The following is a 288,358-nucleotide window of genomic DNA, read 5'->3' as shown; positions in this document are numbered from 1 at the left end:
CCCTTCACATACTCTTAACCAACCTTAATATTAAATGGGCTGATTGCAATGTTCTCCAACTGTGCCACCTGCTTCCTTCACTGCCACCTGGAATCCCACCGACTGCAAGCAGTTTTAGAGCAAAGGCCCAGTTTTCATGCCCACCTCCTAAACACATATCCACAAGGGAAGTGCTTGTTAACATTAATAGAGGTGTCCCCTTCATAGGAGAAACAGCTTCAAGATGGGAAATTCAAGTTGTACTGTTATGTATGTTCTCCCAAATGCACTGTCTCATTGCAATAATTAAGTCTCTAGGCCATAAGGAAGCTGGGCTCACTGGCCCTCCACAAGCCCATGTGCAGAGTTCTGCCTTGTTATGGTTATACTAAATGTACATTTACAACGGAGAAACATGAAGCAGAACAGATGCTGTGAAGGAAGAACATGATGCTATCACGCAAGTCCTGCTCAACTTAACAGATGACCGACTCTAATATTTAAAGCTCACATAGAACAAGGGTGCAATCCTCTCATTCCAAGTCCCCAAATAGGAAGTTGTCAGAGCATAATAGTGACATTATTATTAGACTTTTATATGGTGCTTTCATAATGACTAGGGCATTTCCATATATTGATTCTTAACTGAATGCTTTCCTATTAAGAAGAAGATACAACAAGATCTTCAGAGGAAGAACCGGGATTTAAATCTCAGCTCTGCTACATGTTAGCTGTGTTCTGTTACTTATCCTGGCTTCATTTATTTATCTGTTAATTGGGGATAATACTAATTTAGCAGTCACTGTGAAGAAAAATTCCCTACAATAGGAACAGCGTAGTTCTGACATATAATAGCTGTTCAGTAAGTAAACAATAGTCCTCTTATCTTGTTAATTAAAACAAACAACACAAGCCTCAGAGAATGGAAACTCATGATAACCTTATAGTTAGGTCTCTCTTCTAGAAAGATAACAAACTATTTTGATTTTGTTATAATAGGTGACAAAGCCAGGCTTACAGCTATTTTAGTGTTTATTTATAAACATAATACAAATGAACATAAAAACAGGTGCCTACCTTCCAAACTTTCTTGTTCATCTGAAGTATAAGCATCCATCTGACTTTGTTCCCGTAAGAAACGAATAACTGCATAAACTAGGTGCTTGATAGACGACATTTTTTTAAGTTGCAATACTTTTCTTTGATAAGAAAAAGGAAAACACTGAACTAAGATATTTTAAAGAATCAGTCAGAAAGGTTATAAATGACAAAGGTTATACATTACACTGAAAGTAAAAAGCAAAAACTAAAATCTGTATTACCTTCACTCCTTTCTATTTTTAAAGAGTCAGGTGAGCATAAAGTGTACTTACGGTCATGCATTATGTATTTTCATTTATATCTTGCAAAAGCATAAACCTCGCAAAAGTAAAGTTTTTTCTCCTCAAAGCATGTATAACATAAGCTTTGACTCTCACTGAATATCTCACTGTATCTTAACAGTATGCACGGCACAGATAGAGATAAGGATTGGGGTCGAGCTCCAGGGGTAGGAATCCCCCAAAGGCCTCAGGACTAAGTTGAGGGAGATTTCATACTGCTGACTCAGAAGCTGATCCATGCTAAGCATTTTCCTCTATTTCACGAGATTTTAAAAATGTATACCTAATCTACACTCTGCCTTACTCCTGTAGGCTGGGACAGTTATTTGATGAAGTATATGAACGAGAGGTTTTCAATCACCGAGTGTCATTCTTAATAAAAATGGCATTCGTATTTAATCACCAGACATGTCAGGAAACCATTGCCCAAGTCGATGGATACTGTAAGCCGACCAGTGCTCTCTGCAGTAGCTGTGCTCCCGTGGACAAGCTGGAGGCTCTGGGTCCTGTCCATTCACATGGAATACTATCGCATCCAAACAGCGGCGCAGGGCCAGCCGGCATTCGTGGCTTATTTCCACTAAATCGCATCGCCCATCTGCTCCCAGGTCCCTAATGCAAAGCCAGGGTGTGGTACCCGCCGCTAGGATGTTTATTAGGTGCGTGCTTGTTTTAAAAGCGAGCCCCGCCTCTAGGCCATGGGGTTGCAAGTACTAAAAAAAAGGCCCCAGGGCAGAAGATGAGAAAAGGATGGGGCAAACAGGGGTGCAGAGGGGGAATGGAAACGTCCAGCCTCTTCCAGGCTTCTCCTCCTTCTCCCCAGAGCACAGGGACCTCCCTCCTCCCTCCCTTCGGTACCCGGGCCGGCCTCCGCCCTGGCCGATGTCGCCGGGTGCGCGGTGCAGGCCCCGTCTGGGCGGCGGGAGATGCGCCCTTCCCAGACCGAAGCCCCTTACCCGAGAGAGGATGCGAGACCGCGGCGGCGGGCCCGCCGTGTCCGTCTGCGGGTCCGTCCGCCCCGAGTCCTCAGGGCTTGAGCCCGGCTCCCCGATCGCAGCTCTGCCAGCGGTAGCCCCAACTTCCCCGCCGCCGCCGAGCCCACCAGGAGGTGCGCTTGGCTCGGCGCTGCCGGGTCTCACCAGACCCGCCCCTGGGGCGGCGCAGGACGCGCGGGGCGGGGCGAGGGCGGGGCTGGAGGGGGCGCCGGCGTGGGGCCGCCGCACGTGGGAGGGCTCGGGCCGGACCTGCCGCCGCCTCCGCCGCCGTTTTCTCCTCGGCTAGGCCGCCTCCCGGCCCCCTCGGCGCCCCGCCTCTCCCACCCCCAAACCGGAGGACGACGCGCCCGCCGCCGCCGCCGCCGCCGCTCGGCGCTCCCATGATCGCCCAGTGCCTTTCGGCTGTGCGAGGCCTCCCCAGGTACCTCCGGGGCGCGTGGTAACCTTGACCGTGGGCGGGGCGGGGTCTCGCGCCCTGGCCCTGAGCGCGCCCGGCCCAGCGTTTGGCGACCACACCCCTACGACGCGCCTGGGACCCTCCCTCCCCGCGACCCGCTCGGTCTACCCCGGGGACACCTGGCGCCAGGAGGTGAGGGCCACCTTTCCTTCCTCCGCCCCCTCGGGAGGCCATCCATTCCCCTTTGTTCGGAGCTGCCTCCGCTGCAGTCCGCAGGCTGGCCCCAGCCTCGGCCCCCAATGAGTGCGGTAAGCTGGTCCGGAGGAGAAAAGCATTGGACTTTCGCCCCCACCCAGAGCTGCAGACCGGGCTCTAAAAGTGCCGCAGCTGTAGACTAGGAAGAGCAATTTTCATTTGCCCCCCACACACACTTAGCATGCACATCATGCAGCGTCCACACAAGATGAAACAGCTGTGGTTTTGCTGATTTCCGTCCATGCTAATTAATATCCTTTTTATTTACCTCCCCCCCTCCCCCTAAAACATTCGGCCTCTTGCCGGGGCAAATTGACTTGGCTCCAAATGGAGGAAATGATTGCTTGGACACGGTTTGGGGCAGCCTCAAGCTGCTGTTTTGGATTGCTTCCTAGCTCCCCAGCCCCACCCCTCTGCAACAGACCAGTAGCAAAATGGTAAGAGAATGAAATTCTTTGCACGGATGCGCTGGATGGAGTGGTTTTCAGAAACAGTGTCCTACCCCCTCCATTCCCACGCCTGTCCTTGAACTGTAAGTCTGAATGAAGGTCCAAGAGAAAAAAAGGAAATTTGTGTTTCTTACTTGATACTTCTAAAACGCCTTGGAACATATCAGTATTGAAGGTTTTTAACCGTTTGCTATTGTACATTGCCACTCATCTCTGTGTTGCTTAGTCCTTCGGGTTAGGGTGCATCTGGGGACAATAATAATTTAAAAGATGATTTTGACCATATTTCAGGCTGTCCTTTTAGTCTGCAGGCTGCAAGTGGTAAAGCTGGCAAATAAAGCTATACCCACTGATGAAGATCTTCACATAATGCAGTGTGAGAAGAGAAAATAAATTTCATGTAAGACCGTGGTTTTCAAACTTTTTAGTCTCAAAACTCCTTTACCTCTCAAAAATTACTCAGGACCTAAGAGCTTTTTATGTGAGTTGTGTCTTTCCATTTTTACCATATTAGAAATGAAAACTGGGAGATTTTTCAAGTATTTATTAGTTTACTTAAAAAACTAATAAACTCATACATGGATAAATAACATTATTAATAAAATTAACTATTTTCCAAAACTCCTCCAAAAAATCAGTGAGAAGAGTGGCATTGTGGGGTTATTATTTCTTGTGGGCTTTTTCCCCAGCTTTTAAAAATTGTTGTAAAATAGGCATAACATAAAATTTACCGTTTTAGCCCTGGCCAGTGTGGTTCAGTGGTTGGAGCATCAGTCTGGGGCACATACCTGGGTTGCAGGTTCCAACCCTGTGCAGGAGGCATCCAATTGATGTGTGTCTCTCACGTAGATGTTTCTTTCTCTCTCTCTTTCACTATCTTTCTACCCTCCCTTCCACTCACTAAAAATCAATGGAAAAAATATCTTTGGGTGAGGATTAACAACAAATTTTTTTACCATTTTAATCATTTTTTAATGCACAATTTAGTGGCATTAAGTACATTCACATTGTTTTGTAACCATTACCATTATGTTTTTCCTGAGCTGTTTCAGCATCCCAAACTGAAACTAGATCCATTAAACAGTAACTTCTCATTATCCCCGCTCCCATTTCCCGGTAACCACTATGTTTTTTGTCTATGAATTTGACTATTTTAGGTACCTCTTATAATATTTGTTTATTTGTGACTGACTTAATTCACTAGCATAATGTTTTTAAGGTTCATCCCTACTTTAGCATGCATCGGAATTTCCTTCCTTTTTAACACTGAGTAATATTCCACTTTATGGACAATCCACGTTTTGTTTGTCCGTTCATCTGTCCATGGACATTTGGGTTGTTACCCCCTTTTGGCCATTTTGAATAATGCTGCTATGATCATTGGTCTGTGCATATCTGTTTGAGTCTGTTTTCAATCCCTTGGGATCTGTACCTCGAAGTAGAATTACTGGATCATATGAAAATTCTATGTTTAATATTTTGAGGAGCCACAATGCTGTTTTCCATCGCATCTGTATCATTTTATATTCCCGTTGGCAATGCACAAGGATTCTGATTTCTCAGTATCTTCACCAACATTTGTGGGGGTTTTATGTGTACGTGTTTTGTTGGTTTGTTTTTTATAAGAACCATCCTAGGAGTGGTGTTCTTTTGCACTTTGGCAAAAAAATGTGTGACTGAATAGAGAATAGCTGGGTTCTTACATCTGCTTCTGCATTTAATCTGTTGCACTGTTTATTTTGGCTTAAGAAGATGAAGAAAATCCCACCTTTCACTCATGTGTAGTTGGAAAAAATAATATTTTAACAGCTCTTTTAGATAATCAAAGTTTGACAAGTGGTGGTTTTTTAAAGGTTAGTTGCAATGTGGAATATGAAACTATCAGTGTACTTCTATTACTCTGTTAACATTAAAATTCAAGGGTCTGTCTTATATTTTGAATGGATCTTATACTCATGCATGATTTTATAATATCAAACATGCTCGTTTGGAAAATAGTGGCTCATTGCGTTAAACATCTTCCTAATTTTGACACATTTCATTGTACAGTATCAATCATACTCCTTTTAATGTCATTATCCATCTCATCATAAGTCTTTTTTTAAAATATATTTTATTGATTTTTCACAGAGAGGAAGGGAGAGGGATAGAGAGCCAGAAACATCGATGAGAGAGATACATCGACCAGCTGCTTCCTGCACACTCCCTACTGGGGATGCGCCCGCAACCAATGCACATGCCCCTGACCGGAATCTAACCTGGGACCCTTCAGCCCGCAGACCGACGCTCTATCCACTGAGCCAAACCGGTTTCGGCTCATCCTAAGTCTTAAGTATAAGGAAGCTGGCAGGCTCACAGTGGCAGAAAATTTTCATTTGAAAGCTGAAATTTTATCATTGGTAACATACTGTCAGTTGTCCTTTAAGTGACAGGTTTTTTAAATAACAGATTTTCTGAATAACATATAGTTTGTCCATCAGTCCTTGTTTTCAAATATAGACAGTGTTTTAGTGAAAAAAGCAGCTATTTCGGCTCACGATTCAATCAATTGCACAAGTGCTTTTGTGGGGTCTTTTGTTTGTTTTTTGACATAAGCTACAGAAATTTGTTTTCTCACGGTTCTGGGCACTGAAAGTCTGAGATCACGATGTCAGCAGGGTCGGCTCCCTGAGTCCTCGCTCCTTGGCTTGCAGATGGCTGTCCTCTAGGTCCTCAGAGGCTCTTCCCTTGCTTTCGATTTCTAAATCCTCTGGACAGCCATTACGTTCAAGAATGCAGAAGTGCTTTGTTCATGCTTTGCCACACATGCATGTTCAGTGGATGAGCTTTAGTAAAATTAATACTTTTTAACTGTTTCATCAACGACATCTAAAGTGAAATTGACATCATTGTTTGCATACGGGAGTGTCAGTGAAGAATACAACTGTTAGGGTAGTTTGGTGCCACTGCCTTGATTTGTCCTAAGGTGCCAACCGTTTTCACCATCATTGCCAATGTCAACCAAGTGAAAAAGGTAAATGCTGTGTTAGTATTCTTATGAAATACTTTTAACCTCAAGGACCCTTCCCCATGCCTCCACCCCCAAGGATTGCAGACACAGTTAGAACCACTGATATGTGTTATTCAGATTCTTTGTTTATGCATGGAAGGAAGTAAATAAAATGAAAAGCCACACACAGTTATTACCTTGTTAGAAGTTGGCAGTCCACCATAAATATATCAACTATTTTGTTACTTAAGGACATATATTGCATTAATTTACATATACAGGACTTCATTTACATATTCAGGACTGGTGGTCATTAACCTAGGGCACTTGTGAGTGACTGAATCACAGAATGACCCTGCTTCCCAATCTGTGTCCTCCAGAAGGAATCAGTGCTCAACAACATGGAAAGCCCTCTTTGTTCTCTTGATACATTTTTCCTGTTTCCTGACACTTGGGAGTTCACTTTAGTGTTATAAAAGTAAGTAGGTGTTTTTGCTTAACTGACTTATGATTTCTCTTGGGTTTTCCTATTGGCAGGTATGCTATATCCCCTTCCCAAAGCTAGCTTAGCAGCCAGGATCATTGATGGGGATATTAAGCCAGTTTCTTGGGAATAAGTGAACTGGGAATCTGGAGATCAGAGGGGTTGTTATACAACTCACCTTGTGACCTTAAGTAAAGGTCACTCTTTGGGATCTCCCTCGAGTCCCTTATTTTATAAAATGAAAAGGACTAAACTAAATTATATGTAAGATTTCTTTCAACTCTTGTTGCCATAGCAATTAAACCAAGAGAATTTCACCTCCTACCTCAGCCAGATTGCACAGCATGTGAGCCAGGAAAAAAATCTAATGTATATTATAGAGTGAGAGATTGATGGAATGGTAAAAAAAAAAAAGAGAGAGAGAGAGAGAGAGAGAGAAAGAGAGACAGAAACAGAAAGATGATGCAATCGTTTTTAAGCTAAATTATAGCTATAATAGCCCTAGTTTCCTCTTTCAATTGAAAAAAGAAACTTTGGTTTCTAGAATTACAGTAATGTATATTCAGTTACAGAAAACTTAGAAAATATTGACAAACAAAAGAAAATACACACACCATCCACCTACCCAGAAGAACCCAGTTAACAGCTTCCAAGGTCTTTTCTACATGGAGACATTTTTTTTTTAACAAATATGAGATTATATCATACTTATTATAATTTTTATGTAATATAATAACTTTATGTAATACAAACAGCCACAATGCAGTCCATTTATGGGTGTATGATCATTTAATTAATCCCTAATATTGGACACATTAGGTATTTCCAACTTCATGCGATGAGTTATAGGCCTTAAATAAACATTCTGCTATTAAGTCTTTTCCACATCCTTACTGTCTTAGTGTAAGTTATGAGCAATGGAGTTTGTACATCAAAGGGCACCCATGTCTTTCAGGCCTTTGGCACTCGAGAGCCAGGCAGATTTGTCAGTAGTGGGTTGGCCAGTCGTGGGTCCACAGGGCCAGACATTGGGGCCACATAGATACTTTTAAGTATGTTCATTGAATGGATGGATGAAAAGATGTCACCAGTGATAATAACTGAAAATTCAGCATTTGCTGCAGATATTTAAAGAGGATAGGCCTAGCCCTAGCCTGGTTGGCTTTGGATAGAGCATAGGCCTGCGGACTGAAGGGTCATGGGTTCAATCCCTAGCCTAGGTTGGGGCACGTGCAGGAGGCAACTGATCGATGTGTCTCTCTCATATTGATGTTTATCTCTCTCTCTCTCTGTCTCCCCCTCCCTTCTAGTCTTTCTAAAAATCAACGGAAAAAATATCCTCAGGTGAGGATTAACCAAAAAATAAATAAGTATAGAGGATAGGCCTAGATTTGGCATTTTGATATTGACAGTGAGAGATATAATTTTCAGTAGAAAGTATTTCAAACCCTATATGAAATAGCTTGTTATTTCTTTATGCAGAAAACAAACAAACAAACAAACAAAAAGTTACCAGGAATACTTACATACATAGTAAATGCAGAAGTATCTCTATATATAAAAGGCTACGTGACTGACGGACCAACCGGCCGGCCGGTATATATGACGCACACTGGCAATTTAAAAATAAATGTTGACTTGCGCATGCGTGATACATGTAAAGCTCTAGCTGGTGCCAATCGCATGCGTGTTTTAATTTTATAATGCTACTAGAGGCCCAGTGCATGAAATTCGTGCACTCAGGAGGGGGTCCCCTAAGCCTGGCCTGTGCCCTCTTGCAGTTCGGGAGCCCTCAGGGGATATCCAACTGATATCCTTAAGGGAGCGGGCCTAAGCCAGCAATTGAACGTCCTTAGCGCTGCAGTGGAGGCAGGAGAGGCTCCCGCCACTGCCGCTGTGCTCACCAGCCATGAGCCCGGCTTCTGGCTGAGCAGTGCTCCCCCTGTGGGAGCACACTGACCACCAGGGGGCAACTCCTATGTTGAGTGTCTGCCCCCTGGTGGTCAATGAGCATCATAGTGACTGGTCGTTCCGCCATTGGGCTGAAACTGGCTCTCCAACATCCCCCAAGGGGGCCAGGCCAAGGGACCACGGGAGGGCTCCAGGGTGTGTCCGGCCCATCTCGCTCAGTTCCGATCAGCCGGACCCCAGCAGCAAGGTAACATACTGGTTGGAGCATCTGCCCCCTTGTGGTCAGTGCATGTCATAGCGACTGGTCGACCAGTCAACTCTCTGCCCCCTGGTGGTCAGCGCACATCATAGCGAGCAGTTGAGCGGTCTTAGCATATCATTAGCACATTACGCTTTGATTGGTTGAATGGCCGACCGGACGACTGGACACTTAGCATATTAGGCTTAGCATATTCGTGGACCGGCGGAGGGGTTCCCTCAGCCTGGCCTGCACCCTCTCCAATCTGGGATCCCTCTTGCAATCCAGAGCCACTGGCTCCTAAGCGCTCACCTGCCTGCCTGCCTGATGCTCCTAACTGCTCCCCTGCTGGCCTGATGGCCCTAACTGCTCTCCCCTCCTGGCCTGATCCCCCTAATTGCCTAACTGCTCTCCCCTGCCAGTCTGATCCCCTTAACTGCTCTCCCCTCCTTGTCTGATCCCCCTAACTGCCTATCTGCACTCCCCTCCTGGCCTAAACCCCCTAACTGCCTATGTGCTCTCCCTTTCTCTCTGCACCTTCAGACCCCGGCACAGGAGAGCTGAGAGCTCTCAGCCAAGGTCCCACCCCCGTCCTGATGCCCCCCTCCAGGCCAGGCTGTGCCTCGGGCCTGCACGCGCCTCCGGCGGGGGGGGGAGGGTTGCCCCCGGCAGCAGCCTCATGGCCTGATGGCGCAAGTCCCCGCCCTCATCCCTGCCCAGCAGCTCCTGACTGCTTGTGCCTCCATCGGGAGCAGCCTTTGCCTCCGAGGCCGCGTGCACCGGCTCCTGCCTGTTGACCAGTCATGACTGGGACACTGTTAGGACCATTAGCATATTACCTCTTTATATATATATAGATAGTATATACATAATTTTGACATGTAATTTTTTGCAGTAATCTTTCTTCTAATTAATTTTCTTTCAATATGCATGAATCCATGCACTGGGCCACTAGTACTTTATAGGGGCTATTTCTTATCTGACCTTTTTGAAACGGCCAAGCCAATACAGCCTAGTAAGGGTGATAAGGCACATACATAAATAATTAGAATACAAGGGAGCAGGTGATAAGTACCACAGAGAGTAACAGAGAAATTGATACGGGAGTTCAGAGAAAGGAGAGCTTACCAGGATTAAAGGGAGGGACAAGGTCATAATTGGTCCTTGAAGGGTGGTAGGGTTTGGACATGTGAAGGTCAGGGAGGGTGTTCTCGCCCCCCTCAGACTGTTTACCAGAATTTATAAATAGCCACACGGAGTAAGTTGACTGTCCAAAGCAAACGTGCTAAAAACTAATGAAATGACTTGAAGAAATAGAATGTGCTACACTGTAAATGTATATAACGTTATATGTGGATTATATCTCAGTAAAGCTAAAAAAATACAAGTCTCAGAATATGGAGATTTACACACACACACAAGAAGGAAGGAAGGAAGAGAGGGAGGGAGGGAGGGAGGGAGGAGGGAGGGAGGGGAAGGAAAGGAAGGAAGGAGATGTGCAAACCACATGGCATTGGAGGTAGACCTGGTTTCAAATGCTTGTGCAATCTCATTAAGCCTGTTTTTTCATCCCTAAAACAGATAACATTAGCTACCTCTTATAATGTTTGTAAGGATTGCAGGAACTAATAATGTATGTGAAAACATCTAGTACAGTGCTTGATACCAAGTAGGTAAATAGTAACTTATAATGTCTTACCTTCCATTCAAGGTAGGAAAAAAGTAGTCTTAGGGACTTGGATAATAAGAATTGTCTATAGGTGGATATTGAAAGTCACAAATGCTTTACCGGTGACTTGGGGGACGATATAAATGACCTGATAAAATATTCAGGTGACTCAATGTATTAAGTATGAAGTCCTGGATTAAAGCTGAGCAGATCACCACTGTGAGAGCAGGATGACATAAGAACAGCACTTAGGACCTTGACTTGTTTCCAGATTCAGTGTGAATGACCATATTGTGGCTGCCAAAGAACAAAACAGGAAAGAGTCGCTAATCAGATGGCACTTGAAGTCTTGGGTGTCAGTTGCCCAATCCAATGGATACTTTCCAGTCCTGACTTGACTGGGTCTCCATGGCCACACAGTCTTGGCCACACAGTCTTTCTTGACTTTCAGAGAAACAAATTCCGAGTTTTCCTTTACTCTGAACATTCCTCAAATTTCTTTCATGCTTCCTTTCCTGACATCTGACCCTCAAATTTTTCTCAAATTTCTATTCTCAACTTGTGCAAAGCTCTTGTCTGTCTCCTTTCCTTGAGCCTACATATGTGCTGAGTCTCTCCCACACAACCCCTTCTGTCTGAAACCTTCCCTCAATCCAGTCAGTGGGTAGACTTCTCTCCCTACTTTTCCAGACTCCCCCACTATTTGTATCTACATATCTCCTTAGATGTTCCAGTCTGTTCTATGTTACATGTTTGAAGACATCTGTCTCTGTCTCTCACTAGTCTTCAGGTTCATATAGCCAACTGTCAAATCACCACACTTCCACACTCTGGCATATCTCACAGGCACTCAGAAATCAACATCTAAACTTATCTACCAATATTTCCCCAAACCTGATCTTGTTTTTGCATTTTCTGTTGTCCAATGGAAAATTTGCTGTGTTTCACCATCTACCACATTCTGCCAATTTTACCTCCTGAGCATTTCTTGAATCCATTGTTTTCTCTCCTGCTCTTACTTTTAATTCCCATTGTTCATCTGGATTACTGGAGCCTCCTAACTGGTCTCCTTTGCCTCCTAAACTCAATCTTCCACACTTCCCACAGCTACCAGAGTGCCTAGCTAAAATACAAATCTCACCCGCTCACTTGGAGCTTCCCACTGCCCACAATACAAAGTTTAAGCTCTCTAGCATGGTAAACAAACCATGGAATCTTGCTTATCAACCTCTCCAGCCTCATCTCTCTCTAGTTCTAACGTCTAACTCCAAATTGGTTGTAATTCCGGGAGGACGCTGTGACATTGATTGAAAATGGTCTTTGATAGTCCTGTCCACTATTCCAGGCTTGCTCTTATGCTTCTCCACACACTCCACCCCATCCTTTCTTGGATAATTTCTGTTCATGCCTCATCTCCAAGAAGCTTGCTTTCTCTCAGAATCAGTCTAGATGACCTCCAGTTCTGAAATTCTATTATTCTATTCCATTGTCTTATACCAAATAATAGGACATTTTTAGGTTGAAAGAGGCAGCTTGGGTAAATAGTAAAGATTTCAGACTCTGGAATAAGATTGCCTGGTCCAGATCTGTACTTATTTAGCAGTGTGACTTTGGAATGATTGACTCAACCTTCCTCTACCTCGGTTTCTTCATCTATATAGAGAGAGGATTAAATGAGATAATGCATAGTAAACACTTAGCACAGCGCCTGGATATAATGCTTTCCTTTATTTTCAACGTGACTTCCAAATCTAAAGGATCTAAAAAAAATTGGTAGCTACTCATCTTTCATCATTGTTAGGAAAATTTTTAAAAACCTGCTTTTTTTTTTTTTTTATTGGTGAGGAAACTCTTCTATACTTTAATGGGGAACCCTTTCTCTGCCAAGGGCCATGTGGATGTTCATACCATCATCTATGGGCCATCCAAAATTATCAACTTAAAAATTAACCTGCTATATTGGGTCAAACATTTGATTAACTTACCCCTAATGCCTTGCAGGGCCAGACCAAATGACTTTTCGGGCCTTATACAACCCTCGGGCTATACGTTCCCCACCCCTGCTTTAAAGAGTAGCCTCTTAATATAGACACAAATAATTGAAATCATTATCATCTTGAGGTAAAAATTACAAAGAATGAATATGTACTACAGAAATACAAGATGTCATCATTATTTTCCTTTCTCACATAGTGTGTTGGATTACTTATTTCCCACATAAGTAGATGGCAGTGGCTCCTAAGGATTATTGTGGCAGAGCAACAGGAGAATCGGGACATGGCACAGATCAACACAGCCACAGGGGCCATGCCCTCTGATTATGTCTCCCTGTCTCTCAACAGGGACAGGAGAGAATAAAGGAAAGGAGCAGGCACTGATGCGGAGTTAGGTTAATGGCTGTGGACAGCTGGAGGAAAGTGGCAGAATTGCCAAAGTGATTGGTGTGGTATGGTATTTGACAGCCTTGACTCTGGAGCGAGACTGCCTGGGTTACTAGCCATTTCCAGCTGTGTGACCTTGGGTAGGTTCTTCAGTCTCTCTGCCTCAGTTTCATCCTCCCTAAAAATCTATTATAAAAACCCCATGGCCGTGATGCCATAACGACCACAAACGCCAAAAGGCACCTGCTGAACGTCATATGATTTCTTCATGGGAACAAGTAAGTGTTGCTCTGTTCAATTCTCATCTTCCAACGAAGGTCAATTTAAGTGCTCCTGAGAAGGAAAGGTGAGGGCAGGAAACTATTATCTCTGTCCACAACTGTCTTCAAGGTGGGCGCAGCTGCGTGCGCGGATAGGCGGGGACTTGACAGCTGAGTCCTGCAGCGCGCAGAGTCTGGTCTCAGGCGATTTCGCATGGTGGGCCTCTAGTGGGGATAATAATAGAGAGTCTATGTCACAGTGTTGTTGGAAGGATTAAATGAGCCAGTATATGCAGTGCACTTAGAACAGTGCCTGTTATAGAAATGGTTGCCATTGTTATTATTGATGGTGGTGATAGTGATGGTTGACAGTGGCCAAGCAGCAGCTAGAGGCTTACTCAGAACTATACCGCATGCCAGCTATCTGATAGCTATGCTCAGGGTCTTCAGCCTCCACTAGGATGCAGTATCACTTAAATCTTCGCTAATAATCCATTTGTAATGTAACATTCTCTATATCCTCAATAAAGTAAGGTGCTTAAGCATAGGCTTCTAGTTAGTTACTCATGACTTAACATCCCTGGGCTTCATCCTGAATTAAAGGATTTCAAAGAGCTGAGTTCTAAGGCCTCTTCCAGCTGTGAATTTGTGAGTCTTCGATTACTGGTCAATATATATTTATTCTTACCTGCGCTTTAGTTTCCCCTTGAGGTTTTCTTCATTTATTATCCCTTTCAATATGCTTGTCGGCATGAGTGTTGTTTTCATGTTGCGTTGATAGGTTTTTCAGCCCACGTGTCTAGCTAGAATAGCAACTAAAGCTAGGCACATAAAGTTATTATTTTTACTTTTTACTATGTGTATTTTCAATTCTGAGCAAAAGTTAAGAAATGCATATAATGAGCCTTCCCATTATCAACCTTCAAAATTGACAGTTCATGGCCAATCTTTTTACATGTATCTCTTCTTTCTCCTATTATTTTGAAACCTATGCCCAGCATTATATTACTTTAATCATAAATATTTCAGTATATAGCACTAAGAATTAAATATTTTCAAAAATGCATAATCACAATACCATTGTCATATATAAAAACAATAAATACTTATTTGTGATTGAAACAGTCTTCTTTTCCTCCTCCTCCTCTTCTTTTTCTTGTTCTTCCTCTTGTTCTTCTTTTTTAAAGCAAACTGGTAATTCACCAGGCCTAGGATGAGGAACTAGGCATTATCATCCACTCAGCAAAATATCCATGTGTAGGTGACCCCTCTGCCCCCCCAATAAAAACCCAAATATTGAATAATGTACTGAAGAGAGATCTCTCTCATGAGTAGTTTACTGAGGATTTCATTTCTGAAAAGTATACCCCAAACACCAATTAAATGTGCCAGAAGCAATTTATTCAGCCTCTTAGAGAAAAGTAAGTGGAATGTCTTTTTTGAGTTGTGGTTTTCCATGTATGTGGGTAGCCCCTTCCCTTTACTAATGAATTATTAAGGAAGTCTTGATTTCATTTGTGACACGGCACTTGATTTGTGATGCTCTGTGATTTCAGGTGGGTTTACTTAAGCCAGCTAAAGGATTTAAGAAGAAAAATCTTTTCATGTTTATTTATAATAATTTTATTTAAAACCTGTAATGATTAAACCGCTTGTCCTATATATATAAAATTAGGTGAAAATCAATTAGACTGTTAACTTCTGTTTCTTATTTTTCAGAACCTAAGTTTTTAAATTTTTATTTTGTTCTTTAGAATTTTGTAATATGAACTTTTCCAAAAAGTTCTATTTGCCAAGTAGAAATACTATAACTATTTCTAATGTCATCCAGTTCTTCATATGATCTTTAGCAGTTTCTTGTCTATCATTTCTTATTTTTGTTCCTAATTCTTAGAAAAGGTGACTTTGAAGAGTCCCTTTTCATTGATTTACAATGATGTTTGGAAACAACTTATTTCCATTACATCCCAAAATCTAACATAAAATTGCCTTTTTCTTTTTTAATTTTTTAATTTATTTTAATTTTAATTAAATTTTATTGGTGTGACATTGGTCAACATGAACATATAGGTTTCCTTTTTCTCTTTTTTAAATGGATCACTAACATTTTAAGAAAGAGTTGAAAGTAAATCATCATTCAACCCAAGGGAGACTTTGTATAATATAATTGGTTCTAGTACTTTTTAAAAAAAACGTTAAATTCTTTATTGTTTAAAGTATTATATATCCTTTTCCCCCCATTAACCTCTCCCCGGCCGCTCCCACCCCCCTAGCACATGTCCTCACCCCTCTACTGTCTGTGCCCATTGGTTATGCTTATATGCATGCATACAAGTCCTTTGGTTGATCTCTTACCCACCAACCTGGTTCTACTACTTTATAAAAATATAATTTTATTGATTTCAGAGAGGGAGAGAGAGAGATCGAAACATCAATGATGAGAGAATCTTTGATCGGCTGCCTCCTGCATGCCCCCCACTGGGGACTGAGCCCACAGCTGGGTCAATGCTTAACCAATGAGCCACACCGGCAGGGCTGGTTCTACTATTGAACCTTACTGATAGAGGAAGTTGTACACAACTGAGGTTGTATGTGACACTGTTTCCAAAATAAATAGTATATTTTTACTGTACGACTAAGTCCATTATAGTTGTAATGGTCATTTTAGTCATCAAATTTAGATGCTGCTTTTGTGAGGACAAAAGAGGGACTGCAGAATGAAAGAAAATGGATAATGCTTTCGGTTTTATCAGAACCTGGAGGCTCCTCAGAATAAAGGCCGCTGGAATGTCTCTGTTTATGGTAGTTATGCTCTGTACTCCAAATATTTGTAGCTGAGTTCATGGTGTACATTTTTGTGAGGGGCTGTTTATAGGAAGTGTACTATGTTACCTCGACAAGAGCACTTTGAAAGTTCATTGTTTTTATGAAGTTTTTTATTTTTTATTTTTCTAGAGCTGCCCAATCTAAAAAATTACTTTCCTATACCAGCAGGTGGAAGCAAGAGCAGTCGAATGGTAGTACTGCCTTCTCCAAGTGTCCTGGCATGTTCTGTGGATCAGTTACCCATGACTCAAAAGAATTTTTACGACATATCACTCACTTACCTCCTTTTCTTCAACAACTTTACTGTCTTAGCACCTTCTCTTGATTACTTTATCCCCTTATTGACTTGGTGTCTAGGACAGGGTAATTTGGATTTTTCATATTCTTTGATTCAGCAGTTACAACATACATGCTATGCACCAACACTCTCTTCCACATTTGCCAAGAAATACAAAGGTGACTAAGACATGGACTGTGTTCTCAAAGAGCTTACATTCCATTAGAATTAGGGGGAGAACATTTTCTTCACTTTTCCCCTGACTTGGGGGAGCAGATCACTCAGCCTTCCTAGTCCGTCTCCAACCAATCCATGGCTGGCTTTCAGTGTTCACCCAGATTTTAATCCATTCAACAAGTATTTACTGAGTGCCAGGCACAATATATGGGCTTAATTGAAAAATTTATGCTGTTTTCCTTACAGATTAAAAAAAAAAAAAAAGACCTAATAGTCTTCAGGAGACGTATCATTTATTTTTTTTATTGAATTTATTGGGGTGATACTGGTTAACAAAATTATACAGGTTTCAGGTGCACAATGCCACAACACATCATCTGTATATTGTATTGTGTGTTTACCACCCCAAGTCAATTCTCCTTCCATCTCCATTGATCCTCCCTATACTCCTCTATTTCTCCCCACCCTCCAAAGTATCATTTATTTTTAAAACTTTCAATACAGAGTGTATAGAGCAAGTAAGCAACTGACATACAGACCCTAAAACATTGAACTGAAGAAATTTAGAAGTAGTTAATGTGAGTAACATTTCCTGGAATACGCTTAGAAGACCTCCCACAAATGCTAATTGAAATAAAAGTATGATACTCGGTCGGGGGTGCGGAACGTCCAGCCCTTGGGCTGTATAAGGCCCGAGAAATCATTTGGTCTGGCCCTGCCACGGCATTAGGGGTGAGTTAATTGAATGTTTTATTAAATATAGCAGGCTGATTTTTAAGTTGATAATTTTGTATGGTCCAAGAATGATGTTATCAATATTCAAATGGCCGTTGGCAGAAAAAAGGTTCCTCACCCCTACTTCTAGATCAATTCTGTTAGCTGTCAGTAATAATAATAAATATTTTATACAAAGGATAGGAAAGAGGAAAACCAAGTTCTCAGGTTGTGTTTGTGTGTATAGACTGGGAAATGTAGAAGAACCTCCCCAAACCACAGTTACTTTCTCTGTCCTTTGGATTCTATCACTTTATTCATATAGAGTTTGCTCCCTAATAACCTCTATGACTCTTCTCTCTAATGGGCAGCTCCTGAGGGCAATAACTATGTCATATTCATCTCTGTAATCTCGATAAATATTGACTGAAGAATGACTGAATCAACTCATTTACCTCATGGGAAATCTCTTTATAATGGTAATGAGCCTTTTTAAAAAAAAAAAACAAAGAGCTAACATTTGACGCATATAAAGTTTTCTTAGAATGTCTCAGCTGAATCTTATCTATCAGAAATGTAGTTTATGCCCTGGATAGTGTGACTCAGTTGGTTGAATATCGTACCGTGCACTGAAAGGTCACCAGTTCAATTCCTTATCAGGGCACATCCCCAGGTTGTGGGTTCAATCCCTGGTCGGGTGCATACTGGAGACAGCCGATTGATATTTCTCACATGGATGTTTCTCTCTCCCGCTCCCTTCCTCTCTCTCTAAAATCACTTAAAAAAAAAAAAAATATTAAAGAAATTAGGTTATTTGTTGCCTGAGTACTTTAAGAAAGCCTTTGCAGCTTCCTCGGAGTGCACCTTTTCACATAGTTTCCTGCTTACCGAGAACAGTTAATTAAAGGGCTCTGGAAAGGAATGAGACCAGGGTGCAGAGGGTAGCCATCAGGTTGTCCCAGTTTGAGTTGTTTTACTCTTTGGAAATGGGTGACTAAAAGCTGCCCAGGCCTACATGGCCTGTTTTTCAGAAAGAGCTGGATGAAAGCTGACATGGGGCACTCCTTCACGGCCCTTGGCAGCAATCCTTTAGGGAGTGGTATAGATAGCAAACCAGACAAGCCAGGTCAATATGTAGTCTCTAACTGCTGTGTTTACCTCAGTTTCTCCCCATTACAAGCAGGTGGAAGACCAGGGAGGTGAATTTGTGAGAAATCTGATGTTTTTCTTTTTTAGAATGCAGTTGCAACGTAAGTATAGTATAGTAGTTAAGAATATGGGCTCTCTAGTCAGGCCTGAGTTTAAATCCCAATTCCACACCTCCTGTGTGATCTTAAGCAAGCTACTTTACTTCTCTGTGCCCAGTAAAATTGGGTTCATAATACCTGCCTCTTGTCTTATTAAATAAGAAACAAATTAAAAGAAAATGTATGTAAACTCTTGGTATAGTGCCTGGCACAGTAACAGGCTCACTAATATGTACAACAAGTTTCCAGCTTAGGATCCTAGATGAAGAGTGGCAAAAACTAAAACTGCGAATTCATGAGAAAGCTCAAGTTTGAACTTGCTGCATTTGAGACGTCTGTGGGTCTGGAGCTTCAGCTAGAAATCTAGCTGGAATCAGAGAAACCCGACTTTTTTTGAATGGGTCCAGGAAGAGAAGCCAGCAAAAGAGGCTGAGAAGAGATAGTCAGGAAAGGACTAGGAAGAGGACTAGAACATCAAAAGTAACAATTTTGACTAAGAACGTGTGCCTGTGTTTATTGGTAAAAGTTGATTTATTCTAAGGCATTTATCTCTAAAACATTCTGTTCATGAAACAGTTTGATCCTAAGCCAAACTGAAACACTAACTCAAATACCAGATGCTTACCTCTGTTAGAGGGCTGTAAGTATCCAACTGAAGGGCTCAACAACTGTTGATTTCCCAATGTAGCAGTCTATTCAGAAGAAAAATTATTGGCAACATTCAGTATGCTTGAGTATCCAGTATATGCCATTACATCCAGTCTGCATCATCCTCCCTAATTGCAGATTAGGGCTTTCTATAATCTTCCGTGGAAGCTAAGCACTCTCCGTTGGAACTACTTGCATATTGGACATGTAAATAATAGAAGGACAGGAGTAAGCAAATAACAAGTGGACTTTTGGGGTAAATTCGTCGTCGTTAATACATGTCCTACAGACTTTTAAGTTCAGGGTCTACAAATACCACTACAACACAGCCTGTGCTCAAGGGCTGTCGGAGACACAGCTGAATAAATAGGTGAATATTCTTCAGTATGGTAAGTGCTGTGGGCAGTGTACGTGTAGGGCAGTGATGGGCAACCTTTTGAGCTTGGTGCGTCAAACTTCGCCAAAACACTGAGCATAACTCGGGGAGTGTGTCACTTTGAGGGAAAAAAACATTATTTCGTGATATTTATAGTTTAAATAACGTAAATGTATAATTGTTATATATAATTGTATTTAATAAACCTCAGCGGCCGCGTGTCATCAGAAATGGCTACGCGTGTCAGTGCTGACACGCGTGTCATAGGCTCGCCATCACTGGTGTAGGGTAATGTAGGAGCACAGCAGAGGAAGAATCCCTAAACCAGCTGGAGGTAGTTAAAGAATGCTTCCTGGAGAAGGTAAAATCTGATCCACGATCTGAAAGATAAGAGATGAATATTGTTCCTCCAGGAAGGGAGATGAAAGGCAGAGGGGAAAACACTACAAAGGAAGTTTGAAATTTTCAGGGAGATGTGAAAGCAGTTCATTGTGCCTACGGCATAGAATTGAGGGCAAAAGGGTGGCATTGAAGAAGGCAGAGAAATAGGGGCAGGTCCGGCAGGGCCTTGAATGTAGCCTTGATCCTGAAGTCAGTGGAGTCAGAACTTGATCCTGAACCATGTCACTGAAGGGGACTGCCATGATCAGATTTACATTTTAGGAAGATGACTCTGTAGGCAATCTGGAGAATAGATTGTAAGACATCCAGGAAGTCTCCTGGGTGTTTTGATTTGGGCAACAGAATGCAAACTGGTGATCTTCACCGAGATATACTCCAGGCAGGAGACAGGCTTGGTTCTGGGGGTAAGGAGGATGGTCAGTTTCACTTTAGACATACTGGATTTGAGGTGGCCATTGACATCCAAGTCAGCTACCCAATAGTTTTTAGATATCTGGGTCTAAAACTCGGGAGAGTTGGGCTAGAGGCACAGATTTGGAGGTCTTTAGCTATGGCCTGCTATGCAGCCACACAAGTGGACCAGAACACCCTAGGAAGAGTGTACAAAATAAAGAGAAGAAAAGAGAGCACAGAACTGAATCCCGAGAAACACCAGGGAATCCTAAGGAAGGGAATAAAGAGGTTAGATGATGGAAATTGTGAAGATACAGCCAAAGACATAGAATGAAAAGCATAATCATTATCACAGATGTCAAGGGAGGAAAAAGTTCCCCAAAAAAAAGGGAGTGTAAAAAAAAAAAAAATAGCCCAGCCAGTGTTGCTCAGTGGTTGAGCATCAAGCTATGAATGAGGAGGTCACAGTTTGATTCCCGGTCTGGGCATATGCCCAGGTTGCGGGCTTGATCCCCAGTGCGGGGGCATGCAGGAGGTAGTCAATCAATGATTCTCTGTCATCATTGATGTTTCTATTTCTCCCTCTCCCTTCCTCTCTGAAATCAATTTAAAAAATAGACTTTTTTTTTTAAAGGAAGGACCAAAACACAGTCGAATATCACAAAAAGTTAACTTAGGAAAGTACAAAGGATTAGTTGGATTTAGTAAATGTCTGTTGGATTTAGTAAAAATATTAGGGTCCCTGCGGAGAGTAGTTTCCTATTTTTTTATGAGGCCAGGACCCAGATTGAAATAGGTTAAAGAGTACTAGTAGCTATGTTTGTAGGTGGGAATTTCTGTCTGATGGCTAGCAGGGTCAGCTAGTGACAGTGAGAAAAGAAATTTTGGGAAACTGATCACAGTTTGAGATCATTGTTGTGGGATTGGGAGAGCAGGAGGTGACCTGGATAGATTTTCCTGAAGTCTTGAGAGTACAGCTCAAATTAGAGACTATGATAAAACAGCATTAAACCCCATAGCCCTGGTTGGTGATCTGGATGTACAAATAGAGAGGGTGGCTGTTTAAAATAGTCCTGGGCAGCCCTAGCCAGTTTGGCTCAGTGGATAGAGCGTCGGTCTGGGGACTCAAGGGTCCCAGGTTCGATTCCGGTCAAGGCCTACCGGAATTTTTTTTTTTTTTTTTTTTTTGTGTGTGTGTGTGTCTATATTTTATTCTTTCACTCAACAGAAGAGAATGTTTGCGTTTCAGAGTCAGTGCGTGACGGCTCCTGTCCCTCTGTCCCTGCGCCCGGTGCAGGCTCTCCGAGGGCCGCCGCTGGGGTCCCCAGGAGGGGTCATTTGGCAAGGTCGCTCCAGGACGGGGAGGGCCCGACCACCAGTGGCCCACGCGGCCGGGACCCTCCCCTGCTCTCTTTGGTATCTCAGCAACAGGCCGCCGCCCTCCCAGGCCAGGGCCGTGCTGCGCCTCCCGCAGGCGCCGGGGCCGGGTGTCCAGCCGGCCGCTCCTCGGCCACGGCCTGCACCGGCGGCGGTGCGTGTCCCCTGTGGGCCTGCGCCGGGCCCGCTCACTTCTTGTAGTGATTGGGGGCGTCGGCGAAGGCGAACTTCAGGCGGTAGGCCTCGGCCAGCAGGATGTATATTAAGGGCATGTACCTTGGTTGCGGGCACATCCCCAGTAGGGGACGTGCAAGAGGCAGCTGATTGATGTTTCTCTCTCATCGATGTTTCTAACTCTCTAGCCCTCTCCCTTCCTCTCTGTAAAAAAAGAATCAATAAAATATATTTTAAAATAAATAAATAAAGTAAAATAAAATAGTCCTGGGCAGAGGTTTTCATGGTGGATATAGCAGAAGGACTAGAAGCCGGGCAGTTAGGTTTTTAGTGAAGGATGGTTGAATTGATAGGTGTGGCTCACTCCTAACATTTGTGTAGCCTGGACAACAGTATAATTGGGAGATTACCCTGGCCCCCTTCTGTACCATGAGGGGCCCCACATGTGCCTGGATTCCCCCACCTGTAAGTCCAAGCTCCAACCACACTCTCCCCTGCTAATGACTATCCCTCAACCCCAGTAGCATGTACACCAGTGATGCACTTCACCCTCAGGGGGACTGACCCAGGGAAGAGGCCCACACAGGCTCTGGGAGCCACTTGAATAAGGAATTCTGGAGTCCAGAGTTGTGTGGTGGGGGTAGGGGGTCTACGTGGGCTCTGCGTAGGCACCTCCTCTTAGCTCTCTTGAGAGGAATGTAGAGGCAGGAGGGCAAAAGTTGGAGTCATCACCCATTTCTAAGCAGAGCTACAGAAGAAGCCTGCTAGAGTGAGAAAATAGAGGAATCAGAGAACTGGAGGTCTAAAGGAGCAAGAAAAGTAAGAATCACAGGTGTAGAGAAGTGGGAGTTGAGAAGACAAAAGATCATGGTCAGAGATTGGAATACTATCAGAATTTATTGTCTCTGAGGAGCATCTCCAAGAGGTGATAAGAAGAATAAACGTGAAGGTTCTTAGAGTGAAGTAGGTAAAAAAAAAACTGAAGTTAAGGGAGTGAGTGATGTAGCTCATCCATCTCCCCTTATAAAGTCTCCCCAGCATAATTTTGGAGCTTAAGATGGAAAGGACTTTAAGACAAAGTGGAAAAGACAGTGCTCTGGGAAGAGGTTGAGGATGCGAGGAAGTTCAGTTACCAGGAGAGAGACTAGGAGTATGGGAGAGGTTCACCAGGGAGAGATGACTTAACATTTGGGACAGTGGCAGGAACGTGAAACCTGCAAGGATATTCACAGCAGAGAAAACTAGGTTCACAAATGCTTGATATGTTGAGGGTCTAAGACCAGAAATCTTTAGGTAAAATTTTGTAACTTGGTTAGCACCGCTAATAAGATTAACTCTCCATTGTAAAAATAAGGATTTGTGAAATTTAAACAATCTTGTAGAAAAGCCACTTTTATATTTTAATCATTTTGTTAGTACCTTTAGCCCTGTTCCTTGTAGAAAGAACTGAAAGTCTGTGGCTCTTGAAAGGCATGCCTCGTCATACATGTCTCTCAGTGTTAGGATTAAATGAGTGTTTTCACACTGCCTGGCCCATAGGAACTGCTCAACGGATTGTCCCTTCCTCACTTTCTGTTCTTTCTTCCCTCCAAAGAAGACACGGGGGGGGGGGGGGGGCTGCTGTAAGAGTGGGAAAGAGAAGACACCAGAGGCGGGTACAGGCATACATCTCACTCCTGTAATGAGATTGTCCACTGCAGCATGCCTGTGAGAGCTTTCTGCAGGGATGAAAACGTTATTTATCTGTGCTGTCCAGTGGCATAGCCACTTGCCACAGAGGCTGTTGAGCGTTTGAAATGTGGCTATTGCATCTGAGGAACTGAATTTTTAATTTTATTTACTCTTAATTAATTTAAATTTAACTACATGTGGCTACCGTGTTGAACAGCACAGATGCAGTGGATATAGAGCTGCTTGGCCAACAGCTTCAAGGTAGAAGTGGGCTAAGTGCCTAAAGAAACAGGTAAGCCCTGGGAGGTGCCTGGCTGGGCTTTGGCATTGGTGAAATATGAAATTAAGGAGCCCTCTATGCTATGATGAAAGGAGCCTGGACTTGAGCGATGGCCTGATACGTTGTAAGGAGAGGGGTGACTTAGTTAAATCAGTGAGTACAAAAAACAACTATGTGAACAGTAAGAATCAAGATTAGAAGGGGGTGTTTCGGGTGAAATGGAACAAGAGAAATAATTTAAATAAATATAGAGTAATCACAGTCTGGGGGCGTTGATGAAATGCAGCCCTCAACAGGAGCTTGTAGAGAAATATTAATTCCAAAGTAAATACTAGGAATATTTGCGAAGTGTTTTTGAAGAATTGGGGCAAATGTCAGGAAATGCCGTGCAAACCATATGGTACAACACAGTAACACTACAGGGAAAGGATGAGAACATGGATAAAATGTAAATTGTGGGGAAAGAGAAGTTATGACATTCACATAATGGAGTTTCACTCGAGTCCTGATTCTTATAAGACACATTTCCCTGCATGGATGTTTATTTGTGATGATGAAGGAAGATGGTGTTGCTGTAATTTTTAACCATACCAGTCCCATCCATCTCCTTTCAAATCTATACAATTATACACGTGTAATATGCTAATTAGACTGGACGTCCTTCCAGACTACCTTCCGGTCGAAGCCGGGGGTGCGAGGGAAGCCCGGGTCCCGGGTGTCTGCTGGCAGCTGGAGGGAAGCCCGGTCTTGGGTGCCTGCCGGTGGCTAGAGGGAAGCTGGGGTCCCGGGGGCCAGAGGGAAGCCAGTGCCAGCAGCCTGGGGAAGGAAGGCCTGCTCTTGCACGAATTTCGTACATCAGGCCTCCGGTATATAATGAGCATCTATTATGTGCTCAGCAGTGCAGTGAGCTAGGGTTGGAGTTGTGACAAAAGAAATGTGCCATGGTTATTATGCTTGAGAAAGTCCTCGTCTAGTGCAGAATACAAGACAAGCCAATCGAACAGGTGGGTGACAGTAATTGAAATGAATGGCACAGATGAAAGGTGATAGAAGCTCCGATCTGGATGAACTGGAATGGTCAAAGAAGCCTTGATAAGAGGGAGTAGAGGCCTTTAGACTAGGGTTCACAATGAAATGAATGCAGCAAGTCTCAGAGCATTTCTGAAAGTACATTCCATAAAAGGTTTTGCAAAAATTTTAAGACAGTGAACTCAAAATAGCTGTGGCATGCTCATTTGTCCAAATGAAATTCTGCAACCTGGTGATCTCTGTCAAAATCTGTGCCACTTGCTTTCTTTGCCTAAGTGCTTCATTCGTTTGGTGGACACAGGAGACTACAACTGCTCCTTCCTGTCCATCCCAGTATAGTATTCTGTACTATTTCTTATTAGAAATTTCAGAGTTGTGTGGTTGAAAGTACTTTAAAGACCGAAGAGACCATGAAGAAGGTGTGGTTGGGACAGAAATAATAAAGAGCCTGGAAGTTTGTAGGAAAAAAAACAACAACACCCTCGTGTTTAATTAGACAGTAGACATCTCAGATGTAATCTAGAGTTTAACTTTCAAATGCACATCATAACCCCCATAGAGAAAGACAGGATCACGCTCTGTTACGTGTTTTCAACTTTTATAGCTCTCAGTTGCAAAAAGTCAATTTTAAAAAACCCTCACCAGATTCTCAAGCGAACAAGCACAGTTGCTAGAATGACTCAGGTGCACTCACCGGTTTTCCCAACCGGGTACGGAGGCCCTGAAGAGCAAGAAGAGAGAAATGTGCCAACATTCTAAGCATTGAATGAGCTTGAAATCGTAACAGAGGGGGGGAGGAGGAGGGATGCTCAGCAAAATGACGATGGAAGAGGAAAAGCAGATACAATGCAGATAGAAAAACTCTCAGTAGATCAAAACGTTTTAATTAGAAGCATAAGGGGACCCTTCTGTCTTCATTCCTTTTCTTTGGTAACAAGAATTCTAAATCCTGAAGGAAATGAAGACAAAATTCCAGAAGGCGAGAAAAGAAGGTATAATATAAACAATTCAATGTGTTCTGTTGACCCATGAAATCATGATTTCTATTGTCTGTTTCTTTTTACCCCTTCCACATTCAGGGAGTATTACTTTAAGGAGGGTGTAGCTTTTTATTCATTGCAGTAGAGCTGTACAAGGGTGATCATGGGTATATTTGTACAGCCAAGGCAGAGGTGCTCACATCTTTATCATCTTAACTGAGTTAGAGTCACGTGATGCTGTGACCAAACACTCAACCTTTTTTTTTTTTTTTTTAATATATTTTATTGATTTTTTACAGAGAGGAAGAGAGAGGGATAGAGAGTTAGAAACATCGATGAGAGAGAAACATCAATCAGCTGCCTCTTGCACACCCCCTGCTGGGGATGTGCCCGCAACCAAGGTACATGTCCTTGACCGGAATCGAACCTGGGACCCTTGAGTCCGCAGGCCAACGCTCTACCCACTGAGCCAAACCGGTTTCGGCAAACACTCAACCTTTGGATAAATGTTAGGAAATAAATGAAAACGAGTGGAGGTCATCTTCTCAGTGAAATATTTGGAGTAGTTTTATTTTAAAGCTGTTTAACAGTAATGAAAATGTGTCCATAATAATTGGTTTGTACTAAGAAGAGTGGTGAAAAGAGCAGGGTGTTAAGATGCAGAAGTCCTATGTTTTACTCATTAGTCGTCCGCTTGCTATTCATTGCCTGAGTAGCCCCATGGCCAGGCTCTTCACCTGTGCGGAACTTCCTTGGGAGCCCAATCAATCATGGCCATGGCTGACCCCTTCGAGGCCTTAGTTCTGTGTATCTATGAGGAATTGTGGGAATAATTATTTTGGAAATTTTTAGCCAACACCACACACTGAACTTCACATCACTGGTATTTTAGGCCACCACCAAGCTTAGAAAACCCTCCCGTCACTGGTCATTTCTTGTATTCCGACCTTTATAATTCTTTTTCCCGTGCTCATTCCTTTATCAGTTTTCATTCCTTTATTAGTCAGTGCTCTGTGTGAGCCAAATAACAAAACCACATTCAAACCGGCCTAAACAGTAGACTCACATAACTGGAAAGTCTAGCTGTCGGTCAGGCTTCAGAATTAGTTGATCTAGGGGCTTAGTGATGTCAGTAAATATCTGGTTTCCTTCCTTTATTTTTCCATTCACAGTGTTTATTTCATCCTAAATCAGCTTCCATTCTTTCTCATAAGCTGGATGCTGGCTGCAGTCAAGGACATAAGCTTTCTCATTTATACTCAGTATGAATAAGATCCCTTTCTCTCCCAGGATCTCTGAGGTAGAGGCAGCCACCTTTAAAGATCATGGACTTTGTGGGAGATGCATGGGTATGGGAAGAAAAGGCGTATATAGTTAGGCAGGGGAGAGGTGAAAGGCTGGACAACCAATCCCGATGTAGCTATCTGCTCCTAGACGTCTCCCTTGTTACTTCGGGAGTTCTGGTCTGGTAGTAAACACACTCCTCCACTTTTTCATACTCTGGATGGTCTCTTCTCCTTTTAACCTTTACTGAAATCCCCTCAGCCCTGAGGAAAATACTTCCCCTACACCTGGCTTTTCTTCCACATCTCATAGCACAAAGTAAGGAGGAAAATCCACATCTTTTGTTCCCCAGATCCTACCTTGCCCCCAGTTACTCTCCCAGGCCAACACTTCCTCGCCTTGTATAAAACCACTGTTGAGGCTCGTAATCTGGTTTTACCATTCTATACCCTGCCCACAGTGTCCTCTCCCAACCACCTGGTCAGCCCCTTCTATTCTTTGAAGACTTCTGTCCCTGGTTCAGTCTTCCTTTCAACTCCCAGGCCCAGCTGTCAAGCTGTGGACTCCAGTGTTCATCGTAGACAATTTACCCAATACTAGGATGTCAGCTCTTTGCATTCTTCAGCTTGTTTATCTCAACCATCCATCCACTTCCAAGAAAATATGCTGGATTTTGTCAGTCTGTTTAGCCTTTCAATTCCTAAACCCAGACATCTCACATTTTTATTACAATCTAACTACTCCCATTTTACCCATTTTATTGATCTTACTGAGATTGTAGTCTTCTATCTAAAACAAATTGCTGACCATGCTTTATATGCCATTTGTTCCTATCTCCTTTGACCTTTCTCTAAATGTCATTTAAGAATAAATTGAAAAACTTAGTTTCAAGTGGAATCATGAAAAATGATAAATTGCTTAAAATATGTATTCATACCACACATAAATGTATATTTATTTCTAAATATTTTGATGTAAGATGAAGGCCTTTTTAACAAGTATGAATCACTTGATTGGAATTCCTCACTGTCCTTGCTTAACTACATCTAAAATGTACCATTTTTAAATTTCCAATTTTTTTTTAAAGTGGAACAAGAACACACCTAAAGACACATAATTAATCTGAATCAGAAGTCTTCTGAATCATCACAATTCTTTACTTAAACTTCTATTACAGCCAGGTTTTTTGTGGGTTTTTTTTGCTTTTTAGTCACTATTTATTAAAAAGTATTTCCAAAACAGTTTAGCTAAACAACAAATCATTCTGTTTACATACATTTAACCGGTTAAATATTTAAATTGCATAAAAACAAATAGTCATAAACAGGTTTTGGAATTTGACCTTTGGTGAATATATCACTCAACTGGTTAAAGGAGAAATGTGAAAATATACAAGAAAATAGTCTGCCAGGATTGGGTCCATCATCCAGTGTTTGACATCAGAGACTTCAGTTATATGGACAGACAGTATTTAGATCTCTCGAATCTTCCATTGCCTCAGCCCCTTCCAGCTGCGCACTGAGTTAGCTCCCTTTGTTTTCATAGCCAGAGAATTGCTTAGGTGTACCCTCTCCAGCTTTCACCTTCTTCACATCTCTTAACCCTAGTAATCTGACTTCCACCCATATCACCCCACTGACACTGCTCTTGCCAAAGTAATCAATGGCATTCCTGTTGCTAAGTTCAACAGACTCTTCTCCCTTTATACTGTCATTCGCTCCCTCCCTTTTTTAATGCTTACTTTTCACAACTTCCTAGGCCCAGCCTGGCTTGGCTTTCCTTCTACCTCAGTGATTAAACCAGAGTTAGAACTCAGTTCTTCTGTTCTCACTCAGCAAATTCCCTTGGGCCGGTCCAACCACCCCTCTAATTTCAATTACCATTTAATATTAATGAATTCCACTTGCATGTGCCACAGCCACTTGGCATGTCCAAAGTTGAATTTCTCACCCCCACCCCAAAGAGCCACCTCCTCCCCTTTCTCAGTTCCCTGTTTTAGTGATGGCACCACCATCCATTTCCAACACAGAAACCTGGACATCCTCCTTGACTCTCTGACCTCCCCACACATCCATTCAGTACCACCTCATATTGATTTTTTTAAATCACTCCAATTCCCTTTATTTTCTAGTTCAGCATGCCAAAATTGTATGCCCCAAATACAGTAATAGCTTTCCTCTAGAATGATTTCTCTTTTCCAAACTTTTTAACTCACTATAATTTAAGTGATTTCTCTAAAATGCATATTTTATTTCATCTCTCACCTGATTAAAAGACTTCAATGGCTCTCATTGCCTTCAAAATAAGATTGAACTTTTTTTTTTTTTCTCTGAGAGGGGAATGGAGAGGGAGATAGGCACAGAAACATCAATGATGAGAAAGAATCATTGGATCAGCTGCCTCCTGCATGCCCCGTACTGGAGCTCGATCCTGCAACTGATGCATGTGCTCTGACCAGGAATCGAATCATGACCCCCTGGTTCATGGGTTGATGTTCAACCACTGAGCCACACTGGCCTGGGCAAAGGTTGAACTTTTTAATGATTTCCAAGGCTTTGCATTCAGTACTTCCTACTTACCTTTGCAGACTTCTCTCTCCTGGTAGCCTTTGGCCTTTGGATAGCACATTGTCTAGATCTTGGCTTGCGCATTTCTCCTTCTAGACAACATTCCTAGAAAAGTTCCTTTTGTGGCCTTTCAGAGTTCCCTCTGCTGACCCTATCATAGCACTCATCTCAATCCTATATAATAAAAGCCTTATATGCTAAGTGTCTGGTCTTCCATTCAACCAATCAAAGCATAATTTGCTAATAATATGCTAAGGCCACTCAACTGCTCGCTATGATGTGCACTGACCACCAGGGGTCAGACGCTCCAACCAGTAGGTTAGCTTGCTACTGGGGTCCGGCCTATCAGAATTGAGCGAGATGGGCCAGACATGCCCTGGAGACCTCCTGAGGTCCCTCCCCAGCTGGCCAACCTCCCGCGTCCCTCCCCGGGACCCTTGGGGGATGTCAGAGAGCCGGTTTTGGCCCGATCCTGCAGGCTGGGCCGAGGGACTCCACTAGTGCACAAATTCGTGCACCAGGCCTCTAGTGTAGTATAATTGCCTGTTGATCAACTTGTCTTCTTCACTGTATTATAATAGCATGGTCCCAGTCAATTCGCCTTTTTATTCTCAGTATATATAACAGTGACCAGGCATACTACAGGCTCATAAATATTTGTGAGTGAATGGCCTTGAGCAAGTCACTTAGCTTCTCTGAGCCTCAATTGCATCATATATTAAAAGGGAATAATGTCTGACCTACATTATAAGGTTGTTTTAGGATGTTGTAAAATAATAGGAATGAAGTTTAACATAGCAGTTAAGAGTGTGGGGACTGGGTCTATACTACCTGCTTTTTTCTTTTCTTTTTAAATTTATTGCTGTGACATTGGTCAACATGAACATAGAGGTTTCAGGTGTGGGTTTCTGTTTAAGATACACCTAGCTTTTAATCCTAGCTCCCACCATAGTGACCTTGAGCAAGTTACTTCTCTGTGTTTTAGTTTCCTCTTTGGTAATACAAGAATCACCATAGTATCTGCCTCACGGGGTTTTTGTGAGAACTGAGTTAATAAATGAAAAGCACTTAGTACAGTGCCTAAACACAATAAATGTTAGCTATTCATTATAACATTTTTATTTATAAACTCTAAAATTATCTATACACACAAACACATGCATCTGTGGATAGATACACACATGGCACCAATTATTAATTTGAGTTGTTTAAGGGGTTAGAGAACTAGTATCATTATTCTTAATTTTTTCTTTTAGAATAATTTCATAGCTATACCAGAATTTATTTTCCAAGTTTTAAATTCAAATTTCCATTCTTGATATTTTGGTTAAGATTTTTTTAACTGGTGTTCAACCTAAATTTGAATGCTGAATCGCAAACATTTTTGAGTCTTCATACATAGTAGGTGGCCAGGAAAAACATTTAAATAAGAAAAATTACTGGTTTAATTTATAAAGGACAATTATTATGTCTTTGACATATAACTTTATTTTTCTATGATTTAATTACATAAACAATTTAATGTTTGGAAAATATAAATTTCATTAAATCTATATTCAAGAAAAAATATAAGAGCATTGAGGGTTTTATATATATATACTTACTTTTTATTGAATTTGTTAATGTTACAGAGCTCTTGCACTTCCAAAGCATGCCTGAGAATTCAGAGAAAGAAATGGTACAATGGACAGCCTATTCACCATCATACAGTATAAAACTTGATTCATGTGCATTTTGATAATTTCCCAATTTTTAAAAAGCTCTAATAAGAGTAGGTTTTAAATCCCCTTCGTATTTCTAGTACAGTGTGCCATTAAATAAGTTTCACATATCCATATCAGTTTATTCCTCAATAACATAACCTTACAACAACATTTTGCTGGGGGGGAAGTGCATACTTTCCAGAGAAAACTTGTGGCTCAAGGTCCAAGAGATTTAAGATTTCTGGTTCCCAAATGAAGCCTTCAGTTTAACCAGGAACCCAACCACTCCTTGGCTTGCTCAGCAACTCACCCAAACACATCAGAAGGCAGGCATCCTGCCTGCCACCTCAAATAACACCAGCACTATTGCCCAGAAAGAGTGGGCAGGTCCTGTCAGGAGATCCCATAAGCCCCCAGGCATCCGATTCCTGAATTGACACTTTTACAGGAGCGTTGTGCATATGTGTTCAGCGGAAAGAAATTGCTCAATTTTATTAAAAAGTTGTTTTTTATTTAAATTTAATTATATAATACCCACTTGTCTATTGACTTTAGATCAACAGAAATGCCTAATTTTTATTCTCTTTCTGATTCTCTTTAGAATTGGTGGTTGCAGGATTTTATTCAGAATGACTTTAGGGAGAGAAGTGATGTCTCCTCTTCAGGCAATGTCTGCCAGTACTGCCGCTGGCAGGAATGTGTTAAGATGGGATCTTTCACCAGAACAAATTAAAACAAGGACCGAGGAGCTCATTGTGCAGACCAAACAGGTGTACGATGCTATTGGAATGCTTGACCTTGAGGAAGTAACTTATGAGAACTGTTTGCAGGCACTGGCTGATGTAGAGGTGAAGTACATAGGTGAGTAGGATGCAAAAGCACATCAACATTTCATTTTGTGGGCATCATAAACCATTTTACGTTTTCTGTCTTAGCAATCCGTTTTCCAATTTTACAAGCTATTGATTTTTACATAATGATTAATTAATTGCTTGGAATTAAGTTACCTGAGATTAAAATTTTTTATTGTGTTAGCAAAGGTGCTGTAAAATGTACACTCATTACAGTTGCTTTTTGGAGAACATTGACAGTATCTATGAAAACTTTTAAGAAGTTCAAACCCTGGCCTAGTAATTCTACATCTATGCATTTAATTAAGGAAATAATCAGATACAGGAAAAAATAATCTATAAATTTATGTATTGTATAGACAGTTATTCTCATAAACAAAAGCTTGGAACAACTCCTAAGTGTCAACTAATAGAATGACTAAATACATTGTGATACATTCACCCTCACACTGTGGAGCCATTGAAATCATGTATAACCCTGTCTAGTGCGTGTCAGTTGAGCATTGTCCTGTGCACAGAAAGGTCCCCTGTTTGATGCCTAGTCAGGGCACATACCCAGGTTGCAGGTTCCAACCCCGGTCAGGGTGAGTACAGGAAGCAGCCAGTTGATGTTCCTCCCCCTCTCTTTCTCTCTCTAAAAATCAATAAAAATATTTTTAAACATAATAACAAAATAATGTTTAGAAGCAGTATTTAATGACCTAGAGAAAAGGACATAGAAGGAAAGCCAAAAGAACATTTTAATCATTTAACAACACAAATTTTAATAATGGTTAGTATCCTAGATGGTGGGCTGACCGTTGGCTTTTTTACTTTTCTCTTCATGCTTTTCTCTATTTTCCATTTTCCTTACACTTAAAATACATTATTTTTATTATATGAGTATTAGACTCTCTGAGTTATAAGAAATGAAGATTCACAGGAGTTACCTCTATGGGTTGGATATATTTTGTAGGATAATTATGACTAAGCAACCTTGGCCGTGTATCCAGGCTTCATAAGAACATGGATAACGTAAACATTAGTATGTCTTTTGGAATTTGGAAGGTTGTCCAGAACCCTCCACAGCCCTAGTGCCCTGGTTATTGCTCTACCCTCTCCAGCCCCTCAACACCAAGCGTTCCCCACTCTGTCCCACCACAATGGGGACTTGGCTACTCTCTCTGACCTCTGCTCTTCTGCCTCAACTACCAACTGCATCACTCTCATCAATGGCCACTACATCTTGCTACAAGTCCTGAGTTTAAACTCTGAATAAAAAGGATCTGATTGGTCTCATTAGTCCAAGTCAAAGGGGAAAGGGTTGGTCCCCATTCAGCAGAGCTTTCCCAGTAGGCAATTTCACATACATCTCCCAACCTGTATATGGCTTGTCCCAGTTTCAGAACGAACTTCTTTATTCACTTATGGCCAAGTTGGCGTGCCAGCCTGGTAACTTACGTACATACTTAACAAATGTAAAAATCTGGGGGGAAATACAAAAACAAAAAACTTTTTTATTATCTTTTCCCCCAATAATACATCTTTTAAATATACTTTAGGTTTGTGATGTATGTTCTTACTCTCATAAATTTATCTTTGTGGATTAATCATCCAAAGAATAGCCTTTTAAAGACTAACTTTCTCTTATCTGTATGTTCTCATTGTTCATTCTGCCTCCAGCAAGAGCTGTTAAAACCCCTCCTGGTTAGTGTCAGTTACTAGACATCAGCATTGTTTATAGTTTGGAAGCTAGAGTATGAGTCTGGCTCCAGGTCTTTGTGGGCAAAGTAAGGAAAGAAATGGTTTCCAGTATTATTATTTAAGAATATGTTTCCAACTTTAGGTTCCTATATTTTATGATGCTCATTTGAGTTCTTGAGAAATTTTGCCCTTCTTAATAATCTTTTTGAGCTTATTTTAAAAGTAAACAGAAATGATAACTATTAATTATATCACTTAAATACTATAGGTATTAAAATTTAAATCTGTTTCATTCTTTATTTAAGAGACATAAAATTACAGACTAGATCAAATCCTTAAAAATAATCATCTAATTTGATTTTTTAAAACACATTATTAATTTATTCAGATACTTGTGACAGTTTTTTACACCTTTATTTGTAACAATGTTTTAAGAGGACTGATAAGAGTGAGGTGGCTTCTTTAATTGTACAGTTTCTTGGTATGTAAAGGATAGCTCTACTGTTTACCATATATCACAGGTGTAAACTTTGCCCATTTACAATACCTTTAAAGTACTACATATAAAATAAAAATGTATTCATCGTCATAGCATAACCACAACCATGACTATAAACCATACTCATTTGTTTTATAGTATGGATTATTTCATTGACATCAGATTTTTGCCCTATTAAAGCCACACACAAAAAATATGTGCAAAACCCAGAACCAACTTTAGTATGTGAAAGTTAGAGTAGACTACATTAGCACCATCATTTAACAGGAATAGACCCAATATTCAGCTCTTTGCTGGATGTGTCTACTTGAGTTTCCCAGGAATCCTCTGAAATTGTATGGAACTCATTGTATGAATGTTTGTATTGGGGGGCGGTGGTATATAACTTTGATTAAATTATTTAAGAAATCTGTATCCAGGTTAAGAACTTCTATTCTAGCCCAGCTGGTGTGGCTCAGTGGTTGAGGAGCAACATATGAATCAGGAGGTCACAGTTCTATTCCCAGTCAGGGCACATGCCCAGGTTGTGGGCTCAATCCCTAATAGGGGGCACGCAGGAGGCAGCCGATTAATGATTCTCATTATTGATGATTCTATCTCTCTCTCCCTCTCCCCTCCTCTCTGTAATCAATAAAAATATGTGTTTTAAAAAGAAAAAAAATAACTTCTAAATAAAAGCCACCCCACTAACTTGGTGTGCTTGTGTTTTAAACATCCTCTGCCTCTGCCCTCCCCAAGCTCGTACTCTCTGCTTCTCCAGCCTCTACTTTTGCCCACCATCCTCTAAGGCCCAGCCTTCTCCACGAGGCGCTGCGCAGTGGCCAGCCCTCCGCATTGCTGCCTTTCAGTTACTATCCCATTCATTTAGCAGCTAACCTGCTCTGTCCTGCTTTGTTCTTTGTCTTTTTACTTACTGTTCCCCAACACCACTCCCCAGATCATAAAATGCCTTAGTATAAGAACTATGTCTTTATTCTTCTATATTCCTGCTTAGTAAATTACACCCAAAGAATACTTTAATAAGTGCTCATTGCACACCCTATTGTTCCTTATAATGCCCCTGGGACAGCCAGGCTCTGCATTAAACACTGTGTTTTTTTTTTTATAGCCTTAGGAACTTTTACAGGAAGTATAAAATGAAAACTTTTATCAGGATAATCATTCATCTAGACAGGAGGTATTTTTCTTAATACTCACTTGAGAAGTCCTTACAGTTTTCCCCTCTGTTAACAGTGGAACGAACCATGCTAGACTTTCCCCAGCACGTCTCCTCTGACAAAGAAGTACGAGCAGCAAGCACAGAAGCGGACAAAAGACTTTCTCGCTTTGATGTCGAGATGAGCATGAGAGAAGATATATTTTTGAGAATTGTTCATTTACAGGTAAATGATGTTATGAATCCCTTTAAAAGAAAAAAAAAATCTACACTAAAAAAGTAAAAACCTTTGACCAGCAACAAAAAGTACTTGAATGCTTCTAGATTTTGTTTCTAATTGTTATAATAATGGGCATAGCACAGTGTTATATAATGTTATGTTATACCACTTAGGTTTATGTTTAGTTGCTGATTACATTCACTTACGATTAAAGGCCAAATATAAAAGAGTGTACATCTAGCCCTAGTCAGTTTGGCTCAGTGGGTAGAGTGTCGGCCTGCTGACTGAAGGGTCCCAGGTTCAATTCCTATCAAGGGCACATGCCTGGGTTGCGGGCTTGATCCCCAGTAGGGGATGTGCAGGAGGCAGCTAATCAATGATTCTCTCTCATCTTTGATGTATCTGTCTCTCTCCCACTCCCTTCCTCTGAAATCAATAAAAATATATTTTTCAAAAAGTATGACACATTAAAAGAGTGTACATCTACAAATCTAAGGCTTCTTAGCCATCATGAACTTGATGGTTCAATGTAAAAACCTCTTTGAATTTTCAGAATACTACAAGATTTATATTAGATCAGATCAACTAGAAGCAAATGGGACTGAATTGTTTATCTGTAAATATCATATGCTTTTGGCCATCATATCGACAAATGTTGATGCTGCATGCCACAGTCATTCCTGTCTGTCATCCTCACATTTTCCAGGACTCAGGGAAATTACTAGTATGTATAATAAATGTTGGAGGTGAGTCTGCCATGAGTGTTTTGGTCTTTTCATAACCAGTGCTGATTTGCTTTCTAGTATTTTTATCCTCTCTTTGCTTTGAATTTTTATTTTCATGACACCTCAGCAATTTGGAAAACAGCCAATGTTTTATATAATTTTAGGCATTTTTGGTTTAATTTCACATGTTTCTTTTTGCAAAAATCTCAAAAATTTTGTTCCTTTTAGCAAGTTGACAGAGTTGAAATAAAACTGCAGTGTTATTCAAATAGTTTATTTGTAACTCACTACAGAGTATGTAGTCATGACTTTATTTAGACATATAAGAATATATGCTGTCTATTCCCTCATATTAGATGAGCATTTTTCAGCCTGTTATCTATAATCTCTGTGGTTCAGAATTGTTCATATTTGGCACTATAAAAATAACATCAATTAAAAGAACTTTATGATTATTCTTTATTAAGTTGTTCCCCTTTTTCTTTTTGACTCTAGTTATTGTTCTATATGATTCAAATCATGATCTTTATAGACTATTTTCATTTCATTCCCAATAATCAAATTTCCATTCTACCTATGTATTATATATGTATTTTTTTTAAAACTTTCCTCAGAATTTCTAATTTTTCTTAACTCTGTTTTCATCCTGACTTCTAAGTTCTCATTAGGGATTTTCAAAATCTCATTTCCCAGTCAGGCAAGGTGAGATACAGATTGTTTTATTAAGTAGCACCCTCAGAGTACAACTCTACTTACCTGCTACAACAAAATGTAAAAAATGACAGAATTATTGCAGCAAAAGCCTTGCGCCAACGATATAAAATGCAGGCTCTAAAGCAAAGATCCAATTGGGCCTTTTTAAGATCTAATTAGTTGGGGAAATACAAAGCTCAGGGATGGAAAGTCCAGGTCTTCCATGGAGAGAGAGTGCAGCCAATGGCAGGGTCCTAATGCTGAGAGGGCTCGAAGGCTCAAGAGACAAAGTCCCTCATTGCCTCTCAACCAAACTGAGTCTATTACTCCTCTATCTGGAGTCCATTTCCTCCCAGGGACCTCAAACTGACTAGCCTTCCAGATGTGCCATATATATTTTGCCACCTGTTTTGAGTACATATCGGTGTTTTTATACCTTGCTATGGCTCATCCTTCAGGGCCCTTCGTTCCTTTGAGTGAGTGCTGTTCATGTTGCTGCTGGCAGGTTGAAATGCACTGTCCAGTGTTCCCCCTGTGTGCTGTGCGGACGCGTTTCCCCCACACATTTGTTCATGTGCAGCTCGCTGTAGCCCCCTGATCTCTCTTGCAAAATGACAATAAGGCATTTTTAAAGTGCTAGAAGCCTTTATCCAGCTGTACGTTTTTGGTATGTTGGCCAAAGAGTCCCACTCACCACTGTGTGTTGTTTGCCCTTTATTTTTATGCCTGCCTCTCAAGCGGAACCAGGTTAGCAAATGATAGAAAATTAAATCCAGATGATTTGTGATAAGGAATGTGTTTTGTGAGAAAGACCACTGGGTCATAGAGAATACTGGGAATGCGATTATGCGAATGCTTCTATGATCACACTCTCAAATGGTACAGGCAATCTTGATTCTGATGCAAGGCAGGGCAATTCTGGTTAGCTTTTTGTTTGTTTAATTTTTCTGTTTTAGATAAGCAGAGGCTCATGAAAGCATAAAAGAAATTAGGTCTTCAAAAGGGCCTGCCTCATAATCACCTTTGTGCTACATAGCTCAACAGAGATGATGAATAAATTTGCTCTGGCCTCTAGTTTATAATTTACTGACACTGCTGTAACAGAATGGTTGTCACAATCTTTAATTTCAGAAAACCTGTGATCTAGGGAAGATAAAGCCTGAAGCCAGACGATACTTGGAAAAGTCAGTTAAAATGGGAAAAAGAAATGGGCTCCATCTTCCAGAACAAGTCCAAAATGTGAGTTTATGTTTCCTTTTCTTTGTGGGGGAAAAAAAGAAAGTAAATAAAACAAAATGCAACAACAACAACAAAAACAGGAAATAAGGAAACACATGTTTTTAATGTGGGGAAATAATGCATAATAGAAATCCATTTACAATGTATTGGATAGTCAATGGTTTTAAATCCCACAACTCCTATCCACCTCATGGTGACTGACAAACAGCTGGTAACTTAATTTTTCTTTAACCCTGTCCAAGTTTTATTTATTTCATGTGTGCTGAGCCTATTTTCTCTGCTCTGTCTTACATTCTTTATTTGTTTGTTTGTTTGTTTTTTTATATTTAATTGATTTTTTACAGAGAGGAAGAGAGAGGGATAGAGAGTTTGAAACATCGATGATAGAGAAACATCGATCAGCTGCCTCTTGCACAACCCCTACTGGGGATGTGCCCGCAACCAAGGTACATGCCCTTGACCGGAATCAAACCTGGGACCCTTCGGTCCACAGGCCGACGCTCTATCCACTGAGCCAAACCGGTTTCGGCGTCTGTCTTACATTCTTTAACACCTCGTTCCAGGCCTTAATAGTTGACGTGTGTTTTTATTCCTTTGGTCTGACAGAGATAGGGCACTGATAATAATATCCTTCTGATGGGGAATTTTAAAACCAGCACTTTGAAATGGAATACCTGCGATTACTATATGCCCCTTAAAGGTGGACAGATCAGCTGCTGAAAATGCTTCTCAAACTTTTTCTTTTGTCTAATGCCTATCAAATCTTCCAGTTTCAGAAATAAACTCGCCTGTAGAATTAATTCATTCTTTGGGGGGGAAAAAATGATTTATTTCCAGGTGATTCTTCTAGGCAGTAGAACTAGAAACTAGTTTGAAAGGAATGTAGACCATGTGATGTCAGCATGGTAGATAGACCTGAGATACAGGCACCTTTCTCGCACCTGAATGCCCTTTGGACACCTTGAATCCTCTTCATTCTAGTTACAGGAAAAATGGGACTGATCTCACTTATCTGACTTGCCCTGGTCAATCATCAGTCCTGTTTGGGGCATGAACACTGTGTTAGTTAAAATGTGTTTGGTTGCAGCTAACAAACCCTGTTGGAACAATTTAAATAATAGAAGAGATTTGCTTGCTCGTATAGCTGGAAGGTCCAGAGGTAGTTGGGCTTCATGGGTTAGTCTGATCCAGATGCTCAGTGGTGTCATTGGCCACCTGATTTTTTCTATTCCTCTACTCTGTCTTCACAGTTAGTGCTATCCAAAGGTAGCTCCTTTTATTTCTAAAACTAGAGGCCCGGTGCATGAAAATTCATGCACTCGGGGCAGGGGGGATCCCTCAGCCCGGCCTGCACCCTCTCGCAGTCCGGGAGCCCTCAGGGGGTGTCCAACTGAAGACGCAGTCTGGCCTCCCTCTGCGGAAGGTGACTGGGTGGGTCAATCAGGGGACAGGTGCAGGTGGCGAGCAGCTGGCCCCGCCCCCCATTGCGCCACTGCCACCTGTGGCCTCCCTCTGTGGGAGGCCACCAGGCAGGCAATCAGATCATGGCGTTGTCCCATCACCCCGCTGCTGGTCGCTGCCGCCCCCTGCCCGCCGCACCTTATCCGTCTCCTCCTTCTGTCCGTTGGCACGTGTCTTGGCTGGCCTGGCACCACCTGTTCTCCGGCCCTGTCCCCCACCGACCCGTCGTTCCACTGTTCGGTTGATTTGCATATTATGCTTTTATTATATAGGATTATATAGGATGACTACAAATCTAAAGACCCCACTATCTAGGAGGACGCAGAGACGCCTCCATCAAACCTCCCCTCATGTCTTAATGGCCCAGACTGGATCATCTGCCTGATCCTGAATCCCCCATTAGTTGAGCGAATGCCAGGCCTGGGTTACCTGAACCAGTCACTAGAGCAGTGCAGACGGGATTACATAACCAGTGCAGCGATTACACCCCTGGAACTTCAGATGAAATCAGATCCCACTCCAACTCCATGACTGCTGTGGCATATGGAGGAAGTGGAAGGAACCAGGGAGACAGCCAGAATGTCCAAAAATGACTGCATGTGTCAAATACAGTGTTGATCAGAATTGCCTGGAGGGTTTGTTAAAACTCTGAATGAAGGAACCCACCTCTGAGAGTTTGTGTTTCAATAGATTTGGTGTGGGTCTCAAAAATTTGCATTTCTAACAAATTCCCAGGTGATGTTGATGCTTTTGGTCAGGGCCACGCATGGAGAACCAGTGTGGTTTACATAAACTTCATTATCTAGCATTTTCAGAAAATTGAAATTGTTAATGTCCTGTATTTGTATCTTTGTTTCAGGAAATCAAAGCAATGAAGAAAAGAATGAGTGAGCTGTGCATTGACTTCAACAAAAACCTCAATGAGGATGATACCTTCCTTGTATTTTCCAAGGCTGAACTTGGTAAAATTTTGTTATTTTTCTAGATGAAATAATGTAATTTAGGCAGATAATGTCACCTCACAGTTTGGCAGGTCAAAGTTAAAAGAATTCTTTTAAAAAAATGATCCACTCTCTTCTATAGAACCCACCATCCCTTCTACAGAAAATACCACCAGATTATAGACTAATGAGAGTGTATGCTGTTTCTGGAGACACTCCTGAGAAGATTTCATAATCTTTCTTGGTTAACAGCCTTCAGTGCCTTGAAAAATTTTTTGCCCCACAATGTCCCCTACATTGTAACTTAAACTAGACTCTTCTTATTCTGTTCTGGATCTTGCTTGGTTTAACTTTCCTGTTCTCCATCAAACCAGCACTGAAGCCTGTTCATATTATAGGTTAGCATCTCCTGAGACACCTGTTCTCTAACCACCACCCTCATGAGATTTGAGAATTGTCATTATTTTACTTGAATTTTAATTAACCAATAATGAGTGGAAAACTTGATGTATGAGAGAATTTTTTGCAGGTGCTCTTCCTGATGATTTCATTGATAGTTTAGAAAAGACAGATGATGACAAGTACAAAATTACCTTAAAATATCCACACTATTTTCCTGTCATGAAGAAATGTTGTATCCCAGAAACCAGAAGGAAGATGGAAAGGGCTTTTAATACAAGGTGCAAAGAGGTACTTATAAATGTTTGTCTTTGTTTGTTTATTCGTTGTTATGGAGGACTTTAAGAAAAGGGTTTGCTTTGTTAACCAATGTTGAAGTCACCTCTGAGACTAATATTCCTATTTGTGTGAGCATTATGCTTTCTAATTCCACAGACCTAGAATTTTAGATTTTTCCTTGCCTATTGACAACCTCCCTTGTCTGGCCACAGGTTAAGCTATTCTAATAAAAATAGAATGGATTAAATAAACTAAAAGTTGTATTCTTCTCCCAAGTTGATAGTCCAGGGCTGGTGGGGCATCTCTCTCTCTCTCCCCTCAAAAAATGACTTACAAGGGCATTTCAGTTGTCATCTTCCCAATCTGTTGGGAAGAAGGAAAATAAAGTACAGTGAAAGTATCTTTAAGAAAAAGACCTAGAGCCCAGCCATTGTGACTCAGTGGTTGAGCATCGACCTATGAACCAGGAGGTCACGGTTCAATTCCCAGTCAGAGCACCTGCATGGTTTGCAGGCTTAATCCCCAGTGTGGGGCGTGCAGGAGGCAGCCAATCAATAATTCTCTCTCATCATTGATGTTTCTATCTCTCACTCCCTCTCCCTTCCTCTCTGAAATCAACAAAAATATATTAAAAAAAGAAAAGGACCTAAAAATTACATATATCAGTTATATGTACATTGCATTGATCCAAATTCCATTATATAGCTATATCTAGCTATAAGGGAGGCTGGGAAATATAGTCTTCAATTGGTAGCCATTTGCTTATCTGAGTAGATTCTATTACTAAAAGGAAGAATTAGAAATGGATTTTAAGAGTCTGCTAGCCAGTTGCACCACAGTCTAACCAAATAACATGAGCACATTTCCCCCCCATTCACCATGTGTCAGATCCCAACCAGTTACTGCCTTGAGCTCAAAGACTAGGCTCTCTCAGTGATAGACAGTCCTCCCAGTTGTAGCTTCTCATGATGTAGCAGCCAATGAAAAGGAAGACAACTTGTGTGGCCCACTCACCCAACACACACACCCAGTGGTAGAATAGGAACAGAATAACCACAATAAAAACTCCCACTTGGAAAAGGAGAGAATGGGATACATAGCAGGCCTTCCAATGTTCAGAAACAGTTTGGCAGGAATTATAAGGATTCTGAGTCTAGGAAGTTCCTGGGATAGCCCATTGGACTTATTTTGGGTCTCCTTTCAGGCAGGGATTCCTTTTTTTTTTTTTTTTTTTTTTTTTTAGTATATATGCCTTTATTTGGTGAAAACCTACGAGTTCTTCTCAATACCACAGGATCATAAAGACTTGCAGTTATCGGTGTTTTGTAACAATTAAGATAATGTTCAAATAATTAAGTTACTTCACTCTGTTTATAAATAGTGATTGATATATTTAGTTAGGTATTTGGTGTTGAACATAAATACTTCTTATATAAATCATTGTTTTAATACATTTCTCTACTAATAAGGCTAGTTATTAGATATATTTCTAACACTAAAGAATAAAGCTTTACCTTCAGATTTATTTTATTCATAGGACTCATATTAATGAAGAATGTTGTATTCAACAAAAATAAACTGGCATATTGCAAATGGCATTCTGTAGAAGTGAAAAAGGAGGCTGCAACAAAAGAAACTAGATAACTGCATTACACATTCTTTATACAAACAGCCTACTCTCAATAGAATTAAATGCAGACCAAATGCTTTAAAAGTTTTTATGCCTAGATGGCAATTATAATCTTCGCACATGAATGAGAAAAGGAACAATAATAACACAGAACACAGTATTTTTAATGATTATAGCACATTTAAAACCCTCCGCCTTCCACTGGATTCTGAGATCAGATCAGCAACTGAAATTTCACATCCAGCTGGACTTGTTTGGCTAAGTTCACTATTTCAGAGAGCTTTACAATCAGTTTAGCAGCTTCATCCAAGTCATCACAAGCAAGAATTTTAAGCCCACTGTCAGTTATCAGTGCCTTAGCATCATCTACTCGTGTATCTTGTAACTGTACCACAATAGGTATTTTAATTTCCAAATTCTTTACTGCCATGACTGTAGCCTGTGCAATAACATCACACCTCATGATTCCTCCAAAAATGTTGACCAGAATAGCCAGTACCTTTTTATCTGAAGTGATAAGCTTAAATGCTTCTGTTACTTGATGGACTGCGTCACCACCACCAACTTCAAGAATGTTGGCTGGAATCCCTCCATTGTGGCCATAGCCAAACCAGCGCCGCTTACTAGACAGCCCATATTCCCATCTAGGCCAATATCTGCCTTAGCTGCATCTTTGTCCCTTTCATCTTCCTGAGTCCAGTCCTGGAGATCAAAGATTTTCTTCTGGCGATAAGCTGAATTAGAATCAAGATTGGTCTTCGCATCCATACACAGCACAGCTCCATCTGAATCCTCTACCATAGGATTTATTTCTATCATGGTTGCATCATATTTCAGAAAAAGGTTGTAAAGCTTAACCACGTTTTCTGCTGCAGAATCCACAACATGAGGTGGAAATCCCATCTTCTGTGCAAGCCGGACAGCTTGTTCCTTTTTGATGCCTTCTACAATATCAGTAGGTTCTTTATGGCTTCAGGAGTCTCTGCAGCAACATCTTCAATGTTGACACCACCTTGAGAACTTCTATTAATACAGGACCTTGAAATGACCTTTCCATAGTTATTGCAAAGTAGTATTCTCTCTTGGGATATCTTCGCCCACAAACCAACACTTGATTGCAAATTCTGCCCTTTTCTCCTGTTTGCTTGGTAAACAACTTTTTCCCAATCATTCGTGAGGAAACAGCTTTTGCTTCTTCTGGACAGAAAACTATCTTCACTCCTCCTTTGAGACCATTTTCAAATGTTCCTTTTCCTCTACCACCAGCTAAAACCTATGCCTTTATCACAACATCTTTTGAACCTAATTTTTTGGCAATTGCATAAGCTTCATCTGGTGACTTAGCCACATGTCCTTTGGGAATGGCGACTCCAGCTTCTTGCAATAATTCCATACGTATTCATGCTGTACTTGGAGTCCATGGTTGTTAAACAATCCAGAACTTCCCAGAACCTGGACGGCGGCCCGCTGCACCATCCAGGGCGGGTGGCTCCTAAGGGTGGTGGCGGCCAACAGCAGCTGGAGAATATGGAGGCCTCCATTTCTGAGTCCAACCCTGACCCCTCGGTGCCTGCCGGGATTCCTTTAACAATTATATCCATGGCCCCTGGTTTTACCTGCAGGGAATTCTTTCTTGTTCATACCCTGCACGACACATTCTGGGCGGCTACTAGCATAGGTTCCTGACGATACCAGCTCGAAGCCCGAGAGTTGCTTTAGGAATCAGATAATCATCAGTGTTTGTAGGCCAAGTAATAAAATCCAATAAAAAACTTAGTAGGTTTTCTGTCTGTTTGCTTTTAATCAGATTCATGTTAAAAATAACTATAGCTGCCCAGGTTGGTTTTCTCAGTGGTAGAGCTTCGGACCGAAGGGTCTCAGGTTCAATTCCCAGTCAAAGGCGCGGTACCTCGGTTTCAGGTTCAATCCCTGGCCTGGTTGAGCAGGAAGCAACCCATCAATGTGTCTCTCATGTCTATGTTTCTCTCTCTCTCTCTCTCTCTCTCTCTCTCTCTCTCTCTCTCTCTCTCTCTCTCTCTCTCTCTCCCCTCCCTTCTTCTCCCTCCCTTCCACTCTGTCTGAAAATCAATGGAAAAAAAATATACTCGGGTGAAGATTTAAAATAATAATAATAAATAACTACATGACTTTTGGTCATAGTTCTTAAACCTACCAAACCTTTTCTAATATATGGGTTCCTGTATCATGTCCCTCCTGCTCTTCCTCAATTCAATGGTGCCCACTTCAGGGCTGAAGCGGCAGACTTGAGCAGGGAGACAGCCTTCCCAACCAAGGCTCCCCAGTTCAGTGACTCTGAGTGACAGTCTTTGCTCCTGACGCTAGGATGCAGGGAACTGGCTTTTCCAGCAACCCGAGGCCCTAGATTGTGGGCCACAGGCAGAACCTCAGCAAATCACTTTTCCTTCCGTCCTTGCAAACTGGCCAATTCTCACTTAAGCACATCTTTCTCATGTAATTTCTATAAAAGCAACAAATACCAGCAAACACACAACAACATTATTAGTTTTCCCAAACAGTTCCCCTCAGCTAAGACTCAGTAGGTAACTGGCCTACCTTCCAAATTACAGCAAGCAACAGTTTTAACAAATGGGACCTGTGGTGTAATGAGGATTACCAGCTTCCCAGCCTGCGGTGTCTGTGTCCTCACCTTCCACGCCTGTGCATTTTTTTCATTTTTGTTTTAGCAGCACTCTATTCCCAATATCAGTCCTCTGGATATTAGGGTCTAGTTTTAAGCAACTGTACAAGAGTCAAGCAAAAGCACAGAGACTCAAACAAACAAAAGTTATTTCTCTTCAGAAAGCATTAATGGTTACCCGGGGCTGGGAGACTGGGGAGTTATTTCTCAATGGTTACCAAGTTTCCCTGTGGGGTGTTGGGAAAGTTTTGGAAACAGATAGTGGTAATGGCTGCACAGCACTTTGAATGGAATTAGTGCCACTGAATTATACACTTAAAAATGGTTAAAATGGCATATTATATGTTACATATTTGACCACTTTTTCTTTAAAAAAAAAAAAAAAGGTTTATTTCTCTTACAACTAACAGTAGAGGTGAGTGGTCCCGAGCTGGAGGACAGCTCTGCCATCCTCAGTATGTGGCTTTCAGGGTCATTGTTGTTGTCTTCAGTTCACAGCTAGCAAGACAAGCTTCTACAAAGAGATGACCCAGAAACTTCAGTCATCACCTCATTCATATTCCACTGTCCCACAGCCAGCTTTAAGGAAGTCTGGGAAAGGTAGTCAGGTGACCATGTGTCTGGCAAAAATTCAGAGAATTCTAGTACTAGGAGGACGAGTGGGGGAATAGATATTGGGAAGAAATTGGCAGTCTTAATTTTAGAACTTGGAGAATTATGTCATGTGTTTCTCTTATTGATGTTTCCATTCTAATTTTAAAATAATGGGAATTTAACACAATTATGTAGTATTTGCTCTTGTACCAGGCACTTTCCTATGTACTTTACATATATTTTCATTAGACACTTCATTGCACCCTATGACTTAGCTGCTTTCATTATATGTATTTATATGTATTTTAACAGATAAGAAAACTGAGGCTTAGAAAGTAACTTAAGGGACTTGTCAACAGTCAGACAACTAGTAAGTGGTGGAGCGAAATTTGGAACCTAAATAGACTGACTGTGGTGTGTGATCTTCCTTAGAAACATGTCTATTAAAAAATTGCTGATTTAATCATTGGGAGTAGTAGTTCTTTGACTTCAATGTCTATTTACTTTTTCTTTTATTGTTTAAAAATGTTATGCTAAGTGAAATAAGCCAGACACAAAAGGACAAATATTGTATGATTCCACTTACATGGGGTTCCCAGAGTAGTCAAATTCATAGAGACAGAAAGTAGAATGATGGATGCCAGGGGCTGGGGGTATGGGGAATGGGGATTAGTATTTAATAGGTACAAAGTTTCAGTTGGGAAGGATGTAAAAGCCTGGAGATAAGACTATTATTATTTGTATTCTTAATACAAATATAATATAGAAAATGTTTGTAATAATTTGAGAAAAATTCCCTGAAATATTTTTAAGTGTAAAGTTCTGTGGCATTATATATATTCACGTTGTTGTGCAACCATCACCACCATACATCCTCAAGTTTTATCCATGTTTTAGCATGTGTCAAAAGCTCTTTTTAAGGCTGAATTACATTTTATTATATGTATAGACCACATTTTCTTTATCCATTTATCACTGCTGGACATTTGGGTTGCTTCCACCACGTGGCTGTTATTCACATAATGCCGTAGTGAACGTGGTGGGACAAATATCTGTTTGAGTCCTTGTTTCCACTTGTTTTGGATCTATGCCCACAAGTGGAATTGCTGGATCATATGGTAATTCTCTGTTTAAATTTTTTTTTTTTTTGAGGAATCCCAGTACTGTTTTCCACAGCAGCTGCACCCTTTGACATTCCCATCAGTAATGCACAAAGATTCCAAATTTTCCTCATCCTCGTCAACGCTTATTATTTTCTGTTGTTTTTTAAATAATAACCAGACTATCATTATCGTCTGGCTATTATAATGAAGTTAAAGTGGCAAATTTTGTGTGATATATATGCTACCACAATGAAAAAACAATTTAGGTACCAATATGTGGTACAGTCTTGTCAGTGAGACGAAATGTAGCTTTACTCTAGTCCTTAAGAATACATTTTCGCACATATAATACCTTAATAAAAAAATGAAAAGAAAAAAAAGAATACATTTCACTCTAAGTTTACAGTACCTAAAATTTTATTAAGACCTCATAACTAAAAAACAAAAGACAAAAAAAAACAAAACAAAACCAACCACATAACTATCTTTTGAGGTTGAAAAAAGTCAGTTAATTCAGAAATACAGTTGGATCAGAAATTTTTTAAAAAGTCTAACACTGAAATGAAATAATTTATTAGAAGTTGAGATGGTCTAAAAATATTTGACAGTTTGCAGAAACCGGTTTAGCTCAGTGGATAGAGCGTCAGTCTGCGGACTGAAAGGTCCCAGGTTCGATTCCGGTCAAGGGCATGTACATTGGTTGCGGGCACATCCCCAGTGGGGGATGTGCAGGAGGCAGCTGGTCGATGTTTCTCTCTCATCAATGTTTCTAGCTTTCTATCCTTCTCCCTTCCTCTTTGTAAAAAATCAGTAAAATATATTTAAAAAATAAATAAATAAAAATAAAAATATTTGACAGTTTTACCAACCTGAAAATAAATGTAATAACTATTTCAGTGCTTTGGATTCAATTAATTATTTTTTAGCCAATTAATTATTAATGTTTGTTTTTTGTTGTTATTGTTTATTACTAGGAAAACACCAAAATTCTACAGCAGCTACTCCCACTGCGGGCCAAAGTCGCCAAGCTACTCGGCTATAGCACGCATGCTGACTTTGTCCTTGAAATGAACACTGCGAAGAGCACAAGCCGTGTAACAGCCTTCCTAGGTTCGGTCTTTTTAATTTACTGATGAGTTCTGTATTTCCATTTCTGTGGCTGTTTTGCTGCATGATACCCACTTGACAGAGGGCCCTTAGACTCTAATGTGCTTTTGAGGACATCCTATTTTTTATTCATTCAAGAGAAACTTGTTGATCACCTACTATATATTAGATACTGTACTTGGTCCTAAGGGTCCTTCATTGTCTATATTACTATGATAGTCCTTGCTTCATTCTGTATTGTGTCTTGATTGGGATTTTTATGTCTAATGTCTAACAAAACGTCTAGGGTCCTAACAGCAAGTATTAGCTTATTGGCTTTGTTCACTGCTATTTGATGATTGTAGTTACAGTGTAGCTACTTATGAATTCATATGAAATAAGCTGACAAATGTGACATAAATGAAAATAGAACATTAAAAACCAAAAAAATAAACATTTTGTATTCGAGAAGCCACTTACTATATACAAAAGCAATATAAATATGCATCAAAACTATTATCTAATAACTATATTCACATTTATTTAAAACCACTCTCACTAATCTTGTTAAAACCATGGTTCTCATGTCCATGATACTGAGTCACTGGCACTCTATCACTCTTCCCCATCTCTGTCTCAACCAAGGTGTCACTGCTCCAAGAGTCACTCTGTTTCTCTCTCTCATCTTAGTGAAAGTGGTTGAATAACAACCAAGGAATAAACACCGATTTTTATTGTAATCCTTTCTAACAATAAAAAATCGGTGTTTATACCCCTTTCCTCATTGACCCTTTTCAGACCTTATTCACCTTTAACAACTAGTCAAAGTATGTAGTGTGTTACTTGGGTATTTTTTTATTAGCTTAACTGAGTTAGAGAATACTAATAATGTCTTAAAATCAGCCTTCAGCCCAAGATTTACTTCTCTGTGTCTTAAATGGCCATACCTGGCATTACTAATGTATATGCTGGCATCAGATATGACATGTAGCAGATGCACCATAAATGGTAGTTGTTTGTTAGTATATAATTGATTTTTTTATTCATGGGACATTTAGGAAATCACTCTTCTGCATTAGTCAGTATTCTAAATGGTAAACCAGAAAAAGGAATAAAATGAGGTTCTTTTCTCAGTGAATTTTCCCTGAATTTTTCTGAGTGGAAATAACAGAGATGTGAACAGGTAATTGCCATATATTCTGATGCATGTTATATAGAAAATGGCTCAAGGAGTTAACAATTTTGATGAAAATGTTTTCTTTAGTTGTAACTGCATACACTGAAAAATTTCCTTAAGAACTACCTGATTAACTTAATTTCTTTAAAGTCATTTCCCTCTCATTTGAAATTGGCATATGCCCATCTGGGTTGTCCTCTTGCTACCTGTACTTTCATATTCTCTGGCGGCCCACTCAGAATTATCTCTTGTATCGTCTAGGACAGTGGTCGGCAAACTGCGGCTCGCGAGCTACATGCTGCTCTTTGGCCCCTTGAGTTTTTAGCAAAGGCCAGCTTAGGAGTACCCTAATTAAGTTAATAACAATGTACCTAACTATATACCATATTTTTCGGCGTGTAAGACGACTGGGCGTATAAGATTTTCCTGGGTTAAAAAGTCGTCTTATATGCCGGAAAATACAGTATATACATATATACATATTATATATACGGTATATATACCAGAAAAGCAGAGTTACCATAGTTTAAGTTTAAAAAATTTGGCTCTCAAAAGAAATTTCAATCGTTGTACTGTTGATATTTGGCTCTGTTGACTAATGAGTTTGCCGACCACTGGTCTAGGAGTTTCCTTCTTTCTCTTCCCCTCATTCCTCGGGCTCTTACCTTCACCTCACAATTTCCATGTCCCCTACAGAGCCAAACACATATTGATCTTATATACATAACAGATTGTGAGGAATTCATATATAATAAGAGCATATTCATTGAGCCAAATACAGTAAAATAGTCCAAAATAGATCACAGTATTGATGGTATCCATCTAAAAAGTGGAATTACTATGTCCAAATAGTCCTTCTTCATAGGAATTGGGTAGTGAAACATACTAAACCAATGGCCATCAAAGGCATTGTGCAATTTTTAGTAATACTAGTCACAGGTCATATCTGATTTATTTTCCCTGCCTTTCTGAGGAGCCTAATCTTCTTGAAGAATAATCATATATATGAGTTTAGTTTCACTATTCCTTTCTCCCCTGAATTAGAACATTTTTGAGTCAGAGTTCCCTGAGGTAAACTTCAGTTTTGTTGATGCTGTGAGGAAGTCATGTCCTGGTTTGGGTGGTGCTAAAAGAAAAAGGGGTGAGGAGAGATAAAATAAATTACCTTAAAGAGAACAACAATGCAATCATAATAGAGTCTGCTTTTCTTTCCCTTCCTCTCACTCTCCCTCTATAGAAAGCACCATGCTGAAACACGGTATGTATGAACATGCTTGCTCCTAAGAGCAATACATTGACTTTTCCCCCTTCCCTCACAGATGATTTAAGCCAGAAATTAAAACCTTTGTGTGAGGCAGAACGAGAGTTTATTTTGAATTTGAAGAAAAAGGAATGTGAGGAGAGAGGTTTTGAATATGATGGGAAAATCAATGCCTGGGATCTGCATTACTACATGACTCAGACAGAAGAACTCAAGTACTCCATAGACCATGAGATCCTCAAGGAATACTTCCCAATTGAGGTGGTCACCGAAGGCTTGCTGAACATATACCAGGAGTTGTTGGGACTCTCATTCGAGCAAGTGACAGGTGCTCATGTGTGGAATAAAAATGTTACACTCTACACTGTGAAGGATAAAGCCACGGGAGAAGTATTGGGACAGTTCTACTTGGACCTCTATCCAAGGTACTGATGACCATATTGTTGGAAGAGACTTAGGGATTCAACTCGTATCCAGATTATCACTATTGTCTTCCATAGATCTCTTGTGTGGTTTTAGTAAAGGGATTAAAGATGTGGGCTCTGAAGCCAGAATTTCTGGCTCTATTCCTTGATAGACAGGTTCTTAATGTTTCTGTGCCTCAGTTTTGTAACCAATATTACAGGTCCTATAAAATGGGAATACTAATCCACGTTTGTTTGTTTTTAGTTGCTTGAAGTTTCCTTTCTCTCTCTCCTTGGGGACACCTGTCTTAGATTGTATGTTAGTTGATTGCCATTCAACCTCTGCTTTCTGAAGGACTCAAGAAAAGTTGTGATTTGCAGATTGTCCAGCATGTTATTGTTGTAAGGATATGAGCAATAAATGCCCTTTCCAGCAATAAATGTCCTTTATACATTATAACAGGTAGCTGGAAAAAGATAAATGTGTGTTTTTTAAAACTTTAATAGCGTCAGCAGGAAAAAGCCCGAGAGGAATGAGTCACCAAGAAAAGATAACACAGAAAAATGCATACAAATAAAATTAAAAATTTCACCCAAACTTGAAAGTCCTGTTAGCCTCCTAGCAATAAAAAAAAAAAAAAAAGGAGGAAACCTAGTCCTAGAATAAAGTCTAATGGCCATTAGCTTTTGGAGAGACCCTCACTGATACCTCATTGTCTAAGAATAGTCAACTTTATAGTATAATTCATGCTTTCCCCCAGGCTAACTAAAAGCATTCTATTTTAAAAAGACTTGTGAAGTTTATCAAGGGAGCTCATTTAATTGTGAACACTGATTCTTCCCTACTTGAATAAAAAGAACAATCTCACTGTATGGAATTTGGTTTTTATCAATTCTATTTTTTTAAAAATATATATTTTATTGATTTTTTTTACAGAGAGGAAGGGAGAGGGATAGAGAGCTAAAAACATTGATGAGAGAGAAACATCAACCAGCTGCCTCCTGCACACCCCCCATCGGGGATGTGCCCGCAACCAGTGTACATGCCCTTGACCTGAATCGAACCTGGGACCCTTCAGTCCACAGACCGATGCTCTATCCACTGAGCCAAACTGGTTTCGGCTATCAATTCTATTTTTAAAGGGAAACTACCTCATGAATCAAACTATACCTTGGATCTCAGATTTCTTCAACACTATTTAGTATTTAATGACTCCATTTTTTATTGCATTTATTGAGGTGACATTGGTTAATAAATTGTATCTCAATTTGAGGATGAAAAGCAGGAGCTCATTAAAATAAGTTGGACATGTAATGGGGTGGTGAACACACAATACAATATACAGATGATGTTTTATAGAATTGTTCACCTGAAGCCTATATAAATTTTATTAACCAATGTCACCCCAATAAATTCTACAAAATAAGCAAACAAATAAACTAAGTTGGGCATGCAGCCATACACTAGGTGTGGTACATATTCTTAGTTCTGATATTAAGATTTTTCAACAAAAGAAACCTTGGAGTAATAACTCATATGACGTGATAGTTGGGTTTTTGTATGTTTGGTTTTAGTCTTTTCATTTTAATACAATGTTGATCTACTTTCTAAGAGGTGAATTGAATGTTTTGAAGCATCTTCTACCAAATATGTATTAAATATGACTTAATGACTGAGAGAGGCCAGGGCAATGTTGTTAGAGAAGGGTGTTCATATCTCATAGATTGCGCTTCTGGTTCCCAGGGAAGGGAAGTACAACCACGCGGCCTGCTTTAGTCTCCAGCCTGGCTGCCTCCTCCCGGACGGGAGCCGCATGATGTCGGTGGCAGCCCTTGTGGTGAACTTCTCACAGCCCCTCACAGGTCGTCCCTCTCTCCTGAGGCACGATGAGGTGAGGACTTACTTCCATGAATTCGGTCATGTCATGCATCAGATTTGTGCCCAGGTGAGTGCCAAATGCTTTTTCAGATGTTTTTCTCACTGCAGTCGGGTTTCTCCCCTTAACATGTGTTTTCAGAAGCTGAGCATGTTCAAGAATTTCACAGGCCTCCTGCAAAAACACAGAATTTTTCTGATTGGGTTGTTTCACAGCATATTTTTACTTGAAGGTGGATTCACTGATGAAAGCGTTCACTGAATACCACCCTCTGGAAAAAGAAAGAAGACTGTCATTAAGGAAGGGTTACAGATACTCTGCTTGTGGCTTTCAACTATTTCAGGCTCTTTGCTCCTTTTTAAATAATAAATATTTTGTAATACCTTTCTTTACTAGCCTCAAATTAAAATTATAGATCATGTAGTATAACCATGGGGAGACTTTGCCAGAGAGGAGATGTGTGTGTGTGTGTGTGTGTGTGTGTGTGTGTGTGTGTGTGTGTGTTGTGTGTGTGTGTGCGCGCGCGCACGTATAATGGATTGCAACTGACTTTTCTTTATTTCTAAAAATGAAAATTACCCTTATTCTCAACTTGATAATGCAATCCAATAAACTAGGCCAATACTGTCCTAGAATAAACCATACGAACTTGCTGATAATTTCACTTATTGACATATGAAAACATCTAGTTCAGTTGTTCAATCTAACAGTTTAAAAAGCTGATGTTGGAGCATTTGAGATCTTGCTCCCCAGCATAAGTTTTCAGTTTGGCTCAAATAAACTCATAAAATAACATAAAAACCGCATGTTAACAGAAATGGTGGGACAGTTTTCCAATTTGAAATCTCCATATAGCTCTAAAGGAAAACTTAAAAAAAAAAACTTTATATATATATATATATATATATATATATATATATATATATATATATATACACACACACACACACACACACACACACACACACACTCACACTCACACTAGAGGCCCGGTGCACGAAATTCGTGCACTGGGGGAGGGGGTGTCCTTCAGCCCAACCTGCACCCTCTCCAATCTGGGATCCCTCGGGGGATGTCTGCCTGCCTATTTAGGCCCGATCGCTGTAGGATCGGGCCTAAACAGGCAGTCAGACATCCCTTTCACAATCCGGAACTGCTGGCTCCCAACTGCTTGCCTACCTGCCTAATTGCCTCTAACCGCTTCTGCCTGCAAACCTGATCACCCCCTAACCACTCCACTGCAAGCCTGATCGATGCCTAACTGTTCCCCTGCCAGCCCGATCATCCCCAACTGCCCTCCCCTGACAACCCGGTCACCCCCAAATGCCCTCCCCTGCATATTCCCTTTTTATTAGATAGGGTTTTTTCTTTAACATATTGGACAGCCCTAATTGGTTTGGCTCAGTGGATGGAGCATCAGCCTGCAGACTCAAGGGTCCCAGGTTCAATTCTGGTCAAGGGCATGTACCTTGGTTAGGGGCACATACCCAGTGGGGAGTGTGCAGGAGGCGGCTGATCAATGTCTCTCTCTCATAGATGTTTCTAGCTCTCTAGCCCTTTCCCTTCCTCTCTGTAAAAAATCAATAAAATATATGTAACAAAAAAAGAAACATTTAAGACTTCTCCATATCTGCCTGGCTGGTGTGACTCAGTGGTTGAGACCACAGGCTGCCGCCACTGGGAGGGGGATCGTGCCATGGGGGTGTGCGCCCCTCGCAGGCTTAGACTCAGCCCAGGCTACGGCCATTGGGGTGCACACCCCTCGCAGGCTTAGACTCAGCCCAGGCTATGGCCAGTGGGAGGGGGATCGCGCCATGGGGGTGCGCGTCCCTCGCACTCTGAGACCCCAGCCCAGGCTAAGGCCGTTGGGGTACACGCCCCTGGCAGGCTTAGACTCAGCCCAAGCTATGGCCGCTGGGAGGGGGATCGTCCCGTTGGGGTGCGCGCTCCTCGCAGGCTGAGACCCCAGCCCAGGCTGCCGCCGCTGGGCGGGAATCATGGTGTGGGGGCACAGGCGCCTCCGAGCTGGACAACCTGCGCTGCCAAGGCTGGGCGGAGGGGGACTCCGGCAGGGATGAGAGGACTGGGTGTCGCCATTTTGTCGCGGAGTGATGGTTAATTTGCATATTACTCTTTTATTAGATAGGATATATATGTTTCAGAGAGGAAGGGAGAGGGAGAGAGATAGAAACATAAATGATGAGAGAGAATTATTGATCTGCTGCCTCCTACACGACCCCCAGTGGGGATTGAGCCCACAACTTGGGCATATGCCCTGATGGAATTGAACCGTGATCTCCAGGTTCACAGGCAACACGAAACCACTGAGCCACACCAGCTGGTCTCTAAAGGAAAACTTTTAAAAATGATCTCTTTATTAGAATAGTTTTAGATCTATAGAAAAGTTGCCAAGGTAGTACAAAAATTGCCCCAGTGCCCTTTACCCTGATTCTCCTAATGTTAACATCCTACCTCACTATATGGTACATGTGTCTCAACCAAGAAGCCAACATTGATACAGTATGCTTAACTAAACTCCACACTTTATTTGGATTTTACTAGTTTTTCCCTAACAGCCTTTCTCCATACAGAGAATTTTTATAATTGATGTAATTGATTTCCTCATTAAAAGAAAGATTTTTTAAAATGGCTTTTAAATGGTAATGCCTTAGCATGGCTATGTACTAAGACACAATGAGTTATTCATGGATTTGGGCTATATGTGAATAACCCTGAATCCAACAGCAAAAACTGCAGATTGACATAAGTGGTTTGTCAGCTGGAGTCGAAAAATGGTATTGCCATTGTCTTAGTTCATGTTGCTATAACAATTCCGTAAATCAGGTAGCTTATAAATAACAGAAATTTCTCATACTTCTGGAGGCTGCAAGTCCCAAGATCAAGATGTCTGGTGAGGACCTGCCATCTGGTTTATGGATGGTGCCTTCTTACTGTGTCCTCACATGGTGGAAAGGGTGAGGGATCTCCATGGGCCTCCTTTATAAAGACACTAGTCCAGTGCATGACACTAGTCCACCTTCATGAGCTACTCACCTCCCAAAGCCCCACCTACTATCATCGCATTGAGAGTTAGGTTTCAACATATTGATTTGGGGAGGGAACAAACATTCAGTCCATAGCAGCAAAGGTGACATGATTTCCCAAAACCAGTGGTCGGCAAACTCATTAGTCAACAGAGCCAAATATCAACAGTACAACGATTGAAATTTCTTTTGAGAGCCAATTTTTTTAAACTTAAACTTCTTCTAACGACACTTCTTCAAAATAGACTCGCCCAGGCCGTGGTATTTTGTGGAAGAGCCACACTCAAGGGCCCAAGAGCTACCTGTGGCTCGCGAGCCGCAGTTTGCCGACCACGGCCCAAAACGGTGAACACCTCTTAGGAAAATTCCAAATGAAAAAGAAATCTTACTTGGATTTACAGAGTTGATCCCAGTAGTTAGTGCCTTGGAAATTAAAATTGTATAAAAAGGACTTTGCAAAAATATGTGCAAGGGAGTTAGTTTCTAGATTCTTCATTGTAGATTTTTCATTTATTTGAATTCCAGCAAGAAATATAAGACGTGCAGAGTAGGGGACAATTTTTGTGGTCCTAACATGTGCAATAATCCCCAAAGGAGCCCCTAATTATTGCAAGAACCAAAAATGTAGCTACTCATTTCTAAAATACTACATCCTGGTGCTTCCATATTTTATTTAAAAACAAACAAACAAACAGGGGAATATGGTATGAATCTGTTCAGATAAATAAGTCCTGACATACTAATATAACCATTTCTATCCTCTGTTTAATCTAAGGAAATTAAATCTTTCAGAATAACCTAAATTTTCTTTCTTAGATACTTTTGGAGTCTATTTTCACAGCAGTCAGATTCCTGAAATACTTATTTTCCATTGATGTCCATTCTATAGTTAATGATTTATTTAATTAGGATATATCTAAATTACTCATAAAAGTACTTTAGGAAAGTGAAAGACTTTTCTTAATTTCAGACTTATGGGACATTACTTAGGTTCTCTAAGTTCTAGTAATGTACTTACACAGTGGCCTGCTTTTACAACAGTGGATTTTAACTTTGGAGGCTTTCAGGAACCTATAAAAATCTGATTTAAGCTGTGGATACCTCCTCTGGAAAAATACACTTATACACTTCATTTTTTAAAAAATATATTTTATTGATTTTTTTACAGAGAGGAAGAGAGAGGGATAGAGAGTTAGAAACATTGATGAGAGAGAAACATCGATCAGCTGCCTCCTGCACACCCCCTCCTGGGGATGTGCCCGCAACCAAGGTACATGCCCTTGACCGGAATCGAACCTGGGACCTTTCAGTCTGCAGGCCGACGCTCTATCCACTGAGCCAAACCGGTTTTGGCTACACTTCATTTTTTACGTGGAATTCCAAAGGGCTCACAGAAACCTGGAAGCCCAGAGCATGATGGATTCCAAGTAAAGAACTCCTAAGTTTATAGCAGCTTCCTCCTTCTTTGGATGTAATTATCAGCTAATGATCTCACAAGGAAGTAATTTGGTATCCTAATCACATTTATTAAAATAATAGTGATCCTCAAATAGGATTTTCAACGCTGTTGATGCATGTCCTTGTTTTCAGACACAGAGCTCTTTTAACCTTTATATCATATGCTTACCACATATTCCTAGTAGAGTTCTCCACAACTCTATTTTCATGATCTATATTATTTTTGATCCTTTGATATGGCCACATTACTACCAGAAAATATATCTTTATACTAAGTGATCTTAGAGCTGTTTGACTTGTGACTAAAATATTTTATTTGTTTGTTTGTTTGTTTATTCCATCAGTTTGGTGTCTCGTGAAATAGTAGATATATTCAAGTCTTAGAGTTTGCCTTACCTCATTCATGAACACAAAATGTATCACACAGATGTTGGTACAATCTCTTGCTTGGTCATCTCCTCACAAGACTATCGTTGACAAATCTCTTATTTGTCTATTAATCCTTTCAAATGTTCTATAACATTTTAAGAACTTTTAAGTTAATCATATTTGAAATCAGTGATCACTACTTTTGTCTTAAAAGTATAGGCACAGATCCATGTATTTGCAGCTTTATAATAATTTCAAAACCTTTTGTACTGATCTGACTTGGATATTAGTGAAGGAGTTTAATAGCTTTAATGTTCAGTAAAAAAACACTTCTGACTTATCTAAGAAACATACTGGGAATTAAAAGATGTGCCATACATATTTAGCAGATTGGATTTGAGCTGCGGCAGCTCATTGTTTGAGTTCTCCACTGTGGCAGTTTGCAAGTTTGATGACCAGCCGAGCTCATTGGAGCTCGTCACGGGGATATTTAAATGTGTCGGCAGGAACATCCAGTTTCAAACATGCAGACGTACTAGTTCCATCTGTCTGCCATCTCATCATTCAGGAGATGAGTTTCACTCCTGTCTTCCTGTGTTTACACGGCCTGGGAGGTAATTTTGAAGATAGCAATCAAGAGGTGGTATCTCTAGTGTCTGTTCCTGTTTCACAGCTTTCTTGTGGCTTGGGCTCTCGGTAATCAATGGCCTTTTGAACTTACCAAGACAAGAGCAACCATGCTTCCTCCAGCCTCCCTTGCGATGCCCATGAGGGCTTGTGAGTTACAAGCATTAATCATCTTTGGAACGAGAGATACTTTAAAGCAACACCTCAGAATCACAAAGCCTTGTTAATTAAAAATAAAAGGGGTGGAAGGGCAGAAAAACCTCAAATTATGAGATTTTTAAATAAACTGTTAATTTGGTTGAAAGACTAATAGGCATCTTGTCTGCTTTATGTGTATTTAGTTAGACACAGTTGTAAATAGACGAATCCTGCATGAGTCCTGAAGGCACAGTAGTGTTACAAGATCGCTAGATTAAAAATCGCCCATGTTAAAAAAGAAATTGTCTATGTGTTTGCGGATCTGGCTCTGTGATTTTGGCAAGTTATTCGACCTCCTTGAGCTGTCTCATTTTTCTTATTCATAAAATGAGGACAACCACAGTACTCATACCTACTTCCCTGGGGTGCTGGTGAGAGATTAAATGACGTGTGAATAGGTACTTGGGGAAAGCATAGAGTGCCATACATATTTGGAGTATTCTTGTAACCGTGCTTCTATATAATTCAGAACTTTTGGGGTCGATAAGTAGCACAGAAGTCATCATTTAAGAAGGGGGAAAGGGAGTTGCCATGAAGAAAAGTACAGTCACTTAGAGTTAAAGAGAATTCACAAATGCTCACCCTCAGTAGATTTGGGGTGAGGATCTGTGAAAGGTGATTGGAGACCATCGGGTTTCTGTCTGGTTTTGTTTTGTTTTAATGATTATTGCCTACTTAGAAGTTTGATTCCTGAAGCTGGAGTAGAATGGGCAGTTAGAGTATTGGGAGTGGAGGAAGATTAGCTGAAGAGAAATGTGCGTGTGTTACTTTCAGCATTAGCACCAAGGGATAGATACTTGGAAGAAGCCTAGGACAAGCTTGGTCGGACCAGCCAAGACCATCCTGATCAGGCATCTTGGGCAGGCTAAGAAGTATAATAGCAGCCAGGATGTACTTAGCGCTTTCCATGTGCCAAGCACTATGTATACTCAGTGGTTTACACCCATTCGTTAATTTTGTCCTTACAGTATTCTCTGAAGTAGATTTACCAATCTGCTTCTATTATTATGCCATTACACAATTATTTTCCCCATTTCCAAGTGGAAAAAACTGAGACTTGAAGAGTTAAATGATTCACCCAGGATAGGACTGTCCAGGCTCTACACTCTATTGCCTATAACCAACCATTCTGTGTGATCTCAACCCATGTACTGGAGAAGCTATGTTATGTCTGAATTTGGTATCCCAACTGTGTATTCTGTTGGAAGAACTTTTTCTTCTACATTTCTTGAATGGCGCTTCCTCTAAATCAGTCTCATGTAAGCTTGTGTAGAATAAATGAGTTTATCTAATTCCACATATTCTTCTGTGCAAGTTGACATCTTAGGTTTCAGTCATGATAATACAGTGAACATCTATCAACAAACTTGTATTCTTTGCTCCCTACCCCCAACCTATAGTTTCCAACATCAGTGTTAGAAGTGATTTCTTTCAGGATCTCATTTTTGTTATTTTATTTAGTTGTGTGTTCGTTTGTTTATATATAATACATATTCACATATGTACATCGGATAAATGCTAAAGTCACAAACCAAATGTGATGATCTTTGCATTATTTATTTTGCTTAGAGACAAGCTATTACTTACTGTGTTTTTTCTGTGTTTCTTTTTAAATAATTAGAAAATGGTTTAAAAGAAAAATGTTTAGTTACCTTAGAGACAAAGTTATTTATTATCTCTTACGTCTGATATACTAGCTATGGCAGGATGAGGTTGAAAGGGGGGAAAAAAAGTATCTTGAATGTTTAGAGTTTAGTTGGAGGACATGTGATGCAACTTTTTAAAAATTAACAATATTATTAAATGATGCAAATAGTATTGAAAAAAGACAGATGGGGACATCTGCAGTACTTCCAACAATAAAGATAAAGTTTTTAAAAAAGCAAGAAAGAAGACAGAGTAGTGAGATGATGTTAGGTCGGAGGCTAAGAGGTCAGGTCAAGCATGATAATAAGAGAAAGTCTCTGAGAGCAGTTTAAGTTTGGGTCTTCATACAGAAACATTCCCACAGCTTCATTCATTTCACAAATATTTATTGACCATCAACAACTTTCTGGGCATGTGCTGGATTCTGGAGGTAGAGTGGTGTATAATGTATGCATGTTCCCCAACCTTCTTAGCATGTGAGTTTGAATACTATTTGTATTTGTTTATATCTAAAAAGAAGTGGTTTCAATATAAGAATTAGTGGTCAGGAAGGTATAGCCAGTTTGGGAGTAAGCCTGTGAATTTAAGATGAAGTTTTCAAGATTCCTGCAGATTATGTGTTGTTTCATATGGCTTTAAAATGATGTGGTAATACTGAGCTGTTGAACTATGGGCTGTTGTGAGGATTAATAAGAAAGTTAACAGGGTTGTTCAGGTTCTCTCTATTACTATTATTCCAGTGATTTCTAGGTATACGTGAAAGTATGGCCTTTAACTCTCTTATTTATGGCAAAGCCTAGGAAACCGTAGCACTTTCCTTTTTTTAATGCCTTGTTTTATAAACGTCTCCATCATCTCTGGGTTTAGAGGTAGATTAAACAGGTCAGGATATGGAATGACCACTAAGAATTCATAAGGGATCACCCAGACAGCCAAGGTCAGTTCTCTTGAGGCCTGTTCATTTTCCTAAACACAGTACACTTACTGATTTCAACAAATGCCTTTTCTTTGAGTTGGGGTTTACTATCATGAAAATAACACTTTAGTTGTAACCACTAAAAGCAACTGGTCTCTTAATTAGAAAAATCCTATAGGACTTTGGTCTTTATTATTAATTTTTTAAGTATATATTTTAAAAAATATTTTTATTGATTTCAGAGAGGAAGGGAGAGGGAGAGATAGAAACATCAATGATGAGAGAGAATCATTGATCAGCTGCCTCCTGCATGCCCCCTTCTGGGGATCGAGTCCACAACCCAGTCATGTGCCCTTGACCGGAATCGAACATGGGACTCTTCAGTCTGCAGGCCAACGCTCTATCCACTGAACCAAACCAGCTACGGCAGGACTTTGATCTTGAGATATAACAAAAGCTCACATAAGTTTTGGAGCTTTAGTTTATATAATTTTGCTCCAGCTCTCACTGTGTTGTATAAATTGAGACGTTACTCTTTTTTTTTTTTAATTGATTGATTTGATAGAGAGAGAGAAAGAGAGAAGCATCAATTTGCTGTTCCATGTATTGATACATTCATTGGTTGCTACTTGTATGTACCCTGACCTGAGATTAAACCTGCAACCTTGGTGTATCAGGATGATGCTCTAAGCAACTGAGCTACTCAGCCAGGGCAAGAAGTTACTATCTACAGCACCAAGTCATCTATATATATAAAAGCTTGATATGCAAAGTATCCCCTCGGGAGTTCGACCAACCAGGAGTTCAATTGCTCGCTATGACATGCGCTGACCACCAGGGGGTGGCATGGAATGAAAGGAGGCCCTGGCCAGCAGCCGGAGAAGGGAGGCCCCAGCCTGCAGCCACTAGGGACCCTACCTGTGCACAAATTTTGTGCACTAGGCCTCTAGTCTATTATAAAAACCTGTATATTTTAGGCATATGGAGTATATTTTAGGCATCTTATTGTATTTTTATAAGGATAACAAAGAAAAATCTCATAGTTTTAGGCAACCTTTTTTTTCTCAACCTTTTTTTTCTCGGACCAAATAGGAATCTAAGTTTACATTGTTTTTCTAAGTTTTTATCATCAAAATATTTCCTGCAGCAGTAATGCCTTAAACTTTTGGAAGTGTCATCTGCAAAAATCATTTGTTAATTTGGTGATTTTGTGTTTATTTTACAATACTCTGCTTTATCTGGGAAGTATGTTAGCGTCAGTAGTTACTATGGCTCATACGTTAATATATTCAACACCTTCAAGTTGTTCATGTTGAAAACTATGTAAAGTACTTTTTAGGGTGCTTTGGAACCCAGTTTACACAGTTTACAACTGGGAATGGTATTTGCTAGCTCCTCCACAATGAGTAATAACTCAGCAGCCTCGCTGTTTTGCACGTCTAGCCCCCATCAGGCTGCTGGATCCTAAGACTTGCCCGCCGTTTCTGTGTGTGCACAGACTGTGTGGATGCCTTTCTCTTTAAGATTTAGTTGTTTGCTAGAAATTGAGCTTTTGAATTTTGTCGGGTCTTTGTACTCCTCATTTGAAAAATATTTAAATGATATTGCCCAAAGGGCACACAGAGAAACAGCGTGACTGACTTTCGGGAAATTAGTAAGCAGCAGAGTTATTTTTAGCTTTTACTCTTTGCAAACATTTCCTTTTGTTCTTTAGAAGACATTGTTGATCTGTTCATTCATTTGCTGTGCTCTCTCCCCCACTGCAAGATAGCTTTAGAATAAGCCTTCTCTTCTCCACTCTGCATGACATAACTGTGTTAAATTCTTACTTTATTCAATTTTAACTCATGACTTATTCATTTGCTCATGTTTTTCTAGGCTCTGAAACACCATCACCACCACCAATACACACATGCATTTTGTTGTTATTTGGGGTTGATTTCCCCCCTCATCTGCAAATATTGACTGAAAAATATTCACACAAGCAGCATGTGCAAAATTTATATTTTTATCAAAAAATTGTCTAGTGGTAGCTGATAGTGTGAGTTTGCCTTTATTTGCTGTGAGTACTTATTTTAAAATTGTAATCTTTATAAAATTATGCAGTTCAGATTACAGATTACCAATCCAGAATAGATGGTAACAAAGGCTGGCATTTGCACGTCAGCCTCATGTCTGGTCTTTGAAAAATCTTCCAGCACATAGAGGAAGTCAGATTTCTACGGAAGTGCACTGAAACCACACTTACTCTTCACATAAAGGCAAATTTGATAGATTTTTCTACTTTAGATCCCTTTCAAGAACACTTAGTCATTTTGTAACATTATAGCTTAACCTTCTATTTTTTCCATTTTTTTTCCTATAAGATGGGGAGACATTAGAGCATTTGTGGTTAAAATTGCGGGTTCTGGAGTTAGACCACATGGTTTCAAATCCTAGTTCTACTGTTAATCGCGGTATGCCTCAATTTCCTTATCTCAGACATGGCGATTACGGCATTTACTTCATACAATTGTTTTGGAATCCAAATCAGATACTACATGAAAAGGACCTAGCATAATGCCTGACATGTAAAGTCTCAATAGATGTTGACGATTATAATTACTGTATATGTTTGTTTTATCTAAATGTAGGATCAGTGTTTTTTAGAAGATTATATATGAAAAAGAGGCAAAATACTCAGTTATCTGGAACCGTTTCTCTGCAAGAGTTTTTTATTGGGTTGTCCTCTAACACAGGTGGCCCATTCCAGCAACCCAGTGATTTGAGTCTCCTTTGGCCCTTTAGGATTTGCAGCTCTTCATATCTAGGATCAGCACAATTATAATGGGAAGTCAAGCAAAACATTTTTTGCATAAAGGGAGGAAGGCAGAATGTGAGTTGGCGTTGACATCTGTGCTTCTGCCCCGGGCCAAAAGCAGAATGGTTATTGCTGCTGATTCGGCATTCCATCTGCTCCCTTCGCCTGGTGGTGAAGTCCCTCTTCCTTTCCCTTCCCTTTAGAGCCACTGGGAGGACGAAGTCAGGGAGTGAAGACTGGGATCTAAAGCTTGTGAAGAGGGAAGCCAGATAGAGTTGCAGGGAAAGTCAGCAGAAGGATAACCACAGTGACCCCGCTGGGAAAATGCTGAAACTCCGCTGCCAGTGGCAATTTTACACAAGTTATTTGGATGGTGTGAAGGTTAAAAAACACCAGCCTGTTCTAGTCAAGTCCCGGCTCTCTGCTCAGGAGCTTTTCTGACATCGGATTCAACAATTTCTAAACTTGCCCTAAAAACAACAACAGAAACCTTTATTTTTAACTCTTAGCCAGAGCTTCAGAAGTACTTTATTTTTACGAGGTGTCATTGTAAGAAACATCCCAACCTGGAGAGAATTTTTATGAGTTTATTTGAGCCAAACTGAAGACTTGCCAGAAAGCAAGGTCTCAAAATGCTGCCTGCGAATGACAGTTCTGAAGTTCTTATGTTTGGAATTGAGGGAAATAAGGGAGATTACATGAGGGTGGGAAATCTCTATGATTACATTACAGGGTGGTTAAAAATTGTGTGCTCTCTTGTTGGTGGTTTTCAGAGAGGTCTGAAAAAGAGGCATTTCAAAGGTGCATTAACCTAGATACACAAAAACAATGGACATGGCTTGCTTAAGGCAAAGAGAACCTTTTACTAGGGAAGTTATAGGCCTGGGGCATGACTACCCACCTTGACCTGCCCAGTTAGGAATCACTCTGTGAGGTTACGTTCGGTCACTGATTTATTATAGCACCCCTTTTTCATTCACAGAAGGCTGCTTTAACTTCTGAATATATTCTTTGTTTCTCCTTTCTTTAGCCGCATTTACCTCACCCCTCTTGCCAACTAATACACAGCCTAACTCCCACTGAAGTAACATCTCATTTTATTTTTTAAATTTGTTTTAAAAGTTTTTTATTGCCCGGCCAGTGTGGCTCAGTGGTTGAGCGTCCACCTATGAACCAGGAGGTCATGGTTAGATTCCCGGTCAGGACACCTGCCTGGGTTTCGAGCTCAATTCCTGGGGAGGTGGGGGGGGGGGGGGGTGTGTGCAGGAGGCAGCTGATCAATGACTCTCTTTCATCATTGATGTTTCTGTCCCTCTCTCCCTCTCCCTTCCTTTCTGAAATCAATAAAAAGCAATAAAAATGCCTGGCCAGGGCAATGGCTGGCTTCTCATTTTAAGGTAACATCTTCTACCTAATCTGAGAGGTACAACTTAGACTTTCTATAAACATGGTTTTCTTAGACACACTCATTTAAAGTTTAGAACATAAAACATCACACATACATAAAGGGTATCTATCTGTCTGTAGTGTTGTAATTTAACTCTTTAATTGATTTTTATTAAAACCTGAGTAGTTAAGTAGTAGAGAAAAATCAGTTTAGAAATCAGTAGAAAAATCCTGATTTTTTTTTCCAGTTATGATTTCTGGATAATTGTTCCATGTTTGTTTATGATTCAAAAGAATAAAACATTATTTTAATATAGAGTATTAGGGGTTATTTTTTATGCTGCTTAGCTGCTGTGTTTTATTTTCATTTAATTTTAAGGGTTTTTTTAAGCCTTCATTTAAAGGGGCAGTTGACTCTGATTCTGACTTAAGTTTTAGAGAATTTTCTTTATATGTAATTCATCACCTATTTGTTTTTCATCCATTGTTGTTGGTTGTTGTTGTTGTTGTTGTTTTAAAGAAAGACCTCTATGTTTACTTTCTAGACTGATTTTGCACGGTTTAGTGGAACAAATGTGGAAACGGACTTTGTAGAAGTGCCATCACAAATGCTTGAAAATTGGGTATGGGACATTGATTCCCTCCGAAGACTGTCAAAGCATTATCAAGATGGGAGACCTATTATGGATGAGCTGCTTGAAAATCTTGTTGCTTCTAGACTGGTCAACACAGGTATGACTTGTAATTTTAGAAAAGGAAAATAAATTAGAATTGCTTAATAGGGAATTGCTGGCATCGTCTATAGAACTGTTTTCCCTTTAGTAATGGTAGTACCCCCAGAGCGCTAATGTGGGAAGACCACTTAATACGTTGCAATACTGAGCCCTGGGATTGTGTCCAAGAAGAAGATACATCTACTTTTCAATCTTAAATGAGATGTTTTGCTTCCATTTTGTACTGAGTACTACAGGAATCACTTTTGAAATCTATGATCTTGTGCTAGTGGAACACACAGTTCTCTTCTGCAAAACATGCCCAAACATTCTTGTGTCATTAGGTCTTCTGACCCTACGCCAGATTGTTTTGAGCAAAGTTGATCAGTCTCTCCACACCAACGCCTCGCTGGATGCTGCAAGTGAATATGCCAAATGCTGCACAGAAATTTTGGGTGTTGCGGCGACTCCAGGTACGTGAGTTCTGTCATAACTTGAGTTCATTCTTCCTGTGTGGCACAGGATAGGCTCCTCACACTGCCAGGGAAGAAGGGGTTTGTCAGGCAGAATACCTCATGTAGTTTGTTTCTGATTTCTGTAATCAGGCCAGGACTCTCGGACTTTCATATTCTGAGTTGTCCTGTCCAAATGTGCTTGAAGGAAAGGTGGCTCCAGCTTTTGCAGCATTTTAGCGTAATCAGGCGTGAGCAATTGGCCTCCACCCCAGAGCGCAGAAAGCCATTCACACTTGGCAGCTCCCACCCGGCTCCTCCCTCCCTGTGTGCACCAGGCCTTCCCCATGATTTCAGTAGGAAACTGGCAGTGGGGAGAGGGGGGCACTTTTAGAGAGAAGCACAACTTCTGCGTTGTTTCTGACTCTGAGATCAGCTTGACTTAGCATCTCTGACCTAATACCTAGATGATTCATGTGGGTTAGGTGGATAGCTGCACACACGTGTGTGTTTACATTTATATTATGTATATTTAAAGCCAACATGTAATTCTACTTATATGTAGTTGTTGGTAAGGAGTCTTTTTTCCACCAATAAGTTGTCATTTACATGAATCAGTCATAGTCACAGAGATGATAAAGTTCAGAATAGTCAGTAGTCTAAGCTCCTCGCTTCCTTTTGTGACCTGTTTATACTTGACCCTACATCAACTTTGTGCCTGAGGCCACATTGACAAAATCCTTTTGAATGTATCCCTAGAGGTAAATGGAATTGTTAAAAACCTTTTTAGCTTTTCAAGTAAAGAGTTCGCTTTCCATAATTATGAACCTAATAAGTGCCGTTCTGACACATTCTAAATATAAAGATGTGACAAAGAATAGGCTTAATATTAGAGTATTTGTAAAACACATGTGTGTCTAAGGGAGAAGAAAGGACTGAGGGATTCTGAAACACGGAGCTATCCGATGGGTGTGGACAAAGCCTCTGAAACTATTGTTAAGCATTCCAGAGCATAGGGCCGAAACCAGCTCCGAGGTTGAGCCATCCCTGGAGGGAAGTTTGTAAACATCTTGACCAAGGGCACAAGGAAACCCAGGTTGTATTGGAGGTGAAATCCTATCTCTCCTCCCACAGCGGGACTCCCTAGGGAAACCTTAGCCAGCTGATAACCTGGTAATTAATGTTTACCATCACATTGATTGAAATGTATCTTTCCTTCAAGGCACAAACATGCCAGCTACTTTTGGACATTTAGTAGGGGGATATGATGGCCAGTATTATGGATATCTTTGGAGTGAAGTATTTTCCATGGATATGTTTTACAGCTGTTTTAAAAAAGAAGGAATAATGAACCCAGAGGTATAGTATTTTTTTTTCTCCTTTTGTTAATTTTAGTTACTTTCTCCCCTTTCACTCATAGTGTAAAATATGTATTACACCTAGATTTTAGAGTAAGAGATTTGGTAACAGCTTTTAACTTAGTCTTGCGACTTCTTAAATCATCACACTTCAAGTTGCAGCACACAAGTGATTAACTCTAATTCTCTATGTTTAAAAAAAAAAGCCAACTGCATTTTCTTGCTTATTAACATTCCAATATATTGCATAATTAAAATTGAAAGCTTTGTTTGTGCATTTGCACATTTATAGCTGCTAGTTTTGACATGTGCCACACAGTGCTTTAGCTTTACGGGTGATTGGGAAAGAAAACCAAACTCCTTCCTGATATAAATGGTCTGTTTATGTTTTGATATTCTCTACGCCCTTTCCTTATACATTTTCTGTGGGAGACAGCCTTTTTCTGTGACTGGCATACCCCACCTACTGCATAGTTTGTAACCTGAATGCCTTTAAGTAATTTAAGCTGCTTCATTAACCTGAGCCGTTCCTTTCCGTGTACAACGAGTTGACTGCCAGGTGGCTGCCAGCCAAACCTTCCTGAGTTACAGTCCCCCAGTCTCCAGTCTTGCAGAAGAGTCAGCTGTCAGATTTTTTCTAGGGCTGATGCATTTTCCACTCTGTTTTTTTCATTCTGTTTGATCCAGAAATTAGAAGAACAAATTATCAAAATCAGACTCTCTGTGCCTATTTCAACTAGCTGATTTGTTCCTCAAACTTTATGTTTCTGGGTTGCATAGTGCCTTACATGTACACACTGAAATACGTTGCTGTAATTTAGATTACTATTCCTCCCGTCCCCCCGCCCCCCCCCCACCACAAAAAATAATGATAATAATAAAACCCACCTCCTGGGTACCTACATTCTATACACGAGCCTTTCCAATCACTCTGTCTTCCACCCTCCCCTACCCAAGCTGTGAGGTCCCTTTAAGTCTCCTTCATTCCTGGGCCAACTCATTTACAATGGCAGTGGTCAACCATGGACTGCTGTTCTCGTAAATATCCTGACTTCAGCATGACCTTCAGCCAGTGCCCAGCCCTGGATTCCTCCACCGTGTCATTTAGAGATGGTGCCCTTGGGGTTCAGAGTGTTCTGGGGAAGATCGTATGACTCCATTAACATGCCCATCTACAAAGTCATGCTGTCCAACTGAACTGGACACCAGTGTCGCTCTGCAGTCCTGATCCACTCCCTTGTTGAGTTCTCCTGTCTCCGAAGTGATTCCTCTAATACTAAGCCTTCCTGGTTTGCCATCTTGGAAAAAAATCTGGGGTTATTGCTGTTAGCTCTGATAAACTCAGGTGTTCTTTCTTGCACAGTCTAATTTCTTAATGTAAGAAACAGTCTTTGCAAACCTATTTCCGGGCTTTTGCCTCCACCCACTGTGTTGGAAAGTTATCCTCTCTCCAAAGTTACCAAGGATGACCCAATCGGCAGCCTTTAAAGGCCCTTGTCTACCTTTTTGATTTCTGTAACTTCTTGCTTCTTGTTATTCCTCTCTTTGTTCACAGCCCTGAGGTTAGCAATCAAATTCCTTCCTTCCCAGAACCTCCTGAGTTCCTGTAGGTCTTTCCCCCTTCACAAATATATTCATCCTATTTCTTCCACCTAAAAGGTATGCCTTACTTGCCTATGCTTCTCAAAAACCATTCTTAAAGGCCCTACTCAAATGGCCACTCACTTATGAAATCTTCTAGATCGTCCAAACCAAAGTGGTCTTTCCATCCTCTGAACAGAAGAGTAGACTTGGGCATGAGGGAATAATTTCAATAAGCTTCTTCTTGTGTCTGTAATGTTTAATGTAACTATTATACAAAGTGAAAAAATTTGGATTATAAAATATTTTATACCAAAGGATGCAAATTTTTATTTTAAAATTTATATTTAGGGGGTAAGTACTAGAAAATGTTGTCAATTAGTATCTCTAGGTGATAAATTTATGAGTGATTATTAAATACTTTTCTATACTTTTATGGAGCTTTTTCTTTTTTAAAAACTATATTTTTATTGACTTCAGAGAGGAAAGAAGAGGGAAAGAGAGATCGAAACATCAGTGATGAGAGAGAATCATTGATTGGGCTGTCTCCTGCATGCCCCACACTGGGAATTGAGCCCGAATGGGCCCTGACCAGGAATCAAACCGTGACCTCCTGGTTCATAGGTCCATACTCAACCACTGAGCCACACCAGCTGGGCTGAAGCTTTCTCTTATTTTTCCATAGAACATGGATTATTGTAGAAATCAGAGGACAATGTTTAAAGAGACATAGGTGTAAATATATAAAGGCACAATTATGACCTCTTACTGGCTCTTTGTTGGTGAGGTTTCCTGGCATAAGTGCTACTGTACCTCTTTCCATTGAGTGTCCTCATTCATCTCCTCTGTGCTTCCTCTCACAGGAGCCCATCCCAGTCCCCTCCACTGTTACCCAGTCTCCTCCACCTGTCAAGGCAACAGCCAGAGTACAAAGTACTGATCCCAGTGGATCCCAGGGAACTTGCAAGTCCAGCAGAAGCAATCCTGCCCTTATGTTTCCAAACTTCCTCCAATTCTCAAGCTTCACAGCTTGGCAGGCAGCCAGACTGCTCTTAATTTAAATAAAAGGGCTGGATTGAACTTGGAGAAAGCAAGATTCCCAGCAACTTGATTCCTTGGACTTGTTTCCTTGTGATGTTAAAAACAAATTTTAGTTTTACTAAAATTTTGGATCCTACAGTGCTATTATTCCTCGTCTTATGCCGTGAATCTGGATTTAATCCCTTCTTTTTTCTTTCCTAGTAAATGTGACTCCAGTGTCCAATAAGAATCCCTTTACACCCCATCCTCACACTCTTTTATGGGACAGCTTTTTAAATAGCCATTTTATTCCCTCCTATATTGTACTGTTTGTTTGGGTAGGGCTTGTTTTTTGTTTGTATGTTTTTTATAAATGTTTGCTCTAAAATAACACCTGATTTACAAAATTCAAATATCCACCATTAATTAATAGGGTTCTCCGAAAAACTTAAGTCATTATTATCACAACTGTGTTGTGATGAAGATACAGAATTTTTATGGGAATCAGAGTAATCACAGTATATCATGCTGACTTCATTTGCCCACGGCCCTCGCCCTCCCCCGTATGTATTTTGATTTTGAGGAGATAGCAGGTTGGCCTTTCAAGCGGTCAGTAATACTTGGTCCCCAAGCTTATCACGATTTGTTGACCTGAACTGTAGGAAGTGTACCACGCCCTGGGAAACCAGCAATAGGAAGGATCCAGTGTACATCTGGAGTCTCCTGAATACCAGATGGTGGCAATGGAATATTTTATGGGACAGTTGTCTGCATTCTATTTTGTGGGCTTCTATCAAAGTGTCAGAAACGGCCACTTATCTATAATAGACTCTCTCTGTTTGCTATCTCCGTGTGTTTTTCCTCTAGTTTTTTATATTTTTCATAGTAAATAGAATATCTTAACTGTTTAACTAGTTTGTTAAATGTTATCTAAAGGTTTTGTTTCTAGTGGAAAACGGAGAAGTCTCATTATCAGACGTATCTTTTACTTCTCCAACTGGTCTCTTAAATAACTGGAAGTGCTTGAGAGGAACACTTTTCCAGTCAGCTCTAAGAGCTCTTGAAGGATATCTGTAAAGTCACCAAATGTAGTTTCAAAATCCAGCAGCTAATCATAGGGTTGAAAATACGGGAGCTTTTAACTAGGGCCATTTCTTTTTATAAGGCAATTTCATCGTGGGAAATTTTCCTAAGAAGTCATAGATTGTGGATTCAAAGGCAATTATATTATTAAACTAGAACTATCTTCCTCCTCTTTTGCATTCAGAGAAATTGCTAAGCTTTTTTTTTCCCCAATGAAGAAGAAATGGCAATCAAGTATCGCTGCAGAAAGGAATACCAAGAAAATCAAGATAAAGTGTAGCTATTACATTTAATGCGTAATGCCCTAAAGAAGCAGCTAGAGCTTACATCCAGTAATAGACCAGACACAGAAACATGAAGAATCTTGGTTAAACATGAAAAACAGCGACCTGGCAGAGAACGTGTGCTGTGAAGCTAAATATTCCAGTGCTTTCCAAATAGAATCCGAAGCCAAATTCCTGCTATAATGTGTTGCGAAGGGAGAAGAGGAAATGTCCTCCCGACAGGACTCACCAGTGGATTAACCTCTGCTTTAGCTCTCCTAATCTACCACCCGAAAACTGATTCTTCTTACACTTCAGCCTTTTCTGAGTTCCATTTTGCCTGATTTAAAGGACAAAGGAAGGAAATAGGATTGATTTCCAACCTGCTTCTTGAATATTTACAAGGCCAGACCTTGTAAGTCTGGAATCCCAAACAGCTAGAAGCAGTTTTTCTTCCTTTGTCTTCTTACAGCCCTCCTTTGTGTTTCTCTTAGAGTCCTAATGATCTGCCTTGTTAATTCCCCATTTCTTTATCTTACCTTGTAACAGGAACTGTTCTATTCAGCTGTGTCTTTGTCCTCCTCTTCAAACCTGTTACATTTAATTAGTACTGTTAGGAATGGGTACCTCTTGGGATCTAACCCGTAGTTCTTAGCCTATCTGCTTCCATTCCTCTATCCCCCTGACACATACTACTACCCAGGGGGCCTTTTTTTTTCCTCCTGCTCTCCTCCCTCCCCTTAAATAAAGATCTATCCTTCTAGCCTCACAAATGGGAACTTTGCTTCAGGTTTCCAGAAGGCCACTTCTAGTCAAGGGGAGATTCCTGCCACTGTTCTTGTTTTTATCCCCCTGACTACCAGCACCAATCTTTCACTCTCTCTCCTTCTTTGTTGTTGTCAAAGGTATCCTTTTTCCACCCACAGTCTCCCCACCCTCATAGAAAACAAAGGGTGTACTGTTGGGAAGGAGCTTGCCAGCAGGCTGTAGAAGGAAGATTTCAAAGTCCACTTTCAAAGCAGGCCCCTGAGCCTGTTAGGTGCCGGCTCATCATTCCCTGTCCTTGGGTGGATGCTGTCTGCCCGATGCCTGTTACTCAGTGTAGGAAGGAGCCGACTCTGGCTGCACTCCCCAGAGTCCATCATCATGAGGAGGAGGAAGAGAGGGAGGGAGGTTTGGAAGGCAGTGGGAGCTTGTATGTGTTGCTTCAGAGATGCCAGAGGTAGCAGAAGACCCAGTCTGTTTCCCATTTATATAGTACTGGAGGCCCGGTGCATGAAAATTCATGCACTGGAGGGGGGTGTCCCTCAGCCTGACCTGCCCCCTCTCACAGTCTGGGAGCCCTCAGGGGCGGGAGGCGACCCGGTGATCAGAGGAAGGCGACGCCCCCATCAAACCTCTGCTGCTGCCACTGCTGGCAGTGCAAGCCTCAGCCGGCCCTGGTTACCTGAGCCTCGGGCGGCCCTGGGCGGCTGGGCAGCTGTCATCTAAGGCTTGTCTGCACCTCAGGCCAGCCCTGAGCGGCTGAGCAGCCACCATCCGAGGCTTGCCTGCTCCTTGGGCTGGCTCTGGGCGGCTGTGGGGCTGAGGGGACTGGGGGACTCCAGAGGCAGGTGCGTGGCTCCCCAGGGGGGGCTGAGGGGACTGGGCACCACCATCTTATGGCTGTGGGTGCCACCATCTTTGAGAGCATGGCAGTCGATTAGCATATTCCTTCCTTATTGGCTGTGGGTACCGTCATCTTTGTGACGGTCAATTAGCATATTCCCTCTTTTTAGCTAGGATTCTCATTACTCATAGATTGTGGACATCCTTCATTCAGGTGGTTATGAATGCTCTTAAAGTATCACCTCAAATAAAAGGTTCATATTCTTAGATAAAATGAGTGCCTTGTCTCTCCTACTTAATATTCTTACTGAATTATATATTACTAGTGGCCCGGTGCACGAAATTCGTGCACCGCGGTATGTCCTTCAGCCCTGCCTGCACCTTCTCCAATCTGGGATCCCTCGGGGATCGGCCTAAACCAGTCGGACATCCCTCTCGCAATCCGGAACCGCTGGCTCCTAACTGCTCACCTGCCTGCCGGCCTGCTCGTCCCCAACTGACCCCCCCACCAGCCTTCTCGCCCCCAACTGCCCCCCCACTTGCTGGCCTGCACATCCCCAACTGCACGCCCCGTCAGTCTTGTCGCCCCCAACTGCCCCCCACTGCTGGCCTGCTCACCCCCAACTGCCCTCCCCTCCTGGCCTGATCTCCCCTAACCGCCTCTGCCTTGGCCCCGCCACCATGGCTTTGTCCAGAAGGACATCTGGAAGATCTCCCGGAAGGTCTCCCGGTCTATTTAGCATATTACCCTTTTATTAGTATAGATAGAGGCCTGGTGCATGGGTGGAAGCCGGCTGGTCTGTCCTGAAGGGGGTCCAGGATCAGGGTGGAGGTCCTCTTGGAGGGGCCTGGGGCAGTTTGCAGGCCAGCCACGCCCCCATTGGGGTGGGGGTCCCCACTGGGGGCGGTGCTGGCCTGGGCAAGTTGCTGGGGGCCATTTTCAGGCTGGCCATGTCCCCATCGGGTGAGGGTCCCCGCTGGAGGATGTGGCCGGCCTGGGCAAGGGGCTAATGGCCATTTGTAGCCAAGCCCCCAGCTTTGTCTGGAAGGATGTCCAGAAGGTCTCTGGAAGGTCTCCCGGTCTAATTAGCATATTACTGTTTTATTAGTATACTTCTTACTAATAGTGGAGATGAAGTCTGTTGTGCTTTTTTTTTTTTTTTTTTCATGTGTAGTAGGACACACAACTAATTTTAAGGAAATACCAAACCAGGACTGCATTTGTTTCCCTGAAATTTACATGAGAAACTGAACTTAGGGCAGAGTCAGAGGGAAGGAAATGAAAAGGGAGGGATAGATGACAACTAAGGTTTATTGTGCTACATGCCAGGTATTAAAGTAGGGAGTAGGCAATGTACTGAAATCATCTCCTCTGATTCCCCATAAACGGTGTGAGGTAGGCATCTCCCATTCTACAGGTAAGGAAACCAAGGCCCGAGGTCACATAGCTGAGGATGAAGCCAAGAGTCAAACCTGGGCCTGACTCCAAAACTCCTGATCAGGCTTTAGAAAGCACCCTTGTTCGAGAGGACTTGCCAGAGATACCCCTCCAGGATGAAAAACCAGAGAGGTGACTGACAGTGACTCCCCTTCGTGGAATAGGTAAAAGGCGCTCTTACCGTATGCAGATCCTCCCGAAGGATTTTTTTTTAGCATAAAAAATGTTAGTGATTGTCTTAGAGCTTCTCTTCCTGCTTTCCTCGCAGTTGAAGTTTGCAAAGACTTCTTCCACCTGTGGCATGTGTCTCCCAGACCATGTTCTCTCACCCAGAGGGCCCGGTACCTTCCAAAAATGCAAAAATTCACTTATCTTTTTTTTTTTCCTTCCTTCCTTCCTTCCTTCCTTCCTTCCTTCCTTCCTTCCTTCCTTCCATCCTTCCTTCCTTCCTTTTATAAGAAAGTTAAGATCCTGTTACCAAGACAACTCTTAAACTCTTCTCCAAACTTTATTGCTAAGGAAATGAAACTATTAAAAGGCCATTGCTCCATAATTCAGGAAATTGAATCAACTTGTTTGGAGCCCTGAGCAGGGAGGACTAGAGCTGCACTGAGCCCATGTTGTGAGACTATAAACAGTGCCGTGCTCTGCAATGACTTGACCATGCAGAGGAGGCACGAGCTGCTCTTCACAGCACCATGCAGCTCGCTCAGAGCTTTTTTTCACCACCTCAACTACAGTTCTCCGTGCACAATGAGAATACTTTGTAAGATATCAACAGTTGGGGTCATTTCTTTTTTACTTTATTTAGATTTTCACAAAAGTTCCTGTATTTGTACAATGAAATATATCTCTCTTTAATAAGTAAAAGATTCTTAGATCATGAGCATTAAAAATTTCTGCAGGTGAATATTAAACTTATTGAGGTTGGATAATAGTCACATGATGGTTCATGATACTGTTTTCTCTGCTGTTGGTATATATTTAAAATGTTTCTGTAATAAAAGGATTAAAATACTTTTATTAGACTGCAGATAAATCTAACTCATATTTTCTAACTTCTTCCGATACTGCTAATCCAGAGAATATAGTCTTTCCTTGCCTCTCTTCCCCTCCCAAAGTTAAAACTAGTCAAATTTAGACACATCAGGCAATGGACGGAAGGAGCGGGGAGGTAAAGTACTGTTAGGCTCCAGAGCTCTGATCTGCTACTTCTTGAAATAATAAATTCTAGGACAATCACTCACATTTTAGGTTCTAGATTGATAGCCACATGGACTATTGAGCACTTGAAATGTGGCTAGTGCCGCTGAAGAATTGAATCGAAATGTGCTGTAAATGTAAAAAAAAAACACTATATTTTGAGGACTTAAAACAAAAACATCTCAGTAATTTTTTATATTGATACAGAGGCCTGGTGCATGAAATTCATGCACGGGTAGGGTCACTAGGCCTGGCCAGCGATCAGGGCCAATCGGGGCCTTCCGGCTGCCAGCCGGGGCCTCCCTTCCCCAGCTGCCGACTGGGGCCTTCCTTCATTCTGCGCCGCCCCCTGGTGGTCAGCGCACATCATAGCGAGCGACCAAACTCCTGGTCTCCCGGTCGAACTCCCTAGGGGACACTTTACATATTAGCCTTTTATATATATAGATATGTGGAAATAATATTGTAGATATACTGGTTTAAATAAAATATTTTACTAAAATTAATTTCACCTATATTTTTAACTTCTTAAAATGTGATCATTGGCCTGTATGGTTCAGTGGTTGAGCATCAAACCACGCAACAAGAGGTTGCTGATTCGATTCCTGGTCAGGGCACATGTCGGAGGTTGCAACTCGATCTCCAGTAGTTGTGCAGGAGGCAGCTGATCTGTGTTTTTATCTCTTCCTTCTCCCTCTCCCTTCCTCTCTATCTAAAAAAATTAATAAGATGTCATTATTAGAAAATGTAAAGGTATATATATATGCCTCACATTGTATTTCCATTAGATAGTATTGCCTTTGAGTTTATTAGAAGATAACTTTATATTTATTGATTATTTATTCCTGATTAGGGCCCAAGACTGTAAAGTTAGATGTTAGCCTGTAAATGATTAAAAAGCTGATGGTTTCTGTTTATAATCAAAAGATAACCCCAAAAGTTTTCATTTTATGGCCCTCTAGGATATTAAATAGTTTTTTATCTAGTTGGTAGATTTCATTCATCCATATTTTATTTTCTGTAATGATTTAAGTAGACTTATCTCTCATGGTTGTACCAAGCAGAATCATTGTTATAAGTCAAAAGTTAGATTACTGCCGAAACCGGTTTGGCTCAGTGGATAGAGCGTCAGCCTGCGGACTGAAGGGTCCCAGGTTCGATTCCTGTCAAGGGCATGTGCCTTGGTTGCGGGCACATCGCCAGTAGGGGGTGTGCAAGAGGCAGCTGATGGATGTTTCTAACTTTCTATCCCTCTCTCTTCCTCTCTGTAAAAAAATCAATAAAATATATTTTTTTAAAAAAAGTTAGATTACTTTTGTCTCTGGAAATTGTTTTAGCTATTCTTTTTTAATTAATTAATTAATTAATTAATTATTGTCTAACTATTCTTATATTCAAAAAGACTCTTGGTCCTATTGATTAAATGATATAATGGATATAAATTTAAGAGTGTTTACTCTGTGAACTATTGTTTAATGTGTCTGTTTAGAATTATGCTTCATTGAATTGTCTTGCCTTGCTTCCCTAAAAGGACAGTTAGAAGGAAGTGAAAATATTGAATAACATGGATATTGAGTTACAGTTCTTTTCTTTCACTTGACCTGCTCATGTGTTTATGTACATAAAGACATAGGAAATGTAATATTTTATGAATTTTTTTTTAATTAATTGATTTGAGAGAGAAATATCAATTTGTTCTTCTACTTATTTATGCATTCATTGGTTGATTCTTGTATTTGCTCTGACTGGGGCTCAAACCCGCAAACATGGTATATCAGGATGACTCTTGAATGAACTGAGCACATGGCCAGGGCGGAAATGTGATATATTTTAAAATTGCAGATCTAGTTCCCAGAAACACCTTTACAAAGGTCCCATTCCCAGGGCTGGGCCCACAGAAATGTCTTACCCTGCACCGTGGGACGTGAGCTATTCCTACCCCCTCCTTGTCCACAGGAATAGGGGTTATTTATGAGCCCCTCATAAAAACAGAGCAGAAGCCAGTTGGCAGGAGCTGTGTCACCATTTCCAGGTACACAGAACCTCTGCTTGTGGCCTTGAGTACTTGCCTTTGCTAACCCTTTTGAAATCGCAGTTGAGGGGCGGTAATAAATAGGAACCTGTTCTACATTCCATCCGGCAATTTTTAAAATGTTTTATTTATTGATTTTTAAAGAGACAGAGAAAGACAAAGAGAGAGATGTGAATTTATTGTTCCAGTTATTTATGCATTCATTGATTGCTTTCTTTTGTGTGCCCTGACCAGTGATCGAACCCACGACCCTGGTGCATCAGGACAATGCTCTAACCAACTGAGCCACCCGCCTGGCTGTTTTTTGTTTGTCTGCCTGTTCACATTGTCAGTTTACTGCTGAGAATCAAAGGAGACAAGACAGTAATAAAGGGAAGTGTAGAAGACCAGAGGTCTGCGCTCCAGATCTCTTAGCTACCAAAATAAATAAATACAGCAGAGCTGCCGCCCAGACAGAGTAGAGCTAAAAGTCCCCTTTTTTTTCTCACTCCTACCCCTTTCTCTTTTGTATCTAGAGGTTTGGGAAATTACTATGACCGTGACTTGTTAGGCATGATGTTTTATTTTATTAGGTTGGAATGAGATACAGAAACCTAATCCTGAAACCCGGGGGATCTCTGGACGGCATGGACATGCTCCAGAATTTCTTGAAACGTGAGCCAAACCAAAAAGCGTTCCTAATGAGCAGAGGCCTGCACGCTCCGTAAACTGGGCCCTCTGGTAGCAGTCCATGTCTGGAGGACAAGTTGACATCGCCTTGTGTGCTACTGGCCTGGAAACTGAAGGGAGTTTTGCAAATGAAAATGTAGATTTCTATTGATTGCCTTTTGTTTCTTGAATTATACAGGTGTAAATGGAATTATAAATACGGTAACCTACGAAAAGACCCATTCAAAAATAATTGTACTATAACATTTCATAAAAATAGATTTGATTTCTTTTTTTATAAAAGTTTCATATGAATGTAATTTGATTTTTTTACTCTTATAACCTAAATAATGTAAGAGGGCTCAGAATTATTAAATTGAATCACATGCATTATATAATTTGATCCCACTTATATCTTGCAGTTCTTTACTTGGGATTTCTGGACATAAGTGAATCACCACATTCCTCTGGTGAACATTTTCTTGGAGCCCCGCATCCACTTTGACTCTTTGTCTCACAGTCAAGGGTGACCTCTTTGCCTGCATACCTCAGGGCCAGGCGAACATGCCTCAGTAATGCATTTATCTTTGTATTTCAGGCCTCGTGATTCCAACTTCCTGCCACACTTAAATGATGTTCCTCCATTTGGGTTTGTCTTTCCTGTCCAAAGTCCAGTCAGAGAATACCAAAGAGTTATGAACTCTAGCCTCGTGTAGATTGCAAGTTTTTGTTCCTTGTTTAGAGGATTTGGGGATCTTGTATGAGAGTTCATTTTCACTTCGGGGTACAAGATTGGCAGTCTTTTGGCACCGTAGCCAGTGAAAACACTGAAGCAAGGAAACATTTCCCTTGTCACGTTTCTAATAAGTGGTGGGGACGCTGCCTCATTTACTGCCCACCTCACCCAAAGTGGCTGGTCCACCTGCCCCAAGTGGCTCTTTAGAGATGGGAGCTGACGCAGAAGAGGTCAGGAACCGCGGAAGAAGAGCGGCTTCTGAACAAAGCGTCTTCGCACAGCTCTCCCAGGTGGCAGGTGCGTGCTTACACTCAGCCACTTACTGAGGGAGGGGCCTCTTCAGGAGTCCGTTTTGTCTGGTGATTTTTTTTTTTTTTTCAGAGACCCTTGGGATCTCTTTAAACTAAACGGGGGCCTAAATTCCAGTTCTGTAGCAGACCAGTACACTCTCAGAGCTTATTTTTCCTCTAGGAGTCTACTCCATAAGAAAAACACAACAGGGTAATAAAACTTTTTAAAGGAAAAAAGCAAACTTTGAATGTACTCTACCTAAATCTTCCAGGTGCTCCCACTGTGTGCCTGAGGCATGCCTTCGCTGGCCAGCCACAAAATTAGAACCTTTTTATTGTCTAGTCAAAATGGACTTTGTGATAAGTAAAAAATATATATATATTATGCTGCATAATAAAATTATAGACAGCAGGAAAAGTCGACAGCTTTAGAGACACAGAAGAAAAATCCGAGGTTATTACTGCCAAGCAAATACCTTAAACATCCACATGAAATCCTACCCTCCCTTTGGAGACAATTGCCTGGCCCTTTTCACTCCCACACTCAGCCAATGTCACCACCTCTCGTCCCCAAAGCTGTTTTTTATGTTCTTAGCAACCTGTGGTACTTTTCTATATTTTTTTCCCCCAGACTGTTCTGTTTTCCAGTTTCAGACAAAAACTCTCTTCAGCTTTTTCTATTGCCCAGTGTGTCTCCCTAACAATAACTTTATCATAACTTTTAAATCTCAACGTACTTCACATGGAAAAACTAATACTTGGTGTGAAAAAAAGCTGCACACAATAAAGTTGCATTTATTATCTACAAGAATGAGCTCACATTTCTTTCTTACATTCATGTGAAAACTGAAGTGCATAGAAGAAATAAAGCTACTGTGTTCTTTTCACTTAAGGTACACATCTATTACTTAAAATCTGCCCAAGAACAGCAACAAAAACACTCACACACAAATATATATATTCTCTGGCATAATTTAAAACTAGGGACTTTATTGTTAAAGCTTTTTTTGAATGCGACTACCATCTGCTTGTTCTTTTTTTCCAGATCTGAGCATAAAGTGTCGACAATGAATGGTGGGTAACTATAAAAATTGTACTGGCACAACCTATACTTAAGGTTTGTGGACTGAGCCACACACAAAGCCTCTCTTGCCCTAGCCAGTTTGGCTCAGTGGGTCTAGTGTCGGCCCAGAGTGTGGACTGAAGGGTCCCAGGTTCGATTCCAGTCAAGGGCACATACCTCCGTTGTAGGCTCAATTCCTGGCCTTGGTCGCGGCGCGTGTGGGAGGCAACCAATAAATGTGACTCTCTCTCGTCCACATTTCTGTCTCTCTGTCTCTCCCCCTCCCTTCCTCTCTAAAAATCAATGGAAAAATATACTCGGGCAAGGATTAACAACAACAAAAAGACACTTGAACCCTGGCCCAGTTAAGCATCTTCCCATGCACCGAGAGGTCACAGGTTCAATTCCAGGTCAAGGGCACATGCTCAGGTCGCGGACTCCATTCCCAATTAGGAGGCGTGCTGGAGACAGTCCATCGATGTTCCTCTCATCAATGTTTCTCCCTTCCTCTCTTTAAAATCAATAAAAACATATATTTTTAAAATAGACACTTGATGTCTCTGTTGACATCTTTGTGGCTAAGATGAGGATATGCCTGGATATTCATTAGCCAGGTGAATTTCTAGCTATTGAACCCACTTAAGAGAGTTGAATAATGATTCACATTTAAAGTTTTGGGAAATTTCTAGTCCTTTGGGTGAAGACACAAGAAATTCCATAGACAGTATTATTAAATTTACAGATAACCGAGCAGGAATGGTTAAATATAACATTATTAAGATTTAAATTATTTTAGTGCTGAGACCAATTTGAGATGAAGTAGGACACATTCTATTGCCAAAGTAAAAGGAGGGTAAGCCTGACTTGATAGTGGCACTCAGAAAAAGACCTGGCAGTTTTATTTGACCAAATTCCTATATAAGCCCGCAATACAGCACATGTGGGCAGGGTAACAGGAGGAGAGAATGAAAACCTCTAAGGGTGTATGATGGAAGGGTGTACCTAGATCAAAAGAATAAGCCCTCTGGACTCTGATGAGGTCAGATCAATCACAGCTAGAATATCATGTTCTGTTCTGGGTGTCAGGTTTTAAGCAGACTAGGGCCAAGTATTACAGTGCTTGGGAGAGTAAGAACAGGAGGGTGATGACCTTGAACTTCTCAAGAGAAATACATGAAAGGATTAGGGAAGTCCCGGCTGGAGACGAATTCAGAAATGTTTTCAAATCCTCGGATGGTATGGGAGAAAGAATAGGATGATTCTGCATTGCTGCAGAAGCCAAAGCTTGGAGAAATGGTTGGAAAATATAAGGAGGCTTCAGTTCAGTGTGAGGAAGCAGTTCCCAATCATTATTGTGGATTACAAACACATTCTGCCAAAGCTAATGAGTATCCACACAAAGCCTGTAGCTGCCAGGAGTCTTACAAAGGGGATTCCTTCTTTGAGTACACATTCGTACCAGATCAGCTTTGAGTTAAGTTCAAGGTGCAACAAATTTGTAATCATCATCAAATTTGTAATATTTCACTCGGGTGAAATATTTACATGCTGGATCTTAGAAATGGCATTTAGATGGGTGCAGCTCCCTTGTGCTGCAGGGATATGGTTCAGGCATTTATTGTTTAAGCGTTGCTTACTCCTCATCCGTAATCAGTGACTGCTTATCTACAGGTTATCAGTCTTCCTGTGGGTAATCTGATAACAGGGTGGGAGGGTAAGAGCTGTATATGACCATAATAAAGCCAAAGGCTCTACAGAAAGAAAAAAGGTTTATTTTCTTCCTTGACAGCATTTACGGTTGCCCTGTCCATTGCACCCACCACTGTCTTCATCATACACTCAGAGGCAAAAACGTAGCTCAGACTCCCAGTTTCCTTTGTATGCTCTGCACCATATTGTGACTCTTTGAGTCATTGATTCTATCCTACAGCCTTTGACTCACAGTGAATAGTCCGTAAATATTTTAAAGTAAATATACCTACTTTTAAATAATCCTTTGCTATAAGGAATCATTTTTTCTATAATAATTGCAAAATACCTCATAAGTGAATCTAAAACTACATAGATAAGTTCTTTTTTACACTTCGTACAAGAAGGGGCCCTTTTCCTTAGTGTACTGGGAGAGGTTGTGTGAGGTAGATGAAACAAACGTGCTTTTTGTAAAAAACAAAAAAAATAGAAATTTTAAAATTTATATTTGTATTTTATTCTTTTTATTGATTGATTGATTTGAGAAAGAGAGAAACAGACTTGTTGTTCTACTTATTTATGCAGATCCCGCAACCTTGTAGTACCAGGATGATGCTTTACCCAACTGAGCTACCCGGCCAGGGCTAAACCTAGGAATTTCTTTTTTTTCTTTTTTTTTTAATATTTTATTGAATTTTTTTTTTACAGAGAGGAAGGGAGAGGGATAGAGAGTTAGAAACATCGATGAGAGAGAAACATCAATCAGCTGCCTCCTGCACACCCCCCACTGGGGATGTGCCCGCAACCAAGGTACACGCCCTTGACCGGAATCGAACCTGGGACCTTTCAGTCCAAAGGCCGACGCTCTATCCACTGAGCCAAACCGGTTTCGGCAAACCTAGGAATTTCTTAATCTCCCTAGAAGATCTGTGGTTCCTTGGAAGATCTATGAAAGGGGAGAGAGAGCAGAAGTCCATGATTGCCCTGAAAGTATATTGAAATTTTTTTTTGTACCTAGCTTTGTGCATTTCTTGTATGGAAAGAACCCCTAGTATGCATCAGAAAATTGTAAGAACTACTGTCTTAAACAATTTGTTTTCAAACTTTCGGTTTTGAATTCAATTTGAAGACTACAAAGTGCCCATGTAGGCACTGTTCTTGGTATTTAAGATACAAGAATGTCCACCCTAAATCAAGTTGATTACAATATAGTGAGGGAGGCAAATATGTTATTAATATGCTGAGATAAAGTGCAGAAGAAAGGTAGGTATAAGAAGCTTTTATGTTGTTTTCTTCCACACGCGTTGACCGTTGTACAGTTTAACCTTTGAGCCTCAGTGTTTTATGATCACATTCCACCCACCACAACAGACTTATTCCTAACCACCTGGTTGACTTTTTTTTAGCATGTCCACAGTAGGATGAAATGGTGTTCTTCCATCTTTGTTATATCCGGGAGTTCCTTAGACCCTGTGGTTAAAGGACTCACAAGAAATAGATGAAAATATTCACTTTAACCATTATTATTCCAAAGAATAGTTTATTAATTTTTAGAGAAAGAGGAAGGGAGGGGGAGAGAGAGAAAAACATTGATGAGAGCATAACATCTACCTGAGAGCATAACACCAATCAGCTGCCTCCTGCACGATGCCTGGTGGGTGTTGAGCCTGCAACCTGGACATATGCTTTAACCGAGCATAGGATGACACCCAACCAACTGAGCCACACGGGCCAGGGCTCACTAACCATTTTTACACATTAAGAGCAAATGGTTGTAAACTCTAGCCATTAGAGGAGTGATGTGGGACTCCTGTTGACCTGGTACGTTGAATATACCCAAGAGGCATTGACATCCTATAAATCTAGAAAACGGGCTGTTAAGATGACCACTTACCTATTCGGAGATGGTCCGGAATTAGTCAGGATTCCTTACTTCCTTCTCCCATCTGTGTAAATGACTTGGTGGTGCTACTAATAAGAACTGAAGGAAAAGCACTCAGCTCTCCAGTCCCTTATGGACTGTGTACCTTCTTTCTATAGCAACGACTTAAGCAGATGAATGAAAGACTGAAAACTTCAGAGTGCTAGGGCTCATGATAGGGACTGGAACTGGACTTTAAACTTACACCCCGTTTACTTGTGCAGATGTACAGTAATTTATGTCATCCATCTTCTGGTGAACTTTCAGGTTGTTTTCACTCTTTGAACGTTGCAAGCAATGCTGCCATGATTATCTTTATAAATATGTTATTTTCCACATCTGTCAGGGTACCTGTTAAATAACTCTTAAAATGGAATTCCTGGTTCAAAGGGTAGAAGCATTTTAAATGTTGGCAGATATTGTCAACTGAAAGCCATGTTCTTACTAGTATTAACTACAGTTGTTTAACAGGCAGTCACTGAAGATAAATGAGGAAAACTGATTAGAAAGCAAAGCAAAAATACCTGGCATGATATCACTTACGCTTTCTCTCCTCATTGGGTGGATGGAGGATTAAAAGTTACTTCTTTCAGAAAGGAGGAGGGATTCCAGACAGGAATTTTCTTTCTCTGTCAAGGGTTGGGTAGGTACTAAAAGGGACAAAGCAGTCATCAGTCCCTTTGTATTCCGGGCAAAGTGGGGAGCACCAAAAGATCCATTTTGTCATCCTTGTCCCAAATCAGATGCTTTCCTGTGGTCTCAAACACCCGTGTGACAAGTGGGACTTCTGTTGTGGCTCACAATCCAGTCACTGTTCTGAACTGCACCCGGCCCACTGCGTCTCAGCCTCAGTGACACAGTCTTCAGCCAGAGGCTGTTGCCCTCTGTTCTGTTCAGGCAGCCGCACAGCCAGTGACTTTCCAGCTGGGATCAGGCGGCAAGAGGGAAATGTCCCACACTTCATCGGTCAAGGCCTTCTGCACCCCAGCGTGTTTCCTCCTCTCGTGGGTCCCTGATGGGGAAACCTTTCCTGAAGCCGTTTGGGAAGGCGACCCACCTTTACATTTCCTTTCCTAGTTCTACATTGTAGTTAAGGATAGGGAAATAGGAGTAGCTTAAGGGTGACTCTAAATCAGGGGTGGGGAACATCCGGCCCACAGGCTGTATAAGGCCCGCAGAATCATTTGGTCTGGCCCTGCCCAGGCAGTAAGGGTGAGTTAACGGAATGTTTGACCAAATAGAGCAGGCTGGTTTTTAAGTTGATAATTGTATATGGCCCACAAATGATGCTATCCATATCCAAATGGCCCTTGGCAGAAAAAGGGTTCCCCACCCTTGGTCTAAATGAAGACAGAACCTCTCGATCCACAGAGCTCAATGCTTGTTTGATTATTTTCATGTCAGTAATTCTTTAGTAGATAAGCTTCGTGCTGTGGTCTAAGCAGCCATAGGCAGCGTCTCTTTCTCTCCTGACCTCCCTTCCTTTCATCTTTCTTTCTTCCAAAAGGCTAATCAGATGGGTGGGAAATTCTGAGCAAATCCCAGTAGGAGTGTGGCAGAGGTCTGAGTCAGCCAGGCCATGGATAAAGTTCTAGGTGCTTTTTAATTTGGGAGTGGGGCTTTTCTCACAAACCTCTCATTTTAAGTTACAGTCAATATTCTAGTGCCTGCAGGCTAAATAAGAGGCTTGAAAGGATTACAATAAGAGTAAATTATATACAATGACTCCTAAAAGTAAATACCCTTTTAAAAAGGTCTGTACAGGATACATAGAAGGTTTGGCTTCTTTTATAACTCAACCAATTTTAATATTAGTAACTTGTTCCAGGAAGTCAGACTGCTACCTAGTTAATGGGTATCTACTGAAGTTCAGGTTCAGGTGGAAAAAAAAAAAGTAGTTAAGCCCTGATTAAACGTGTTAAGCCCTAGTTTAACAGGCCAACTAGTATCGTAAGGATTGTGTGTGTTTGTGTTCAGGTCTACAAAGACCTGATAAGTTCCTCTGTGTACCTAAGGAGTTTCTCAGGAGCCTATCAGAATTTAGCTGGGAAGCGTTAACACAGCAGCACACTGTTTTCTGTGGTGCCCGTAGAGAAATGTCCGCATGCCTGCTGCTTTCCTCTGGGACAGCAGAAATGAAGTCATTGCATTAGAGAATGAATCATGTGCCCAGGATACACTTCTCCCACCCTGAACACACTGACTCTCCCAGGTTCGGTCACTGATCAGGCCCCTGGAAGGGTTCTAGCAGCCAGGAGAGGGTGAGGCAGAGGTGCCACTTAAGGTAACACTGCGGTTTGTAATATTTGAGGTGGTAATGACCAAGGCTGGGGTGCAGGCTGAAGTTCAGATTTGCCTGTCAGAAGGTGAATGCTGGGAGGCCAGTGTTCGAATGGAGGGCCTGGAACTTGACAGCAGGAAGTGCTGCTATAAACTAGGGCAATTTCAGGAATGTAAGGCAGGGAGGCACTCATGTTCAAGAGAAGAAAGTGTTTTTGACTTCAAGGATATGCTTGATAAACAAATTATTATTTTAATTCAAGGTGAGTAGGGGAAGTTTTCCTTTTCAAAAATAATAGAAGAGAATATCTAACCCATTTCCAAAGCATTTTCAGGTTTTATCAACAATCAAAGGCATGAGTTAGAAGAAAACTCCTAAAAACTTCCTTATTACCTCTTATGTATAAAAATGTTTGTAGTCATGTTTTAATGGAACATTACCAAAAGTTGACCTTTACTGGGCATGCCAGGAAAATCTACCTGTCATCTAGCGACTCTAGAGGAAGTAATAAAAGAAGCTGTTTGAAAAACTTGACAAGTTTGTTAAATTTCTAAGCAGCTTAATCAATAAACAAAAGGACAAATTGTGTGGCTCAACTCTCTGGGAACCTATAATCAACATACATAACTTCCTCATCAGAGGCATCTGTCTTAAGTCTTGGAAATTATTACTTTTATCATGACTTTATCTTGAATATTTCTTTGTTCCCACAAAGCTCACCCTGCACCTCCACCCTCTCAATATACATTCTCATACAACAATCTTTTGAGTAAAGAAAATACAGTTTCAGGCTGGCTGTTTCTTTTGATACTAAGACACATAAAGGATAAGTATGGAAAAGCGATAGAAATTAATTTTTACTCCTTTCCCATCCAGCTTTTGCAAGGCAAACTGCAAGAGAAAACAGTACAGTCTCAATCAGCGTGCATTGGATTTCTGCCTATCTCTCCCTCACTTTGCTCAGGATTAAATGTTCCCCTTGTCCTCAACCAAAATGGAAATAGTTCGTTTATTGCGTTGACTTTGTATTTCCTAGGTCAATAGGGTGTAAGTTTTGACTTACTGATGTGACTTGTTCCCACAGAAACTCTTTGGGGAGGTTGCTGGAAGCGTATCCAAGGGCTGCTGAATCTCTTAGGTAGACAGTATAAAAATAGAGTGGTGCTTGGAGATGCTGAAGTGGCATCATTGAGTAGTGCCATCTCTAAGCTCCAGGTGCAAGTCCAAGGATTCTGTCAGCAGGGTTGCCAAATACTAATTAAACTAAGTGGTTATCAATGCTATTCTTAAATCTTTGATCTTGGGATGTTTCCAGTAAGAAGAAAGGGGGATATATTCCTATACAAAATACAAAAATTCAGGTCACATTAAGCAAGAAATTATCAAGAAAAAAATTACTGTATCTCAAACAGTGTCTCTGTGTGTGTCTATTCTTTTCTCTCATTGTCATTTTCTATGAAATAAATAATAAAATATATTTCAAAGGACAACTCAGCCTATTTAAATAAGATACATCGAGATGAAGAGATTCATAATAGCCACTTTACAATTTTCAATGATAAATTTTCAGCATAGAAAACAGGGTAAGTTTATGAAACTGTAGAGTTTCAAATACATAGAAAACATAAGAGAGAAAAAAATTATTGTACTTCTGAAACCAACAATGCCATTTCATTTCACAGCCATCAGATTGGCAGCAATCTATCTTTGAAGGTTGAAGATGAACACAGCCAGTAATTCCACACTAAGGTAGGCACCACCAGACACACTCTTCTGTGTGTGTACCATGAGATACCTGCTAGAATGTTCACAACAGCCCTGTTCGGAATAGTGAAACAGTGAAAGAAAACACAAGTGGATACTGCCTGGAGGTATATTTAAATAACGGGCTGTATTGCAATTAGGATGCGTGAACTGAAGCTACCTATATCAATATAAATATCACTTAAGAACAATGTTGAGCGAAAAGTGTCATTGCAGAAAGATATATTCAGGTTATCATATATATTCAAAGCAATACTTTGTATCTTGGATCTATACATATTATTAAAAGTGTAAAATATCCACAGGAAAATGGACACCATATTCAGGACTGTGGAGAGGGAGAATGGAGAATGGGGTCTGGGAGAGATACTTGGGGGTCTTGAACTATAACTGCAATCTTTTTTTTTTTTTCTTTCTTTAAAAATTCAGTGCAAATAGGGAAAAGTGTGAAAATACTTTCTTTTTTTGGGGGTGGGGGGGTGGGGGAGGTGTCAAATGATCTTTACTTGGAATATTTTCCTGTGTAGTTCTTAACTGGCTGGGCAACCCACTGCACCGCTGCTCTGTCCTGAGGCTGGCGGCTTGGTGGCCATCAACATTGCAGCCCACAGACCAGGCAGTCCTCAGAATCTCCTTATGGTTCCAGAGAGTTCTCCAGCTAAAGATGGGTGCTGCCTCAGTCAGGCAATGTTGATGATCTCATCAAAAATGATATTTCCACTGAGCTTAATGGTGTTGGGGGTTTTTTTTTTGTTTGTTTTTGTTTTCTTTTGTTTTGTTTTTGCTTCTTTCTGTCTCTTGGCGGTTCTTTGAGGGCTTCGATGATCAGGGCAGAGGCAGAAGGCACTACCTCAACCTGTGCTTGTTTGTTCTGAATGGTCAGTTTCACTGTAGTCCTCAGACCCTTCCAATCACCCATTGCTTTGGCTGTATCACCTATCTATTTTGGAGACAGACCCAGGGGGCCGATCTTGGGGGCCAGGGCAGACATAGTGTGGACTTCCCCACCAGTACACCTCAGGTATATGACTTTGATCTCATTGGGGTCAAACTTCGGCGGCATGGTGGAGCTGGCCAGTGTTGGATGAGCCTGGATTTGAGAAGACCGAAGAAAGTTGCACCTAAGCCTCCTCCAAACCAAAAGCAAAGTGTAAAGATTTTCTAAAGCTTGTTTTTTATTGCTTGAAATATTTTATAATCTAAAGAAAGAATAATATTGTACTTCTAAGGCATTTTTCAGAATGTGGCTTTCAAAGCAAATTTTTACCAGTCCAATTTCAATCTTACAAAACCCAGTCGTAGGGAATTCCCACATTAAACATTTTTTTTAAGAACGTCCCCTGGGTGTCCCCATAAAGCAAAAAATGAGCATCCCAATCTAATGAAAATCTGACTCAGTTGAGATTGTTTTATGAAAACTATGAGACTTGGGGGGTTTGAGCCCTGCTAGCTTGGCCTCAGTGATAGTCTTGCCTCAGGGCTTAACCTAGAAAAGTTGGGTTAGACTCCTGACTGCTCCTTCCCAGGGTGCAGCACTCAGTCAGTGTTCACCATCATCCCCCTTTTTCCTCCTTCCTAACAGAGTCCAGATTTTCATCAAATATCTTGATTCATCTAAGGGTGATCTCATGCCCCTTGCCAGTAACTGACTTAGGAAGAAGCATATGAGTTCATCTGGGCCCGTGATAGTAGCGGGAACTTTACTAAGGACTTCTGAGGATAGTTTTCTAGTTTTCAAGGTAAACCTACAGAAAGAAATGGTCTTTTCCTCTGGCATTCTTGTGTATAGCTTTGAGGCCCAGAACTGCATTAGACTGTAGATGAAGCCAACACACAGTGAAAGACAGAACCAAGAGAATAACAGAAATAGAGTCAGTGCAGCTAGATTATGTCAACTCTGAAGACCAATGGGCATCCAAGTGAGCCAATATATGTCTATATTGTGTGTTTTTAAATTTGTTTATTGATTTTAGAAAGAGGAAGGGAGAGGAAGAGAGAGAGAGAGAGAGAGAGAGAGAGAGAGAGAGAGAGAGAAACATTGATTTGTTGTTCCACTTATTTATGCATTCATTGGTTGCTTCTTGCATGTCTCCTGACCAAGATCAAACCCAAAACCTTTAGTGTATTGGATGATACTCCAACCAAATTAGCTACCTGGCCAGGGCTATTTCTATATTGTTTAAACCAGTTAGAATGAGACTTTCATTACTTGTGGCCGAAGTCATTCTCACTGAAACATGCATATGTGATTCAGCTTCCTCAACTGTAAGCAGGGAGGGATATTAATGTCTGCCCTGCCTTACACCAACTTCACTCAATGGCTTTGGAGATCAGTATGTGGACATGCTCTGTCAACTATAAATTGTTATTCAAGGGCAAACTGATACTATTAATAATTTTGCTATGGAGTTTGAGGTACAAATTTTAGTTCATTATATGAATTATGTATGTCTTAGAATGTATAGTTATTTAACCCACTTACATTAAAGCTCCATAAACTTTATGAGAGTTTATAAGTAATTCTTTGAATCATATAAAGCAGTTACATATTTATAGTATCAGTCGAGAATATCCTCAGCAATGTGTCTTTGTATACAAATTTAGGACCCAGGCATTTCCAATAACCATTTATGTTAACAGTGCTAAAAGACATTTTGTCTGTAAAATATGGTATCCCTACTTAACTGTGTGATTTTTGGCATAACCTGTCTATGTCTCAGTATCTGTAGTACCTGTAAGGATTAAGGGAGAAAATACTTGTAAAATACTTAAAGCAGAGCCTGCCACATAGTCACAAGCAAAATAATAACAGCCAAGACTTACTTAGCATATACTGTGTTCTACCTATGTTCTAAGCACTTCCTATTTATGAGCTCATATAGCAGAGCTGTATTGTTGAGTTTTAATTTTTAATATAGCTTTATTCTTTTAGGGAACATTTTTATTCTTATTATTTAAATAATCCAAACAACACAGAAAAGTACAAAAATGAAATGCCTAATCGCCCCTAACTGCCTCTGCCTGCCTGCCTGATTGCCCCTAACCTCTCTGCCTGCCTGCCTGATTGCCCTAACTGCCCTCCCCTGCCAGCCTGATCTCACTCCCAACTGCCCTCCCCTGCTGGCCAATTTGGTTCTGATTGGTCAGTTTCTATGCCAGTCAGCATCAAAAGCTCCACCTCCTAGGCAGCCATTGGCTCCTCACAGTTCACCCAGATTTGGTTGTGATTGGTCGGATTCTATGCCAGTCAGCGTCTCCAGGCCTATCTCAGGGCCTGATCAGAGAGGTGGGGCTGATCAGCAGCCCCCGTGGAGGCCTGGAGAGAAAGAGAGAGGCAACAACTGATCAACAGCTGCCACAGGGGCTGCGGATCAGACCCTGCCTCTCTCTTCGGGCTTCTCTTAAGGACTGATCTGCTGCCCCCCTCAGCAGTCAGTGCTGGGTTGCCATGGCAACCCAGCACTGACTGCAGGACTGACTTCCGGTGTTTGGTTGAGCCTTCGGTCAATCGTTATGGACCCTGGGTGTTTATATATTAGGATTGCTTGTAAGTGAGTAGGGTCCAGCCAGGCAGCAGACACCTAAATATATCTTTCTGTAGGTAGGGTCATACTTTTTTTACTAGTCTTAAATTTTAAGTTAAAGTAACCCTTCAGTTATAGCACATCATCATTATTTTTTCATCATAAGTACTTATTTCTACCTAATATTTCTCTTGTTACTTTGTTTTCTCTACAATGGTCGTATATATATATATATATTGCTATTAAATATTTTTAAAGTGTGGATTTAAAAAACCACTAACATAAAATTTACTATCTTAACCATTTTTTTTTCATCTTAACCATTTTTAAGTGTACAGTTCAGTGAAGTATATTTACATTGTTACAGTTTCCAGGACTTTTCATCTTGCACAACTGAAACTCTGTACCCACTAAACAGCAACTTTCTAGTTTCCCCTTTACCCCATTCCTGGTACCATTTTACTTTCTGTTTCTATAAATTTGCAGCAGTATTTTTTTTTCAAGTTTTATATATATATATATATATATATATATATATATATATATATATATGGCCCGGTACATGAAATTCGTGCACTGGGGGGGGGTGTCCCTCAGCCCAACCTGCACCCTCTCCAATCTGGGACCCCTCAGGGGAAGTTCAACTGCCTGTTTAGGCCCAATCCCTTTCACAATCTGGGACTGCTGGCTCCCAACTGCTCGCCTGCCTGTCTGATTGCCCCTAACCGCTTCTGCCTGCCAGCCTGATCACCCCCTAACCACTCTCCTGCCAGCCTGATCGACACCTAACTGTTCCCCTGCCGGCCTGATCATCCCCAACTGCCCTCCTCTGACAGCCCAGTCACCCCCAAATGCCCTCCCCTGCATATTCCCTCTTTATTAGATAGGGTTTTTTCTTTAACATATTGGACAGTGTACCTGCTGTGGTCTTGACAAACCAGTAAAAATGTAAACCCAAACTAAAAGTGTCATAAAATAAACTCCTTAAACAGGAATTTTATGAGACCTTGGAAAGGTGATATCATGTGGTTGTTTCTTCCTTTTTTCCTTCTCTTTCTTTTTCTTGATGTTTCATCTTTTGTCCTTTCTTTCTTTTCTCCTTTTATTCCTTTTCTGTCCTCTCATTCTCTTAACTTTTCCGTTGGTAGAATTGTCAGTACTTGAATCTGTCTTGCTTCCAGAAGATGAAGAAGAGGGAAACACACCGTCATCTGAAGAAAAAGATGATCTATGTTGGGATCGGTGGTGTTTCTGGTTTTGCTCTTTTCCTGGTTTGTCATTTCTGCCGGCCCCGGCATCTTCAGGACTTGTGCGTGGGCACTTCTTATTCATGTCTACAAAACCTCCCTGCCTTGGTGAAAACTGTAGGGGAAAAGGCCTTCCTGGGTGGGCTCAAGCCCTGCCCGAGGTGCTGAGGAACCAGGGTGGGGAGCACCTGCCACCGCCCTTGCAGAGCCAACCTCTGGACCTCAGGGTACTCTCCAGTAATGTAACTGCAATGTCCAGGTTTGCCTTCAGAAATTAGTTGTAAGTTACTTCCGATGTGAAACCCCACCTCAGACATTTCCATGTGGTTCCTAAAGATTTTAAACAAAACCCATTTACCTCCCTAACCTGGTCAGAAGTTTCTACCCAATGGGAGAGGTTTGCTGGGCAGCATCGCCCAGATACCCCCCCCCCCCCATCCAATCACTTGGCTGGGGGCAAGGGAAGTTCCAAGGCTATAGGTGTGTGTGGGGGAGATCACTCCATGGGGGCGCAGGCCCTTTGGAGGCTGACATCCCAGGCTGCTGCTGGGAGGGGATCGCTCTGGGGGGTGCAGCCGCCTCCCAGGCCAACAGCCCAGTCCATGACTGGGAGCAGATCGCACCTGGGGGGACGGGGGGAGGGGGGTACAGGCGCTTCCAAGGCTAAGACCCAAGGCTACAGGTGTGTGTGTGGGGGAGTGAATTTGTTTTTGTTTTTTATAAAGGGTCAGGAGGGACTCTGGGCAGCATTCTGCCAGGTTGCTTATGCTGCCGGCTCTCAGCGGCAGCCCGCCCTGGGACTAGGGGACTCCGGCGGGCCTGAGAGGACTGGGCGCTGCCATCTTGTGGCTATGGGTGCTGCCATTTTTGTTGTGGAGTGATGGTTAAATTGCATATTACTCTTTTATTAGATAGGAGATATATATAGTCCTCAAACTACTACCCGCGGGCCACATGCGGCCCGCCGAGGACATTTATCCGGCCCGCCGGGTGTTTTTGCCGCCGCTGACTGTCCTGCTTAGCAGCTGACTTAGCAGTGTGCATAGGAATTTGTTCATAGTTGTTTTTTTTAAACTATAATCAGGCCCTCCAACGGTCTGAGGGACAGTGAACTGGCCCCCTGTTTAAAAAGTTTGAGGACCCCTGATATATATATATATATATATATATATATATATATATATATGTGTGTGTGTGTGTGTGTGTGTGTGTGTGTGTGTGTGTGTGTGTGTATTGATTTATTGATTTCAGAGAGGAAGGGAGAGGGAGAGAATAAAAACATCAATGATGAGAGAGAATCATTGATAGGCTGCCTCCTTCACACTCCCCATTGGGGATCGAGCCCACAACCTGGGCATGTGCTCTGACTGGAATCGAACAGTGACCTCCAGGTTCATAGGTCGATGCTCAACCACCGAACCATACCAGCCGGAAGCAGTTTTATATTGTTTATTCCCCAGCATCTAGTATAGCCATGCACCACAAATATTTAAGTAAATGAATAAGTCTGTATTGGCACTATACAGAAACAAAGAAACAAAATGAGGTCATAGCCTTATTTGTACTAAGAAACCAATAACCCCCAAAGAGATAAAATGCATTGAAATTTACTATGTAGGCACTACATTAATTCTCAACTAGGCCCCTACAGTCAATTCCCAACAGAGAGGCCAGACGGATCCTCTTAAACAGGTCAAGTGATGTCACACCTCTGCTTAAAACCCTGCAACGGCTCCCTATTATACTAAGATCAAAAGTCAGTTTTCACAGGGGCTGTAAGGCCTTATTCTACCTGGACCTTTGTACTTCTCTGATCTTTTCCATCTCGTCCCTTTACGACAACCACATTGCATTCTTTGCAGTTTTTCAAACATTCCAGGAACACTTGCCACCAGGTCATTGCACTTGCCGTTCTTCCTACCTAGAGCATTCTTATCCTACTACCCATATTGCTGGTGCCCGCACTTCCCTCAGATCATTGCTTAAACATCACCTTACCAAGGATGAGATCCCTGACTACCCTACTGAAAAGAGCAGCATGTGCCCTACCCCCACCTGGGTCTCCCAATCACTTTCCCCGTTTTTGTCCCGTTATCACCATGTGACCGCCCACATATTTTCTCATATATTGTGTTTGCTTTCTAATTCCCTCTATATAATGGCAGCTATTTTTGTCCGTCTTACTCACTACCATATCCCAGCCCCTACAACTATGCCTAACACATAGCAGTTGCTCAATAAGTGTTTGTTAAAAATGGATAAATTAATGAATAGTGACAGAAAGCAGGTCATGGTTGCTGTGGTCCAGTGAGTCCAGGGAATTGACTGGGAAAGAGTCCAAGGAACGTGTTCTATATCTTGATTATGTGTATGATTACACCGGTGTATAAATTTGTTAAAACTCATTGACATATACACTTAAATAGGTGCATCATACTGTATATAAATTATATCTCAATAAAGGGAATTTTTTTAAATGAACCATTTGCTTAAGATCTCAGCATTTGCAAAGCGTTACAGGTATAATTCAAACTCGGGTGTGTCTGATTTCAAAGTCCCTCATCTTTGTATGAGGTATGCCACTCCCTAACCTCTGCCCTACCTCTTCCCCAGAAGGCTCGGTCTCACTTGTTTTCAGACGTACACATCTCCGAGACAAACAATACCTTTTTGGTTCTGTTTCTCCCACATTTTTAAGACCTTGGAAACATGAATCATTTGGATGGTTGCACTGTGTGTCTCCCTCTGGGAGACATGGTATAGAACAAACAATTAAAAATCCCCACAGCCTGTTTTCTAGGACAAGAGTCATTATCTCTCAGAGGCTCAGATTCCAAATCTAAAACCAGATACTTGACAGATACTCCATGACACTTTAATGGTGTGGTGGTCACTTTTATTTGTCAACTTGCTAGGCTATGCAGTACCTGGTTATTCGATCAGCGCTAGGTGTTTCTGTGAAGGTATGTTGTGGATGTGATAAATACCTACAATCAGGTGACCTGAAGGAAAGGACATTATCCTCTACTAGGGGCCCAGTGCACAAATTCGTGCACCTTAAAAGGAACTGTGGGCCGTGAGGCTGCAGTGGGCACAGGGGCCCATCCTCCGTTCCCCTGCCCATCCTCCGTTCTCCCGCTGTGGCCCCCCAGTCCCCTGTCTGTCGGCAGCCCCGCTCCTGCCACCGCTGCTCCCACGTGCTGACAGGAATGGCCCCACGTGCACCCGCTGACAGCACGGAACGACTGGGGTCGTCACCAGTAGCAGGTGAGAGCAGTGGCTCCAGTGCCGTCAGCAGGTGCAAGAGGTGGCTGCTGCCCCAATTGCCCCTCAGGAGCAGGGGGAGATGGAAAAGCCATGAGGGGCGATTGAGGCTGGCAGCCACCGCTCGCACCCACTGACAGCACTGAGCAATCAGGGCTGGCGCCAGGTGCTGGCAGCGGGTGTAAGTGGCGGCTTTGGTGCTGGCAGTGGGTGCGAGTGAGGCCGATGCTGGCAGCAGGTGTGAGTGCCGGGTGGGACCATAATGCGCAGGAGCAAAGAATTTTCAGTAACCACCAGAGGCTTGCCCTGATGACAGCGACCGGCTCCCCGCCTTGGTCTGGTGCCCCCACTCACCTGCTCCACCATCCTGCCACGGCTGACGCCTGCCATGTTCTGCACTCTGCTGTCTGCTGCTGATGCCCACCATGTTCCGCACGTGCCCCCTGGTGTTCAGCACACATCATAGCAACTGGGTTTGTTCAGTTGTTCGGTTGTTCCGCTGTTTGGTCTTATTTGCATATTAGCCTTTTATTATCTATAATAATAAATGTGAATTGACTGAATGGCTGAACAGCAGAATGACTATCCAGATGACCATGCTATGACACCCACTGGCGTGAGGCCAGCCAAGGCAGGTGCGATGTGATTGGTCGGGGGGCCCACCATAGCTTCATGATCGCCCCGCAGAGGGAGGCCCAGGCCACTGACCAGCAGGCTGCGGCAGGTGGGTAGGGCCTCTCTCTGCAGGGGAGATCCATTGTGGGGCTCCCAGACTGTGAGAGGGAGCAGGCTGGCCTGAGGGAAAACCTCCATAGTGCACAAATTTTGTGCACCAGGCCTCTAGTATAGGATAATCTGGGTGAGCATGATCCAATCAGTTGAAAGTTCTAAGAACAGAATTGAGGTTTCCCCAAAGAAAAAGAAATTCCACCTGTGGAATAAAGTGTCTACTCCTTCCTAAGAATTTCCAGCCTACCTTGCAGGCTCTCTCATGGCCTGCCCTGTGGATTCCAGATCTGCCTCCCTAGCCCCCAAACCATAAGCCAATTCTTTGCAATAAGTCTCTCTTTTTCTCTGTGTATGTGTGTCACATATATGAAAAGCATGCAGAAGTGCTGAAAAAATGTCATTTCTTCCAACTATCAATGTCCTAATGGTAACCCCTGGGGCTAATTAGTTCCCAGATACTCACATTGCTAAGCTGGACTTTAGGTATCTGCAGGGGTGAGCCCTGAATGATCATGGATATGTTGCCATCTCTTCCCTCTCCCTGCCTATGATGGAGTGGGCTTATTATTGATCTCTATATCCAAATCATCCCAAATGTAAGCCCTTCCTTATCCCTCTAACCCCTCCTTGCCCCTGTATCACCCTTGACTGAGTCCTGAGTGGTGAGTACCACCTGAATTTCCTACTTCTGTGCCCAGTCTGCTTTATTGGAACCCTAGTGGTCACCATGTCTGGAATTGAAATGATTGTGTCCTTTGGACACTGCATGAATAGCTCTGCCTGTCCAGCTGGTTAGGTTTCTGCAGTCAACCCTGGCAGCCAAGCCCATCTTGCCATCCAACCTTGATGGGCAGATCTCAAACCTTCCCCACCTCACCAACTCCATGCAGCCCCCGCGGAGCATCAGGCTTCCAAGACCCATGGCACAACCTATAAAAGATGGTTAGAAGACCACTTCCAGTTAACTCTGAGTGGCTCAGCCACAGAGAATAAGGGCTTTTCCAAAAAGCAAGTAAGACCCAATTTTTCAAAACTGAGACTGGAAATATTCAGTGTGTGTGTGTACATGTTGAACTTTGTGACTGATTATTTTCAGAAATTAAATTCTTTGGCAGCTAGCTGTTTTGCTGTGTTATCCATAGTTCTTAACCATTCTGAATGTGCAGCTAATTGCAGTATATGCTAAATTCTGTAAACTTACATATCCAGAGTGCTTAGCAAATATTGAGTTTTTTAAAACTACTCATTTTAGTGTAGTTGGTGTGGCTCAGTGGTTGAGCATTGACCTATGAACCAGGAGGTCACGTTTCAATTCCCCATAGGGGCAAATGCCTGGGTTGCAGGCTCCTTCCCCTGTGTGGGGTGTGCAGGAGGCAGCCAATCAATGACTCTCTCTCAATATTTATGTTTCTATCTCTTTCTCTCCGTCTTCATTCCTCTCTAAAATCAATAAAAATGTATTTTTTAAAAAATGAAAAGTTAAAAAGAAACTATTCATGTTAGTCATGAATTTCAACTTCCTTCACCACAAAAACCTTACATCCAAGTTGTGAACAAGAATGACTTACTTGAGAATCTTTTTCTTTTCTCACTTCTCCCCTGATGATACTTAAAGCAGTGATTGAAAACAAACAACAAAAAAGGAGGGCTTCATTATTTCTAAATTAAAGGTGGAGATTTCTACACCCAATGACTATATTCTTGGCCAGATCACTTAATGTCCTTAAACTTTATTGAAAAATGAAGGCAATGAGGCTGATATTTTTCAAAGACCCTTTTAGCTCTAAAGTCCCATCCATGAGCCTATGTTCTCTGGCCTTGACAAATCAAAGTCGTATTTTATATGCCCATTCACCTAAGGAAGGAGGTACAGGCCAGGCCCTCCAAAGTCTGGTGGCATGTGGCTCTCCTAAGCTCCACAGGCAGTGGGTATTGGTTAATCAGTAAAAATGTGGCCAGTGCAACGTGTGAGCCCCTTGCATATAACAACACAAAGAATGCCCTTCCTTTCTCTTTCTAGAACAAAGAGGGATTTCAACCAAAGAAGAAAGGGGCTTTGGGCAGTGAAAAGGAGGAGGTGGGGCAGTGTTTGTTTTATTTTTCTCTTGGTGGTGGGAGGGAAATTGTCAGAGAATGGAAGATGCCATAAGGTAGATGTGCTTATTGTCCATTTACATATCTTCTTTGGAGAACTGCATATTCAAGTTTTTTGTCCGTTAAAAAAATAATAATGCATCCTTGTGCAGTGGCCATGCTAATCTTTTCTGTGTCGTTCCAATTCTAGTATATGTGCTGCCAAAGTGAGCACTCTTTGTCAATTTTTCAATTGGGTTGTTTGTGGTTTTGTTGTTGAGTTGTAAATCTTTATATATTCTGGATATTAATTGCTTATTACATATATGATTTACAAATATTTTCTCCTGAAACAGTTGTTTTTAAGTTGGTATGTTTTAATTTTTTCAAGCCAGAACACACATAATTTATGACTTAAGTATACATGCTTATGCTATATTTTCAAAAAACATTAAAAAACTAAAATTACTTGGAACTGCACTGCCCAGGGGTAAAAATATTATTTTGCTATACATTCTTCCAGGCTTTTTCCTATGTATGTAGAAACTTTTTACATGCTATTTTATAATCTTTCCTTAGCAATAGATATATGTATAGTTGTCCCTCCATATCCAGAAGTACCACATCTGTGGATTCAACCAACTGTGGATCAAAAATATTTGGAGGGAAAAAAGTTATGTGTTGTGGACCTGTACTATGTAGTTAGGCCTATGATGGTTGCATCTGTACTGAATATGTACAGACATTTTTTCCTGTCATTATTTCCAAAATACAGTATAACAACTATTTACATGACATCCTATCTAGTAAAAGAGTAATATGCAAATTGACCATCACTCCAACACACAAGATGGCTGCTCCCATGTGGTCAAAGATGGCTGCCCCCATGTGGACTCAAGATGGCCGCCATAAGATGGCCAGCAGGGGAGGGCAGTTGGGAGGGACCAGGCCTGCAGGAGAGGGCAGTTAGGGGTGACCAGGCCTGCAGGGGAGGGCAGTTAGGGGCAAACAGGCTGGCAGGGGAGCAGTTAGGCATCAATCAGGTTGGCAGGGGAGTGGTTAGGGGGTGATCAGGCTGGCAGGCAGAAGCGGTTAGGGGCAATCAGGAAGGCAGGCAGGCGAGCAGTTGGGAGCCAGCAGTCCTGGATTGTGAGAGGGATGTCCAACGGGCAGTTGGACATCCCTCAAGGGGTCCCAGATTGGAGAGGGTGCAGGCTGGGCTGAGGGACACACGCCCTCGTGCATGAATTTCATGCGCCAGGCCTCTAGTTTACATTATATTAGGCATTATAAGTAATCTGGAGGTGACCAAGTATATGGTAGGACATGTGTAGGTTCTATGCACATACTATGCCATTTTTTATAAATGGGACTTGAGCATCCAAGGATTTTGTATTCGAAGGAGGTCCTGGAACCAATCCCCTGGATACCAAGAGACCATTATATACATGGCTGTTCTAATTCACCACAAAATACTGCACTGAATAGTTATACCATATGCCTGAGGGCAGAGGGTCTGGGGGACTCGATGAAAAAGGTAAAGGGATTAAGAAGTACAAATTAATAGATATAAAATAGTCACAGAAATGTGAAATACAGCATAAGGAGTATCTATACTAATAAAAAGGTAATATGCTCATTAGACGAGGTCGACCAGACATCTTTCAGACGTCCTACTTCCTTCCGGACAAAGCCACAGTGGTGGGGGCCGAGGCAGAGGCAGTTATGGGCGATCAGGCCAGCAGGTAGAGTAGTTAGAGGTGATCAGGCAGGCAGGAAGGTGAGCAGTTAGGAGCCAGCAGTCCTGGATTGTGAGAGGGATGTCCGAATGCCGGTTTAGGCCCAATTGGAGAAGGTGCAGGCTGGGCTGAGGGACTCCTCCCGTGCACGAATTTCATGCACTGGGCTTCTAGTAGTCAATAATATTGTAATAACTCTGTATGATGCCAGATGAATACTTGAAATGTCAGGGGATCACATTGTAAAGTATATGATTATCTAACCACTACATTGTTTTTTGTTTGTTTTTAATCTATTTTATTGATATTTTTACAGAGAGGAAGGGGTAGGGATAGAGAGTTAGAAACATCTGTCAGCTGCCTCCTGCACACCCCCCACTGGGGATGTGCCCGGAACCAAGGTACATGCCCTTGACCGGAATCGAACCTGGGACCCTTCAGTCTGCAGGCCGACGCTCTACCCACTGAGCCAAACGGGTCAGGGCCTAACCACTACATTGTATTCCTGAAGCTAATATAAAATAATATTGAATGTCAACTGTAATTGAAAAATAAAAAAATTTTAAAAACTAAACAAGGGAGGTAAGTAGATTGGGAAATGGGGTGGTGAGAAGACCACTTAGAAGGTCCATAGGAATAAACTCTAGGTAACTCTAGTTCTTTTCATTTTTAGAACTCAGGTTCTGATTAACTTAAAGGGCAATAACCCAGTTTGAAAAATAAAAGATGACTGATTAAATTGTAAAAAAATATATAGATACACTATAATGTATTTAATCAGTCTACTAGCAATAAAATATTTAGCTGGTTTCCAACTCCTCCTTATTGTAAACAATGCTTCATGGAGGTCCTTTATGTCTTTGCATATTTATCCAATTCGTCAACTGGGATAAATTCCCAGAAGTTGAATTTCTGGGCCAAAGGATATTCATATTTAAATTTTTTATATCCTCTATATTGCCAATTACCTTCCAGAAAGGCTGGACCAATTTATACTCTTCCTGTGTATGAGAGTGCCCATTGTCCCGCCCCCTTGCCAAGTTGGCATGCTTTCAACAATGGTAAAAATAGGTTCTTGTCTGCTTTTCTCCCATGAATCCTGCCAAAGTGCATGATGTGAAACTAAATGAGAGGAATATAAAGTTGACAGATGGGAGGTATTTTGGTCACTGTAATGTTTTATCTAAAGCACACAATTTTCCCCTCAGAGCAAATGTGATAGATAAGGCCATTTCATTTTTTACTATAAGTTCTAGGAAGTAATTTCCTAAGTGGATGGATTCCTTAGAGAGAGAATGTCTCTGAGGATGTAGAAATTATTCAAACCAAATGTGTGTTGTGTTGATAGTGGATATACATTTTTTCTTACATAACAGTATCCATCTTTTTTTTTTTTTAATGTAGTGTTTTACTCTATATTCTCCAAAATGTCCTAGCACAGCCTTTTCTGAAAGTACTCACTTATTTGTCTGAAGTTCTCACAAAGGAATTTTTCCCCCAACCTTGTTTTATGTTCTTTACATTTTTAAATTTAGGTATAATTTGTATTCAGTGTGAATACGTTTTTCTCTTTAAAATCAGATTACAAATAAATGCAACTTTAAAAAATATATATATTTTATTGATTTTGGAGAGGAAGGGAGAGGGAGAGAGACACAGAAACATCAATGATGAGAGAGAATCATTGATTGGCTGCCTTCTGCACAACTCTCCCCTGGGGACCGAGCCCACAACCTGGGCATGTGTCCTGACCTGGAATTGACCCATGACCTCCTGCTTCATAGGTTGATGCTCAACCACTGAGCCATGCCTGCTGGGGTAAACATGCATCTCTTAATGTGGGAGTGACTAGGGGGTCTGGTAAGAGCATCTAGACTCAGAGGAGAGGGGAATAAAAGCAGAATTGCTGAGAAAGCAGGCAGCAGAGCACCAGACCAGCGGCCCTATTGTTTCTTGGCGCTTGGCCCCATTGCAGTAGTTCAGCTTTCATTTCTGGAGCACATGAAGGGCAAACCTTGATCATGAACCTGGCTGAAGTTTTCCAGTGACCTTCTAGAACAAGCATGCCCGCTGCCCACGAGTTTGACATGCTTGTTCTAGATCCTCTTTGGCTCTGGTCAGGATCCTAGAAGACTAAATGTACCTGAGTGAAAAAAGAATAATAAACAAACAAACAAACAAATAAATAAAAACAAATCCAGACTGAGGTAAGGAGAGATTTTATTTTATTGCAATGAGGAGTAGGGACTACCAATAAGGAGAATACTCTAATCACAGACTGTAAAATCTGCAAACAACTCAAAGGTTAGGCAGATGAAGAGGAGGAAAGAAGGATGGGAAGAACCAGGTGTGGTGGATTGGGATGAGTAGGTCGGATTAGGAAGCTAAGCAGGGAATGTTTCCCCTGAGGTCAGCTAAGAGGTGGTGGTAAGGAGGGGTTGTTCCTTGTTCTAAAACAGGCATACCTCGTTTCATTGCACCTCTATTGCATTCCACAGCTGTTGCTTTTTTTTTTTTTTTTTTTTTACAAATTGAAGGCAACACCCTCCACCAGCAAAAAGGTTATGACTCACTCTATTGACCTTATTACCATAGTCTGGGTGTGAACCTGCAGTATCTCCAAGGTACCCCTATACTCAAAGGTAGGCCAAGTTCCAGGACCAAGTGTTGGGGGGGGCAAAGAAAAGTCTGCTGAAGTTTAACAAGTTAAGTTAGTGGGCCTTTTGTTCAGCTTGGTCAGTGGAACAAATGATTCAGCTAATTATTTAGGAGACAAAGAAGGGAAATTTAGAGAGTTTGTGTCTGGTTGTCGTAAGTAGACAAGGAATCAGCGTGTCACATGGGTAAGAGTCTTTGCAGTGAGACATTTCCTGGAACACAAAGGGTGAGGGGAGGTGTGAATGGCGGCAGGGGTATTCCAGTAGCACAGGGCTCAGGTAAATTTCAACATTGTCACCAATACCCTTTGTCACTCCATGTGGTGACATAATGCCCCTTGTGGAGAATCCATTCACTTGGTTTGGGTGAGGTTGATCTTACCTCCCTCCTTATATGGATAGGCATGTGGTAGGCCTTGCCCATGACTTCCCAATTCAAATATCTTCTTCTCTGTTTACTAGTAATGGTCCAGCAAAGGGTACATGATCCAAGCAGGACCAATTTGTCCGCTGAGATTTGATTACAAAGATGCTGGAAAAGAGAACCCTGGCATTGTTTAAGCCCCTGGACCCAATCACGCCCAGCTTAGTTTTACCTCTAGACTTCCCAGTTATGTGAGTCAATAAGTCCCCTTTTGCTTAACTAAGTTGTTGTTTTTTTCCCCAGGGCCTTGGTTGCCTTGGAATGGTTGAAGGGCCCGAACAACCTCTGATATGAAAGATCCCAAGGGTCCTGTTTTAATTCCAAGAGTGGGAATATTGGCTACAGACTTCAGGCTATATGTCAAGCTTGAGTAATTCCATCTGCCCATTCTGAAAATTTTTACTGCAAGAATATTCTATATTCTCAACTTCCTTCACTAGACTTCTAAGCATCATTAAATCTCCTTGATTATCTTTTGCTATTCAAAGGCAAGTCCTGAATTTGGGGGGGAAATTTTGTTTCCCAATTCCAATTTTATTTATTTTTTATTGTTTTTATTTTGAGAGTACACTTACTAAAGCTGAGGACAGTGAAATAAGGAAGGGGCTTGGACAGAAGAAGCAACAGGAGAGAGACTAGGTGGGACTGCTCTGACTCACTGAGAAATAAAAGTCACAGTGAAAGAAGTGAGCCAAGGCAGGGCTGCTGTCAGCTCACTGGAGAGTCAGAGAAAAGGGGCCTTGTGCACAGGTTCAGGGGGTTAGCCAGGGATGAGCTGTTCCCCTGGTTGCAAGGTTCATGGGGTCCCTTAGAGTTTAGGAGATGCCTGTGGGGGCAGGGACAGGGGCAGGAATACTCCCAGAAGAAAGAACAGACCCTGGGTCCTTCCTCCTGAGGTTTTAAGGACTGGGAGTTCAGGGGAAGTCCTAGGGAAGGATCTCAATAGAATATTCATTAGCTTTTCCAGGTGTGTTCTCTCAGGCTTGTGGTCTCTACTTGTTGGTCAGCAGCAGGACAGGGAGTCATTAGTGATTGCAGCTGGTCCTGGCATCGACTGCCTGGTTTTGCTGCTTTTCTGGGCCTGGAGCTGAAATACAACTGAGGCCTAGAGGAAAGGCCTATCTCTAGTGAGGAAAGGCCAGGGGGTCTAAACCGCATGACCAGCGATATGCCTGGGGAAGAAAGACCACCCTGGGGGCAAGGTCCAGCACCAGCTTTGCCCATAGCTAGACTCCCAGGGCTCTCCACCCGGGTGACCTTTTGTATCTGGCTGAAAACTGCTCGGCCAGTTTGTTCAGCTCTCTGTCTCAGTTTCCTCATTCCACTTGCCAAGGAATTTCCCTAGCTTCTTACTATCCTGCCTCAGCTAAACAGCACCAGAATGTTACCCAAGATTGGATCTCGGTTCAGCAACCTCAACTTTAGTTCTGGCTAAGAATGAATTCAGAGCTGAGACTCAAATATAAGCAAAAGATTATTTAGCCATGGAGGGTGAGACTAAGTTGGTTGAGTGCAGTCCCATGCACCAGGGAGGAGGTGTGCAGAAGGCTGCCAATTTCTCTCATCAATGTTTCTCTCTCCCTCTCCCTTCCTCTCTCTAATAAAAAAAAAAATCAATAAAAACGTATTTAAAAATATATATATCAAGAAACAAAGTTTAAAAAAAGTTTATTTAGAAAGTCACAAAGGTAGAAGAAGTAAGTCATGGAAAAAGTTAGCCAGCTGGGCTGCGTGGGATCAGGGAGCAAGTTACAAATGCAAAAGAGGGCCCCTTGAAACTTGGGAGAAACAAAGCAAGGATATACGTGCCTGGGGGAAGGAGAGGGGGCAAGGCTCGGAGTGCTTCAGAGAGAGGGTGTGCTGGGAAAGAAAGGGGTGGGGAATGGCAAGGCTTCACTCAAGAGCCTCCCCAATTCCAGTTTTAAAAAGAAATCCCAGTTGGTTGGTTTTTTTTTAAATGTGCTGCAATGCCATCACTATTCAGGGAGAGTGCACAGCAAGGCCTCAAAGAAATACAGTGTGACATTAATATGAAGCATGCAGCTTTTGTTTATAATAGACATTTTTACTTAATAAGCAGATTGTTCTGGTAAATTTAAAAAGTCTTAAAATGGAACAAGAAAAGGATTTTAAATGTTTTAATTATAAAGACATAAATAGGAAGTGGCAGCTAATCTTCATAAGTAAACTTGAAAAAAAAAAAGTTAATTCAACAAATATTTCTGGCACGTCTGTGAAGTGCCAGGCACTGGATACAGCAGTGAACAGCACAGACAAAATCTCTGCCCTCTTAAAGCTTCTAGAAGGAAAATGTGCCAGTAAAAGAAAAATGACAAATGTCCAATAATAAACTTGTCTGGGTCCCTAGGCCAGGAGAGCCTCTAACCTGCTCTTGTTTAGCTATTCTCCACCTATTAGAAATTGTCTATACTGAAATGCTACAGTGCCCTGACCAGGAATCAAACTTCCTGGTTCATAGGTCAATGCGCAACCACTGAGCCATACTGGTTGGTTGGGCGGTTCTTGTCTTCTCCAAAGAAAGATTTCAATCAAGATACAAAATACAGTTCTGGCTGGTGTGTTCAGTGGTCAGCACGCCCACAGAAGGGTCAAGGTTCTATTCCCAGTCAAAACACATACCTCTGTTGCAGTTTGCTCCCTAACCCTGTTCGGGAGACAGCCAACTGTGTCTCTCTCACATTGATATTTCTCTCTCTCCCTCTCCCTCTCCCTCTCCTCTCTCTCTCCCTGTCTCTGAAAAGCAATGGAAAAAAATACCTTTGGGTGAGGATTAACAAAAAGAAAATTTTTTATTTTTATTTATTTATTTATTTATTTTTATTATTTTTTTTATTGAGATATTATATGTGTACATATCTTACCATTACCCCCCCACCCCACACCCATACATGCCCTCCCCCCGCAGAGTTTTGCGTCCATTGTTTATGCTTATATGCATGCATACAAGTCCTTCGTTTGATTTCATAACTCCTCCACCTTTCCCTAACTTTCCCCCTGTAATTTGAAAGTCTGTTTGATGCTTTACTGTCTCTGTATCTATCTTTTTGTTCATCACTTTATAATGTTCTTTACTATCCATAAATGAGTGAATCATGTGGTATTTTTCTTTCATTGACTGGCTTATTTCACTTAGCATAATGTTCTCCAATTCCATCCAGGTTGCTGCAAATGATGAGAATTCCTTCTTTTTTATGGCAGCATATTATTCCATTGTGTAGATGTACCACAGTTTTCTGATCCAGTCATCTGCTGACGGGCACCTAGGCTGTTTCCAAATCTTAGCTATGGTGAATTGCGCTGCTATGAACATAGGGGTGCATATATCCTTTCTGATTGGTGTTTCTAGTTTCTTCGGATATATTCCCAGGAGTGGGATTACTGGGTCAAATGGGAGTTCCATTTTCAGTTTTTTGAGGAAACTCCATACTGTTCTCCACAGTGGCTGCACCAGTCTGCATTCCCACCAGCAGTGCACGAGGGTTCCTTTTTCTCCGCATCCTCGCCAACACCTGTCGTTTGTTGATTTGTTGATGATTGCCATTCTGACAGGTGTGAGATGGTACATTGTTGTTTTGATTTGAATCTCTCGGATAATAAGTGACTTTGAACATGTTTTCATGTGTCTCTTGGCCTTCCATCTGTCTTCTTTTGAAAATATTCTGTTTATTTGAATCTCTCGGATAATATGTGTACATATCTTACCATTACCCCCCCACCCCACACCCATACATGCCCTCCCCCCGCAGAGTTTTGCGTCCATTGTTTATGCTTATATGCATGCATACAAGTCCTTCGTTTGATTTCATAACTCCTCCACCTTTCCCTAACTTTCCCCCTGTAATTTGAAAGTCTGTTTGATGCTTTACTGTTCTGTATCTATCTTTTTGTTCATCACTTTATAATGTTCTTTACTATCCATAAATGAGTGAATCATGTGGTATTTTTCTTTCATTGACTGGCTTATTTCACTTAGCATAATGTTCTCCAATTCCATCCAGGTTGCTGCAAATGATGAGAATTCCTTCTTTTTTATGGCAGCATATTATTCCATTGTGTAGATGTACCACAGTTTTCTGATCCAGTCATCTGCTGACGGGCACCTAGGCTGTTTCCAAATCTTAGCTATGGTGAATTGCGCTGCTATGAACATAGGGGTGCATATATCCTTTCTGATTGGTGTTTCTAGTTTCTTCGGATATATTCCCAGGAGTGGGATTACTTGTCGTTTGTTGATTTGTTGATGATTGCCATTCTGACAAGGTGTGAGATGGTACCGCATTGTGTTTTGATTTGAATCTCTCGGATTAATAAGTGACTTTGAACATGTTTTCATGTGGTCTCTTGGCCTTCCTTCTGTCTTCTTTTGAAAATATTCTGTTTAGGATCTGTCAAAAAGAAAAATTTTTTAAAAAACAAAGCAGAGCTAGCAAAAATTCATTGCCCACAGCAAAAACACACTTAGGACAGTGAAACTAGGAAGATCATAGAAGAAGCAACAGGAGGGCCTAGGCTTGGCTGCTGTGGCTTACTGAGAAGTCAGAGAAAGGGGGCCTTGGAGACGGGTTCAGGGGGTTAGCCCGGGGATTAGCTGCCACTGCCCATTGCTCCCCCGGTTGCAATCTCATGGGGTCCCTTAGAGCAGGGGTCCTCAAACTTTTTAAGCAGGAGGCCAGTTCACTGTCCCTCAGACCGTTGAAGGGCCGGACTATAGTTTAAAAAAAACTATGAACAAATTCCTATGCACACTGCACATATCTTGTTTTGAAGTAAAAAAACAAAACGGCAAAAACACCCACATGTGGCCCGCGGGCCGTAGTTTGAGGACGCCTGGTTTAGAGGGAAGAAGGGCGAAGGGAATGGCGTGGTGAGTGCCCCAGGGGGAGAGCTCGTGTTGAGGGTGTTTATCTCTCTGTGGCAGGTGGGAATCTTAGGGGCGGTCTCAGGGGAGGGTCTAAACAGAATATTCATCAGCTTTCCAGGTGTGCTCTTTCAGGATCATGGTCTCCACTGATTGGTCAGCTCCAGGATAGGGAGTCATTAGTCAATGCAGCTGGTCCTGTGGCAGCCATAGCTCATGTGTCTGGTTTTGCTGCTTTTCTGGGCCTGGAGCTGAAATACAACTAAGACCTAGATGCTATCCCTAGGTAAGAAAAGATCAAGGGGCTAAGCCGAATGACCATCGATATGAAATGTCAGGGGGTCCAAACCACAGGAAGGAAAGGTTACCCTGGGGTCGAGGTTCTTGTTTTGCCCCTTGCTAGTCATCCAGGGCTTTCTGCCCTGGTGAGTTTCTGTACTTGGTCCATCGTCCTTGCTCTGCTCATGTCTATTTAACTGCCTATAACATTTACAGTTTTTGGCTATTGTAAGAAAAGCTACTATGAAAATTCTTATACATGTTTTTTGCTGGACGTATGCATTCCTTTCTCTTTGATCTATGCCAAGGAGTGGGCTTGCTGGGTTATAGAGCAGACATAGCTTTAGTTTTAATCAAATTATTGATATGTTTACAAGTCTCAGAATTCCAAGGGCACAAAAAAGTATAGAGTGAAAGTCTGTCTCCCACCCCCAGTTCTACAGTTCTATTTCCCAAAGGCAACAGATGTTACCTGTCCCTTGTGTATTCCTCCAGAAACACTGCATATAAAAAAACATTTATGTCAATAGTATCCTGTTTTACACCAAAGCTACAACACAATGCAAACTCTCTTGTCAACAGCTGTGAATTAATCAGCCCCGGATGGAAGGGTCAAGGTATTTCAGATAGAGGCAATAATTTCTGCCAAGTGGATTGTAAAAATGCAGTTAGGTTATTCAGATAGTTGGATGTGATGTAGTGAAGCCTGTGTGCATACAGGAGCTGGTGAGAGATGATGCAAAAATGATACCCAGAGGCCAGATCCTGAAAGTCTTTGAATGCCATACTCAGAAGTTTGGATGTTATCCTGAAGGAAACAGGGAACCATTGAATGGCTTGGGGCTTGAGGGGAGGTGAGATGGGGAGTGACAGGATTGGGTTTGTAGTTTTAAAGATCACCGTGGAGGATTAAGGGGAGGAGGAGAGACAGGTGGCTGAAAAACTGTTAGTCCGAACAGCAGTTGATGATGTAGCAATATGAAACTGGTGAAGGAAATACATTAGGACTTGACTATGAAATGTAAAGAGTGAGGAAGAGTTGAGAGATATGGTGTAGAGGATATATAACTATTTTTTAAAGGGGAAGTTAAAGAATTCAGTTCAGACATTCTGTGTCTGAGGCCTGGTGTAACACCTAAATGTAATTTTAATCAATGCCAATACCAAGTTTCTTGAGGTAATGACAGTCCATATGGATGTAGGTAATTAAAGTTGATCTGAATGATTCCTAGACCTCCAGAAGGTTCCTAAGCCTTCCTAATTCCTAAGGCACCCTTGAGAAAATTAGGCCCCCAGATAGGCAGAATATTGTCTAGTTTGAGTCCCACATCTTTTTCTCTCAGCAGAGTACAGGAGGAGATTGATGGCCAAAATGGAAACAGCAAGGTAGAGTGGTGAGAGAGTAAAAAAGGGGTTGGATAATTTGAAGCAGAGATAGTTGATCTTTGGATGATTAGAGTTTTTAGAGAACTTTGAGCTTATTTGTTTTCTATATACCAGTATAACATTACCCCAAAAGTGGGAAAATGAAGGAATGAGGGGAAATTATTTATAATCAAGTCACTTCAATAATGCAGCCACTATAAGCATTATGAAAGACTATACTCCCTCCCTTTTCTTTCCTAGCCTACTTTTCACATGGCTATATTTCAATGTAATCATCAGTAGAACAAAATATATAGTGGTATCCTAGTGGCATAAGATAATTTTTTATTTTTTAAAAAAATTATTTATTGGGAGAGAGAAGAGAGAGAGAGAGAGAGAGAGAGAGAGAGAGAGAGAGAAACAGTGATTTATAGTTCCACTTATTTACGTATTCATTGGTTGTTTCTTGTATGTGCCCTCACCAGGTATCAAACCTTCAACCTTGGCATATGGGGACAACACTAACCAACTGAGCTACCCAATCAGGGCCCTGAGATAATTTTTTAAATGGTCTTATAGTACATTGACTATAAAGTGAAGTCATTGTCCTCTTTGTGTGTGTCATGTTCCATTGAGTCAGCTCCAACTCTTGGCGCCCCTAGGAATGAGGGACATCCACAACATCCTGTCCACAGCAGCCCTGCTCAGCTCCTCTAGACTCATGTCTGTAACTTCTTTTATGGAGTCACTCCATCTCGTAGTGGGTTTTCCTCTTCCTGTTGCCTTCTGTTGTACAGCATGTTGCCTTTTCCAAAGAACCCTGCTTTCTCATGATGTGCTTAAAATAGGACAATTCCAGTTTTGTCATTTTTGCCTCCCGTGATGTTAATTTGCACTTAGACTCACTTCTTTGTCTTTCTAGCAGTATCTGTAGAGCTCTCCTCCAACACCATATTTCAAATGAATCAGGTTGTGTGTTTTTTCCCTATCAGCCTTTTTCACATGCATCCATAGTGATTGGGAGTACAAGGGTATAGATAATTTTAGCCTTGGTCTCTAAAGACACCTCTTTACTCACAGTGTTCTTTCCTAAGTCTCCCATTGCTTAGAAGTCTTAGCCTTCTCTTGATTTATTGGCTAAAGTCCCCATTTGAATCAGTGACTGAACCAAAGTAAGCAAAATCTTTAACAATTTCAGTGTCTCCATTGTCTTGTATAGTCGTGATTTTTGTCGTCTTCTTTAAATTTTTTTTTTTTGTATTCTTGATGTTCAAATGCTGTTCTGCTTTTGCACTTTCTTCTTTCACTTTCATCAGAAGTCGTTTCAAACCATTGCTGCTTTGTGCCAGTAAGAAGGTATCACCTGCATATCTTAAATTATTGGTATTTCTTCTACCAATTTTCATTCTTCCTTCCTTTAGGTCTAGCCCACCTTTTCATATATGTCCTTTGTACAGGTTAAACAAATGATGAGATAAAATGTGCTCTTGTCTGACACCTTTGCCTTTAGGAAGCCATTGTCTCTCCTTATTCTGTCTGACAGTGGGTTCCTATCCACAATACAGGTTGCACCTCAGGACAATTAAGTGCTGAGGCACGCCCATTTCTTTCTGAGCGACCCATAGCTTTTCATATCTACAGTCAAAGGCTTTACTGCAGTCTATAAAACATAGACAAGCCTTCTGAAATCCTTTGGAGCACTCCAGGATCCAGCAAATGTTCGCAATTAGATCTTGAGCGTCTCTTCCTTTTGTGAATCCAGCTTGAACATCTGGCATTTCTTGTTCCGTGTAAGGCATAAGCCTTTATTGCATCATCTTGAGCATCACTTTACTTGCGTGGGAAATTAGAGCAATTGTCCTACAGTTACTACACTCCTTGGTATCTCCTTTCTTTTTCTTTAAAAAAAATATTTTATTGATTTTAGAGAGGAAGGGAGAGGGAGAGAGATAGAAACATCAATGATGAGAGAGAATCAATGATCAGCTGCCTCCTGCACGCCCCCCACTGGGGATTGAGCCTGCAACCCAGGCATGTGCCCTTGGCCGGAATCAAACCTGGGACCCTTCAATCTGCAGGCCGACGCTCTGTCCATTGAGCCAAACCAGCTAGGGTGATATCTCCTTTCTTAAAGATTGGGATGTATATTGAACGTTTCCATTCTGCAGGGCATTGTTGTTTTCCATATTTGTTGACATGTGCTTGTTAGTATTTTGACAGATTTAGTCTCTGTGGCTTGAAATAATTCTATTGGTATCCCATCTACTCCTGGTGATTTATTTCTCCCCCCCCCGCACCCCCCCCCCCCAGTACTTTCAGGAAAGCTTTCACTTTGCTTTCTAGAATTACAGGTTCTTCCTTATTACTATCAAAGGTATCTGCCATTCTTTTTTCTCTCCTATATATTTTTTTTCACTACACTGTTTCCACCTTCCTTTTATTTTCTCCTGGTCAAATATTGTACTTTGTTGGTCCATCAGCATTCCTAATCCAGGTTTGGGCTTCCCTTTTATTTCTTGAATCTTCTGGTAAAGATCTCTGATTTTCATTTTTTTGTTGTTCTCTTTTATCTCTTACGTTGACTATTGTAATAGTTCTCTTTATCTCCATGTGATAGTTGTTGAAAATTGTGTTTAGGATTCTAACCTTGCTTTTGTCAGCTTTAACTTTTGCTTCTCACCTGCCTTTAACAGTTCTTAAGTGTTTCTTTTGTCATGCATCTCGATTTTTCTTTTGTTTTTACTTCCGGCATTGCCTTTTTGCATTCTTCCTTAATAATATTGCTGGTTTCAGTCTACAGTTCTTCTGTCTTTTGGTCATTTAAGTTTCACAGTGCAAATCTGTTTCTTATGTGGACTTTAAATTCATCAGGAATGTTATTTACATTATATTTTGGCACTTTGATTCTTTTAGTGCTTTTCTTCAGCTTTACTCTAATGTTTGATATTAACAGTTTATGGTCAGAATCACAATCTGCTTCTACTCTCGTTTTGGAAGAAAGAATACAGCTTCTCTATCTTCTGCTTTCAATTATATAGTTGATTGGGTTTCTATATTGGCCATCTGGTGATGTCCATGTATACAGTCCTCTCCTTACTCTGATATAAATTGTTATTTTCTTCAAGGAAATCAAAGGAAATGTGGGCATATGTTCCAGGTACTTAATATATAAACAGGAAGTAGCATAGACCTTGAGATAGTCTGGCTTATTAGCACTGAAATGAAAACCTCAATTATTTTTTAAATTAGTCAGAAATTTTTTTCTTATTTATATAGATTATGAGGCATGTACATATGAAAAGTACATTGGGCTTAGGATGTAACCCTCGCTTTGGCATTAACTATGTGGTCTTGGATTTATTTTAACCTCTGTATTAAATTAACTCAGAGTCCACTCATGGCTGTCAGTGAACACTTTAATGTGACCTCGCTTGTCTGTGCCTGGTCTATGCCCTCCCCTGGAACTGGGGTGAGATCAGCCCTCTCCAAACAGAAAGATCATGATTCGGGAAGAGTCCCAAAGAAAATTCCATGGTAATAGGTTGTTACCAGAAGGGGGAATGGATTCTGGGCAGGGAAAAACATTAGATGTCCGTCACATCCAACTGTGATCTTAGTTTCTTTATCTATAAAATGACAGGGTTGGTATAAAATTTTCTGTTCCTTAGTCTCTTTAGGGCAGTCCTCGCATGATTGAAAATAAAATATTGCCTGAGTTAAAGTAGGAGAAAAACTGTGTTCTTCTCTTGGAGTTCTAATTTGTGATATCCATTCCTTGTGACTTTAGGGCAGTCTCATGAGTTCAGACCAAGAGTTTTAAAGCAGGTTCCTGAGTGACTTTCCTGTTTTTGTGAGCTGTCTGTGTATACTTCCTGTGGAGAGACTGTCATATAAATAGCAACATACGCCCTGAAACAACATACTTCTTTGACCCCATCACTGTTTTTATCTTTGGAAAGGCTATGATGTGTTGTTAGGTGTTAAGAATAGTTACTCCTCAGTGTGCAGTTGCCAAACTGAATTTATTTTTACACAAACTCGATAGGGTCTGACTAATACAATGACTTCCCAAAATTCAAGTTTTTCACAGCATGTCTTCTTATTCTACAACTCTGGGGGTAGGCTAGATTCAAAGGAATGTACAAACATGCTTTAACATAACTTTGCATCAATAGCTGTTTTCTCTCCAATCTCTACTTCAATGATTATTTTTAATGGACCTGGCTTTCACAAGATAATTGTGACATTACCTTTCAATCATATAATTACACAGAGATAATGTCTAATAAAACATTTTCTGCTCTAAAATTCTAACAACAAATTTGTCTATGTTATCATCATTAGCAAACTGGAATAACAACAACAATAACAATAATAATAATATTGGCTCCCTATCTCAGAAAGTTGTTGGACTCATAGCAATGAGATAATGCATGTAAATTACTTGGCACAGTGTCTGGCACAGACCAAGTGGTTATAAATTTAGCTATCATGATTATTTGTAAAAAGAATAAAATACTGCCCTATCCAGTTTGGCTCAGTGGATAGAGTGTTGGCCTATGGAATGAAGGGTCCTGGGTTCGATTCTGGTCAAGGGCACATGCCTGGGCTGCAGGCTTGATCCCCAGTAGGGGTTGTGCAGGAGGCAGCCAATCAATGATTCTCTCTTATCTTTGATGTTTCTATCTCTCCCTCTCCCTTCTTCTCTGAAATCAATATATATGTATAATAAAAAAAGCGTAATATGATAATTAAACTGGACAGCCGAATGACCTTCTGGACGAAGCTGAGGTGGGGGGGCCAAGGCAGAGGTGGTTAGGGGCTATCAGGCAGGCAGGTGAGCGGTTAGGGGTGATCAGGCAGGCAGGCGAGCGGTTAGGGGCAATCAGGCAGGCAGAGGGGCAGTTAGGGGCGATCAGGCAGGCAGGCAGAGTGGTTAGGGGCGATCAGGCATGCAGGCGAGTGGTTAGGGGCAATCAGGCAGGCAGGCAGAGGGATAGGGGCGATCAGGCAGGCAGGCAGGTGAGCAGTTAGGAGTCAGCAGTCCTGGACTGCGAGAGGGATGTCCGACTGCTGGTTTAGGCCCGATCCCAATCCCTGCGGGATTAGGCCTAAACCAGCAGTCGGACATCCCCCGAGGGGTCCCGGATTGTGAGAGGGTGCAGGGCAGGCTGTGGGACTCCCTCCCTCATGCACAAATTTCATGCACTGGGCCTCTAGTGTGTATATATATATATATATATATATATATACACACACACACACACATATATATATATGTATATATATATATATATATATATATATATATATATACACACACACACACACACATACACACTAGGTGTACTGGTTAATAATGAGGATTTTTTTCAATAGATGGAGTTACACACATGTTGATATATATGCAATTTGATATGTATGCTATTTTGTTGTATTGACAGCAAGCTTCAAAACTTCATATGTCAAATTTGCCAAAGGTTTTAACATCATAGATATTTTTACGCTTAAAATGTTGAATTTCATGCCAAAAAAAGAGCATTTGCAGGAAGTTTTAATTAATTACTTTATTTTGAAGAAAAAGTTATCATATACTTTGGGAAGCTTATGGTGAACATGCTCCATCTCAAGATACTTGTGAGCCCTGGTTTAAACGCTTTAAAAGTGATGATTTCAATGTGAAAGACAAAGAACGTCCAGGTCAACCAAAAAAGTTTGAAGACCAACAATTACAAGCATTATTGGACAAAGATGTGTGTCAAACTCAAAAACAACTTGCAGAAAGATTAAACGTTGCTCAGCAAACAATTTCCGATTGTTTACAAGCAATGGGAAAGATTTTAGATGAAGGAAAATGGGTGCCACATCAACTGAACTAAAGACAAATGGAAAACCGAAAAGTCATCAGTAAAATGTTGCTTTAATGGCATGAAAGTCTTTTTTGCATCGAATTGTGACTGGTGATGAAAAGTGGATTTATTTGGAGAATCCCAAATGCACAAAATCATGGGTTGATCTAGGTCAACCATCAACATCAACTGCAAGGCTAAATCGCTTTGGAAAGAAGACAATGCTCTGCATTTGGTGGGATCAGGGAGGTGTGGTGTATTATGAGCTTCTAAAACCAGGTGAAACTGTTAATACTGATCGCTACTGACAACAAATAATCAATTTGAACTACGCTTTGATCATGAAACGACCAGAATGTGCCAGAAGACACAGCAAAGTAATTTTGCTTCCTGATAATGCACCATCACACACTTCAAAACCAGCCAAAGACACGTTAAAACATCTTGCCTGGGAAGTATTAACCCACCCACTATATTCACCAGACCTTGCTCCTTCAGGTTACTACTTGTTCCAATTGATGGCACACGCACTTTCTGAGCAGCACTTAAAAACATACAAAGAAGTGGAAAACTGGGTCTCTGAATGGTTTGCCTCAAAACAAGAAAAGTTCTATTGGGACAGTATCCACAAATTACCTGGAAGATGGGGGAAATGTGTAGCTAGCGATGGACATTACTTTGAATAAAGCACTTTTGATGTTTCTCTTAAAATTATCGTGTTTTCTTTGATTACAAAATCCACCATTATTAACCGGTACATCTAGTATATATATGTATATATCTTACCTAATAATAGACAAACATGTAAATTGACCATACCTCCACTGCGCCCACAGCCAATCAGACTGAGTATGCAAATTAGAAGGCCAAAGATGGCAGCCGCCCAGCTGCTCCAGGCGAGGAGTGGCCAGGCAGGGCAGGATGCCTGCTATGAGAGGGAGGGCGGGGGAAGGGGGGTGGCGAAGGGATCTACAGGAGCGGAGTGCCTCAGCGAAGACAAGACTGCAGACTCCGGAGTCTGCAGCGAAGACAAAGAAGGCAGACTCCAGCCGGAGCGAAGGCCTGGGTCCCGGGTTCCGGAGGAAAGCCAGTGCTGGAAGCCAAGGGAAGGAAGGCCTATTGCATGAATCTCTTCATGCAACGGGCCTCTAGTATATGAATAAAATACCTACCATAAATGATCATTCTGAGGATCAACAGAGATGAGCATATAAAGTGTTTAACATAGTGCTTGGCACATCAGAAACATTCAGAAATAGTTTTCTGCTGCTGCTACTAGTAGAAGAACCTTGTGTTTTTTTCAAGGAATAGTAGTATTTTCAAGGTAGCAATATTTACTTTACTCATGAATGAAAAAATTCCTATAGTGAAAATACCAGTTTTACTGCTGTTTATTAGGTTAGCCCTATTTTGAGTCAGCTGAATAGTGTTATGGTTAATTATATATAACACGTTATATGAAAAGCACATCCCAGCTCTGCCATTTACCAGCTATGCTATCTTGGGCAAATTCCTAAATTTTCTAAACCTTCATTTTCTTATCTTTAAAAGGGCTATAATAATACTTAACTTACTTCATATGACCATAATAAAAGATCACATGAGATTGGGTTAATTAAAGAACTTTGCAAAAGATCAGAAGAAGAAGAATATAAGATTAATTTATTGATATATTGTGAATCCACTAAATGCCAAGTCTAAGCTTTCTTTATAGTATTTTACTTAATCCTCATAATAACCTCCTGAAGTGGGTACTTGTTTAAAAAAAATAAATTTTATTGATTTTTTACAGAGAGGAAGGGAGAGGAATAGAGAGTTAGAAACATTGATGAGAAAGAAACATCGGTCAGCTGCCTCCTGCACACCTCCTACTGGGGATGTGCCTGCAACCAAGGTACATGCCCTTGACCGGAATCCAATCTGGGACCCTTCAGTCCGCAGGCCGATGCTCTTCCACTGAGCCAAACTGGTTAGGGCAGTAGGTACTATTTTTATGTCTGTTTTAACAAGTGGGGATGATAATTTACAAATTGAAGATACAAAGGAAGAGACCAATGAACATCTGTTCAGACTCCAGATTACTTTTAATCTGTCTATAAATGCAAGGTGTTAATATTATTTTGTATGGTCAGATACTAAAGAACTTTTTATGACCTGGTGGTAGAGAAAGCACATCCAGGTGACTGTCTCAAAGAGTCATTTACTGACATCTTTCACACATTTTGATGTGTTTAAAGGAACAGTGCTAAATAAAAATAATTATCTCCTACAAATGTGTATAAAAAAGTGACAATTTCCTGGGAAGATGTAGACTGGTTCATTTTCCAAGTAGGAGACAGGCCAACAAGTGCCTCTTTTTATTACAGAAGCTGTCCATTTGACAGGCAAAGGACTTCACAAGGAAAACAGAGAAATCCTTTCTTCCAAAGAGATTCTGACTCATATTTGGGACAAATAAAACGGGATCTGGAACAGCTAGCTGCTGCTCACTCCTAAAAGAGCATTTGAACTTGATGAGAAGAGAGGAGCATAGTCACGCATGCAACCATAAGTGCTGATAAGTTGATTTAGTTATTGGATTAAAATCTTTTTAAGTTTTCACTACATCCATGGTCCTAGCCAAAAACAATTATTTTTCTTCAGACTAAATTCTTGTAAATATTTTATAAATAAACCTTTTAAAAGAGCAATTAGCTCAGCTTTCATATAGTGAGACTTTGAAAGTAGATGCTGAGAAACTTGTGGTGTAGGTGTGAGTTGGGCTTTGCTGCTCATTAGGCTGAATTTTGAACAATAAAATGGCCTCAGTTGTAATAATTGCACTATTGTATTAGCTGTCAACCTGTAATTACTCCACCAGAAAACCAAGACTGTTGATTCTTAGTGAGGTAGAGCCAGTAGCATGCTGGAACCAGCTACAGAGCTGGATTTTGAGTGCTGATTATTAAACCTTGAAAGGCTAGAAGCTGCTATGATGGGAGTATTTACACCACAGAAATTGACAAATGCTGAAAATGAGCCCCCCTTACACCTGGCTCCTGTCCCACAGAGCTGGTTTAGCACCACACTGCTGGGTAGAGCCATCCATCCTGTTTGCAGTGAGATGTCAGGAAACCATTCCCAGGCCTGATGCTGTTGCCAGTGATCAGCAATCTGCTTCCCATAAAACCTAGAAAGTTGCCAACGCAGATAAATGTGAAACTCAAAATACCAATAGCTAGAGCTCAGTTTCCGTCTCTGCAGGGCAGAGGTGTCAGCTGCTGCTTAGCAATGGCAGGTGGACATGCAGCACCAAAATATCTTGAGTTCGGTGGAAAAGAGGTGACTCATTCTTCCGGTCAGCAAAGTTGGGGGCGGGGGAGACATTCATCCCTCCCAACATGATGGGGTTTTCCTTTTAATATCATGAATCACAATGACTATGTATGAAGATTATGCAGCAACAACATGGGAGAAATTAGATCTCACACTGTTGAAATACCTGAAGAACAATTCTCCATGGGACTAGGTCATTCATTATTCTGCTAACGTTGCCTTGTGTAAATCCTGCCTTCCCTGTGTGTCAGCCAGGCCAGAGCTGTTCGAACTTGTCCGTTTCATCTTCCAGGGAATGTTTGAAGAACCAGGTTTGTTTACTTTGTTTGTTTTCTGCAGATTTACCAGGCCTCTACTTAATTCACCTGAGGCCTAACATAATGTCTGACGAAAGCCCTTGAATACTTACTTTTCTTAATCTTGTGACTCAAGGTATAGAAATGAAGGTAAGCCCTGGAATACAATCCAGTGTCTTTGCCAAGAGAAGAATTATAAATTTCTTCAGACTATTACTAAGCAGTGCCTGGTTTGAATCCAGTGAGATCTCCCCCAAATGTGGAACTCATATCGTACTTTCAAGAGAGCCTCAGAAATAGAAAGCTGTATCATGCATCTTTATGACGAGTGGGCAGGCAGTTCAGAAGCTTTTCAAATGAACATTTAAAGCAGAAATCCTCGATCATAGCTCACATTAGAATCACCTCGGGGGCTTTAAAAAAAATCTCAATGCTCAGGCTCAGATCAATTAAATGAGAATTTGGGGCATGAGACCCAGAGATTGATAGTTTTTAAACTTCTCTGATGATTTCAGTGTGAACCAAGGTTTGAGAACCATTGACTTAAAGCACTGGATCTTCTGCCAAATGAGATTTATTCTGTTTAGTCACCTTCCTAGTATGTTAGAAATCTTCTTTTTTTCTGGGGGGTGGAGTGGGGGGTGGGGAGGGATATCTGGTTATACCCAGTTGTTGGCTTTACAACTTTAAATAGACAGTGAATCATGCATTAAGAACAATGTTCTGGAATGGGCCAGCTACCTAACATACCACAGCTATGATCTTGTCACATCCTTGCTCAAAAGCTTCTTTGTTGATAAGATCTGGTACTGCTGAAGGTGCAGAGCAAAAAACATTCAAACACCTTCTTTGACAGCATAAATGTATATAAATTTTTCCAGAGGACAGTTTGAAAATATATATCAAATATTAATGTGCCTTTATCCAGCAATTCCACACTTAGGAATTTAGCCTAAAGAAATAATTGGGCGAGTGTCAGGAGATAATCCTACAAAGATATTTATTGCAACATTGGTTATGTTAACATATTTTCCAGATTCTTTCATTTTAGTACATACAAGCTTTGAAATGCTTGAGTGCTTGAGGCTGTTCAGAAAGTCTTTGTAGCGTGCATGAACATGCAGAGGTGTTCATGATACATCACTGGATGAAAACAAACAAACAAACAAACAAGCAGTGGCCCCAAAGCATGTATAGTATAATTCCACTTACATTAAAAAAATCTGTATTCTTATGAATTTTTAAAACTTGGAAAGTGGTAACCAAACAACTAACACTGATCATTTCTAGGGAGTAATATTATGGTATGGTGGGAAAGAGGAGAACATTTGCCATCTTTCTATACTTCTGTGTTGTTTGAATTTTTTTTAAAAATATATTTTATTAATTTTTTACAGAGAGGAAGAGAGAGGGATAGAGAGTTAGAAACATCGATCAGCTGCCTCTTGCACACCCCCTACTGGGGATGTGCCCCCAACCAAGGTACATGCCCTTGACCGGAATCGAACCTGGGACCCTTGAGTCCATAGGCCGACGCTCTATCCACTAAGCCAAACCGGTTTCAGCGTTGTTTGAATTTTTAAAAATGACATATGTTACTATTATAATTTAAAGATGTGTTAAATCATTTTTTACTGACACTTTTTGTGGAATAAAGTCTAACCGTCTTAGTTTTTATACTTAAAGCACTCAAAAATTTGACTCCAAACCACTTTTGCCAGTCTTTTAGAAATGTTGGTTGATAGAATTGAGGTTTGCCTTCACTCTCTCCTACTTATACTAACTTGTGCCCAACTGTTCTCACCAAATTTGCTTTGGTGTTTTCGACCTTGGGGCGTGCCCTTGCCTTTGCTTGGCATGCTCTCTTTCCTCCTCCCCATTAGCTAAAATCCAACCAAACTATGAAGCTCAGGTCAAGTGCTACCAAATACAGCTTTCCCTCCCTTGAGTTCCTATATTATATGATATCTGATACCCAAGAAGTGATCATTGTCGAATGAAGGAATGAATCATCACAATCAAGTTCACATCCCTGTTACGTTTCGTTTTCTCATTTGTAAAATGGAAATGTGCTACCTATCGTTTTGGGTTACTGTGAGGATTATGATGATTATGAAAAGCACTCGGCACAATACCAAAACATAGTAATTCATAATTCAAAAAAGCTGGTGTCATGATTGCTTTTTCATCTATTGACATCTTAGACAGTCAACTTCTAGACAGCAGAAACTGCATGCCGTATGTCTCAGTCTCCTCCAAACTCTGTGCAATAGGGCTTTCTATCTGATAAACAATGTGTGTTGTTAGTTATGAATGAAATATACATACTACTAACTTTCAAAAAATAATACATCACTTAGTTTGGAAAATATTATAACTTCGTGTTACCAAGAATAAAATGTTAACATGGAATTATAATAGCAAAGCATTGTTGGCATAAAACACTAGTAAACAAAACAATTTGCTTTTCTTTTTTTAGTGAAATCACAGAGGGTAGGGTAACTCATTCCTAGAATTTTATTTTCACAAACACAGTCAATACTTACAAGATGCCAGACAATAATAGTGAATTAGTTACAAAAAAAAACACCAGATGAATTTGGTTTGTTTAGTATCTCTTTGGCAGATAACCATGATGCTTCAGAGGAAGACTCCATGTGTTCTCGAGTTTTGACATAATGGGTCTTTACTGCTGTCATAGAAATAGAATGCTCTACTGCAGAGCCATAGCAAGAAACACTAAGTTTCACCCTAGCTGGTACGGCTCAGTGTTTAGAGCATAGGCCTGCATACTGAAGGGTTCCAGGTTTGATGCCGGTCAAGGGCACATGCCCAGGTTGCAGGCTCCATCCCCAGTGGGGGATGAGTAGGAGGCAGCCGATCAATGATTCTCTCTCATCATTGACGTTTTTATCTCTCTCTCCTTCTCCCTTCCTCTCTGAAATCAATGAAAACATATTATAGAAAAATTAAAAAACTAGAATGACCAAGTTGTATGTTTAGTTTCTCGCAAAGTTCTAGCTTAAAATGACTACTAGGTCACAGCTTTAAAATCTCAGTAAAGTTACTGGCAGCTGGATTGGAACAGTGTCTGTTCTCACTTAATCCCACCGGACAGACAGGATCTTTGTGGTACGGCACAGTGCCATTGAGACAACTGGTGTCACCTGATAGAGTGCATTACCCCAGGACAAATAAAGTCAGATTTGTATTTTATCTTTGGAGGCCTAAGGAGTATTTTGCTGAGCACGACTTCTTGTTTGTGTGTCTGTTCACTACTTTATAGTTTAACAGACTTTGTCCCCTAGCAGTTTGTGTCCAACTCTGTGTCCAATAGCTTATAGTTAATAAAAAAGTCAAAGTGTGAAATATTACAAAAAGATACATTGATACCTTAAATATTTTCTTAATCTTACAGCTTATATGTATAACTTGTTTAGCAATCTTTTTTAAAATATATTTTTATTGTTTTCAGAGAGGAAGGGAGAGGGAGAGAGAGATAGAAACATTAATGATGAGAGAGAATCATCGATCAGCTGCCTCCTCACTGGAGATTGAGCCTGCAAACCAGGCATGTGCCCCCAACTGGAATCAACCGGGGACCCTTCAGTCTGCAGGCTGATACTCTATCCACTGAGCCAAACCAGCCAGGGCTAGTTTAGCAATCTTTTGATGGAACATCAAAGACTTTACATTTGGTCTGCTGATTATTAACAATCACTTTTATTTTATTTAAAAAAATTTTTTTTCACTTTTATTTTTTAATTGACTTTATTGGGGTGACATTGATTAATAAAATTATATAGGTTTCAAGTGTACAATTCTATAAAACATCAACTGTATATTGTACTGTGTGTTCATCACCCAAGTCAAGTCTCCTTCCATCACCATTTATTACCTCCTTACCCATTTCTACCTCCCTCCCACTCCTGTTCCCTCTAGTAATCACCATGCTGTTGTCTGTGTCTATTAGTTTTGTGTGTGTGTGGTTGTTGTGTGTTTTTTTTTGCTTGATTCCTTCACCTTTTTCACCCAGCCACACAGCTGTCCTCCCCTCTGATAGCTGTCAGTCTGCTCTCTATGAGTCTGTTTCCATTTTGTTTGTTAGGGTTTTTTTTGTTCATTGGTTTCCACATATGAGTGAAATCATATGGTACTTGTCTTTCTCTGACTGGCTTATTTCATTTAGCATAATAATGTCCAGGTCCATCCATGCTATTGCAAAGGGTAAGATCTTCTTTTTTTACAGCCAAATAGTATTCCATTGTATTCCATTGTATAAATGTACCACAGCTTTTTTTATCCACTCATCTACTGATAGATACTTGGGCTGCTTCCAAATATTGGCTATCTATATAATAAAAGCCTAAGCAACCTTTACGATGGAACAACCAGAACGACCAGTCACTATGATACGCACTGCCCACCAGGGGGAAGACCCTCAATGCTGGAGCTGCCCCTGGTGGTCAGTATGCTCCCACAGGGGGAGCGCTGCTCATCCAGCAGCCGGGCTCATGGTTGGTGAGCACAGCGATGGTGGCCGGACCCTCTCCCGCTTCTGCGGCAGCACTAAGGAGTAGCGAGCCAAGCGGTGAGGAGTAGCGAGCAGGCGGGCGGAAAGGAGCAAGGGGTCCCAGACTGCAAGAAGGATGTCAGCCTGCCGGGAGTGGGCCAAAGCTGGCAGGCAGACATCCCCCGAGGGATCCCGGACTACAAGAGGGCGCAGGCCAGGCTGAGCGACACCTTCCCACCTGAGTGCATGAATTTTGTGCACCAGGCCTCTAGTTGTAAATAATGTTGCAGCAAACATAGTGGTGCATATCTTCTTTCGAATTAGTGTTTCAGGTTCCTTAGCATATACTCCTAGAAGTGGCGCTGGGTCATAAGGCAGATCCATTTCTAATTTTCTGAGGAAGCTCCATCCTGCTTCCCACAGTGGCTGCATCATCCACAACCAGTTTTAGTGAGGCACTCAAACCAACCAAACAAAAAACCAACCAGCACATATGAACTGAGCTCATTTGTGTAAAATGGATAAAGATATTAGATAAAAAGATGGAATTGGGAACTTCATGATAATAGGCAAGTGAAAAAGCAGGTTACAGAATAGTCTTTATTACAGTGCTATTCCAGTAAAAGCAAACTGACAAACCCCTGAATGTAGGTATATACGGTGAATGAACAAGGAGAAACGTGTGGAAGGCTGTTAATACTGGTAAATTCAGGAAGATGAAGACATAGAATGTGGAATGTGGCAGGGGACAAGGGAATGATTAGCTTTGTTTTAGACATCTTTGTATTGTAATGAATTATTGCATAAATGCATGATCAGTATAAGATAATATGAAATAGATATGTTTATTGAAAAATAAAAAAGAATCTACAGAAAAAATTATTAGAACTAATTTAAGACTTTAGTAAGACTGCTAGATAAAAATCAAAATTCATTGTATTTCTAAGCACCGGCAACAAGCTGTTGGAAAATACCATTTGCGATAGCAACAAAATATAAAGTAACTGAGAATAAATAGAACATGTGCACGACCTGTATGGAGATGATTATATACATTATTGAATGACATTAAAGAATACTTTTGTATCCAGAGAGATAAACCATCTTTTTAGATTGAAAGACTCACTATTTTAAGAATATTTTCACAAAATTGCTTTATAGCTACAATGCAGGAAAAGTGATTATGACCATGTAGAACAGAATAGAGAGATCAGAAACAAAACTACAAACTATACATTATGCAAACTTGCGTTATGACTAAGTGTCATAAGCAGCTAAAAAGAATGGTCTTTCCAAAGTTATGCACTCTCCCTGGGGGCAGCCTGCACCCAGTGGCTGGTCACAAGGGGTCATAAAGGCCTAGCAGCCCAGCCCCAAAGAGGTCAACCCTGAAGGATCTCGGCTTCAGAGCTCTCTGTGGGGTGAGCAGAGGCTTTCCTTGAGATCACATCACTGTTCAGGTCCCCCCTCTGTCCATGCCTGCTTCATTTTCCTTCCCCTCCACAGGTGTTATCCCAAGAGTGCTTCCTCATTAACTTCCTGCACATATCTCGGTCTCAAAGTCTATTTCCCTTGTGGGAATGTAAACTGATATGAGCATTATAAAACAAGCTGGATTAGCCCTGGCCGGGTTGTTCAATGGTTAGGGTGTCAGCCCAAGGGTAGAGGTGCGTGTGGGAGGCAGCCAATCAATGTGTCTCAGTCTCACATCAATGTTTCTCTCTCCCCCCACCCCCACCGTCCTTCCACTCTATCTAAAAGCAATAGAAAAACATCCTCAGATGAGGATTAAAAAGAAAAGCAGGTTGGGTTACTTGGTAAAGTTGAAGATGCACATACAACTCCATTCCTAGGTATATACTCTAGAAAAACTCTCACATGCAAATATACAACAGAGTTCTTAATGGGGAGAGATGAGGATGTCATCAGAAAAGTGCCATATGGGGGTTCTAAGGTACTGGAAGAGATTAAATTGTCCCAAACAAGAACAAACAACAAAAGACTTTCTGTAAAATGAAGAGCTCACTTGCCTGGGAGGGTAAGTGCCGAGGGACTTGAGGACTGAAGGTTGATGGGATGCAGATCAGTGGCATGTCTGCAGAAGGCAATCTGGCAGTGGATGCTGAAACAAACCTCTTGGACAGGAAAAGGTGGGAGGGGTTGGCCAGGTAAAGGGAACCACACCACAAAGGCTTCCTAATCTGGCCAAACAGGAGGCGTCAGGCAAGAAGTTAGAAGTTTTGCTTTATAGAATGAGGCCAGCTAGTGCAGTACCTTGAGAGCCAATTAAAATGATCCATATTTGGTACGTTGGAAAGAGAAGTCATGAACAATTGTGAGCAGAGGCGGAACATCCTGGAAGAGGTGCTTCAGGAAGGGGAATCCAGCTGCCGTGTCTGTCCCTGGTCGCAGCGTTTGCACCTTTATAAACACGTACCCTTCTCTTGACTGGAAAAAATGCTTCTAGAAAATGGTGTTGGTGACTAAGATCAGTGGCTTGTGGGCAATAAATTACTTACTGGATTTCTGTTTGACTGCAGAGCTCGGTGCTGCTCTCTGACTAGCAGTGCACTCCCCGTGCCACACAGCTGTTGTTCTGACCGTGTCGTTGTCTTTGCAGGCTCAAATGGTTAACGTTGTCCTTAAGTGACCGCATGGAGAGCCGCCCTGTCCTGATTACAATAGCATCTATGTCTGATCTTGGACAAGCCATGCTACAGTCATAAGTCTGCCATTCTGGTATGTGCACTATCCCAGCAACACGTTTTTCTCAAAGCTGAGAGCCACGCAAATAACAGACAAGGTCTCATTTCCTGAAAAGGTCTAAAATTGCTTTTGTTTTGAGTGCCTGTTATCTCTTTGGAAGACACTTGATTAGAATACAATGCTAATGGGCCTAAGGTTTCAAGTGAATCCCCTGGTGAGAGCTAGTTTCCTCCATTTCTTTGGCCTCAGATGGTATTTCTAATGAGTGCTCTGGCTCCTTTCACAAAAATGGGGCCACACAACAATCCTTACCTGTAGTTTAATACCACTGCAGATTCTGGAGCTAATCTTGTTCTTCGACCAGGGGAATCACAGATCCTGGGCTATTAACTCCATGGTATTCAGCAAAATGATTGCTGTTTCTGGTCCTCTTCTCTTCTTGCACCTTCCAGGCATGAAAGGCCTCTGGTCTTGCTTTCTGTGGACACATCTTTTTAGTCCCTGTAAGTACCTAGTTTTATCTCTGTAGATGCCCCTTCCCCTTAAGGGCTCCAGACTGGCCCACCCGGACTCCCAAATTTCAGGAAATGAAGGTCTACTATACTCAGACTTTTGTCTGGGCCTGTGGTGTGTGCTGCTGCATCCCTGGCACCCTTTAACACCAGGGGAAATGCAAGGTTGCCCCTCCCTGCACTCTGCTTCCTGAGGAAGAAGAGCTCAGCTGTAAATTGGCCAAAGTACTTGGGCTCTGTAACTTGTGGGTGTGAGTAAGTGTGTGTGTATGTGTGTGTGTGGTGGGGGGGGGGGTTGTGTGGTGTGGTGTGATAGAAGGAAGGAGAGCCATGGGATTAAAAATAAGTGTGTTTTTGTACTTCTTTTTGAGGTGTAGCATACATACAGTATACATATTTTTGATGTATAGTTTAATAAATTCTTACATATTGGATGTACCCAGGTCATCCCTACCCAGAACAAGATATGGAACATTTCCAGCAGCCCAGGAAAATGTCTTCAATCTTTTCCCAGGCAATGTCAAACACCCCCACCGGCCTGGACCCAGAGACAACTGCTAGTCTGACTTTACGGCCATTCTTAGTTGTGCTGTTCTTGAACTTTATAAAGTTGTATGATACAGTGTGTTCCTTTTGTGTCTGGCCTCTTTTGCTCATTGTTATGTCTGTGAGATTAATTCATGTTGTCAGTCTATGTTCTTTTCCTTGGGTATCTCTCCCCTTGACTCATTTCACCATTGCAGTGGTGAAACCAAGATTTCAGTCCTGGGCCTAGCGGAGAGGTAGACCTTAGGTCAGAGGAGAAGCAGTCTCATACAATCTGCCCTATAAGTAAGACTCATAAGCTTTAGGACCAAAGCTTACTAGTGGCTGTCCTGGAGCGTTTCAGTAGGCACCTGGATGATGGCCACATTATCTTCTGGCACTCTTCCTTATTATATTCCTTTGAACATGGCACTTGCCTAGACAGGGTTCTCCCTGGTCATGTGATCTTCTGTGAATGCCTAACTATAGATTCTGCTAATTCCTAACCTGTTCACTGCTCTCACTCCTCACCAAGGAGTAAAAGAATAGAGCCAGTCCGGCAGTGTGGCTCAGTGGTTGACCCAGAAGGTCATGGTTCAATTCTCAGTCAAGGCACATGCCCGGGTTGGGGGCTTGATCCCCGGTGGGGTAATGCAGGAGGCAGCTGATCAATGATCTTCTCTCATCATTGATATTTCTATCTCTCTTTTCCTCTCCCTTCCTCTCTAAAATATTATATATATATATATATATATATATATATATATATATATATGGTATGTGCACTATCCCAGCAACACGTTTTTCTCAAAGCTGAAAGCCACGCAAATAATAGACAAGGTCTCATTTCCTGAAAGGGTCTAAAATTGCTTTTGTTTTGAGTGCCTGTTATCTCTTTGGAAGACACTTGATTCTGCTAATTCCTAACCTGCTATAATTCCTTGATTCTGCTATAATTCTTATATATATATATTAGAGGCCCGGTGCACAAAATTTGTGCACTTGGCGGGGGGTTGGGGGGGTCCCCTCAGCCCAGCCTGTGCCCTCTCACAGTCTGGGACCCCTCGGGGGATGTCCGCAATCTCCAGGGGGATCGGGCCTAAGCTGACAGTCGGACATCCCTCTCTCAGTCTAGGACCCCTCGCTCCTTACCGCCCGCCTGCTTGCTGCTCCTTACCACTCGACTCGCTGTTCCTTAGTGCTGCCGTAGAGGCTGGAGAGGCTCCCACCACCACCACTGCACTTGCCAACCGTGAGCCCGGCTTCTGGCTAAGAGCACACTGACCACCAGGGGGCAGCTCCTGCATTGAGTGTCTGCCCCCTGGTGGTCAGTGCACATCATAGCGACCGGTCATTCCACGGGTCGTTCCGCCATTTGGTCAATTTGCATATTAGGGTTTTATTATATAGGATATATATATATATATATATATATATATATATATATATATATTAAGAATAGAACCAGTTTAGGACAAATCTACTGTTATTCTTCTAAGAGCAAATCCTACTGATGGGGATGCTGTGCATCCTTCTTGTGGACAAAAGGCAGCATATTAATTAAGTGTAAGATTTATTATCTCCTGATGTCAGCTCTTGTGCCAGTCTTCCAGGAGCTCCATTAGTTTTCTGACAATGTGTTCTTTCTCCAGGTGTAAGTTATTAATTGATATCCTGGTACAAAGTTTTTTATCTCTCCTATCCTATGCATTTAAACACTGGTTTAAACCATTTTGATAGTTTCTCATTTTATAAAACGGGATTATGAGTCACTCTTTCTCCTATTTACCTCCTGAATCCACATCTCCTCAAGGTGAGGAGAAGAAAGAAAGAATGTGAGTTTTCTGGGGTCTCCTGTTCATCCCCCAGTTCATCTTTGATGCAATTTTCCTAGAGCTTCTACACAAACCCTTCATTGTCACCTAATCACCTAATTCCTTTTCCCAGGAAATAACCTTCCCTTTCTACAACAATCTGCTGCTGCAAAATGTGATTTGTGATTCCTTAGCTACTTACCTATAGGGAAAATGTGTGTGTGTGTGTGTGTGTGTGTGTGTGTGTGTGTGATTAAACTCTACTTATCATTGGCTCTTATTATTTTACTAGAGGCCCGATGCACAAAAATCGTGCAAGAGTAGGCCTTCCTTCCCCCAGCTGCTGGCACCGGGACCTGGACTTCCCTTGCAACCCTGGCTTCGTCCAGAAGGTCGTCCGGAAGGACGTCTGGTCTAATTAGCATATTATGCTTTTATTATTATAGATAACAAACAATCTTTCACATTTTACTCTTATTCTACTATTGATGATATGCAGGTATTGATAGCTTATCTATCGCCAACTTTTTAATTTGCTTGTCTGTCTTCTTCATTAGGTTAGCCTTTCTAACATAGGACTGTCTTTCTTCCCACTGACCCCTGGGTCTAGCTAAGTGCCTGATGTATAGCAGCTTCTCAGTAAATGACAACTGCCATGTCAGCAGTGGGGCACTGACTTCCAGGATACTGGCCGAATTTACAAGACTCATTCACCCATAACCCCTGCTTAAAAAATCTATTGCTGCTCTGCTACTGGTAGCCATTTACCACTTGACTCATCCTCAGTACAAAGGGGGAATTCTGATGTGATCAGCATGACTTTCCTTGACACAGAGTCAAATATAGAAGACTGTTAAATAAATATCTCTTTTGTTTGTTTCATAAAGGGCTTAGAACTTCAAGAAGGATGAAATAAAAGCCTCGTTCATCACTATTCAACCACATAATTTGAGCATTGATTATGCTCTCGGCACTGGGAACACGAAGGTTGGTATGGAAAGGATCCCTGGTTTCAAAGAGTGAGACTAACAGTCCAGGGAGGCAGACTGACACGTCAACATGTTGTACTATAATGAAAGGAATAAACTCAGTGCTATGGTGACACAGGGGGGAGATAATGAGCCAACTCGGCCTGGGAAATCTATAGACCCCACATGGATATGACCAAGGAATTGGAAGACTGAGGAAAATTCACAAAAATAGGATTCTCTGTAACTGATAATCATAGTTTGTGTACTCTGGGAAGTGAGCTCTGAAACAGAACTTAGTATTTGGGACATTTACTGGGGAAGGAGAGAAAGCAAGATTAGGCAGAGGGAGAAGTCAAGGTGTGATGCAAGCCTGGTGGCCTCAACCAATTCCTGGGGGGGCTCTGGAGCTGAAATTGTCTAAGAGTTGTCTTACATTTGGGCAAAATTGGCCAGGCCTTTCTATCCTCAGCTCTATCATTGGATATAGGCAGGAGGTGACCTTGGGAAGGTGGATCTCTGCAGCTGAGGCAATTCCTACAAGACCTAAGGCTGTTGAATGCTGTCTGTCAGTTGCACTCCCAGACTATCCCTTGTGCTACTCAGATTCACTACTTCCTTTGTGTCCAGTGGGCCTCTCTTCCTTAGAAGGGGAGGTTAATAGAATAAATTACACCTCCTGCTACTAAGAACCTCTCCTCCACTAACCACTCTAGAATCCCCTCGCTCTCAGCTAGTGTATCTGCTGGGTTTGGTGGCTTAGCTGGTGGCATGACCCAGATTCTCTTTTTTTTTTAAATATTTTATTGATTTTTTTTTTTTACAGAGAGGAAGAGAGAGGGATAGAGAGTTAGAAACATCAATGAGAGAGAAACATTGATCAGCTGCCTCTTGCACACCCCCTACTGGGGATGTGCCCGCAACCATGGTACATGCCCATTGACCGGAATTGAACCTGGGATCCTTGAGTCCGCAGGCTGACGCTCTATCCACTGAGCCAAACCGGTTTCGGCCAGATTCTCATTCTTGAGTGGAATGAGCCCTCATCTCCATGCCTTTCTCAGGCTATGGATACTACTCTCATCTATTTCCATCACAATTTGGCAAGAGTGTAACAAGAGGTTCCTAAGTAGATCACCTGAGTTCCACAACATGTTCCTCCATGCCCATGCCCCCATTGTGTAATAGTAGCCCTACCTCTTCTTGATGATTAGGGTCAAGTATCCCTGCCTAGATAATGACTCCTCTTTTTGTTTGTTGTTTCATCAACACAAGGAGCTTAAATGCCCAGGGCCAGCCTTCTTTATGGTTCAATGGTATATTTGTTTTGTCCTTTGGGGGAGTGTTCCGGCTCTGGGCATCAGAATCTCTAACCCCACAGAACCTAATGTGATGGGAATGGGCAGTACAAATTCCCTAGGTGTTTGGTTGGGAGTGATGGTAAGTAGGATCATTCCTGCTTTGACCCCTTTGGTTCCAAGTCCCATGAATTTTTCCTACCAGGGACATTGCAGCCCGGAGGATGGTGCCCCATTCTTGCAAAGTATTGGCTCTGAGCTGGCACTTAAGCATGTCTTCAGCAAGCAATGCCTAATCTCTAACTGACCCGCAGCTTGGTGTGGAATGTGATAAAAAGCCAGGGGAATTCCATGGCCATGGGCCCACTCTCACATTTCCCCTGGTCTGATGGCTCTTATGTGTGATCTCATATTGCAGTTCAGATACTCCTAAAGGTCTAGGATAGTGGTCGTGGCAGAGGCTCTGTAGGCAGAAAAAGGTAACATATAATCAAATGTTTGTCTAACACTGTCAGAAAAAAAATGAGTGGAAGGGGCCCACTGTATTCAACTTCTCACCAAGTGGTTGCTTGGTCTCTTTGGGGGATGGTGTTTCAGTCATGACTCAACATTGGTTTCTGTTGCTGACATATTGCCAGTCAGGCAGTAACACTAGTTAGATCAGATTTAGTTAGTGATAGCCCATGCAACTGGGCTCATGTACACCTTCCATCTTTCTTCATGGTTCTGTTCATATGCCCATCATGCCAGTATTGAGTGGCCAATGACATTGGCTAACTGACATCAACCAGCCCAGTTGTTTTGTCTATTTGGTAGTTTAGTGCCTCCTTCATGGTAGATTATCCATGGTGGGCATTAATGTGTGATAAAAAGGTCTTCACACTTCATGTCCACTCTCTTATGTCCATCCACACATGTATATGCTACTTAATGAGAAATACTGTCAAGACACCCTAAATCAATTATTTCCACTTTAGCCTCTGGGAACTCATTCAAATTTTCCCAATCTAACCTTTAGATAACTTTCCCCAGGACTACCATTGAATTGATAGTAAAACTGAGTGTCAAGATTTTTTTTAACTATTTTTTAGAAAGAGACACCATTTAAGCTTGTTCTCTGTAAAAGATGAGTCATTTATTCTCCCTTGTCTTCAAACATTCCCTAATGTTGTTTACCTTTAAGGAATGTCAGACTGTATTATAAGATTTGATTTTTAGAATGTGTAGTTGTCAGTTTTACACCTTAAGGGATTAATGAAAAATAAAGCATTCTTACTCTGAAGGATGATTTTTTAACATGAATTTTTGGAGCATTCAAAAAACATTGTGAATTAACCTTTTAAAATTTTTGTAAGTATCTCTAATATTACGTAAATAGCTTCAATTTTAAAAGATGTTGAAATGTTGGTATACATTTCATTGCTGAAAGCTAGTCTCCTAACCTCATTTTGTGCATGAGCAAAGGGTGAGATTATTTCTGACACATACAATAAAAAAGATATTGTTGCTGAATAAAGGCTTGTCATTAGAAAGAACTTATCCAACCAGTTAGGCCTGTGATAGTTACGTAAACAGGGCCATGTTAATGCTAGTATCCAACAAACCCTGTGGGCTCATAGGTAAGTCCAAGTACAATCCACCTTGGCTTATGGATTCATAAGCGTATTTCTCTCTAGTGATCTTTTTAAAAAATTATTTATATATATATATATATATATATATATATATATATACACACACACATTCATATATATATATGTGTGTATATATATATATATATATATATATATATATATATATATAATCCTCAACCAAGGATATGTTTTTATTGATTTAAGAGAGAGAGGAAGGGGCGGGGGGAGAGAAAGAAACATCAATGTGAGAGAAAAACATCTATCGGTTGCCTCCTAGGAATGTGCCCTGACAGGAAATCAAACACTCAATCATCTGGTGTACAGAATGATGCTCCAACCAACTGAGCCTCTGGTCAGGGCCTCCCTAGTGATCTTGCTCTAATGTACAACCTTAGAACAATCTGGGCATTGCAAGAAGTCTTGGTCATCAGCATCTCTCCATTTTAGCTACTATCACCAATTAATTATACAATTATTAAGGCAAAAGACTGATAAAACTCAATGTGTGTGTCTTGAACAGGGGTATAAAAAACTCTCTGTAGTTGGTTCGTTTCCTTCAAGGCTGGGATGGTGTGAAGTATTTTCTGGTTCCCTTGAAATAAATGTTTATTATATTTCTGTTTTCCAGAATGCTTGGCTTCAAGCCATGAATCACAATTCTCTCCCTCTTGTTTCTACCTGGCCTTTTTTCTTTTCTTGGTTTCTACATCCCATTTATACTTATGAGGGAGAAGAGGAAAGCAAAAAAACAAAAAACAAACAAACCCCCCCCCCCACCCACACACACAAGAGAAGTATTTGGTTGAGGCAGGGAAGTGGCTTGTATAGGAGAGAGAGAAGTTTTTGTGCTGCTGTTCCATTGCTTTCCCTAAAAACCAATATGTGGTGAGTACTCCACCTGTATTATATTCGTCTACTATTCACTCTTGTTAGAAGTAAAAATTCAGTGCCTGAATTTGAGTGTCAAGAATTATGAATGCACCCTAGCCAGTTTGGTTCAGTGGATAGAGCATTGGCCTGTGGACTGAAGGGTCCCTGAGTTTGATTCCAGTCAAGTGCATGTACCTCCATTGCAGGCTCAATCTCCGGCCCTGGTAGGGCATGTGTGGAAGCAACTAATCTATGTGTCTCTCTCACATTGATGTTTCTCTCTGTCTCCCCCCTCCACTCTCTCTAAAACTCAATGGGAAAATATCCTCAGATGATGGTTAAAAAAGAAAAAGAAAAAAGAACCATGAATGCAATTAATTGAAATTCACCTCATTGGACACTGGTGAATGTAACTAGGATACCAAACCCTTGTCAAATAAAGGGAAAAAATTAAGTATCAATTCTCTGTTAAGCTTAGTTAAGGAGAAAAAGTTATTCACAGAAGAATTTCAGCTAATAAATGTGGAACTAATGATAGGATTAAAAATAATGATTTGAAGCCCCTGCAATAACTGATTCAGGCAAAATTCATCAATGGTTGGTACCATTAGTTGAAAGGCTAACAGGGAACTTATAATAGAGGGATCAGGCTGTCACCATATGAGCCCTTGATAATCTTAGCATCACAGTTGTAGAGCAACCAAATATTGTGGGCCATATGAAGTAGTTGGAAGCTCACAGTACTTCCTATGAAGTGTTCTTGTGGCCACAATTTTTAAAAGTTGAACTTGAATATAACCAAGCCTCTAGAGTTAGCTTCCACTCATATTAAATATAGGTGATAGAGAAATAAGTTAAGTCCTACAACAAAGAAGCAAACATCATATCAGAATGTGGGACATTCTTCAGGGCAGTTACCTGATTTCGGCAAGTAGTCAACAGCAATGGGCAGAGAAAAAGGGAGAGAGCTGCTCTAGAGTATAATAGCCAACACAACAACTAAATGCCACATGTTTTGGATCCTGATTTGAGTAAATCAATTATGAAAAGATTGTTGTTGTTGTTTTTTTTTTTTAACAATCTGTGATATTTTATTAAGGAACGGATTTTAGCCTTGGCCAGATAGCTCAGTTGGTTAGAGCAGTGGTCGGCAAACTGCGGCTCTTTGGCCCCTTGAGTGTGGCTCTTCCACAAAATACCACGGCCTGGACGAGTCTATTTTGAAGAAGTGGCATTAGAAGAAGTTTAAGTTTAAAAAATTTGGCTCTCAAAAGAAATTTCCATCGTTGTACTGTTGATATTTGGCTCTGTTGACTGATGAGATTGCCGACCACTGGGTTAGAGTGTCATCCACATAAACCAAGGATGTGGGTTTGATTCCCAGTCAGGACACATATAAGAATCAACCAATGAATGCATAAATAAATGGAACAACAAATCAGTCTCTCTCTCTCTCTCTCTCTCTCTCTCTCTCTCTCCCTCTCTCTCTCTCCCTCTCCCTCCCTTAAATTAAAAATAATGGATTTTAGATAATGCAAAGGCATTGTTAAATTTTCAGTGCGATAATAGCATTATGGCTATGATTTAAAATTTCTTATTTTGGGGTACACTCAGGTTTACAGAGATGAGGTGATGTCTGAGATTTACTTTTTGAAAGTACTGCAAAAACAAAAAAAAGACAAATAAAATGTTGCATAATCTTTGTAATTATGTGATTATAATTATATGTACTTATAATCAGCATGGGGGATAGGCATGGAGGTTTATTGTACGATTCTGCTATGCTTATGTGTGTTTGGACTTTTTTACAATGAAGATTTAGGCATAGGAGGGAGAAAAAGAGAAGGCGATGAAGAAAGAACATATACTAATATAAAAGGACATACAAACATTCTCAAACCTAGAGACCAAAGTTTAAACAACTTCAGCTTTTTATAGGTGCTCACAGGTTTCAAATATCCTGTTATGGAGGAAAACATTCCAAGGGAAAATGATACAGTGAATTGTGTGTGTGTGTGTGTGTGTGTGTGTGTGTGTGTTTATATTTCTAATTGTTTAAATAGTGGGCAACAAATCTCATCTTTAGCAAAATGTTAATGGTTCTCAGGCAGAAAATCCACATGCAATGTATAAGATAAATATTTTAATCTTACTAAATATTTTAAATCCTCCCCCAAATGTCTTCATTTCAGAATAACAGTTAAAAATCATGGTCAAAATAAATACCAGAGAGATATACCACAGAACAGATGTCTTATTAGTTCACTGTAATTGTATACACAGGGACTCAAGTGTACCAAACCAAACTAGAACTGATTTGGTACCTTGCCCTACATTACAAATGCCAAGTCTCTGGGAATGAGAAGACCTGAGATTCATCCTTCCCCTGCCACTGACGTATTATATGACCTTGGGCATGTTCATTCATTTCTCTTGGCCTTGTTCCCCCGTCTACTGAATGTGCATAACATTTTCCATCTACTTACCTTGGGGAAATGGAGAGGACAAATGAGAAAACATCAGTAAAGTGATTTGAGCTGCTCAGGAAAAAAATATTTTTCTAGTACTATAGTATATTACATTTTTATTTTAACAGAGAACTACACAAAGTTTCTGATTTATAGATAACAAACCAAGCTTTATTATAATCAACAAACACTACATAGATAACATTTCCTAGCAAGGAATGCTGTCCAAATAACTTTTTAATTGCACTCAGATTCAATTCCCCTTTAAACCTCATAGTTTCACTAGAAAGACTATGTAAATTGTGATTAAACAGAGATATTTGCAAGATTTCAGCTATATACTTAAAAGTCTAGTCCAAAGGGTTTTTTTATTGTTTTTTTTTTTCAGTCAGAGAAAGATAAATATCACATGATCTCACTCATTTGTGGATTATAATGAACAACATAAACCAATGAACAAAAACAGATCTAGACCAAAAGGTTTTAAAACCCTGACCTGCTGGTTGGCTGTGACTATCCTATCTAATAAAATAGTAATATGCAAATTAACCACCACTCTGTTGCACCCACAAGCCATACCCACCAGCCAATCAGGAGCTAGTATGCAAATTAACCCAACCAATATGGCTGCAGCCATAGAGAGAGCAGGGGGGAGGCTTGGGTTTCCCCGGCGATGGAGGAAGCCAAGCTTTCCATATACCCTGGCCAGCCCAGGCCTCCACTCCAGGCTACAAAGTTTCAATTATAGAAGATAAATAATTCCCAACAGAAATGGCTGCAGCCACGGAGCGAGCAGAAGGCTTGGCTCCACACCAGCCTACAAAGTTTCAATTGTAGAAGATAAATAAATCCCAGATACCAGGGCCTCCACTTGGGTCGCCGGGGGGCGTGGCTGGCCTGCAAACCACCACAGGCCCCTCGCCCAGGCCATCCCATGCCCCAAGAGAACCCCCACCCTTCAGGAACACCCTTCCGGAACACCCTTCAGGGCAAACCAGCTGGCCCCCACCTGTGCACCAGGCCTCTATCCTATCTAATAAAAGAGTAATATGCAAATTGACCGTCACTCCAACACACAAGATGGCTGCTCCCATGTGGTCAAAGATCCTGCCCCCATGTAGGCACAAGATGGCCAGCAGGAGAGGGCAGTTGGGAGGGACCAGGCCTGCAAGGGAGGGCAGTTGGGGGTGATCAGGCCAGCAGGGGAGGGCAGTTGGGAGGGACCAGGCCGGCAGAGGAGGGAAGTTCGGGGGGACCGGGCCTGCAGGGAAGGGCAGTTGGGGGTGACCAGGCCTGCAGGGGAGGGCAGTTAGGGGCAAACAGGCTGACAGGGGAGCAGTTAGGCATCAATCAGGCTGGCAGGGGAGTGGTTAGGGGGTGATCAGGCTGGCAGGCAGAAGTGGTTAGGGGCAATCAGGAAGGCAGGCAGGTGAGCAGTTGGGAGCCAGCAGTCCTGGATTGTCCAGTCCTGGATTGTCCAGAGGGATGTCCAACTGCCCGTTTAGGCCCGATCCCACCAGGATCAGGCCTAAATAGGCAGTCAGACATCCCTAGAGGGGTCCCAGATTGGAGAGGGTGCAGGCTGGGCTGAGGGACACCTCTACCCCGTGCACGAATTTTATGCACCTGGCCTCTAATAATAAATATTGATTTTAATTTGAATAATCACACGGGAGCAGAAGAGGTTGAAATTAGTAATTAATTCTAGTTCTTAAAATTACTTTCTAATCTCCCATTGTGTAGGAACAGTAAAAATATTAAAATGTGCATGGAATATTGATTCGTCACCTGGAATTACTAATGACAAGGATATTTCTAAGTCTTCCTTCAATTAAAGGAATTAAATGTATAATAAATGCATTTTAATATGTCAACAAGTCATTCTGAGTCCTGAAATGCTGAAAAAGACAAACACATAGTGTTAGTTTAAGTAGGAGAGGTTAAAAAAAAATAACTTCTTTTTCTACTTTTAACTCCTTCCTCTTCAGTCTATAAATGCAAATGTTTAGGTAAAGTCAGTCACCTGCTTAGACCTCTCCAGTGGCTTCCCCGGTGCACTGATTATGAAACCCAAACTCCCCCAACCCAGGCTCAAGGCTTTGTTCAACCAGCCTCTGCCCACTGCCTGCCTTTATCTGCAACCATTCTCTACCTCACACCCCCCCTCCCCCGCCCCTTCACATGGCTCTTTCTTCTGTTCCTAGAACTTGCAAATTTATTCTTTGCACTTGCTATTTCTTCCAACAGAATTATTCATCCTTCATTTATTTACATGCCTGCCTCCTTTTCACCATTCAGGTCTCAGCTCAAAAGGTCCACTTCAAAGAGGCCTTCCCTGACTCCCTATTGTAAGCAGCCACCTCCCCACCCTCACCCTCTATCACATCACTCTGTTTTGACTGCATAGCATTGGCCACTTTCTGATCTTATCTTGGCTGATTTATTTGTTTGCTTATTGTCCCACTCTTCCCTTCTATACAGCAGGGGCATTGTTTCTTGTTCACCTCTGTTTCTGGCATAGTCCCATAAAAATATGCTAACTATTCATTCAAAAACTGTGTCTCAGCATTATTCTCCAGCACTCATCTTCATCTTCTTCTGCCTATCTGAGGTTGAAACCATCTCATCCCTGAAACAATGCTCCAGCAAAGAGAGGGATAGGAAACTCATTTTGCCTAGTTTATAACCCATTTTGAGGCTGACATTGCTTCTATCAGAATCAGGGATTAGGGGCTTTTTACAAATCACATGCCTCAGACTGTAAAAGAACTGCTGGTTCTGGACCAGCAGTTTAAGCTAGGCCAGACCCTCCATCAAAACTCAAAGTCCTGATTTTCCCCAATCTGGTTAAATCTGAGGGTTTACTTGCTAACTCAAGCAGTCAAAAGAACTGGAGCTTTTTTTGCAAATGTTCTAGTAGCCAGGGAACCTGTTACTTCTATAATGTTGAGAGCTTACTAGGTTCCAGAATTTTACTAGGTTATTTGCAAGGCCTTTACAAGATCACTTTACAAGAGATAGAAAAGTAAATAAAACACTACATTTGTCCTTAGGGAGCTAACATCTAGTAGGGGGACACAGACAGGCAAACAAAATGTTAAAATACAGGGAGTAAGTATAAAGTGTTATGGGAGTATTGAAGGGTATCTTTGTCTAATGCAGGAGTGATGCTGAGAAGGCTTCCCAGAAAATAGAGGACTTAGACTGAGATCTGAGACTGAATGTAGTTGATAACCAGTCTCAGATGACACAGAGAAGCCAGAGTACCAAGTGGAGAGTACAGTACACACGAAGACCAGGAAATAATAGCGCACACAAAAAGAAGCTCATTGTAGCTACAGCAAGGTTTGGGGGGAGTGTAAGTGTAAGAGGGTGAAGCTATGGAAACAAGAAGGGATGCCCGGCTGGCATGGCTCAGTGGTTGAGCATCAACCTATGAACCAAGAGGTCATGGGTTTGATTCCTGGCCAGGGCACATGCCCAGCTGAGGGCTCAGTGCCCTATTGGGAGAATGCAGAAGGCAGCTAATCAATGCTTCTCTCTCATCATTAATGTTTCTCTCCCTCTCCCTTCCTCTCTGAAATCAATAAAAATATTAAAAAAAAAAAAAGAAAGAAAGAAACAAGAAGGGATAAAAATCATGAAAATCTGATAAAGCCAGGTTGAGAAACTTGGACTTAATTCTGAGGGCAGTGGACAGATATCCAGTATATTATTTGTAGCAGGAAATGGCCCTGGTGGGGTAGCTCAGTTGGTTAAAGCATTGTCCTGAAAAACCAAGGTTTTTGGGTTCAGTCCTGGTCAGGGCACATACAAGAAGCAATCAATGGCCCAGCTGGCGTGGCTCAGAGATTGAGTGTTGATCTATGAACCAGAAGGTCACGGTTCAATTCCTGGTCAGGTCACATGCCCAAATTGCAGGTTCAATTCCCAATGTGAGGTGTACAGGAGGTAGCCGATCAATGATTCTCTCTCATCATTGATGTTTCTATCTCTCACTCCCTCTCCCTTCCTCTCTGAAATCAATAAAAATATATTTTTTTAAAAAGAAGTAACCAATGAATGCATAAATAAATGGAACAACAAAAATCTCTCTCTCTGAAAAAATCGATAAAAACTGTTTGTAGCAGGAGAGTGTCATGATTAGGTTTATGTTTTTGAATGATCACAGTAGCTACTATAATGTGTAGATTGGATCTTTAAGGACAGAGATCAAAGGCAAGGAAGTGATTCAGAAGCCTTTTGCAGTAGTGGAGGTGAGAAATGTTAGTGGTGCTGTTAGTGGCTGTGGTAATGGAGAGAAATGATTTGCAATATGTTAAACAATTAGAATGAACAAGACTTGGCATTTGAATGTGGGGGATTATGGACTAGAATGTGTCAAAAATGACAGTTTGCTGGCTTGGGAAACTAGTGTAATGGTGAGGTCATTCACCTAGTAGGTTAAAGATGAGAGAAGGGGATGGGAAGATGATATGTTTTGAATACATAACCCATGTGGTGCTTCTGGTACCTCTTGAGTTATGGGTCTGGTAGTGATCATCTAGGGCTCAGGAGAGGGATCTGGGCAAGAGTCTAGAACCAGGAGCCACTGGCACAATGATGTAACTGGATTCATGGGAGTGGGTAAGATATGTTGTTCTTCATGGTACATGTTCGGGGGGAAAGCAGTTAATTTTTTAAGAAGCAATTGATTTCTTCAATGAGAATGGCTGATACAGAATAGAAATATGCTATAAAAGAGACAAAAGAACTTGGGGTGGTGAACACACAATACAATATACAGATGATGTATTATAGAATTGTATACCTGAAATCTATATGATTTTATTAACCAACTAGAGGCCTGGTGCATGAAATTTGTGCACGGGGTGGGAGGGTCCCCTCGGCCCAGTCTGCACCCTCTCACAATCTGTGACCCCTTGGGGGATGTCAGTCTGCCAGTTTAGGCCCGATCCCTCTCGCAATCTGGGACTGCTGGCTCCTACCCTCTGACCTGCCTGCCTGCCTGCCTGATCACCCCTAACCACTGTGCCTGCCTGCCTCATCACCCCGAACTGCTCGCCTGCCTGCCTGATTGCCCCTAACTGCTCACCTGCCTGCCTGGTCACCCCTAATCACTCTGCCTGCCTGCCTGATCACCCCTAACTGTTCACCTGCCTGTCTGATCGCCCCTTACCACTCACCTGCCTGTCTGATCACCCCTAACCACCTCTGCCTCGGCCCCCACTGCCGTGGCTTTGTCTGGAAGGATGTCTGGAATGACATCCGGAAGGTCATTCAGCTGTCCAGTCTTACTAGCATATTATGCTTTCATTATTATAGATGTCACCCCAATAAATTCAATTAAAAAGTAAAAAAAGACACATTGAAGCAATATATCATTATTGTTATCAGATTTTGGAGGCTTTTAAGTTCAAGGCTAAGTAAGTGCCCAACATGGCTCAATAGTTTGAATGACCAAGTAGTGAAGAGGTTGGAAAAGTTTCTTTTTGGAGGGCTCTTCACTACTAGTCAAGGGAGCGCATGCTTCTTCCCAGGTTTCTTCTTCCTAAAGAGCTTTCTGAAAAGCTCCTTGAGATGTACAAATGTCCATTGTACTGGCTATTTCTCAAGGTAATACTTTTGTCCTGCTCCTTCCAGGAATTCAGTGCCCCTGTGAACCAGTGTAGCGGTTTGCCAGCAAACGGCCAAAAACAGAAGTTATCTTTGCTTTACTGGAAGTGCCATTTTCCCAAGATGTTTGTTTAAATGTTTATAAGAAAAGAGATGCACAGAATCTGGAGACATTTTGTTTGGGTAAAAAACACTGTTGTCAAAGAAGTGAAGAGAAAGGGGGTGCCTCATGAGAAAGAGAGAGGAGCATTTACAGAATATCTATTTTCTTCATCATTAACTCATTCAGTCAAATAGTTACAAAATCTAGTGCCAACTGCAGGCTCTCAGAACCTGATTTCTGTAATGGCCCATTTGTATTAGAATGTGTCAATGTCAGAGGCCTCAATTCATTCTCTGAATGCCCTAAAACATATGATTCCAGATGAAGAGAAAAATTGGCAGCCACACAGGGAATAACGAGCTGAGGACTCTGTAAAAGATGTCTATGGGATTACATCCAAAAGGAAGAATAGCATTCCTCTGCAAAGAATAAAAACAGACCCAAAATATTAGACTCAAATGGATAAAGTATGTTGCCCAAAGTTAAGACAAGAGTGTATTGATTTATTTCATAAATTGAGAACTCAGAGATGTAAGCATATGGAAGAGAAGCAAACGACATGTTAAATATATCATGTCTATTTTATGGATATACTAGAGGCCCAGTGCATGAAATTCGTGCACTGGTAGGGTCCCTAGCGGCTGCCGGCCACTGGCCCACCAGCCAGGTACTCCCTCCCTTCCCCCAGCTGGCCCCATCCCCTGGTAGAACTCCCAGACAACTCCTGGTAGAGGAGACAATTTGCATATTACGCTTTTATTATATAGGATTTTTAATTGAATTTATTGGGGTGACATTGGTTCACAAAACCATACAGGTTTCAAGTGTACAACTCAACAAAACATCATCTGTACAGTGCATCATGTGCCCATTGCCCAAAGCAAATTCTCCGTTCCCATTTATCCCCCACTTTGCCCACCTCTGCCTACCCCTACCCCCTTTCCCCTCTGGCTATCACCTACTGTTGTCTGTGTCTATGTGTGATTTATATATGTTTAGGGTTGTTGTTTTTTTCTTCTCAATCCATTCACTTTCTTTTATCCAGCTCCCCACCTCCCCTTCTCTCTGACAGCTGTCAGTCTGTTCCATGTATCCATGCCTCTGTTTCTATTTTGTTCATTAGTTTATTTTGTTCATTAGATTACACATATAAGTGAGATCATATGGTATTTGCCTTTCTCTGACTGGCTTATTTCACTTAGCATAATAATCTCCGGGCCCATCTCTTTTATGGCTGAGTAGTATTCCATTGTATAAAAATACCACAGCTTTTTAATCCACTCCTTGTCTTCTGATGGGTAGTTGGGCTGTTTCCATGTCTTGGCTATTATAAATAATGCTGCAATGAACATAGGGGTACATACATATATTGTTTTTAATTAGTGTTTCAGGTTTCTTCAGATATATTCCCAGAAGTGGGATTACTGGGTCAAAAGGCAGTTCCATTTTTAATTTTTTGAGAAAACTCCATACTGCTTTCCATAGTGGCTGCACCAGTATTTATAGTACTATTTCCCACCAATAGTAAAAGAGTATTAATATTTGTTGATTATGCAAAAAATACAGCCTTCCTCCTTGTAGAACAATGGAAAATATGAAAGAAGAGAACAAAAATTAATCACAATCTCACATCTCTCCAACCTTACTATTTTGCTGTATTTTCTTGCATTCTTTTTTTCTAAATGTATGTATGCTTACGTGTGCATGTTTTAGTTAAGACACTGATTCATATTATAATGTATCTGAAATTGTGGTGAGACTTAAATTGTTGGCTACATTTAATTTCATATTTTTTCCTAAAAATTAGGAAAAAAATCTTTGGTGTCTTAAAACTGAGGACCTACAATGTATAATTTTATAAAAATTGAAGTTTATACCACTTTATTCAGAGGTAAAGGCAATGTGCTCATGTTTGGACAAAACAGTATAAACTGGAAAGAGGTTATTTTGGAGTATTTTTGGCAGAGGTGGGAACTATAAGAGAAAGAGTGGTGGCAGGCAAAATGTGACTCTCAGGAAAATCTAATAAAGTCCTACTCAAATAAAATGAGATGTCCAGGTATTTTTATGCCACTGAATTCTCCAACAGCAGAGCCAACCTTATTAGTGTGTGTCCTGAATATAAATACTCCCTCGACCCAGAGGAAACATACTAATGCCTTCCTTCCAGGAATTCAGTAAAGACAATATTCATAGACAAAACTATATTAACACAACTTAATAAATTAAACTGGTAAGTTCCCTCTTTTCTGTGGTTCCTGTCAGATGAGATTCTGTTACCAAATAGGACAAACTTATTTTTCAACACATAGGAAGGAATAGTTCCTTTCTTCTACATACGCCTCTAGTTGACCGACGTGCTTATTCATTCCGGGACCTGTGCTAAGGTCTGGGGATATAACTGTGAGCACATGCGGATGGTCCCTGTCTTCATGCAGCCGAGAATCTTGTGTGGGAACCAGGGGGAGTCAATTAAGCACAGTGAGGTGAAATAATAGACAATGGAAGGAAGTACGGGGTACTCTGAGCGTTTCTTAACCCAGATTTGCAGGGCTGGGAGGCTTTCCTGGGATGTGATAGCTAAGTGACCTCAAGAATAGTAGCACCCGTGGGCGTGACTCAGTGGTTGAGTGTGGATCTATGAACCAGGAAGTTACATGCCCCGGTTGTAGGCATGATCCCAGTGTGGGGTGTGCAGGAGGCAGCCCATCCATGATTCTCTCTCATCATTGATGCTTCTATCTCTCCTTCTTCCTTCCTCTCTGAAATCAATAAAAAGTATATTTAAAAAAAAATAAGTAAAAGTGATGTCCAGTGGGAGAAGCCAGACGCAAAATAACACACATTCTTCTTCTTGGGTACAGTACAAAAACAGGCAAAGTTATCTGTGTTGTTAGAAGTCAGTCTTGTGGTTATCCTTGAGGGAGGTAGTGACCTGAAGGGAGCATGAGGAGGTTTAGCCTGTATTTTGTAGTACTTGTCTTCAGAGCATTAATTATGTATCCACCTGACTAAGACTTTCTGATAGAAATAAAATTTATGTCCAGAAATCATATACAAAACTTGTAAAGAGGGCTAAAATATACTTTGCCTGAATGCATCAGAAACACCATCAAATTGAAGTGCTTTCTTCTTTCTTAAAATCTTTAGTCATCACCTCTGTATCTTCTTGGGACCAGTATGCTTTCTGAGATTTGGTTGCATGGCCCAAGCCTCTGGCAGCCTTTCTGCTGGACCAGCTGTCAATGAATGAAAAATAAGCAAGCTCTCAATCACATAACATGTATCAATTCATGCAGTTCTAGAAAAGGGATATGTCGCCCTAACTGGTTTGGCTCAGTGGATAGAGCGTCGACCTGCGGACTGAAGGGTACCAGGTTTGATTCCTGTCAGGGGCGTGTGCCTTGGTTGCGGGCACATCCCCAGTGAGGGGAGTGCAGGAGGCAGCTGATCGATGTTTCTGACTCTCTATCCCTCTCCCTTCCTCTCTGTGAAAAATCAATAAAATATATTTTAAAAAAATAGAAAAGGGGTATGTGATTTGATCTTCAGTAGCTGGGGTCTGGTGGCGGGAAAGTGATTATAACTATATCTGATTTTTATATCAACCTCAATCATTTACTATCTACCAATTGGTTCTAATAAGATGATCACAGCCCTATATTTAATTTCCATAAATTATTCATTGATTACCTGAATTAAATTTTCTCTGTCTAGCTTCCCCTTGTACTCTCTTAGGCCACTTTCCCTACCATCCAGCTGGTGGGTGCCAGTAGAAATCAGAAACTAATTTTGATTTTGGTATAAATTCGTGGTTTTCAATTGGGACCGATTTTGCCTCCCTAGGGGGCATTTTTGATTGTCACACTGGCATCTAATGATAGAAGCCAGGGTTGCTGGTAACATCCTACATTGCATGGGCAAAGAATTATTAGGTCCAAAATGTCAATAGTCTTGAAGCTGAGAAATTCTGGCCTCAATGAGGATAAAAATACAGAAGCAATTCACAATTAACAAATATATTTCAAATGGAAGTATGAGTGATTTGGAGCTTACCTCTTTCAGATTCAATATTCCACAGCTTCCCTCCATGAACAAGGATCACAGACATTGAATATGCACTTCCTACTTCTTGTGCACGTTTCTCAGTGGTAGACACCCCCTCTTTTCAAATGGGAATGTCTAATGCTGGTGGTTTGTACAATGGCTTAGGCATATATATGGGCAGTAGAAATTCAAGTGAAGAACTTTTCATAGAGTCTTAACTAAGAGTGAGGAAAATATTCTCCATGTCAGATCTTTTGGACATCAAGAGGGTCAAGACCCTGGATGTTTGCTTTCTGCATGTTTACCCAATTTTTATATATTCTTTTGATACCTCAAAGGCCTATTTCATTATCCTCCTTTGGCCCTGATTAATTGAGTTGCTTGCATGCTCAGACTTCAGTTCTGCATGACTGGACAAATTCTTGGCATGAACCTTACTTTCCATCCTCATGCTGAAAGAATTGTTAATATTGATCATTTTTTAATTGCTTTTCACATTTCTTTCAAGAGTGAGTTTGGAATGTTCTTTAATTTACATCTGTCTCAACATCACTGGAAACAGCATTTGTTCTTTGAAATGAATAAATTAAATTTTATTTGGGAAAATTAATTCAGCACAATGCAACGTTGTAAGCAGGGTCCCTACAGGGACACTTTCCATTTGTGGCTGCTTGTCTGCACTTCCAGTCATAGGTAACCTACTGACTGCATCCCAAACAGGAGTCTTCAGCATCTGAAGGGTCAGTTGAAAAGGCCCAAAGAACTGTGCTCCTATTAATAGTCCAGCTAGAATTTGGCCACATGTCTGGTTCAAAATTGAAATTCATAATGGCATCTAAGAGAATGGGTTGGTTCCAGGACCTTGCGGGAGCTCTAAGCCACGCCAGAAGATTCTAGTGAGCTCCAATTCTGCCAACCCTTACCCAGCACTCCTTCCCAATAACTTTGGGGGGTGAGAAAGAAGTAAGGAGTAGGTCTGAGGACCCATGTGCTGCCATGGGAGTATACTATCAAAGTATACTTTAAACTTCGAAATTGAAGGAAGAATGTGTGAGGTGACTATGTTTCTTAAACCCAGGCCTAACCCAAACCCTAGTCCTCTCTCCAGACCCTGGAGACTCTGAAGTCACCGTGTTTAGAAAAATAATTGTGTGATATTTTTTCTCCGGTGTGCTGCTGACATTGCCTTGGAAAAATGTGTGTAAAATGTATTCTAAATCACATCTTCTTATTGACTCTGTCCCTAGCTGAAATAGAGTAAATGTACAATGATTATCACTATTTGACATGACCATAAACATATGAGAATAATAATCATGGAAATTATTTTCATGAAAGTTCAATTAACCAATTTTTCAACAGCAGAAACACAAAAGTTTAAAACTTCTTTAAGTTTTAAACTAAACATGGCAGACTTTTTAGGTAAACTCATAGCTGGAAAGTTATGAAAAAAAATTTATAACAACAAAGATGCTGTATAACAGGTCCCTATATAGAGCTAGTGTGGTCAAATGACTATAACAATGTTAAGAGCAATGTTTTGGTGTCAAACAGAACCTGCTTTTGCCACTTACTATCTGAGTGGCCTTTGACCAGTGACATAAATTTAGCCTCAGTTTCTTTATATTCAAATGAAGGTAATCATGATACTTATGGACTTTGAGAAATATTAAATGACTTATTGTGTATAAAATGTTTATTCAGTCCTTCAATAAATAGTCATTTATATTTATTATTCTTACACACCAGGTAATAGTGTGCTTAATTCACTGGCATCAAGTACATTCACAGTGTTGTGCAACCATTCCCATTATCCATTTCTAAAACTTTTTCATCATCCCAAACAAAAATTCTGTACCCATAACAATCATTCGCCATTCATGTAATCATTTTTAAATGATAATTTCATTATATTTTTTACATAACGAAAAGCACAATTCCCTTTAATATTATGAAGTATACCATCACTGTAGAAAATTAGAAAATATAGATAAAAATGAAAGTTAAATCATTTGAAATTTCACTCTTCACAAATCAGTAACATTAAAAATTTGGTATAATGTGTCATTAGTTTTCCTCTTACAAACATATATGTAAAGTGGAATCCTATTTTAAATTTTATTTTTTAACTACTTCAAAAATCTTTTCCCTAGGTAAGCACATTTCTGTACAAGTGGTACATAACCATGAAAATAAAGAGGCAGAGAACTACTTCTTCTCTTTAAAAAGGTTTGATGGGGAAGCAGTGAGGAAAGGCCAAAATGACTTGTTTTTATGGAAACCACTTCAGCTGAAGACTAATTTTCCTTAATGTACAGCTGTCAAGAGCCTAAGAATTACTATAGCAACTCAGCCTAAAGCCTAATTGTCATTCTTCAGAGTCTTTCAGAATAAATAGAAATCTCAAAACATAAGAATCAAGCCCTAGCCGGTTTTGCTCAGTAGATAGAGCGTCGGCCTGTGGACAGAAGGGTCCCAGGTTTGATTCTGGTCAAGGGCACGTACCTCGGTTGCATGCTCCTCCCAGCCTAGGCCCTGGTAGAGGCTCGTGCAGATGGCAGCCAATCGAAGCATTTCTCTCACATTGATATTTCTCTCTGTCCTTCCCTCTCTCTTCCACTCTCTCAAAAAATCAATGGAAAAACATCCTCAGGGGAGGATTAAAAAATAGATGATAGATAGATAATAGATAGATAGATGATAGATAGATAGATAAGTAAATATAAATAAAGGGTACCCCTTAACAGAACATATTCTAAAAATAAATAGAGGTACAAAGAAATCATAATATTCTTAAAGGCAATATTACTATTATTATATGGAAGCTATTTAAAATAAACTAGATTATTGCAAATACTAATCATATTGAGGTTAGGAACAAAGATTTTCACTGTAAGAAAAATAAGTAGAAAGTCAAAGAACTTAAGTAAAAATATCCTACAGGACTATATTGTTCAATGTTAAATTTGAATTAGAAATACAATTTCCATCAGCATTTTTTCCTAGTATTATCTACTGAAAAGTCCTAGAAGCAATGACAATCCAGTAGCAATGGTGATTCAATGATGACTGAATGAAACCTTTGGTTGAAAGGCAGATGGGAACATTCTCATGAGGGATCATAAGGCTGTCAGCACATGACAGGTCAATCTTAGCATCTCTAAGAGTGGAAAAACCAGATATCATATGTCTCCTGATGTGATGATGTGCCACCTCATTGGGTTGGGGGAGTTGACCCTGAATCTACTAAATTCTTTTCATCAGACTTTCATTTACAGGAACAACAGGGTATAAAGGAGCAAGTTAAATGACACCACAAGAAAGCAAACATTCCTCAAACAACTTAACATGGTTTCTGCCACTTGTTAAAGGCAGGCCGGAAAGGGAAGGGGAGAGAGAGACTGTTTCAGATGAAAAGAAGCTAAGAGGCACAGCAACCAAATGTTTTGTATAGATGTTGTTTGTATCCTTGTTCTAAGAACTGTAAAAACATTTTTTGAGACAATCAGGAAATTTGATTATGGTCTTGGATATTAAAGGATGCTGGAGAATTATTAATTTTGTTAAGTGCAATAATGACATTTTGGTTATGTAAGAAAATGTCCATTCTTTTTAGCTATTCATACTGAAGTATCACTATGATACTTGACATGACACAATGTCTGGGATTCACTTTAAAATATTTCAGCACAGAAAAAAGGGGGAACCGATGAAGCAAATGTGGGAAAAACTTTTGTTGAACCTGGGAAATATCTGTTCTTGTTACTATTGCTGTGTAAGAATGTGATCTCAAGATTTACTGAATTAAATGCAATGATCATGATATCTTATATTTTCTCTGGGTCAGAAATATGGGAAGGGCTTGGCTGTGCAGTTCAGCTTTCTCGAGATTTCTCATGTGATGATGGTTGTTGCTGTAACAGATGGTGGGATGCGGGTGCAGGCAGAGTGGGTGCATGTAGTCACAGGCCTCTCCCTCTGATCTCTCCATGAGGGTTAAGTTGACCTTTCTTACACACGATGGCCTCATTGCAGACAGAATGCTTGCTTGGTAGCAGTTGTCTTCAAAAGCCAGTATTCCAGCGAACAAAGTAGAAGCACATTGCCTTTTATGCCCTCCCACGTAGTGCCATTTCCTCTGTAGGGTATTGGTTAAAGCAGAAGCAACATAGGTTGCACTTTGGGGAAAGGATTGTCAAAAATGTTGTGCACATATTTTAAAACTGCCACATCATCCCACACATCTGGTGACTAGCCCCCAACTCAAAAGACCACAATAGAATTGACAGCCTATTTATCATGGTTACTCATAAGTGGGGATTTTTATGATTCCCCCGACCACGGAACAACTGATTCTTTCTGAAATTTCCATAGACCTTACAGATTTATCTAAAACTTCATATGTTGGGATCTCTTAAATTACCTTATGAGATAGCACTTGTGAGATGCCTGGCCCAGTACTGGGTCCATAATAAATACTCCCCAAATGTTGGTTCTATCTGATCATTTTTTTGTTACTGTTTGAACACACCATTAATAAATCATAGTTGGTATGACATCATGAGTTTCTGAAAGGCCTGGCACAGATACAGTTTGCAAGAGGAATGGAACCCCTGTAGAAACTAAAACTCATTCCCAAAATGTTGCAATTGGACAATGGTTGGAGATAACAGGGAGTAAGCTACTATATAGGCCAGAGTCCTTATTTTGTTTTCCAATTTGTTTATATTTTCTGTCAGCTTTCTTTTTTCCCAGATTGCCTTCTTAAAAACTTTCCTGAGCAACCGAAAAATAAGAGCATCTCCCTTATGTGAAGTATGAATACATCGTGCCAAAGCTTTTTATAGAATACTATTGATGTTTAGGATCCCATCTGTTTTAAAATATTTCTGAAGATTAAGCAAAATATAGACCAGATTTGAATCTATAAGAAACCTCAGATTTTCTTTTTAAATCTTAAATGTAAAAGATAACCTTAAATTCTGATGTTATACACTAAAATTAATTTGCAATTTCAATTAATGTGTAATTTCCCAAACTGATAGAAATGTTAATCAGGTAATTACTATAGTGATTCAAGAAAAGAAAACTTAATATTTTCTTTCTCTTAAAAGAAACTTAATATTTTAACAGTCTAATATTTTCTCTTCCCTAAAAGATCCCTTAAAATTACAAGTCATGTAACAATAGGCTAATTATAAATTATGAATATTTATTTATTAAAATACTTTATTAATTTTCATTGTTATTTTATTAATAAAATTACTTTGTAGTGTTCAAACTCTTTACTAATATTGATTGTCTATCCTTCTGACAATTATAAAATTCAGTGCCTTCATTCTTTTCTCTTTAGTGGCCTTTATTACCCAGGGATATTTGTGGAATTGATATTTAGCTCCACATACCTTGGCCTAATAACTTTAAGAACTCCATGTTCCCAATCAGTCGATTATGCTATATCATAGGGCATACAATTTCAGAGGTTCAAAGGCTATTGACTGAATTCAATTGTGATTTTCATATCACAGGCCAAAAAAAAAAAAATCTCAAAAATTGCAAACAGATGAGTCTAGAATGAGTCTTTACATTCTTAGCAAAATGGCTTACTTACCTTCTAAATCATGTCCTGTAAGAAAAATGCTTTTTTTGTAGATGACATTTTATTGAAATCAAGAATAAGCCTGAAAAAAAAAAAGGAGTACTACATATATTTTCTTTATTACATTCTTTGTGTGATATGTTCTGGCAAAATAGAAAGCATTACAGAAACCATTTAACTGAGAAAGAAATTCTACTCCTCACACAACTCTCATTGATGTCAGTGGGAGTTCTGTGAATGGAACAAATGTTGAACTTTACCCTGCAATGTTTAAACTGCAATCCTCCCTGCTCTTGGCGGAGCCTGGCTTCCCACTGAAAGGCATTGTAGTCTGTGCAGGGATTACACAGCGGGTTAATAGTCTAGTTTTTTGCTTCTTTTGGAGCAACAGATGAAACATAATACCTTCTTTTAGGGCTATTATGTACTTTTCAACACAAAAGACTTTAAATGAGGTGGTGTGAGAAAGTAAAAGGTAGAGTCTGTGGATGGAAATTTATGTTGGTAATGATTCTTGAACTACCTTCTCTATTAGTCACTCAGAAGCATCGATGAGTCCTATACATTAAAAGCAAAGAGAAATATTACAAAATATTACACACTGGGTAGCATAACAGTATGGGAGCCATGCTCACTCTATTTTTGTTATACTCCATTAGACACGTATAAAGAATGATTATCAGCAAGATTCCAACACAGATGGTTTTTGGTAAAATGAGATAAAGTGATTATAAATGAGATGAAGAGAAAACACAATATCGTCATTTCAAGGTAAACTTCTGCAGTACCAAATTGGAATGGCTTATTTCTTAAAAAAAAAAAAAAAAGTTTTTATTGATTTCGGAGAGGAAGGAAGAGAGAGATAGAAACATCAATGATGAGAGAGAATCTTTGATCAGCTTCCTCCTGTATGCCCCAACCAGGGATCGAACCTGGGACCCCTCAGTCAGCAGGCCAACACTCTATCCACTGAGCCAAACTGGCTAGGGCAGAATGGCTTATTTCTTTATATTCAATCCCATGAATACAGAAGCTGTGATTCTAGTCATGAATAGCACCATTATCAAGATCCTATTGTTTCTACTTGGTGGAATATTTCCCTTTTATTTTGCATACTTTGTAAGTCCTTTATTTTCTACAATGCATACACATTGCCTTTCTAATAGAAAGAGAGAGAAAAAGAGAAGAAAGGGACCAGCTTTTGTTTTAAAGGAGTAGAGGAAGAGGAAGACAAAGAAACAGGAAGTATTTCAAGGTGAAATCAAAACTGCTTTTGTTTTTATTCAATAGAAGATTGTGAATTACAAAAAAAAATCCCCAGTGATTAAATGTGAAAATGTTGGCAAAAATATGATGTGGAATATCTATTGATACAGGCAGTAAACGTAGTCACAGGGCAACATAGAAGTTAATGGCACTTACACTCTGTCTCAGGCTGCTGGGTTCATATTCCAGTTCTACAACTTCCTAGCAAGGTGATCTTGTGCAGGCAGGTTATCTATTAACTGGCATCATAACTTATTGTTCTGATAAGGATGTATTGAAGAAGAGGAGTGAGTCAGAGGCTTGGGAGAAGTTTATAGAGGCCAACTGTGCTGCTTGGATCAGCTGTAAAAGTCAGATACTCGCTTCCAAAGGTGGCTGAGAGGAACAGTGGGGAGCCTCAATGTCTGCAGTCAAGGTTGCCCTCTGTTCCACTAATTTTCTACACAGAGGCTCTTGGTACAGCAGGATCCTGTGTCCTGGGATATCAGACGCACTCAGAAATGAAATGGCCTTTAGCAGTTTTCTTTCTTTTTAACTAATTCACAACTATTATTTTTTATAGTATAGATTTTTTTTTTTTTAGTTTATCTATACTCAATGTCAATGTTATTCATTTTTTAGTTTTTAAAACTTTTCCCTTATATAGTATATTGAAATCAATCTCATTTGTGGTTTTTAGGAGAATTTAGCCTTAAAATCTTTTCTCTACTTGCTGTTTTTGGTGATTTTTAAAAAAACTCTCATTTTCTCTCTCCCTTCACCTGTTTGTTTTCTACAAACTTATTTTAGTCTTTTAAAAATATTTTGCTGGCCAGCCAAGATGGTATACAAGTGCATCCAGCAGCTGTGGAGGAAGAAGCAGTCAGATGTAATGAACTTTTTCCTCAGGTTGTACTGCCAGCTCTCTGCACTCTACAGAGGGTCTGGGGGCCTGGCTGCAGGGGTGACCCATTGTGTGGCAGACAAAAACTTGAATGACTCTCTGGCCTCCTACTTGGTAAGGGTGAGAAGCCTGGAGGCTGATAATCGGAGACTGGAGAGCAAAATCAGGGAGCACCTGAAGAAGAAGGGACCCCAGGTCAGAGACTGGGGACATTACTTCAAAACCACCCAGGTCCTGAGAACTCAGATCTTTACAAATTCTGTGGGCAATGCCTGCATTGTTCTGCAGATTGACATCAGCCCATCTTGCTGCTGATGACTTCAGAGTCAAGGATGAGACGTAGCTGGCCATGAGCCAATCTGTGGAGAGTGACATCAATGGTCTCCGAAAGGTCACTGATGACATCAATCTCACTCATCTGCAGCTGGAGAGAGAGAGATCGAGGCTCTCAAAGAAGAGCTGCTCTTCATGAAGAAGAACCTGAGGAGGAAGTAACTGATCTACAAAACCAGATTGCCACCTCTGAGTTGACTGTGAAGTTGGATGCCCCCAATCTCAGGACCTCAGCAAGATCATGGCAGTCATTCAGTCCGTGTATGATGAGCTGGCTCAAAATAATCAAGAGAAGCTAGACAGGAATTGGTCCCAGCAGACTGAGGAGAGCACCACAGGGTCACCTTGCAGACCACTGAGATAGAAGCTGCTGAGATGACACTCACAGAGCTGAGACATACAGTCCAGTCCTTGGAGACTGACCTGACCTGAATGAGGAATCTGAAGTTCAGCTTGGAGAATAGCCTGAGCGAGGTGGAGATGCACGATGCCATGCGGATGGAACAGCTCAATGGGATCCTGCTGCAGCTGGAGTCAGAGTGGGCCCAGGTCTGGGCAAAGGGGCAGTGCCAGGCCCAGGAGTATACAGCCTGCTGAACTGCAAGGTCAAGCTGGAGGCTAAGATTGCCACCTACCACCACCTGCCAGAAGAAGGGGAGGACTTCCATCTTGGTGACGCCCTGGACAACAGCCACTCCATGCAATCCATCCAGCAAAGTGGTATCTGAGGTCAAGACACCAAAGTTCTGAGGTATTAAGGCAGCAGAAGCGGGGCACCCCGTGGGGTGCAGGAGGCCAATAAAAAGTTCAGAGATCCTTGAACATAATTTTTTTTTTTAACTTCATGTCCTAGTTTTAAGTCTTGCGTTAGTCTTTTTAAAGAAATTATTTTAAGCCTACTTTCTTCTCTTTCTCTTCTACTTGATGCCATATTTTTTCCTCTATTGTCTTTGTAATAATTGGCAGGAAGCAAATCCAAGGAAGTGAAGAGTGGAGAGACTCCACCTCACAAACAGAGGCAGGAGAGGCATTCTTCTCTTTCCTCCTTCCTATGGCTACTCCTGCACTTGCCTCCTTGGATCCTTCCCAGGATTCTCCAGCCCCAACAGAACCTAGGCTCACGAGCCTGGGGGAATTGGAGAGTTAATTCCCTGCAGGGCCTTAAACTCATTACAGCACTTTTAACTTGTGAGAACATTTGCTACCATCTCACCCTGTTCAGCCCTTATTTGAGGAAACTAAAATCTTAAAATCCATGGTTTCCACAGTGTAATCATTGGAATTTGGTCACACTGTGGCAAATACATATCCAGAAGCCTGGTGGTCTGGCCTAGGGGAATATGCCCAAAGAGGGGGTCCCAATGTGTGCCCAGGCCTGACTTTTTGAGGTAGTGCTGTTGAGCTTCCCTTTAGACATTCATGGACAGTGGCATCAGAAAGACTCTGTGTCTAGTGGCATCAGAAAGACTCTGTGTCTGGGACCATGTTTAAGCCAGTTTAATGCCAATTTATTTGTCATCAAATTGGTTCACTTCTCTCTCTGTCCAGGTCAGAGGAGAACCCTTTGATTCTTTGGCTCCTCTCCAGAGCACTGAAAAGGTACTACCCCAACTGCAATGAAACAGCAAAAGCTAGCTAGAGTCTCAGTTATCCTGGCTTTTAAATAGGGTTGCTCTCCACCTGATTTTTTATTGCCTTTGTATTTCTTTTTTGTGAACTGCTGGTTTATGTCTTTTGTAAATACTTCTATTGGAAAACAAACTGATGGTTGCCAGAGGGGAGAAAATTAGGGGGGTTGGGTGAAAATGGTGAAGGGATTAAGATGAACAAATTGGTAGTTACAAAATAGTCATGGGGATATAAAGTACAGCATAGAGAATATAGTCCATAATATTGTAGTAACTATATATGATGCCAAGAGGTTACTTGATACTTTGTAAATTATATGATTATCTAATCACTATGCTGTACACCAGAAACTAATATAAAATAACATTGAATGTCAAAAAAATACTTCTGTTGGATTATTTTCTTCTGGATTTTAAAGAGCTCTTTATATCTGTACTAGAGGCCCAGTGCATGAAAATTTGTGCACTCGGCGGGGTGGGGTGGGGGTGTGTGTCTCTCAGCCCGGCCTGCACCCTTTCACAATCTGGGGGCCCTCGGGTAGGGTCCCTAGGCCTGGACTGAGATCAGGGCTTTCCTACCCCCAGCTGCAGGCAGCTGGCCCCACCCCCGCCGCTGCCACTGCTTGCCATCTGTGAAGTGCTGTCCTCCCTCCCCTGCCACCAGTGGCCTCCCTCTGTAGGCAACAGGCTGGGCAGTGATGGCTTGGCTGGCCTTGGGCCTCCCTCTTTCTTTGCTGGGGGTGGGGCCAGCCCTGTGAGGAGCAGTCTGCCTACCTGATCGCCCCTAACTGCTGGCCTGCCTACATGATCACCCCTAACCGCTGGTCTGCCTACCTGATCACCCCTAACCACTCTGCCTGCCTGCCTGATTGCCCCTAACCGCTTGCTTGGGGGCAAGACCAGCCCCTCAAAGGGCCATCTGCCTACCTGATCTCCCCTAACCGCTGGTCTGCCTACCTGATTACCCCTAACCGCTAGTCTGCATACCTGATTATCCCTAACAGCTGGTCTGCCTACCTGATCACCCCTAACCACTCTGCCTGCCTGCATGATTGCCCTTAACTGCTTGCTTGGGGGCGGGGCCAGCCCTCGAGGGGACTTGGTGGTCTGGTCTCTGGTTGTTTCAGTTGTGATGCCTCTGGCCTTTTATATACAGGAATTATGAATATTAGCTATTAATTCTTATATATATTTTCTCTCATACTGTCATATGTCTTTTAACTTTGTGGTGTCTTTTGCCAACAGAAGTTTTAAAAATTTTAGTAGTTCTGTCACACATTTCATTGGTGGTTTCTGGTTGTTCATTATCTGGAATATAGTGGCGGCAATGTGGTATGGTTGAACACATACTGAACTGGGGGGGAAATGGGTTCTAATTGTGATTCTGCCACTAATCAGTAGTGTGACTTTGGGCAAGTCTTCAAACCTGAGTTTCTTTACCTGTAAAATTAGAAACCAGATGACCTCCAAAGTCCCTTCCTATTTATTCAATTACTGAAAATTCTCAGATTCTATGTTTTAAAAGCTTATTTCCTTTAAATAAGCCAAATGTTCTCCCTGAAATTAACACTTCTAAATTGCCTGGCAATGTTCTCATGGAGTAAAATGTAGCCAGTGTCTCAATTATAAAAAGTCCTTAAGTTTTGGCATCTGAATTAATGACCTGAATTTTTATATGAAAGGTGAATGAGTTTATAACTACTTCCTCTTATAAGCTATAGGCTTCATAGGAACTAAACTTTGCATTCAATATGTATTCTAAAGTATGTATACTATAGAGCCACTATGTCAATGGACATTTAATATGGCTTATGATATTTTATTAATGATAATGATCTTTTATTTGGTGTTTATAGTATGCTTTCATATACATCATCTCATTTGGTGCCCTGATAATCCTATGAGGTAGATAAAATAGGCCTTACTCCATTTTATAGATCCTGAACTACTGCACAGAGAAAATAAATTATTTGTCCAAGGTCACTAATTAATAAATTGTAATGCCAGTGCCATAACTTTTCTGAAAGATGATAATATTGATGAGAAAAAAATTATTGGCTAGGTTTCATTACTTTGGAAGACAAAATAGAAATATCAGTTATCTATGAGGTAGGGTGGTCAGAAATCAGGTAAATGAAATAAAATATCAAGACTGAAAAAGAAAAATCATGTTGAAAATTGTAAAATAAATATTTGAAAACTATTTCTTCTCTACATATTTATTTCGACATAAAGAAGTACAAACGCTTTGGAAGGAAAGTGACATTTCTATAACTAGCTTGGTATGCTATATGGCAGGAGATATGAAAAAATACTATGTAAAGTTTTGTATAAGAAAACAAAAACTCTCAGAGGGAGTTTCCCGAGGTAGAAGGAAGAGAAACTTAGCGTCCATTTTAGAGAAAAACTGGAAGAACAAGAAAATTAAAAATGAATACTAGAATACTATATGATTGATCTGATGGTTGACATTAATTTAATGGCATTAAAAACAAAGGGATTAGACTAGGGAAAACAGAAGAGAGAGGAAACATAAAAAAATATGTTATTACTCAGATTAGCATTTTTGAAGGAAATTTGCCATTAATTCCCAGAAAATAAATTTATTTCCAACTGAGGAAAATATGAGTATGAATGTATATCCAGAATTATTTTAGAAAATCCAACTGAGAAGTATCATTTTACAAATACTTATTAAACCAGATTTGGGTGAGACTTATCCAGTATTTTGATTATGATATGGTCATCATCAACAATGATTTACTCTTACTTTCAAATAGAAATGACATGCTTAACTAAAAAACAGTTCTTATGTAACATCTTAGAGCAGAGCATTTAGCCTCTTACTATACCTCTGATTATGCTTGATGCCTATATATTGGCTATTTTCATGGCAGATTTGATACTGAACAGTTTTTTTCTAAGACAAAATACTATAGAAGAATAAGTAAAGCTATTATGTCAGCTTAACTAAGTAGGAAAAGCGGTTTTGTTACTCAAAGAAAGATAATATTCTTAAGTGAAAGCCTGCATTGAAGGGAAGTAGGCAGTAGTATTTAACCTTTTCTTTCGTTAATACTGTTATGATTTAGAAAAAGCATACATATTGAAATAGATTATGATTCATACCAGGGAAAATTTGAGATGGGAATTAGATCAGAAGAAGGTAATATATAAGCTAGTTTTACATATGTTGTCCCTGTGTAATTATTATTAATGTCTATTAATTAGCTCTCAAAAGTGTTCTAGTGTGGATGATACACTATATGATGGAAACATGGTATATAATGTCAGTGAATTTTAAAAAAATATATTTTCATTGATTTTAGAGAGGAAGGGAAAGGGAGAGATAGAACGTCAATGATGAGAGAGAACCATTGATCAGCTGCCTCCTGCACAACCCCTACTTGGGACCAAGCTATATGTGCCCTGACTGGGAATCGAACCATAGTCTCCTGGTTCATAGGTTGATGCTCAACCACTGAGCCATGCCAGCCAGGCCTGTCAGTGCATTTTAAAGTGCACTATTAACAATAGCTAGGGGGGAGGGTAGGGAAGGATGGGGGTAAAGGGGGAGATCAACCAAAGGACTTGTGTGCAGGCAAATGAGCCTAACCGGCGTTAAGGACAACAGGGGGGTGGGGGTATGTGTTGGGAGGGGGATGGGATGGGAATGGGGGGACGAGGACAAATATGTGATACCTTAATCAATAAAGAAATTAAAAAAAAAAGTTGGGGAGAAAAAAACAAAAACACAATAGCTAATACTTTTAAGTCTGCCAAGCACTTTATGAGCATTGTCCCATGTAGTCCTCCCAATAATCGATGAAGCTATTAATATTGTAGTCCCCATTCGAGAGAAGAAGAAACTCAAGTTTATGTTTATAGATGTCCAGGAACTGGCCCAAGTCATTCAGTAGCCAGCTTTTGAAGTCAAGCCATCTTTTTTCAGAGGTCACACAAATAATCACTATGCATTATTTATTTTCTCCACACTTACAAAACTACTAGTATAAGATATCTGAAAAAAATTTATGATAGGCTACAAAATGTCTGATAGAAAAAAAAGATTATCAAGCTTATACTAGGGGAAAAACAACTTCAAAACTTTTCACAAATACAGGCAGACTTCCTCGTGATTTATAAAATATTATTGAAAATACGTCTGGCCCTGGCTGGTTTGGTTCAGTGGATAGAGCGTCAGCCGGCAGACTGAAGGGTCCCGGGTTCGATTCTGGTCAAGGGCACATGCCTGGGCTGCAGGCTTGATCCCTAGTGGGAGGCATGCAGGAGGCAGCCAATCAATGATTCTCTCTCATCATTGATATTTCTCTCTCTCTCTCCCTCTCCCTTCATCTCTGAAATCAATAAAAACATGTATTAAAAAAATGAAAGGCAGAAACATGCTGTGGTAGGGATGATTTCATCCCCAAAGTATTACAAAAATCCTTAATTTTAATTCTTGCATGTACTGCCTTTTTTGAGCCCTAGGATCCCTTTCCCATGACACTTGTCATCCTAACCTCCTGCCATTTCTATCTAGGGGCTAACATGGAAGTGAAAATAGGGAAGTCAATCCCTATGAAAAATACATGTTATAATGTGTTTTGATCTGATCTAATGCTTCTAGACCTTTTTAAAAAAGAAATCTAACCCTAATCTAGCCGGAATATTAACTTTTCCCAAACACTACTGTATAGTGTTTTAGGTAACCAGTTTGGTTTCAGGTAACCAGTTCTTTACTAGGTGTTGAGAAAGGGAGAAAAGGAGAATGATCATTCTAAATTTTTCCTCTGCTGACTTGGTCTCCGCACTGCTTCTGTGCAGCTGCCTGGGTGGCACGGGGGAATGACAGGAGGACCCTTAAAAACAGTGTATAGGCTCTCTGCTGAGGAACGTCCTCCCCACCCCCATGGATGCTGTGTGCATTCCTTGGAATGGCGAAGGCCTTGAGGCTTTACTTCAGTTATGTGGCTTATCTCTAGCAGACAGTAATTCCTCTCCTGAATCCAGCCATTGGGAAGGGGAATCCCAAAGAAAGAATTCCCTGTCTTTCACAGAGTATTATTTAGAGAAAGTATTTAGAGAATCATAATTTGGAAGATTAAGCTATACTATCAACAAATATTTATTAGCCTACTCTCTAAGGTGGTCCTGGAGTTCAGTTTATTACTACAGAATCACAGTTAAACAGCCTTGTTTAGGGTGAGGTTTTAGTTCTCCTTTTAATCATAGTTGAAACTGTGAAGTCCATCTTAGTTCAACTATGGGAAGATTGTCAAAGAAAACTAATCTGTAAAGCACACATTTGTTAAAAAAAAGAACAAATGGAAGATTTGGCTGTATCTGTATGCGCTGTTCATGTGAGTTAGAACTAAGTAGTCAGTGATGAATAACAAAGATGAGTCATTACTTCTGATTACTGAATACCCTGATCATATAGCTGTTATGTCACCATTTTGTATGAGCACAGATGCAGAGTTCCTGCTGAAGATACTCTACAAAAGGATTTGAAAAGAAATATTTGTCAAATAGTTTCCTTGGCAAATGCATCCTCTCTTCCATCCTTGTAAGGCGAGTGTTTTGGAGCTTTCTTACAGTGTAAGCATCAAATGGGGGGCACTTTATTGTCTACACATCGGTACTCTCCATATATTGCCCCCAAAGTTAAACCGTTTTCCTCTCCTACCTACTTGGCATCAGCATATGTCATCATTATATTCCCTTCCATCAGAAGCTGCTTTGGGGAAACAATCTGATGAATTAGGTATAAATAACAAGTAAGGCTTAAAATATTACCTTTCCCTGGATTATGGCTTTATGCTAGAGAAATAGACGGAAAGGGATTAAACTCTAATGGTAAAATATCAGGTGAGTTGGAGTAGGGACTTTTGGTTATAGGACTTTTCTAGTGTAAATGATAGGGTTGGTCCCGTATATGAGTTTAACTTTAAAAACAGGCTAGGGCCTGGACAGGTCCTATTTATTTAGGTTGGGGGTAGGGGTGGGGGGAAGTTAGGTTTGAGTCTATGATGTCACATTTAAAGAGGTATGGCATCAACCTGAGGCTAAATACAACACTGGAATTCCAGACTTCCTAAGGGAGCTGGAAAGGGATGCTTTAGGACAGTGACCTTTCCGTCCAGAGCTCTACCCTTGAGTCTGGTCAACTCAAACCAGTTGTTGAAAGCGGAGCAGGAAATCTTTCGTGTGCAGATTAAAAATACAAATGCTAACTTTAGAACTGATACAGTGCCCAAGACTCATCTTCACACAAAACAACTAGCGTGGTATTACTAGCATCCCTGGCTGCCGGTTCACTTCCTAGCTTCTCCTGAAGTGCTCTCACCTCCAGCTCAGCAGTGAAGGAGCCTGAACTCTTTGGTCCTAACAGGGAGAGAACCTTCGGCCTCTGCTCTAGGAGAAGGAACTACCTGTGTTGATCCCAGCAGTTCTGGAAGTAGTGAAAATGCTCCCACCCCTAACAATGTCTTGAATATCTTTGGGAGGTATTTCAAGTGTTTGTCAGTGTGGGTAAATAATTCCCATTGGACTTGGTGAATTCCTCCCTTTGGATGCCAGTCAGAAATCCTCTGCAGGGCGCACAGCTCTGGATTCAAACTTGGTAGTAAAGGATTATCTCTGGCCCCCAGGCGGAAGGACTGAGACAGCGACTTCAGGGACACGGAGAGTAATTACCGTCGCGGTACACGGTTAAGTACCGCAGAGACCGGGGGCGGGGGGGGGGTGTGCCGGAGCTAGGACGTTCCTCCTCCTCTGGGTGAAACGAGGCCGACTTCTCGGTGAACCTATTTCCAGCAGGAACTGCGAAAACGGCAACGTTACGGCGGAGGCGTTTTCTGCCATATGTGTTGACAGAAAGCTTGAGCGTCTCCCTGCAATAAACGCCGACGCTGCCAAGGCTGAGCGACGGGGGGCCGGCGCAATCCGGAGACCGCGCCGCCGACCCCGCTGGCGGTGGAAGCCCGCGTCGCCTCCGGAGCGCGGCCAGGGTTTCTTCTAACAAAGGCCCTACCTACCTCGAGGCAGTTCCGCGGGCCGTCCTCCCCCGCCCACCGACAGCTTTGTCTGCCCGCCCGCCCGCCCGCCCGCCCGCCCGGGGGAGGCTGGGACCTGGAGGACCCCAGCGGCTCGCGGCGCGGGCAGCGCGGAGCCAGGGCCGGCGTGGGAAGCGGCCGGGCGCTGCGCTGCGGTTTCGGGCACAGCGCGCGTGCCATCAGAGGGAGCCGGAGCCTCCACGGCGGCCGAGGCTGGGACCTGAGCCCCCGCTGCAGACCGACCAAGAAACTCTGCGGCCCGGCGGGGGCCAGCGGGGGCTCTCCGTCTCCCGGGCTGGCGCGGGGCGGCCGGGGGGACCTCGGCATCCCCCACCTGGGGCGACACCGGAGCGACCCGGGCAGGGGAGGAGGGGGGGCTCAAGCCGCGCCCCTCCAGCAAAGCTTCGGCTGCCCCCGGCCCCCGAGCCGCCGCCGCCGCCGCCGCCGTGGGCCGCCCCGCCCCCGCGCGCGGTGACTGGCTCGCGCGCCTCGGGCCGGCCGTGGGCGGTGGGGGCGCCCCCGCGGGAGGCCGCCCCGCCCCCAGCCGCCGCGCGCAGCCTCCTCCCCGCCCCCTGCTCCTGGCCGAGGCCGCCGCCGCGGAGCCTGGGAGGCAGCACCTCCCTCCGCCCCAGCCCCCTCCTCCCGGCTCCCCTCCCCTCCCCTCCCCGCCCCTCGCTCTCTCTCGCTCGAGTGAAGGTGGCGCGGCGGCGCGGGACGCAGCTTCGGCCCCCGGCGCGGCCCCGCGAGCTCGTGAGGAGACGCAGCCGCCGCCCCCTCCCCTGCGCTTCCCGGGGGAGCCGCGCAGCCGGGGGAGAAGGACCAGGAGGGAGCGGAGGCGCGGCGGCGCGGCGGCGGGAAACCGGGAGCGGGAGCCGAGGGCTCGAGGGCCAGTGGGGAAGGCGGGGCGGGCCGGGCGGAAGGACGGACGGCCCGACAGACGGCCCGCTCGGCCCCTCGGCCCCGGGCGGCGGCACGGCGAAGGGCGCGGCAGGCGCAGTCGAGACAATAACCCCGCCGCCCGGCTCCGGGGACGGCGCGGAGAAGGAGGCGGCGGCCTAGCGCGGCCGAGGTCCCAGCGCCCCGCCGCGTTCGTGTCCCCGCTGCCGGGCCCCGCCGCTGCCGCCGCCGCCGCCGTCGGGAGAGCGGGGCGCGCCGGGGGCCCGGGCCGAGGCCGCCGCCGCCCCCTCCGCCCCCTCCCCGGCGCGAAGCTGGTTTTCCGGGTTCCCCTGGACCGAGCTGGATCCTGCCGCTCGCCAAGGCCGGAAGTGAGTTTCGCACGGTAATTCCGGGCGGTGTCACGAGTGAAAAGTTTTGTGTGTGTTTTTCCGGCGGAGAGCCTCGTCGGGGCTGGGAAACTCCTGCAAAACTCGAGACCCGGGCGCCAGCCCTCTTCCCAGCCCCCCTCCCCGCCCCCCGCCGCAGCCCGCTCTTCCGACCGCGGGAGGCCGCTCCGCATCCGCTCTCCCCGGGAGAGGTTCGGCCGGGGCCCGAGTGACGACCGGAGGGGAGGAAATCATGTCTGGCGGAGCCCCGAGAGAGCTGCCCTGAGACACCGTCCGGCCGAAAGGTAATTGGCACGAAAGGTGTCTGCCCGTCACCAAGCTCCTGGGCAGGGAGGAGACGAAGGGTTCTTACTTTCCCCCAAGTTGTCCTCCATTCTCCTTGGCTGTTGTCGAACTGGGTCGTGTTTTAGGTGCTAAAGAGGAGGATTGGTCCCCCCCACCGTACCCCCCCGCACCCCACCCCCGTCCACCACCACCACCATCTGGACTCCAGTTATTTCAGCCGAGGTCGTAAGAATGCGGTGGGACGAAAACTTTGAAGCCACGGGGAGAAAGCCTGCCTTTGTTCAGCCCTCGGTCCACAAGTTCTACTTTTCCGCAGTATATACGGTGTACATGTATTTTTATTGATTAAGTTGCTGAGCCCGGCACCTTTTGCTTTGGGAGAAAGTTAGTTAGGCGGCTGCAGCGGGTGACTTGCTGCTGTTGAGATGGCTGCCACATTTGTTTATGCTGTGACCGGTTATCTGGCGTTTGCGTTTAATCCTACAGAGAGATTTTTATTTTATTTTATTTTTAGTTCCAGTCCTTATAAATATGTTCCGTTGGATTTTATAGACAGACAAACAAAAAAGCCATTCTTAGTTGTTTGTCTAGGTAGGTACTGTATGCCTTCAGTATCTGGTTCCTTTCAGGCATTTAGAACCTTGTAATAATCGGTTAATTAATTGAAAGCTGTGTCTGCTAGATTTTCCCATGTAACTGACTTAGTGGGGGGGGAAAAAAAGGAAGGAGTCGTGTTCGGGATCCAGAGAGTTACAATGAAAAACGAACTCTTGTAAGTGGTTGGGTTTGTTAGGACTTCCCTGCAGTTGAGAACAGAACCTATAGGAAGGGAAGCAAAAACGCTTGAATTGATTTTCGTGGGAATCCTACTGACTGGTAAACAGCTGTGCTTTTGTAATAGTACAGTATTTGCATGTTTGTGTTGGTCCTGATGTTGTGTGGCCCGCTCAACCCAAAGAACTGATAGAGGTACCCTGCTCTGGGGGCAGGAGTTAGTGAAGCGTGGGAGACATTCCGCCCGTCAGTGTTACCAACACTGCTGAACCAATGGGCAGTCTTGGTAGATCAAACCAGTTTTGGTCGCAGCAGACACAAAGTGTTTCTTCAGGGGTGTCTTTTCAAGTTTGTCTCCCTCCTCCCCTCCCCCTCCCTCTCACCCCCGCCCCATACTTTTGAGGTAAAGGGAGGTGAAAGATAATACGGTGCTTTTGATTAGTTATTAAATAAATGTGATATCCTGTTGGTAGGTATATCTTTAAGTATAAATTGTTTGGTTTGTCCATGCTTCCCCAAGAAAAATTGTTGGCTTAAGTTCAAAGAAAAGGAAAGGTAGGTCTTAAAGAGCAGGATCAAATTATTTCACAACTTGTTCTTTGTTATTTAGTAAGTACGTTTCAGAATGGAATTCTTTTAACTGTTTGTTAGTATATATTTTTATTTTTTCCCCCTCAGAGCTTAGTTTCTGGAAAAAAAAGTGTTTTTTTTTTTTAAGTTGATAAGATTTGGGAACCACCCAGAAATTCCTGTTAAGCCAAAGTAGCCTTATCAAGGAATTTAAGTGCATAACTGATCTACTTTATGATTTTGGAACATATCCTTAGGCAGTGAAAGGTTATTCTTGGGCACCTGAAAGAGTGGAACAAAATAGATGGCATTGAACCTCAGTTTCCTTATATGGCTTATTCTTGGCCTCAGAGCAACAAAGCCTTAATGGAGCAAGTCATTTATAGAGAATTATCACTTTATGAAGATGTTTCTCTGCATTAGTGAATTTTACATATGAAAAGTATTGCAGCACTCAAACATAACTACTTAAATCCCTGTTTTTAGATCTTGTTCTTGAATTTTTTTCTTAAGGGAGCAATATGTTTGCAGAGACACATTTTTTGGAAGCGAGATATTCATCGTCGTAGTTGCCATCAATGCCTCCCTGCCTCTCCCCCTGAAAGGAAAAATTTACTTTGTGGATTACTTACACTTTTGTTAGTTTAACACTGATTTAACATAATGAATATTAGGCCTTATATTATTGTCACAGTGTAAATATTTTCAAAGCCTTGTTTAAATGTGACAATGGTTTGCAAAAAAATTTTAAAAAGGTGATAATCAGTTAAAATATTTCAAAATGACTTTAAATTTTGGATATTCTTAGTATTTGTGTGGGTTTTCTTAGGTTAAATAGTTAGATCTAGAGTATTTCCAGTATTTGCTTATATTGCATAAAATTACATTTAATAGGACTTTATTTGAAGGTGCTAGTTTTCAGTAGTGATAAACTTAATCCTTCAAGTAATTAATTCAAATATGAAGTCAGTCAACTGTTTGAGAAGCTGTTGCAAACTTTTCATGTATTTTTCTAGCTTACAGAGGTTAAAAAATGGAAAACAACATTTTATTGTATGTAATAACTATACACATTTTACATTTATCATCAGTAAGTCTCTAAAATTCAGCAATTTTAGAGATATTGGTGCTGAGCTCTTGGTAGTAAACAATATCATACTTTAATAAACACACTTTAACTTTTCATAAAATTAGATGAATATTTAGGCACTTATCTTAAGTAATTGCTTATAGATAACCTCATTTAGAGTTTAAGCTATTTTTGGTTTAGAAATAGATAATGGCAGTGTTTACAAAGTATTTGGGATAATGCAGAATTTTACTGGTTTTGGATGGCAAAACACTTTTTTATGTAATTGTTACTTATCTAGAATTTTTTAACACTTTTTTTGCTTTTGACTCTTTCCCATCCATTTCTGTTACATGCTTTGTTTTTTTCTGGGAACACTGGATAAAAGCCCTAAAGATTTCCTTTTCTGACAACATATTGTTCACAATAGGTTATTGCGTTTTTGAGTGCATACTATTTGCTCTTGAATAGAAAATGTGTACATGAATTGTTGCTCTGTTATATTTGCTTTTGAATTTTCTAAGGAAATAAGCCCAGCACTTCTGCTTTTCACTTATCTTTGATTTATTCCACATTATTTGCTTTTTGTTTTTTTCTTGATACCTGTCATCACCAATTATTGAACCATACTACATTCATGTTTCGGTTTACCTTTTAGCTGTCTCCTCTATCTTATGTTTCCTTCTTGTAAAAAAAAAAATCTTTTCCACTTTCTTTACTAATTCCTTTAGCTTCCTATTTTTAGTTAGCTTCATTTACTTCTCCTATTTTAGCTTTATTTACTTCCCCTATTTTCTCTATGTTCAGCTGATGTTTCTTAATTATATTTTGTCCTTCTCCTCTTCTAAACTTTATTAGTCCATGTTTATCACCTAAAAAAAACCACAAACGTTTAAAACATGAGTAGATAAAGTTTATTTTGTCAGCCCTGGGTAATTCTGAATATCCCTTTTGCATTCCAACTCAGTTTATATACCAGTATTTTAATCTGGTATTTATTAATATGTTTTGTTTTTATTTGTACTTCGTTGCCTCAATTCTTTTTTTTCTTTAATATCCCCTAAATTACCTTTGCTAAGATCAGGTTGTTATGTACTATTGTATTAAGACTCTACAACCACCTATCCTTATTTTATGTGTTTGGCCTCTTAAAACACATAAACTTTTTATCTCTGTACCTACCTTCTACATTTTGTTCTTTTTCTTCCTGTCTTACCTCTCAAAGTTAGATGTCTTCTCTGTCAGTGTTCCTAAAATTTGAAATTGCCTTTCTTTGTCTGTTTTTGTGAAATAAGCACAGTGAATTTTGTTCCAGGTGCCATTGGATGAAGAAGGCCTTGCCAGGCTTTATAAATAAATGATAGCATGTAAGACAATAAAAAAGAAAATCAAAAAGTTAATAAAAGAAGAACCTACTTACATGGAGGTTATTTCTATAGAGAATGTAGTAGAAAAACTAGAAAATAAAAAGACATCTAAGAAATCAAAACAGGCATAATGAAGTCTGAGGACTTCCTTCATAAGGCCATCCTTACGCAGAGCCTATTTAATGTTGTACACAGTAAGCTGTTTCCTGCCTTTTTGGTGTACCAGATGGGGTGAGGAGGCAGTTTGACAGCCTCATAAAGTAAAACACTGAGAAGCATCAAAAAGGAAAAAAGACTGAAAACTTCGAAAACAAGGTAGTCTTGGACAATTTACTTTGGGACAGAGTGCCTTATGTATTTCATTTGTCCTTAGAAGGAGACACTGTATTTTATAGCATAGTATAATTAGAAGTAAATAGCCCTACGGTCTTGGGATCTCCTTATATTCTTGCAAATTACTGAGAACCACAAAGCTTTGGTTTATGTGGGTTATATTATATTTCCCATATTAGAAATTTTAAAATTGAATTTAAAATAACAATAAACTATGCATAACACTGTCTTAAAAAATAACTATTTTTCAAAACAAATCTTAAGCAAAAAGTGTGACATTGTTATGTATTTCTGCAAGTCCCTTATGTATGGTTGATTAGAAAACAGCTCGATTTGTCATATCCACTTGTACATTCAATCTTGCAGTATGTTTTGGTTGAAATATATGAAGAAAATCCAACCTTATACATATAGATTTTGAAAAGGGGAGGAGTATTTTCATAGCCTTTTTAGGTGACTGAGGGTATTCTTTGATACCATACCAAAATTTGACAAATAGTATTTTAAAGGGTAGCTGCAATGTCAAATCTGAAACTATATCAATGAATTCTTCATTTCTTGTTACCTGAAAATTTATTGTTTTTCTTGCATTTTGAATCTTTCACCTGCTCATGGTTTAACACCCTGTATTGGTTGTTTGAGAAGTACTGGTTCATTGAATTAAACATTTCCCCCCAAATGTTGACACATTTCATTATGCATTAACAAACAAACAAAATGTTAATATCACCATTAATCTCATCAGAAAGTCTTTAATTTTGTGAAGCTCTCAAGCTCAAATTTTTTACTATTCTAAATTTTCACTTGGAAGGTGAAGTATTAATCATTGGTAACAAACATGTTAGTGTTGCAAGCTAACTTTGTTTATTTTTGAGAAGATGTCTGTCAAAGAACAGTAGGGTAATTTTCTATTTGTTCTTTGGTCAAATGGTGTTCCATGAAAAAAAGGTTAATTTCACTCATAATTCAAAGTAATTATACAAGAACTTTAAAGAAAGACATGTATTGAAGTGTTGAGATTTAATAAAATTAATTTTCACTGCTTCATTAGAGATCATTCTTTTTTTAATGTTCTTTTTAACTTTTTTTTTTTTTTAATTTTAGAGTGAGAGGAAGGGAGAGGGATAGAGAGATAACGAGCCCGAAACCCAGGCATGTGCCCTGGCTGGGAATAGAACTGGTGACATCTTGATTCATGGGTCGCACTCAACCACTGAGCCACAGTGGCCAGACCGTTAGAGATATTCTTAAATGAAAGTGGCATCTAAAAAGATGTCTGGGGGTATGTAGTGTGGTATTAGTATGGCTTGGTACCACAGCTTATTGTGTGCGCTAAGGTGCTAGCATTTTTTTACCCACAATTTCTTTTGCACCATTGCTGTCAATATAAAAATGGGAAGGGGCAAATGATCTAGTATTATTATGAAAATAGTTTGACCTTGAAGACTACTTGAAAGTGTCTCAAACTTCTAGGGCCCTTAGACAGCACTTGGAGAAATAGGTGGATATTGAGATTTATGGAGCTTTCATTACTCCCCTTCCCCCCCATTCTGGTATCAGGGAGTATCTTGAGGCTTGATATTTTAGCTCACTAATTTGGTCTTCAGTTCTTTCTAATTATTTTCTTATTTTTCTGGGGGTGGGCGGATAGAGTTGCTAAGAGCTCTTTGCTTTTTTATAGGAGTTGATGTTATTTTTACATTTTCCTCTATTAAGAGTATGGGAAATTTGAAAATTTGATCTTATTGTACTTAGTATACCCATCAGGCTTTTGGTTTTTCCTCAGATGTTAGATTTTTTGTTGTGGTGGTGGTTCAAGTTTCATGTTATGGTCCAGACTATACCATATTGGTTATTGAAGTGTATTTCCCCCACCTAAGTGAATCCCTATTCTTCTGGCTTTGGTTTATTTAGCTAATGGTATTTGGGTTCCTTGTCCTCTAACACGTTTCCTGTCCCTCAGGACATAATATTCTCCTATTTTCACAATTATACTCCCCAAGTTTACCTACAGTATAGAGAGCTGTGCTGGAGGCCTTAAACATGGCAGCTATTTTGTGGTTTTTACTGCGTGGCTGACTGCCCAGGACACACTGCTCCCAATCCTTCTTAAGAAAATTTATCCTTCTTTTGGAGATCCCACTTTATGCTTGTTTTGTGTATCTGGTTCCTCAGATGTGTTGGTGCTTTATTATCATCCCCCTCCCCCAGCCCCCAATTCATTTTGTATTATCTAACCCAGTGGTCGGCAAACTGCAGCTCGTGAGCCACATGCGGCTCTTTGGCCCCTTGAGTGTGGCTCTTCCACAAAATACCATGGCCTGGGCAAGTCTGTTTTGAAGAAGTGGTGTTAGAAGAAGTTTAAGTTTAAAAAATTTGGCTCTCAAAAGAAATTTCAATCGTTGTACTGTTAATATTTGGCTCTGTTGACTAATGAGTTTGCCGACCACTGATCTAACCAATTGTTTTCTGTTCTCATCTGTAGATATACCACTCCCAGGTTTTTAGTACTGCTATAAATTTTTTTGTAATTCTTTTTTTCATATTTTAAAGTTTGGAACAATAACATATACAGAAAGGTTGGAAGCATAGTACAAAGAACATTTTTGTTCCTGAACCACTTGACAGTAAGTTGTCCACAAGAAACATCGTTAACCCCCAATACTTAATGTGTATTTCCTACAGTAAATAAGGGTGTTTTCATACAGAATTGCTTCGTAACAATCAAAATTAGGAAGTTAACAAAGAATGCATAAATTGCACCAGTTGTCCCAGTCTTTCAGAGCAAAAGGATCCCGTTTAGAACCATGCATTACATTTAGTTGTCATGTTTCTTTAATCTTTAATCTGGAACAATTTCTGCATTTACTTCCAGGGTATTGACACTTTTGAAGATTACAGATCAAGTTATTTTGTAGACTATCCCTAAACTTGCATTTCTCTGATATTCTTATGAGTATATCTTTGATTAGATTTCATGACTAGATTTGTATTAGATCTTTGGCAGTTATCCTGGAAGTGGTACTGCATTCTTCTCTGCATCTTACTAGCTTGTAGGTAGTTCCAGTTGTCCCATTGCTGGTAGTCATTGATTATGTGCGTAAGGGTTTTAACTGCTAGACATCTATGTGAAGGTAATCTTAACTCATTTGTAATTAAATATTTTTAGGGTAGGTTTTTTTTGAAACTGCAAATATTTTCTTCCTCACCAGATTTTTAATTTATTCACTTTCTTACAATTACACATTTATTTACCTACTACTAGAGGCCTGGTGCATGAAATTCGTGTATGGGTAGGGTCCCTAGGCAGGGCCGGGAATCAGGGCCGATTGGGGCCTTTTGGCTGCTGGCCAGGGCCTTCCTTCATTCCGTGTCACCCCCTGGTGGTCAGCACATGTCATAGCAAGTGATCAAACTCCCGGTTTCCTGGTCGAACTCCTGAGGGGACACTCTGCATATTAGTCTTTTTTATATATATCTATAAGATTATAGTCACTGGGTTGTACTCCATTATCTTTTTTTTTAATCCTCACCCAAGAATATGTTTTTATTGATTTTTTTTTTTTTTAGAGAGAGGGGAAGAGTGAGGGGGAGAGGCAGAGAGGAGGTGGGAGAGAGAGAGAAGGAGCCGGGGGGAGAGAGGCAGAGAGAAACATAGATGTAAGAGAGAAACATCAATTGATTGCTTCTCGTATATGCCCCGAAACCTAGGTATGTGCCCTGACTGGTAATCTAACCTATAACCCTTTGTTTTACGGGACGACATTCCAACCAACTGAGCCACCCCGGCCAGGGCTCCATTATCATTTATTTTGATTAAATTGTTCAAGAATCAGTACTTTTATCGTCCACATTGGTAAGTTTCTTGTGAAGATAATGTCGGAGCTCCATTTTAGTGTGAGTACAGTGATTTTGATGCAGCTGTATTTTTCCATATTGAAGTTACGTTGTTTGCATAATCCCAAAGTTTGGAGCATGTGTCTATTCTCCTGATAATGATGTCCTTGGAATGTCAAACCTTAAGAGTAATTCTACTAGTAGAACCTTTGTGTATCTGGTGGTGGGATGTGGAGGAAGTTGTTTTGTTTGTATTAGCCAGCAATAAACCCGTAATCTAAAAATGAATCTCCTTGACATGGCTAACACCTCGCCTAGAAAAAGGTTTGACGTCCCCATCCCTGAAGATTTTGGAACTGGTTTAAGAGGCATACTGGGATATCTTTTTGTGACTAGAATAGATTTACTCTCAGTTTTCTAGGAAAAGATAAGGATCCTGGCTGCAGCAAATGGATTCTTTGGGTGCCCTATTAATCTCTGGAGACTTAAAAAGCTTTAGTTAATTGTTCTGGGGCTAACTGCAGAATAGCAGAGACTGTGTATAGTAGATACAGTTAGATTTGTTAGATACCTGATATCAACATAGTGTCTTATTTGCTCTTTCTTTTGAAAACAGTTCCCAAACCAGAAACTCTGGGAGTCATCTTCATTATCTGCCTAACCTTAGTTATTAAAATTAATACTATTTCTAGCAAGTCTATCTTTTAAGTATTTATGGAGTGAGATACTTTAAGGTAGGCTAGGAAGGCTGGATATGGAACAAGCAGTGAGAAGCTTTTGATAGGTAAAGGGCTAAAACAATTACCTTAATTTTTTTTCTGGTTATAAAAATTCAAATACAGAACTTATAGAAGATGAAAAGTCTCCATAATCCCATTTCCCAGAGATACTCTTGTTAGTGTGTTTTGTATTTTTGGACATTTATATGCATTACAGCATAACTGTGTGCATGTATATACATGTACATTTATAAGTATCTTTAAAAATGGGAGATTTATATATAAGGGAATTTAGTGTATATATGTGTATGTGTGTGTTTTAGGATTGTTTCTAGGGTGTTATACATGACAATGCTGTACAGAATGTGGGTTTATTCTTTTTTAAATATATTTTTTATTGATTTCAGAGAGGAAGGGAGAGGGAGAGATAGAAACATCTGGGATCAGAGAGAATCATCGATTGGCTGCCTCCTGCATGCCCCCTACTGGGGATCAAGCCCACAAACTGGGCATATACCCTGCTCAGAAATCGAACCCTGACTTCCAGGTTCATAGGTCGATCCTCAACCACTGAGCCATGCATACTCACAACTATAAACCTACTTTTGCCCTACCCATAGACATGAGAATGGCTTCTTGACTCGTGTGGTTCCTTAACTGTTTTTTTGTTTATCTCTGAAAAAAACAACACAATACTAATTGTAAACATTTCCCTTGAACTGCTTAGTATTTAGTGTGATGCACAATAATAATTATGTATATCATTAACAGTTATTTTGGTCTTTTATTTGATTATAATAGTAAACTCTAGTTATGTAGTTTATATTCCTAATAAATATTTCCCAAGAGCTCTTTGCCACTACTTACACCCTAGGGTTTATTTTTGTTAATTTTCATGTTTCCCTGACCTTGGTATTATCCTTAATTGTAATATATTTAATAGATGATTTAGTATAAATGAAAGATATATTCTTCAGAATGCTAATATTTTCTTCATATTCAGTAGATTTTATCACTGAAATGACTTAGAAATAGTCTGTTCACATAACCTTCTTCCTTTTCTTTTTAGTTATCAGAAGAGGAAACTATTGGCCCAGAGGGGGAAGTGAAATCTTAGAGGTCATCTAGTTTGTTAGTGACATAAATGAGATTAGAAAAATAAATTCAGGTTTCCTGATTATTGGTTTTCCCCTTATACCAGCATTTTCCTAAGTATGTTATAAAGTGTACAGTTTCTTTGGAATAGCACTGTTTTTTATGTGCCAAATGTTCATTTTTATTTTACTTTATTTTGTACCTCCTTTCAATTCGCTTCTCCTCCTGTCCCCCAGCTTTATTGAGATATAATTGACATATAACATTGTGTAAGCTTAATGTTTACAACATATTGATTTGGTGTACTTACTTTGCAATATGACTACCACCATTGAGTTAGGTATCACCTCTTATTCCACTATGTCACATAATTGCCTTTTCTTTTTTTGTGGTGAGAATATTTAAGATCAGTCTGTTAGCCACTGTCAAGTATTGTTAACTGGATTTGATCCCCAGAACTATAGTTTGTTTGTTTTTTCCTTTACAACTATACTTCTAACTGGAAGCTAGAATAGCACTATTTTCCAAATGTTTTCAATAGATGTTATAAAAAAAAGTTTTGAGTACATAGATAAGGAAATCTTGTGTTAATATACTTTTTTCCCCTCTTTGGAAGATGTCAGTTCTTCATAGATGATTGTTTTAAATTTTAGAAATAACTAGAATAACATCTCAATTTACAAAAGAAATGTTAGCATCAATATTTGAGCCAGAACGTTCTATGGAGCCCTGGCAGGGTAGCATTGTCCCTGATATACCAGGTTGTGGGTTCAATCCCAGTCAGGCCACATACAAGAATTAACCAGTGAATACACAAATAAGTGGAACAACAGATCGATGTTTCTCTCTCCCCCTTCCTCTCTCTCTCAAATCAATAAATTTTAAAAAAAGTCACATGGTAAGATTTATCCTAAAGAGCAGTATGTAATTTATAATTTTAGATTTTAAAATATATACTTTATTTTTAGTAGTTTCAACTTTATAGGAAAATTGAGAAAGTATAGAGTTCCCATAAACTTCACTGCCCCCATTTTTCCTGTTAACTTACATATTTGTTATAATAGGGGAACAGTTATTGGTACATTATTAACTCACATTACATTACAATATTAACTCACATTATATTACATTTCCTTTCGGGTTTACTCTTTCTGATGTACATTCTATAGGTTTTGAACATGTATAGTGACATGTATCCACCATTGTTGGCTAGAATAGTAACAGTGTATTCAGTGGTGGTAATTTATGGATGAGTGAAATTAAAGGAGGAGAGGGAGGAATTGGAAATACTTTGTTATAAGGTACTTGCACTATTTGAGAAAATCAAATTGCTTTTTTACTGGCACATATTCAGGAATAATGTAAAATTGATGTTCAAGTTACCTATATTGAATGTTTGGAAACTAATTTTTAAAGAGATGATAAACTTTTGGTAATTTGCATTAACAGTTTCTGGAAAATTTAAATGTCCTGTTTTATATCTGAGAAACAGGCAGAAGTGGAAGCATTCTCTTCACTAATTTTTTAGTTATTGTTCTAGTCATCCATCAAGTCCAATTCAAGTACCATTGCTTCCACTGAAGCTTTTCCAGATATTTAAGAAGTTTTCCCTTCTTTGGAGTTATAACTTAAAATCTTTTTTTTTTTTCATTTTTTTCTTACTTATTGAATTTATTGACATTGGTTAATTAAATCATATAGGTTTCAGGTGTACCATTTATAATACATCATCTATTTAGTATTGTGTGTTCACCATCCCAAGTCAGGTCTCCTTCCATCACCATCTTTACCTCCCTATACCCCCCCATCCTGTTTTCCCTCTGGTAATCACCATACTGTTGTCTGTGTCTATGAGGTAGGTTTTTTGGTGAGTGTGTGTGTGTGTGTGTGTGTGTGCACGTGCGCGTGCATGAGTTTGTGTTTGCTTGAACATATAACATAAAATTTACTTAGTTAACTTTTTATGTGTTCACTTCGGTGGTATTAAGTACACGTTGTGCCAGTCAACACCATTCATCTTTAGAACTATGCCATCTTGTAGAATTGCAATTTTTTACACATTAAACAATAGCTTCCCATTACTTTCTTCCTCCCAGCTGCTAGCAGCCACTATTCTTTCTCTCCATATGATTGTGATTACTTGAAGTGCCTCATATAAATGGAATCATAAAATATTTGTCTTTTTAGATCTGGCTTATTTTACTTAATTTCCTCAAAGTTCATCCGTGTCAAAATTTCCTTTTTGAGACTGAGTATTCCATTGAATATACTTTTTTTTTTTTTTTTTTGCTTAATTCATCTGACAAGGACAGCTGGTTTGTTTCCATGTTTTAGTTCTTGCTTAGCATCACTTTGAATATTTCTTGCCACTCCCTTCTGGCCTGCAAAGTTCTGTTGAGAAATCAGTTGTCAGTCTTACAGGAGCTCCCTTATAGGTAACTAACTGCTTTTTTCTTGCGGCTCATAACATTCTCTTTTTGTCTTTAACCTTTGGCATTTTGATTATGATGTGCCTTGATGTGGGCCTTGTTTGAGACGCTGTGCTTCCTGGACTTGTATGTCTATTTCCTTCACCAGGTTAGGGAAATTTTCTGTCATATTTTTCACATAGGCTTTCAAGTTCTTTCTCTCCTCCTTCTGGCATCCCTATGATAATGAATGTTGGTACTCTTGAAGTTGTCCCAGAGGCTCCTTATACTATCCTCATTTTTTCTTTGGATTCTTTTTCTTTCTAACGTTTTTTTTTTTATTAATTTTTAGAGCGAGAGAGGAAGGGAGAGGAAGAGAGAGAAACATCAATGTGAGACATTAATCGGCCGCCTCCTGCATGCCTTCCACCAATCCCCCTAGGATTGAGCTCATAACCAGGGCATGTGCCCCTGACTGGGAATCAAACCAGTGATCTTTTGGTACACGGGACAAGGCTCAACCAACTGAGCCACACCAGCCAGGTCTGGGTTCCTTTTTCTTTTTGCTGTTCTGACTGGATGTTTCTGCTCCTTATCTCTATCAAATCTCTAATATGATCCTCTGCTTCATCTACTCTACTATTAATTCCCTGTAATGTATTCTTCATTTCTAACTGGTTCCTTTTTATGTTTTTAGTTTTGTTTTTAAGTTTCCTATTTCTTTGTTGAAGGTTTCACTGAGTTCAACTACTGTTCCCCAGTTTATTAAGCATCCTTATAACCAGTGCTTTGAACTCTGTGTCTAGTAGATTGCTTGTCTCCATTTTGCTTAGTTCTTTTTCTGGAGTTTTGTTCTTTAATTTGAGACATGTTTCTTTGTCTCTTCATTTTGGCAGCCTCCCTGTATTTGATTTTAAGGAATTAGGTAGAGCTATAAAGTTTACTGAGCTTGGTAGAGTAGCCTAATGTAGTACGTGTTTCCAGTGGCACAGCATCCCCATTCACCTGAGTTGGGCATTCCAGGTGTGCTTCCCCCCCATCCTCCCATGTGCACTGTGTGCACCCTCCTGTTGTAGGTGACTCTGAAGCAAGGCCGGCTGCCACTAGTGCTGGGCCTGAGGCTACTTATGATTTGTATGGGCATACCAAGGCAATATGCTGCTTGTTTGAGAGATTTTAGAAAAGTCTGAAGCATTCAAAGACAAGCCCCTACACATGGAAAAGCCACTGGAAACAGCTTGGGTGGGCCCTCAAGTTGGGTTCGGCAACAATGATAGCCAGGTGGGTGGAAACTCAGATATGGCACTTGTCTGCCAGCTCTGTGGGGAAGGGCTCAGAAAAAAAAAAAAAAAGCCTTCTGCCAGTACTTCTGTCTGGGAGAAAGCTGCCTGTCCAGCTCTTATCCTGATGCCAGACAGTTCAGTTCTTCCCTGTATGTCTCTGGTTCCCTTCAGGGAGCTGCAGCCTCCGTGCCTGGGCCCTTTAAGAGGAATATCTGGGACTCCAGCAGCCCTCTGTCTCACTCACCCACAATCCCCACTGGTTTTTACAGCTAGAATTTATAGGGCCTCCTCTTCCTGGCACTGGAACTGTGGACTGGGAGGTCTGGTGTGGGGCTGGGACCCCTCACTCCTCTGGGGGGTTCTCTGCAGCTCAGATATCCCTTCTAATATTTATGTGGGTGTGGGACCAGCCCCTCCTACCAGCCTTGATGTGGCTGCTCCTTTATATCCTTAGTTGTAGGACTTCTGTTCAGCCAGCTTCCTGAACAGAAATGGTGGTTCTATATGATGGTGGTTCTATAGTTGTAATTCTGATGTGGTGTAGGAGGATTCCAGTACTGCGTTTACCTATACCATCATCTTGACTGGAAGCCCCCTTTCGTTCTTTTAACAAGTTTTTTACAGAGCAAGATTTTTCATTTTATAAGGTCCAATTAATTGGTTTTTTTATTGTGCTGTTTTTAAATATAAGATGCTTTCCTTATTTCTGTATCCTGAAAAGTTTCTCCTATAAATTTTTCTGAAAGTCTTAACATTTTACATTTATTTATTTTTCTTGTAGTCAGTCTATTAAGGAGACACCCATAAATTTCAAGAATTGCTTAATTTCTGATACCCAGTTTTAAGTTTGGAAACATGACTTTTGGTTGCTGGTAATCCTCATCTGAGGATTATTTTTCCATTGCTTTTCAGAGAGAGAGGGAGAGAGAAAAAGAGAGAAACATCTATGTGAGGCAGACACACCGACCGGTTGCTTCCAGCATGCATCCAGACAGGGGGCAGGGAGTAAACCTGCAACCCAGTTATGTGCCCTTGACTGGGAATCAAACCCGAGACCCTTCATGCATAGGGCCAGTGCTCTAACCACTGAGAAACACTGGCCAGGGCAGTACATGACTTTTAAACTACAATTAAGGCTATCCTATCTAATAAAAGGGTAATATGCAAATTAACCATCACTCCGCGACAAATGGCTGCGCCCAGTCCTCTTAGCCCCGAGCCCCAGCGGAGTCCCTAAGTCTGCCCAGCAGTGGCAGTCCAGGGTGTCTAGCTGGGAGGCGCCCACCCCACACACAGCAATTCCTGCCCAGTGGCGGCAGTCCGGGGTGTCCGGCTGGTCGCCTCCTAGCCGCGTGTGATCGGGGGCGAAGCGGGCGTGGGGCTTTTGGCCAGTGTGTCAGGCCGGCAGCGACCCGCCCCCACCCCCCACCCCCCCGAGCCGCGTGCCCTCCGGGGCGAAGCAGGCCATGAGGTTTTTGGCCAGGGTGTCAGGCGGGCAGCGACCCGCCCCTGAGACGAGTGCGATCCGGGGCGAAGCAGGCCGCAGGGCTTTTGGCCAGGGTGTCAGGCGGGCAGCGACCCGCCCCTGAGCCACGCACGATCTGGGGCGAAGCGGACTGCAGGGCTTTTGGCCAGGGTGTCAGACCGGCAGCGACCAGCCCCTGAGCCGGGCATGATCTGGCGCAAAGCAGGCCGCAGGGCTTTTTGCCTGGGGTGTCAGGCTGGCAGCGACCTGCCCCTGAGCCACGTGCGATCCAGGGCCAAGCGGGCTGCAGGGCTTTTGGCCCGTGTGTCAGGCCGGCAGCGCCCCGCCCCCCGAGCCGCGCGCGATTCGGGGCGAAGCAGGCTGTGGGGCTTGGGGCTGGGGTGTCAGGTCAGCAGCGCAGTGCACCCCCAATGCGTGGTCTTCAGGCCAGGGAAGGCACCCACCGGGCTATCCGCAGCCAGGCTGAGATGGGGTGTCATCTGGGTGGGCTGAGGCGGCAGCCTTGGGCTGGGGTCTCAGCCTGGCCAGGGCCAGAACCCCTTCAGCAGTGGCAGCCTGGGGTCTCAACCATTGAGTCACACCAGCCAGGCAGATATGGAGGAATCTTAAATGTTTCGTTTTTTATAATATATATTTTATTGATTTTTTACAGAGAGGAAGGGGAAGGGTTAGAGAGCTAGAAACATCTATGAGAAAGAAACATCGATCAACTGCCTCCTGCAAACTCCCAACTGGGTATGTGCCCCCAACCAAGGTACATGCCCTTGACCAGAATCAAACCTAGGACCCTTGAATCTGCAGGCCAGTGCTCCATCCACTGAGCCAAACCAGTTAGGACTGTCCAATATGCTAAAGAAAAAACCCTATCTAATAAAGAGGGAATATGCAAGGGAGGGCATTTGTGGGTGACCGGGGTGTCAGGGGAGGGCAGTTAGGCATCGATCAGGCTGGCAGGGGAGTGGTTAGGGGGTGATCAGGCTGGCAGGCAGAGCAGTTAGGAGCAATCAGGAAGGCAAGCAGGCGAGTAGTTGGGAACCAGCAGTCCTAGATTGTGAAAGGGATGTCTGACTGCCTGTTTAGGCCCGATCCCATGGACACCCTGGACTGCCACTGCTGGATCGGGCCTAAACAGGCAGTCAGACATCCCCCAAGGGGTCCCAGATTGGAGAGGGTGCAGGTTGGGCTGAAAGACACCCCTCCCCCCGCCCCGTGCACGAATTTCGTGCACCGGGCCTCTAGTTTATAATAATTTGTTATACTACCAGCATTCAATCACAGTTACTTTGAAGCACAAGTTAAATGGTTTAAAGCAGTGGTTGCCAACCTTTTGGACCTCACGGACCACAAGTGGTCTGCGGACCACCAGTTGGCAACTGCTGATTTAAAGTAAGCCTGTAACATACCTAAAAAAACAACTTCATGTCTCAGACATGCAAATTGTCCATGTAAAAGTGTCATCACTCTTAACTTCTAAGTTAGCCTGCGCCAAAGTCACTACTCTGAGGCTTATCATGTTGCAAAGAGAAGGTAAAAATTTAAGAAGGACTGATACAGTTACTATATTTTTAAAAAGATGGCATGGAGAAGGGATTTATAGGTGCAGTTCTATAAGTGCAAGCCCTCAAGAAGCAGCTTATTATGATAAACCCCTTCTTTTGAAAGTTATCATTTCCATCACTGATACCCCAGGGTAAATTATATGCCATGCCATCTTCAAATAACAGTTGAGGCAATAGAATAAATGCAGAGGTATCACAATGAAGCCCACTTAATGCAACTCTACAGACTAACACTTCTCTACAAATTAAGTTCTTTGTCTTCTGACTGCCAATTAAATTAAGGGTCATAGATCAAAGTCAATTCATATACCTAGCATTTCAGTAAGCTATTCCATGTACATAGCTGAAATTAATTACAAAGTATGGCCTATCAAATGCTAGTGAAAATTATTAAAGGTAGTTTTTACAGGTATTAAACTTACCTTGCACACTGAAGTTGTAAATACAGGGCAAAGTCAGAGCTTTTATATTTGAGTTTATTCATCATTTAACTGTTAAAGCACTACTATAAGTTGAATATTAAAACAAAAGCAATAACAAGTGGTAAGTATATTATGACTAGAGGCCCAGTGTATGAAATTCGTGCATGGGGGTGTGTGTCCCTCAGCCCAGCCTGCAACCTCTCCAATATGGGACCCCTCGAGGGATGTCCGACTGCCCGTAGGATCGGGCCTAAACGGGCAGCCGGACATCCCTCTCACAATCCAGGACTGCTGGCTCCCAACTGCTTGCTTGCCTGCCTGCCTTCCTGATTGCCCCTAACTGCTCCTGCCTGCTAGCCTGATCACCCCCTAACCCCTCCCCTTACAGCCTGATTGATGCCTAATTGCTCCCCTGCAGGCCTGGTTGCCCCCAACTTCCCTCCTCTGCCGGCCTGGTCACCCCTAACTGCCTTCCCCTACAGGCTTGATCGCCCCCAACTGCCCTCCCTTGCAGGCCTGGTCCCTCTCAACTGCCCTCCCCTGCTGGCTTGATCGCTCACAACTGCCCTCCCTTGCAGGCCTGGTCCCTCACAACTGCCCTCCCCTGCTGGCCATCTTGTGGCAGCTATCTTGTGTCCACATGGGGCAGCCATCTTTGACCACATGGGGGCAGCCATCTTGTGTGTTGGAGTGGCGGTCAATTTGCATATTACTCTTTTATTAGATAGGATAGAGGCCTGGTGCACGGGTGGGGGCCAGCTGGTTTGCCCTGAAGGGTGTTCTGGATCAGGGTGGGGGTGCCCTTGGGGTGTGGGGCAGCCTGGGCAAGGGGCCTGTGGTGGTTTGCAGGCCGGCCACGCCCCCAGGTGACCCAAGCGTAGGCCCTGGGATCTGGGATTTATTTATCTTTTATAATTGAAACTTTGTAGCCTTGAGCGGAGGCCAGGGCCAGCCAGGAAGTTAGGCTTCCTCCATCACCAGGGAAACCTAAGCCTCCTGCTTGCTCTGTGGCCGCAGCCATTTTTGTTGGGATTTATTTATCTTCTATAATTGAAACTTTGTAGCTGTGAGCAGAAGCCTGGGCCAGCCAGGGTGTGCAGGAAGCTTGGCTTCCTCCATTGCCAGGGAAACCCAAGCCTCCTGCTCGCTCTGTGGCCGCAGCCATCTTGATTGGGTTAATTTGCATACTCACTCCTGATTGGCTGGTGGGTGTGGTTTGTGGGTATAGCAGAGGTATGGTCAATTTGCATATTTACTCTTTTATTAGCTAGGATTATAGTTCTGAACTCATTCACTACTGCATATAAAATGCCAACAGTGAGTTTTATTCACTGGCCCCTTTAAGAAGTCTGACACTGAATGTCACTCATATGATAAATTGGCATGCCTTCATTTAGCATGCAATTGATAACTCTGTTTGACAGTCAGACCTGGATGAGAGGTGATGACTGTGGTTTGGTTGTCAAGAGTAGTTATGGCTTTTTAAAAAAAAATATGGAACGCTTTACGATTTTGTGTGTCATCCTTGCACAGGGGCCATGCTAATCTTCTCTGTATTGTTCCAATTTTAGTATATGTGCTCCCGAAGCGAGCACAACTATTGGCTTTTGAAAGGCACACAGTACTTCCACCAGCTGTAAGTCCATACACACAGAAAGATCGTCTCCTTGTCTAGTGAAATCAGCATGGTCCTTCTGATCTAAAACAGTGATAATATTTCCTGGTTCCAGTCCTGGTTTTTGGTGTCTTTCATCATGGAATGTTATCTTCTGGTCATCTTTCATACCTTTGTCAAATGTGAACTTCTAGAATCTTCTCTCCAACTGTCTTCCTTCCATTGCAGCTTTTGGATCTGTCTTCAGTGAATCTGGCCTGGCATTCCATGGCACCCAGACTGAATTTGCTAAAGGTCCCATCTGATGAATTCTCATTTGCATCCCAGTACCTCTGAGATTGGGCCAGTACTCTACTGCTCCTTTCTTCTCACCTGGGTCTTCACATTTGTTACAAATCATACTTGTTTGCTGAGCTAGTTTTCTGGTTGCACCATTATATAAATCTAAGGTTACTGAGAGCTGATGCTTCTTTTATCTGCATCCTTCCTCCTCCTCTAAAGAATATATCAAAGATGTCCATGGGAGAACCCGAACTGCCCCCTCTCCACCTCCTTTAATTGCCTGTTCTCCTCCTTTGTCATATAATTCCCCTTTCTTTGCATCAGAGAACACTTCAGAAGCTTGAGAAATCTGTTTAAACTTCTCTCCTTCATTTGGATTCTTATCAGGTGGTACTTCAAGGCCAGCTTCCTGTAAGCCTTTTCAGTTCTTCTTGGGTGGCATTGGGTTTGACTCCCAGAAAATCATAGTAAGTGGTTTCTTTTACCATTTTTGACAGCCAGTGAGCAGTCCACGGCCGGAGTGGGGGAGTGGGAAAGAGCTCATTGCAGTGTGTAGCTTGGGCAGCCGTGCTCCCATTGAGCATTCTGGAAAGTCCCACCAACATTTTACATTCAAATCTGTGATCCATTTTGAGTTAAATTTCAAATAAGGGGTAAGATTTAGGTTAAGGTTCTTTTTTTTTTTTTTTTTTTGGCCTCTGGATGTCCAGTTGCTTCAGCACTGTTTCTTAGAAAGGCTGCATTTTTCCTCTGTGGAATTGCCTGCATCTTTGTTGAAAATCATTTGGAAATATTTGTGTGGATAGGCATTTTTTAAAATAAGGAAATGTACAAAATAGAAAATAAAAATCACATGCAATTCCACCCCTCTGAGATAATCTTCTATCTATAATAATAAAAGCGTAATATGCTAATTAGACTGGATGTCCTTCTGGATGACCTTCTGGACGAAGCTGGCGCTTCAAGGGAAGCCTGGGTCCCGGGTGCCTGCCGGCAGCTGGAGGGAAGCCTGGCTCCCGGGTGCCAGAAGGAAGCCGATGCCGGCAGCCAGGGGAAGGAAGGCCTACTCTTGCATGAATTTTGTGCATCAGGCCTCTAGTCTATTAATATTTTGTTGTGTTTCTTTCTAGTCTTTCCTTAAGCCTGTGCATGTGCGTAAGATGATATATTTTTTGTTTTAAAAAACAAACTGTTCTCCTAGCTTTTTGTTCTTTTATTATGAGCAATTTTGTTTTATGTAGCTCCGCTGTAATTTATTATTGACTAGAAGCCCGGTGCACGAAATTCGTGCACGGAGGGGGGTTGTCCCTCAGCCCAGCCTGTACCCTCTCCAATCTGGGACTCCTGGAGGGATGTCCGACTCCCCGTTTAGGCCCGATCCTGGTGGGACATCCCTCTCACAATCCAGGACTGCTGGCTCCCAACTGCTTGCCTGCCTGCCTTCCTGATTGCCCCTAACTGCTTCTGCCTGCCAGCCTGATCACCCCCTAACCACTCGGCTGCCAGCCTGGTTGATGCTTACTTAACTGCTCCCCTGCCAGCCTGTTTGCCCCCAACTTCCCTCCTCTGCCGGCCTGGTCACCCCTAACTGCCCTCTCCTGCAGGGTTGATCACCTCCAACTGCCCTCCCTTGCAAGCCTGGTCCCTCTCAACTGCCCTCCCTTGCAGGCCTGGTTCCTCACAACTGCCCTCTCCTGTTGGCCATCTTGTAGTGGCCATATTGTGTCCACATGGGGGCAGGATCTTTGACCACATGGGGGCAGACATATTGTGTGTTGGAGTGATGGTCAGTCTGCATATTACTCTTTTATTAGATAGGATAGAGACCTGGTGCACGGGTGGGGGCCAGCTGGTTTGCCCTGAAGGGTGTCCCAGATCAGAGTGGGGTTCCCTTGGGGCGTGGGGTGGCCTGAGCGAGGGGCCTGTGGTGGTTTGCAGGCCGGCCACACCCCCTGGCAACCCAAGCGGAGGCCCTGGTATCTGGAATTTATTTTCCTTCTACAATTGAAACTTTGTAGCCTGGAGCAGAGCCAAGCCTGCTGCTCCCTCCGCCAACTGCAGCCATTTCTCTGGCAGTTAATTCACCTTCTACAATTGAAACTTTGTAGCCTTAAGCGGGTGAGCCCGGCCAGGGTGTGCGGAAAGCTTTGCTTCCCCTGTTGCCGCCAGCAACCCTGGCTTGCTCTCTCAAGCTCGGTTCTGCCCCCATTTCTGTTTGAATTTGTTTATCTTCTATAATTGAAACTTTGTAGCTTGAGTGGAGGCTTAGGCCTGCAACGGCTATCGGAAAGCTTGGCTTGCTCTGTTACCTGGGAAACCTTGCTTTCTGTGGCTGTAGCCAACTTGGCTAGGGTTCATTTGCATACTCGCCCTGATTGGCTGGTGGGCGTGGCTTGGCTGGTGGGCATGGCTTATGTAGCGGAGTGATGGTTAATTTGCATATTACCATTTTATTAGATAGGATGAGATTTTATAGTATTTCCATTTGTTTTTTATAGCATAATATTCAGCGCATAATGAATAGATTCTCAGTTTTAACTTGTTAAATTAATTTAGACATATTCATCTTTTACCTTAAAAAGGACAAAACTCTACTTTACTTTTTGTCCATTCTTTAACCTATTTCTGCCAAGCATTGCAGTATGTACTAGTACAGTGGTCGGCAAACTCATTAGTCAACGGAGCCAAATATCAGCAGTACAACATTTGAAATTTCTTTTGTGAGCCAAATTTTTTAAACTTAAACTTCTTCTAACGCCACTTCTTCAAAATAGACTCACCCAGGCCGTGATATTTTGTGGAAGAACCACACTCAAGGGGCCAAAGAGCCGCATGTGGCTCGCAAGCCGCAGTTTGCCGACCACTGTACTAGTATATAGTACAGTATGGGCACTTCAGAGTAGAGTACTTCTTTGAATTGTATAAGGTGAAGAGATTTCAGTGTATCAATTTACAGAGCACAGTTGCTTCTATGCTTTGCATATCTATCTACCTTGCCTACTTTCTAAGTAGGAGCAAGGATTTGAGGCAGGTTTCTGGAGATTCTATTCTCCTAGCTTTAGAAGTTATATATGGCAACAGCATTTACACATCTACCTTGTGCTAAGGACAGTTCTAGGCTCTGGAGAGAGGACAAGGAACAAATACTACATGAAGTCCTGCTTAATTATGTTGTAGGCTATAAGTAGCACCACCTTTATTCTAGTAAAGGAAGAAACTGAGACATTCTTTTCTTTTGTAAGGATCCATTGTGCCATATGGCCTATTTATTTATTTCCCAGGAGAGCTAAATTTTATTGGATGCTTAACTTTTAGTACAAGTGCTCTGGTACTACTGACAGGTCTGCAGAGGCCTATCACTGAGTCCCGTCTCTCCACACCTCTGGAGAAAATCTGCTTTAGGCACGTCCTCTTCCCCTTTTGGGGTTCTTTTTTTTTTAAAAAAAAAAAACTTTATTGTTCAGGTTATTACAGTTGTTCCTCTTTTTTTCCCCCATAGCTCCCCTCCACCTGGTTCCCACCCCACTCCATGCCCTTACCGCCCCCCCACTGTCCTCATCCATAGATGTATGATTTTTGTCCATTCTCTTATCGCACGCCCACACCCCTTTCCCCCGCTGAGGATTGTCAGTCTACTCCCTTTCTATGCCCTGATTCTACTATATTCACCACTTTATTCTGTTCATAAGATTTTTTATTCACTTGATTTTTAGATTCACTTGTTGATAGATATGTATTTGTTGTTCATAATTTTTATCTTTACCTTTTTCTTCTTCTTCCTCTTCTTAAAGAATACCTTTCAGCATTTCATATAATACTGGTTTGGCGGTGATGAACTCCTTTAGCTTTTTCTTATCTGTGAAGCTCTTTATCTGCCCTTCAGTTCTGAATGATAGCTTTGCTGGGTAGAGTAATCTTGGTTGTAGGTTCTTGCTATTCATGACTTTGAATATTTCTTGCCACTCCCTTCTGGCCTGCATAGTTTCTGTTGAGAAATCAGCTGACAGTCGTATGGGTGCCCCCTTGTAGGTAACTAACTGTTTTTCTCTTGCTGCTTTTAATATTCTCTCTTTGTCTTTTGTTTTTGTTTTCCGCTGCTGTAGCTCCTAAGACCATCGGAAAACACAGATATTTACATTACGATTCATAACAGTAGCAAAATTACAGTTATGAAGTAGCAACGAAAATAATTTTATGGTTGGGGGTCACCACAACATGAGGAACTGTATTAAAGGGTCGTGGCATTAGAAAGTGGTTGAGAACCACTGTCCCAGAGGCTCCTTACACTATCTTCATATTTTTGGATTCTTTTTTCTTTTTGCTTTTCCATTTGAGTGTTTTTTGCTTCTTTGTATTTCAAATCTTTGACTTGATTCTTGCGATCCTCTAGTCTGCTGTAGGATCTCTGTATATTATTCTTTATGTCAGTCAGTGTATGCTTAATTTCTAGTTGTTCCTTTTTCATATCCTCGAGGGTCTCACTAAGTTTATCGGCCTTTTCTAGAAAATTCTTGAAAAACCTTATAACCATGGTTTTGAACTCTATATCCAGTAGTTTGCTTTCCTCCATTTCTGACCTGTTTCTTTGTCTTTGCATTTTGGCTGCTTCCCTGAGTTAATAGAGTGGCTTTGTGTGCTAGGTGTCCTATAGGACCCAGTGGCTCAGCCTCCCCAGTTACCTGAGGTAGTTATTCTTGGTGCACCCCTTTGTGGGCTCTGTGCACAGCTTTGTTGTAGTTAAGCCTTGATTGTTGTTGGTATCACTGGGGGGAAATTGACCTCCAGGCCAATTGGCTGTGAGGATCAGCTGTGTCTACGCTGGGAGATCTTCTGTGCTGAAGACACCCTTATGAGGCAAGACTTGCTTCAGTGGGGCTTTGGTGCTCACTGAGTCTGCCCCCTGAGTGTGTCCCTTATGGATATGAGGAGTTGTCATCTGGATGGTCCTACTCTGACCCCTGGGTACACTGGCTTTTGGATCTCCAAGGAGGTGCTAATTTAGCCTCTGCCTGAGGCCACCCAGCTGGAGCTACAGAGATCTGCAGATTTCTCTTGGTTTGGGTTTTGAAGGTGCCCAGATGAAACCCAGCTCTGAAGCAATGCAAGCTGCTGTGGGGCCTTGGGCCTTCTTTAGGATGTTCTGGGTCTCTCTGACTCAGCTGCAGTTTGATAGGTAAGTTTAGATTTCAAAGGACCAGGCCATTCATATGCAAAAGCCTCTGCGCACAGCTTTGATGGGGCAGAGTCTCAGGGTAGAGCAAACAGCAATGGCTTCCCGTTAGCCCTGCCCTAAGAGGCCCCTGGGTCTCAGTGTCCCTTGGTAATCGCTGCAAGCACCTCTGAGAGAAAGCCGCCCTCAAGTTCCGCCCGCTTCCAGACAGTCTAGTTTCTCCCCGTATGAGTCTGGGTCCCCAGAGTCTCACCCAGAACGAGTTCAGAGCAGTATCTGAGTCTCAGTGTGCTTTTCTCTTTCCTTCTAGTTGTAGAATTTCCACTCAGCCAGTCTATTTTTTTATTTTTATTTTTATTGTTTAAAGTATTATATATAGTAGTACATATATTTCCTTTATTCCTCCCCCCCCCATTGATCTTCCCCCATCCTCCCCTACTCCCTGTCGCATGCCCTCATCCCACCCCCCCACCCCCCCAGTGTCTTGTGTCCATTGGTTGTGCAGTGGTCCTGGATGATGTCCGTTTTGTCTTTTAGTTGTAGTTTTGAAGTTGTTGTGAGGCCTCTTTATTTACGTAGTTAGCTTGCTGTGTAACTCCCTAAGTGTGTTTGCTTGTTTGGTTGGCTTGGGGATCTTTTGAAATGATACTTCAAGCCCTAACCAGTGTGGCTCAGTGGATAGAGCGTCGGCCTGCGGAATCAAGGGTCCCGGGTTCGATTCCGGTCAAGGGCATGTACCTTGGTTGCGGGCACATCCCCAGTGGGGGCCATGCAGGAGGCAGCTGATCGATGTTTCTCTCTCATCGATGTTTCTAACTCTCTATCCCTCTCCCTTCCTCTCTGTAAAAAATCAATAAAATATAGTTTAAAAAAAAAAAAGAAATGATACTTCAAGGGCAAACTTTGAAAAAAACACTAACTGTTCTTTTATTTGTTCACCATATGATGGAATTATTTAAATAAGATCTCTGTATGTTCAATTTGACTATTTTGACTATTATTTTATTTGTTGTTGTTTTTTTAACAGAGAGGAAGGGAGAGGGATAGAGTTAGAAACATCGATCAGCTGCCTCCTGCACGCCCCCTACTAGGGATGTGCCCGCAACCAAGGTACATGCCCTTGACCGGGAATCGAACCCGGGACCCTTCAGTCCGCAGGCCGACGCTCTATTCACTGAGCCACACCGGCCAGGGCATTGACTATTATTTTAATATTTCTTTTTAAAAATAAGATTTGAGGTGATTTTTAATCGGATGTAAATACTATAGTTAATAGGATTGGAAAATCAGATCCATAAAAGGAGTGAGGAACTACGTAACTTTTAAGTAATTTATTATTAAATTATTATTCTCATTACTCCAAATAAAGATACATCAGTATTCTCATTATACATAGTATTCTCATTACCCCAAATAAAGACACATCACAAGTTCTTTAGAGGAGATGAAAGATTTTTTTAGTGTTTAAATTATAAATGATTTTCAAAATGTCAATTCCCTTATGAAAGAGCTACTGAGTAATGAGTGGATAGTGTTGACAATAATTTAACAGCACATTCTATGTCTCCCAGGCTCTTTTTCATAACAATTTTTTAGATAAAAAAAGGATACAATATATAAAAACTCAGCAAAGATGGATTATATATGACAGTAGGCAACTATGCTTCCAAATAATAGATTTTTTAAAATACTCTAACTTGATCTAAGGGTATAGTATTTTCAATATCCCTTAACCATTGTTGTTCTAGTTTGCACTTTTTCTAGCTGGATAGAAGACGATTTCAAGGTTTTGTTTTCTAATGAAAAACTAGCATATTAAAAATCTATTTTGCTTATTGTTGCTCTGGAAATCAGTTGAGGAAATCATATGTTTGTTTATTATTGTGTTAAGAAAGTTGAAGTATTTACACCTGACTAAAAGGCTGTTTCTTCTCTACAAGGGTACTTGTTATTGTAAAGCCTGTCATTTTCCTCAGGAGGCAAGTGTAGATCTTGCTCCTAGCACCTAAATGCAAAAGCTAGACTGAGACCACTAAAAGCACCAAAGAATGATACAGTTGATTTTAGCTTAAGAGATTTTCAAGATTTCCATTCTTGAAATAAACATTTACATGTCTGTTACGAATAAAATCCTCATAGTCCCAGGAAATGTCAAATTTTAGGCAGCATGGTGTCCCAGTTTGCTTGACTGAGCTTAAAAAAAAAAAATCAAAACTCATCAGATAAATGATAGAGCTGACTAAGGGTGATGTAGTATTCAACACTAAATGTTGGAATTGCATGTTGGAATAAGCGACACACACAGATCAGAGATGGTAATGTACGGCCATTCCTTTTTTTCTTAATAAGTTAAACATCAGGTCTAGTTATCCTTTTCTTTAATAGACTTGATTTTTTTTCAGAGCAGTTTTATGTTCACAGCAAAATTGAGTGTAAGGTACAGACATTTCCCATATATCCCTTGCCCCCAACATGCATAGCTTCTCCCATTATTCATTTAACTCTAACAAGTGTACCACAATGACAAATAATTATCACCCCAAAGTTAGTGATTTATTTTAGGGTTCACTCTTGATGTTATTCATCCTATGAGTTTGGACAAATGTATAATGACATGTATTCATTATTATGGCATCATAGATAATAGTTTCACTAACGTAAAAATCCTCTGTGCTCTGCCTGTTCATCCTCTCCCCACCCCAACTGGAAACCTCTGATGTGTCCATAGTTTTGCCTTTTCCAGCACGTCATATAATTGTAATTATATGTATGTAGCCTTTTCAGAATGGCTTTTTTTTTTTTTTTTTACTTTGCAGTATGCATTTAAGATTCCTGCATGTCTTCCTGGCTTGTTAGCTCATTTCTTCTTAGCACTTAATAATCCATTATATGGATTTATAGTTTATCCATTTGCCTCCTGAAGGACATCTTGGTTGCTTACAAATTTGGGCAATTCTGAATAAAACTGCAATAAACATTCATGTATAGGTCTTTGTGGAGATATACATTTTTAATTGCTTGATATAAATACCAAGTAGCATGACTGCTGGATCATATGGTAACAGTATGTTTAATTTTCTAAGAAAGCACCAAACTGTCTTCTAAAGTGGCTGGACCATTTTGCATTCCCACCAGCATTAAATGAGTTTCTTGTCCTCACCAGCATTTGATGGTATCAGTGTTACAGATATTGGCCATTCTAATAAGTTTACGGTGCTATCTCATTGTTTTATTTCTGATGACATATGATGTGGAACATCTTTTCATATGTTTACTTGCTATCTCTATATCTTCTTTGGTGATGTGTTAAGATCTTTGACCAATTTTTTAATTGGATTATTTTCTTATTGTTGAGATTTCCTAGTTCTTTTTGTATTTTGGATAACAATTATTTATCAGATGTGTCTTTTGCGAATACTTCTGCCAGTCTGTGGCTTGTCTTATTCTCTTGACATTGTCTTTTTCAGAGCAGAAGTTTGTCGTTTTAGTGAAGTCTAGCCCTTTCTTTCATGGATTGTGCCTTTGATGTTTGTATCTTTAAAATCATCACCATACCCAGAGTCATGTAGGTTTTCTTCCACATTATCTTCTAGGACTTTTATAGTTTTGTGTTTTACATTTAGGCCTGTGATCCATTTTGAGTTTATTTTTTGTGACAGGTGTAAGGTTTGTGTTGAGTCATTTTTTGCATGTGGAGGTCCAGTTCTGACACCATTTGTTGAAAAGACTGTCTTTACTCCATTGTATTGCTTTTGGAGCTGAAATATTTTAAAATTACACAGAAGTATTTTATGAATTTGTGGTCACCTTTTCTCAGAGAAAGGTGTCTGCTGTCGCTTTTACCAATCATCCATTTTGGTATGTGAATATCTGTATCGAAATTTTAGAAGGGTTATCATCCATAGGCCATGGGGTTTTATTGCAAAGGACTCCCAAGTGTGTGTGTGTGTGTGTGTGTGTGTGTGTGTGTGTGTGTGTGTGTGTTTTCTCAATAGGAATATTGAAAGAGTAATTACTTAGAGGGAAAGTGGGGGAGGGTGGGTGGGTAGGAGAAGATCAACCAAAAAACTTGTATGCGTATATGCATAACTTTTGGACACAGACAATAGGGTGGTAAAGGCCTGGGGTGGGGGGCAGGGGCAGGGGCAGGATAGGTCAGTGTGGGGAAAGGGGCCATATGTAATACTTCCAACAATAAAGATTAAAAATAAAAAAAAATGTAATTAATATCATGTTGGTCCTTGCCATTTTTGGTGCTTGACATTGAGAATCACGATGTTATGGAACACTGTTATTCTTGGAGTCTTAAAGACTTAACTGTGTGTGTGGATTTTTTTAAAGATTTTAAAATTGGTTTTTAGAGAGAGAGTAAGGAAGAGGATAAGAGAGGGAGAAATATTGACATGAAAGCAACACCTAGATTGTCTGCCTCCTGCACTCTCCCCGCTGGGAATCGTGCCCAAAACTCGAGCATGTGCCCTGACCTGGAGTCTTAACTGGCAACCCCTTGGTGCCTGGGACGACACCCAACCAACTGAGGCACAACAGCCAGGGTGAAGACTTACCTCTTATTTGTCCTTATTTGACATTTGTTCATATTTAAATGTACAGAAAATACATAACTTTAGAGGGATGCCAGAGTTCATTGTGTTTGAATGAACTTGGCACAGAGCACCCAGCAATTCTTAGCTGCTCTAACAACATTTCTCACTTCCTTTTTCTACAGGGAATTTTAAAGAAATTTGTTATTTAACAAAAGTACTTTCAAAAGTAACGTTTGAAAAAAATCAAGGCTAATTGCACGCATTATATGAATTAGTTAAGCCCAAGAGGATTTTAATATAGTATAGGTGGGGAGTTTCTACAATAGGACTTGCTGTAGTTAAGATATGAGACCTTGGAGCCAATAAGAATGAACTCAGGAGCTCAACTGGGCCACCTTCCTAATACAGGTTTCCCCACTATCTGAAAGCAGAGCTTTCCTATGAAACCTTTTGCAAGCCTAAATAGCATAAAGCAAAGAAGCAATTGCCATTGATTTATATGGGGAAGTTTTTTATCATTCCCTGACCCCCCCCAAATAACCTACCAAATCATACCAAATAATACAAAAAACCTTTGTTTTATTTACCATGATTGAACTGTTTAGTTACGTCCAGTTTTACTCTATACCTAATACCCTTTCAAGCTCTCTCAGGCTTTTCTGATACTTTAGGACACATCTTACTAACAGATGCACATACTAAATCAAGATACAGTACATATGCTTACAGTCACAATTCAGAGCTACACCAGCTTGATTCTGAGATGCTGAGTGTATTTCCCTAGGAAGGAGCTTGGTGGCGTCACTCCCACTGCTTGGTATGTGCTGCCTCTATAATGGCTCACTGCAAAACAAATGCTGAACACTTATTTTTTGCTTTTCACCTTTTTTCATAAAAGCAATAATCCTTTTCGGATTTCTTTTTAAGAAAAACAGTACTAATGTTGATCTTTCCTAAAAGTATAAAAGCAAAGTGGTGTACTGCGAACTTTTCTGATGGTAGGGGCGGGGGGTGGGTTGGGGGGGAGAAAGGTGCAGATCGGTATAAGCTAATTAAGCAATACACTTCTCTCATCTGTGGAATGAGAGAAAACTAGAACCTGCTTTACAGGGTTATTCTAAATCATAAATTAGATTGTTCATGTATTTAGGACTAGCACAGAGTAGCAAACAATAAGTATCCAGTTTTGTTTTTACTTTGTATTATCAACTAGTGAGACAATCACTAAACCTCAATTTAAATTTTGACTTTAAGACAGCAACGTCTTATAACTACAAATGTCAGGTTAAAAGTTTCCAATTTCATTTTGGTTAAATGGAATAGTTTATAAAAGTCTGTAGTACAGCAGCGTTTTCAACCTTTTTCATCTCATGGCACACATAAACCTTTAAAATTCTGCAGTGCATCAAAAATATCTATTTTTTGCTGATCTGACAAAAAAGTTATAATTTTGATTCATTCACACTGGACTGTTACTTTTGTGTTGGCTGTTAAATTTTTATTTGATAATCTAAGGGAAAAGAGGTCAGTGCCCCTGATTAAATAGTCAGGCATTGCATGTTTTAAAAATTCTTGAGGCACACTGGTTAAAAATTGCTGCAATATAGCAAGATAATAATTTGAACTGTACATTCTCTACTATAGTGATTTCTTACTAAGACTTGGTATTTCTTTAAAGCCCAAACATTATTATCCTGCATAACAACAATGATGGTAGTAGTGTTCTTTCTAGTGCTTAAGACATATTTTTTTTTGCTTAAGACATCTTACCAGAATGTTTATTTCTTGCTTTCTAGCAGATTGTTAAACATGTGCCATTTTAACTTTTGTCTGACTTTTTAAAATTAATTTCTGTTTTGTATCCCCTATCCTATCTAATAAAGAGGGAATATGCTAATTGACTGCCCCGCCATCAAAGATGGTGGCACCCATAGCCAATAAGGAGGGAATATGCTAATTGACTGTCATGCCCTCAAAGATAGTAGCGCCCACAGCCACAAGATGGCGACGCCCAGTCCCCTCAGCCCTGCCAGGGCGGCGGGCACGCTGCAAGGCCAGGCCCACCCCACCCCGTGTGCCTGCCTCCGGAGTACCTCAGCCCTTCCAGCCGCCCAGGGCCAGCATGACGCGCAGGCAAGCCTTGGATGGCAGCTGCCCAGCCGCCCAGCTGCCCAGGGCTGCCCGAGGCTCAGGTAACCAGGGCCGGCTGAGGCTTGTGCTGCCAGCAGTGGCGGCAGCAGAGGTGTGATGGGGCGTCACCTTCCCCTGATCGCCGGGTCACCTCCCGCCCCTGAGGACTCCCGGACTGTGAGAGGGGCCGGCCAGGCTGAGGGACCCTCCCTCCAGTGCATGAATTTTCATGTACCGGGCCTCTAGTTATCTATAATAATAAAGCATAATATGCTAATTAGACGGGGCATCCTTCCGGACCACCTTCCTGAGCTGCGAGGGAAGTCTGGGTCCCAGGTGCCTGCCAGCAGCCAGAGGGAAGCCAGTGCCAGCAGCCAGGGAAGGCCTACTGTTGCACAAATTTTGTGCATCGGGTTTCTAGTATTTTATAAGCCCTTTGAAGTCAGAGAGCCACATATTCTACTTTATATTCTCACAGCACCCTTAGTAGTGAGGAAGTGAATAAATAGGTGACTAAATGATGTAGTTAAAAGCTATAAGCAAAAGTAATGCTTGATTAGAAGAAAATTAAATTTTTGTTTTTCTTCTAGTCTTTACATATATGATGCTATTTTACTTAAAAAGTAAGTGGGTCTTGAGTTTAAAGGATGCTTAAGATGGCTTAATAGAATCATAGGTATTATTCCTAAAATATTAATCTGAATCCTACTAAAAATGAATCTTTTAATAGATAAGGCTTTTATCATGTGATGATATTTTTAAGCTTTACTTTTAAGTGTTAATCTTTCTGTAACAAAGTGATAACAGTGATCTGGTTTTCTTTGGAAGGTTTGTAATGTTTATAATCATACCAAGACTAAGGTAACCCCAAAACAAACATATTAGCATTATAGAAAAATGAGGATTTCAAACTATTCTTTTTTGTGGTGGTCTTTTTGTTCTGTTCTGTTTTTCTGATTCCTACTTTTTTCTGTTCTTTGGTCATGGTTTCTTCTCTATTGCTTCTCTTCTCTAATTTAGGAAAAAATATACTTATAAAAAATTCATCTTAAGAAATAAGAGCTTTGCCTTCACCAGGTGAATTTGCATTTTAATAGAGGTGTTTGGAGAGGGTCCAAAATAAATAATGGTGGAATTTGAAGCAGTGTGGCACAGTGTCCAGGATCCTCAAATCAGGTCATGCTTTTCAATAGGTTTGGCTCAGTTTCTGGGGTGGTATACACACTGCATAAAAAACATACTAGTGGCATTAGCTGGTGTCCTGGTATGTTTCCTTGTTTTTAAAAGCTATTTTTCAATTGAGCTATAATTCACATGCAATAGAATTCACCTTTTTAAAGTGTACAGTTTGGTATTTTTAGTACATTTACAGGGCTCCTCAACCATTTTCACTGTCTGTAACTCCTAAAACATCTTATCATCCCCCCAAAACCCATACCTATTATTAGCCACTCCTGTATCCCCTGCTCCTAGACTCTGGAAACCACTAATCTACTTTCTATTTCCATTAATAATTTGCCTACTCGGAACATTTCATGAAAATGGAATCATGCAATATTTGGTGTTTTATTTCTGGTTTCTTTTCTTTTTTTTTATTGATTTTTAGGCAGAGGAATAGAGAGAGAGAAACATCGATGAGAGAGAAATACCATCTATTGGTTGCCTTCTACATACCCCACACTGGTGATTGAACCTGAAACGTGGGCATGTACCCTGATCAGGAATCAAACTCTGATCTCTTGGTTCTGGGTTGACACTCAACCACTGAGCCACCACAGGCCAGGCTGTTTCTGGCTTTTTACCACAGCATAATGTTTCCAAAGTTCATCCATGTCATAGCATGTATCTCTTATCTCTTTTTACAGCTGAATAATCATCCATTGTGTGTATATACATTTTATTTATCTAATCATTAGTGGATGAATATTAGATTGTTTCTACTTTTTGGCCTCCCTGGTTAATTCTGTTGTGAACAGTAGTTGCTGCAAGTTTTTCTGAAAGCATGTATTTTCGATCCTTGGGTTATATACCAAGGAGTGGAATTGATGGTCATGTGGTAATTATGTTTAACTTTTTGGAGGAACTGCCAAACTTTTCCAAAAGTGACTGTATCAATTTACATTTCCCTCTGTAATGTATGAGGGTTCCAGTTTCTCCACACCCTCCCAGACACTTGTTATTGCATGTCTTTTTCATTATAGCCAGTGCTAGTTGCTGTCAAGTTTTATCTCATTCTGGTTTTGATTCATATTTCCCTAATAACTATTGATGTTGAGCCTCTTTTCATGTGCTTATTAGCTATTCCTATATCTTTGAAGAAATGCCTGTTCATATCTTTTGCCCATTAGTTTTATTTGTTTTTTTATTGTTGAATTTTAAGAGTTCTTTATATATTTTGGATACAAGTCTCTTATCAGATATATAATTTTAAAATATTTTCTCTCATTTTGTGGATTGTTTTTTTCCTTTGCTTGCTAGATAGGGTTGATATTCTTTTTAATTTTAATGGGAATGTCTCTGGTATTTCTTCTGTTTTCTTGAACATGATGCTAATGGTTGATTTTTTTTTTTTTTTTAACTGAGGAAATGTCCCTGTTTCTAGTTTACTAAGATTTTTTCAAGAATGTTAGATCCATTTTGGCAGTTTCAAGAAGATTCCTCCCCCCCCCCACCCCTTCATCTGTTTGTGTGATGTACTGTTAATAGATTTTTCTCATGTTTATTCATCTTGGCATTCCTAGAATTTATTCTCCTTAGTCATGTGTGGTATTACTACTACATTTGAGTTTCTCCTCAAATCTATACAAATGGTATATGTGTATTTATGTTAATTTATGGATATTTGTTAGGTGCTGGTATTTGAATTATGTTGACTTTGTATCATGAATTGGGAACATAATGAGTCCTGAATCTTGTGATTAAATTCCATTCATGAAAGTTTGCAAGTGACAGTACCGAGTGATTGGGACCGGCGCTAGGCAGCGGGTGCAAGCAGTGGCTCCAGTGCCGGCTGTGGGTGTGAGTGGGGCTGGTGCTGGCAGTGAGTGTGAGCAGCAGCTGCCGGCCCTGATCGCCCCTCAGGAGCAGGAGGGGCAGAGAAGCCCTGAGGGGCGATCAGGGCCGGCACCTGCTGCCAGCACCGAGCGATTGGGGCCGGCGCTGGGCGTCGGCAGCAGGTGCCAGTGGCGGCTCCAGCGCCAGCAGCAGGTGTGAGCAGGGCCGGTGCCGGCAGCAGGTGCAAGCGCCGGGCGGGACTGTGGTACACAGGAGCAAAGAATTTTCAGTAACCACCAGAGGCTCACTCCGATGACAGTGGCCAGTGCCCCACCTTGGTCTGGTGCCCCCGTTCACCTGCTCCACCATCCCCCTGTGGCTGACGCCTGCCATGTTCCGCGCATGCCCCCTGGTGGTCAGTGCACATCTTAGCGACTGGTTGGTTGGTTGTTCTGCCTTTCGGTCTATTTGCATATTAGCCTTTTATTATATTGGATAGTGTAATGAAAAATTGTTTTCTGTGAAAATAGGCCCTCTTGTTCTACAAATTATGTCATTCCTCTGAAACTGACATGGAGAAGATTTCGGAAGATTTTTCTTCTACCTTGAGAAATTTTCCTTCATGATAAAGAATCTTGAGTTTTGAGGGTGGGGGAAAGTAGAAGTGAGGGAAGAATCTTGAGTTTTATATCTAACTAGAGGCCTGGTGCACAACATTCGTGCACTGGGGGTGGGGGTTCCTCAGCTTGGCTTCTGGCTGAGCGGTGCTCCCCTGGTGGTCAGTGCACATCATAGCGACCGGTCATTCTGCCGCTTGGTCGATTTGCATATTACGGTTTTATTATATATTTCCTAAATCAGAATCTCTTAGAAGATGTGGTAATATAAAATACTCTGCATGAATTTTATTCAGTTAGTTCCACCATTGCACCCCAGGTTTCTGTTTTCCTCCTCATGGGAAGCTTTTTTATTGGTGAGAGATTTTGCTAGGACTGTGTGAATTGTTGCCTAAATTGCTTTCAAAAAAATTTCAATGGGCTTTTCTTCTCTTTCTTTAACTAGATTATTTCCACCTGCCTACAGATCCATTCTTGTGACTCATTCTACCCTCACTACTGCTCTATTTTTCTAATGTCCTCCATAGCCAAACAGCCTGAGTTGTCTATATTTGTTATGTCAAGTTGTGCTGTTCTTATTTCTTGAATCCCCTCCAAACAGTTTGGTCTCCACCACTCCACAATAAGTGATCTTGTCAACATAGTAACCTTTGCATTCCTATACAGTGGTAATTCTCATTAACATAATAGTAGCTGATAACTTCTTGAAACTATCTTTTTTCTTTCTACATTTATGCCCTTGATGCTTTCACCTAATTTTATTGCTTTAAATATCATCTCTAAGCAGATGACTTCCAAATTTATATCCTCAGCTTGGATCTCTTTCCTCCATCTCTGAACACCCATATCCAACTGTCCACTCAGGATCCCACTAAGACATCTGTCAGGTGTTTTACACTAATGTTTCAAAGCACAAGCCCCTCTCATCTGTCTTCTCTCCAACATGCTCCTTCCATAGTCTTAGTCCATCTCAGTTTTATTGGCAGTTCCATTCTACCAGGCTATCACATATGTGGGAATATGTAGAATGACAAATTTAGTGGCCATCCTTTGCTTGCTACATACAAAGGTATCGTTTGTGGCATGTACTATATGTAGAATTTGTGGAGAAGATTAAACAACTCAGTAGTCCTAAAAACTACTTAGCATAGAGACAAATACTCTGTTACATTAGAGCAGGCTACTTAGCATAGAGACAAATACTCTGTTACATAAGAGCAGGCGTCCTCAAACTACGGCCCGCGGGCCACATGCGGGTGTTTTTGCCGTTTTGTTTTTTTACTTCAAAATAAGATATGTGCAGTGTGCATAGGAATTTGTTCATAGTTTTTTTTTAACTATAGTCCGGCCCTCCAACGGTTTGAGGGACAGTGAACTGGCCCCCTGTTTAAAAAGTTTGAGGACCCCTGCATTAGAGTGATTCTATAAAACTTTGAAACACATTTATTAATATCACTGAATTTTTAAGAAAGATTATTTATGATGTATATGCTTTTTAATGCGATTGTTTTGGGTTTCAGGTTATCTCACTTTGGAATATGTTGATTACAGGTATAGAAAACTTAGCAATGGTTTAAGCAAATAGAAATTTTGTTTTTTTACAAACTAAGAAAACCAGAATTAGATAGTAGTTAGCATAACTTCAGCTATTTTTAACAGCAGTACTATTAGAGACTCCACAGCTGGTTTTGTGCTTCTATACCGTCAGCCTTATTGATTTGGTGTTAATCCTCTTGCTTGCTGACTTTTATGGTTCTAGGATGATGGTTGCATGGTAGACATTACATTCACATTTAGTCGTGGATATGGAAAGCACATTAAAAAAATTTTTTTTAGAACCAACCCTCCTCATTCCACCTCCAAAGCAGACTTCTGAGTATATGTCATTGGTTTTGTTATCCATTCATTGCCTTTCCAGCCTTGGAAAGCTTAAAAGTGGGTATTTAGTGGGCTCCATTACCAGCCTGAGAGAAGGAAATTTCTGGAAAGGAGAAATAGAATCTGATAAGCAATTAATACCTTCTGCCACATAAAAACTACTAAATTTCTATATAATTGGTGATTAGCATTTATTTGCTTGGAAAAACTTGATCACTTCTCAGTAAGTTCATATAAATGGAATTTTAATGGTAGATTGAGAGAGATTTGTTATCTGATATAGAGCCAGGGCTCTAGATAGCTTACAAATGAATTAAGAATAATCCAATGACTGATTGAAAAGTTAGCCATTTAGCCCTAACTGGTTTGGCTGAGTGGATAGAGCATTGGCCTGCAGACTGAAGGGTCCCGGGTTCGATTCCGGTCAAGGGCATGTACCGTGGTTGTGGGCACATCTCCAGTAGGAGGTGTGCAGGAGGCAGCTGATCAATGTTTCTCTCTAATTGATGTTTCTAACTCTCTATCCCTCTCCCTTCCTCTGTAAAAAATCAATAAAATATATTTTTAAAAAAAGTTCGCCATTTATTTGGAAGTTAGCAAGTTTGCATGTGTCAGTTTACACTGGTGAATTTTTGAGAATTTTAATTTACATTTTGAGGTAAATAAGAAATTAGAAAAGATGTTCCTTAGAGTCATAAAGATCTAATTTTTGTGTTAATTTTGTTTGTTTGTTTGTTTTCATAGAATGTTGGCTCAATTAAGAAACAGCAGGGAGATAAATTCAGCCAAGTGGTAAGTGGCTTTAATTTTTGTTGTTGTTATAAAGTGTTTTGGGGGAAGAAAAAGAAAGTATTTTGGCTTATTATTATGCCTTTTTTTCTTGGATCGTTCCTCTTTCTCCATTTGATTAGAAAATTTTTTCATTACCATGTTAAGTCTGATTTATGAAGTGACTCTTGCTTATCACAACACTAAAATTCTAATTAGTAGTCTCCATGTTGATCACTTCCTGTTCAGACCAGGCAAGGCTTTCTCCCTTTGGTTTGCTTTCTTACAATATTGTGTAAGGGAGGATCTCTTTGGGTATTGTCACTCACTTATTTCCTCCTCTCCCCTCAATAATTAAGGTTCCCTCATTTTCAATCAGCAGTATTTAGTCTGCTGAATTGGGTTCATTTTTGTATTGGCTCAAGGCCCACTGTATTTAATCTGAGGTCTAAACTGTTCTCTTCATAGCCTCTGTTCACAGAAAGTTTTCATTTGAGATATAAACTCTTTTTCTAGCTTCCTAGAGCTATGCATCTAATTCCTTTTCTGAGTTAATTGTCTCTTCTGACTTCTGCGGTTTCTGAACATCTATCTGCGACATGATCTATTCATGATTTGCAATCTTGGAAGTTGTTTTACCTTCGTTAACTATTACTTTGAGGGCGCACAAATAGTGGTGGACCGAGAGTTGACTTGGGGTGGTGAACACACAATACAGAGTACAGATGATGTGTTGTAGACCTATACACCTGAAACCTGTATAATTTTGTTAACCAGTGTCACTCCAATAAATGCAATAAAAAAACCCAATTACTCTGCCCTGTAAATTGCCTTATACCTCAAGTGACGTACACAGATAATATCTAAAACAACTTTTTAAAATCATATATATATATATATATATATATATATATATATATGTGTGTGTGTATATATATATATATATATAAAAGCCTAAGTGTTGCAACTGCTCGACCGGTGACACACAGTGACCACCAGGGGGCAGACAATGCAGGAGCTGCCCCCTGGTGGTCAGTGGGCTCCCACAGCCAACCTCCTGTGGCTGGGCAACCTCCTGCAATCCCTCCCCACTCTGGCTGCGGTCCCTCCCCCCAGCCGGCTAGCCCCAATTGGCCCTGATCACCAGCCAGGCCAAGGGACCCCACCAATGAATTTGTGCACTGGGCCTCTAGTTTAATAATAACATTCCATGTCCTTTATTCTCAGAAATTATACTCACAAATCCATTATGATTTCTGGAAAATGGACTTTCAGGCCATATTTTTCAAGTTCTTGGCTACTATCGTATTACGTAAATATAGAGACCTGGTGCTTGAAAATTCATGCACTGGAGGGGGTGGTCCCTCAGCCCGGTCTGCCCCCTCTCACAGTCCAGGAGCCCTCAGGGGCAGGAGGCAACCCAGTAATCAGGGGAAGGCGACACCCCATCACACCTCTACTGCTGGCACTGCCGGCAGCGCAAGTCTCAGCCGGCCCTGGGCGGCTGGTCAGCTGCCATCCGAGGCTTGCCTGCACCTCGGGCCGGCCCTGGGCTGCTGGCGAGCTGAAGGGACTGGGGGACTCCAGAGGCAGGCGTGTGGGGCAGGCCCGGTCTTGCCACACGCCTGCCACCCTGGCGGGGCTAAGGGGACTGGGCGCCACCCTCTTTGAGGGCGTCACAATCAATTAGCATATTCCCTCCTTATTGGCTGTGGGCACCACCATCTTTGAGGGCGGAGCAGTCAATTAGTATATTCCCTCCTTATTGGCTGTGGGCACTGCCATCTTTGCAACAGCATGAGGGTCAATTAGCATATTCTCTCTTTATTAGATAGGATAAGCAAAGTAGTTATAATATGATGAACCAGAATAATAGAGATATCTCACCATAGTTCCATAGAACTTCCGTTATAGAAATGTTCTGTATCTTCTCTTACTCAGTATAATAGCCATAGCCACATGTGGCTACTGAGCATTTAAAATGTGCTTAGTGCAAACAAGAAACTAGATTTTAAATTGTATTTGGTTTAACTTGAATTTTAAGATTAAAATGCAACATGGTCTAGTGGTTACCATATTGGGCAGAGATGAGATGCTTTTCCATTGTTTTTATGCCCTGATTCATTATCAGTTAGTCTTAGCATCTCTTGAACAAAACATTTTGCCTTTACTTTTTGGAATCTTTTTTATCTTATAAATACATAAGTGCAAACTAAATTCACCTTTTGCAATTAAATTTTTACTAGATCAATAAAATTGCTTAGCTCTAACTGGTTTGGCTCAGTGGATAGAGCGTCAGCCTGTAGACTGAAGGGTCCCAGGTTCGATTCCAGTCAAGACGTGTACCCTGGTTGTGGGCACATCCCCAGTAGGGGGTGTGCAGGAGGCAGCTGATCGAGGTTTCTAACTCTCTATCCATCTCCCTTTCTCTCTGTAAAAAAATCAGTAAAATATATTAAAAAATAATAAAATTGCTTATTCCTATCAGTAACCCTCTTCATATAAACACCCAGAGGCCTGGTACATGAAAATTCATGCACTGGAGGGAAGGTCCCTCAGCCCGGCCTGCCCCCTCTCACAGTCCAGGAGTCCTCAGGGGCGGGAGGTGACCCGGTGATCAGGGGAAGGTGACGCCCCATCACACCTCTGCTGCTGCCACTGCTAGCAGCGCAAGCCTCAGCCGGCCCTGGTTACCTGAGCCTCGGGCCAGCCCTGGGCAGCTAGGGGGTTGAGGGACCGGGCGCCGCCATCTTTGAGGGTGTGACAGTCAATTAGCATATTCCCTCCTTATTAGATAGGATAGATTGTTAATAGCATTCAGTAAACTTTACTGAATATTTGTTGACAAGATTTTTATTACTCTTTTTATTTAGTATAATTGGCATATTAGTTTCAGGTGTAGAATGTAATGATTTGATATTTTGCATATATTGCAAAATGATCACCACAATAAAGTTAACATCCATCACCACACATAGTTACAAATATTTTTTCCTGCGGTGAGAACTTTTAAGATCTATTCTCTTAGCAACTTTAAAATATGCAGTACAGTATTATTATTATAGTCATGATCTCCATGAGACAAAGATTTTATAGAAACATTTGATGTTTGATATCATAGTGTAAGGAAAGAAAAAATTTTCCTTAACCATCTCTGGGTCCCTGGCTGCATCTGAAAATTAAACTAACAAAGACAGATGAACAGGAGAAAAGCATACACATGTATTTAATACTAGAGGCCCAATGCATGAAATTGTTACAAGGGTCTTGGCCCTCGCAGCTCTGGCTTCGTCCTGAAGGTAGTCTAGATGGTCCTTCTGCTGTTTGGCCAACCCAGTCTAATTAGCTTATATTCCTCTTTTATTATTGTAGATAAGTTATAAATGACATGTGAGCCTTCATATAGAAACAAAGACCCAAAGAAACTGTTAAAACTGAGTTTTATTATGTATATTTTTAAGAGAGAAATGGGGAGTGGAGAGAGAGACAGACAGACAGACAGACAGACATGGGTTTGTTGTTCCACTTATTCATGCATTCATTTGTTGCCTCTTGTATGTGCCCTGACTGGACATCGAACCCAAAAATATTGGGATGACGCTCTTAACCAACTGAGCTACGTGGCCAGGGCCAGAAGTGCTTGAATTTAATTTGAAATGTAATATATATAAATAGTATAGTACAGCAATGTTAAATGCATTTCATTGAACGTAGGTGTGGAGGTATTTATCTGTGATACATAGATTGTGATAAATGCATAATTTGTTTTGAAAAATTGTTTTAATATGTATGTTTTTCCTTTTATTTTGTTAATATGTATGTTTTAACTAAATTTATTCTTATTTGAATATTGCAGTGTCTAAAAATGACTACAAAACGAAGTTTGTTTGTGCGGTTGGTACCCTGCCGATGCCTACGAGGGGAAGAGGAGACTGTCACTACTCTTGATTATTCTCATTGCAGTTTGGAACAGGTTCCCAAAGAGATTTTTACTTTTGAAAAAACTTTGGAGGAGCTCTATTTAGATGCTAATCAGATTGAAGAGCTTCCAAAGGTATGTTAATACTGTCTTTAAAGGATTGCCTTGTTATTTTTATACCTAGAAATATGATATTCCCAATGTTGCCATAATGCTGCAGATGTATAAGGTATCCCCTAAAAATATATGCACACAATAATTATAAAGGCAGTGTTTATTAACCCTTTGCACTCGCTTGCTTTTTTCTCTATTCCTTTATTCTAATGCTAACCGTGTCGAGTCACACTCGACATCCGAGTGCAAAAGGTTAAAGTACATTTCATTTTCAAAATTGAGCTCAGCTATTGAAATGTGTATACTTTTTCTGGGACACTCTGTATTTGTGTGCACTGTTTCCATTTTTTTGGTTTAATTTTATCTTAGGACAGTGATGGGCAACCTTTTGAGCTTGGTGTATCAAACTTCGCCAAAAAACTGAGCATAACTCGGGTAGTGTGTCACTTTGAGGAAAAAACTAACTCCAAGGCTCTAGTCGCAAATGTTTCATCCTCAGGAGCAGCAAATGTTTCATCCTCGGCATGCGGCCGCGTGTCATCAGAAATGGCTACGCATGTCAGTGCTGACACGCGTGTCATAGGTTCGCCATCACTGTCTTAGGGTATGCCGCACTTTATATATATTCCTCAGTCAAGGACATACTTAGAGGAAGGGAGAGGTAGGAGGGTGGGTGGGTGGATGGATGGATGGATGGATGGACGGACGGACGGACGGACGGACGGACGGACAGATGTATGTGAGAGAGAAACATTGATCACTTGCCCTCCCTATGCTCCCCAACTAGGGATCAAACCTGCAACCTAGATATGGGCCCTGACCAGGAATAGAACCAGCAACCTTTTGATGCACCGGATGACACTCAACCAACTGAGCCACTCCAGCCAGGCCCAACCATTTTTAAAATGGAATTTTTAACCTCTGTCTCTTCATGTTAACTGCTTGAGTGGTTGTGTAAATAACATTTTGTATTTAATTCCAGTTTTGTTATAGCCGCTAAGGTAGATAATAAGACTACACAATTTCTGCAGCCAATAGATTTAACTAGACAAAGAATTGAAATTAATTTTCTTTTTCTGGTTTTATAAAACATCGATCCTACATTATCATCATTGGGGATAAATTGGCATTTTTTGTTTGTTACATTTTAATTTAGTTGTTAAACAGCTTCTTAGAGATAGCATTCTGTTTACCTCATTTCAGTTTGTTTGGAAAGGTTTTGGAGGACTTAATATTTCTGAAATGTAGAAACAACTAGAAGGAGAAGTTGGATTGTTGCCATGAAACATCTCATCTTATCTACTTGATTAAAACATTTTGTGACTACTTTTTTCCCTTAAATTCTCTACACAATTTCTTCTTTTTTAAATGGAAAAGCTGCAATAGCTTTAATTTAATTGTTAGAACCATTTGCCACCCAAACAACAGTACTTTTCTAACTGTGGGTAGACACATGAATGGCTTAAAAGTCAATTTAATGCGTGTGCATTTCCAAATAATAAGCTATGATTGTTACTGCAAATTTAGAAAATAAAAACCATAGCACACCCAGTTAAAAACAATTTGCAGATAAATAATAAATAATTTTTCAGTATAAGTGTGTCTTATGCAATATATAGGACATAGTTTTACTAAAAAGTTATTGTTTACCTGAGACCTAATTTAATCAGGCATTCTATATTTTATCAGCAATACTAACTTTAATGGAATAGAAAATAGAGTGTGTTGTATGTATCCATTGTTACATGAAAAATTTTAGATTTGTATGTCTGTGTGTATACCTACTGGATGGCAGTTTTGAAAAAGGCTTGTATTTCAGTGGCCATTAGTAAAACAGTGCCATTCTAGGTTGTCTTATAAAGAAATCATATATAGCTATGGATAAAATATTAAAGGTTGTGAGTTGCCCGGCTGGTGTTGCTCAGTGGTTGAGCGTCAACCCATGAATCAGGTGGTTTGGTTCCTATCAGGGCACATGGCAGGGTTGCCGTCTTTTTTTTTTTTTTTTTTTTTTAATATTTTATTGATTTTTTACAGAGAGGAATGGAGAGGGATAGAGAGCTAGAAACATTGATGAGAGAGAAACATTGACCAGCTGCCTCCTGCACACCTCCTACTGGGGATGTGCCCGCAACCAAGGTACATGCCCTTGACCAGAATCGAACCTGGGACCTTTCAGTCCGCAGGCTGACGCTCTATCCACTGAGCCAAACCGGTTTCGGCAGTGTTGCTGTCTTGATCCCCAGTGTGCATGAGTTAGCTGATCGATTATTCTTTCTCATCATTGATGTTTCTCTACCTCTCCCTTCCTCTCTGAAATCAATAAAACATTTTTTTTAAAAAAAAGGTTGTGGGTTGCATGTTTATGAATTATTTCCCTATGTCGTGATCATGTGCTGTGTAATATACTTTTTCCATGTTGTTCTTCAGCAAATAATTTATCTTTCTTAGCTAGTTCTCCTAGAGAATGTGGAAGACTAAGATTAGTTTCTTTCTCTAATCACCACCAGTGGGGTATCAATGTAGGGATTGTTGAAAAGAGAGAGGCTTGTTATGATAGTGCAAATAACTGAATCACTTATACCTACCATTTTTCATTTTTGGAAGAATGCCCTTCTTAGATAGGGCTTATTCATAATGCCATTCTGACAACAGTTTTTTTGTTTTGTTTTGTTTTCCTAAAAGACTTTATTTTGTTAAAATCTGTGCGCAATATAGGTTTTTGTTGTGTTGTGTTTTTTTTTGTATGGAACTTAGAAGTGGCCCACTTACCTATTGCTTTTGGTAAATATATTTTTAGGTCACATTTAATTGTGATTTTAGCATAACAATATATTTGCTCCCATACTTATTTTGTCCTCCCATACCGGAATTCTATATTTTGAATAAATTTTAAGTCGATTGTACTTATTTAAATTTAATGTATGTAAACTTTTATTTTGGAATAAGGGTGCTTGAAATACAAGCTCCAAAATTTACAGTATTTTATAGCCACTTATTTTTTTACTACCTCAATAGAGAATACAACCATATTCTCACTTAGTGCATTTTGCTCAAGGTAGATGTGTGAGTGAGGATGTAAATCATTTTGAGTAGGTTGATTGTGTTCAGATTCATAAGAGCATAAAACAAGATACCTTTCTTGGTATTTGTATAGGTATAACTGATTCACTTTTAATAATACTGTTTATTTGTATAAAGGTTAATAAATGAAAAATTAAGGAAACTTAAGAAATGATCAAAGTCCTTTCTTCCTTTGTTTTAATAGCAACTTTTTAACTGTCAATCTCTACACAAACTGAGTTTGCCAGACAACGATTTAACAACATTACCAGCATCTATTGCAAATCTCATTAATCTCAGGGAACTGGATGTCAGCAAGAATGGTAAGATTCCCCGCCCCCCCTAAGTTTTTGTACTTGGTAGCATGTTATATTATTAAGATTTATATTGTGTTTTAACAAATAAAAATACAAAATTGAAAAGTCATTATAATGTATTATTGTTTTAGTTTTCATATATATAAAATTTATATTATATAAGGGACCTATGAGAGCATAAAGCAAGGTCGAGAATAAGTATAAAAAAAATGAGCCTGGCCAGCGTGACTCAGTGGTTGAACATCGACCTATGAATAAGGAGGCACATGCCCGGGTTGTGGGATTGATCCCCAGTGGCAGGTGTGCAGGAGGCAGCTGATCAGTGATTCTTTTCATCATTGATGTTTCTATCTCTCTCTCACTCTCCCTTCCACTCTGAAATAAATAAAATACATTTTTTAAAAAAGTATAAGAAAATTAAAATGTCCTTTTAATTTAAATGCTGGGATACATGTATGTACATATCCATATATCGTTAAATTTATATATTTATTTATATCCATTGCCCTGTTGTTTGTAATGATGAGAAACTAGTAACAACTGTGTCTATTGTTGATTATACAGTTTCATATATCCATAAGAATGGATATAATGTAGTTCCATCATTACTGACATGAAAGATTTAGTGTAAAGGAAAAAAAATTGTGCAACATTATATATGAATTGAACCTGAACAAATTATTTAATTTATTGAGAGACCACTCTGTACCAAATACTTTATTAGAAGCTGGAAATACAATTAATGATGAGATGTAAAAAAGACATGGTAGTTCTCCTGGGATGTACAGTCTTCGTTAGTTTAGTATACATTGAAGAGAGTGGAAGATGTATTCCAAAATGTTAAGTGCTTATCTTGGAGTGAGAGAAAAGTAGACACTTGAAAATTTTAGAATGAGCATGTATTTATTTTATAATTTATGAAAAAAGGAAACGTAACAAGGATAAATTCTAAATGCTCTACCCAAAGATAGAAGACTTCAGTGAACACTTAATACTCAGTCATCCTATATAATAAAAGGCTAATATGCAAATCGACCGAACGGCCAGTCGCTATGATAAGCACTGACCACCAGGGGGCAGATGCTCAATGCAGGAGCTGCCCCTGGTAGTCAGTGCGCTCCCACAGGGGGAGCACTGCTCAGCCAGAAGCCGGGTTCACGGCTGGCTAGCACAGTGACAGTTGCAGGAGCCTCTCCCGCCTCTGCAGTAGTGCTAAGGACCCCTCGGGGGATGTCCCTCTCCTGCCTCTGCAGTAGTGCTAAGGACCCCTCGGGGGATGTCCGACTGCCAGACATCTCCTGAGGGATCCTGGACTGCGAGAGGGCACAGGCCAGGCTGAGGGACTCCCCCCCCCCACCCCACAGTGCACGAATGTCATGCACCAGGCCTCTAGTAATTAATTCTTTATAACAACGGGAGAAAATCTTGACAGATAAGCCTCAAAAAGTTAGTGCAGTAGTGCCAGAGGATACCTAGCAATCATATTCTATAGCCCTTTGTCTTGATGATATGAGTACCCAACAGTTATTCTGTATATCAGTTTTCCTAAATTTCAGGCCTTATTATGAAAACCACTTTAGGAGAGATTAAAAGTCTTCCTGTTTTCAAAATTAACAGTTAATTTTGGCAAATGAATTAATCATTATGTCTACCCATCTCCATTAAAAAGCAAAAGTTACTTTAAAATAAATATATAAATTTATTGCATGTCTTCATTTACTAAATCCTAATTATCTTAATTGTTTAATATAAAACGATGAAGTTGTGTATTTCTTAGGAAAATGATTAAATTAACACTTCCTCTATAAGGATTTAGAATGTATATATATTCATTGTAGGTTTAGGTTCAGGTTACAGTGATTAGTGCCCTATTTGTGTTTCAGTTGTCAATAACCAATACATTTTCGTTTTAAGGCTAATTCAATTGACCCTTGAACAATTGGGGGTTGTGGGGCTTAGGGGCCACGACCAACCTTACAATAAAAAATGTATGTATAAGTGAAGTGGCCCTCTGCATATAGAGATTCCGAGCCATAGATTGAAAATAACATACTTTTTAAAAATCTTTTTTATGATTTATTTATTTTTCATGTCTAATTTTTATTTTGGAATGTGACGTTATTTTCAATTAAAGCATAGTTGACATATATTATAGTAGTTTCAGGTGTATAATAGATTTCACATTTATACACCTTACAAAGTGATCACCACAAAAAGTTCACTATCCGTCTGTTACTGTACAAAATTATTATGATATTATTGACTATTCCCTATGTTGTACTTTACATCCCCATGACTTATTTATGTTATAACTCTTAAATTGTTCCTCTTAATCCCCTTCACCTTTTCGCCCGTATTGCCATCACCCAACCCTAGAGCAACTGTCAGTTTTTCTGTATCTATGAGTCTGTTTGTTTTGCTTGTTCATTTATTTAGTCTTTTAGATTCCACAGTGAATAATACAGAATTTGTCTTTCTCTGATTTATTTCACTTAGTTTTATACCCTCTAGGTCTATCCATGTTGTTGCAAATGGCAAGATTTCATTCTTTTTCACGGTTGAGTAATGTTCCTTTGTGCGTGCGTGCATGTACAGATGTGTGCACACACACATCCACTTCTTTATCCATTCATCTATTGATGAACACCTAGGTTGCTTCCATATCTTGGCTATTGTAAGTAATGCTGCAGTGAACACAGAGGTGCACATATCTTTTCAAAGTAGTGTTTTATTTTCTTCAGATAAGCACCTAGAAGTGGAAGTGCTGGATCTTCCTTTTGTCTATTGTTACAGCCTTTGTTTTCAAGTCTATTTGTCTGATTTAATATTGCTATACAGCTTCTTTATTTGTTGTTGTTTCTTTTGTTGTTGTTTCTATTTTCATGACATATCTTTTTCCATCCCTGTACTTTCAGTCTTTATGTGTCTTTCAATCTGGAGTATCATGTAGGTAGCATGTGTAAGAGCCTTGATTTTTTTTTTTTTTCATCCATTCAGTCACCCCACATTTTTTTTCAATGTAACACTTGGTCAATTTACATTTAAAGTAATTATTTTAACCTTTTTAAAACGAGTCATTTAACTTTTCAGTTAATTTTTTTCTATTATAGTGTTTTAAATTTAAAATTTTAATATAATTATTTGATTTAATTAATTTATGATATCGTTCTTTTTCTCTAAAGATTTGTTTAGTAATAAAAAAGAATGAAATCTTGCCATTTGCAACAGTATGGATGGACCTAAAAGATATTATGCTAAGTGAAATAAGTCAGACACAGAAAAATACCATATAACCTCACTTATATGTAGAATCTAAAAAAACAACAAAAAACAAACAGATGCATAAATAAAACAGAAACGGACCCATAGATATAGAGAAAAGCTGATGGTTGCCAAGTGGGAGGGGCTGGTGGGATGGGAATAAAAAAAAAAAGTGCTCAGAGGAGCTTGACTAAAATTTGGTCACGGTGAGAGTTTTTATTGCCCGTTTTCTGGGTTCATTTGCCATTTCTGGGTTTTTATGGCCTGTTTTCTGGCACTATCGATGATTCAGGAGAGAGAAGAAGGAAAAATATAAAGTTAGTTATTTGTATTGAAATTGCCATTTTTCCCTGTAAAACAGAATTAGGAGGCAGGTTCCTAGGACAGTCCTAAAAGCTAAAGGGAGCTTTGTAGTATACAGTGGAAGGAAGCTATTATGGATTCATTTTTCTTTTCATCCAGACAACATTTACTGAATAATTCTGTGTCTCTACTCCATTTATTTAAATGAATGATTATCAGTTAGCATTCATGTACATAAATTAATAGAAAGTCCCTACCTGGCTTGAAAGAAAACGAGTCTAATTGTGGAGCCCTGTAATAATCACTAGCTCTATAGCATGGTAAATAGATGAGTAAAACGGGGAATTAGAATTATACATAACACCATTGTATTATGGTGAACACATAATACAATATGCAGATGATGTATTATAGAATTGTACCCCTGAAACTTACATCATTTTATTAACCAATGTCACCCCAATGAATTCAATTATTTTAAAAATTAAAAAATGAATAAGATAATTAAAGAGAAGAGATTTAAACTAAAAAAAAAGAATATACAACAGGAAGTAGCACAAAATAGAACTAACAATGTCAAGAAAGGTCTAGAAGCACAGGAGGAATTATTGAATTAGAATGTCATTCTGATACTATGTTTTCCCGGCTTCTAGAATACTGGCACGTAGTAGATGGTCAAGAAATAATTGCTAATGAAAAAATGGTAAACACAGGGAGGGCTCTATGCAGAATTAGTGAGGGATAGAATAGTATAGCCCAATATAAATAATAAACCACCACATAACAAATGCTGCTGTATTCCATGTATTATCATAGTAAAAAAAAAAGAGAGAGAAAAGTTAGTAAATGAAAGATTATTCATCAGATTTTGAAATTATTTAAATTTTTAGGATTTAGAAGACCACTGATTTAGAGATGGGTGAGAGATTCACATGTTCTGAGTGAGAAAATTGAATTAACCCTAAATTTTTCTGTATTGTAACATTTAATCATGTTAAATCTTGAATACGATGTTGTAATCTTATATATAAGCTCTTGTGTTTTCTCATTTTAGGTGTTCATATCAGTTCAATCTAATAATATTCTAGTATATCTCAATATGCTGGATACTGTTTTCATATTCATTAGCTGTATGCCCTGCTTGGAAGAAGGCAGGAAACATTGTGGCATACTCGATCTGTGTTTCCACAAGCTGTATTTATTTAAAAGCAATTGTTTTAAGATCTTTGCTTTTATGTTTTCTTAGTTTCTAATCTTTTGCATAGTCCAGTATTTTTCAATTGGCCAGGTAGTGTGTTTCAGTGATTAAAACACTTTTCTAGGAATAAGACTTGGACTCTAATCATTGCTTCTCAGTTTATTGTTTCCATTATATTGGGGAAGTAATCTAATTCTCAGTTAGTCTATATATTATACTAGAGGCCTGGTACACGAAATTCGTGCACGGAGGGGTGGTGTCCTTCAGCCCACCCTGCACCCTCTTCAATTTGGGACTGCTAGTTCCTAACCACTCACCTGCTTGCCTGCCTGATTGCCCCTAACCATTCTGCCTGCCTGCCTGATCGCCCCCTAACCACTCCCCTGCCAGCCTGGTTGCCCCCAACTGCCCTCCCTTGCTGGCCTGGTCGCCCCCCAACTCCCTCCCCTGCAGGCCTGGTCGCCCCCAACAGTCCTCCCCTGCCAGCCTGGTCGCCCCCAACTGTCCTCCCCTGCCAGCCTGGTCCAACAGTCCTCCCCTGCAGGCCTGATCGCCCCCAACTGCCCTCCCCTGCAGGCCTGGTCCCCCCAACTGCCCTCCCCCTGCTGGCCTGATCGCCCACAACTGCCCTCCCTTTCCGGCCATCTTGTGATGATGTGGAGGTGGCTATCTTGTTACAACATGGGGGCGGCCATCTTGTGATGATGTGAGGGCATCGTGCAAGGGCGCGAGGGCCATCTGGGCTTTTATTAGTATAGATTATCAATATTGCCATTTCCCTGCCTGCCTCATGAGACTGCTCACCACATTTTGGACCAGTCTATATACAGGAAGTATATAAATTTAAGGTATTATTATTTGTCATTATTTCTTAAGAAATTCATTTTTATTATCTTTTGCATTCTATGATAAAACTGGAGTGTTAATTTCTGAGTCTTACTAGTAATTTGCTTTTCCCTTTTGTCTCTATGAAGTTTTGGTTTGTTGTTATCTTTTTAAAGCAATAAAAAGTTGGCCAAGCTGCTATCCCAAGCTTTTGCAAATAGCAACTGGTGTTAAAGCAATTATCTGTTGTATTCAAATGGCCTATCTTCTTGAGAAGACTAATGAGAATGATGATTAAAACATATCAAAGTGGTAGATGGAGAAAGCTTGTGGGGAGGGGAGATAAAAGAACTAAACACTATATAGTTATTAATTCTTCCTGTATGGGCACACTGAATAAAAAGCCAAGAATTATAAGGCAGAGAAACTAGAAAGAATAGCTTAGATAAGGGATTTTAAAATCGTGGTGTGCCACAAGAATATTTAAAACGAGCAATACCTGACTAGTCAAGGGTACTGATCTCTTTTCCCTTGGATGTCAAATAAAAAAATGACAACAGCCAACACAACAATAGCCATCTGGTGTGAGTGAATCAAAATTATATCTATTTTTGACACAACAGCAAAAAACATTTTTGTGTGTGCTACAGAATTTAAGTAATTAGTTAATGTGTGCTATGTGTTGATAAAGGTTGAAAATCATGCTTAAATCTTTCTGATATGGGCATTTATCTGGAACTTAAAAATTGTTTAGACTGGTTTCATGTAATAGATTCTTTTAATTTGATAATTATTTGTTCATTTTTTAGGAATACAAGAGTTCCCAGAAAATATAAAAAATTGTAAAGTTTTAACAATTGTGGAGGCCAGTGTAAACCCTATTTCCAAGTAAGTTCTTCTCTGTTGAATTATAAGTTACTTTTGTAAATTACTATCAAAACATGAATAGTAGTTTAATATACAACTATGAAATAGTAATAGAATGTTACTTTCTATATTGAAATGAACTTTTAGTATTATTCTTAAATCTATATAAAATTTGTTTTAGATTAAAATGGAATATTTTAAATAATCTCTCTAGCCCCATATTTCGCAAAGGTAAATTTGACATCCAGACAGATAATGCAAGTGTTTTGCTCCACATTTTACAGATAGTTAATGTCTAAAATGTGACTAGAATTCAGGTCTCCTCGCTCATTGTTGCTGGCACAAGATAAGAATGTCTTCACCTGCAAATCAAATGTGTGGCACACTCAGACTTTTGAAAGTAGTAAGCTGAAAGGTCAAGGAGGGAAAAACAACAAAAAGTGGAAAAACTATATACCAGAGGTCATATATATTCTTTTATGATGGTAATGGCTAAACACAGAACACTTTCCTAGTGCCAACACTGTTAAATTTTGTAAAAATGGAGTGGTGAAGCAAAAGACGAGCAGAGTGAAATGAAACATAGGCTAGGATTGCTAAATTGAAAGTTGAAACCAGCTTTCACATAGTATAGTAATGTACTTAATGAGTTTTTCTAAAAATACCATTTCTTTACCTGTTGTGGAAGATGGAGGAATGTGACCTAGGAGAGAAGGAAGATGAGTCAAAGACTGATGAATCTACTGCAAGAAAGTTTTGTACTTGATAAAACCCAGGACAATCATATAAAGATTGTTTTATCCTCATATGAAAATATTGCTCTTGCATCAAGTTCTAGATCTGTGATTTCTTTTGTAAGTCAGAGGGAATACAAATTAAAGCTAATACTTAAGAGGTTCTCATAGGGCTTTAAAATGTCATTGAGCTTTTTATATTATTTTTTGTGCTTATTATAAAATTATAGAATATTTGATTATTTGGGGGCTTAATGTTGAAACTGAAAATGATCTAAACCAGTAGTTCTCAAATGGGGATGATTTTGCCCTAAAGGTTTATTTGGTAAATTCTGGAGACATTTTGGGTTTTCATAGCCTGTGGTGCCAACTCTCCTGGCTTCTAGTGGGTAGAGCTAAATATCCAACAGTACAGAATATCCAACTGTGCAGATGACAGCTTCCTCACAACAAAGAATTACCGAGCTCCAACCGTCAATACTGTCAAGGTTTAGAATTCCTTATCTAGTCCTTTGGATTGATGTTAGCCAAGGAGAATTTTAAGAGTGCTTACAGATGTCATAATTATGTCTTAAATTCTGTGTATTGTGGCTTATTCATAGCTGACAATTTTGTGCAGATTTTATCTTAAAGACAAATACTGCCTCACTACCTTTTAACAAAGAGATACAGATACAAGCTTTGAAACAGGTAAGTTATTACAAAAGGCAAATTTCAATTTGAGGATCACTTGTCAAAGTAAAGGGGGACTATTATCTGTTAAGAATATGTGTTGATTAGACAGATTCTTAGATTTTAGTAAGAAACTGAAATTGTATATGTGAATTTAACTTAAATTCTGGTATATTTTGTATAGGCTTCCCGATGGATTTTCTCAGCTGTTAAACCTAACTCAGTTATATCTGAATGATGCTTTTCTTGAGTTCTTGCCAGCTAATTTTGGCAGGTAAATTATAGTTTTTTCTAAAACCTTTTCTTGTGAGCTCCTGTAAAGTTTTTAAAACTACAAGTTGCTTTAGTAATACTGTTAATTATAGTTTCATAGGCTCTGTTGTAATTATTTTTAAGCATTGTGGTTTTTAGTTTCTTCAGAACTTATTTTGACTTTGAATTTATTTTTTCCAAGTTAGCAATAAGTAGTGAAATATTTAAAATGAAAAGTAATGTGAAACTTGAATTGTTTTTTAAAATATGCAAAAATATCTTGGCCAGTGTGGGTCAGTAGTTGAGCATTGACCTATGAACCTACAGTTTGATTTCTGGTCAGAGCATATGCCTGGGTTGCAGGCTCAATCCCCAGTGTGGGGCGTGTAGGAGGCAACCAATCAATGATTCTCATCATTCATTTTTCTCTCTCTCCCTTCCCTTAGTCTCTGAAATCCATAAAAATATATTTTAAAAATATAAAGTATGCAAAAATAGAGTTTAAATGGGGGTAATTTCTGCATATTTGAAATAAGGAATGCTTCATTCTTAGCATTTATCATATTTTAAAATCATCTCATTGTTGGTTTATGTCTTCTCCACTAGAATCAAAATTCTGAAGAAAAAACTGTGTTTCTGGGTTTTCCACCACATTGTTTCCTCCTCCCCCCAATATCTAAATGTTTTATAGTCCCTCAGTAATTTTTTTAAAAGAAAAAATGAATCACTACTATATATCAAATTATAATTTTTAAATTACTTGCTAGAGAAACTGCTAGCCAACTACATATTAATTTTAGAGTCATCTTTTTTTGTCTAAAATTAAAGAAAAATATCATATGATCTCACTTATTTGTGGAAACTTTTTAAAAAATCCCAAACCTCCAAGCTTATAGATAACAGATTGGTGGTTCCTGTAGGTATGTGTGGGTGAAGGTGATAAAAAGGTATAGACTTTCAGTTAATTTTCAGTACAGTATTGTGCACATTGTAACTAACATAGATAACTCATGGTGTATAATATACAGTGTGGTGAATATATTTAGTAATTACTGTATTGTATATTTGAAAATTGCGAATAGAGTAGATCTTTTCTTTTTTTTTTTTTTGGTTAATCCTCACCTGAGGATATTTTTCCCTTTGATTTTTTTTTTAAGAGAGAATGGAAGGGAGGGAGGGAAGAGGAGAGAGAGAAACATCGATGTGAGAGAGACACATTGATCAATGAATTGGGTGCCTCCTGCACACACCCTAACCAGACCAGGGAGTGAACTACAATCCAGGTATGTGCCTTTAACCATGAATCCAACTGGCAACCCTTTGGTCTTCAGGCTGATGCTCTAACCATTGAACACACCAGCAGGGCATGAGAGTAGATCTTAAAAGTTCTCATCACAAGAAAAGAATTTGTGTCTATGTATGGTGATGAATATTAACTAAACTTATTGTGGTGACCATTTTGCAATATATACAAAGATGAAATCATTACATTGTATACCTGAAACTAGGATAATGTCAATTATCCTCTACATTAATAAAAGAGAAACATGCAAATTGACTGTACCTCCACTACAACCACCAGCCACGCCCACCAGCCAATCAGGAGTGAGTATGCAAATTAACAAATATGGCGGCGGCCATGGAGCTGGAGGAAGCCAAGTTTCCCACCTACCCTGGCTGGCCCTGGCCTCCACTCAAAGCTACAAAGTTTCAATTATGGAAGATAAATAAATCCCAACAAAAATGGCAGCAGCCACAGAGCTAGAGCAAGCAGGAGGCTTGGGTTGTCCCGGCAATGGAAGAAGCCAAGCTTCCCGCCCGCCCTGGCCGGCCCTGGCCTCCACTCAAGGCTACAAAGTTTCAATTATAGAAGATAAATAAACCCCGGATACCTCCTTCCAGCCGGCCCTGGCCTCCGCTCAAGGAGGCGCTGGAAAAAAACAAAAAACAGGAGGAGCTGGGGGCTTGGGTCGCCAGGGGGCGTGGCTAGGCTGAAAACAGCCCTCAGTCCCTCACCCAGGCTGACCTCCCCTGGCTGGCCAGGCACCCAAGCGGGACCCCTACCCTGAAGGGGGTGTGGCCAACTTGAAAGCAGCCTTTAGCCCATCACCCAGGCTGGCCACGCCCCCCCCAGCGGGGACCCTCCCCCCATGGGGGAGTGGCTGGCCTGTAAACCACCATAGGCCCCTTGCCCAGGCCGCCCCACACCCCAAGGGAACCCCCACCCTGATCTGGGACACGCTTCAGGGAAAACCAGCCGGCCTCCACCCGTACACCAGGCCACTTTCTATACCAGTGGTCGGCAAACTGCGGCTCACGAGCCATATGCGGCTCTTTGGCCCCTTGAATGTGGCTCTTCCACAAAATACCACATGCGGGCACGCACATACAGTGCGATTGAAACTTTGTGGCCCATGCGCAGAAGTCGGTTTTTGGCTCTCAAAAGAAATTTCAATTGTTGTACTGTTGATATTTGGCTCTGTTGACTAATGAGTTTGCTGACCACTGTTCTATACTAATAAAAGGGTAATATGCTAATTAGACTGGGAGACCTTCCAGGAGACCTTCCAGATATTCTTCTGGACAAAGCCATGGTGGTGGGGCCAAGGTACTGGCAGTTAGAGGCCAAGAGGGGAGGGCAGTTGTGGCTGATCAGTCTGGTGGGGGGCGGGGCCATTGGGGGTAAGCAGACCAGCAGAGGGGCCAGTTGGGGGCGAGCAGGATGTTAGTGGGGGTCAGTTGGAGGTGATCAGGACAGCGGGGGGGGGGGCAGATTGGAGTGAGCAGGCCAGCAGGGGGGCAGTTGGGGGCAAGCAGGCCAGTGGGGAAGGAAGATGGCGGTGAGCAGGCCAGCAGGGGTGGCAGTTGGGGGCGAGCACACTGGCACAGGGGTCAGTTGGGTGTGATCAGGCTGGTGTGGGGGGCATTTGGGGGTGATCAGGCTGGCGGGGGGGCATTTGGGGGCAAGCAGGCTGGCAGTTGGGGGCGAGCAGGCTAGCAGGCAGAGTGGTTAGGGGCAATCAGGCAGGCAGGTGAGTGGTTAGGAGCCAGTAGTCCCAGATTGCCAGAGGAATGTTCGACTGCCGGTTTAGGCCTGATCCCTTTAAACTGGCAGTAGGACATCCTTCAAGGGGTCCCAGATTGGAGAGGGTGCAGGCCGGGCTGAGGGACAACCCCCCCCCCCCCAATCCCACACCGTGCACGAATTTTGTGCACCAGGCCACTAGTATATAATAAAAGGCTAATATGCAAATCGACCAAACGGCGGAATGACCGGTCACTATGACACACACTGACCACCAGGGGGCAGACGCTCAATGCAGGAGCTGCCCCCTGGTAGTCAGTGCATCTCACCGGGGGAGTGCCGCTCAGCCAGAAGCCAGGCTCACGGCTGCTGAGCAGTGGCGGTGACAGGAGACTGGACTGCAAGAGGGTGCAGGCCAGGCTGAAAGACTCCTCCCTCCCTCTCTCTCTCTCTCTCTCACACACACACACACACACACACACACACACACACACACGCGCGCGCACTAATGCACAAATGTCATGCACCGGGCTTCTGGTATTTCAATAAAGAAAAAAATAATTCTGGGTAGTGTTGCAGCCCAATGACTACATTGTCATGCTCCATATATTTATATACATAAACATATTTGTATATGTGTCTACACATACACAGATAAAGGTTATATGCTTGTTGGATTCCTATTCTGTATCTGATATTTGGACTACTTTTATTTTTATTGAAATATATTTGACACATAACATTGTGAAAGTTTAAGGTATACAACATGTTGATTTGATATATTTATATACTGTGTAATATCATTGCTTGTAGCATTAATTAGTAACTCTGTACCACCTAATCTGATCATTTCCCCTCTAAATTTATTGGAAAATGCGTCTTGTAGTGCTGGAGGATATCTCCTTTTCCATGTCTCCTTGTGTTCCCTTATGGTTTTCTCTCTGACTGGAGTTGAATTATTATTCAGAGATACTTAATAATTTTGATAGGTATTTTCACAGGCATGAAGTGCTCTAGTTTTGATATTTAGGGACAGTCATTTTGTGCTGTGAATATGTCTGGAAGTATTTATTCCCCTCCCCCCTCCAATAATTCTGAAGAGCAGAAATAGCCTTTTCTTCCTTTGTATTACTTTGTATTCTTGTGTAATTTTTAATACAGTATTCTGCATATTATAATTACATAATAAATACTGATTGCTTTAAAACTTCAGAGTATGATATTAACTTGTTAATTCTTTGTCTTTGTCATAGATGCTTGATTTGTTTTCTTTGTTTTGCAGATTAACTAAACTCCAAATACTAGAACTTAGAGAAAACCAGTTGAAAATGTTGCCAAAGTAAGTATAGGTTCTGTGCTTTCTAAAATTTAATTTAGAATTTTTAATTAGGTCCTTAGAGAAATATTAACTTTTTAATATCTGAGATACAAGTGCAAATTATTTTAAAAGACTGGCATTTGTGGTCACATTTATATTAGTTGTGGTCAGTGTAAAAATCTGTTCATCTATATTTGGCATTTAATGGTGATTTCATAGTCTCTGGAACACAGTCTTGTGTAACAGAAGTCAAAGTAATAAGTATGTAAAACCGGCTTGAGTCCCAAATAAAAGTCCCAATTCATATACCAGAATTCTTACATGATACTCACTAGAGAAATTCAAAGGATCTTCATGTGAAGTCTGATAACTATAGTTCTAAGAGCCTGTCTGGTTTTTCAGTCTAATATAAATGAGAAATGGGGTGGAGGGCCCCCTACTGGTAAGCAAACATCAAGAAGAGATGGCAGTCCAAGAGCAAATAAGATAAACAGATCTACAAATTCAAAATACACTGTGTAGTCTGTTCATTTATTGTAGAAATGTCTTAAAACACCCTGAATTCATTGCTACTTTTTTTTTTTACAGTTTAGGGTTTGGCAAACTATAGTCTGTGGTTAAATCTGGCTCACTGCTTATTTTTGTAAATAAAGTTCATTGGAACCACTTTCATTTACATATTGCTTATGGCTGCTTTTGCTCTGCAGTGGTAGAGAGAAGTAGTTGTGACGGAAATTACATGCAAAGATTAAAATATTTACTATCTGCCCCTTTATAGAAAATTTTGTTGACTCCTGTTACAATTTGTTTGTCAAAAGTTAATTGTCACCTCTTCAGAGAAGTATCTCCAGTTTCCCAGGAATTAGTTGTTCTATTTACTCAACTTCTGGGCACCATGTTTACTTAATAGTTATGACATTTACCACACTAGTCCCATTTTTTTAATACATTTCACTCCCTTCTTACCTGACCAGCGTATGTAAATATGTATCTTGCACTCATGTACTTACATCTTCTTCCGTCCCTTACCCCCATGACTATAATCTTTGAGGGCAAAGAGCATATCTAGGTTTTTTGGGGTTTTTTAATATATATTTTTATTGATTTCAGAGAGGAAGAGAGGGACAGAGAGATAGAAACATCAATGATGAAAGAGAATCATTGATTGGCTGCCTCCTGCACAACCCCCACTGGGGATTGAGCCCACAACCTGGGCATGTGCTCTTGACTGGGAATTGAACCGTGACCTACTGGTTCATAGGTCGATGCTCAACCACTAAGCCACGCCAGCCGGACGAGCATATCTAGTTTTGATTCACCAAAGACATTATGTACTAGTTCAGTAATTGTTTAGCGCAAGAATGATTGGCAGTATATAGTGATAGTTGTGATTATAAATTAAGTGGGAATTAAAGTTGTGAGTATAAATTAAAGTGGGAATTAGACTAAGGTTTAAATATGTTACATATTTGGTATTGTCATTGTCTCCTTAATTCAAAACTTGACTTTTTTATAAGAGGTTTGAATAATCAAAATGTAATTTATTTACTGAAATAGCCTACAGTTAATATGATCTATCTGATCATAAGGAATTCACTGATTTTAACTCAGTGAATTTTAACTCCTTAGCTTCAGATTTGCAAATATAATTATTTTCTGTTTTGTTTTGTTTTATGACTTATGATTAGAACCTTTGAAGCTTTACAAACTCACATCAAAGGTCAGAGCAGTGGGAAAGCTGTTATTGATTCATAGTTAAGGGAAACTTAATACCATCTTAATAGTGGAGGGCATATACCAGGAACACAAAGGATGTGATTTTTCCTTTAAGACAGGAGAAGATAAAAATGAGTTAAATACAAAAGAATTTTAGAGGTAAATAGGAGGAAATTTGAGGGATATTGTTTCTACTTTCTTCTTGAAGTGGGAAGCTGGGTCTTAAATGTAAAGACTTGAAAATGTAATAAAAATGAAATTGTGTGTCTTAGGTAGATTTTTGAGGTGTAGGAGTAGGACCAGAATTGCCAGTAGTAGCTAGCTACACGTTCAGATGGGGATGCTTTTAGGATTTGACATTACATTTCCTCTTTTTATTGCATATATGTGGCATTCACATTTTCTTAAATCAGTTTTAAAACAACTTTCTAAGGATGTCATTTGTAAGTTTTCCAATGCATTGCTTCTCTTTTTGTTCCTTCTTTTGTAACCTTCCCTTGTTGATATGATTAATTGGTACATGTGAATTTTCTGTTATCTTGTCACAGCCCCTCTTTACTTTTCTGAAATGTCCACCTGATAACAGCATTATGGACCAAGGAGTTAAATACCATAGCTTCTAATCTTTCTTGAGAAAGATCCTTGAAACACCTTTTGCTTTGTTATAAAGCAAACTAGAACTGGCTTATAGGTTTCCTGGGACAAAGACAGATAAGAGTAAGGGAAGTGAATTGTAGTACCTCATAGTACCTGAAAACAAACAGACTTCAGTAAATCTAAGTTAAATAAAGCAGCTTTGAGAAAAATTGGTTTTGTGAGATGAATTAAATTAGAATTGATACAATGGCATATTTAAAATGGAAGCACTGGGGAAAAGTAATGTTAGGTCCATAACACAGTGACATTACAATTATGATATGTATTTTATATTTTTTCACTAAAAAGCCAGAGAAACATTTGTTAGTTTATTTTACTTACTGTTTCTAATATGTTAAATTTCCAGACATGATAGAATTGCACGTGCACATTATATTTTATACTGTATTTTTACTGTAACTTTTCTATGTTTAGAAATACCATAGTGCTCCAGCTACCTACAGTATTCAGTACAGTAACATGCTGTATAGGCTGTAGCCTAGGAGCACTAGGCTGTACTATATAGCCTGTAGGTGTAGTAGGCGTAACTATCTAGATTTGTGTAGGAATACTCTGTGATGTACAAATAATGACCAAATCACCTAACTTTTCTCAGCAATATTTCCATCAATAATATTTCCATCATTAAGTGAGACATAACTGTATGATGACTTCTTTTTCTTAGAAAACTTTTTATTTTGTCAACATATGAAAACCTATACATCAGTAGAGATTACATAAGGATGTTTTACACTGTTCTTTTGAAAGCTTCCATGTAATTGATATTTTGTATACTTAATTCTTTATTAATCTATTGTGCACAGAACCATGAATAGACTGACCCAGCTGGAAAGATTGGATTTGGGAAGTAATGAATTCACAGAAGTGGTAAGTTCTCACCAGTAGCACTGTCCATAGTCTTACATTTCATCAAGAACAAAATGTGAAAATTAATGTATTCTCTGCATTTTTTAAAGTATGAAATTGGGTAAAGATAAACACAATTTTGAGAGACAAGATATGAAAGTTCTTAACAGAGAAAATTAACCAGATAGAAACATTTGATAGGAGTGAGGATTAAAAGTTAAAATTAATGAGAAATCCATATACAAAGGTAACCAAAAATTTTTAGGCATAGGGAGTAGAAAGTTTGAGAGATTGTAAGGGAAAAACAAAGTTTCATCAGACTAGAATGCATGATAGAAAAGTGCTACTTCTGGTCAAAACTCTCAGGGGTATTGCTTAGGAATTTATTCAGTGCTAAAACTGAATAAATTTTACTTACTAGGTAAAGGGGAAATATTGAGTGAAACAACGGTTATTGTTGAGTTGGTAGTGAGATCTCTGGGTTATGTTTCTTGCTTTGTATGCTAAGTGTACTATGATACTGAATGAAAAAGGAAAGGGGTATATAAGCATTCTTTAGCTTCAGTCATTTCTCCAAGAGAACTCAGAAATTTGCCAGATATATTTTTGAAGAAGTTATTAAAAATGTTTACATTATGTCTGCAAGTTTATTTTTTTTTAATTGTGGTAGATTTCAAATGATAGTGTTGAGAACAAGAATTCTGCAGCACTGCCAGCTGCATGATTGCCCTGTGGATATTGTTTTGTACATTTGCTCACTAAATACACTCAGCTTCTCAGTGAGGCTTTGGTACCTCGTTTTATTTTAAAGATTCTTTCATATTCTTATATTTTAATTAAAGGTGATTTATGATTGGTTTTATTGTGTGTTTAGGAAGACTTTACTGCTTGTGAAAAAATATATGTTCTATGCTTCCCAAATTAACTATTGTACTCTCTCGATATATGTTTTATATGTATTAATCTATTTCCATATTAACTTTGAAAATTCTTAATTGTTCATTTTATGAATCGGCAGCACTCAGAAATCATTAATTTTTGTACCATTTTGGTCTTCCAACTATATATACAATATATTTTATAAAAAACATCCTGTTAGAATTATAACAGGTAAAGCTCAAAAGGAATTTTTAAAATATCCATGTTGTACCTAGAATTCTTACCAATATTTATATGTTAAAAGTAAATCTGAATGATATGCTTTTTATCTATTACTGATGTTATTATGGTGATTAGATATGTTGGTACACGATGCCATCACAATGTCATTGATTGGACACAGGTTTGTGGGGTGACAAATACCTTTGAAGGATGAATTCAGAAGAGCCTCCAAGGGTGAAATGGCCATGGTCAAATTTTGCCTGAATACCAAGGACCACTGCAACTCTGATTGATCTTTTGGGTCCTCAACATTATATTATAAACAATCTTTCACCATATTATTGCTGAGAGTTTAAAATAACTGGGCCACTCAGTTGGTTGGAGTGTCGTCCATACACCAAAAGGTTGTGGGTTTGATTCCCAGTCAGGGCAACATACCTAGGTGGTGTGTTCCATCCCCAGTTGCAGCACATATGGGAGACAACCGATTGATGTGTGTGTGTGTTTCTCTCTCTCTCTCTCTCAAAATAAATAAAAACATATCCTCGGGTGAGGATTAAAAAATAATAATCTATAATAATAAAAGTGTGATATGCTAATTAGATCGGACGTCCTTCTGGATGAAGCCAGGGCTGCGAGGGAAGCCTGGGTCCTGGGTGCCAGAGGGAAGCCGGTGCCAGCAGCCGGGGGAAGGAAGGCCTACTCTTGCACGAATTTCGTGCATTGGGCCTCTAGTAATAAAATAAAATAACAGAATGCACTTACGTGATTATGCCGTGGTTTACTTACCTTTCCCTTATTGGACATTTAAGGTGTATGTTGCCCTGTTTCTTTTTTTCTTTCCTCTTTTTTTAATAGCCATGTTTTACAGGTAATGATTGAGAGTAGTTTTTTTTTGTACTCTTGAAAGCAGTGGCACTTACTTTTATTTCTTTATTAATTGTATAAATACGTCCATCCATTATGTAATCAGAAGCTTACATGAATGTTATTCAGTCTGCTGTTAGGGATCGTCTATCTTTGTGTTCTCCTGTAGTTGTGATAATAGAGAAAGACTTGACTCTAGGCTCTGCTTTATTTCCTCCTCATTTTTTTATTTTAAACTAAAATTTGTCATTAGACATTTCCAGGGGATTTTTTTTTTTCCGAATAAAAACATTCAAGTAAATAATTGGATTCCCCCCTCTTCCTTCTAAATCCAAACAGCCTGAAGTACTTGAGCAACTAAGTGGATTGAAAGAATTTTGGATGGATGGGAATAGACTGACATTTATTCCAGGGGTATGTATATCAAATTTTAAATGGCTTTTCTTACTGCTCTGTATCCTTTGCAGTTTTATTAATTGTATACTTTGAAATCATTTTTACTTGGTGAAAATATGGATGGTTATTTAATTCTCAATAGTATTAAATAGTTATAAACAATTTTTTATTGTTAACACATAATTAACTAAAATCAGAAAATTTTCACTATAAACTTTCATGAAATAGTCTTTTTTTAATACCATGCAGTGTGTCCTTCCCAGTGGTTGCAATTGACTTTGTAATCTAATTCAGTTTGCCCATGGAATTGTTCAAGTAGAGTATTTTCCATGTAGTTTCTGTCTTATCAACTGACATTTTGTTCATTCCCACACCTAAAGCGTAAGAATCCCTGTATGTGTTATCTCCCTTGCCAATGATGGACAGCTGAGTTCCCAAGAAAAGTATATGTCCATGTCACTCTGCTGGGCCAAAATTAGTAGGAACTCTTAGCTTTATTACTGAATACATAACTAATGGTATTTTTAAATTGTGTTTCCTCTCTCATATAAAACATTTAATTATAAGGTATAACTTGGTATTAGGTCCATTACCTAAACGTTTTACAGATCATTTACTATTGATAGTCATTCGATCTTCCTTTTTTACTTATAGTTTATTGGTAGTTTGAAACAGCTCACATATCTGGATGTTTCTAAAAATAATATTGAAATGGTTGAAGAAGGAATTTCAGCATGTGAAAACCTTCAAGATCTCCTATTATCAAGCAATGCACTTCAACAACTGCCTGAAACTATTGGTTTGTATTGCTTTCTAGTTCATGGAATTAATTTTTAATAATGTAAAATCTGAGGAATTAAGTTTTTGCCATTGTTGAGATAGTTTTACTGTACTGCTGAAGTCACAAATCTTACTTGAATTTTTCCTAATTTACTAATAATTTTTCCTAATTTACTCCTTTGTTGACATTACTGTATTTTTCTTTAAGAAAATGTCATTTTTATTACTATAATAAAATTTTTTTTAAAAAAAGAGGTTAATTGATCCAAACTTGGTTTAATTTTTTATCATAGCCCTTAATCTGATAACTTTTTTCAGTCTTCATTTTAGACTCACAAACACGAGAGACCAGTTTAGCAAATTTTATGAGAGTCTATTTATTCATCTAGTTGCTTGTCTGATGATGCATCAAGGGAATTAAATAATTTTGATTAAAGAATCAAAAAGTTAAATCTTGGCTTCTTTGTGACGTTTAAATGTAAAACCAAAAAATATTTTTACATGTTTTTCAATTGAACTACGTAGTTTTTTTAGCTCAGGTTACATTTTTAAAATTCCATAATTTATTCAGTATGTTTATTTTAAATTAAGCTCCATTTTCTTGCTTTAGTATTTGTTATTCATAGAATACATATAATAGTTTGTTACACACCTATGAAAGCTAACTTCATACTACCATTTCTTTAATTCATTAGTACCACAAGTTTGTATTACATGTTTTTACTGTGCATGGCATTATCTTAAGGAGGAGGACTATAACAGTGAACAAAGCAAACAAAAAGTCCCTACTCTAATGATGCTTACATTTCAGAGGGAGTTAAATAGGTAAATATACACTAAAAATTGAAAATGTATGCTAAGGGAATAGAGTGAAGGGGTTTGTATAGTATCCCCAGGTTGATTAAGAAAATTTTATGATTAATGTCAAATGTCATTTGTGCTCACATTGACTTGCTTATAGTTCAAGCTGGAAAATTGTGTATTATTTCTTCCCTAAATAGGTTCATTGAAGAATGTAACAACTCTTAAAATAGATGAAAATCAATTAATGTTTCTACCAGACTCTATTGGAGGGTAAGATTTTTGTGAATTAATAAAAATAGAAGATTTTACTTTCAATTTAGCATGCCATATATATTTTCAGATAATTGCATAAATACCATCTAAAGGAGATTTCATAAACATTTAAAAAAGCAACTGATTGCAGGTTGAGTATATTTATAATAAAGATAAATCGATTTTTTATTGGTGAAGTTTATCTTAGTGAAGACAGAGTTTTGCTAGTTTCATTAAAGTCAAGTTCAAAAGTTCCTAGGTTCTTAAGTTTTGGATTATATATAAGAAATATTTTTAATGCATGTGTTTTTTTCTTAATTAAAGGTTAGTATCAATAGAAGAACTGGATTGTAGTTTCAATGAAGTTGAAGCTTTACCTTCATCTATTGGGCAGCTTACTAATATAAGAACCTTTGCTGCAGATCATAACTACTTACAACAGTTACCCCCGGAGGTACTGTATTTTAACTTTCTTTTGAATTTTCATTTTTTTCTAATTATTTATTATAGGTATCTAGTATGGTTTTATTTTCTTTCAGAAATAATTATGTAAGTTATTTTTTTAGCTACATTGGTTTACAAGAAATACCAGAGATACTTTTCTTCATACATGAAAATTAATAATTGAAAATATAATTAATAAAGGGAAAATATAAAATTAATAAAGGGAACATATAATTTACTTTTATAAATGAGAAGAGTATTTTTTATAACTTTTGAAAATATTTTACTTATGTCTGTTTAATAGAAAGCCATGTTTCTGATCTCCAGTTTTATGTTTCTCTTTCAGATTGGCAGCTGGAAAAATATAACTGTGCTGTTTCTCCACTCCAATAAACTTGAGACACTTCCAGAGGAAATGGGTGATATGCAAAAATTAAAAGTCATTAATTTAAGTGACAATAGGTTTGTAATATGTATTCATTGGTTTGTTTATAGAAGACATTGATTGGATAAAATTAAAGTTTCACTATATATGATAGAAAATCTAATACATGTTCTTTTTATATATACACTTATTTTTAAATAGAATTTTTATCTGAAATAATGATGCAATTTTACCTGATTTTAATTATACTGTTGTTATTTGTCACAGTTCTTTTTTTCTAATGTTTTTATTGATTTTTAAAGAGAGAGGCAGGGAAAGGGATAGAGTGATAGAAACATCCATGAGAGAGAAACATCATTGATCTGCGGCCTCCTGCACACCCCCTAGGAGGGACAGAGCCTGCAACCCCTGACTGGCAATAGAACCGGTGATGTCTTGGTTCCTGGGTTGATACTCAACTACTGATCCACACCAGCTGAGCTTCATGTTCACTTTGTGTTGACTTTAGTTATGCAACCTTTATTCTCTCCTTTATAGCAAACTTTTTTATTCCTAAAGTCAGATCTTCACCTTAATACTGCTATTGAGCAAAGCAGCTTTTAAATGTAATCTGCTTTTTGTATTTTTCTGAGCAAAGGTGTGATTAGACACCCATCATATAGCTTGGACAATGTAGCCAAGGTGTAGAGCAAATAGATCACTAGGGCTGCTAAATTGTAACAAAGTTTAAGGTAAGAACAATAATTTTTCCAGATGTAAAGGTAAAATACAGTAGTCCCTCCTTATCCGTGATTTCACTTTTTGCGGTTTCAGTTACCTGCGGTCAATTGTGGTTCGAAATATTTAATGAAAACATTCCAGAAATAAGCAGTTTATACGTTTTAAATTGTGTTCTGTTCTGAGTATCATGATGAAATCTCAAGCTGTCTCACTCAGAGCATGAATCATCTGTTTGTCCAGCATATCTACAGTATATATGCTACTTGCCCTGTTCATCACTTAGTAACCCTCTTGTTATCAGATCAGCTCTCACCGTATCACAGTGCTTGTGTTCATGTAACCCTTATTTTATTTAATAATGGCCCCAAAGCACAAGAATAGTGAGGCTGGCAATTTGGATATGCCAAAAAGAAGCCATAAAGTGCTTTCTTTAAGGGGAAAGCTATGTATGTATTGGGGGGAAGCGGAGTGGAAGTAAATATAGGGTTTGGTACTATCCTTGGTTTCAGGCATTCACTGGGTGCGGGGATGGGGGTGGAACTTACCCTCTGTGGAAATGGGAACTTCTGTAATGATAAAAGAGTGTTTCTAGAGCATTTTTACATTTTGCTTTCATAGTTTCTTATAAAGTACTCAAAACAATTCTATGAAATAGTATAACAGGTATTCCCATTTTTAGAGGAGAAAATTAAGATTCATATTTAATGAGCTTTAATGAAAACCCAGTTTTCTGACTAGATAGGATATTCTGACTTCCTTTTTTTTTTTTTTTTTTTTAATAACCACTGCCTTAAAAAAAAAAATTAAATCCTTGTTTTAGCCCATACATTGTACTCTAAAACTAAAAAAAAATAAATTAAATCCTTGTTTTAGCCCATACATTGAACCCTAGGTTCCAACAAATTGCCTTGGAAGATGGGTACAAAAGAGTAGATAAGTGTAAGACAGAAGGTTTAAGTAGACATTCTATTTTAAATAGGATTCTATTCTAATTTAGTATTCTAATGAGTTTTATATTACTTTGTTTTTACTTGTTATAATGTTAAAATAGTCCTCTTGAGTATGAAAGTGCTGGCTCACAATGAAATATAGATTAGTGCAGTTTCTATAACAAGCTGTCACTATGAGTGCTTCCTATAACAGTTTGTTCTCTATAAATACAAATAAAACATCCAAAGCAGTTTTATGAGACATTGCTTAATGTGTTCTTGGTAAGGATAGTTAATATTATTTCTTATTAGATAATTTTTTGAGGTTATTGGATAATCCATTCCCCCTCGACCAAATTGATTCAATTGAAGAATTGTATCTTAAAAACTGATTCTTATAAAACTGAATAATATTTTGTTTTATGTCCCATTCAAAGACCTATATTTCTTTTCCTGAATTAACTCTTTTTCTCCTATTTTCGTATGCAGTACCATAACATTTTTTAGAAAACCATTCAATTTACTCTCATTTTAACATTTCTCATGTTAAAGTTTAATTTTTGTTTGTATCTTTTCCAATAGGTTAAAGAATTTGCCCTTTAGCTTTACGAAGCTACAGCAGTTGACTGCAATGTGGCTCTCAGATAATCAGGTGAGCATTCTGATTTTGAAATTACTGAAGTTTCAATTGTTCTAAACAGTTATGTACTCTAATTTACATAGTATTATTTAAGAGCACTTATACTGGTGAACACACGTAAAAACGTATTATTTAAAAAAAAAAATCTTAGAAAATATTTACATGCAGATAATTTTAGTTAATTATCTAAAACACGTATAGATTTTTAAATAGTAAATTCTGTGGGACCTGTCTGATTTCTGCTAAATCTATTTAAAAAAACATATTTTTAGGTTAGGAGGTCAGACACAATACTCCCTAACTTTTTAGTTTTTATAATAATTCTCTATGGCATATATCTGTAGAAATTCGATAATTTAAATTATACTTCTAATTAAGCACTTTCTCATACCTTAAGGAAGTGTTTCTAAGTAAGGGATTAAGAGTTATACCTTGGGCTTTTCTTTGTTTGGTAAACATTTATTGAAAGCTTACAGCAGACCACGAACTACTCTGGAAGCAGGAGATACATTGGTGAAGCAAATAGACTCTTCTTAGATCCTCATTGAGTTCACATTCTCATGGGAGACGAACAAACAAATATCTATGTAATGTTTCAGAGCTAAAGAAAAATCTTGATGGGCATTAGAAGAGTATCAGGGTTGAATATACTATTTGCTGATTTTTCTCATAAAATAAAGCTTAATATTTGACTTTCAGCAATGCCTTATAATAATTTATCTAAAGCTGTATTTTCCTGAGGTTTAGATACACTGGTCTCATGAGGTATTTATAAGTTCAGTAGTGACATTTGCTTCAGGGACTGTATTTTGTCTCTCTTTTGGAGTATATTAACAATCCTGTTGTGTACTACAGTAAAGAAATCCATTTGTCTGTGTATCAGGATTCTCCAGACTTCTTAACTGAGGATCCCTTTCCACCTACCTCTTACTAAAACCCTAAAAGTCTTAAGTTGATGTTGATCCACACTTATGAATCGGACTGTAGTATTTACTTGTTCAGAAAATTAGGAAAGGAGATATTAAAATGATGATATCTTTGTTTTTATTATAGCTTGAACACAAGTGTGTCCATGTATTTGGAGCTCTTAACTATCTGATCTTTCTTAATTGAATTATTTACATTTGAACCTGATTTGAAATTTTGCAGCCGGATTCACAAAACAGGGCTCTGTCATATGTGAATTATTACAGTGTGAATGATACATAACTCCCAATCTTGGGGACACTTAGGCTGTTAGTAAATAACACTGTGGTAGATAAATCATTGCTAGCAGATTATGCCAGGTGACTGAGTTTAGTGAAATTATCTAGTATCTGATATAGTTTCTTCATATTTGCATTGTTCTATTCTTGCTTCCATTTGTTAATTACTTCAGTACAAAAATTATGGTGATGAGGGTCTTGTGTTTTTCTCAATTTGACAAAATAGTAAATAGTAAAACATAGCTATAAAGCCTCCCTAACAGTGTGACCCAGACGTTTTACTACAAAAGAACAAAGTATGGTGGAGAAGGTATGTGACAATGGTTTGACTATGAATTACGAAAATAAAGTGGTCCTGAATATTTCACTGACAACGTAGGGAGTATATCTATAAGCAATATATGCAATAACATAATTTTTCATGAGTCTCTCTGATGGCTTGAACAGAACAATTAATTATTCCTCATTCATTTTGCCATTCTCACTTAAGAACCATTTATTGAACAACTGCTTCATGTCAGGCAAACTAAGGTCACTTTAATACAATGTGGTAAAAGTAGAGCTAAGACTTCAGCATCAAAGAAAGGAAGCATAACTTGGGGATGTAAAGGCGGAGAGGAGGAGATACCTGCAGTGCCTAATTACTTTCAAAAGAGTTACAGGGATTTAAACAAAGGAAGGGGGCCCTAGCTGGTTTGGCTCAGTGGATAGAGCGCCAGCCTGCAGACTCAAGGGTCCCAGGTTCGATTCCGGTCAAAGGCATGTACCTTTGTTGCAGGCACATCCCCAGGAGGGGGTGTGCAGGAGGCAGCTGATCGATGTTTCTCTCTAATCGATGTTTCAAACTTTCTATCCCTCTTCCTTCCTCTCTGTAAGAAAATCAATAAAAATATATTTAAAAAAAAATAAAAATAAACAAAGGAAGGGGAAGAGTGTTCTGGTTAGAGAGAATATCATGAGCCTAAGTATTTACTGCTGAATCAGTCTAGTATATTTGGTAACTCTACAAGTAGTTGGTTCATCGTGACTAGAGCATTACCTATTAGATGGAAGAATAGGTAATGAGGCCAAAGAAGTATACAGTGACCAGGTCATAGAGCATGTTGTATGCTATGCAAAGGAGCTTGTATTATATTTCAAGAATAGTAAATAGACTTTTTTTTTTCCTTGCACATCAATTCTGATAAATTAATAAGTGGATCTGAAAGATTGTTTTAAGGATTCTGAAGCTATATTCAGGCTCAATTAAAAATTTCTGTGATTAGGGTGACTGTAAGTTATTGTCCATATTAGGCTAGGATACTTCATAGTGAAAGAGAGGCATATAGTCATTGATCAGTTATTCATATATGTCTTCAATTTAAGAGGAAGAAGTGATACATGTCGATCCTATAGGAGATAAGGAATCATTGTCACATATGAGCAGGCAAATGCTCTGATCAGATTGATATTGTAGAACAGTAGTGGGGAACATCCGGCCCGCAGGCCATGTAAGGCCTGAGAAATAATTTGGTCTGGCCCTGCCAAGGCATTAGGGGTGAGTTAATTAAATGTTTGAACAAATATAACAGGCTAATTTTAAAGTTGATAATTTTGTATGGCCCACAAATGATGTTATAAATATCCAAATGGCCCTCGGCAGAAAAAAGGTTTCCCACCCTTGTTTTTTTTTGTGCTGTGTTATGAAAGATGGATTTAGCAAGGGATGAGGCCAGGTGTGAAGGCACGGGAGACTGGTTTGAGGGCATTGGCATACTTAAGGCAACAGAAAATGCTGCCTTGAAATAAAGTAATGATAACAGTGCTAGGGAAGAGCCAGTATATTTAAGGCATAACTTAAAAAGTCATGTCAGTACAGCATTTGAAGAAGGCATGTATGTGAGAAGAAAGGAAGTAAAAGCAAAAATGATCCTTAAAAGTTTTGCTTGAGTGACTAGGTGGAGATTAATACCATAACCAAAATAAGGAACCACAGAGGAGAAAATATGTTTCTGTGAAGATGTTAAGTTCCAGTTAGGTATACTGCATTTGAAGGACCCTTAACATTGAGGTAGGCATGTATAGAACCGTTTTAGTGGCCATGAGACCCCTTGGAACTTAATTTTAGGCTATGGTTTCTATGTACTTGATTTCTCCTTTCTTTTAATTTCTAACTTCCAGGGATTTCTCAAAATTACTCCTAATGGCGTAATTTCCTTTTTCTCAGTACCATAATATATTCCTTTTAACTTGTAAAATTTTTTTATTAAAAAGATTTGTGGCACAAGAAGAAATATAAGATTTATCCCATCATCTTAATCACTTTTTCTAGGGGGCAGTTTCATTACTTTTATTGTTTTCTCAAAATTGATTATTTAAAATGTTTTTAAATGCTAGGGATGGATGAATCCTGAGGACTACTACCATGTAAGTGGCAGGTGAGTTAATAGTCTTAGAAAGAGTGACCATAGAGGTAGAAGGAAAACTATGTGGTGGTGGTTTCAAGTTAAGGATGAAGCAACTGGCTTAAAAGGAGTTGAATCAGCCGAAACCAGTTTGGCTCAGTGGATAGAGCGTCGGCCTGCGGACTCAAGGGTCCCAGGTTCGATTCCGGTCAAGGGCATGTACCTTGGTTGCGGGCACATCCCCAGGAGGGGGGTGTGCAGGAGGCAGCTGATCGATGTTTCTCTCTCATCGATGTTTCTAACTCTCTATCCCTCTCTCTTCTTCTCTGTAAAAAAATCAATAAAATATATTTTTTTAAAAAAAGGAGTTGAATCAACTACAAAAAAAGGAATAAAATCAAACACTTGGAGGCTATTGCTATACAACAATGACTGGATAACCAAAGAGATCAAAGAAGAAATAAAAAGCATTCTGGAAACAAATGACAGTGAAAACACAACAATTCAAAATCCATGGGACACACAGTGAAAGCAGTCCTGAGAGCTCTACAGGTCAATCTAAAAAAAAAACAAGAAAATATGGTAATAAGTTATCTAACCCTACAACTTAAAAGAATTAGAAAGAGAGCAACAAGAAAAGCCTAGAGTGAGCAGAAGGAAGGAGATAATAAAGATCAGAGTGGAGATAAACGACATAAAAGACCAAAAAAAATAATACCAAAGACCAATAAAACTAACAGCTGGTTCTTTGAAAGGATAAACAAGATTGATGAACCTCTAGCCAGGCTCACCAAAAAACAGAGAGGACCCAAATAAAATCAGAAATGAAAGAGGTAAAGTAACAACTGACCCCCAGACATACAAAGGAGTATAAAAAAAAACACTAAAGACCCAGTGCATGATTCGTGCACTGGTGGGGTCCCTCGGCCTGGCCTGCGGGAATCAGGCAGAAACCAGCTCTTCGACATCCCTCGAGGGGTCCCAGATTGTGAGAGGGTGCAGGCCAGGCTGAGGGACCCCACCGATACACAATCGGGGCCAGGGAGGAACTGCGGGAGGGCTCCAGAGCATGTCTGGACCATCTCGCCCAGTTCCGATAGGGGCCAGCCAGCCAGGGAGGAACCACAGGAGGTTGGCCAGCCAGGGAGGGACCACAGGAGTGCTCCAAGGCATGTCCAGCCTGTTTTGCCCAGTCCCAATCGGCCAGACCCCTCCAGCAAGCTAACCTACCATTCAGAGCATCTGCCCCATGGTGGTCAGTGCACGCCATAGCAACTGGCCGAATGGTCGTACACTTAACATATTAGGCTTTTATTATATAGGATACTACAAACAATTCTACTCCAACAAACTGGACAACCTAGATGAAATGGACATATTCCTAGAAAAATACCAGCTTCCAAAACTCAATCAGGAAGAATAAAAAAACCTGAGTAGATCGATAACTACTGATGAAATTGTAACAGTAATCAAAAAACTTCTGGCAAACAAAAAGCCCTGGACTGGATGGCTTCACAGGGGAGTTTTACCAAACATTTGAAGAAGAACTAAAACCTATCCTCAGATTATTCTAAAAATTCAAGAGGAAGGCACACTTCCAAGCTCTTTCTATGAAGCCAGCATTACTTTAATCCCAAAACCAGATAAAGATACCACAACGAAAGAGAATTATAGGCCAATATCCCTGATGAATTTAGATGTTAAAATCCTCACTGAAATTCTAGCAAGTTAGATCCAGCATTACATTAGAAAGATCATACACCATGACCAAGTGGGATTTATTCTGGGGATGCAAGAATGGTACAGTATCCCAATCAATAAACATGATACATCACAAACAAATTGAGAGACAAAAATCACAATCATATCAATTGATGCAGAAAAAGCATTTGACAAAATCCAATACCCTTTCATGATTAAAAACTCTCAGCAAAGTAGGAATAGAAACCTACAGCCAACATCGTACTCAATGGGCAAAAACTAAAACCATTTCCCTTAAGAACAGGGACAAGACCAGGATGCCCACTTTCACCACTCCTGTTCAACATAGTACCAGAAGTGCTAGCCATAGTGATCAGATAAGAAAGAATAAAAAGAACCCAAATTGGAAAAGAAACAAAACTGTCATTATTCAGAGATGACATGATATTGTACATAGAAAACCCCAAAGGATCCATAAAAAAACTATTAGACTTAATAAATGAATTCAGCAATGTAGCATAATACAAAATTAACACCCAGAAATCCATGCCTTTTTTTATACACCAATAATGAACTCACAAAAATAGAAACTAAAAAAAACAATCCCATTTACCATTGCAACAAAAAAAGATACCCAGGAATAAACTTAACTAAGGAGGTAAAAGACCGGTATGTGAAAAACTATGGGATGTTGAAAAAAAGAGATAGAGGGAGGCATAAACAAATGGAAGAATATACTGTGTTCAGGGATTGGTAGAATCAACATTATTAAAATGTCCATACTACCCAAAGTAATCTATAGAGTCAATGCAATTCCCATTAAAATATCAACGGCATATTTCACAGATCTAGAACAAACTCCAAAAATTCATCTGGAATAAACAAAGACGCCGAATAGCTTCAGCAATCCTGAGAAAGAAGAACAAAGTTGGAGGGATCACAAAACCAGATGTCAAGCTACTAATATATTACAAAGCCACTGTTCTCAAAACTGCCTGGTACTGGCACAAGAACAGACATAGGCCAATGGGACAGAATGGAGAAACCAGAAACCAACCCAAGCCTTTATGCTCAGTTAATTGATAAAGGAGGCAAGAGCATACAATGGAGTCAAGACAGTCTCTTAAATAAATAGTGTTGGGAAAAATTGGACAGATACATGCAAAAAAAAAAGAAACTAGACCACCATTTTACACCATACACAAAAATAAACTCAAAATGGATAAGTGACTTAAATGTAAGATGGGAAACCTTAAAAATCTTAGAATAATTCATAGGCAGCAAAATATCAGACATACCTCCTAGCAATATGTTTACTGATACATCTAGGACAATGGAAACTAAGAAAATAAACAAATGGGACTACATCAAAATAAAAAGCTTCTGCACAGCAAAAGAAACATCAAGAAAGTCCACTGCATGGGAGAACATATTTGCCAATGTTACATCCAATAAGGGCTTAATCTCCAAAATTAATAGGGAACTCATACATCTTAACAAAAGGAAGATAAAGATAACCCAATAAAAAAAATGGGCAAAGTACTTAAATAGACACTTTTCGAAAGTGGGCATACAGAAGGCCAAGAGACATATGAAAACATGCTCAGAGTCACTAATCATCTTAGAAATACAAATCAAAACGACAGATACCATCTCACAACTGTCAGAATGGCCATTATCAACAAATCAACAAATGACAAGTGCTGGTGAGGAGGTGGAGGAAAAAGAACCCCCGTGCATTGCTGGTGGGAATGCAGACTGATACAGCCACTGTGGAAAACAGTATGAGTTTCCTCAAAAAATTAAAAATGAAACTCCCATTTGACCCAGTAATCCCACTTCTAGGAATATATCCCAAGAAATCAGAAACACCAATCTGAAAGGACATATGCACCCCTATGTTAATACCAACACAATTTACAATAGCTGAGATTTGGAAACAGCCTAAGTGCCCATCAAGCAGATGAGTGGATTAAAAAACTGTGGTACATCTATACAATGGAATACTATGCTGCTGTAAAATAGAACACTTATTATTTGCAACACATTGGTTGGACATGGAGAGCATTATGCTAAGTGAAATAAGCCAGTCAGAGGAAGATAAATATCATATGATCTCATTCATTTATGGAATATAATGAACAACATGAACTGATGAACAAAAATAGATCCAGAGACAGAGAAGCGTGGAACAGACTGTCAAACTTCAGAGGGAGGCAGGGGAGGGGGGTGGAAGGTAAGAGATCAACCAAAGGACTTGTATGCATGCATATAAGCATAACCAGTGAACACAGACACTAGGGGGGTAAGGGCATGTGCTGGGGGATGGGGTGGCTGGGGAGAGGTCAATGGGGGGTTAAAGGAGACTTATGTATACTTTAAACAATAAAGAATTTAAATTTTAAAAAGGAGTTGAATATAACAGGATAAATTCTGTTGAGAGGTCTGTTCAAATGAAATCTGACTTAGGGTGGTGAGCAATTTTGTGTCATAGAATTGTGCACCTGAAACCTACATAATTTTGTTAACTGGTGTCACCCAAAAAAAAAAAAGTCAATAAAAAGGAAAAAACAACAACAAATGAAGTCTAAAAAATATACATTATATTTTGGCAAGTTATAACTAATTAGTTACAACTAATGTAAATTTAGAGATATGTCAAAACCCAAATTGAATAAGAAATAAATGAAGGAATTGATCCATGTGATTGTTGATTAGACTTTTTTAAGAGGGTTGAATGAGAAAGAAGAAGTGAAACAAAGTAATTGGTAGCTTAGGGGTAGGGTAAGAAGGGATCCTTGAATATTAGAGAGCATGTTTTTAGGTTGTTGGAAATACACTGTGTAGAGAATGAGATTAAGGACATGAGAGGGGTTTGATAGCTGAAGTGGAATCTGGTAGAACCAAAAGCTCTGGCCGGGATTCTTACCTTGAAGGGAGCTTGAGTTGAAGTTTGTAAATGATAAAACTCTTAGAATGTAGCCATTTCTGAACTCTTAGCAGTTCTTGAATCCTATTTTTAAAAAACATTTATTGATTGATTTCAGAGAGGATGGGAGAGGAAGAGAAACATTAATAAGAGAATATCAGTAATTGGCTGCCTCCTGCATGCCCCACACAGGGCATCAGCCTGCAACCTGGGCATGTGCCCTGACCAGGAATCGAACTGTGACCTCCTGGTTCATAGGTCAACATTCAACGCCAGCTTGGCTTGAATCCCATTTTTATCTTTAAAAAATATTTTAGGAGACATATGAAAACCTGTTCAAAGTCACTCATCATCCGAGAGATGCAAATCAAAACAACAATGCGGTACCATCTCACACCTGTCAGAATGGCTGTCATCAACAAATGACAACTGTTGGTGAGGATGCGGAGAAAAAGGAACCCTCGTGCACTGCTGGTGGGAATGCAGACTGGTGCCACCACTCTGGAGAAGAGTATGGAGTTTCCTCAAAAAACTAAAAATGGAACTCCCATTTGACCCAGTGATCCCACTTCTAGGAGTATATCCCAAGAAACTAGAAACATGGATCAGAAAGGATATATGCACCCCTATGTTCATAGCAACACAGTTGACCATAGCTAAGATTTGAAAACAACCTAAGTGCCGATCAGCAGATGAGTGGATTAAAAAACTGTGGTGAGGAGAGAAACCAAGATGGCGGCATAGGTAAGCACCTAAACTGCTGCCTTGCACAAGTTTCAAAACAACAACTAAAAGACAGAACGGACATCATCCAGAACCACAGGAAAGCTGGCTGAGTGGAAATTCTACAACTAGAGGGAAAGAGAAAAGCTCATGGACAATCAGAGGAGCTGCAAAGGCCTGAGGTACGGAGACATGCGCACAGAGAGGAAGGGTGGCCAAGTGCCTGGCTGGCGGGAGGGGAAAGGAAGCCCTTGACTGCACTGAGCCCCAGTTCTGACTGCACTGAACCCCAATTCCGGCCGAAACCCCGTGGACCCAGGCTCATATGGCGCGAGTGCATGCAGAGAAGACTGACTGTGGAGGTTGCTGCAGGCTTTCCCTAGGGGAAGGGAGTCGGAAGCTCCTGAATGCACTGAACCCCAGTTCTGACTGCACTGAAACCCAGTTCCGGGTGAGCCCCTGGGGGACCCACGCTCTTACAGGGGGAATCTGGACTGTCAGGCAGAAACTCAGGGGAGCTGCGGAAGGTAGAGGTCTGGAGGCACGTGCGCAAGGGCAGGGCTGACGGAAAGCCAAGACTCTGCTCAGCCCTGAGACTCTGCCACATCCAAGCTGAGCATCGAGGCTTTTGCAATTTTGCAAGTCTGGTCCTATAAGGCTGTCTCCAATACAGAAGGTCTCCCGGCGTAGACACAGCTGATACAGCCAATTGGCCTGGGGGTAAATTCCTCCCAGTGATACCAACAACAATCAAGGCTTAACTACAACAAGGCAGTACACACAGCCCACAAAGGGGTGCACCAAGAGTGTCCACCTCAGGTAAATGGGGAGGCTGACCCACTGGGCCATATAGGAAACCTAGCACACAAAGCTACCCTACCAACTCAGGGAAGCAGTGAAAATGTGGAGGCAAAGAAACAGGTCACAAATGAAAGAAATGGAGGAGAACAAACGACTGGAGATAGAATTCAAAACCACGGTTATAAGGTTTTTCAAGAATTTCCTAGAAAAGGCCGATAAATTTAGTGAGACCCTCGAGGGTATGAAAAAGGACCAACTAGAAATTAAACACACTGACTGAAATAAAAAATATACAGAGACCCAACAGCAGACTAGAGGATTACAAGAGTCAAGTCAAAGATTTGAAATACGAAGAAGCAAAAAACAGTCAACGGAAAAGCAAAAAGAAGAAAGAATCCAAAAAGTTGAAGATAGTGTAAGAAGCCTCTGGGACAATTTCAAGCGTATCAACATCAGAATTATGGGGGTGCCAGAAGAAGAGAGAGAGCAAGGTACTGAAAACCTATTTGAAGAAATAATGACTGAAAACTTCCCCCACCTAGTGAAAGAAATAGACTTACAAGTATAAGAAGTGCAGAGAACCCCAAACAAAAGGAATCCAAAGAGGACCACACCAAGTCACATCATAATTAAAATGCCAAGAGCAAAAGACAAAGAGAATATTAAAAGCAGCAAGAGAAAAACAGTTAATAACCTACAAGGGAGCATCCATACAATTGTCAGCTGATTTCTCAACAGAAACTATGCAGGCCAGAAGGGAGTGGCAAGAAATATTCAAAGTCATGAATAGCAAGAACCTGCAACCAAGATTACTCTATCCTGCAAAGTTATCATTCAGAATAGAAGGTCAGATAAAGAGCTTCACAGATAGAAAAAGCTAAAGGAGTTCACCACCACCAAACCAGTATTATATGAAATGCTGGAAGGTATTCTTTAAGAAGAGGAAGAAGAAGGAAAAGGTAAAGATAAAAATTATGAACAACAAATACATATCTATCAACAAGTGAACCTAAAAGTCAAGTGAATTAAAAATCTGAGGAACAGAATAAACTGGTGAATATAATAGAATTGGGCATAGAAAGGGAGTGGACTGATAATTCTCAGGGGGAAATGGGTATGGGGGATGCAGGAAGAAACCGGACTAAAATCGTACACCTATGGATGAGGACAGTGCGGAGGGGGGAGGTAAGGGCAGAGGGTGGGGTGGGAACCGGGTGGAGGGGAGCTATGGAGGGAAAAGGAGAAACAATTGTAATAATCTGAACAATAAATATTTATTAAGTTTTTAAAAATTAAAAAATAAACAAAAACTGGTACATCTACACAATGGAATACTGTGCTGCAGTAAAAAAGAAGGTGTTCTTACCATTTGCAACAACATGGATGGAGCTGGAAAGCATTATGCTAAGTGAAATAAGCCAGGCAGAGAAAGATAAATATCACATGGTCTCACTCATTTATGTAAAATAATGAACAACATAAACTGATGAACAAAAACAGATCCAGAGACAGAGAAACATTGATCAGAACGTCACACCTCAGGGAAGGGAGAGAAGGGTGGGGGTGAGGGGGAGAGATCAACCAAAGGACTTGTAGGCATGCATATAAGCCTAACCAATGTACACAGGCAACAGGGGGGTAAGGGCATGAATGGGGGGGAGGGGTAATGGAATAAGGACACATGTAATACCTTAAGAAAAATTTTTAAAATAGTCAAAAAAATAAATAATATTTTAGAAGATACTACCTTTTTCAGACTGCAATTTAGAAAATTAAGGAAGGATTTTCAGGCAACTTTGAGAACTGTGTTGAAATTAGTTACCACAAACTTGTAGTTAACAATAATTTGCTCATTTGTGCGATACAGAAAAAAAGCACATAATTGTAATGATTCTGCATTGCAGCTTTGCCAAGCCAGGTGCAAGAGAAGGACATTGTAGGAAAGTGGTTGTAATGAGATACAAAAGGAGAAGCAAAGATAGGAAAGAATGCTGGTGACAGAGTTGAACGTTCAAGGGAATGACAGTCTTGGTGAGGTGCATTGGCAAGTAATGTGAGAGCTGCCTAGGGTCTATGTTGCCATACCCTGTGGTTGTCCTTTTCACTGGCCACTCCTCAGCTTCCCTTTTAGAAATTCTCCTTGTACTTATCCCTCATAGTAGTATGTGGTGTCCCTCATGGTGCTATAGAACAGCAGTCGCCAACCGGTGGTCCTTGGACCATTAGTGGTCTGTGAGATCCGAAAGTTTGGTGACCGCTGCCCTAGACTATCCTTTAATTTATTTCCCTATACTTTCCTCTTGGAAATATTTATTTACTGGACTAAAAGTATGGCTATGCCCTCTATATTTTATGTCTGTTGAATTACCCATGACTGTGGAAAAAATTGGCATGAAAGAGGATAGAATCATTCTACTTGAGGCCACTTGGATATGAGGAAAGGGCATAAAATGATAGAGGCAGGATTTATGTTCCTCAAAAGAACAGGTGTTTATACTTGTGGAGAGATGGGTAATGATCTCACAGCATTTGTAGGCACTAACTCACCTCCTGAGCGAGGGTTTATGAGATGGAGAATAAGCAACCCGTATTTGACGAGGCTTCAGGGAAGCCCTGTCTTTGGAGAAGGAGTAGATCTACCATTTCCATTGTCTGAAGAGGTCAAAGAGAAGTTTTCAGTGAAGAAGGTATTTGAGATTCCAGGGAGTTTGTTTACTGTAGAACAAGGAGGGTCCACAGCGGAAATGTTTGAATGGGAGTAATATTATAGCTAGCTGAAGGGTTTTCACAAGAGTAAGTCCAAAATATTAATTGATAGAGTGGCAGGAGCAGGGAGGACTGGGTAGTTCCCTGCCTGTCTGGGGTCGGCCAAGGCTTGGATTGGTAGGATGTTAAGTCAGTAGGGTGGGACAAGCATTAATATTAAGTAAATTGAAAACACCAGTTAGGGAAATAATATTAAGAAAAAAATGAGGTCCAAAATAATGGGCTTCCAGTTCCTCTACTGAGTAACTTGTGATGTCATGAATAGAAACATTAGACACGAGGAGAAGAAGAAAGAAGCAAGTTACAATTTATTGTTTTAAGTACTCTCTTTCAGCTGAAATAAACTTGCATAACTAAACTAAATCTTCTAAATCATTTCTACAAAAGTATCCTCTTAAATGAGAGTAGTAGAGGGGGAAATACATTGATAGGAAAGGCTTATTTTATAGCTTATTAAATCATAAGTAATTATTGGATTGTGGATATGAGATCTTTTAAAACTTTATTGATAATCAGAGATAATTTCAATATAGTATGAGTTTGCTTTATACTACAAACTAAATTTTATTTAGGTTTCTATGAAGTTTAAAAGCAATGCTTAAAGTTTTATGTATATATAAATTTGTTTTTATAATCTACACATTGATGCTTTATAGAAAAAAATGGTGAGTACTTATTCAGAAGAATTGCTAGATATGTATTTGCTTTAGGATGATTGAAAATTAAACGTTTATTTTCTTTCTGTAGTCCAAACCCCTGATACCTCTTCAAAATGAGACTGATTCAGAGACCCAGAAAATGGTGCTTACTAACTACATGTTTCCTCAGCAGCCAAGGACTGAGGATGGTAAGAATTTAAGAATGTCTTTTCTTTAAAATATATAATAAAGGGGCAATATGCAAATTGACCCTAATGGCGAAGCGCCCAGGAACCACCGATCACTATGACGTGCACTGACCACCAGGGGGCAGATGCTCAGCGCAGGAGCTGCCCCCTGGTGGTCACTGAGCTCCCACAGGGTGAGCTCTGCTCAGCGTTGAGCAGGCTGATGGCTGTGATTGCAATCGTGGTGGCAGGAGCCTCTCCAGCCTCCTCAGCAGGGCTAATGATGTCTAATGATGTCCAAGTGGGCCTAAGCTGCAGGTGGTCATCCCCTGACAGCTCCCAGGCTGCCAGAGGAATGTCTTACTGCCAGCTTAGGCCTGATTCCCCCAGGAGCGGGCCTAAGCTCGCAGGTGGACATCCCCCAAAGGGTCCCAGCTGGACTGAGGGATCCCTCCAAGTGCACGAATTTTCGTGAACCAGGCCTATAATATATACACACACGTGTGTGTGTGTGTGTGTGTGTGTGTGTGTGTGTGTGTGTAAATATAAAACATATATTAGAGGCCCGGTGCAGGAATTTGTGCATTGGTGGGGTCCGGCCAGCCTGGCCAGGAGGAGGGGACATGGGCGGTTGGCTGGTCTGGCCTGCCTGCTGGTCGAGGGGACAATTTGCATATTAGTCTTTTATATAGGATAGACACTGAGTGGCCAGATTATTATGCATTCAGAGATCATAATAATCTGGCCACTCAGTGTATATGTATATATATGGTGGTGAAGACCTAGCGGGAGGGTACATAGGGGATGGGCAGAGGGGAAGTAAAAGGGGGGTGGAAATGGGAGACATCTGTAATATTGTCAACAATAAAAAATATATTAAAATAAGGATAAAACAATAATAATACTGGTAAATCACAGCAAGTTGTGAAGTGAATTGTAAGTCTCCAAGACTTACTGGTTTGAAGGGAATTTGGAGAATCCTATATAATAAAAGGCTAATGTGCAAATCAACCAAACAGTGGAATGACCGGTCACTGTGATGCACACTGACCACCAGGGGGCAGATGATCAATGCAGGAGCTGCCCTCTGGTGATCAGTGCAGTCCCACAGGGGGCGTGCCGCTCAGCCAGAAACCGGGCTCACAGCTGGCAAGTGCAGCGGTAGTGGCAGGAGGCAATTGAGCATCCCCCAAAGGCTCAAGTCTGCGAGAGGGCACAGGCCGGACTGAGGGACCCCCTCCTCCCCCGCCCCCGAATTTCTTGCACCAGGCCTCTAGTTGGTTAATAAAGTTCTCTGAAAATGGGATAATAAAGCAATGTGTCTCAGGGTTATAGATAGTGGAATTTAGAGGTATGTGCATATAATGTACTTCCTTAAATGATTCCTTGAAATTAAACAGCAAACATCTATTATGGATCTCTCTATTCCAAATCACATTTAGGTAAATGTTGGGAACTCATGTTAAGTGTTATGTGATTAGGATTATTAAACCAGGAAATACTTTGTTCACTTCTGTTGTTGGTTGTAGAATTAACACTACCCTTGGATCTATACACTAGGTAAAGATAATCTGTAAAATTCTGAGTATAAATGTTACTTCTTCTAAGTTCTTAATTACATTTTGCCAAGAAAGGGGAATATACCAGTTACTATTCCACAAATGTTTTTCAACAATTATGGCATTAAATCTTTCGAAATTAAGGAGCAAATTGTTTCTGTATATGTTGTACTGTGTGTGTGTGTGTGTGTGTGTGTGTGTGTGTGTGTGTGTGATGTTTATTATATGTGGCACTTAAAAATGTAATTTTTATGTATTTTTCTGAAACCAGTGAGCAACTTTAGACCCCAAATTAATGATAAATTATCTAAGACATAGAGACACTAAAGAAAAAAATCAGTTTTATTTTTAAAATAGACCATAGGCAATTTAAATAAATTATTAAGCTTCAGTTTTCTTATCTTAAAATAATGATAATAGCACCTGCTTTGCAGGGGTTTTTGAAAAAATGAAAAACACTGGTTATAAAGTGCTTAGCACTGTGACAAAATCAATTTGCCTGTTAACATTTTTACATTGTTTTGGGGGGTTTAGTACACAGCTTTTAAATACTTAACCTTTTGCACTCAGATGTCGAGTGTGACTCGACATGGTTAGCATTAGAATAAAGGAATTGAGAAAAAAGCAAGCGAGTGCAAAGGGTTAAATAGATTAAAACTAAAATAATTTTACTTTTGTTCCATAATTAGTGATAAGTAATTAGAAAACTCATTACTTCACTATGCTAATTATTTGTTACTCTTTGCAAGAAGAAATAAAAGATATGCTTTGGTAAATTATTTTGTGGGTATATTTGATGAGATTTATTTTAATGAAACAAATGTTTAGCTTTAGAATTGAATTAGCAAGTAATAGTTGTTCATTATTACTCTAAAATATAGTGGATTTTGTTTGTTTGTTTGTTTTTCTAGTTATGTTCATATCAGATAATGAAAGTTTTAATCCTTCATTGTGGGAGGAACAGAGGAAACAGCGGGCTCAAGTGGCGTTTGAATGTGATGAAGACAAAGATGAAAGGGAGGCACCTCCTAGGGTGAGTGTTCTTTCCTCCTTCAAATTTGAAACAGGTCTGCTGATACTTATTGGGTACTATATACCCACTAGAGGCCCGATGCATGAAATTCGTGCAAGAGTAGGCCTTCCTTTCCCCGGCTGTTGGCACCAGCTTCCCTCTGGCACCTGGGACCCAGGCTTTCCTCACAGCCCTGGCTTCGTCCAGAAGATTGTCTAGTCTAAATAGCATATTATGCTTTTATTATAGACTAGTGGCCCGGTGCACGAAATTCGTGCACGGGGGGGGGGGGGGCCTGGATGTCCCTCAGCCCTGCCTGCACCCTCTGCAATCGAACCCCTTGGGGGATGTCTGACTGCTGGTTTAGGCCTGATACCACCCGGCAGTCGGACATCCCTCTCGCAATCCAGGACCGCTGGCTCCTTACTGCTCACCAGCCTGCCTGCCTGATCGCCCGTAACCACTCTGCCTGCCGGCCTGCTTGTTTCCAACTGCCCCCCCTGGCCAACCTGATCACCCCAACTGCCCCCCCCTGCCAGCCTGCGCGCCCCCAACTGGCCCCTCCTGCCAGCCTGCTCGCCCCCAACTGACCCCCCCGTTGGCCTGATCACCCCCCAACTGCCCTCCCCTCCTGGCCTGATCACCCCTAACCGCCTCTGCCTCGGCCCCACCACCATGGCTTTGTCCGGAAGGACGTCTGGAAGGTCTCCCGGTCTAATTAGCATATTATCCTTTCGTTAGTATAGATAGATTCTGTGCCATTTGGGGAGATACAAAGAAATATGTTGTTTCATTCCTTGCTCTCAAGGCACTTGAACTTTTACTGATTATGTAACGTGAAATAATTTGAGAACAATATAAAATTATGTGATTAAAAGCCAGATTTTATAGTGTATCTAACTATAAGGGAAAAAAAGGTTATTGCTTCTCCCTTACCTTTTATTAATGATTTATTTATATATATATATTAGGGATAAAGAACGCTATTATAAACCTTTGTTTCTTTTTGGGATTGAGAGTGTGTGTCCGTGGTAGAAATAACAAATACCAGTTTCCAAGTTACTTAAGGATGTAATTCTTTTCCCCTTATATAAACTAGCTGACCTTCAGAAAATGACAGGTTGACCTTTGAAGTGTTTGGTTCACTGCACATAAGACAATATATAAATGTAGGAATTTTATATGTGTCTGGATTAATATCTAGCTGGAAAACGTATCTGTTTCAAAGACAAGTGACAATGTTGGCAATATCCACACCATATATACCTCAAGTGAAATATGTTTATGCCTGTTAAGTTTTTAAAACAGTGAAATCCATATCTAATCTTTGACTAGTGATAAAACCATACTTTTATTGAGTCTAAAATGCTTTAAAGGTCTATCATCTGTTTTCACAGTTGCCTCTATGAGTCAGATATCCAGTGTAATTAAGATGGATCATAGATTGAATTTTGACGTGTCATTAGAAATATTTATTCATATTTTAATTTTTCCTTACTTTATTTCTCTAGGAGGGAAATTTAAAGAGATATCCAACACCATACCCAGATGAGCTTAAGAATATGGTCAAAACTGTTCAAACCATTGTACATAGATTAAAAGATGAAGAGACTAATGAAGACTCTGGAAAAGATTTGAAACCACATGAACATCAGCAAGTTGTAAATAATGATGTGGGTGTGAAGGTTAGAAAACTCAATTCAAAAGAATTAAAACCTACTGTCAAGTTATTTAAAAATATTAAATGATAATTGATATAATTATCCTTTTTTTATACACTAAAATGTACTCTCAAATTTAGGGTGATATTTTCAGCTACTTGAACTAAAAGGTGTAACAATCAGTGAACCTTCCTACTTGGTATTACTATACTTCAGTGTTATTACACATGCCTATTCAGATAGGCATGGGAGTGTCAGCATAAGCTTACAAAAAAAAATTATTGCCTGAGCAAAGAACAAGATAATGAATGTCAGAAAATTCATTGTAATGAAAACACCCCACCACCACCTGTGATACTGATTCATTCTAATACGAATTGTAAATTTATTACTATGACATACCATTGGCATTTCCTTGGGATATTTCAGAAACATACACAAGTTCCTAAATTACATTCCTTTAAGGGACTTTTTTCTCACATTGTATCACAGAAACAATTTTTATCCTGTCACTAGAGTTATTACACATTTCACAATGAGTAGGAAACAATCTACCCATTCTGAATTTGACCATAGTGAGCTAAGTGACTGACTCGTGACCATCAGCTTTGCATGTTCTAAGATGGATATATCCTCAGCTTAAGTGTGAAGTTTAATGTGGCTCATGGACTTTCGGGTACCTCCTGTCCCCCAAATCAGCATTTTATCTGAGTGCTGCAGATTTCCATGTTTAAAGTTCCCTTGATTTATCCAGGATAAGAAAACATTAAATTACTTTTAAATTTTCATCTGAACTTTAACACAAGAATAGATATAAAGCATAAGGAAAATGAATTCTTTATCTTCTCTTTTACTTAGACTTCAGAAAGTACTGCTCCGGTAAGAAGCAAAGCCGATGAAAGAGAAAAGTATATGATAGGAAATTCTATACAGAAGACTGATGAACTTGAAACTGAGACCAGTCCTGTGAATCCACCAGTGACTACAAATATGAAAGCCTCTGAGAACTTGAAGCATGCTAATCATGATGATGTTTTTGAGGTATGGCTTTATGATTATTCTGGAATGATCATAGCAACTGATAAGAATTCAATATTTCATTGTTACTAACTGAAGATAGGAGAGACTTCATATTGATAGCAGAAAATATGCTAATGCATTTACCATTGAGAAATTTCATAATGTTTGCTATAATATAATATCACTCATTTACCAGTTTAAACTTACATTTTTTGACCCAGTGTACTCAGATATTTACAATGTAAATTAGATTGTGGCAATTCTATTTGAGTTCTATAAAACATATAATAGTAATTGCTTTATTTCTATAACTTGAAAATGAAAAGGTTGCCATAGGTATACTCCATTTAATTGGTTTATTTAAGCATTTATCATTGGTTATGAAGTATTTTTTTCCTTGAATATCTGAGACATTTTTTCTTGGAGTTTCTTCTAGTGGATTAATCAATGAAAGCTGTAGCTTTTTTTTTTAAACAGCTTTATTGAGACGTATAACTCACATATACAACTCACCCATTTAAAGAAAGGTACAATTCAGTGGTCTTTAGTATTCTAAAAGTTGTGCAACCTTCACCATAATCACGTTGAGAACATTTTCATTATCCCAAAAACAAAGTTCATATTTCTCAGCTACCATCACACATCCTCTCCCATCTCCCTAACCCCTAAGCAGTTAGTAATCTACTTTATCTGCCTTTATAGATTTGGCTATTCTTGGCATGTCATATAAATATAAACATACAACATGTAGTCTTTTGTGATTGGTCTTTCACTTAGCATAATGTCTTCTCTTTCACTTAGCATAATGTCTTCAAGATTATCCATATTGTAGCATGTCTCAATACTTCATTCATTTTTTATGTCTGAGCAGTATTCCATTGTAATAGTGAATAATGGACATTTTGGTTATTTCCACATGTTGGGTGTAATGAATAAGGCTGCTGTACATATTTGTGTGCAAGTTTTTGTGTGGATATATATATTTTCTTTTGGTATATACTTAAGAGAAGAATTGTTGGATCATATGATAACTTATGTTTAACTGAGAAACTTCCATTTTTCCAAAAGCGGTTGGTTGTACCATTTTACATTCCCCTCATACGATGCTGGAGGTTATGGAAAATGGTAACCTGTAACTTCTAAAAATGAGATTCTAAAGGGTTTTTTATTTATAGGTACATTGCCCACTATGTGTCCACTAGCTCCAAGTGGCTATTTAAATTTAATTTAAATTAAGTAAATACAATTAAGAATTGAACTTCTCAGTTACACTTGCCACGTTTCAAATGCTCAGTTTGACATATCTGGATAGTTAGTGGCTATCATGTTGAACCACATAAATTATTTCTATCATTACAGAAAGTTCTGTTGGAAATCACTAGTGCATAGAAATACTGACATTGTGGGTTTATTAAGAGCCTCTGTATTCCTGAAAATTTAAATGTGTTTAAAGCACGTCATCTAATGGTTGTCCTGTGAGCTAGTATTTACTACAAGAAAAAATTCATGCTTTTTAATGTACTAAATGGGTCACATTATTCAATAAATTATTATATGTGTTGAACCTAATATAACAGTCTATGAAAAGTTTTTGGGTTTGTCCCAGTGAACTTATTACTCATTTAGTATAATTTCTATGGGTAAGAATAATGAGAGCAAATGAATGGTGTTTGGAAAATGTAGAAAAGAGCATGTTTCACCTGACTAAATATGTCAGGGGTGATAAATATCCTATCTAATAATAGAGTAACATGTAAATTACCATCACTCCACTACGCCCACAATTGGGCGGTGGGAGGCTGGGGGGCGGGACTCGGGGTGGCCTATCCGGCCATTGAGAGGCACGGATCCGCTGCCACTGAGGGGGGCTACCCTGCTGTTGAGAGGCGCAGGCCCCCTGCGCCTCTCAACAGCAGGGTAGCCCCCCTCAGCGGCCGCGGACCATCAAAAGTGGGGGAGCTGGGTGCCTGTCTGCTCCGGCACCTTTCAGAAGCCTCCGCCAAGCCAGAGGCTTCTGAAAGGCCTGGTGCACCAGCGGACAGGCACCCAGCTCCACCGTGAAAAGCGAAAGTGTGTAGGGGACCCTACACGTGCATGATTCAATCATGCACTGGGCCTCTAGTATGAAATAAAATTAGTAGAGTAGATTGGTTCCTGATTATGAAGCTCTTGGAAGCCATGCTCAGAAGTTTGAACTTAATGTTCTATCATCTTTGGGGGATCACTGAAGGCTTTTTAGTTGAGCATTACTTGTGAAGGGCTATGTATTAGAGAAATCTGGCAGCAGATACTGAATTCTCCAAGTTTAAGGGCTTTCGAGTAATGACACTAGAAAATGCAGACTAGACGTTAGTTGCAAGACTATTACAGATGTAATGTGTGATAGCCCTGCCTTTAAGGAATGGAGAAGAGAAAACAATCATATCACCATGCCCGAATTCGATGATGGCGTTAAGAGAACAAATAGACAAGGAAGGACAAGTTTGTTTTTAGATAGGTGGAATTTGAAGAAATAACAAGACCATCAGATAGACATATTCAGTAGGTAGGTGGGATCATTAGCTCAAGTGAGAAACAAAAACTAGATTATAAATTGAATATATGTCTACATTAAACATAATCATTGAAGAAAATGATTCTATCCAGGGGAAATGAAGAAGAAAGGAAAAAATATGAGCTAGGTGCAGGAAGATTAAGTGATGTGAGCAAAGGAGAAAGGTGGGAGGAGATGAGGAGATTGCAGTTCCCAGGAGCCCAGGAGTAATACAATTTCATGAAGGAGAAGTCTGGCCAGCAGTTTAAATGCTGCAGATATAAAAGATTAGAACAGACCATTTGCCCCTTCTTATCCCATTCATTCTGTCACTAACTCCTGTTAATTACAAAATTTCTTTTTCTCTTTGCCAGCCATCACTGCCATTGCCTAAGGACAGATGCAGTCTCTGTTCTTCAGGGCTATTGTGAAAGCTAGATGCCTTTCTGCCAGTCTCTTCTCATACCTTCTTAATACTATCGTTACTAGCTTAAAAGATAGTCTGATCTTGTGAGTTCCTGGCTTGGCAACCTCCAGTCACAGCCAACACATACTTAATTGATTCCATACTCAGAGCATAATCTTTCACCATGCAATCCAGTCTCCCTTTTCTGTCTCTCCCACACTTATCCTGAGTTCCAGCTGCATGGCACAGACTTGTCATCCTTTCTTATTTCCATCCTTCCTCTACTCAGAATATCGTTCCTCTCTTAACTCACCCATCACAACTAAACCGAATTACATTCTTTTCCTGTTCTACTAATTAGCAGTCTAACGCTTTCCATCGTCATACAGTCTTAAACAGGGTTAAAAAACTATGGCCCAAATTCGGCCTCTGCCTGTTTTTGTATGGCTTGCAAGCTAAGAACAGCTTTTACATTATTAAATGGTGAAATAAAAAATCAAAAGAACATTTCATGATATGAAAAATTGGATGAAATTCAGTTTTACTGGTGCATAGCCATGGTCATTTGTTTATATTGTTGTCTATGGCTACTTTTGTCCACTCGGCAGAGTTGAGAAGTTGAAACAGAGACTATGGTTCTCAAAGTGCAAAATATTGACTAGCCTTTTCACTGAAGGTTTGCCAACTCCAGTCCATATCTTTATTATGGCACTTATGAATACCTAAAAGTCTTAGCACTTTTAAGAGAACACCTATTTAAAACCTTATTTATTTTTATCATATTAGTGGAATAATTTAATCTGATTTTATATGTAATGTATACAATATTAAAATTTTTCCATTAATAGTTCTTTTTGTTTCCTACCCAAAATAGCTCTCAATGGTAGAAAACTTGGGATAATTGCCAAATATTAGAGAAAAATTCATGGAGAAAAATACAAAATTCTGTCTTCAAATTGGGCAAAAATCGTTATTAATTTACATTAGTAAAAGAACATCTCAGTTCTTCTAATTCCTTGGAACCCAGTGATCCTTGGAGCAATAAATTTGAGGATTATAGGAAGAAGAGGTTTTTGTTGAAGCAAACTGTTTTTCTATGTCAGGGATTGTGTTTTATGTATTTTTATTTCTCTGGCACCTGACATAGTACTAGGCACATAGTAATCATTAATACATTTGAATTAAGGAAATTAATACATCTGCCCCAGGTAATTATCCCATAGGTGCTTTGGAATATTGTTAATAACTACCACAGTTTTATTGCTTTATCTTAAAATTTTTTAAATCATATACTACTTTTAGTCACTGTTACTATAAAAAGGTTTCATATATGTTCTAAATATTCTTTTCTCTTTATAAAGTTCTTAAGAATTAATATTTATTCATTTAAAAAAAACAAAATCTATTTTCATAAATGTTTTCACTCTTTTCTCTTTAAATTAGGAATCTGAAGAACTTTCTTCTGATGAAGAGATGAAAATGGCAGAGATGCGACCACCATTAATTGAAACCTCTATTATCCAGCCAAAAGTAGTAGCACTTAGTAATAGCAAAAAAGGTTAGCTGTGATGGAAATCACTAAGATTAGAAATGAGCGGAATAAAATGTATAATTGTTTTGGATTAAATGTCATTATGTTATTTAAAACACTTTTTAGCAACAATTTTTAAAACATATCTTTTGAAAGGTCTTTTTCTTCTCTCTCTTGGACATGGACTTTATAGGGAGACAAGCCTAGATTATGATTTCCATTTCTACCACTTATTTACTGTATGATTCTTGAGCAACCTAACATTTTATCTATGTGTACATATCTAATTTGACATAAAATTAGGCTAATGAAGGAGTTGGTGAATATTAAATGCACTAGGTTATTCAGTGTACTGAGATCTAGCCCAATACTGGATATATAGTAGATGTTTGTTGTTATTTTATGTATCCCAGAATTTATTTTAAACCATTCTTTTTCCCAGCCATTCTTTCATTTAACATAAAAGGGGACTTGAAGGATATCTGTCTCTTCCTTTTACCCTTCCCTCACTCCTCCTCACTAGTGTCTGAACATCTCTATATTACCTCCACCAAGTATTGATCCAGCTATTGCCTTTATGGCATTAATGAAGTTTGCTTAGCAAGGTACTCCTCAAATAGCTTGATTTCATCATAATAATGGTGGTAATATATGTTGAATACTTACTAATTGCTACTTGCTATATGCTAAATATTTTACATGTTATCTAATGATCACAATTGTCCCATGATTTGGAATTGGAAGAAGGGGCGTAGATCTAGGAAAGAATTTGTTACATATAGTTTAACATTATTTTAAAATTTCATAATCCAAGACCCTAATACCTTAAAGTTGAATTAGAGAGCCCTGTGCTACTGTTTTTAACTGTAAACACAATCTAGACTACTTGAACTGAAATATTTGGAACAGCAAAAATACCCGTAATTCGGATTCATGTAATCTCCTATGACTGTGTCTATATATACTGTTTCTATGATTTGGCTAGAGTTGAGATAGTTAAAAACATTTTTTAGGGTTCTAAGATATTATGTTATCTTTTTTATCACTACTTTTAAAAATACTATTTATACTACCTACCTATACTGGAATATGAATATTGTCTATTTCTGTCTGTATTATTGTTACACATAAAACCATCTCACATATGAAGAGTTCAGTATTCATGTACAAGTTTTTGAAATGACTTATAAATATGAAGAGAGAGCTGACCTTGTGAAAATTTCTTGATTTGTTTGGTGGTTGTTTTTTGATTGACTGCATTGCTCATTTTTATTGTCAGAATAGATAAAAACAGTTCCTTACATGTATGATATAATTTCTCCCCAAGATAAGTTTACTTAAGACCATAAACTGTACTTTGTATTTTTTATTATTATGACTTTCTAAAATTGTAAATGAGTGGGAAAGCATATTTATTAAAACTAACCGATAGCCTTAGAACACATCGCATAATATAATCCTGTCAGGAATTCAAACTAATAAAATTCTGGGTGACCCTAACTTTGGTTATATTTTTTAAAAGTAAGGGTATCTATCACTATTTTAAAATTCTTTCATGTTTGTGTATATTAAGACTGAATTTTTTATAGGTGCCTCTGGTTTTCTACTTATTTATATAATTTTTTACCTTATATGTTGAACCAGGGCAATATAAATGCTATTTGTCATCACTGGGAAGTATTTCACACAGGATTTTTGGTGACTTTATCAGTGGCTTGAGTTTTTTGTTTGTTTGTTTGTTTGTTTGTTTCAGATGATACAAAGGATATAGATTCTTTATCAGATGAAGTTACACACAATAGCAATCAGAATAATAGCAACTGTTCTTCTCCATCCCGGATGTCTGATTCAGTTTCTCTTAATACCGATAGTAGTCAAGATACCTCACTCTGCTCTCCAGTGAAACAAACTCATATTGGCATTAATTCCAAAAGAAGGTTTGTAAATATCTTAACAATAATTTATTTGTACAAAAAATAGAGCTAGAAATGCAAATAAATATATATGACCAAAACAAAGGACTTCACAAATATTATAGAAGTGGTTCAGGTAGTATATGGTTTCTCCTCCACTTTATTACTAATTATTTAGCTTTTATAGATTTCCATTTTAGTTGTTTAAGGGGGGGAGAAAATATTTAAAATACGTTCTAATTTTCTTCATTAAAAGGTTGAACAGTTCTAGATATTACAACATAAATAACCTATTTGGGGTAATTCAATTAGGAACTGATATTTTTAGGATTAGAAATGCAAGATCATTTTGGGGTAATGCCATTAAAGGATATATTTAAATATTTTTGATTAGTGATGTATCTTTGGCTTAGACTTAAATTTATAGGTCAACTTCTCTGAAAAAGGCTTAATTCTTCCTACATGTTGGAATTTAGCTGAAATTTAAAACAAATATTATTTGGGCTCTCAAGAAGTTTGGTTATCAAAGTACCATTTTACTTTGATGCTAATCTATCAGGAAGAGTGCTTGATAGAAAGATTTGGCTTAATACTGAGCCCAAAGCTTATTGTATGGATATTGCTAAATATTTTTTAGAGTTCAATTGTTCTTATGCTCTAGGCAACATAGTTAAGTCAATTTTTTGTAAGTATTGATTTATATTGTTGGAAAAGAAAAGTGCCTTTTGTATCTGAAAATGAGTTTAGCTGTTATGTAGTTGTAATTATGATTAATCATTTATATCTGTCCTCTGAATTTGAGGTTAAGACCCAGTATGGTAAATTATTGATTTTTATAACCTTTCAGGTGTTAAGATAATGATTAATTTGTTGAATAATAAAATTTTACTATTGTTGGGAAGTAGTTTAGTATTTTCTAAATCATGTTTTTTATGTAATGAAATAAAGGCTAAGAAAGGGATATAGCTGCACCTCTGTGTTGTATTTCTAATCATGAATATTATTTGTCACCTAAGGGAAGATTAATATTAAGGAATATTTGTTGAAATATTAACTTGACTATTTTTTGAAATACAACTCGAAGACACTATTATGTTTTCATATTACCAAAGTATTTTCTGTAATTTTGGAATGTCACCTTTAAATATTTCCCAAATCCAATGTAGATTAAATTTACTTTCAGGTTTTTGTATGTTTTGTTTGGTGGTTGGTTTTTTGTGTGTTTGTTGTTGTTAACCCTCATCGAGGATATTTTTTTCCATTGAATTTTAGAGAAAGAGGGAGGGAGGAAAGGAAGGAGAGAGAGAGAGAGAGAAAGAAGAGAGAGAGAGAGATCACTGTGAGAGAGACATTAATTGGTTGCCTCCCACATGAGACCCCACTGGACCAGGGATCACACCTGCAACCGAGGTAACATGCCCTTGACTAGGAATTGAACCCGAGACACTTTGGTGCACAGGCCAACACTCTAACCATTTAGCAACACCAGCCAGGGTTAATTTCAGTTTTGATCTTCATATTTTGTAGAGCTATTGTTTAGTTCTTTATATCATTTTCTTATCTATATATTTGAATCTAATAACTTATTATGATAACTATGGCTAATAATAATAAGGTTTCAGAATCTTACCTAATAATAGACAAACATGTAAATTGACTGTACCTCTGCTATACCACCAGCCAATCAGGAGTGATATGCAAATTAACCCAACAAAGATGGCAGTTAATTTGCATACTCAGGCACCTAGTGGCGGGGGTGGATGGGACACAGGTGTTCTGCCCCACCCCCGGTTTCTCAGGGCCTCTGGGCAGTGTGGGAAGGCAGGGCTGGAGCGGAAAGAGGCTGCTCCGGGGCCTGAGCGGAAAGGGGCTGGGCTGGAGTGGAAAGGCGGTGCTTGGCAGCCAGGGAAAGGAAAGCCCATTCTAGCACGAATCTTTGTGCATCGGGCTTCTAGTTATTCATAAAAATGTTCTGTGCATTTTACTCAACTGTTCAAATTATTGGCTCTTTATCCATGTATCTTCCTATCTCTCAAGCATTTCATATTTTAAAATGTGTTTTTATTGATTTCATAAAGGAGGGGAGAGGAAAAGAGATAGAAACATCAATGATGAGAGAGAACCACTGATCGGCTGCCTCCTGCATGCCTCCTATTGGGAATCGAGCCCGCAATCCAAGCATGTGCCCTGACTGGGAAAGAACCGTGACCTCCTGGTTTATAGGTGGACACTCAACCAGTGAGCCACACCAGCTAGGCAGGCATTTCATATTTTAGCACATTTGTGAAAAGCTATACCAGAAGAGGACACATAATTGTTTTCTTTATTTAGCTCAAACTATATTGTGACTAAGTGATTTATGATATTGATGAAAATTAATCTTGATTATAAATTTTCATATAGTTTTACTTTTCTCCATTTAATATAAATGTCCCATTGCTAAGAAAACTGGGCTTTATGATGTTTCTGATAACATTATTTTTGTTTTAGGCAAGAAGATGAAAATTTTAACAGCCTTTTACAAAATGGAGATATTTTAAACCATTCAACAGAGAAATTCAAGGTTCATGATAAAAAAGATTTCAACTTACCTGAATATGATTTGAATATTGAAGAACGATTAGTTCTTATTGAGAAAGGTATTGACTCAATACCCACATCTGATGAATCTCACAAATTAGACCATATCAATATGAATCTTCATAAACTTATAACAAATGATACATTTCAACCAGAGAGAATAGAAAAATCAAAGGCACAGGATATCGTGCTTGGAACGGCCTTTTTAAGCGTTAATGGTAACGGACAAGCTGAGCGCTTGGAAAATGGAAACAAGTGTCCTAATCTGGAATGTGTAAATAAGGTGAATGGACATTCTGAGGAAACTCCACAGTCTCCTCGGAAGACTGAGCCCCAAGACACTGATCCTTCTATTGATATGGGTATTTCCAAGAGCACCGAAGATCTCTCCCCTCAGAGAAGTGGGCCAGTTGGGTCTGTTGTGAAATCTCATAGCATAACTAATATGGAGACTGGAGAGCTAAAAATCTATGACATTCTTAGTGATAATGGACTTCAGCAGCCAAGTGCAACAGCTAAAGTCACATCTACTATTGATGGAAAAAATATAGTCAGGAGCAAGTCTGCTACACTTTTGTATGATCAACCATTGCAAGTTTTTACTGGTTCTTCTTCATCTTCTGATTTAATATCAGGTACAAAGGCAATTTTTAAGTTTGATTCAAATCATAATCCTGAAGAGCCAAATATAAGAGGCCCCATAGCAAGTGGCCTACAATCTACGCCTCAGATATATGGTCCTCCACAATATAACATCCAGTACAGTAGCAGTGCTGCAGTCAAGGACACTTTGTGGCACTCCAAACAAAATCCCCAAATGGATCATGCCACTTTTCCTTCTCAGCGCCTTCCTCGATCAGAGAGCACAGAAAGCCACAGTTATGCAAATAAACATTCTGCCAATATGAATTTCTCTAACCATAACAATGTTCGAGCTAATACTGGATACCATTTGCATCCAAGACTTGGCCCAGGAAGACATGGGGAAATGTGGGCCATCTCACCAAATGACCGACTCATTCCTGGAGCAACTCGAAATACAATTCAGCGACAAAGTAGTGTGTCCTCTACAGCCTCTGTAAATGTTAGTGAGCCAGGTCCCACAAGGCGGGCCCAAATCCCTGAAGGAGAATATTTATCATACAGGGAGTTACATTCAGTGGGAAGAACTGCTCCAATGATGTCAGGATCACAGAGACCTCTATCTGCACGAACATACAGCATTGATGGTCCAAATACATCTAGGCCTCAAAGTGCTCGACCCTCAGTTAGTGAAATACCAGAGAGAACTATGTCAGTTAGTGATTTCAATTATTCACGGACTAGTCCTTCAAAAAGACCAAATGCAAGGGTTGGTTCTGAGCATTCTTTATTAGATCCTCCAGGAAAAAGTAAAGTTCCTCATGATTGGCGAGAACAAGTACTACGACACATTGAAGCCAAAAAGTTAGAAAAGGTAATTAAACATGAATTTTTTCATTCTCGCGAATTTACTGATTTTCCTTTAAAAATTTGGCATTTTTTTTTTTTAATCAAGGTGAAACAAGATACTCTGGATTATTGAATATATAGGATGTCCTTAAAAATGTATGCATACACTTTGAATAATTATAATGGCAGTGTATATTAAAATACATTTCATTTTCAAAATTGAGCTATCAGCTGTTGAAATGTGTATACATTTTTGGAGGACACCCTATATACTTATATTCTAGGAGTTTTTCCTTGGTGCTGACAATAGAGTTCCAAGTTCCAACTTGTCAGACTTGGAACAATTGAGATGGTAGTATAAGTTTCTCTCCCATCTCATATTCCCCAGTATTTTTTGATAGGCTTACATTTATTTTCTATATTTTTGTACATGTCTTTTAGATTGTGCCACACATACTATGAATAATACATGTATATACATGTGTACCTCTGTTTAGAATTTCTGACCTCTTGTCATCTATTAATAATTGTTGATTATGTAAATATGTATGCAAAAAATAAGCAGTTTATTGTACAGTTAACAGAAAAACAGATGTACTATAAATGTAAATATTTCATCTAAGATTTTTTTCCCCAGTTGTATGACTAACACTGTCACTGACACAGATGGCTTCTGGCATGGCATTTACTCTTTTCGAATTGCATTTGTGACCTGTTTAAACTCACTTGTCTGGCTCTACTATAGTGTGTAGATGTTTGTTTTTTGAAAGGAGTTATAATTTTTAAAATATCCTGTAAAACTGATATATTAGTGTCACAGTTCTGTGCTCAAATGTATAAGGCATATTCTTTCTTTAGGATTTAGCTTGATACCTCTCAGTGGATTTTACCCAAGAATTATCTTACCTCTGTTTATTAAATATAAGATACTGTTTTTTTAAAAATATACAACCTCAATTAGTCATTATTTTTAAAAATTTCTTAAGTCAAATTTTTTAGAAATAAATACCTAAAATATAATTAGTACCTTATATCAATCCATATTGCATCTCTGCCTGTAATTGTTAGCTCTATGCAATGCTGTCCTCTCAACTTTAAATAACTAAGCCATCTGTAAGGTTAGGTAACTTCATTCTCATCTATTTATTATGTTTCAGCTATAACTTTGTACATACAGTTGAGGTTCTTTGAACTTGTATGTTTTTGCTGACAAATTTAAGCAGAGGAGTAATATAGCTGTTTTATAAATAAACTTCTGGTGTGGAACTGGGTTCGAGGAGGAGAGGCTACAGAGTTAAGTTGACTGGGTGATGAAGACATCTAGTAGTAGTCCAGAAAATACATGAGAATGTATCAGTGGAATTGAGGCAAAGAAATGAATTTAAGAGGCAGTTCTGAAATAGACTTGATAAGAATTTACTTTTGATTGTAATATTCCTGTAATCAGTCATTGAATCAAGAAATTAAACTTGAGATTGGTGCCTGGAATAACTGATTTTGAGGAATGCCAGTAACTACTACTGAACATAGAGGAGCAATAGCAGATTTGGAGGATGAGATGAGTTTGTTTACTATACTATACTAATACTAATACTAATACTAATACTAATACTAATACTAATACTAATACTAATACTGTATTATACTATACTATACTAATACAATATTATACTATACTATACTAATACAATATTATACTATACTATACTAATACGATATTATACTATACTATACTATACTATACTATACTATACTATACTATACTATACTAAATATTAGTTGACATCTCTGATGGCTCTTCTCCCATTACTTTCATGTCTGACACAGAGTGCTGGACTTTAGTAAATGGAAGCAAGTAGCAGCCACTACATTGTTCACTGTGCCTCTCTGCTTTTTATATTTAGAAATTTGCCATATGGTTGCTTGGAGAGTACATGAAAGTAGTGTCTCGGTTTTGCTGCCCACTGGTAATTTAGAAATGAGAATTTAAGTGAAACTAGGAAATGCACAGGGAAATGTGATGTACACTCCAAACTTGAAAGTAATGATTGACAATGGTGGAGGTTGATGAAAGATCTCTATTTGCTCCTCTATGATTCCCCTTTCCTCCCCCAAACATAATTCTGATGTCATGGTGGACATTTGAAAAACTTCTTTAGGGAATTTCACAATGCCTTTCCTACCTTTAGAGGTAAGTCCCCAAATCAAAAGTTGCTACTTTGCCCAGCTGGTAGTTTATTAATAATACAGAAATAGATAAGTTATTGACCCTTACTTGGTTTTGAAACGTTGCGGTAGTCACACCTCTCCCACTCCAACAAACTACCTAGAATCCACACATATAAAATAGATTTCAAAAATCTCAAGATTTATTTATAAGTAGAATTTAACAACACTGACAATGAATAAAATTTTTATTTCAACGTTGAATTATTAAATGTCAGCATTTGCTAATATTACTTATTAAATTAAAAAACTTAGATATGTAAGCACTCAACCAGATATGATTAAAAATTAACACAACATGATAATTTTCATGTTCATCTACTCTTATGCAACTGTTTGCATATAATGAACAACAGTGCTCAGGACTTTTGCCCAGCACTGGTCTGCTCAGTGTTTCCATGTGTTGTGATGGAGTGCAGTTTTATATAAGTGTCTGAGCACAAGCCTGAATTAAAAACCAGACCTGTTCTGAGCATAAGCTCTCTTATTCAGTGAAGTATTTACAAAACGTCATATATGTTCAAAGATGGCATAATAAATAGGCTTTTTTTGAAATCTGCATATCCTTAAACAGGGTCAGTCAGTCCACTCAAGTTAACAACATGTTAAAACAAACCATTTGTGTATGTAACTGTGTGTATAATTTCTTCCTTTTTACATTCTGATCAGCTGTTTATGGAACCTCTGAATTGCCTCTGCTAAATCCTTATTTATCGTGAAATTGTTTGGAAAAGTACAGGCCTCGCCTATTAAGTTTAGCTTTTTCTTTAGTCATTATTTTAAAATCCACAAAATAACTAAAAGTGTACCTTGTAATTTTGTAGATCCGTTTCATTCTGGAATGTCATGTTAATGTTTCTTAATAGTAGATATCAATTTCATAATCTGGAGAAGGTGTTTATTCCCTAAGAGTAACATAGAAATGCTTCTTATAATGTCATTCCATATTTCTTCATTACAAGCCATGCTCAAAATATGGTTTCTCTCAGTTTTACCATCAGACTCTCAATATTCAGGGACATGACTGAAAGCATAAACATGAAAGAACAGCAGTTAATGACTCTGGAAGTAAAGAAGCAGGAATAATGAGAATCAGGCAGTGCATTTATTGAGGTACATTTTTCAGGCAGCCCTAGGATTAGTGAGTAGACATTTACATAAACTCAATATTTGGAAGGATTCTATCAATGGTTCTTTGTATTTAAGCAGCAAAAGGCACTACTAACTCCTAAAATATAATGTTTTTTAATATCTATTTATTTGGATGGGAGAAAGTTTTTATATGTGCACTTTCTAGTTTTTGTTTTTATTTTGGTAATTATAGAGCAGTGGGAGCCTTTTAAATGTTATATCCTAAAATTCTGTATTTATAATAAACTTTTGCAATGGCCAAGAGCCTAATATGTTTTGCCAAATATAATTTGTGCTATATTAAATATTTAAACTCTGCATTTATTTAATAAGATAACTTCTATAAAATAAAGCAGACTCTAGAAATTTATTTTGACTTAGAAATAACTGGTTGTTGGTAAAATTTATCTTTAGAGAGGAATTAGTTTGTGTCCCATGTATAGCTTATACAGATATGTCTGAACTTAAATGGTGGGATTACATGTAATTTGTGTGTATATTTGTATGTTGTCATGTATCTATATGGTAAATAGTGCCAGTTTCTTTCAATGGCACTGAAATTCCATGTTGCATGATATTTCTGTGTGGTATTGGGCTTACTTGTAAATGCATCTATACATAACATGTCTTGTGAATTTTGCATGCTACACTAATCTGTTAAATCTATCCCCTCTTTATTCAGAGCATGCTGTCAAGGTCCTTTAGTTCCAATTTTACTGCTGTAAGCAGCTTTCACTGTGGCAGCTCTAGGGATCTGCATGGCAGCCAAGGCAGTCTTGCCTTGAGTGTTGCAGACGGAAGAGGTTCTGGTGGGCACATTTTTCGAGTGAGTACCTGTAGTAAACCAGTACTTTTAGTGCACAGAAGAGAAATAAATCCCACATTTTAATGTTTTGACATTTCTGGAAAATAAAATTTGCTGTGGGGTTAGCTCTCTTGTTACCTCCCAGTTCCACCATGGCTTAGTGCTAAAACTTGCTGCACAGCTGATTTAGTCTTTATCTCTTAGGTTTCTATGTTCATAACTAAGGATGTAGTTAACTCTTTTTTATGTAAAAATGGGTGAGCAATAGAAATAACAGAGGGTTAAAAATTATTATTTTTAGTGCTTTTTCTCTTAAAACTAGCTTACTCTCCCTAAACTCAAGATTTTAAGACTGTGCCATATGTAATCCATAGAGGAGTTGTGGGGAACAGTAATTTTCATGTTAGTGATTGAGTATTGGCCCAAAAAAGCACTAAGAACTAAATGGAACCAAGTTTGATCATAAGTAGCTAAATATGATTAAAATTGAGGCTGAGAAATTGTAATAAGTACAATGAAAAGACAAAACGCAAATTCTTTATTACCCACATTTCAGCCATAGTCATTCATGGTGAAAATGAAAGGTTTATTCTTTTAATAGTGAAAATTAAGGATAGGGTGTAAGAATAGAGAAGGAGAAGGAACAGAACAACTTTGGCCTGGCTCTGTTTTAAGGTTTTCTCTTCCTAATAACTTGAGGTAGTAGCATAGCCTTCAAATAAATTCCTCTGCCCCTCCTATCCTGAAAAGACCTTTCTCCTGTAAGACCTTATTTTATCCCCTCCTCAGTTTTATTTCTATGTTGACTCTGCTTACTTTGGGGTGCTTTGCTTTTTCCTGAGCATCCACTCTTCCCACCCTCACCCCCTCTTAATATATTCCTGGTTTGTTCTAGGATAGGAGCTTGGCTCTAACTGTGTCTCATTCATCTTGCTTTGCCTTCTGTCACCCGACACCACTTGGTTTCCATGTTATGTTATAGTGGCAGTAAACATTTTGTAATTTATCAGATTGAAACAGGGAGAGAGAAGGGTGATGGCTATTAAACCCTGCATTTCTGGCAGTATTCCAGCTGAAGTCACAAAGTAAAGACAGGGGCCTTTATTAACTCAGGGGTAATCTTATAGTCATCTGGAACAGTTGTTCTTTACAAATTCTTATAGTAATATTTTTTGCTTGTTATTCTTAAATTCAGAGCCTTTGAGTCTGTTGTTGCATTTTACTTTTTCAATTATACTTGTTCTTTTAAAGATTAAATTCCGTACTTTCCAGCGTATAAGACGACTGGGTATATAAGATTTTCCTGTGTTAAAAAGTCGTTTTATATGCCGGAAAATACGGTATATTGGACTATATTGATGGGATTAGATATAATGCATTAGATATATTGGACTACCGTATTTTCTGGCATATAAAATGATTTTTTAACCCAGGAAAGTCTTATACGCCGGAAAATACGGTAAACATAGTTGATTTTTATGCATTCTGAAAGCACATCTGAAGAATGAAGAAGGAACATAAAGTTTTCATTGAATAAATACACAAAATTAGACCAAACTACATCTAAAAATGCTAAGCCATGGTTTGAACTAGCAACTAACAGTACATGATAGATCTGTTGCAGATACAGTTTCTAAGATTACATTATAAGCCCTTGGGTTTATATGTATCCTGTGGCATATCATAATGAAGTAGATTCAGATTATTTTTCAACATGATGATGTAATTTGCATATTTATATTGCTAGCCATGTACTGTTTTGAAAGTAACAATTTCTCTAGTGTTCTAAAATATAGCTAAGTGTATTTAGAATGAAATTAAAATGAAAATTTTAGGTATCTTGCATCCCGGCATATTTACAAGAAATGTTCAAGATAATGAAATTGAGTCTACTTTTAATCTAAAGCTGTCAGTGAGATAAGGTATAATATAAGGGTATCACTTGACATATAAAAATAGGAATTCTGGTTAGTTCTTTTTAAATACATTTCCCCAAACCAGTGCTTTTGAAAATATGGACCTGACTAATATTAGTATGATAAAATTAGTGTAAAATAAGTTTTATTTAATAGTATGTTTATTGGTACTGCTCATCATTTAAAAGAAAATCCTCGGTGATACTATGCTGTTGAAAGAACATCAGGTAATTTTTTTACCAAAAAACTTTTTGTTGTTCTCAACAGGAGTATATTTTAGTTGCTCTTAAAATTTGGGACTCTTAATTGGATTAAGAGTGTTGCTCAAAGTGTTCAAAGCTAGCTATTATTGTAAATAAAACTAAAAGCATTATAAAGAAATAACATTGTGTATCAGTATATATGTTTTATATATTATAAGAACAAACAGCCCTAGCTGGTTTGGCTCAGTTGATAGAGCGTTGGCCTGCTGACTGAAGGGTCCCGGGTTCGATTCCAGTCAAGGACATGTACCTGGGTTGTAGGCTCAATCCCCAGCCCTGGTCAGAAAAAAAAAGAACATTTTGACATTAACTTTGGAAGACGACTAAAAGTGCTAGTTTGTTTGTTTTTTTCCAGTTTTATTGAGGTATAATTGACATAACATTGTATTAGTCCAAGGTGTATATCTTGATAATTTTATATATGTACATATATATTGCAAAATGATTACCATGATCAGTTTAGTTAACATCAGTCATAAAGGTACTCAGATTGATGGCAGTTGTGATGTTAATGTTTTATTTGGTTCTTCATCTTTCTGTAGCGCTATTTTTTTCCTAATCTCTCAAGTGTCATCATCATTTTGGTTGTACATCTTAAAGATCATTACTTGTTTACTCTTTATTTTCCCCTAACTTGAAGCATCCCCAGACATCCTGTCCAGGAGATCCTTGTCAAGATGATATATTCATTTCAGGACAGCACAGCTACTCGTCAGCTACACTTAGTCACAAAGATGTTCCTCCAGACAGCTTGAAAGTAGGTGCTCAGGAAATAAAGTGGTATCTGTGAGCTTACTATGTTTGTGGCTTTTGAACTAGAAATATCATAGATGCTTTAACACTGAAAATACTTTTTTGAGAACTTACTTTCCTCCCTTGCTTAGTTATTAGTAGGGATTTATTTTTAAAATAATTGAAAAATAGAAAATTGTATTCTGCTATTTTTCAATTTATTCCATGATTTTTTTCCTACACTGGTGAATTATTTTGTTGTATTTTTTTGCATTTCTATAATATTACCTACTTATTTTATCATTTGAATCAGAGGGATTTTGGCATTCATGAGAAACCTATTTAAAGAGTTAAACTTGAACCTACCGTAAATTCTTCATTTGAGATTGTTTTACTATTACTAGGAGCATATTAAAATACTTTAAATGTAACTAAAAGTAATTAAAAAGGCTTTTGTATGTGATAGAATAGATGATGGTTTATTCTTACTAATTTTATAGCTAAAGTGTCACTCATTTAAAGTGACATTTGGAGTTTACTTTTCTGTTACCAATGTCAGATAGATAATTCTTTTCTTTTTTTAATATATATATTTATTGATTTCAGAGAGGAAGGAAGAGGGAGAGAGAGATAGAAACATCTATGATGAGAGAGAATCATGGATCGGCTGCCTCCTGCAAGTCCCCCACTGGGAATCGAGCCCACAACCCCGGCATATGCCCTTGACTGGAATTGAACCTGGGACCTTTCAGTTCGCAGGCCGACGCTCTATCCACTGAGCCAAACCGGCTAGGGCGATAATTATTTTCTTTAGTATGCTCTTCTTTTTCTTAACTAGTTCCATATCCTAGTATAACCAGATATAATTATGAAGCATAGTTATGTATAATATAAATTTTTATATTGTTCTTGAGAGTAGAAACACAGCCACATAACATTTAACTTCATATGTATCTATCACTTTTTGGTTTTTCTTTTAGTTGAGCTCTGTTACCCGGTTTTGTTTTGTTTTTGTTTTTTTGTTTTGTTTTTTTTTTCATTTTAAAATCCATTGTATGGTTTATGTTGTTGAGTTTGTTTTATGCTTTTTATTGCTCTGAGCCACCTGTATATTATACATAGCTTAATATATTACATGAGTACGTTTAGCATTGATGTAGAAAGTCAGGCACTAACAAGTATCTAGGGTGTCAAGGAGCCTTAAGAATGGGTCAGAAGTAATTATTGTCTGGAGAATTCTCCACAGGAGAAAAGTATTGAATCTGCACATAGGAAAAAAATGATATAAACATGGAGAAAAGCAAGTGCTGTCTACCAAGTTGTGTGTAAGTAATAAAGTAAAGCACAACTACTTAAGTACTCCTAAGAAGATTAATCACTTCAAATCTACAGTGATCAAGTGGTAAATACCCAATAAAAGATTTTTCAGGGAATACTGACATCTTTGTACTAATATCATCTGTCATAAAACACTCACATACGTTTCCAGTCTACAGAATTAACTAGCTTCTCAAATATAACACAGTGAAAAACAGGACTCTTAAAAAGTGAAAATCATCTTTACCAAAGCAAGGTTTACAGAGAAAAGCATTTCCAATTTTTCTACTTTTGGATAATTTTGGGAAAGTGGGGTTCAAATATTTCCCTCACAATTTTTCCATGGTTTCCTTGTGGATGAGGTCATCTTTTATTAATAATCAACAGTGATGTTTTAAATGACTGAATAGCTTAAATATATTTATTTCCTCTTCCAATCAGAATCTTTCACATGCAAATATTTACAATACAAATGTAACCTTATTTGCCACACAGGTTCCTCACTAACAGAATAAGCTATTAGCCAAATGCTACAAAGGTGATTTTAAATTCAGATTTAGTCTCTAAAAATGAAAGATGTTAAAATGAAGATAATTCTTTTAAAACACCAAAATAGTCTCAAGTATTTTGTTTAGCATGTCAAAAGTAAAATAGTATGTCAAAGCTTCATTTTTGTAGTTACTGTTATATGGAATTAATATTTAGAGAGTTTTAAAATTGCTAACTGATACACAATACGGCATAACTGAATTGGCTTGTTAATTCTGGAAAGAAAGTAATAAAGATAGAAAAGATACAGGATTAGGAAGATATTTTAGCAAAAAATTACTTTAGTTTTAAAGAAAAACCATTGGCAAATGCATGTTTTATGTGCATGTGAGAAATTAAAGATAGTATAGGAAAGGATACCCTTTTAATGGGCTTACTTAAATTTAAAAATTTTGGCATACTGTTTACCATTTTAACATTTGGTTATGTGAGAATAATAGGTGTATTTATATCATATAGAAAAGCAAATAATTTAAAATGTAGATATGATTTACTTTCATTTAAAATCTTTGAAAAGTCATTCTATCATCAAGCACTCAGGCAAGTTTAGAATTAAAACATAAACTTTTTTTAGTGTAAAATTAGAAAAAATAGTATAAGTGGCATGACACTGTGATTTAGAATGTTAACCTCTAGTGCTTTTGATATGCTCCAAGAAGAAAATCCAACTATTTGTATTAAGACATCATTATTGGTCATTTTAAGACACTTCATGTTTTTCTTAGATGCCTTTGAGTAATGGACAGATGGGCCAGCCTCTCAGGCCTCAGGCAAATTATAGTCAAATACATCACCCCATTCCTCAGGCATCTGTGGCAAGGCATCCCTCTAGAGAACAACTAATTGATTACTTGATGCTGAAAGTGGCCCACCAGCCGCCATATACACAGCCCCATTGTTCTCCTAGACAAGGCCATGAGCTGGCAAGGCAAGAGGTAAGAATGATCAAGAATATTTGAAATATGAGACTAAGCTTTTAATGTATTTTATAGGTTATTTAATTATTAGCAATAAATCCATATAGAATTTTAACATAGTTTTTTTTTTTAACCATTTTGTGTTTAAAGGTCTTGTTTCCTGATAAGTTTATAAAGTGTTAAACTTTGTGGTTTATTTTGACTTTATGACCCCAACCCCCATTCTCATTAATTGACATAGGATGTAGTGTTTTAGGCATGATTTGCTTCCTTTCCTAAGGTGGTTATATTCCTCAAACTGGTTAATGAAAGCAGACCTTCTTTAAGAATATAAATAGGCCATTAAACTTTTTTTAATATATATATTTTTTATTGTTGACAGTATTACAGATGTCTCCATTAAACTTGAATTGGCATGTTGTGGTTTGCTATTGTTATTTGACACTCAGCTTGTGAAAATTGACTTTAGTCTCTAAACTGCTTTGAGAATTAAATCTTACAGAGTACTTTTTTAAAAAAAGTTGCTAATCATATAGTCATATATTTTGATAGCTTATTGATAAAATGATATTAATAGAAACTTAGAGAACAAATGCTTTATTCATTTTGGATCTATGTAATGCTCAATAGACAGAGATGCTATGTAATGTAGAGGTTTCAGAAACTAATAATGTACATGTTTTATGCTATATGTCTTTAAGACCCATGTCTAAAAAATACAATAGGGTTAACATTAATTGGTTGCCTATTCTCATAAAACACCAATAGATTAAGTTATGAGCCTTGCTTTATAATCCTAGCTGTGCTGTTAACCCACTAACTCATTAACATAATATTCCATGTCATAGTTTCACTTCATCTGCCCAAATATTTGTTTTAGATGAATACCTACATAGTTATGTTTGTTACAACTTAATATACCAATACTTAACTATGGGTGTTACTGTGTTGCAACTTACCTTATTTTCATATCTCAGATTCGAGTGAGAGTTGAAAAGGATCCAGAACTTGGATTTAGCATATCAGGAGGTGTTGGTGGAAGAGGAAACCCATTCAGACCTGATGATGATGTGAGTTTTATTTATATATCCTTTGAAAAACCCATAAAGTTTTATTCACTATTAATACCTCTTATCCTATATAATAAAAGCCTATATGCAAATTGACTGAATGGTGGAATGACTTGTCACTATGACGCGCACTGACCACCAGGGTTAGACGCTCAATGCAGGAGCTGCCCACAGGCCCCAGGCCAGCCAAAGTGGGTGCCAGCAGGGACCCCCAACCACCCCACCGGTCACCCTACAGATAGGCCCTGATCACCAGCCAGGCCTAAGGACCCTATCCGTGCACAAATTTTGTGCATTGAGCCTCTAGTACATATGTAAAAACCTAACATGTATTTCTGTAAATCTAGACAGACATCACCTTTTTATTTCCTTTGGTATTGTTCAGCTTTTTGTTTTGAAATGTGATCAGTTTAATTGTTTGAGGAATACAAATTTAACCAAATATTTCAAATGTTCCTCATACTGTGAAGTGTTTTTTAACTTTGTAATTATTTTTCTGTACATCTATAGAAGTAACTTCATCACTTAAACAGAAATAACTATGCTGAATTATCAGAGGCAAAAATAAAAATAATAGAGTTGGGTTGCCCTGCCAGTGTGCTCCGTGGTTAGAGTGCCGGCCTGCTCACCAGAGGGTGACGGGTTTGATCCCCACCCCTGCTCGGGGCATGGGTGGGAGGCAACCAATCGATGTGTCTCTTTCACATGGATGTTTCTCTCTCTATCTCTATGTTTTTTTTTTTCTCTACCTCTCTCTTCCCCTCCCCCCGCCTTTACAATCTTTCTAAAAAAATCAATGGAAAAAATATACTCACTCCTTGGATGAGGATATAAAATAATAATAATAATAGGGTTGGTTGTCACAATGTTTTCAGAGAAGACAAGGAGAAATCCTCACAATTCAAATGTTTGCATACTGAGGAAGATTGCTTCTTGGTACTCTGTTATTTATGCATACTGCTTCCCATTAAATAATTTTTTGTTGTTGTTATTAAAGGGTATATTTGTAACAAGGGTACAGCCTGAAGGACCAGCATCAAAATTATTGCAACCAGGTGATAAAATTATTCAGGTAACTAAAATACATCTTTTTATTATTTTCTTTACTTTTTACTTTGTAACTAATCTGTCTTCTCATCAAGAAATTATTAAATGCCTGATTTGAAAATAAGCATTTTGTGAAGTTTATCTTTAAATATTTATGGATAAAAAGAGTGATATTTCCTATAGGCTACTCTAATGCTTTCATAGTTTAAATAATTTCCCACCTTGTACTGTGGAAAATCATACTGATATTTTTAATACATGTTTGATATATTTTAGCATTTTATTTTACTTCAGAAATGGTAACGTCTCTAAAATAAGGTGATGAAAGAATCTTTGTTTAATTAGGAGAATTACAGCAGTTAATTCATGGGAGCACTTAAAACTGTGTGTCTGGCACACCAGTAAGACCTCAATAAACATTTAGGCTAAATTATAGGAAGTATCGTGTTCTTGATCTGTTACCCCTGCAACTTGGTGACTTCAGTTGCACGGTAGTGCATACACACAACACTGACAGCACTGTGTCTTTGACAAGTATTCCTGGCACTGGCTGTTATGTAGGAATCATCTGAATATATAGGTTCCTTGAGTCCACCTTCAGAGATTCTATTTTAGTGCTCAGGAGTCTCAATGTTGTTTTCAATTGCCAAAATCTTTCTTATTTTCTGCAAGTAAATTACTATGAAAATTTTTTTTTAATATTTTTCTTTTTTTCTTCTAGGCTAATGGCTACAGTTTCATTAATATTGAACATGGACAAGCAGTGTCCTTGCTAAAAACTTTCCAGAACACAGTAGAACTCATCATTGTACGAGAGGTTTCCTCATAAGAACTGTGGACAAAAAAAGGGGGAAGACAGCAAGATTTATTGGAAGATATTTGCAGGGGAAATTAATATTTTGACTATTTTTATATATAAAGAAGAACTCAAAAAAGTATTTCAAATTTGTACATTAATGAAATAATGGAACTTGTAGCTAGAGGGAAAGAACCACTGTACAGTATATAGGGAAAACTGTTGAATTTAAACCATATAAGACTTCTTGTTAGGTTTTTTTAAAAACATAGCAATCAAGGCTACAAAAACAAACGTATGTTGTTTTTGTATAGATTGTAGGTTTATTTTTGGATTTCATACACAGACTGAACTCTGTGCAAGGCTCTTGTTAGCCTTGATTGTAGCCCAGAGACAGATGGCAGAGCTAGCTGTCTCATAGCTCTTAAGCCCTTATTTTTATTCAACTGATTATTAATGTTTTTCTGCTGAAACTTTTTTTTTTTAATGTGGGCAAGAGATTTGAAGTGTTGGCTTTTGCTATGTGCATATTGAATCGCAGAGTGAGCAGGTGAAGGTGGTGCTGGTGGATTCACTTTCCAAGGCCTGATTAAGTTAATTCCTGTAAAAACCTGAAAGCAAAGAATGAAAAAACAGCTATCTGTCCATGTGTTTTTATTAACAGAATAATGCAATAAAAATGTAATGTCTTTTTAAAGAAATAAAAAAGACGATGATTGCATTTTATGAGCTCCACAGGATCTGTCCTTGTCATAAACTAGATAAATTTCCTACTGGTGATTCGATTTTCCATTTTTTAATCACAGGAAATTTTTAACTACTGTAGATGAATGTCCATGCTTTTTCTGTGATACGGAAATACCTTGATTTTTTTTTTTTTTTTTTTTTTTTTGGGCAAATGATATTTGCGATTTGTTTTATAAGTAGTACTCCATTTTAATCTTAATTTATAATTTTTATTTTAAGCAGCAAAGGAAACTAAAATGGCCAGTTTTAAGATTGTGTTGCTATGACACAAAATGTAAGAAGATTTAGGAAAGCCTCTTGCTTTTGTTTGGCCTCACATTGCCTTGGTAAAGGAAAAGGAAAGTACGCATGGAGCTAGGAAACCAAAGCAAGTTTGTGAAACTGGCACAGTGATAGAGCATTGCTGTGGAGGGTTGTAGAGCAAAGGGATGGGTCCTTTGGGCCTACCAGTGTGTAAAGGTGTTCAAATAAAGGGCTGTTCCTACAGGTAACATTAAATGTGAACTTGACACTTCAGAGTCTTTAAAGGGTTTCTAAGTGTATCAGTGTAATAGTGTTTTACCACCAACTGCCTTTGTTGTCATTGGTGTAAGAAATATTGGGTAGAAGTTTATTAATTTTGTTTATCCAAACAAAATTTTGTTTTTGTTTTGTATGTAATCAAATAAAAATTGAGTAATATGCAATGGTAAGAATGAATGCATGGATACTTGGACCATAAAAATGTGCCATAGAAGACCAATAACTGTTTTTATTCAAAGCTGATCTAGAGCCTTTCATTAGAGCAATATTCAACTATTGCAATTCATTTTTAATTACTAAGAAATATAATTTTGGAATTTTTAATCTGTTATTCGTTGTTCTTCAACCTTGTTTTAATTAAGACTTTCATAGGACTAGCAAAAACAGCAATCAACATTATTTTGCAAAAGTGAGTTAGACTCCAATTCCTTTTTGCTAGTCAGAGTAAATAGGTAGTACTTTCAGAAAGATGTGAACTCAAATATTGCACTTCTTTCAAGATGTTACCAATTGGTTATTGTGCTGTGTATAGTTTTAATAATATTGTTTGAAACCCTTTAACAACTCTTTGTAAATTTTAACTCATTTTTGTTGATTTTCAGTACTATTTACATAGGAATTGATTTTTATGGATATAGTAGAAGAAATGTGCTGTATTTTGATAAAATTCATTTATTGTATGTATTGTAATCTCTAAAAAAAAGAATGACAAACAGCTTCTTTAAGATAAGCCTTGGTGTTCCCTTTATTCATAGTTGATTTTAAAATATTTTGGCATTGTAACTTTACAATGTCATTTCAATACATGTAATTTTACATTGTATTTCACATCATTTTTATTGATTTCAATCAATTTTTCAGTCAATATTATTGGAATACATAAAATAGATATAATTATTACATTTTTCAACTACTTTACCTCGAATTAGATACACAAACTATAATTTTAGAAAAGGAAGTAAGCCACAAAGAACAATTGATTTGTCAATGATCTAAACTTGATTGTCTGCTTTTATATTGAAGTACTACAAGTGCAACAGGTATTATTATATGCACTAGTATTTTTTCTACTCTAGTTAATTTAAAACATCTTTTAATGTTATTGTAACACAAAGTTGAATAAGGAAATTTTGTTACCAAGAGGAGTAACATGATACATAATATAATGTTAAAAACTAATAGCAAAAAGTTTTGCACTTAAATTAATAGCTCAAGTTTTCTTCTAAAATATTGGAAAATTGAAATGAAATAACAAGGACTCTTCATTAGAACTTTTGGTAATGATAAAGTTCAAAATTTGAATAAAAGAGTAATAATTCAAATCTTTTGAGAATATAGAAAGGGCATTTTTAGTTTATATGAAGTTGAGTGATTTGCAGTCAAGGCCTACACCCATAACAGACTTTATTTTAATAAGTATCATGTAGCAAACCATCAAAACTTTCTTATTTTTAGTAACTACCCTAAAATTTTAAACCATTAAAAATTATGTGTTAAGGGTAATTTACTCAGTACAGAATTGTATCCATAAAACTAAAGTTTTTTTTTTCTTATTCATTAAAGAATCATTAGTTTACTAAAATCCATGAAATTCTAAAATTTCCTACATATTTATTTTATAATTTTTTTATGACCTCTTTGGACTTAAATGTATATATACTTCTAAAAAAATTTAAACACAAACATTGCTATAAATAGAACTAAACTTTTAAGCATTAAATTTGCTGTTTAAAAAAAATCCCATTAGCAGCTATGTAATATTTTTATCAATCAACATTTTTAAAAAATTCCACATTTTTGTATATATCTAGATTGTTTTAAGTAACCACAGTGACTAGGTAATAAACTAATGCTATTTAAAGTTGTGTGATTTTATGAAATTCAGGGTGAAAAGAATTGTTACAAAAAGAAAGATACACAATTATTTTTTTTGACCACTGAGAAAATTTATTTCTGGGTATGGAGGAAGTATTGTATTTTACTTTAAAGGAAATCAGTGGAGTATGAAATATTTTTCAGTTAGTTTAAAATTGGTGATCAATCCAATCTACTTAGGATATTTTTTCCCATTCTTTTGAAATTCTTATAGCTTATCATTTTGGTTTAAGGTATATAGATTTCTTATGAAAGAGACATTGAAATCAAAATTAACCTTTTGCACTCGGATGTCGAGTGTGACTCGACACGGTTAGCATTAGAATAAAGGAATTAAGAAAAAAGCAAGCAAGTGCAAAGGGTTAAAATAATTTCATGTTTCATCAAAAGCATAAATACACATAGCTGATGATGTACAAAGGGGAAAAGATCACTTGTAAAAGGTAATATAGATGATATAGGCAGCCAGTTCAAACCGTTGGATATTTCCCTTGTCTACACTAATAAAAAAGAAATAAGCAAATTGTACCTCCGCAGTGCCCGTCAGCCAATCAGGAGTGGTTATGCAAATTAACCCCTTTGTTGGAGTGGCAGGACAGGACGCCTGCTATGAGGGGGAAGGCGGGGTGGGGGGCGGAGGGAGCTACAGGAGCAGTGCTGCAGCCAGGAGTGAAGACTTGGAGGCGGCCGGGAGCGAAGCCAGGGGAAGGAAGGCCTATGCTTGCACAAATCTTCGTGCAACGGGCCTCTAGTTTCTAATAAGAGGTTCAGGAAAGGTTGGCAGGTTTCTTTACCTCTGTAAAACTTGAAGCCCTGTGGATAGTAAGCATGGTTACTCAGTTTTGGAAAACTCTTAAGAGAATGCTATCTTATTTTTAGTACTATGCATTCTCTTTGTGAAGTTACAAAATAAAGTTTATGGTCTCCAAAAATGTACAGTCCCAATAACATCCAAGCATCTGAGAAACTCTAAACTGAGAGCTTAGGGGAAACACCTCAGTAGAGTCTCCTTGGGTTTTTTGTTTTTGTTTTTGTTTTGTTTTGTTTTAATACTTATTGTTAAAAGTATTACACATTTCCCCTTCTCCCTCCCCCCCCCCCCACGATTGACTTCTAGCCCACCTTCACCTTCACCCTCACCCCAGGCTTTCACCACCCTATTGTCTGTGTCCATATGCATACAAGTTCATTGGTTGATCTCTTCCCACCCACCTCCCCTGCCTTCTCCCTGAGTGTTGGTGAGGATGTGGAGAAAATGGAATCCTTGGGTTTTATGTTAGAGAACTATAAAGCTGTTCCTGAACCTTTCCATAGAATTGTTAGGAAAGAGGCTGGCAGAAATGATCCTGCTACTATAATTACCTTTTCAAATAAACACCTAGGGAAAGTTTTGATCTCCCATTGGATTTCATGTGGCCCATCTATGCTGCTCATTTGGCCCTCAATTTAATTTCAGGATCAAGTATGAGAAACTCATGAATGACTGCGGAAGGAAGAAATCCAAGCTATAAAATTATGCTCCCCTCCCCAGCCCCACTCCCCTGAATTCAATAAAGCCAATTTCATTTTGCATGAAAATTAAGTCTAGAAATATTTTTTGTGACCTGACCTTCCTTTAATCAAAACAATTTTGTTCCTCCAAAGCAAGGCTTTAGAAGCATATTAATTTTTTTGAGAGGGAAAGAGAGAGAAACATCAATACGAGAAACATGGATCAGTTGCCTCCTGCACATGCCCCAACTGGGGATCGAACCTGCAACCTAGATATGTACCCTCACCAGGGAATTAACCCACAACCTTTCGATGCACAGGAGGACAATGCTCAATGCATCTCTCTCACATAGATGTCTCTGTCTCTCCCCCTCCCTCCCATTTTCTCAAAAGTCAATGGGAAAATATCCTTAGGTGGGGATTAACAACAAAAATAGAAACTAAACAATGTTATGTATTTTTACCACATTTTTTTTTAAAACCGGTCCAAAGGCAGAACCTTCTATGTATTACTATTGAATTTCACTTTGTAAGCTGGGGTTTACCATTTGTTCCTATTAGGATATTTCTGAATTGTTCTGCTAGCTAATGGAGTTGCTATTGCTTCTAATTCCTGCACTCCACAAATATGAGGTTATAGGAAAAATGCATCAGGTTTTGTTCTTCATAATCCCTCTTGCATTCCAGTGTGGCATTCATAGGTTCTCCATTTTAACAAGAGCCTCACCCTAGACATGCTCTCATTGTCTCTGTCCTGGAGATCTGGTTTGAATGGCAGGGACCAGTGAGATTTCCTCACATTTCAGAGGACACCCCAGGTTGACATCACCCACATATCCACCTCTACAAAGAAGGTCAACTCTCTCCAGCTGCTGCTCCTGCTGCTGCTTTTTTATTCACTCTGAGCAGGACACAGGCTACCCAACTGTCCCCTCTCCAGCTGTCTTGAATCGCAGATCTATTTAGCTAATACTGCTTGTGAAGTAAGGAAGTTCTCATTTCTTCATTTGTGAAGCAGGTATAGTATTAGTACCTAGTAAATAATTATTGGGTGACAGTTACCAACAAGTTATCAAGAAAGAAGAATTCCCTTTGCATAATGTGTTTTTATAGCTGGTATCAGAGGAAAAGATGATAAAATGGAGGATCCACAGGATCAAAGGGATATGTTTAGAGAGGAGACCGACTCCAGACAGACGCCAGGCCTTCTCTAAGCGAGAGACTTGAAGCAAGAGAGCTGCTCTTCTATTGACATTGAAGAAGCTCCTTATTGTGAACCAGCAATGGAGATGGGCAGCTTCTAGTAGCTGAGGGCCTTTGCTCTACAACTGCAAGGAACTGGATTCTGCTAACAACCTGAATGGGTTTGGAAGAGGACCTCAAGCTCCAGGTGAGCACACAGCCCAGCTTCATTGACAGCAGCCCGAAGGACCCTGAGCAGAGTTCCCAGCTAAGCATGGATGGACTCCTGACCATGAGAAACTATGAGGTAATGCCCTAGCTGGTTTGGCTCAGTGGATAGAGCGTCGGCCTGGGGACAGAAGGGTCTTGGGTTCGATTCCAGTCAAGGGCACATGCCCGGGTTGCAGGCTTGATACCCAGTAGGGAGTGTGCAGGAGACAGCCGATCAATGATTCTCTCTCATTATTGATGTTTCTCTCCCTCTCCCTTCCTCTCTGAAATCAAAAGATATATATTTTTTAAAAAATGTGAGGTAATATGGGTTGTTTGAAACTGCTTAGTTTCTAGTCACAGCAATAGAAAACTAAAACAACTAGCCATAGTTCAGTTTCTACTCCCACTCCCCATGGCCCCTCTAACTCAGAGCTAGAGTGGACCCTGTCTGAGCCCAAAACCCCAGCCTGGTTTTGTGTCTAGAACCCCATTTTGAAAGTCCCTTCCCCAGGCCTCACTCCACTCACTTTGTTCAGACCCTCTGGGTTAATACTGGCCCTAATGGGACTTGTTAGATTTGGTGATAGGAAGAGCACTCCATTCCCTTCTGTCAGACCTGAGAGCATCTAGAATACCTGGGAAAGATGTGTAACAACAAGACTATTGGTGGCATGCAAACGATTGTATTCTGAGGACAATAGTGAGTGATGCAAGTGATTTGACTTGAACTTTATAAAGATCACTCATGTAAAATGGATGTGGTAGCAGTAGCTGGGGTAAAACACACACACACACAGGGTTACTGACATGTTTGGAAGGTACTGTAAAATCCAGAATAGAGATAATATTGGCAGAAGCCATGATACTGGAAATGCCAGATTAATAAAATCCATTAGGGTGAGGAGGCAGTTAGGGTGGAGGGATTAAGAGTGACTTCCAAGTTGTGGCTGGATTTGAAGGATAGGTGGTGATGCTGCTAGTTGACTTGAGGAATAGTAAATGTCTTACACTTGCTTAATTTGGAGCATTTAAAAATCCCACCCGGTGCTCAGGAGAAACTGGTGAGAGAAAGATCCGAGGGCCTTCCGTCTATTGTTATGATGATAACTGGATGCCAAGGAGCTAGTCTTCATGCCTTTTCTGAACTCTAAACTTTCCTATTCTTTGATATTTAAAATGTACACCACATAATTTAGTAACAACTATTGATTCTCATACTGTTGTGGGTATTACTTAGTCTTATTTCCAAAACCATTGGGAACTCCATGATGGAAGAACCTTTTATACCCACTCCAGTGTTCTGGATATGCAATGGGTACTCAACACTGTGGAAAGGACCACTTGTTCCCCAGGAATTTTATATTTCATCCACATAAGGAGAGAAAACAGGCCAAGAGGTCAGACATGTATGGGAAGTTGTGCAGGGTCTGTTAGGCCATTGTAAAGGTGGTTTTGGTTTTTACTCTGTGGGAGAGAGTATAAAATGGAAGTGTGAGAAGCCCCTTGCTGACTTGCAGCATAACCAGCTTCGAAAAAAAAAGATCTGTCATGTACATATTAAAAGTACTCAACATTTGAGTTCAATAAATATTTGTGGATGATGAATAACTTCTGCATGTGCTGTTCAGATGGTGACATAGTATCATATAAATAGTAACATTTCACATTAGCAATGTTCCCTGGCATGAACATGCATTCATTGAAAAACCAACAGCCAACTGTCAAAAGTGAATCCTAAATTGGCTGCTTAGCCCCATATGAGGCTATAATGAACCTACTCTTGACGTTTAGAAAAAATAGTTATCTTCTGACTGGCAAATCCTGGTGGCACTTCTTTACTTGATTGAGGTGTTACCAGCACCATATGCTAGAGCATTAGCCAACTCCTGCTGCCGTCAGACTTGCCTACTCTTTGCCAAAAATCCCATCTGTTCTCCATCCTCAGTTTCTTCCCAACTCAAAAGCATGTTTGTTATCTTTAGGAACAAAAACAAAAACAAAAACAAAAACTACTATAATCGCATTCGTAGTTTAAAAATGAATTGGACTTAACTGGTTAAGTTTTTCAAGTATTATTTATTGATACATTGGGCAACTGTATAGATGTCAGGGTACAGAAAATCAGATTTTTTACCTCATTGTTTTTGAAAGCCTTCTTGTTACTATGTTAAGAAAGTGGTATATAGCTATATATAATCTTCCCTTTTTAATATATCTTTATTGATTTCAGAGAGGAAGAGAGAGGGGGAAAGAGAGAGACACCAATGATGAGAATCATTTATCAGCTGCCTCTTACATGTCCCCTCCTGGGGATCGAGCCCACAACCCAGGCATGTGCCCTTGACCAGAATCGAACCCGGGACCCTTCAGTCCACAGGCAGATGCTCTATTCACTAAGCCAAACCTGCTAGGGATATAATCTTCCCTTTTTAAATATAATTATTTGTGATACAGCTTTAGAGATACTACTAATAAACTAAGAATTTCATTATCGAGCATTCATTATATTATAAAACATATTGACAAAAGCCAGCCTGCACTGAAACATTGAAAACGAGGGAAGGATTCCAATGGATTAGTACATTAGGAAAAATCAAATGTACATTTATTGGTACTTAAATAATTCTTGGGCATCTTTTATTTTGATCAGTAACAAATTCATGACACTAAAAATCCAGAAAATAATCTGGATATTATTTAATTACAGATAATTTCTAAAAGCTTATATTATCTCGTTTGATCTAAACTCCTAACTATAAAAGAGGAAACAAATTAAAATATTGGCTTTAGAATTGGCTATCATCAGACAAAATTGGTATTCCTGCCCGGCCAGTGTGGCTCAGTGGTTGCACCAGGAGGTCCTCGGTTACAATTGCAGTCAGGGCACATGCCACTTTTGACAGTATGGTTGGACTTTGAGGGCATTGTGCTAAGTGATATAAATCAGACAGAGAAAGACAAATACTGTATGATATCACTTATATCTGGAATCCAAAAAAAGCCAAACAAAGAAACAAAGTAGAATGTTGGTGAAACATTTATAAGCCAGTTATAAGCCAAATAAGTTGTGGGTTCTAATGTACATCATGGTCATTAGAGTCAATAATACTGTATTATATACTTGAAAATTGCCAAGATTTTTTTAATGCTAAGTTCATTCTTGATAATACAAAACATAATCCTTGAAAATCAAAATACTTATAAAAAAGAATATAATAACTTAAGTATTAAATATCTGTATAAAATAATTGCTACAAAGTTTGATGAAAACACACAGTGTGGTTATTTTTAAAATACAAAAAAATTCACATGTAAAGAATAAATTTTATTTTATTTTATTTTATTTTATTTTTTTTTTAAATTTCTTTATTGATTAAGGTGTCACATATTTGTCCTCATCCCCCCCTTCCCATCCCACCCCTCTCCCCACGCATGCCCCAATCCCCTGTTGAACTTAACCGTTGGATAGGCTTATATGCATGCATACAGGTCCTTTGGTTGAATTCTCCCCCTCCCCCCACCCTCCCCCTACCCTCCCCTATCCTCCCTCTGAGGCCCGATAGTCCGATCGATGCCTCCTTGCTTCTGGTTCTGTTCTTGTTCCTCAGTCTATGTTGTTCATCATTTCCTCTAGATGAACGAGATCAAATGTCACTAGATATATACTAATAAGAACTGAATGTGAGACGAGCAATAATATTTATGCTGACAGGCAAATGAATCAATCTGTAGCGAGCTTCCCCCTGGACCAACAGTTCTTTTGAGACCCAATTTCGATGTCCAGTAGTTCCTTATGTGTACATGTCAGCACTGACCCCTCAGCTCTGGATGGTGGACAAATGGTGGTAATGGAGGTCTGACTCCCTCTGGTTTGGTCTCGGCCGAACCCAGGGGCACGGCGTCACCTGGACTAAGGGGCACGTGGCCTCACCCATACCCAAGGGGCGCGTGGTCTCACCGGGGCCTGGGACCCAGCCTCACCCGGATGGATCCAGGGGCGCACGGCCTCACCCGGACCCAGGATCAAGACAATAAATTTTAAATGATTTCACCACAGAAAGAAATGATAATGATGTGATATGATGGAGGTGTTAGCTAACACTTTAGTGTTAATCATTTTGCAATATATTTATATTCAAATCAACACCTTGTATTTTCTTAAATTTACACAATCTTTTCTGTCGAACATAAACAACTATCTCAATAAAGATGGGAAAAATGAAATCAGGCATCCTATATAATAAAAGGCTAATATGCAAATCAACTGAATGGCAGAATGACCAGTCACTATAACGCATACTGCCCACCAGGAGGCAGATGCTCAATGCAGGAACTGCCCCCTGGTGGTCAGTGCACTCCCACAGGGGGAGTGACGCTCAGCCAGAAACCGGGTTCACGGCTGGCAAGTGCAGCAGCGGAGGTGGAAGTGGGCCTAAGCCGTCAGTTGGACATCCCTCGAGGGCTCCCAGACTGTGAGAGGGCACAGAACGGGCTGAGGAACCTCCCACCCCCCCACCCCTGCCCACTGCATGAATTTTGTGTATCAGGCCTCTAGTTGTATATAATTGAAAACCAAATACAATATTTAAGATAGTTCTTTTGGAAAGGACTGGAATATTTCCATAAATATGCCTTTGAATTTACTAGGCAAGAAAGGCAGTTGTTTTTCATACTAAATGGTTTTCTTGATTTCTCCAATATTCTTTATATTTTCGTTTATCTGTAAGTTAATCAATATAACCATTTTAGAATTCAATTGATCATCTTGAATGTTTACACAAACACCCTCTGTGACACATAAGGTGACCTTTGGTTTATTATGATCCAACTATAAGCCTGAGGGCTCTACCACATGTCATCAGAAAGTTGTTTTTTGTTAGATTTACATTAGATCCTCTCTGACCTGATTGTAGTAAATATGTTCCTGAGGCAGTTTCTAAACAAAAAGAAAAAGTAATTTAGTTTGTTTTATTGTGCTTCCTTAGATTCTAGAACACAGTTAAATACTAGACATTTTAAGAAGTTTCAGGAGGGACACCTGTGTGTTAAACCAGAATGTGGCCCTTTTCCATCTCTGACACAGTGGTCAGCATGTGTGCTGGAGAGCCGTAATCTTCACAGGTATCCAGAGTAAATGGAGTCTATTTTCAAGTCAATTTAATAATCTAATAATGAGATGACAGTGACTCCTACTTCCTGGTGTGTCTTTTGGTAAAACATTTTCTGAACTTTCCTTACTTTTGTTCACTTTGGTAGGTGATTTTTCAAATATAATAAATTTATCCTTAGCAAAATATTTTTAAATAAATTTACTAAACTAATAAAATCAGAAAGAGTCACCTTATTCTTTTTTAAATTTATTTTGCCAACACCAAACATGGTATCTATCTTCTATGAAAGGATGAATTAGTAACTGTTAAATTGAGTTGTGTCTTCAGGAAAGAACTTTCACCCTAGCTGGTTTGGCTCAGTGATTAGAGTGTCAGCTGATGGACTGAAGGGTTTCGGGTTCAATCCTGGTCAAGGGCACAAACTTGGTTTGCTGGTTCCATCCCCGGCTGGGCCCATCAGGAGGCAATCAATTGATGTGTGTCTCTCACATTAATGTTTCTCTTTCTCTTTTTCTCTCTTTCCCTTCCACTCTCTCTAAAAATCAATGGGGAAGGAAAGAAGGAAGGAAGGAAGGAAGGAAGGAAGGAAGGAAGGAAGGAAGGAAGGAAGGAAGGAAGGAAGGATTATCTCCTTAAAGGCATTTTACTGTCTAAGCCAGCACTGTCCAATAGGACTTGCTGAAATGGTGCACATGTTTTATATGTGTCCTGTGCAATACGGTAGCCAATAGCTATACTAACATGTGGCTCTTGAACATTGAAACATGGCTAGGATATGGAACATGAAAAGGATGTCTTCTCATCAATTTTATTCAGTGTTGTACTGGAGGTTCTAGTCAGGGTAATAAAAAAAGACAAAACCAGTTAAAGTCATACATATTAGAAGGAAAAAGTAAACTGTTCCTATTGACAAATGACATAATCCTGTTTGTAGAAAATCCAAAGGACTCAACAAAACTACTAAAACTAGCAAGCTCTCATGATACAAGACAAGTATACAAAATAATTTTATTTCTATATACTAGCAACAAACAGTCTCAAAGTGAAATGACGAAGACAATCCCATTCCCAGTAACAAAAAGAATAAAGTACTTTGTAATACATTTAACAAAAAGTGCAAACACTCTACAAAGCACTGCTGAGACAAAGCAATGAAGATCTAAATAAATGGAAAAAAATTCCATATTCATGGGCTGAAAGTCTCAGGATTGTTAAGATGACAGTTCTTTCCAAAGTGACCTATAGTTTCAAAGCAATCTGTCACAATCCTAGAAGGTTTCTGTGTTTGCTTTTGTAGAAATGTTGCAAGCTGATCCTGAAGTTGAAAAGAAAATGAAAAGAATCTAGCCAAAACCGGTTTGGCTCAGTGGATAGAGCGTCGGCCTTCGGACTCAAGGGTCCCAGGTTCGATTCCAGTCAAGGGCATGTACCTTGGTTGCGGGCACATCCCCAGGAGGGGGTGTGCAGGAGGCAGCTGATCGATGTTTCTCTCTCATCGATGTTTCTAACTCTCTATCCCTCTCTCTTCCTCTCTGTAAAAAAATCAATAAAATATATTTAAAAAAAAAGAATCTAGAATAGCTAAGACAATTTTGAAAAAGGAGAATAAACTTGGATAGTTTACAGTAATCAATTTCAAAACATCTTATGCATATATAGTAATTAAGACAGTGTGGTATTGGTATTAAAAAATATATATAGATTAGTTGAACAGAATTGAAAGGCTAGAAATAAAATTGTTCAACTTATGGTCAATTGAATTTTGACAAAGATGCTCAGACAATTCAATGGGGAATGCATAGTCTTTTCAACAAATAATGCTAAAACAATTTGATATCATGTTAAATAGGTGGAGGAGGAGAAAGAATGAAGAAGGGGAAGAGGAAGAAGAAAAAAAGAGGAAAAGGATGAAGAACAACAACATAAATCTTTACCTCAAACTATACATAAAATTTAAGGATATATCAGAGGCCTAAATGGAAGAGCTAAAACTAAACATTTCTAGATAAAGACACAAGAAAAATCTTTGTGACCTTGGGTCAGGCAAAGATTTC

The 288,358-nt window shown here is 39.7% G+C and overlaps 3 protein-coding genes, 2 non-coding genes and 4 pseudogenes across 14 annotated transcripts in view; 3 read left to right on the top strand and 6 right to left on the bottom strand.

Annotated features, from left to right (window-relative positions):
• SGTB (small glutamine rich tetratricopeptide repeat co-chaperone beta) overlaps window positions 1-2,373 on the bottom strand; it is a 26,597-nt gene extending 24,224 nt beyond the window's left edge. For both annotated transcript variants that reach the window (XM_008161877.3, XM_054715214.1), the window contains exons 1-2: window positions 2,318-2,373; window positions 1,057-1,178 (exon numbers count right to left, since the gene is read on the bottom strand). In XM_008161877.3, coding sequence (XP_008160099.1) covers window positions 1,057-1,156 — 100 coding nt within the window. In that variant the 5' untranslated portion in view covers window positions 1,157-1,178; window positions 2,318-2,373. The remainder of the gene's footprint in view (window positions 1-1,056; window positions 1,179-2,317) is intronic.
• A 203-nt stretch (window positions 2,374-2,576) lies between these two features.
• NLN (neurolysin) lies at window positions 2,577-79,887 on the top strand. Of its 2 annotated transcripts, none has more exons than XM_008161878.3 (13): window positions 2,577-2,777; window positions 32,116-32,375; window positions 35,781-35,929; window positions 38,473-38,580; window positions 40,901-41,003; window positions 41,512-41,672; window positions 48,621-48,756; window positions 51,229-51,595; window positions 53,319-53,520; window positions 66,442-66,628; window positions 66,954-67,082; window positions 68,284-68,420; window positions 79,220-79,887. In XM_008161878.3, exons 1-13 carry the CDS (start codon window positions 2,737-2,739, stop codon window positions 79,352-79,354), a joined length of 2,115 nt encoding a protein of 704 aa, XP_008160100.3. In that variant the 5' UTR covers window positions 2,577-2,736; the 3' UTR covers window positions 79,355-79,887. The 2 variants fall into 2 exon arrangements, with proteins under 2 accessions (XP_008160100.3, XP_054571188.1); XM_054715213.1 differs by lacking the exon at window positions 79,220-79,887 and adding an exon at window positions 75,393-75,486.
• LOC103305273 (succinate--CoA ligase [ADP-forming] subunit beta, mitochondrial-like) lies at window positions 43,505-44,831 on the bottom strand (annotated as a pseudogene).
• A 5,915-nt stretch (window positions 79,888-85,802) lies between the features above and the next one.
• LOC103305322 (60S ribosomal protein L12-like) lies at window positions 85,803-90,102 on the bottom strand (annotated as a pseudogene).
• Window positions 90,103-100,003: 9,901 nt separating this feature from the next.
• Window positions 100,004-100,111, bottom strand: LOC114230198 (U6 spliceosomal RNA). Its single transcript, XR_003616060.2, has one exon. It is a non-coding gene; the product is annotated as a U6 spliceosomal RNA (small nuclear RNA).
• A 55,327-nt stretch (window positions 100,112-155,438) lies between these two features.
• Window positions 155,439-166,342, top strand: LOC103305323 (keratin, type I cytoskeletal 18-like; annotated as a pseudogene).
• On the top strand, window positions 166,018-278,293 carry ERBIN (erbb2 interacting protein). Of its 8 annotated transcripts, none has more exons than XM_054715210.1 (27): window positions 166,018-166,087; window positions 202,985-203,032; window positions 206,865-207,062; window positions 210,310-210,427; window positions 216,818-216,896; window positions 218,466-218,555; window positions 222,841-222,897; window positions 226,053-226,116; window positions 228,403-228,477; window positions 229,114-229,258; window positions 230,241-230,313; window positions 230,620-230,749; window positions 231,086-231,201; window positions 233,356-233,425; window positions 246,670-246,769; window positions 249,219-249,340; window positions 250,831-251,004; window positions 251,839-252,021; window positions 256,383-256,497; window positions 258,224-258,407; window positions 260,874-262,419; window positions 266,434-266,577; window positions 269,376-269,492; window positions 272,059-272,268; window positions 273,228-273,320; window positions 274,318-274,392; window positions 275,089-278,293. In XM_054715210.1, exons 3-27 carry the CDS (start codon window positions 206,874-206,876, stop codon window positions 275,194-275,196), a joined length of 4,377 nt encoding a protein of 1,458 aa, XP_054571185.1. In that variant the 5' UTR covers window positions 166,018-166,087; window positions 202,985-203,032; window positions 206,865-206,873; the 3' UTR covers window positions 275,197-278,293. The 8 variants fall into 8 exon arrangements, with proteins under 8 accessions (XP_054571185.1, XP_054571187.1, XP_054571186.1 ...); XM_054715212.1 differs by lacking the exon at window positions 166,018-166,087 and adding an exon at window positions 166,291-166,310; XM_054715211.1 differs by lacking the exon at window positions 166,018-166,087 and adding an exon at window positions 181,736-181,764.
• LOC103305324 (dnaJ homolog subfamily A member 1-like) lies at window positions 184,351-185,395 on the bottom strand (annotated as a pseudogene).
• On the bottom strand, window positions 184,499-184,605 carry LOC114230190 (U6 spliceosomal RNA). The gene has a single exon (XR_003616052.2). It is a non-coding gene; the product is annotated as a U6 spliceosomal RNA (small nuclear RNA).
• Window positions 278,294-288,358: the final 10,065 nt, after the last annotated feature.

The sequence above is a fragment of the Eptesicus fuscus genome, chromosome 4 (genome assembly GCF_027574615.1).
Source record: "Eptesicus fuscus isolate TK198812 chromosome 4, DD_ASM_mEF_20220401, whole genome shotgun sequence".
In the NCBI taxonomy this organism is placed as follows: domain Eukaryota; kingdom Metazoa; phylum Chordata; class Mammalia; order Chiroptera; family Vespertilionidae; genus Eptesicus; species Eptesicus fuscus.
This window is presented reverse-complemented; position numbering and strand designations above follow the sequence as displayed.

Bases quoted from the DNA above. Each gene is read 5' to 3' on its own strand.
- NLN (XM_008161878.3), top strand. From the start codon at position 2,737: ATGATCGCCCAGTGCCTTTCGGCTGTGCGAGGCCTCCCCAG. The intron at 41,004-41,511 runs GTAAAATTTTGT...AATTTTTTGCAG, and splicing joins ATTTTCCAAGGCTGAACTTG to GTGCTCTTCCTGATGATTTC. The intron at 67,083-68,283 runs GTACGTGAGTTC...CTTTCCTTCAAG, and splicing joins GGGTGTTGCGGCGACTCCAG to GCACAAACATGCCAGCTACT.
- ERBIN (XM_054715210.1), top strand. From the start codon at position 206,874: ATGACTACAAAACGAAGTTTGTTTGTGCGGTTGGTACCCTGCCGATGC. The intron at 210,428-216,817 runs GTAAGATTCCCC...TTCATTTTTTAG, and splicing joins ACTGGATGTCAGCAAGAATG to GAATACAAGAGTTCCCAGAA. The intron at 226,117-228,402 runs GTAAGTTCTCAC...AAATCCAAACAG, and splicing joins GTAATGAATTCACAGAAGTG to CCTGAAGTACTTGAGCAACT.